The sequence below is a fragment of the Calliphora vicina genome, chromosome 1 (genome assembly GCF_958450345.1).
Source record: "Calliphora vicina chromosome 1, idCalVici1.1, whole genome shotgun sequence".
Taxonomy (NCBI): Eukaryota; Metazoa; Arthropoda; class Insecta; order Diptera; family Calliphoridae; genus Calliphora; species Calliphora vicina.
In genome coordinates, this window is record NC_088780.1 from 23,713,046 (window position 1) to 24,001,403 (window position 288,358).

Here is a 288,358-nt window from a genome sequence, read left to right on the forward strand (position 1 = left end):
GTCATTATGCTTTTCCATACCATTACTGCCACAAATAATAATTGTTTGTTATTACATGATTTTGGTCATTTAAAGAGATTACAAAAAAATATTGTTATTTTTACTTCTGCAGTCATTAATTGTTATAATTTCTTATCTCGTTAATAGACTTCCAATATAGTCTTATATGTTTGATTTTTGGCTAGGCGAAAAAAATTATTATAAAGGAACAAATTTATCATACACTAATATACATACATATCTTCACCTAAGATACAGAACAATATATCATCAAAACAAACTCCAAATTGATTTTATTATTGATTATCAAAAATAACCAAGTTATAACCACAATTTAATCAAGTAGCTTTTGATTTTTCTTTTTTTTATGGACTCCAAAGATTTGGAGTCTCGGTGTCATATCTTGCAAACAGTTCGGAATTTTGATTTACTCTGTAAGGCAAAGTCGTAGCCCTTGTCATAAGAAACAAAAACTGTGAACATATAAAACTTCATCTTTAAGATCAAAATCGCAAAAAAACTTTTTATTTTAGTCTAAAACCCACCTTAAAGAATACAGATCGACTCAGAATCAATTTCTAATAGTAAATGATATCCGTCCTGGATGGCATGTAGCTTTGTGCGCAAAGTACTGTTTGCAATTTTTAACATATTTCTATCAAATTTAGTGCAAACATCCTTTTTCATCCATGGAAAAATTCAGTTGAAAATGGCTGAAATCATTCTATTATTTCACCTAGGCTCCCTACAAATGTCCTCCCGAAATATCACTTCAGCAGCCATAAATGTTTAATTTTTATACATATCTACTCAAATTTCACTTCAAATAACTTATAATATATGGTAATATTGAATATCAACAAATTTTATGATGAGCGGTCCATAATAAGTCATTCTTCTTCTCCATTTCCCTTCTTGGCTTCCACAAAGCATCTTAATCTTATACGATTTTTTGCAGTTGTTTTCTCGTCTTTCCCATGTCAGATTCCACTGCCTTGGAATATCATGCCTCTACATGTACGATGTTGCTATTATATCTAGTCTATTGTTATTTTTACTTGTATGAGTTTCTTGAACGGTTGTTGTTCCAGCTAAGTCGGTGATTGGTCTGATACGTATTTGGATGTAGTGGTGGGGAACCTTGCTTATCATTGATTCAAACCTTTATATCCTAGGTGGTTCTAACTTCTTATCCTCTTTTCCAGGGGGGCGTATATCGGGGGTCTTCTTGGATGGATTGTTTATAGGTGGTTTGAAGCCACTTTATTTTTAAAACTCGAAAACCATGATGAAATTTGTTTTTCTCTGCCAGGGATCGAACCTGTGGTGTAGGAAAGGGATTTTGAGGGATTTTGGTTTCAACAACCCTATTTTTCGACCACTCAATTTCAAAAATCAAATGATGCAGTTTTGTAGAGAAATGTTTAAAGATGAAATTTTCACTTATAGTTTTAAGAAAAATTTAATTTTATTTTTAAACAAAAAAAATTTATTTATATTTTCACAAACTTCAATGGTTTATATATGTATGTATAGTTTTCCTAATAATACCATTTACCTTTAACATATTTGAAAAATATAAAATTTCTTTATGGTGGGGATATCATGAACCGTTAAGAAGATATGCCCAAATCTATAAGCCTCTAAAAATTATTTTATTTTCCATGGAAAAAAAGTAACGTAAACTATTAAAAATTAAATTCCGCATAATTCTAGAAGTTAAGCTAAATCGTGATAATGATTCATTATAAACTTAGTGATGATTTTACCTAACGTTAACTTGAATTTGATGTGCATACCTTCTTTCAATCAATTTGACTTTATTAGTTCGTTTTGTTCTTAAAATTTTATTTTATTAATCATTTCGTTAGGTTAGTGTTCCTTTTCAGAAATAAACGGTCTAAAATCCATGATTTGAAATATTTTTGAAATCTGATAATGGAGTTTTATTAATAACTTGGTATGATTTATAATGACAAATAAGCACAGCTAAGAAGAAGTGCATTTGCTTATTATAGATCCTTTTTTGTAACTTGTAACATTTTCTGTTTCATATCAGAAAAATTAAATTTTAATTAAAAATTAAAAAATTAAAAATTAATTAAAAAGCTGATTTACATTTGAAATTTAATGAATAAACCAATAATTAAAAAATGTATTATTATTGAGTAACATATTTATACTCAATTCCATTAGAGTGAGATAATAATTTTGAAATTTTTACAAAATAAAATGGACTTAGCACTTTTGTATATTCATAGTTAACCATTTCTGATTACAAAAAACTACAAATTTTAAAGCTGTATATTCTTTTTTGGTCATTTTATGTTTTCTACACATATATGACGGTTAACATCGAAAAAACCGGTTTGCTAAAGTAGGCCAATTTTCGGTTAAAAAATCGGTTTTTTATAAACACTATTCTCGAAAGTTTTAATCATTTTCTCCATGAAGGGTATTATATAGTCATGATTGACCGACCATATATCTACAAAATAAAATAAAATTCTTAGTAACCCATTAAGCCGATACTGATATGGTTAAATAGCAAACTAATGTGGATGTCGGATAAACGGCCTAAGACTGATAGATCTTTAAAGCTTTTTATTTGAAACACATTGCCGGATTTATATTGTAATTTACCAAACTTCATTTTAGGGAGGTGGCTGTAGTGGATTTTTATGACAAGTTTGAATATACATAAATATGTATGTATAAATATAGATGTTAGTAAAAAAAGTATTTCTTTAATATAAATACATATTTATATGTAGGACAATATTTAACATAAAAAAATATAAATTTGTATATACAAATATCTATAACTATGTGGCCAACAGTGCGTATGATTTATTTGCATGATTTTAAGACATAATTTTCTTATGATATAATAGTGATTGCGTAAAAGTAATTTTAATAATTTATATGCAATTTAATTAAGAATTATATAATAGTATAGAGCAATAAAATAACATTTATGGACAATAAAAGGTTTATGTGTTACCAGGTCGTAAATTAGGCCAAATTTTATTACAGTGAATACAAAGCAATACACATTGCTATGGTAAATAAATACATTTTCTACAGCCAATTATACAATTTACATATAATCCATTTTAATCCTTTCTTTCATATAATAAAACCTATTACTTAACTAAATTCAAGTTGGCAATTTTAATTTATAATTAAGTTTTCCTCTTAAGCAGCATCATTTTATGACAGCAACTTAATTGCTTATAATTTAATTATAGCCTATAATACCAAAATTCTTGTTAAAATTCATTTACTACATCCCTTATTTTAACGATTTCAATATAAAACTTAAACATTTTCAAGCCAATAATTTTTCAATTGCTCCACCTTAACAAAAACCGTGCAGATAAAATCCTAATTTTCTCCTACCCCATTTCAAAGAATACTTGTTCATTTAACTTTTGCTGTTACTGGAAATTACTTAACATGTCCTTAAAGTTATTGAGGCTTCTGCACCAGCCTCCCAGCACCACGCAGAAATCTCCAATAATCCTTACTATATTTTCACAACAACTTGGCAGTGCAAAGTAGGTTTGTTTCGGCCGCAGTTAAGTTAACTTCGAAGGACTTGTTCGTGTTGGGGTAAAAACATTTTTTTGCTTATGCTCGTATCTCACAAATAAGACAACAACTATAAACTTATGATATTTTTAGCAATAAAACAACAGACACAAGAACGTGACTTTTACTTTTAGTTATAATTAAAATTACAAAGGAGAAGAGGTCATTTAAATACTACACAGCAACAAACTTTTATTTAGCGTTAAAACAAAATGCAAACATCTACTTTAGTAAATCCTTGAGCAGTAACAATTTACCAGAGAACAATTTTATTGTTAAGCATGATGTTGCTATAAAGGTAGATGAGCAAAAGTCATGATTGTTCAGGCATATAGAATTTTTTGTGGTATGTTTGCTTTAATAAATAAAAACTAAATGTGTGTATATCATTGGGAAAATTGTGTTAAATTTTATGAAAATTATAACAACAAATTAAGCAGTTTTTTGTTGTAATTAATTAAGGTGCCTTTTTGAGTAAAGGTTGATCACGTATTTTTGTTTTCAAATGAAAGATATGTAAATATTTTGTTTTTATTCTAAACTGTTTAAATTTGAGAACAAATATCGGATACAGTTATAGTTTCCCAACTCCTTATATATTTTTATTCTTTTATAATTTATAAATTTCTTTTATTAATTGTAGAGTTCCTTAAAATTTTCAGTAACAACCATTGCTTTAAAGTTCATATAGTGAAAATCCAATGTATGTTTACAATTAAATCATACAGTTGAAAATATCAATCCTGCATAACACCATTAAACTTAACTTTACAATTAACATTTTAATAATGTCATAAAAGATATCAATTTAAACCATTTAAAGAGCTACACACATCGCTAATTATTATATGCATTTAAGTTCATAAATGCATACATATATATTTAAATTAATTTATTTTTAATGGTATTTAAATACATACTTTACTTACATACTTTATTACTGACATTATAAATATTTATGAAAAATATTTTTAAGTTCACATAAACACTTACAGCCACTCATACCTAACATACAAATATATGTATTTGCTGGGTAAAATATATTAAAAAGATATTTTTGCTTACACACAAGCTGCACTCACTACTCATCAGTTAGTTATTTATTTTAACCATTAACAAATTAATTGCTCATAAATGTTTGTAGGTATTCATTATTAAATGTAATTTGTATATCGTAACTATTAAATGTTTCATTTCTTTATTTTTATGTTTTTTAATTTTGTTTAATTCTACAACATGTCAAGTGTATCCTTGACATAAATATGAAAGAACATTAAAATATACATATATGTGGTATATGATGTTTTTAAATACACACAGATTTATATACATTTATAGGGTTTCATATGATAAATAAAAATTCTATACAATTTACCGTTGGCATATTAATTATGCACATTTTAATAAACCATGTCAAATTATATTAAATAAATAAATTGCGGAAAAATCATATGGCCAAAGTCATTAAAGTGTTAGCGTAAATAATACATAGCAAATATTTATTAATAAATTGAATCTGAAATGCTTTGCACCAATATATATAATAACCGACACCACCATAGTGGAGAATTCATATCTACCAATTTTATGATGATCGATCCATAAATATTATTATAACTATGATAAGACATTGATTCATGTAAAGTTTGAAGACTTTCACAATTATAGTACTCCAGATATTTGAAAATAACTATTTACGTTGTACGATGGGTGCCACGCCAAACTATATAAAATGATAAGCTATTCGGATAAAGTTTGAATAATCTCGAAAATATAGTTCTCAAGATATTTACAAATTACTATTTACTTTGTATGAGAGGTAACTCACCCCCTATTTCGATCCTTCCCATTTTTTGGTTAAATTTCATGCCGTCATTTGAAATTGTTTCATATAAAGTTTGAACACATTCACAATCCAGATATTCGAAAATAACTATTTACGTTGTTTGATAAGTACCACGACCACTAAACCAATTCCGCCCATTTTCAGCCAAATACTAAATACTTTTACCATTATAGTTCTTTAGGTTTTCTAAATTAACAATTTACATTGTATGGGAGGTGCCACACCCACTAATATAATATCACCCATTTTCAACCGCACTATGTAGAACAATAAGTTCTCCAGATATTCCAGTTATAGTTCTTCATATATTCGAAAATACATATTTACTTTGTATGGGAGGCGCCACAGCCTCTGTTTCGATCCGTCCCATTTTTGTTAGGAATCATAAGATGGACTCATAAGAAATTGGCTCGTATAAAGTTTGAAGGCTGTCACAGTTATAGTTCTGTAAATATTCCAAAATAACTATTTACTTTGTATGGATGGTGTCACGCCCATTTATCCAATCATGCCCATTTTCAGGCAAGCTGCACACAATGGTACCGAAGCAAATTCCTCAAAATTATAGTTCACCAGGTATTCCATAATAACTATATACTTTATATGGGAGGTGTCACGCCCACTTGAAATTAGAAAATAAAAATTAGCCTATTGTTCCAGATGGTACAGTGGTTTAGGCTCCCATTTGTCATTACAATAATTTTTATATATATAGATTAGTTAAAGAACATAAATCTCTTAAAAATGTTGGTAACCACAGAGAATTCAACAGAAATATGTTTCATATAGACATAAATCACGCGACCTAATTTCATGGCGTTCGCTCCATAATTAGTCATAGTCTCATATAGAGCCAACTTCTGAAAATCATTCACGAAAATAAATTATTGAAATAAAAAAAAAAATGTGTTTGCAAAATTTACATAGTGTAGGTTATTAAATAGTCGGGCTTGATCAACCATACTTTTCTACTTAAAAAAAAATTAAAGTACATACTGAAAATCATTATTTATCACAAATTCTCATAAACAATTTTCATTAAATGTCAACTTTAGTAAATTTCACTATGGTTATTATGTCTTCGTAATTAAATACATTTAAAACTCCTGTGAATTTGCAAACATAAATATGAATATTGTTATGTATTTAAGTAAGTCTGGAAATTATTAAAATTTAAATGAAACAAAATTCATACAAATGTACATTTACCTTGATTATCTTAATGTCTGTTTATAGTTTTTCATAACGAACTACAATACGCTAAACTAATATTTGTATGAATCTATCAGAATAGCATTACGATAAAAAATAACCAGACTTTATCTAAAAAGGGCTTAATAGATTTTTTAGTTTAATAACACTGTCCAACAGCATTTTTGGCATGCTGTTGTAAGTTAATATCTGGGAGAAATCTTATTGTCAGAGTTATATTGTGGAATTTTATGGGGATCATTTTTGTGGAAGATCTTAACTCCCTATATCATCTCTTTAGGGAGAAGAGAAATTTGAAAAATTTTAAACATTTTTTATACATTCCATGCAACGTAAACGTGTAACTTTTTATAGGTATGAGATAACTGTTATTTTTATTGTTTTCGAAATTTTATAGCAAATATAGATAATATTTAAAAAAAAAATCAAATCTTCGTAGGCCCGCCATATCTAAAAAACCAAAAAAAGATCAAGCAGAATTAAAAAAATAAATAAACCTAAATATCTCTTTAAATTTTCTGCTCATTCGGATCTTACTTGGATTTTTGGAGATATTTTTAAAAAATGTGAGAACCAATATAGCGTGTAATTTTTTTTGTAATAATTAAGCGTAAAGGGCTCTATTTACAACTTTTGTGTCTTAATTAAATTTTACGGCAAACAGTTTCGTAGAATATATTAAGCCTTAAATGTCCTTAAAAGGACTTTTTTCGATTTCCTCGAAAAAGGGGTCAATTTGATCCCCAAAGATAGGAGATAGGGGGTTAAGATCTTTCACAAAAATGATCCCCATAAAATTCCGCAATGTAACTCTGACAATAAGAATTCTCTCAGATATTAACTTACAAAATTCTTTCAGTAAGTATAATGCTACCTTCGATCACAAAATTAAAACTTTGACCCACTGTAAAAAAATTCATACCAGCTGCACTATAAGTTTATTCTACAAATAAGATCTACTCTACAGAATTATAGGGTCGCTGTTCTGTTCCAATCAAAAAGTCTCAATTTGTTGGACAGTGTAATTAAATAAAAAAACGGCAAATAAACAAACATAAAACAAATTGAATTTAAATATTTTTGAAGATCAAATATGTAAGTGTTTTTAGATTTAGTAAGCTTTCTTACAATAAATAGAATTCAATGGTGCGTATACTTAATATTTAATTATACAACATTCTAAGGAATATAGAGGAGACGTATGAGTTATATGTTTTAATATGCTGAATTGAGTAGCTTTTTCTGAAATTTGGACGCCTCAAAAGTGATGGAAAATTTTTTTCCACATGCCAAAAGCTTTGGAAAAATCGATTGCACTATATCAAAAAATGTTGGCATTCGACCCACTTTAATATACGTATACGAAAATTATAAAAATTGAAACAAATTTTTAAATTCTTCAAAATGTTAAATTTATAAAAGAAATAAGAAGAAATACACTTAATTTTTATAATAATTCGGTAGATCGTGAAAGATTTGACATTTCAAATTTGTATTCCTTAAATTTTTTCATCTCATCTTTCACAAATTTTGAACAAATCACTCAAAATTAATTTATTATTCAAATGTGAATAGTACTTGAAAATATCTACTAAATATACGCTTACATGTGTGGGTTATCTCTTTTAGTTCGAGAGATATTTAGGTTAAAAGTTATCTTTTGTAATTTTAGGTTGATTTTTTTGGAAAATAAAACGGTATCTTAAACGTAATTTAAAATTTACAAGTAAGATTGTTATATTCGACTGTGCTGACTTTTTTATACACACCATGAAAATGTAGTTTATGCCTTATATGGGGACTTGAATCAGTTATGGTTCGAACTGTACAGAATTTGATAGAGTGATTAATTTCTTAAAACATTAAATAACTTACATATGTCGAAACTTATGTTGATAAATTTATATATAATTTTTTTATTGAAAATACAATATATTGACCGATCCGAGTTGGTAGAAAGATTTATTAATTTCATCACGATATTAATAATTATAAGACAATTATGAACGTTCAAGTCATTTTCTGAGTGGGACCTTATATGGGTATTAGGGAAAAAGGATGCCCGATTTTCGCAATATTTGATCCCCAATCTTTTTTGATTGTGGATATAAAACGACGGATTTCAATGAATATTAGAGAAAATAATTTTAATAAAAGCTGAGAATCCCAGCATTAGGAAAATATCACGACAAACTTTTATAAAATATAAATTGTATAATAAAATAAATACATAATTTGATTTCATTTAAAAATTATTTTCTTCTTTTTAAAGCATTCAACTAAAAGCTTATTTTAAAATATTTTTTTTATTCTAAATTTATTTAATCAGAAACTTTGTTTATAGATGACACATTTATAGCAATTTAGAAATTTATTATTAGTAATTTCTCGTTCTTATCAAAGATGTAAAAATATTTAAAAAAAGTTAACTCCATTTTTTAAAAAATTTAAGGATTTTTTATACTCATTTTAAATTTTAGATTTTAATCATTTTCACGATTGAGAAATTAAGGTATTAAAAAATAATTGTTACGTATTAGTTTGGAGCTTAAAAGAAATTAAATAATAATTTTATAAACATTTTGAACAATAATTACACTATGCACGAAATTGACACTTTTTTTCTGTCAAGAGGGGCACCCAGCGGCTTAAACTAATTCAGGTACGCTGAATTCTGTGGTGGCTAACTGTTTTTTTTAGGTTAGCTCGTATTTTCGAGATATACCGTTATTTCGAAAATGGAGGAGGTTGCACAACGTATATTCGCGTAACTCAAAAACGGTTTAGTTTATTGAATAAACTGAAAAAAATTCCCCAACGAAATTACCTTCAAGCTAACTTTAACGTTTTAGAAATATAATTTTAGAAGTTTTTGGTTTTTAAAACGGCATTAATTGAAAAATACATATACGCTCTTAATTTTTTTTTACACATTTAGAAAACGAAGTTCCAAATAAAACAGGCTCTAAATAAATAAAATCTGTCCACAACTTTTCATTTTATTCACAAAAAATTATACAAATATCCATTAATATTTTATCAAAATACATAACTCGTAGTAAGTAGCTACATCGAGCAGTGCACAGTGGTAGAGAAAAAAAGAGGAAATAAATCTAAACCCTTAGTCCGATTTGAAAGAAATTTGACACGCGCAAAGACGAAGTGTTGTCGAGTTTAAGGTTTAAATTTAGACCACAGGAGTCCATCAGAGGTGCGGCCAAGGGTCCCCAAAGTAGGACTCGGGTATGATCAATTTTTAAAACGATCCTATTTCTTCGTTTGTGTTCCGATTTCAAAAAGCTTACACATATAGTATCTCCTCATCGAGCACTACAAAAAACATCGTCGTGGATATCAACTATCTCTTACAGCTTAGGATATTCGCATTTGAAAATTAAATTATCAAAATTTGTACCCACCGTACTCCAGTTTTTTGATAACAGCGGGTCCAAATATTTCCGGCCAATACTTCGAATAAATTAATATTGTACAAATGTTTTAAAATCAATGCTAAAAATTTTAAAAAAGCCTATATTTTTAAGTCATACAAAAAATTACTGTGACCATAACATTGTTAAAAAACTTGTATTTTTTATTTGATACTAAACAAACGAAATAATTTAAAACAATAAAACAGAACAAAAAGAATTGAAATCAAAATAACAAATTATTTCTCTATAGCAAAGACCATAGAGAATAGACATAGAGCGGAAACTCTCCTGTCAAAGACCTAACTCGGTTGTCAGAAACCTAAGTGGTGAGAATGTATTAGTAGAAAAAACTATGTAAAAACAAAAACAACACTCGCGTATGTGATTATTTTGAGTAATTTTTTTGTTTGAGTTTTTTTCTAGTTTCCGCTCTATGTTTCTCTATGGCAACGACTATATGAAATGCTCAAAAAGTTTCAAAATTTTATGCAAATTACATAACAAACAAATTGTTTTTCATTTGTAGTTTAAAATAAAGCAAAAAACATTTGTTTGTCTCAACAAAAAAAAGCAAAACATTTTTTACATGTATTCTTTTTTTGTATATAGTTTGTTTATTTTATGTTCGTATTATTATTTTTTTTTTTTGTTATTAAACTTTCTTAACAAATTTATTTTTATATTTTTGTTTTTCTTTAAAATGTTGGTCAATGTGTTTTTTGTATTTATTTATTTTTTTTTGGTTTTCTTTCTTTTCGCATTTTGTCTTAATCTTAAGACACAAATCTTAATAGACTACTGACAGAACGATGACGCCACTTACAAAACATTGAGGATGTATGAAAATAAATTACAAATAAATTAGACATAAAATAAGAAAGTCAAGGAAAGGCAAAAGAAAAACATATTTTATAAGAAAATAATTGTCGAATAAGAAGACAAAAAGATAAATAAAAATAAGACAAGTAAAACTAAGTAAATTATTGCTGCTACCAGAATTTTGGGCATGAAATATTATTACAAAACAACAATAAACTGAACAGTTTTTTGTTTCTGTTTAATACTAAAGTGAAATACTTAAATGTTTCCTGTTGTTGAGATATTGTGTTTTATTTGCTCAACCAAAACAAAAAAAAGAGCTGGATGCTGTTTATTATGGCTTAAAGTTTAGGAAATAAAAATTAAGTAACCAATAAAATAGTTAACCAAAATTTACTGTGCAAATAAGTTATAAAAAATTTAATTACAAAATTATAATTAACACTGAAGCAAAAGTTCAAATAAAAAATTTATTTTACTTGTAATATAAATTTTTTTTTATATAAATTTGATATTAAAACAAATTACTTTCCTATCTTTTATTTATAGATATTTTAAACAAACTTTATGGATAATTTGCTGATTTCTTTAGAATTTTGTAAGTATAAATATTAAATTATATTCTTAAAAATCTCACATACTAATTAAATAAAACAAAATCAATTTATTTTGTACAAAAATTCTCCATTAATACAATTTCCTTGAAAGAAGTTTAGTTTTTCAACAAACTTGCACAAATTCTACACTTGTTTTTTACAATTAAAAGTTTAAAAATTAAACGAAAAATCTTCAGAAAATAAATTTTAATTTGTTTATTTAACAACATTTTTGAGCACAAGTAAACTGTTACTTGTAATTTTAATTTTTTCTCTACTTTTATACTAAAAAAAAAAAAAATCACAAAAAAAGTCTCAATGTTTATTTACAAAGTTATTTAAACAACACTAACACAAATAAAACAATTTCTCTATATACCTATTATATAAAATACATTAGGTAGTGCATACTTTTAGGCTTGAGAAAAAAACAAACAGAAAATTCTTGCAAAATATATGTATATGACTATAAACAAATTTAATTTTTATAATAGCTACACCCTAATGTTGAAATCCACATGTGTTGCAATTTACATATACATCTTTGTATTAAATATTTCGTTTATAAAAAGAAAAACTTTTACAAAAAATAAGTTTTTATATACAATTTCAAATGCAAGGTATGAGTATAGAAAAAACTCTATGTGTTTGTGTAAAAAATTTCACAGGTAATCAGAGAAAAAGTTTTTCTTTTGTTTTAGTTTTCTTTCTTTTTTCTACGAATACTTGAAAAGTTTTTTTTCTTTACGGCAACTTATGTGGGCACTTCATGTGGGTTTTTGGTATTGGTGAATAGTGATAATATTTGTAACATATTCAAAGATATGTTAATGATAATTTTCGTTAAAAAACAACAACGCAGAGTTCTATCTACATTCATAACACCATATATGCTTATCAATAGTAAGACTTCAGAGAGAGTCATTGCCCGATGCAGTAGGTAGGCCTCGATTTAGTTTATTTTATTTATTTCCATTACCGAATGAAGTTGAAAAAACCTGGAAAGTGATATATATTTTGTGGTATTTGTTGTCGAGTATAACAAGAGTCAGTTTTTTGGAATTTTCCAAACACCTCCAAAATCTTGAGTTGCGGGTACAAAACGGTTTCTCGTACCCTTACGTACTTATCAACCAGTAACTTAGTTGAATATAAATTGATTTTAAGTTTATGACGGGATTTAGAAAGAAAAGACCTTTGAAATTTTTAAATTTTTCAAATTTGGTGATGTTTCTACACACCATTTTATAAAAATCTACTGATTTATTGAACTTTTTATTAAAATAAGCTTGTCAAATTTCAAAAATATGATTCTTGTTATACTCGACAACACATACCAGAAAAATAGTATTACTTTCCAAATACATTTATTTCGTACAGTTTTAGTCACGTATTCAGACTCTTTTGATGATAAGTTAAACAAAGCCCCCGTACTTAAGACCAACGAGCGTTTAAGTTGAAGCAACTGAGAAATTCTGTAGGACTGATTCAAATATAAATCCTTGACAATCATGTAGAAACTTTTACATTGATATATTAAACCCTTTATATACAAGTCGACCACATGATATTTATTTACAACTTTGATATCTTTTCTCATCCCCACTGAAATTTTCCGGCAAACATTTTCGTAGAATATTTTAATCCTTAAACATCTAAAGTGTGGATCTTCCACAGAAATTATCCCCATAAAATTCCACAATATAACTCTGACTATAAGAATTCTCTCAGACATTAATTTACAAAATTTTTTTCATTTAGTATAACACTGTGAGTAATTTTTTGAGTCATGGAAATATAAACATATACGGACACGACTACGAGATAAAAGACCAAAAAATAAAGACCCATGTCTCCCAGTTTTTCCCAAATTCATGATATTTTTTATGGGTCCCCAAAGATTTGGGGCCCCGTTGTCATTTTTGCAAAAAAGTTATAATTTTTTCCGGCTCATATCTTGCAAACAATTCGCAATTTCGATTTACTCTCTCAGGAAAAGGTGTAGCCCTTGTCACAGAGAACTAAAATTGTGAAGATATAAAATCAAAAAACTTTATCTTCGAGATCAAAATCGCAAAAAAAAAATAAAAAAAATCGATTTTTTCCCCTGTCCAGATCGAATTTTTTTAATATTTTTTTTGCTATTTTGATCGTGAAGGTGAAGTTTTTATGATTTTTTATGTTTACAATTTTTGTTCTTTAAAACAAGAGCTACAAATTTGCCTCACAGAGTAAATCGAAATTGCGAACTGATTGCAAGATATGAGCCTGAGAAAATTATCACTTTTTTGCTAGACTTTGGGCAAAACTGGGAGACAATGATCTTTATATTTTGGTCTTTTGTCACGTAGTGATGTCCGTATATGGTTATTTTTTTCGTGTTGCACTGTGTAATGCTCCATTCGATCACAAAATTAAAATATTGACGCACTGTAAAAAAAACTCAGACTAGCTGGACTATAAGTTTATTCTACAAAAATTATCTACTCAACATGCCCTTTCAGAATTATAGGGTCGTTATTCTGTTCCAATCAAAAGTCTGTATTTTGAAGTCTCTCAGCGAGAGCTAGGTTTTGATTTTAGACCCATACATTCTTTTGGTAATTTTCTTAGAATTTTGTGTAGATTCCAATTTTGTTATATAACTGTCGCGTTTTTTCACGCCCGAACAAATTGACCCAACCTAATATATATGATTGCTACAATCATGTGAATCGTAAATTAACCATATTATGGTTACCACAATCATATAAATAGTTAATATGACTATAATATTGTTAAAAAAAAATTGTAAAAATGTTGAAATGGTTACAGTAACCATGCACAGCTATATTTTTTCTCTGCTTGTAGTCTTATTCTGAATGAAAAATGGTTGGGAAAATAGCTAATGTTCAATATTTATTAAAAAATTAATTTCAATTATGAATTTCTTTTTCTGTGATGGTCAGGTGCTATAAACTATATACTACAATTAGGTAATTATTTATTACATATTTTATATTCCATAAGCATTTTGTTATATCTAAACAAAATTTTTTATTTCAAAAGTAAATCTGTCTGAAAAAGTTTTTATAACCATATTTTTTTTTTTGCTTATTTCAACTTCACTTAGTTGTTGAAACTTTTTTGCTAAAACTTTAAGTATATAACTTCGTTTTAGTTCCTCCTCTTGATAGTTTTTCCCTTTTTTGTTTTGTGCTCTTAATTAATTGTACTTTTGCATATAATGAAGAAGCTTTTTTATTACCTTTATATATGAAACAAAAGAAACATAAAAGTCTGGTATCTTAAACCTCTTGGCTCTGTGAGACTTGGTTGGTGCCTTTTTAATTTACGTTTATTTTAATGACCACAATCTCTGTTTCTTGTGTGGCTGGCTGGTTTATGGCTGGTAGAAATGCACAGCAATTAATTAGCCTTAAATATATGCAACTTAATACATACGTACTGCAAACTTTATTGCAAAAAAGAAAAGTTTTTTTTAAAAAGTTTTGTTTTCTGCTTAAAAAAATATAATTTGTATATGGCTTAAAGTCATATTAAGATATATGTTTGTATGTAAAGATAACAGTTGAATATTTTCCAACAAACCAAATTTCTTATATTTATAACAATAAAATAACAAACGAAAAATACCCCTAAGCCATGAAAGATTCTTTAATTTTTATTTTGGTTTTTTCTTTATAAAAAAAAGAAAGAAAAAAACATTGATTTGTTTGTCTTTAGCTTGGAACCATATTTTAACTTTATGGTTTCTTTTACGTCGTTTTTTTTGTTTTCCATTTAGTACTATTTTTGCAAAATTATTGGCAATTTTTCAAAACTCTTTGTTACGTTTAAGTACGTGTGTTTGTTTGACTTCTAAAAAGCAAAAAAAAAGTAAAAGAAAGAAGGGAAAAAATTGCAGTAACATTAAATTAAGAAACTACAAGTATGATGTTGTCCTATTGCGGAAGTTTTCATTATTATTTCTTTTTGCATTGAAAAAGGCTTTTAAGGAAAACATGTTTCATTTTTGCTGTTATAGAGTTTTTTTATATTTCGTTCTAAAAAATCTTCATTTTGTTGCTTTTATAGCAATTTCTTTGTATGTTTGAGAAAGGCTATGTATATGCATGTGGCATGCTTGTGAGATCATAGTGTTTTTGTGGCCCAATTACGCATCAAACCAAGAAATGCTTTTCATTTCCTTGAAAACTTAACAAACCTACACCATATGGCATGTTCTACATTTCGTGGAATCAATGATGTTTTCTTTTTTTTGAAATAAATTATATCTAAAGTTGGCAAAAACTATAGTGCAGCAGAAGTTGCAATTGAAAAGTGAATTTTTAGTTAAATAGTTTTTCCCTATGAAACTCCCCCTATAAACTCATCGATGCAAGTCTTGGTTATGTCGACACATTGGGTTTATGTCTCTTTGTTTGTGTTTGCCTAGTTATGAGTTATGAAATCTTCAGCAGACACTATCATAAATGCAGATTTTAATATTCAGTTCAAAAACTTTGTAAAGTTTCATTTCTTTGTGTGAGCTTAGAAGAGGTGAAATGCTAGAGTATCTCAAATTTGTTTGCAATTTCAAACTGTAAAAATTTAAAGTAACCAAATTAAGATTTAAAGTTTTGTATTTACATTTGAACTGTGCAAAAATGTATCTGTGTTATTCAGGTATTGGTTGCTAAGTTTGAAAACTGAAGGAAAAATATCTGGTTTAAACTTAAAGAGGAAATATTAAATATTTTCACAAGTTTTAGAAGATGTTTGCTTTTAGGTTTGTTAAAGGTTTAATATATTTAAATTATATACAAACAAAATAAAATAAAAAGACGAGTTTGCAATTCATGTAGCTCGCATGGTAACCATTCCGTTCTCTTGGAAATAAAATGCTTGCAGTGAGTCTAGATCGAAATCTAAAAGCATGAATAAAATAAAACTGCACAGCTTAAAATTGATAGCTGTAATTCATGTGGCTCTTGTTAGAACCTGATCTTGAAACTGAGAAACCTCATATCAATGGTCAGCGAAGCTACATTAAATTTCTCTTTAACTTTAATCACCATTTTCCTAGAGGACCGTTTATGTCTTTGACTTGTCAGTGTGTACTTAAATCTCAAAACACCGAGAATATACATATTCTCAAGATTGTATTGAGAAGCTTATAGCACCAGTCATCGCAAGCCAGTCTTGGCCTAAAATTTTGGATTACAAATTCATAATTTAGCAACCCAAGGCAGTAATCTGAATTTAAATGTTAGAAAATAGACTAAGGCCGGGTAACTTATCAAAGTTTTAAACATAGTTAAGGGCTTAATCAATGTTTAAATATATTTTTTTCATACAAATTCAAAAATTTTATCTTTGATTTAACTATGTTTAAAATTTAATAATTTATTCAGCCTAAGAAATGTTTTATAATAATTTAAGCAAATTTCTGACAAAAAACTAAATTTTCTCGAATTCGTCAAATTCAAATCGGTGTAAACGCTAGCCCATAAGAGGTAAAACATTAAAATTCTGCATTTTTAATCTCCATTTAACTTACCTTCTATTAGACCCGAGATAAATTTTTGGAAATTTCGGGAAAATTTTATGATTTTTTTGTTTTGATATCAAGTCAAAATGGATTATCGATGTTAGAAAATGTTTATATTTAAAGATCTACTTATAGACGAAATATCTATTTTTAATGGAATTGTTTTTTGGTTTCTTTCGGAAATTCCATAGTAACGATATTCAATGGCGGAGGCCAGAAAGCTGAAATTTTTAATTTTCTGGTTAAAAGTTCATCGTAGTGACTAGTGGTAAAATATAGGCAGAATGTATTATAAATCAAAGTATAGGAATGTGTATTATATTTTGAAAAAGTTATAAAATTTTTAAAATTCATGAAAGGCTTTTCGCAAAAAGATCGCAAAAACTTTTCAGTTGACTTTTTGTGCAATGATAACGGAGTAATTGTGACCTCAACTTGACGACATAGATCTGGACGACATGTGATTTCAGCAAGACAACGATTTCCAGAATAAATTATCTCATGAAATACTGATGTCAACTAGCCACAAATATCATGCGATTTAACGCCGTTCTAATTTTTTCTTAGGGGGGCCACCCACTTGCCCCATTCTACATCGAAAATACCTTAATTCAAACCTTGTGATATTTCGTTACGTTTCTAAATCGCTGCACAGTGGATAATATAAGGTGTATGCATCTCATAATTTATTTTTGCAAATGTTTGAAATTAACCATAAAACAAGTTCTATCCTAAAGCTAAGATGTTAGTCAATAATTATTTGCAGAAATTAAAATTATTATGTCAACAGAAGTATTATATAGATATGTATTATACAGAAGTATTTATATAGATACGCCCCTGAATACTAAATTTAGGGGCGTACATATATAAATAAAAATCAAATATCGTTCGTTGGTAAATGCATCAGTAGAGAACGGCCGGACCGATTTAGACAATTTTTTTTTAAAATGTTAGCCATAGCCAAACTTAGGTTTTTAGGGAATAAAAAATTGACCTCGCCCACTTTTATCTAAAATCGGAAAACGGCTACATCGATTTGTCAAATTTTTTGTTTAAATGATCATAGTAAATCAATTTAAGTTTTTACTGAAAGAAAAATCTACAACGTCAATTTTTTTTTCGATATATCTGAAATCGAGGACGCCTGGACCGATTTAACAAACTTTTTTATAATGTTCGCAATACATAGTCCGCAAAAGTTTTTACATAAATAAATATTGTCCACGTCCACTAATACGCCACTTATTAAATACATTTGCAAAATACATTGGTCTGTGATCAATCATATTTCAGACCAAAATTCGATTACTTATATAAAAACTCACAATAGCCTAAATCGATAATAACTTGACCAATAAGCGTTTAATCAAGAAAAAGAGCTCGATCTGTGATCACTCAATTTCTGACCAAAAATCGATTTTTTATATAAAAACTCAAAATATCTAAATTCGCTAATAACTTGGTTAACAAGCGTTGAATCAAGAAAAGTAGCTCGATCTGTGATCACTAATATTTCTTACCAAAAATCGATTTTTTATATAAAAACTCAAAATATCTATATTCGTTAATAACTTGGCCAATAAGCGCTTAATCAAGAAAAGCAGCTCGATCTGTAATCACTCATATTTCTGACTAAAATTCGATTTTTTATATAAAAACTCAAAATATCTAAATTCGCTAATAACTTGGCCAATAGGCTTTTAACCAAGAAAAAGAGTTCGATCTGTGATCACTCAAATTTCTGACAAAAAAACGATTTTTCATATAAAAACTCACAATATCTAAAATCACTAATAACTTGGCCAATAAGCGTTTAATTAAGAAAAGGAGCTCGATCTGTGATCACTAATTTTTCAGACCAAAATTCGATTACATATATAAAAACTCAAAATATGTACATTGATTTACATGTATTCTGTTGTTGCAAGACTTTTTGACAACAAACTTAGATTCTTTGTCTCTCATTAGCGCTTCTATATATGTTTTATTCTATGTCCTATATGAATACAAATTATCATTCAATAATACGTTTTTTTTTTTAACTATTTTTACCCTTTTAAACCGCTTCTCACAAATTCACATATCGAATACAAGCTTTTTTTTTGAACTTGGACAGAACAACGTCTGTCGGGTCAGATAGTTTAAAATATATGTTTTTTGGCTTATCTACGCAACTTTGTCTAGGATTTTAATAGTTGGCGCCGTTTGCAGACTCCCTAGTTTTAACATAGAATTAAAGCTTAACTTATTATTTAAAATGTCAATCAAAACTTGCTGCCTTTATATATATAAAGGAAATTTTCAAATTGGATGTAAATTATAATATTGTATTTTCTCCACCCAGCGCATATGAATTAAAAAACAAGTAAGAGAGCTACATATATTCGGCAGTACCGAATTAAAAATATTTTTATTTAAACAAAATTTTTTTTTTTAATTTTTTTTTAAATTTTTTTTTTTAATTTTTAAAATTTTTTTTATTTATGACACCTTTTATTGTATTGTCTAGTAAGAGAGCTAATTTGGCTGTGCCGAATCTTATCTTCACCAAATTATACTTAAAAATAATTTTTTTTAGATATTTTTATTTAAACAAAATTAATTTTTTTTTCAAAATTGTTTTTTAATTTTTTTTTAAAAAAGTTTCTTTTTATAACATAAATAACAAGTAATATCTCGTTTTTGTCTTTAAAATACTGAAACAAAAATTAAAATAACTATTGTTGAATTTGAAAAATTGCGAAAAAAAATTCGAGGTACTAAACTATTACGATCTACCCTAAACCAGTTTTTTCAAAATAACTAAACATTTTGAGTGTGTTTCAAAAACTTTGAAATCGGTTTAAACTTTAAACTTCGAAAGCATTTTTTTAAGTATCTTACATTGAAATTTTATTTTAATTCTACTGCCGCTGACCATGTTTTTAAAAAAATGCAACCTTTGACATTTGTAAATATTGGAGCTTAAAATTCTACTGGCCGAAGGTTGTAATTTTCTAAAAAAAAAAAATTAGCTAAAAAGCTCTTAACAAATGTCAGTTGTTAATTCTATTAAAAATAATGAAAAAATACATAAAAACACCTCTTTTACTTGTCTTATCTATCATATCACATTTATACAAAAACTCAAAAAAAAAAATCTAAAATTTATTTTTAATCGTTCATTACTTTTTGTATTATGATTAGATTTTTATGATTAAAAATAAAAATTAAAGCTTAAAGTCCCACCTATTCAACAAAAAACAATCTTAAACAAATCCTGATCCATTCAAAATTCACAGATTTTTGATCATAAAATGAACAAAATATTCCACTGTGTGCTGTGAGAAATTCTGATCGGTTAAGTTAAGTTTGCATTTTTTTATATTTTGTATATACCAGATATTGTTAACTTTGGGGTATTGTGACGCCGCCCTAAAAATCTAAACCCTGTTATGACTCTTCTATATCCATGGACAGTTGTACTAAAATCGGCCTATCCGTTTAGAAATTACAGATTTATTTACGCTTTTTTCGAAGTTCTGCCACTGTGCAACGTAAACTGTTGAAGGCACCTCCATCAAGGCGTATGTTTAATATTTATTAAAGAACATAAAGTATACTCACCAAAATGTTCACACACGAATTTTTAAAAATTTCTCACAAACTTATTTTCCCCTTAATGCCAATAATAGTATATAATATTAAAAGTAACAAATATATTAAACTTTTCTCTCTACTTGACACACTTAACCCATTGTCATAACAAAAAATTTACCAACAATTGCATTTTCTGAAAACCTACTCCTCCCCTTCACATTCACATCCTTTAAAACTTTAATTTTAATACAAAATAAACAACATCAAAAACACAACACACATCTCAATTGAAAACTTATTGTTATAGTTTTATTTTTATTTGCATGTAATATTATTCGTGTATGTATTTGTGTAACTTGCAACAACCAAATGTATATGAAAACCCGAAAAAATAAAAACGAAAATTGTATTAAAAGTCATTGCACTTACCCTAAAAGGCAAACAGGAAAAAAATACCAGACTACATAACTTTCACATTTTGTATGTATTTGGAGTGGAATAATAAGAATAGTAAAAAAAAATATTACCAACTCCCATTATGGACGGGCGAACAACATAAACTTTATGTTTTTAAGGCAAAAGTACAATTCGGTTGACACAACTTCACTGAAGTATTCGTTTGATATGGTTAAACAGCCGAATAAAAATTAAGTGGAGACCAGGAAGGGACTTGTTGCCATGTTAAAATGTCAAATTTCTTAATCTCCCGCGATGGAAGGCATGATCAAAATGGGCATAGTATTCATGGACGTTAGTAAGTGCTGGTTCACACACGTCAAGTTTACTTGCGCAATTCTTGAGATTGTAGATGAGAGAGGGGATTGTAAAGATTTTCTTATTTTTCTTCCTCTCTCTCTTCTATAAACTCAAGACTTGCTCAAGTAAACTTGACGTGTGTTAACCAACACTTACAATTCATATATCAAAACTGAAAGACCTATAATTTTCCAAGTTAAGCATTTCTGTAAAAATTAAAGCCTTCAAATTTTGTTGTCCATCAACTTCTTATCCTACTGATATTTTGATAAATTCAAAACAGTTATTAATCTGAAATTCTTATTAATAATTTTACAAACCCAACCCAACATATAAATACCTGTCATCCAAAATAATTCGGTTGTCTATCCTTCACGTACATTTATTTACAATCAAAAAGTTCTACGACTACACACAAAAACCTACATCCTTTCCATGCTTTTAAAATACAAGCAACATATGTTGAACACAACACATTTCTACAAAATTTTTACCCCAAAATTTGTACATTAAAAAAAACTGAAAATTTTGTTAAAAGTTTGTTGCCAGTACAACAATAATGATGATGTTGATGGTGATGAGGTTGTTGATGGAAAAAAGGTAACAAATTTTACAATATTTTTAGAGCCATATAACAAACCAATAACAGCAGCAGCAACGTCTAGCACAAAAAAAAACTAACACCAACTACTGTACTCCTATAGGTACATATATACAACAAATCTGAAGTAAATATTTGTTGTAAGTACATATTTTGTGTTTTTTTTTTTTGTATAATTTGATAATTGCTATAAAATAAGAAAAACCAAAAAATAAAATAGATGAAATAATAAAGTTTTTTGTTAGTTTATAGAATTTGCAGAGTACGTTAGGTATGCTAGAATTTTTTGTTTTACGAAGCAACAATATAGAACATGCCAAAATAATAAATTCTGTTTTTACTTTAGGGTATTTATTTTTTGTTGGAAATAACTTTGTTTAAATGAGATAGTATTTAAATATGTCAGAAAGAAAAATAATAGTTTTGGAAACAATATATACATCAGAGTCCAAATATTTAATGTCAAAAAAGTTGAATATTATGAAAGTTTACAAAGGTATTTCAGCATATTCAAGCACCGGGTAAATATGTTTCAACAATTAGGGTTTAAAAACAGTTACAAAGCTGCTTTAAAGTAACTAAGTATATTTCGATGAAATATAAGTGCATAAATTGGAAGTTATGCATATACCAAAAGACCAAGTACAATACTCAAATTACAATCAGTAAAATTGACTGATTACAACAAAATTATATACAAATTACAGGGACGTAAATAACTGTTATCCAGAAAATTTTAAATCAAAACATATATTGTTATATACCAATAGATTCATATTGACGTGCTCTTTCAGAATCTATTTCAACTCCACAGTTAACATTTATTTTTCAACTTAAAAATAAAAGGTCGTATGAAAGTCTTAAAAAAGAGTTTTAAATAGCCTTCATAAAAAAACTCATTTAGGAGTTTAATTTTTCTCGTCAGTAAATAAGACCCTTTTCTTTTATTTTCTACTTTTTTCAGTATTTTTCTTATTGAGTCTGTCTGATATAATGTTTGAAGTAATTTATTTGTTTAAAAAAAAACAACAATTTGATAATGCATTGCAAATGATCTGACCAGCACACAGTGGTTAATTTGACCTAGTTTTTAGGCCATAATTAATTTCAGGCAAAGTTTTGCACCGATATGGCTGAAATTTAAAATTTAAGAGTTTTGCATAAGCACGCAAAGCTGGGTTTATTGATTTTTGAATTGAGCTGAGGCTGTCTGAAAGAAAATGATATAAATGAAAAACCGAAAAAAACCGAAACGATAAATTACTAAAAATTAATTCAGAATTCTTTTATTAACACTTTTTATCAATGAAAAACACGGCCAACATTACCACAAGCTTATGCAAAGTTTATATTAACGAAAAAGTCATTAATTTGAGGTTAAGTTAGAATTACAAATTTTGTTAACAAAAGTAATAACGTCCACCAAAATGTTTTGTTTTTTTAATTACTTACTAACCCCTCTATTTACCGTATTATGCACAATTTCCTTCTATTTGTTTAATAACTAATAAAAAACGTTTTAATTCATATCAAAATTACACTTTTTGTGTTGCACTGGCTTGGTTTTTTACAAAAACCAAATATGCAGTTATTTGCTTTGATTTATTCCTAATCAGACGTCATTAACAAAAACATTATAATTGTCACTGCAAAAAATTGTTTTTGGCCAAGATATTGGGTTAAATTATCTATTGTGCAGCGGCATGCTTTAGGTGTCAATTTACAAAAAAAAAATATATATATTTTCTGAAGGGAAAAATAAAACTCCTCAAGTGACTTTTATTTTGTGACGGGAAAAATAAAACTCCCCAAATGAGTTTTTTTTCTGACGGGTAAAATAAAACTCCTCAAATGATTTTTTTTACGGCTATGTATACATTTTTTTTAAGAGTTTCATGCGAACTTTTATTTTTACGTTGAAAAATAGCTCTTTTAGATCGATTTTTATTTTTAATGTCACAAAATAACTGTTATAAAATAACTTTTTTGATATCACTTATAACAGCTAAGGTCCCTGACAAATTATAATTTAATATATAATTAATATATCTCAGCAAAAGTTTTTTAAATTTTAATAATGACAACTAGATACTACATACCTTTTTGTAATTAGTGGTCGTTACCCAGCACATTATTTTATTTATTGGATGTGTGATTTAAAAATTCAAATTTTTAGGTTTTATTTTGAAAGATTTGTACAATATAAATTTATTCAAAGTATTGGCCATTGTTAGTTATGACCCTTTCCCAACATATAGATTCCGAGGCAAAATAACTGCTCATATTTTGAGGCCAAGACTGAATCATGCGAATATCGTTTCGCACAGAGAACGTTCTGCATCGTTCGAAACAAATAGTAGTCGAACGGGGCACGATCTCGATAATGAAGTGGGTGAGGCAAAACTTTCCAATCACTTCATTCTAAAAACTTTTTACAGGTATTGAAACATATGGCCAAGCGCTGTCATTATGTGATATTACGGTTTCATATCTGGCTGTATATTCTGGACGTTTCTCAGCCAATGTTCGCTTCAACTGAAACAGTTGCATTTGGTACAAGTTCCCTGGGATGGTCTGGTAAAATGTCAGCAGCTCCTACCAAATACAGAACATTACCTTAGTGCCATGGATATTTGGCTTGCATAATGGATTCATTTCTATCATTTAAGTAATGATATGGTGCAGAACCTATTTTCTTTTATAGCGTTCAAATTAATTTCGGACATGAAGAATCGTCTTTTAAGGTCTCTCGATTTCAATCATGTGGTACCCAATTTCCAAGCTTTTGGTTGAATCCTGCTGCTTGAATAGCTCCCAATATTTTTGCAAGCTCTTATTGAGTTTTACAATAATTTTCATGGAATAATGCCCCCAATTCTTGGTTATTGTAAGTCACGCATTTTTAAGTCAGACACCCAATAAATAAACACAATTATTTTTTCTTCAAACTTTTTATCAAACTTTTGTACCACATGTTCTAAAATCCCAAAGCAGGGATCAGTAAACGGAAAGTAGATTTGGAAACCTTGATGTGCTTTCTATTTATTCCTAAAGTATTATCTTTGAATAGAAGGAAATTTCAAGGAAAAAAGAAGGACCCTATGGGCAAAATTGTAACAAATAACATTGGCTCCAATTTTTAGGAATTGCGGGATTCTCATTGAGTTTTGCCGCTTTTTGATACATCCGAAAGAAGAAAACCTTTGATGGAGAATAAGCCCCCAACAAAACTATCATTGGGAATGTCCCACTTAACATTGTAAATTGTTTTCTGATTAATTTAATTTCTTTCTATAGAATTTTGATCGCTCGAAATGCTGCTGGTTAAAGTATTCCCCGGAATGTAAAAAAATTAATTTTCTGCACTAAGCCCACGTATATTTCATTTATTTCGTACAATTTTCATAAATTAAATTATGTGCATTTTTATAAGGTTTATAAGAAAAACATTTATCTTAGCCGAATTCAATGGGAAATAGGTAATGTGGAATTTTTTCCATTTAAAGCGCCAACTGAATCACTTAATTTCCACGAAAAGCCAACTTTTACATCATCATATATGTACATAATTATGTTGTGTATACCCTACATTTTCTAAATGTGATTTCAGTATTAAGAGCGGCTTAATACACCAACTAAACGCAGATACTAAGGGTGCGTCTTTTAAAAAGTCGGCCTAATTACTCAATATATAAATATTTTTATATATTTTATATTTTATACTATTTACTATAAGTGCTGTGTATTTGTTTGAATTGCAAAAGCAACGAGGAAATTAGCAATTTAATGTACGTGAGCTAATTTAAGTGCAGATGTAATAGTTTGAAGTTGTGAGTTTACAAATTTGCTTCAGCAGACTCCAAACTGGAAAAAATAACTCGAAATTGGGGATTCTTCTATCGGCTAGTGAAGGCTATAAAACATTCCGCACTGATGATTTTGTGTCGCCAGTAGTGCTCCTAGAATTCTCCTTTAACCAAATATATCGTTTTTCCATATATTTTCCTTATATGTTTTCCGATATATTGTATTTTCTATACACATATCCTTTTCATATACATTTCCGTTTCCTTAGTTATATACTTTCTTGTCGAAAGTTTGTTTTCATTTTCATATTATTTATGTTTGTTGCGGTATTTTATTTTGCGCTCTTTCCTCCATCATATACATATCTATGTATATATGATTATTTTATGCCTCCAGTTATATATTTGTGGTTGTATAAGAAATACAACATAAATGTTTACACACATACAGAAAACAACACTCTTCTAACAGATACCAACCACACTTACTTACATTACAACTCTTAAAGCTTTTACTTTATTCGTTTAAATACGCAGACAAAATAATTTATTTCTTCCGCCATGTTTAAGTTAAGCTGCACAAAAAATTAAAAATGAAGAAAAAACAGGCAAAAAAAAAAACACCAGCAGCTATGTTTAGAGAGAACAAATTCTGTTTCAGGAAATTCAATCTTATGTCTACTTTAATGTCTTTGATATTTAGTTTTGTCATGGTGTAGAGTAAGAATTTTCTTTCTATGTGCAAGTTTAATTTGCAAGTGTATCTGTCTGTCTGTCTGCCAGCCAAGCCAGCCTTCCTGACTGGTAAGCCTGTTAACTCGAGCAAAAGTAATTTATTTTCATTATATTTTAAAATGAAATTTACTTGTAAAACGAGATATTAAAACACGATTTAAAACACTTGAGCCCTAAAATGTTGTTATTTAGTTGAATGTAGAAAATAAGATAAAACTACAAGCTAAATAAGTTATAGTATAACATTTATATACACATTCGCATACTCGTTAAATAACTAAAATGAGAATTGTATTAAAATTAATGCAATCAAATTGAAAAGTGCTTAATAATTGTAAGAGTAAATTGCATGTATTTGTCTAAAGAAATTTTTAAATGTAATTAATCATGCGATGTGGTGGTGGCAAGGTGTTATTTTGTTTTAAAATAAGAGTAGAGATTTGTTGAAAATAGCAAATCTAAATACTTGATTTATTTCGTTTTTGTCATACCAGCTTAACCCATTAATGATGGATTGGTAGAAAAATATCTAAAAATAAGAATTGTCTTAGAAAAGTTCTAGCTGAGGTCATTGAAGATGTATTACAAATTTGCTTTTAATTATAGAGAAAGAATATGACTACTTAAAAATATTGGGATTCTAAAGGGTCATTATATTTATATGTTTGTGGCAACCATTTTTATAATTAATCATTATTTCATAATATGCTGTTCTCAGATTATGATATCCATGCCAAGAGCAACATAATATGGCATGTATTTCATCATAAAAATTGTTGTCACAAAAATATACTTCACTGCAACCATATATATGATTGATACAATCATGTGAATCATAAATTAACCATATTATGGTTACCACAATCATATAAATAATAACTTTGATTATAATATTGTCAAAAAAACTTTTAAAAATTTTGAAATGGACAGTAAACATTCACAACTATATTTTTCTCTGCGTATAGAAACAACTCTAGAGAGTTTGATATGTAGGGATTAAGGATTGTTGTTGATGTCTTCCATTTTAAAAATTTTGAATGGAAGGTCTAGACTAAACATTAGGCCTTCTTCTCTACAGCTTTTCCAAGTAGTAGAGGAAGAATCTGCCAGATATACTCTCCCTCCTATTGGCCAAAGATAGACATTGACAGAATGAATTATACACTGTCTCTTCCTCATTACTATAGCCTCTAAAGTTGTCACTGTATCGTAGAAATAGTAGATACAGAAAGTGTCCTCCAATAGGGACTTCTGAACTTTGACAGTTGACAGCGGCCATACTCTGGAATTGGCTGTCAATAACACTTGCAAAATAAATGGACACTGGAGCTGTTGGAAACTGACCCTACTTTTCATCAACTAATCATCTTCAGTGAAACAAAATTGTCGATGCACATGGTATCCAAGAGTGTCCAATGCATCTCAAAAATGTCACTGTTTTGATGATAAACAACTTCTTTTGGATCATAAGGTTTCAACAGGACGGCGCTACGTGCCACACAGCTCATGCTACACTGGTATTTCTGCAGGAGCGTTTTGAGAGCGTAGTCATCGCATTTGGGGGTGATGCGAACTGGCCACCGAGACCAATTTGACCCCGTTAGACTCTTTCTTGTGGAATTTTCTTATGTTGGAAGTCTATGCTAATAACTCACAAACTACAGCGGTCCTGAAAGCCAACATAACCAACCAATCTGAAATTCTGTGACATCTTCAAACTATTAGTTTGAATAAACGAATAAATTTTTGTTTAATTTAAGAAAAATATCTTGATGTCTAACCAGTTTGAAAAGTCCTAGTTGTCGTGATAAAATGTTATTATTACAACCAAGTAAAGACATCCTTTAACTAATTTAAATCATTAACCACAAAACGTCTAATTTATAAAGATAATTTACAAGTTTACATTTCTGTCTTTAAATGTTTTTTTTTTTTGTATAACCAACACTCAGGGGATACCCCTATATATGCAGTGCATTGTGTTGATGTTAGGAAATAAAGTTGTGAGAAGGAGGAAAGAGGGGGTAGTGTTTGTTGACGTTTGACTTGAATTGATAAATATTAAATTCATCCGTTCGACTAGGGTTAAAGTAGGAAGCGCTTAAAAAAAACCTTATTACTGCCTGCCAATATGTTTTTAAATAGAAGAAGGGCTACAATGCCAAATTTCTGAATTTTGTTAAAAAATTCTAAAATGATGTCTGCAGCCGAAAATCCGCATTTATTTTGCGATAGTTACGTATGGGTTCTCTCTGAACCTCGAATTCGACAATTTAGACGATTAACAAAACCATCAAGGTGAAAATAAGCTTTATTACTTAGGAAGAATTTTGTCGAATTGTGAACGCCAAACTTTCCATAGTTTCGAATTATTGTTCGGCAATGAAGTATCAGCTGTCAAATTTATTTTTGTTAAAAATCGTTTTTTATGGAAACTTATTATTGTTGGTGCAAAATACATATTTCTTTGAGCAAATTCGATTTTCAGAGAAATGGACAGACATAATATCTAAAATCATTAGGCCTAATAAACATTAAACATTTTACATTTATACTGGAAATAGCTACAACCTATAATGTCTAATATAGAATTACACAATTAACTTAAAAATGTTTTAAAATTAGTTTTAATTAGATGCTAAATTCATTGTCAATTTCTGACATTAAATAAAACCTATTAATCTTTTAACTTTAAATTTTCTACCAACTTTAAGAAATTGCTTGTCAGCTAAGTTTCCATAAAGTTGTATACACATAATCCTATCTTTAACTTCATCACAGCCTACATTTTGTTTCTCTACATTTGCCAAATAAATAAAGACATACAGTTTCCTAAACGAACAATCTACATACTTATGTATATGCTAAGTACTTAAGGTAAATTATTTCCAGCTATTAATGTAATTTACTTTTTTCTGTCTTTTTTACTTTCATCTTATGCTCAAACAACTTTAAGACATCATTATTATATTTAGACTCGAACAAATATAAATAAACAACGATATAAAAAGTAGTAAAACCTTTAGCATATTTTTGCAAATAAACCAGTTGTGAGTAGGACAGAAGAAAATATGTGGCAGACACTCAAACATAAAACTAAAATAAATGAGGCTTAAATACACTAACTAATATTATATTAGTATTTGTTTTAGTTAAATGTTAGAGTGAGTATTTAGTGTGATTGTAGTTGTTTAGTTATTTACTAAACGGGAAAACATGCTAGGTCTTCACTTTGTAGGCCTTATAAAAGACCTTTTTACACATTATATACGCAGAGAAAACAGATTTGTATGATTCGGTTGCACACATAGAATAATTCGGTTCTATCAACTGAAAGTCAGTTGATAAAAAAGAATTTCAGTTGAAGCAACCAACGTTTCTTAACATTTCAAAATTTTCATAGCCACAACCATAAAATTCGATCACTAAGACCGAATCATTCGATTGGCGACAAATTTGGTTACTTCTACGAATATATTTCCTCTGTGTAATATTCGATACTTAGTATACTCTGTCTTCTTGCAGAAGATTTTCTAAAAGGACTTTGCTTTTACTTCTAAACAATCTCATACATACAAAACTGATTTCCATTATAAGGTCTAACAAACTTTTATTTGAAATTCTTACATGTTGTCTATCTATAATAAAATTTATTTTGCTCCTTTTCAAAACTGCTCTAAAAAATGGAGTCTTTTTTTTCACAACATTTCACAACATAAAATTTAATTTTATGTTGTGAAATTCGCGTAAAGTAGTTCTCAATAAAGTAATTTCTATATAAAACTGCACACGTTGCTCTTTAAAGTCCATTCTTTATGTTTTATTCTAAATTCATTAAGAAACTTTCCTTAACAGCCCTCTCTAAAGTCTTTCATTTGCAGGTCTTTGAATATAAGTTCCCACGTAGACATTCTATCAAGAATTAAATGGCAGGTGTCCCTTCAGGCCATCAACAGAAAACCTTCTAATATGCCTGTTAAAGTGGGCCTTCTATGAACAGAAACCATTATGGAAGGCCTACAAATTCAGGCTTACAATCCATGTGAAACGATTTTCCATTCGGCTTGATGCTCTTGTGTCTGAAAAATAAGGCCCTTTGGAAGGCCCCTCTACAGCATCTTCTACCCGCTCTTTATGTATGATAATGTGTTTTTGCAAAAGTATTATGCAGAACATTAAGTTGGCAATTAGTTGCTAATTTCTCTCATTGTGACTATATCGGGTGAAGTCACCTGTACCTATAAATGACATCATTAAGAGTAACCTTCAAAATATGTAAAACTATTAAGTTGCAAAAAAGAATAACAATATTGACGAGATATACACAGAAAAAAGTATTTCTCAAAAATGTTCAATTAATCGATTTTTAAGTAAATACAATTTTATTTAAACTTTATAACACTGCGTTTTTGGAACTGAATAGCAAGCTTATAATTCTGAAAAGGTATAACGTTTTGTAGAATAAAGTTATAGTCCAGCTTGTCTGAGATTTTTTTACAGTCGGTCAAAGATTTAATTTTTTGATCGAAAAGGAGCATTTTAATAAATGAACAAAATGTTGTTAATGTCTGAGAGAATTCTTGTTTTCCGAGATATATTGTAGAATTTAATGTTGATAAGTTATGTTGAAGATCTTAATCCTCTGACCCTTTTTTCGAGTCCTTTCAAAAATTTCAGACACACATTTTTTCATTTAGTATAATTCTCCCTTCGATCAAAAAATTAAAATTTTGACACTCTTTAAAAAAGACATGCCTACATTACTTTAAATCTTAATTGTTTTTAGAACAACTAAATGCAGCATTCAGTTGTATGATTCCTTATTTTATATAGATATCTTTCTACAAGCAATTTTGCTACAAGTTAGCTTTTCTTTTTTTATATATATTTATACAAATGCTATTAGCTATTCGCTTTTTGCACCTGTATACATATCTCTGTCATTAGCTAATAAAGACTTTTAAATATTTTCCTCTTTCGAATATTTCACTCTGAAATTGTTCCTGTTGTTCATGATGTTCTTGTTCCATAAAGGTGTTCATAATGATGATGAAATTATAATGAGTGTAGGGAAAAGTAAGGTGTAATAAAGTTTTGTTAACTTGTTTAGATTTGCGTTCGGTTTTTTGCCACTGTTTGTTGTTTTGCCTGAAAAATATTTGAAATACTCAAGAAGTCGACTTAATTTATATTCATTAAAAAGTTAACGCCATATTTTTACGCTTATTTCTGTTAAATGAAATTGTTTTTGAAATGCAACCTAAAAATATTTAATTAGCTGTGGATTTTAGGTAGCACGGACTTAAACAAAGCAAAGGCATTTAATGTGGATGTAAGTTTTTAAATAAATGATTTTAATTTGAGCATAAAAAACAGATGTAATGAATTTGAAGATTATATGTATAAGAATAGGAAAGTAATTGCATATAGTAATTTTCGTTTTATTGAAATCAATTTTGTGTTTAAATATTAAACAAGAAAATGGACACTACATCACATTTTAAGTATTTCAATAATGAAATATTTTACGATGCAGTAAAAAAAGCAGAACTACACCATTTCCAATTGTATTTCAGAAGTTTCTTATTGTATTTCAGAAATTTACAATTGAATTTCAGAAATTTCTAATTATATTTCAGAAAATTCCAATTCAATTTCAGAAATTTCCATTTATATTTCAGAAATTTCCAATTATATTTCAGAAATTTCTAATTATATTTCAGAATTTTCTAATTATATTTCAGAATATTGCAATTATATTTCAGAACTTTCTAATTGTATTTCAGAATTTTCTAATAGTATTTCAGAATTTTCCAATTGTATTTCAGAAATTTCCATTTGTATTTGAGAATTTTTAATTTATATTTAAAATGTTTCTACACCATTTCCAATTGTATTTCAGAAGTTTCTAATTGTATTTCAGAAATTTCCAATTGAATTTCAGAAATTTCTAATTATATTTCAGAAAATTCCAATTCAATTTCAGAAATTTCCATTTATTTTTCAGAAATTTCCATTTATATTTCAGAAATTTCCAATTATATTTCAGAAATTTCTAATTATATTTCAGAATTTTCTAATTATATTTCAGAATTTTCCATTTATATTTCAGAAATTTCTAATTGTATTTCAGAAATTTCCAATTGTATTTCAGAATTTTCCAATTGTATTTCAGAAATTTCCATTTGTATTTCAGAATTTTTATTTTATACTTAAAAAGTTTCCAATTGTATTTCAGAATTTTCCAATTGTATTTCAGAAATATCCATTTGTATTTCAGAAAATTCTAATAGCAATACCAATGGATATTTCTGAAATACAAATAGAAAATTATGAAATACAATTGGAAAATTCTGAAATACAATTGGAAACATTTTAAATATAAATTAAAAATTCTGAAATACAAATGGAAATTTCTGAAATACAATTGGAAAATTCTGAAATACAATTAGAAAATTCTGAAATACAATTAGAAAGTTCTGAAATATAATTGGAATATTCTGAAATATAATTAGAAAATTCTGAAATATAATTAGAAATTTCTGAAATATAATTGGAAATTTCTGAAATATAAATGGAAATTTCTGAAATATAAATGGAAATTTCTGAAATTGAATTGGAATTTTCTGAAATACAATTAGAAACTTCTGAAATACAATTGGAAATGGTGTAATTGTATTTCAGAATTTTCCAATTGTATTTCAGAATTTTCTATTTGTATTCCAGAAATATCCATTGGTATTGCTATTAGAATTTTCTGAAATACAAATGGATATTTCTGAAATACAATTGGAAAATTCAGAAATACAATCGGAAACTTTTTAAGTATAAAATAAAAATTCTGAAATACAAATGGAAATTTCTGAAATACAATTGGAAAATTCTGAAATACAATTGGAAATTTCTGAAATACAATTAGAAATTTCTGAAATATAAATGGAAAATTCTGAAATATAATTAGAAAATTCTGAAATATAATTAGAAATTTCTGAAATATAATTGGAAATTTCTGAAATATAAATGGAAATTTCTGAAATATAAATGGAAATTTCTGAAATTGAATTGGAATTTTCTGAAATATAATTACAAATTTCCGAAATTCAATTGGAAATTTCTGAAATACAATTAGAAACTTCTGAAATACAATTTTAAATGGTGTAGAACTGAACTAGAACTGAACTTGAACTGAACTAGAACTGAACTAGAACTGAACTAGAACTGAACTAGAACTGAACTAGAACTGAACTAGAACTGAACTAGAACTGAACTAGAACTGAACTAGAACTGAACTAGAACTGAACTAGAACTGAACTAGAACTGAACTAGAACTGAACTAGAACTGAACTAGAACTGAACTAGAACTGAACTAGAACTGAACTAGAACTGAACTAGAACTGAACTAGAACTGAACTAGAACTGAACTAGAACTGAACTAGAACTGAACTAGAACTGAACTAGAACTGAACTAGAACTGAACTAGAACTGAACTAGAACTGAACTAGAACTGAACTGAACTAGAACTGAACTACACCATTTCCAATTGTATTTCAGAAGTTTCTAATTGTATTTCAGAAATTTCCAATTGAATTTCAGAAATTTCTAATTATATTTCAGAAAATTCCAATATAATTTCAGAAATTTCCATTTATATTTCAGAAATTTCCAATTATATTTCAGAAATTTCTAATTATATTTCAGAATTTTCTAATTATATTTCAGAATTTTCCATTTATATTTCAGAAATTTCTAATTGTATTTCAGAAATTTCCAATTGTATTTCAGAATTTTCCATTTGTATTTCAGAATTTTTATTTTATACTTAAAAAGTTTCCAATTGTATTTCAGAATTTTCCAATTGTATTTCAGAAATATCCATTTGTATTTCAGAAAATTCTAATAGCAATACCAATGGTTATTTCTGAAATACAAATAGAAAATTCTGAAATACAATTGGAAAATTCTGAAATACAATTAGAAACATTTTAAATATAAATTAAAAATTCTGAAAAACAAATGGAAATTTCTGAAATACAATTGGAAAATTCTGAAATACAATTAGAAAGTTCTGAAATATAATTGGAATATTCTGAAATATAATTAGAAAATTCTGAAATATAATTAGAAATTTCTGAAATATAATTGGAAATTTCTGAAATATAAATGGAAATTTCTGAAATTGAATTGGAATTTTCTGAAATATAATTAGAAATTTCTGAAATTCAATTGGAAATTTCTGAAATACAATTAGAAACTTCTGAAATACAATTGGAAATGGTGTAGAACTGAACTAGAACTGAACTAGAACTGAACTAGAACTGAACTAGAACTGAACTAGAACTGAACTAGAACTGAACTAGAACTGAACTAGAACTGAACTAGAACTGAACTAGAACTGAACTAGAACTGAACTAGAACTGAACTAGAACTGAACTAGAACTGAACTAGAACTGAACTAGAACTGAACTAGAACTGAACTAGAACTGAACTAGAACTGAACTAGAACTGAACTAGAACTGAACTAGAACTGAACTAGAACTGAACTAGAACTGAACTAGAACTGAACTAGAACTGAACTAGAACTGAACTAGAACTGAACTAGAACTGAACTACAACTAACCTTGTTCTATTTTTAATATTTTTTATTTGGTTTTTATGAAGGAAATTTGTAATATATTCAAATTGAAGATGTATTAAAATTTACTAAGCTTTTCTTATTGTATTTAAATACAGAAAAAACTTACGAATGATAGGTTAATGGACCATTTGGTCCATATAAACTGCTAATGTAAAAAACAAGTGTAGGATTCCACTTTTTTATTTTTTTTTTTTAATCAACATAGATTAAATATGTAATAGATAATTGCGGGATTCGGATTTTGATTTATTGTTGTAAAGAAGCACACATATTTACAAATGCTTGGTACACTTTGTGTGCAGGATTTTTAATAAAACAGACGTGTTTTACTTACGACATGGCAAACTTGAATAAAGATGAAGTACAAGAATCGCTCAATGCAAAAAGTGACTCCGATATTTCAGATTCGGAAGTTGACTATATTTCAGAAAACGTATGAAACAAACTAATAAATACCACCTGGGCTAAAAAACTAAGTTAGTAGATATATATCACCGTTCAAAAATTACAAAGGAAACAATTAAAAAATTGCACCAAATGGGCTTAACCTAACAGCAGGGTTAAGGTTTTGGTGAGTTTTCTCTGAAATATTCAGTCAAGACTGATAGAGGTATTAAATTTAAGTATACTTTATTTATATAGAGATTTCGCAATATCGAGGTTTATTCACTTTTATTTGTTAATTTCTACCCAAATTAATTAATTCTTTATTCTTTTAATGCCTTAAATTATATATTTAAGATTATTTTCATCCACCTACTTAAGGCTCTTTAATCAATCAAATTATTTTAGCCTACATAATATATAGCTTATTAAACATTTTAACACATCTTAATAAAAAAAATTTCACTTTTCTATTCTTTCTTCCTGACAGGTGTTTTAATTTAACGTTTTCATACGCCTACATAGACTCATATACAATTTTTGTTGTTTTTATGCTTTTATTATAAATATGTGAGTGGGGGAGTGTATAAAGCCTACCAGCATTGTTAAAAAAACAACAAAAAATAAATAAAAACAATTACAACAAAAAAAGGAACGTTAACAACAAAATTATTAAGTTGCTCATAAAATGCCACATTGCTTTTAGGCCTGCAGTAGATAACAACAATAATGTTAGCAACAGAAGAAGAACTTATATAGAGTGTAGATGAGAACAATTTAACACCTACAAAAACACAACTGCTCTAACAGCAACTATAAAACGAAGTGGAAAGGACAATAGTAAACTAGAGTGCTAACTGCCTTACTGTTGAAAAAAATTCAATGAGAAAAAATTTTTAATTTTCTATTTAGAAAACTCACCTACAACTCTAGCAGAACATGTCAACACAAAACAGCAACAGCAGGTGCATACAAATGTAGGCAATATTCTCTAGTAAATGCAGTAAGATAAAAAAAAAACAAAAAAATTGTTTTACATAAAACTTAGTTTTTTTACAACTGCCACTTTAATTCTTTTTGCCATTTTTTTTGCTCTTGTTTTTGAACCAAAAAACTGACAATGTGTAAAAATGAAGACTGTAGTAGTTGTTGTCTTTAAATAAAACAAAAAAAAAATCAACAGCAACAACAACATAAAAAATCCACTACCGTTACTTTTAGCCAAACGAAATGAAAGTGAGGCTTATGGTTGCTAACAGGAAACTAGAGACACACATAAATGCCAACATCCACACACACACTAATGCACAAACATAAAAGCTTGTATATGTTTATGTATTGAAGCACCCTTCTCTTTACAGCCCCAGCTATAGTGTGTGTCTGTTGATATGTACACATGTGAGAGCATAGAGAAAGAGTCACAGAGAGTATGTACAAATATGGAAGCATGTGTTTGTCGTATAATGGAAGATGAAAATTACATATACATATGTATATATGAGAACATTATTTGAAGAGATGTATGAGTGTTCTTATGCAAACAAATGCTAAAAGACAACAAAAATCTCTAAAAAAAAAAAAAATATAGAGAACAAAAAATTATCACACTGTTACAAACTGGTACAGTGTAAAAGAATAGAGTAGAGAAATAACAAAAAACAACAACAACAACTGCAACTATAACTACAACTACAATAAGACGAAAAAAACCTTGTTAAGTGGCACTTGTACGAATAACATTTTTAAGTGCTTAACAAGCTGCCAGCTAGAAAAAAAACCAACATACCAACACTATGCTGCAAACAACTATTGGCAACATCATAGTTTACTGGCAAAAACTATAAATGAAATTGAAAAATATTTTAGCCCAGCACAAAACTAACAAGTAAGAGAGTTATATTCGGCTGTACCGAATCATATATACCCACCACTAATCAAAAATGGGAACCGATTATAGTGAGTTTTCTATAAAAATATCTTTTTTATCCGATTAGGTTAGTATTATATTTTCTATATGTAGAAAATTTTACATTGCTAGATGATAATGTATTTTCCGGATGTGGGCCTTATATGGAAGCAATGTACAATCGATAGTAGTAGATCAATACATGCACAAAAACATTCTTCTTTAAAAATCTATGAACCCGACCTTAAAAACAAGAGGGCATGTTGAGTAGATCATCAAATCAAAAGAACTTCATCTTCAATATCAAAATCGCAAAAAACTTAAAAAAATTGGATTTTTTTACCTTTTCTACCCTGTTCAGACCCATAGCAAACCGTTCGAAATTCAAGGAAACAATCAACTACAAAAATGTACCTAAGATCTCAATAAATAACTTTCTAGAACATATGAACTTCCTAGGATTGATTCTTAACACCGTTAGGTAGGTTAGTAAGAACAAACTAAAGGAATTAAGTGTTTTGGGCCATAAACTATTAAATTATTATAAACTAGAGCATACTATTAGGCAGCTTTAAAAAAAAATATTTCTGAATTTATTTCGAATTTTTTAAAGTTTTTTGCGATTTTGATCTTGAAGATGAAGTTTTTTTGATTTTATATGTTCACAATTTTTGTTCTTTATGACAAGGTATACAACTTTGCCTCAGAGAGTAAATCAAAAATCAGAACTCTTTGCAAGATATGAGCCTGAGAAATTGATCACTTTTTTGCAAAAATGAAACCGAGGGCCCAAATTTTTGGGGCCCATAGAAAAAGTGCATGACTTTTGGGCAAAACTGGGAGACAAGGGTCTTTATTTTGTGGTCTTTTATCTCGTGACTCCCATGACTCAAAAATAACACACACTGTTATACTAAATGAACAAAATATTTTACATTAATGTCTGAGAGAATTCTCAATGTCGGAATTATACTGTGGAATGCAATGGTCATCATTTTTGTGGAAGACTTTAACCCTCTAGCTCCTCTCTTTAGGGGACAATTCGACCGTTTTTCGAGAAAATCAAAAAATAAGTCTTTTCAAAAAGAATGATGCACAGTGGTATGAGAATAAAAAAAGAGGGAAATAAATCTGTAACTTCTAAACCCTTACGCCGATTTAAATGAAATTTGACTATCGAGCACTACATAAAACCTCATCGTAGCTATCAATTATCTCTTATAGCTTAGCAGATATTTGCATTTGAAAATTTAATTTTCAACATTTTTACCCACCCTACTCCAGTTTTTTGGTGACCGCGGTTCCAAATATTCCCGGATTTTATCCATTTTTCTTTTATAGGATTAACAATAGATGTATATATCAAGAAGTGTTTAAAAATCATGGCTGAGTCCAAAGTTACATGCATTTGAATTTAAAAAAAATAAAAAGGCGATTTTTCGCAATTTTTTTGGGAAAAAAGTACTTTTATTCTTTTTAAGTTATCTAAAAAATTTTTAAGAGGATATATAATGAATTTGTACTTTTTGAAAAGCTAACTTTACGCCAAAGGGTTAAAATATTTATCTTTATTATCCCCATAAAATTCCACAATATAACTCTGACAATAAGAATTCTCTCAGACATTAATTTAAATTTTTTTTTTATTTTGTATAATACCCCCATGGATCAAAAAATTAAAATTTTAACCCACTGTAAAAAACAACTCCGACCAGCTGGACTATAAGTTTATTCCACAAAAATGATCTACTCAATATGCACTTTCAGAATTACAGCGTCGCTACTCTGTTCCAAGCAAAAAGTCTCAATTTGTTGGACAGTGTCATTATAGTTTCCTAAATTTGAAAAATATAAAAATTTTGTTTTGTTATTCCTTTTTTGCAGATTATTTTTTTATGGATACTGATTTGATATAGGCATTTATTAAATATAGCTTGTCCTTTTATAAAGAGAACAACTTGTGCAGAATATCTGCTACATTTTTGAAAAATATAATCTTTTTGGAGGGGGGTCTCATATTTTTGTCCATCAACGGAGAATATTTGGGGAAAACTTCATACCCCTACAACAGCCACACAGACGGACATAGCTAGATCGCCTTAGAATTTTTTTTTGTTTCTACAATCAAAATTTCGATATGTTAAAAACGGATAGAAAAACTCAATATACCCACTTTTTTTTGGTGGTGGGTATAAAAACAAATACAACGTAAATTGTTAAGCTGTGAAAAAAAATCTTAATTAGAGCACAGACATAATGGCATCTTAATATAATCTCTTATTTTTATACTTAGATCTTTTCCCATAACAAAATAAATCATATTTAAAATGACAACAAGATCATAAAGAAAATATATTCCTTTAAAAAAAATCATAAACCCTTAAAAAGACACATAAACCTAAAAAAATATTGAAATAGAAAGTATCTACAGCAGCGCAACCTGAAAAACGTAACAAAATACTAAAAATAAAGTTGCCTTTCTTTGACAACAAACGGTTGCTTAAGCAACCGTTAACATAATGATAATGTTGCATTGTTTTATGCAACACATAGCTGTAACACTAAAGCAAACACAAACACCTACAGCAACAGCAGCAGCGGCTGGCAAATTAATAAAGTCCCAATGTTTGGTGTCAAAACGTAGCAGAAGAAAATTATCTACTAACTGTTGCATAACAACAAGAACAAAAAGAATCACATTAACATCCTGCTGCAATTTTATATTACTAACAATAGTACTGCTACAACAATGTATAGAAAACGGTAGCATGGTCTCTGCCAGCTCATTAAATGGCTTGAGTAGCAACAACAACAACAACAACAACAATAATAACAATATAAATAATAATAAAAATAAAGGTTCTCTAAATAGTAATAATAATAATTTAAATAATAATTTAAATTTAAGAACAACAGCTTTATTAGCAGCAGCTACAACATCAACGTCTTCATCATCATCCTCCTTAACACAATCATCCAATACAGTGCCCTCAATGTCCTTGACGGCCATAAGTGGAACAGGTTCGGGAGGAGTTAGTAGTAGTAGTAGCAGCAGCAGTAGTAGTAGTTCTAGTTCCTCTTCTTCTCTACTAACATCATCAATTTCGTCCTCCTCTTCATCGTCCTCAAACTCTCGCAGTAGTCGACAAAATAGTAACAATAGCAACAACCACAACAACAACAACAATCAAAATGACCAATTACCCTCACAACTTTCATCACGTATTATCCATACACGCAATGGCGCTTTATCGGGTGTAATTGTACAATTAGATGGACGCCATTTAGATCCGGTTGAAGCGTATCGTGGCATACCATATGCATCACCACCTGTCGGCAATTTAAGATTTATGCCTCCTGTTTCGGCAGCCATGTGGTCAGGCGTCAAAAAGGCAGACAGGTAAGTAGCTAAATTATATACTTTTTTTTCTTTTTTTTTTGGTTTTGTTTTGGTTGTTCTCTCTTTTGTTCTTTGTTATAATATACTGCTACTACAAAGTTTTTATTTGTATAGGTAGTAAATAAGTATAGACATTTTATACATCAACAGGGTGTTTTGTAGAGGATGTGTTAATCAGAAATTTTAAAAAAGCCGTAGCCCTTAATTTTCGTCGACTTGATCTCATACCGACAAAAATATGTAACACAGATTAAGAATTTATTTGTTCAACCATAATAAGTTTAAATATAAATATTACCACACATTTATTGCGAACAAAATCTGAGCTTGGAGATCATTCTATATCCGGCGTCTTATGCCAGAATTTACTTTTAAATCGAGATGTTAAAAAAAACAATTATTCCATCCTGATGAGTCCGTAAAATAGGATTTTGTTCTGAAACTGAATATATTCTTGACCAGCCATAGAGTTTTTACTCAGCGAGCCATTTCTTGTCCTCACATGGATATATCTCATGTGAATGGCACTTTTCAATTTTCTTTTCTTTTTCAGACAACGTAGTCAGAATATTTGTTCTCACACAGAAAAACATAAACAAATTTGTATTCGAAATTCTGTAGACATTCTGCTGAAATGATAGCTCAGTGAAATTTCCAGTATATCCTTATCTCACCCTCAATAAAACTTGCATTTTTTATCCTCAGGTGTTGTTTTCCACACATACGGTAAGACTATGAATTTTTTACAAGCAACATAATTATTTCGCTATGGGAAGGATATGGCTAGCTCTAAAGTGTGTTTTTTTAAGCCCGATAGAACTTGGAATTCTAAAAAATACCACAAAAACTAAATTTTAATCAAACAATTTTTTTATTCACGAATCACACGAACAAGGCGTTCATTTTTGCTGGTTTATCAGCATATATCAGTGACTTCAAGTGGCCCCACAGGTAATAATCGTCAAATCGAATGACATTGGAAGCCAATTGACAGGCCCATTTCTTGAAATCAAGTTATCGAAATGTTTTGATTTCAATAATTCGATGGTTGCGGTCGTCGCACAGTGGCGCCCGTAAAACAAGTGAAGTTGCAAAAATCAAAAAATTCATGTGCCCCTAAAAAATATTCAATAAACCTATTTCACAGTAAATTGTCCAACGATTTCAAAATGCTACTCTTATAACAATCAGATTTTTGGTTCAAAAGATATAACGTATGCGGAATGAAATTGCAACACAAATTTGACACTGGCCAAGAGAAAAGGTTGAATTACGTTATGTTTTCCCTTAACACTTTAAAACCCCATTTGAAAATCTGACTTTTAGTTATCTCAAAATGTTAACAAAAAAAGAATTACCTTGAAAAAACATTTGTAATTTTTTCCATATTTTATCAATTATCATCGGGAAAAATTTGTTATATTTTACATCAAGTGGCAGTGAAAGGCAGAGAAGTGGACTTTTTTGGAAGTAAATAAACCTATTATTGATCAGATGTGCAAAGTACAATATAATCCTTTTTCTAAAATAATATATATGTATCTCAGTCAATCAGATGTAAATTAGAAGTTTTGAATTTTTTGGAATGTGATTTGACCATCACTTCTAATTAATATATTATGAAATGTGTAGACAAAATTAATCATTTGATAAAAAGAAACATCAGGGATTATTTGTTTAAAAAGAAAATCCTTCTTAGCTGTTCCATCATCATGATTATGGTGTTTCCAACACCCTTGAAATTCCGGACTTTCTAAAGGGAAAAAATTTCCATATGTTTTTAAATTAAAAATAATTTGAGAGTTTTAGGACCTTTTTAAATAGAAGAGTTTTTGTAGATTATTTAAAATAAAAATCGAGAAAAATAAGACCATGAAACTCAAATAAGAGCTCAGAGAATTGCAAACATTGGTATTTTCAACACCTGTATATAAATTTCTTCATAACTAACACAAAAGTACATAATAAATTTTTTGCTTACATTAAATCAATACAATGGGCTATTTTATAAAGGCTTTATAAACTATTTGTTTGGACATTGGAAACAAATATCGTGTTTTCTGTTTTGTTGCAATTTCATTCCGCTTACGTTAGACCTTCAAAGACTGATTTTCAGTTTTCATAAAACAGACTATTTTTAGGTAATTTGGACCGCTTTCAGATGCAATATATCAAAAACTATGTAATGGATCGTCGTTATTTTTGATTCTGTTGATATACATATTTATTAAGAAAGGAATAAAAAAATTGTGTACTGTCTGCTTTGTATTTGTCCAGGTAAATCGATATTTACCAACAATCCATTTTTTTCAATATTTCTCAACTTTGATGGAAAATAAAAAGAAAACTATCAATTTCTATATCTGCCATATTTACAAAATATGTTCTTTGATTATGCCTTTACCTAATGCCAAAATTTTCAGCTGCCCGTCCTTGCCACATTTTTAGCTAGAGGTAAAATTTTGAAAAAAGTCATGGTTCCTAAAATGACATATAACCGCGAAAAACCAACTAAATTTTTTTTTTCAAAAAATTTTTATTTTTAATTTTTCTGGAATATTTTTAAATCATTAAAGCCTTTAAAAAGAAACATAAAATATCAAAAATTGTAAAAAATATTTTATTTTACATCCCATAAAATTTATTTTTCCACAAATTTCAACTTTGCTAACCCATAAGTAGACACCTGAAAGGCGTAGAACTCTTTTCAAATACTCATATCATAGGCTAATCAACTATCTATCATACGATTTTTAAATTTTTTTTATTATCTCATTTGGTTTAAAAGTTATGATTTTTGCAACGAAAAACCTAAAATGGCGCCACTGTGCGTCGTAGCCCCATCCTGTTGAAACCACTTCTCGCCAGCTTTATGTCATCCATATTTTCAAACAAAACATCATTGATCATAGTTACCGCACCATATCCATTCACCATGACGCGAGCTCCGAATTTAGTTTTGAAGAAATGAGGTCAGATTATGTAACCACACCAAAAGGTGCGTTTTCTGGATGTAATGGAGTCTGCAGTGCTTGTTGTGGATTAGTCTCTCTCCATATGCGAATTTTGTTTATTTACAAGCCTGTTAAGCCAAAAATGATCTTCACCGATATCTGATTTTCAAAGTGCATTTGTATAATTTCGTAGTGTTGTTCAAGTTTCAATCTATTTATTAGGGTATTCGAATTATTCGATTTTTATCTTGGTCGAATAAAACGAATAATTCGAATAAGAGATTTTAACTTGTTCGAATAATTCGATCACACTTTTAAAATTAATCGAATTATTCGAATAATTTAATTTTTTTTTAAATAGTAAAGAATGAAGTGTTGATATCGGTTTTTTAAAAAAAATTACGTTAATGTTAACAATTCAAGTACTGATAATGTTAAAAAACATTCGAAAACAAAGTCCATCATTAAACTTTCAACAGAAATATTCTTATCAGATTAATTCCCGAACAATCTACAAAACAATTGACTAGTTAGCAAACCCTTTAGTTTTTGGAGATATGCTTTAAAAAATTTGAGCTAGTTGGACATGATCCTGAATTCAAATACAATGTAAACGTATTAAAAACTTTTTTATGTCGTTCATTAATTCGGGTTTTAAATTGAGTAACTAATTCTTTAGAAAATTAATTATTCACTATTTCTAAATTATTTTTGCTCTATCGACATTGCCGAATCTTTGCTTAAGACCACTTTCTTGGGAAATTACACAATAAAGGGAATCTGTCCAAAGTTTGATATCATTGTCAGTGAATGTGGCTAATTTGAAGCATTATTGACGCATTTACAAATACGCAAAAAGTGTATTACCATGTTAGACAAAGATGTTCAACGATGTTCAAAATCATGTATAAGACGAACTCAATGCTTTTCTTAGAACAAAACGTTAGTTGCAATATTTGTGTTTATCATTCGATTTATTAACTACTAGCTTGACCCGGTGCGCTTCGCTACCCCTGTCGTAGTAAAATAAAAAAAATATATAGCCTATTGACGCTTCCCAGTAAGGATCTATCTACGTTCCAATAAAATAGGTTCAGCCGTTTAGGAGTGATGCTCAAACAAATAAACAAACCAACAAACAAACTTACAAAGACATTTATATATTTATATAGATTTTGTAATACGTACACGGTTAATAACATCACTTGTATACATATATTTTAAGATCAATGCCATCGTCTATTTCAATGTAATCATTATAAATGTCATCCTCAATATCACTTTCGACGACCGTTTCAAAATCACATTCTCCATCACATCCAACTCCACTTTAATCTAAGTTAAAATTTTGATTATTAATTTCGCTTCTTATAATATTTCTCCAGTTAAAAAACAAATATTTTATTCCGTACCTTTTATTTTCATTGGTTCAAGTCTCAAGTTAAAAATTTTGAAAGATTTGTTTTTAGAATTGTAACTTCTTGCAGTAATATTTATATATTTATAGAAGGAGCTATCGGAACACTCATCTACAGTGATCGAAAGTCCCTTTGTCTTTAGTTATTTGTCGAATTTCAGAAACAATAAAATTTTTGAGAGTCATTATTACTTATTTAAATTTGGAATTACGAAAAATTTTAAGCAATTTAATAAATTTAAATATATATGAACATTTATTCGTTTTATTCGATTATTCTACATAAAATTGTTCGAATTATTCGTTATTCGAAAATGGCCATTTTTAAATTGTTCGAATAATTATTCGTAAGAAATTATTCGATTAATCGAACGATCATTAGTCGAATGAATACCCTACTATTTATGTTGATCATATACTGATCGAATACTGATCATAAATATATTTCAATATTTTATAATATTGAGCATATAATTTTTTGGGGCGACTCCTGTGTGTCGTCCGTTTTCCTTGACATTTTGTATAAAAGTAGTAACTTGAAAACAATTGTTCAAAAATGTTCAGAGCCGGGACATTCCCATATTCAAGAGACTTACACTGCACATAGTGCAATGGAAAGATTCCTAAAATTAAAAGAAGTCCATAACCTTTTAGATTCGATAACAAAATCAATCCAAAATTGTCACTTTAAAAATTACTAAATGGCAAAATTCAAAGTTTATTCGTTACTAGCAAGCCAATATAATTTTCGAGAAGTTCCGTTTACCAAAATTAAAGTAATAAAATATAATAAATTCAATTTATTCTCTCTACTTCTTTTCTGATCTATTAATGTAAATTTTGTAATATTCAACGAAATTTTAAATAGAGTGATATATTTTGTATTATTATGTTCTTGTTTGTATTTCTTAGTTTCTTACAATAATAAGAAAAAACAAATCTAACAAACAAAATTTGTTTATAATAGCTCCATCATATCTCAGAAATCATAAGGGATAGTGATCTGAGGATCGAACAGATCGATAGATCTGAGAACTTTACCCCAGAAAATGTCTTTTTTTTTTTATTTTGTGATATACGTGAGGATGGCTTAGGTAGAGTAGAAAATAGATAAATATTTGCATTATCTATTTGTCATTAGATTCATGATTCGCATAGGGGCCAAATAAGGTTTTGTTTACTTAAATAGTGAAGTGTATACAATTGTTCATACTTTGTAATGTAAATAATATGATTTTAATATACTGTCGATTTAATGACGATGTTGAAATGTGCAAAATTTAAAAAAAATAAAAAATTTTGTTTAAGTAAATGAAGGACTGCCATTTTCGAACAGATTAGAATTTTCAATAGCTATACAAAATGATTTGTGGTACTTGAAAATAAGTGATTTTCACTCAAAAAGAGAGTTTGGAAAAAAATATGACACGTGTCCTTTTCGAAATGATCGGTTGAATTAGAAGAATGGATCCATGATATCAAACTTACACTCTATTGACTTAAAGTCTGATGAGCTCAAATTTGCAAATCGTTTATATTAATATAAATATTAATATATTTAAATTTTATATATCTAATACAAATGTTTATAAATTTTAAAAGAGCTACATATAATAATTTAACTTGTTATTTTAAATCTCTTCTACATAAAATTCCTTAGAAAACTTTCTACCAGAAGATGTATTTTATTTTCCATAAAATTTTAAATACAGTGCACTCGCGATAATATGAACACCTCAAAATATTGTTACGAAATTGTACCTGAATTCAAATATAACGATTTTAACGGCTGATTTAAAAGTAGCCTAATGCTTTCAAATAACAGTGCTGTAATGGCAAACTGTAACATATCTGTAGGTATTATTAACATTGAATAAAAGCTTTCAGTTGACCATTGATCGTAAGTTGGCAACGCTGTTTGTTGCGACCGTATATTCGAATTCGAATATTCAGTTAAAGAACATTATAGAAAGTACATTACAGATGGCGTATGTATTAGAAACCTCTAGACAGTTAAAGAGAAATCTAGAGTGCAGATGGCAGTGTTATAAATAGTGGCAGAGGTTGCAGTCGTGAGTGAGTTTATCAGAGACGCTTTTCGAACAAACATCAACTGAGTGCTGTGTTTTTCAAGTGAATTCGTGTACCTTATAAAGTGTACCTGTATTTCTGCGAATTTATAAACGTGTATAAAAAAATATTGAGTGACTATTTAATTCTGTTTTTGTACATTTTAAATAAATAAAGAGTTGTTACAATTTTCAAACTACTAAACGGCTTTTATTTGTAATCAAAAGTATCCGGTTTATTTAAAGGAAATAAGCCAACGTTTTGAAAAGGTTAAAACGTAACAATATGAACACTTTTTGCTTCCATAGGTTACTCTAAAATATGAACTTAGTGAACTAAGTTGTTCATATTTTAAAGCTTTTTAAAATATGAACAGCTTATTTTTGTTTTTTTTTTTAACGTATTTTATCTATCTACACAGAGTTGAAATCTTAATCAACAAGGTAGTGGCTAAATTCTAATTCAACTGCTTAATAAGTTTTGGACTTCCCTAGCTGTAGATGGGAATTAGATGCCATTCGCAAATATGAATAATCTTGCAAAAGTGAACTGGCCTGGTTTTAATTAGTTCATATTATTGCGAGTGCACTGTACTCTCATATCAGACATGAGTTTTTCCTAAACTACAGCAAATGTAAAAATACAGAATTCCTAGTAATATTTAATACTACAATTTTACTTCATTTAATTTATATAATTTCTAAACCTTATTTAATGTTCTTATTACTTTTAAAATGTAATATTTAAATAAAAGTAATAATTTTATTTCATTTAATTAACATTTATTATTGCAAAACCCTTAACAATACTACAATTCTAGTAAGTTTTATGGCCCAAAGTTATGCTACAAAAGGATGTGTAATGATTTATTGTATTAGTTAGCCAAAGTTTATGTTAAATTATTTGTAGCATACTTATAATTATATAAGAGCAGCATAGAAATTGGCTTAAAATATATGAGAATAATAATTTAATAATGGTTTGTTTGCATGAAACTATAGGATTTTATTAAGGTTTGTAAAAGCTAAAGAAATATTGAGTAGAGATTGCAATCTTATTATGAAAAGATTTGCATATAACAAATAATAGTAATTTCCTTGCCATATTTTGTGAATACAAATAAGGGTAGGGTAATTAAAATTTTGTTTAGGTTTGTAAGAAAATTATGTGAAAATTTACTAAAGAAGTAACAAGTAATAAAGTATGGTGGGCCACGGTCTACCATTTAATACCCTACACTGAGTCAATGATCAAAATAATTTTTCTTTTAAATATTCAATTATTTAATTTCGTGAATTATTTTTTTTTGTCAATTTTTTTTTAACCTAACCTAGTTGTTGACATTTGAAATTAAATAAAATTCATAAAATATCAAAAATATAAACAACTCACTTTTAGAATAAATTCAATTTTAAATTCAAAATGGGTCAAATTTGACCCAAAGACCCTATGAAGGTTAAATCGACTTATGACGGTGTAGTTTATAAATATCAGATTATTAAAGTTTTTAGTGTTACTGCTAATAGAAAAAGGGAAACCATATATCCCTTTTCAACCACTCTACCCATTACTTACAACATAATTTTAAATATTATTTTTTTTGATTTTGCTAACAACTGTCACAAGTGTAAGGGAATAATATTAAATATAGAAAAACATTTCATATATTTTAATATACAATTAAGATATCTAACAATTTTATGCCAGCACTCATATTAAAATCCACAAACCATTAACAACTTATAACTCATTAACGCTTCTTTTAATGTATTTTTTCCTTTTTTTTAAAAAAAAAAGAATATTAATTTCAAGAGATTCTAAACAACTTACAAAAATTTTTAATGACAAGAAATAAAAAGTGATTAAAATATAGGGCAAGTGGCATAAAAAGAGTAGGAAAAACATTAAAATAAAATACATTTAATTTTAAATGGAAATAATAAAAAACAGAGAGAGTTCTTTAAAATAATAACACCCATTTATATATTAGGGTGGTTTTTATTTTGAACATTTTGGATTTTTAATGCTCCCTGGGTCTAAGATTATTCTACGTTATATGAAAATCAAATGGTGATAACGTTTAGAGTTTGTACATGCTCACCTCACATCGTGGTGATGTGAACTGACCACCAAGATTGTGTGATTTGACCCCATTGGACATTTTCTTGTGGGGTTTTCTTAAGTCGGAGGGATATGCAAAGAAGATAGAAACCACAAAGGACCTCTAAGTCAACATAACCCATGAAATCTATAAAATTCAGACTGATTAATGTGACAGGAAAATTGGAAATTTCGAATCCATTACAAATTTGAATAATGAAAGTAGTAGTAATGATTTTATGAAACTACATAGAGGGTTAAAATACCAGCAAATTGGTACTACATTACTCTTGTGTGGGAAACCACACAAAATTCAACTCTTTTGTACATTTTTTTAAAAAAACTGTACATTTAGCATAGAAAACACAATATTTCATTAAAAAACTATTTATTGATAACAAAATATTTAGAAAGTGACGTGTGTGGTTTTCCACACATATATTATTTCTTTATATTTTGTACTCCAAACAACATATTTGTTGTAGACCAAACAAAAATGTAGAGATATCTGAAAATAGGCTTTACCCTAATATACAGATACAAATAAACTGACAGCAAGGGCAAAAAGGAATTGCAGGAAGTTGTGCAAAAAGTATTAAAGGAAGCAAAAGTACACAGCAGCAGTAAACGACTACTTAGATTTTCATTTTCATTGTAACCTCCTACCCCAAGAACAAGTGTGTTAAAGTTGCTGCTAAAATAGCCTTAACATTTTTATTATTAATAAAATTTATACTTTTAGAATACTTTTTTATAGTATTTCTCTCTTCTGCCAAAAATAACATTGTTAGAGCTGAGTTGAAGGAGAAGTGATGTGACGTACAGGGAAAAAACACAACATGAAATCCAAAAAAAGCAATCATAAACGAAGTGTAAAATTTTTCCTATAAACTCAGGTTATATTTATAAATTTATACGAGTAAGCTTGTATGTAGCCATGTACTTTCCCTTACCAAAATTTTCTATATAAAATGCTCATTTTGTTAAGTCTTTAATGGCCAGCTTGTAAATGCGTTTAATGATGGTTTTCATTTTTGTTTGCTAAGGATGATGGTCTCATACTGGCATTGTATGGAGAGCACAATAATCATAACCAAACCAGAGTCGATGGTTTAGTCATAAAAGGAAAAAAAATCGTATACATACATATCTATACACAAAAACCCACATAGAATTAACGACTGCTCTAATAAAATCTTAATGAATGCGTACATTACAAAATACAACAATGAAAGTGGTAGTACTGATTTTATGAAACTACACAGAGGGAGAAAATATTAGCAAAATGATGCTGCATAATTTAACCTTCATCTCAAAGTTGTGTGGAAAACCACACAAAATTCATGATTGAAATTTTTGTACCTTTAGCATAGAAAACACAATTTTTCATTAAAAACTATTTATTGATAACGAGATATTTAGAAAGTGACGTGTGTGGTTTTCCACACATATAATATTTATACGTATTTTGCACTAGGAACAGAGTTTTTGATAAATGTAATGATTCTGGCAAAAAGTCTATGCCTCATAACCGAAATGTTTGTGTAAAATGTGCTAAAGGTAACTAAACTAATTTAATGCTCAAATAAGAAAATATAATTTTGTTTTTATGTTTTTGATGGTAAATCATGATTTTTAATATAAAAAATTATGTTGCTAGTGCAAAATATTTAGATATACGGTATGTGTGGAAAACAACACATAAGGGAAAATAACATAAAGGCTAGTTTATTTGAAAAATACATGATAGTTGATCGAATGCAATATGTTATGCAGAGTTTGGGTCTTATTCCATAATAATTTACATACAATTTTATAATAATAAAAATTCTTAGCATACATATAACAAATCAAAGCTTTCACTATGTTTTTGATATTGCAAAAAGTTCTTTATTTTTCCAACCACAACACATCACTATAAATCTTTTAAATTAGATTTAAACCAAGTTTTCATTTCAAATCATCCAAATTGTCTCTAAAGTTGTAACAGTATTGCTATTTCCTTAACCTCACCTTTATATTCCTTTCTCGAACTACCATTTAATACCTCAATCTCAAATGTAATAACAAAAATTCAGCTCTAACAAACTAAAAGCAGCATAAAACTACTTTACAAAAAATTATATTATTTCTAATGAGAAATGAAAATTTTAGTGTAAGCCCGTAAAAATGATTTGAAAAAAAAAACTACGTACTCGTAAACACACTTTCCTACCAAAATTAGATACTCCCACAATTGCTGGCTCCTTCGAACGAGATTAAAGCCAAAGGCTACAAAAACATGTTTAAATACTAATAATAAAGCACGAGTGCTAACTTGCAAGTGGATCTAGAGGAATGTTTGAAATTGAAAAAAAAAATTAAAAAAATGTGTGCAATGTATATAAACGCAGAAATTTCTACAAAAACAACAAAAAAAAAAAGTAAAAATAAACCGAATGAGTGAAATGAAAATGTAGGAAAATAAATATGAGAAAACTGAAATGATTTTTAAATTGAATATTATTGCATTAAGCTGCTTACCAGTAGAGAAAATGGAGGAAAAAAATTATTTTTAAATCAAGATAAAATATATAGAAGCTAGACAATTTCACTCATACCATAAACTAATTTTGCATTTTTCCAAGGCGAACAGTTCTATGTCCTTAAAAAAGGAAATTTATAAATAAAGAACAACAAAATGCAGTTACAGTGGGGCAAAATAATTATACATGGAATTGGAAACAAGAATATTCAGTTCTGTCACACAAATTTTACGAAAGTGAAAATAATTTTGGTTTTTCTTTTTCAGCACAAAGCTTATTAACTCTTTCCGGTTTTGGTGATCACTTTTCTAACCACCTAAATTCTTTAAACAATATTCAGTGACATCTATTGACATTTTGCCAAATATTTTTAAGTCATCGTTTATGTTTTTGCTCTGGTTGATCTGGTTAGATTAATATTTTAAAAAATATTGTAAATCGCAGTTTTTCTAAGAGGGTTTCCCGCATTCAATAAAAAAAGGTCAGTATGTTTATTGTTTATCAAATTCAGGATTTCTTTGTTATTTAGTAGGTTATTCAATTAATCGGGTTTCAGATTTAATCGGTTAATCGATCAAATAATTAATAATTAAAAACATGTGAGTTTTTATAGGATTTTAGGGAGGTCTTCTGAAACAATATAAAAAAAGAATATAATTTAAATGATTTCGTTTCAAACGATTTTTTTTAAGTTTTAATAAAACTTGAATTGAAAAAAATTTCTCACTGATTGTAGATGTTAGAGAAATCGATAGTATAGCATGATAAAGCATATCCAATTTCTCAGTTCTTTTTTTAGTTTTTTCTAAGGAGCATAAGCATTCTCTATTATACCATGGGAATCCTTTTTGGATTTTTTTAGATTTTGAATACTTTAATAGTTTCTTTAAGCTGTGATAAACGACTAGTTTCAGTAATGTCTTCAGTTTCGTCTATTACCATATCGTCGTCCGACTCATTAGGACCAAGTTCATCATAGAACATTCTAGAAAAAAGGCTCATTTGCAAATTCCTTAGTGTCAGTTTTCGTACTGTACTTCAAAAAACTATTGCTAGAAGGGAATGTTTATAAGTTGAGAAATAAATTTTGTGTGTTTAAAACTATATTTCTATATAAAGTACAAAAAAAAACAAATTTCGGTTAATCGATGCAAATTAATCGGTTTAATTGTTATTTGAAAATCGTCAATTTTGAATTATTCGAACAGTTAACTGACCAGAATTAACCGGTTAACCGATTAACGGTTAATCAATTGAATAGCCTATTTTTTAGTGTAATATTGTATACTATACTCTTTGATAAATAACGTAAGTAAAGAATGGTTAGATTTATAACCACTGTGACTGAAATAGGTTTTATATAATTGGTCAATTCACAAGGTCTCTTATCAGTCATATTGTCATAATGTCCTAATATATCACAACTCGGCAGCTCGGCTTAACCAACTCTTACGCGTTCGGCGCTGGTTAGTTACGATAACACAATAAACATAGCATACAGAGTAGTATTATTTTAGAACATTTTTTGCTTGAAAAACAATAAAAACCATTGTGAAATATTATGACATTATGACATGATAAGAGACCTTGTGAATTGACCAAATGTATTTATATACACAATATTATGTTATTTTAAAATAATGCCGCATGTAATCAATGAACATTAAATTGAAGATATTTTGTTCGAAGGTATGCTAAAGTGTATGCAGTCTTGAACCCGACGAAGTGCAGAATTATTAGGAGCATGTCGATCTGATGATGGTGGTCGGTGACATACATACCTTCTGGGCTCCAGTCAAATATGATGAAGATTTTGATTCGGATGATGACATACGTATATAATACTTCTGTTAGTGACTTAAATACGAAAGCTGCTGTGGTGGAACCAAAATGGTTAACAAAATTTTCGAATGGAAAATCCGGTTGAGTACACAGGAGGTTGGGGTATACTAAGAATTGGAGCATGTCTCACCTACACAACTATTTCTTTATTTTTTTTTGTTCAGAAAATTTAGTCAACTAATACGTTTTCAATAAAATTTATACGAAAATTGTTATCAAAATTTTTTTTAATGCCTGCCGCCATGCTGGTTAATAAACTAACCTTTAGCTGTATTTTTATTTTTTATAATATATGAACCCTAATTAACCCATTATCGCCGAATGGGTAGAAAAATACCCAAAAAATAGAGCAATTTTAGAAAAATTCTAGGAGAGCGACATCAAAAATATTTTTTTTGAATAGATAAGTAAAAACCGAGCTACTTAAAATAATTGTTTCTGTAATATTAGGTTATTCCTTGGTGGGGAACCAGTGGGCCAAATTTAAGCAATTTTACAAAATCACAAACTTCGAAAATAAACGGTTCTAAAAAACGGGGGTAGTGGAAGTTCCCCATACCCTCCATGTGTCTAGTAGTCTTAGATGTCCTCTATCAGTAAACAAAATAACCAAGTGATTAGACGCACTTTCCTAAGCTACAAGTACAAGAAATATGAATTTAATTTTTTCAAGTAAAAATTTAGTTTTTTCTTTAGAAAATCATAATAAAAACATTTAAAATAAAAATGTAATTGTTTTGATTATAAACATATCACATAAAACTGTGGCGGAAAGAGTTAAATAAGTATTTATTTGTCACTCCTGAAAGTATACATCAAATATTTAAATTTATTTTATTTACATATTTTAACCCTTTAATGTATATTGTTGCCAATTGTCTACATTCCAGTTCCACTTAATTTTAGACGATTATAAGCTTGGTACTAATTCAGGTTTTAATTCAGAAAAATCAAATGGAGTACGAAAGGTTTCAGCTAAAGAAATTATAAATCAAACTAAAGCTAAAGAAAATATAATAAATAAAAATCAACTAAATATTTGATACTTTATAGAAAAATAAAAGTAAAAATCATGCATTTAAGGGTTAAAGTTTTTACTTCCACTTTTTCATTTGAAAGTGGAATTTATCAATCTTCAATTTTGTATATTACGATTTTAATGATGTTTCTACTGTCGGAAATTATTCTCCGTCATCTAGAAACCGAATAGTGGAAATTTAAACAAAATCGGTTTACATTTTTATTTTAATTTTCAAGTTTCGGGTCAAAGAATTTAATGCTTAAGAAAAATTCCAATTAACAATAGTTTTTGATTTTCAATTATGAAATATCAACATTCTCTAATATCCTTAAAGTAAAATAAATTGATACTGAATTGAATCATAAAATTTCATCCAAAATTTTACATATTCAAAACATTTATAACGAAATTTTCAAAAATTACTAAGATTGTTTTCGATTGTAATAAATGCTAAATGGGGATACAAATTCATATTTTGAAAGTTGGACATATTTTGTATTCGATTTGAAAATGACGGATTTCAAAGAAATTTAGTTTTTGGTCATACATTTCTTAAAATTATTCATAGAAAATTCATCACATCTAGAAATTTCAATCTATCCATTGAAAATTAAATATTTGATAAATTTTCTTTGGAAAATAAACACCGGCTTCGCCCAGTAGCTATTTACTAATGTTAGTTCTTCAAGTTTCTCTAAAAATGTTTCTTATTAAGAAAAGTGAGAAGTGAAAAGAGGGCATTATATTAAAAATTAAAAAGAAGAAAAAAAATTTTTTTCTTCTTTTTCCATCTTCTGAAAATTTCGAATCGAATAAAAAAATCTGTCAAATCGCTCTCACGTGATGCCATTATATACATGGACCATTTAGTTTTTTGTTAATATCTTACTCCATTTCGTTTCACTGTGCAACATTTCAAATATCATCAAGGTGTGTGTTTGTCTGTTGTGTTCGTTTTTCTTATAATGCAATATAAGTTTTATATAGATTTTTATCATATTTTATTTTCATTTCTTTACCTTCAACTCACTCCGACAGTTCTCCTCCCATAAAACTATGTATATGGACAAATATTATTACAGGCTTTTGCCATCTACAAATCTACAATAAATATTGTAGTTGGTTTCCAAGAATACAATTTTTGGTAAAATTGTTGTGTTGTAAAGAATTAAAGAGGTGCTGTCGCAGTTGTTATTCATTTCAGTCATAAATTTCTGTATTGTTTATATTTTAATACCCTACACCACGTGCAAAAATATTGTCATAAAAAGCACAAGCTTTTTTTTGTTATTCCAAGGACGAAGCCTATTGAATTAGGATAGAATTGGTTCATTAGTTCTCCTAGCCCCCATAAAATAGCCCTATCTGAGAATTAATATCTTAATTGTAGAGATACACAAACAACATACAGCACAAATAAGTTTTATTGAAATCTAACCCAGACTACTGTGTAATGTCATAATCCGGTCATTAAAATCGGTACAAATAAATTTGATTTTAAAAGGGTATCATATAGTCGGACTTGACCGACTATACTTTCTTTATGGTTTTACTCTACTTTAAATAATCATTGTGTTGAACCATTCCAGTTGTATTTAATTCCAAGAAACAAAATATAAATAGTATTTTATTTATTTAAGTTTTCAATTTTGCTCAGGCAAATAAGATTATTTTCTTTCTCTTTGCTTTCTGTATAAACCTCAAAAAAGTATGCAATTATATTTATTTTAATAAAAAAATAAAATTGTTTAAATTGGGTACCGACAAAACAAAAAATTCCTAAAAGCAATTCTTTGATGATTGTGCAATTTTAAAGATTGAAGATTTTTTTATTAAATGGGAATTTTAGATATGAAAAATTATTTTCGATAAATAGTGTTGTTATTTAAGATAGATTTATTGATTGTACTTTTCAGTTACAGTAATTAAGAGAAAGTTAAGAGAGCTTATTTAATCAAGTTAATTTTTTAAACTTCTAGTGTAAGAAAAACTGAACTTTGAATTATACAGAAAGACTTGTTGCTGCCTTAGAACACATTTTCTTTTACAACTTTGATTTCTTAATAATTAGCAGGTCATAAATTCTTACTACAAACACATATCTTTTCAATCCTCAGCGAATTTACATAATTTAATTACAATTTATAGCGTAAAATCTTTTGGCTGTTTTAATTTGAAAGCTTTTGTACAAATCACAATTAGGAGAATGTCATAGCATTCAAAGTCAAAACTCAGGGGGAATATATCAATCACTTTCACGTTTTGGCGAATTTGTTTATTGTATTGACTTTTAATCTCATTATCCCTTACCCCAGCGAAATTATTTCCTTTTACACTGATTATACCTTTAGAAACCTTTTTTATTATTTTGCTCTGTTTTGTATTTCCATGAGTCTGGCAAATGCTTGTTGTCTGCTATCAAAGTCTTAATTAAATTTATGTAAATGTCAACTAAAACACAATTATACAAACAATATTCTGTTCATATTATTTCGTTTCTATTTTTTTGTTGTGTGTTATTCCCGTAGATGATTTAAAATGCAAAAAAAGCCTTCTTAAGTCATCAAAAAGTGAAATTAAAAACTAAAAAGGAAACCTTTAACAAATGAATGAATTCACTGTTAAATAAACTTGACAGAAAATGTGAAAGAAAAAATGGAAAGAAAGGAAACATTAAAAAAAAACTCCAAAAGTATTTAAATCTATTTTTTGAAAGGTTAATTTTCTAATATTTTGAAAGACAAAAAACAGAAAATGACAGCACTAAGGTGGAACTCTCTTAAGGAGAAACAAATACTTTTATCAAAAGAGGGAAATAAAGCAAAAAAGGATAGAAATTGTTTTACACAAATAAAATCTTGAGAAAAGTACAACACTGACACGAAAAAGTTTCATACAAAAATAAAAGGAAAATTTCAAAGTTTAATGCAAAAGTTTATTTTTGAACTGTTAAAACCCCAAAAACACAACTAGACAGTAAGACAAACCCACTCTGCCGCACACAGGTTGTTAGTGAGTTGCAAAAAGGGTAGCAATAAATTTGTTTAGTAACATAAATTTTTGACAAATGTTTGTTTAAACAGAGAAATAAACATTTTATTTTTTTTTACAACATCACACCTGTGTCAAAATACGCAAAATTTCATTTGTCTAAATTTTTGTTACTTTTTATTGTGTCTTATTTTTTTGTTATTTTTGTTATATTCTAAAAAAAATTATTCATAAGTTAATTAGCTTATGAATATTTTTTGTTAGTAAATGAGGTAAATTTATATACAAATGGAAATTTTAATAAGTTTTATGCAAAAATTTCTTTAGGCTTATTAAATATTTCTTTTTTTTTGCGTTTTTAGTTAGCAAAAGTTTAAAAAATATTTGTTTTTTTTTTGTAAGCTGAACTTAACCTTTATGAAAGTCATTTGTTTTGTAATTTTTCTGAAAAATGTGAGTAAATAAGGTAAAGGACTACAAACATTTGGTGTGTATATAGAAACGGATGGCGGCATTTCTTTTACACCTACAAGTTTACAAAGGAAATTTTACTGAGAAAACGCATGCATCCATAAATTTTCTATAAAAAACTCAGCAATCGAGAAGTTTTCTACAGAAAAATAATTTAATCCAGAAGTTTTTTATAGAGAACTCATTCAAAGAAGACATTATCCTTTAAAAACTCATACAATCGAGAACTTTTCTCTTTACTATCCATTTCACCGAGAAGCTTTCTATTTCTATTAAAAATATATTCACTAAAGAAGCCGCTTTTTTATAAAAAATTCATTCAATCGAAAATGTTTCTATAAAATGATATAAGTTTTCTATTTCTATGCAAAACTTATAAAGTTTTTCATTAAAAATTTATTCAATCAAGAAATTGTTTTCTAAAGTAAATTTTAGTTATCGCAAAATATTCTGTAGAATATTCAAATATAGAACATGTATGTTATGGATATAAAGAGAGAGACAAAAAAACGTTTACTTGTTAAATAAAATAAAACTTAAAAATTTCAATATAAAAATTCTTAAAAATACGTAAATTTCTTCAAATATTGTACAAATTTAATAAACATTAATATATTGGCATTTTAATCGGTTTTTATAAATTTATCCATTTTTTTCGGATATCCTCAAATTAAAGATTTTATAGTTGCTCTGCGCACAAAAGTCTCAGAGCATTAACTTTATGAGCTGCTTTTTTGATAGAAGTGTTCTGTGCTCGAAAGAATTGTTCGACCTTTTGCCTTACCAATATCTGTTAGAACTTTTTTTCTTTCTGATCCAGGTTTTCTTTAAATATTCAAGTATTTCTAACATTGTTTGAAAATAGTGTGACAATGAACCTTTTTCATCAAGATATCAAATGATCTGAATGAAAACAAGTTATTTTCTCGCTAATTTTCTAACCAAAAATGTGGATAGGTTTTTTTTAGTTTTTTCTTATATTTTCGGCAATAATGAGAAAGTTACACTCCATAATTTATTCATGGTTAAAAGTTTGTACGAAAAATGTATGTTTTCATAAACAGTATGTATCGGTTTTTTCAAGATTTCCTAGATATTTAGATCTTATTCAATGCGTGTTTTTGGTAATAAAATTTTAAACAGGAACACGAAATACTTCACTCAGGGAAATCTAAATTCATATATAACTAACAAAAAATGAGCTTTAGATACCTCGGTGATGTTTCATTAATACAAGTGGAAAAATCATTGAATTTTGTTGATCTTACTCCATTGTTACTGGCTGTATGATTTAAAAATCCGGGCTTTTTAAAAATGTTTGCTTTTATTTTGAAAAATTTGTAGAATATAAATTTATTCAAAGAATACAAAGTATTGACATTTGTTAGCTATGACCTTTTCCCATCTTTTTGGAAATATATAGATTCCAAGCCAATAGATCTGCTAACATTTTGCAAGAGGGCAAGAACGAATACACTCTTCTGAAGTGTATCCCAGTGAGAGCGTTCTGCATCGATCGAATCAAATAGTAGTCAGGCGGTCTGGACTATAAGGCGGGTGAGGCAAAACTTTCCAAATGCTTTTTAAACGGTATTGCAAACTTTGGCCGAGCATTTTCATGATGTAATATTGGCAGATTCTTGCTTCAATAAATTTAGATATCTAAAAAAAAATAAATCAGCCAATTTTTTTATTACCTTCTAAACGAACATTAAAAATAAAAGTTTTTGGAAATTTCGAAAATGAATTTTTTGATATGTCGTAGTGAAAATTTATTTTTTCCTCATGCCAAAAGCTACCGAAAAACCGATGGAACAATATCAAAAACGTTTGGGAATAAAGTCATGTTCGATTAATAATATTTATTTAAAAATGCATTCCAATTGTGAATTTATTTTTTTTGTGTATCTGGCGTATATTGATTTCTGATTTTCCTCAAATTGTCTTCATATTATATATATTATAGCCTAAAACTGATTATTATCTTCAATAGCACAAAATACTTGTACATGTCAGCCTAACCACAAAAGCCTTAAAGTCGATTTTAAACCCCTTAAATCGACTATTATTTTACATTTCGTACCATAAAACAAAAACCAAACAGAATTAATAATGGGTCATAATTTTATAATAATATTTCTGTTTTGAAATTTTCTGTTTATTATTATCAATATTCATATATTCAGTTATTAAAATTATATGTTGAAAAAAGTTTCTTTAAAATATTTCTTACGGTACGCAAAAAACAAATGTTCTATTTTAAAATAAAGTGGACTTTAACAAAAATTAATTTTAAAATTAATTTTGTGGTTAGCTGAATGTTTATAGCTACACTTCGGGAAACTACCATATTCAAAGGAAATATTTTTCAACCTAAATATCTCTTAACCTTCATATGGTCTTCAAATCAGTTGTATTCAGTACAGGTTCCCCTTGTTACGATCTGGCCACATTTCAGCAGCTCATAAAAGATAGAACCCTTTTGGACCCACTAAATAGATAGTATTACTTTATTTGGCTTTGGTGTCGATTGGGCTGGTTGGGTGGTCTTCACGTATGATCTGTAACGCTTCGGGTTATCAAAATAGATAAATTTTTCATCGCAAGTAATAATTTGGTGAACAATTGATTTTTTCTTACAGCTTTCAAGCTGCATTTCAGATATGCTAAATCGTCTTTAAAGGTCTGACTGCTTCAATTCGTATGTTACTCAATTTTCCTGCTTTTTGAATTGCTGCTTGAGTAGATCCAAAATATCTTGAAGGCTTTTGTTGAGTTTCATAACAATCTTTAATTCTTGTTTTCAAACTTGTTTGTCTTTCGTATCAAAATCGCGAGTTTTGAACCTCTCAAACCATTTCTCACACATTGAAACCGATGAAACGAAAAAAAAGTGCCGCTTAAGAAAACCAATTGCTTACCAATACTTATGGTAAGCAATTGGTTTTCATAAGCGGCACTTTTTTTCAAAATAAAAAAGTAAAGCAAACCCTATCACATATGACAATTCGCTGGCATTTTCGAAGCAAGAAACAAATTTGTTGTTTCGTATAAGAAGATTCGCCATCTATTGTAAATCCCTTTCAATGTTTTCTTTGAAATTTTAAAAATATTTCAGTTTGATTTTAATTTTAAAAAATTTTGTAGATTACGTTTGAAACACCATTATCTTTACAATTGCTAATCATTAATTTTTGTAGCCTATATTATGTGTTTTAAACTTATCTCATATATTTAAACATTTATTAATACATTTTCTAAAATAAAACCCTCTACAATATTGCATAAATGCTTCCATTAAAATTTTGTATCAAAAACACCTTAAATTTAATGACCAAAACAATTTGGATTGTAAAAATTATACATTAAATATACCCACTCTCGTAAAGTTAATGTCAATTTTTAGTACTTTAAAGTTGATCATAACAATTAAATATATTTTGTTTGCTTCTAGTAAAATTTCACAAAAGAGCAGTTATATTTAATAGCCAAACAATTAGACAAAAAGCCATAAACAAACATGAAAACTTCTTAAAAACAATAGAAAATGTATGTGAACGTGGTCAATGAAATTTACAATGAGCTAAAGTTTGCGCAGAATAAGGAAATGCAGTAATTTTTCTTTTGTTTAACCAACATTTGAGGATACCTCTATATATGAAGAGCACTGTGTTAATGATAGGAAATAAAGTTATAAGATAAAGGAAAGAGGGAGAAGTGTCTGTTGACGTTTGACTTGAATTTATAAATAAAGTCATGCACAATTTTTATGGGTCCGGTGACATTTTTGCAAAAAAGTGATCATTTTCTCAGACTCATATCTTGCATACAGTTGCGAATTATGATTTACTCTCTGAGGCAAAGTTATAGCCCTTGTCATAGAGAACAAAAATTGTGAACATATAAAATCAAAAAAACTTCATCTTCAAGATCAAAATCTCAAAAAAAACTTTAAAAAATTCGAAATAAATTTTTGTAAAGCTGCCTAAAAGTATGCTTTAGTTTATAATAATTTAAAAGTTTATGGCCCAAATCACTTAATTCTGGGTCTTCTTTTTGGTATTTTATCACGTAGTGGGGTCCGTATGTGAATATATTTCCATGATTAAAAAAATTGTCGTGTTGCACTGTGTTATCCATACGAAGACATGATTATGGGGAAGTCTCGAGTCGCTTGTCAATAGCCAACACTGAGTTTTGAGTGCTTTGAAATTAACTCGGTTCAATTCAGCCCATCTGGAGATAGTTGCAAGGTCACGATTTATCGAGTCATCCATATTCATACTTGGTCGGTGGTCATTATAAAATATTTCAAAACTTACAGCTTTGTTTAAACTTTATTATTAAATTTTTAAATTAATTTCCATGTACATAGATATAATATGAATTTCTGTAGAAAATTTACCAGATTTTTACTTCATTATAAATTCTATCCTTAATTTATGTATAAATATGTATTTAACTATCATTTTCATAACTTTTCGTTTCTGTACAAAATTTAAATTAAGAAATTTAATATTCATGAGAAATAAAATTTTAAAATTAAAACAAAAATTACTTAGTTTTCTATTAAATACATTTTAGACCCTTATAATCTTTAGAGAATGTATGTGTGCTTATAAATGTGGGTGTTATGTATAATAAATTTTGATATTTGCTTTATCCTGTTTGTTTTAAACAGCTCTTAATACATTTTGGTTTTTCACTTTTAAATTGTCAAAGGATTAATGTATGTATGTTCATATTTTTCATGCTCTAAAATTTCATATGTCTTCCACATACATTTACATCTGCATACACATGCCTTCGACTGACATGTTTAGTTTTCCAATGATAAAAGCTTAATTTCCCACAAATCCTTTATAATTTCACATAAACTTATGCTTTGTGGAACTCTAAGTGGGTATTTGTAAGTAGAAGAGGTGAGAATTAGTTATTTGTGGAAACCAAAAAGGATATTAAATAATAGTTGATGCCTTTAAGGTTTAGTTGTGTGAGCGGTTTGTTTGTACTACTGAGTTGATTGCATATAAATCTCAGTTTTCCAAACGGTTTGTGTGCAAAATAATTTTATCATAAATTTCTGTGAAAAATGTTTAAAGTTAGTTTAATTTAATTCCTATCTAATTATATTTAACCCTAGTTATTGGATATTTGTGCATTTGGCAGATGAATGTACATAAATCCACATATTACATTTAGAGAGCACAAATTTATTGGGGTTTTAAATAAGGGAAATTAAATTATTATTTATAATAGTTTGGTTAAAGTACTTTCGTATTACAATTTGATGATATTTGAATTGTGGTGATTTTATAAAATCATTATAATTGTATGGGCATGATATGAATACAAAATGTATTTGGTGTCTAATATATATAAGCCTAGTTATAATAATCAATATAACTTTATTTTGAAATTTGAAAACAATTTAATTAGTTTATTTGTACATGACAAATTTTAGTTTGAAAATGCATTACAAAATTGTTATGCTCTAATTCATGGTACTAATACGCTGTGTAGAACAATATAAAATGGCACACAAAAGTATGCAATAGTTTTAGTTGTATACTTAATAAATACATCAATCATACGCACTGTCTAAATAGGGGTACACAGTGTGGCAGAATCAAAATTTTTTGGAAATATATCTGGCATTTCTAAACGGATAGTCCGATCGGAATAAAATTTGACTTGGGCATAGCCAAGGAGCATTCGAGTTTTATTTATTAAAATGTACCCTACAAATACTCCAGAGGCGGTGCTTTGGGAGCTCAAAGTAGGGTACCTTCGATATGTAAAACTTTTAAACACGGAAAATTTTTTGTTTCCCATCCGATTTTAAAGACTTTTATTTTTTGGAAAGTCGATCTATCCAATCTTGAAAAAACAAGCATAATTGTGCTATTTATCTCTCATAGTTTCCGAGTTATAGGCATTTCAAAATTAAAATGTTAAAATTTAGCCAAATATTTGTCCGCTTTTTTAAACATAAAGGGCCCAATGGACTCAAATTTCTGTTGTTAATTAGACAACTGAATTTCCAATATTATACAATAGATTTCAGAGCAATAGCAATTATGTATCCAAAAATGAACGTTTTTCAATTTAAAAATACATTAAATTGTAGATTTTTTTCTTTTTTTTTTATTAAAAAAAAAAATTTTTTAAACCTTTGACGACAAGTGGGACTCATATGTCCTATTTGCTTTTTTCCCGGGGGGACTGAAAATATGATTGGACATATGTGTCCCATTCGTCGTCAAAGGTAAAAATAAGGGAGATTTTTCTTTAAAATTTTTTTATTTTATTTAATGTTTTATAATTGAAAAACAATGAAAACACAAACAATTCATTAAAAAACATTAAAAAAACGCAAAATATTCATTTAAAATTATGAGATCCTGTAAATGGTTCATAAAATCTAAATCAAAATCGAACTTAGTTGTGATAAAATTCAAAACCATTTCTGTTCCAGTAAAGCACTTTGATTTTTTCACATGTAAAACAAATTATGTTTGTTCGACTATCAATTCAGTTTCTGGTCATGACTCCTCCATTCTATCTTGTTTGAAAATGTACAGCTACATCCATAAAAAGATCAGACGAACATAAAATCTGATCTTCGATTGATCATAAGTATTGGATTATTGGAAATGTTATCCAAATATAACATTTTCTAGCACTGCTGTCATATCCTGAACCACGGATTCGCCATTCGTCAACCTCTTTCTGTGCCTTTTTGCCTATGTATATATCAGTTGTATATAAATAATCAATTTAAACTCCTAACGACTCCCAGCTTATGTGTTTGTCATTCATATACTGCGGCCCTTAAATTTTACCATACTCTATTACCCTATTAGTGTGTCGAACTCTCAAACTGTATTAAACACTTCTAAAATACATTTGGGTATAAAACTTGCCCGTATATACAATCAGGGTCGGTAAAAGCTTTCGAAACATAATTTTGTTTGGCTTTTTTCATCTGAAGTTTAACTAAAAATTCTTTGGCTGCTTTAGGTTTGGGAACACCTTTTGTCATATTCAATTTTATTTGTTTTGCAGTGTAAATAAAGCAGTACTCTACTTTTTGAAATGACAAAAAGCTTTTAATTGTTCAGTGCATTTGTTCCAAAATTTTTACCTTTGACGAATGGCACACATACATGATGCCATGATTTTTCTCGTAGATGGAATAAAATTTTTTAAATTTTGACAACACTTTAGTCACGTAATGTCGCCTTTCCGAGTAAGAATCCGCAATAAAATTTTAAAAATTTCCAGCGGAAAATTCTTCGTCGTCAAAGGGTTAAGAATATATAACAATTTTATTTATTTCTGTGAGGTATCTTTATGGAGAATATTTTGGTTTAAGAAACATGTAATATTTTTCAAATATGTCGCCCATGACCTTCGGGATTTGACCTATTTTTATCAAAATTTAAATTTTAGGCCACATGTTCTAAAATCCCCAAGCTGGCATCAGAAAACGGAGAGCAGCCTTAGAAACATTGATCTGTTTCCTAGTCGACCACAAAGTATATTTCCAGCCCCAAAGGAAATGTTGACCCTGGGGCAAAATTGTAGAAAATACCATTTTTGGGATTTTCGCCACAACTTTTAGGAATCGCGGGATTCCCTTTGACGTTTTGACATGTGTTCTTACACTTTGTTATTTAGAATTACAAATTTAAAAAACTTTCAAAATTTCATTGAGTTTTGTTAATAAATAAAGATTTTATTACATATTTATTGAGTTTCTAAAACTAAAATTTTAATAGGATTGCAAATATTAGGAACAATTTCATGCACATTTAATAAAACTATTTTTTTGGTTTAGATAATTTAATTTTTGGTCTGACAAAAAAAAATTCAATTAGATTAAAAAAATATTTCATTTTGAAACTTCGTCCTTTAAAAATATTGCACTTTTTCATAATAAAAATTTTGTACATATAAATTTTTCTTAATATTTTAGTCATCAACAAATCAATGGTTCTAACATTTCATACTGCCATATGAAAAAGTACAATATTTTTGAAGGACGGAGTTTTAAAGAGAGAATGTCTGTCCACTATAAGGAGTTTTCACTGTATTCATATATCTGTTTTAAATAGAATTTATATCAATCATACGCCTACTACAACAAAAAAAATAATATAAATTTTGACAGTACGAAACAAAAAATTACAAAAACATTATTTTTGTACAACCTACTTATATTTAACCCAGTTTTCTTGTAGTCTTTATCATCTATTAACAAATTATGAAAGAATATTTTTTGAAAAGAATAAAAGTTTGTGCAGCTAAAATCAACATACACACTTTGTCCTTTTATAAACCAACAAAATTTATCTCTAAGTTAACACAATTTCAAAAAATTTGAATATCTCCTAGAAACTATCGGAGAAAAACAAAGAATAGCCAGTGAATTCATACATATTTTTACAGGAAATTTGTAAAGAAAAACTTACGATAAAAAGAATTTGGATAGTTTTTGTTAGAGTTAGGCAAACAAAAATTAATAAATATTTACACATCAATAACTCTTACTTTATATAAAGTTTTTTTCTTTTCTTTTTCTTTTCCATTTTGTATTGCCATGACATAACAGATAAAAACTAAAACAATTTTAATCTTTTTATATACAATTTTTCTTCTTTTTCTTTTCTTTTTTTTTCCATGGCAAATTTACTTTCATCAATATTTATATGAATAAATAAACAACAATAACAACCAAACTGTATAGATTTAGTCCTGTTTGCCCACAACGTTTGCCCGATATAGCCAATCAGACAGCTGCCTTGGAACGTATGCCAAAGGGACGTTTGGAGTATTTAAAACGTTTACTGCCATATTTACAAAATCAATCAGAGGATTGTTTATATTTAAATATTTATGTGCCCATACAAGGTAAGTGTCTTATTTTGTCTTTCAATCGTTATGCTTGTTTTTTCTTGTTTGCTTGTTTAAGAAAATCCCTACTAAAACTGGAATTCTTAAGCTTAAAATCAAAATACGTTAAAGCAAAAAATAAAATGGAACGTAAACGTAACTGGAGTTTAAACAGAAAATACTTAAGTGACAAACCATTAAGAATTTAAATAATTTCTTTTAATACTTAAAATACAAAAAGATTTTCGTTTTTCTTATTTAAACAAATAAAAAGTTTTCTTTTAGTTTGTTAGACTACAATCTTTTTGCTTAAGATTTAACACTCTTGTAAACCTTTTTTTTAAATTTTTTGTTGTTGCCAACGTCCTTTAAAAGATTTAGATTTGTTTAATACTTTGTTATTTTAGGGAAATATGCATGACAGATACATACACACCAAACTGTCAAAAAGATAAATGTTTTGACAGTCATTTTTTTTATAGCCACATACCGAATTATGCAAATTGTGTGCCGCACCTTTTTGAAAAGCAGCTACAAAAGAGAAGAGAGAAAAATAAAATACACAAATAAATAAGCAAATATATGCACATACATACATATATACAGTTTTACCTAAAAACCTAGAACAACATATGTTTGCCTACCTTAGTTCTTAGGCAAATGATTAATGGCCTGTTTCATATGGGTATAAAGTAATTTCTGTTTTGAATTACTTTTCTTTGCCAAAATGTTGTAAGGAGTTAGGTGACGATAAAGGGTATAAAGATGTATCTAAGTAATATAAACTCTTTAGAACATCATCATTAGATTTGCAAAACAATTTAAGAAAATTATGTCAATTTAGTATGTGCTATAAGGAAAATTGTTTTAAGTGTATTTAATTTATTGCAATTTCGTTGGGTTGTAGGTTTTTCTAATATATAAGTGTTAAAAGTGATTATTTAAAAACAGCATAGGTATATATCCGTTTCCAATAACTCTTGTTAGAAGCTAAGTAAATCGTTACCTTAATATAGAAAGGTCCTAACTCATGTTTAGTTTGATAATTGGTGCGGTCATATATCATATTTAGCCAAAAAATTTCGACTTAAAAAATACATGAAAAAAAAATATATTAATGCATTGCTACGACTCTTTACACAGAGAAATCAGATTTGTGATAGCAACCGAATTTGTTGCCAAGAGAATGATTCTACCTTAGTGGCCGAATTTTACAATTGTGACTACAAAATGTTGGAAAGGGTAACAAAATTTTGGTTGTTTCAACTGAAGTTCTTCTTTATCAACTGACTTTCTGTTAATAGAACAGAAAAATTCTGTGTGTGCTACCGAATCGTTTGATTGGCAACAAATTATGTTGCTAATAAGAATCTGTTATTTCTGTGTATGGCTTCCATTATTAGTTTTTGTTGTTTCAAAAATCCTTTCTCTAAATCGTTAATCTTCCTAGAAACTGAATTTTTTGTAAATAAATATGTCATTTCTAACTGGACGATTCAATTAACAAGAAATATCATACAGGCATAGCAGATAAGGTAACCTCAGACATTCACCATTTTTAAATGCCTGCTAATTTGTTTGTGGTTCTTCAAAAAAGTATATTTTTATTGCCCTTGATTTGGCTTATAGCAAACATGCATTCTTGTGCTACTTATACTCTTATAGTTGCTTGGCCCGATTTTTTCATAATATCGGACTCAACTTATAATTTTACTTTACTTTTTTTTTCATAGTTTTTCATAGTTTTTTTTAAAGATATAACAACAGGAATAACTTTGAAATAAAAAAGCCTTAAAATATACTACAGGTTTCCCCATAGTGTATGCAACACATTTTTAGAATAACATTTAGTAACATAAAAATATGAAACTTCATGATTTAGAACTTTTTCGTTTGAAATTTGAATAAGTGTAAAATTCGAACTGATTGAGATATCTTAATATCCCTGTAGTCAGCCTGGAACCATATGTCTTTATGTCAACACTCTTCCTTTATCAACAATTGCACTAGTTAAAATGTCGGCAACATTCCTTTAAACTTCAGTAGAGATACGTTAGAGACAACAATTCTGGTGTATTTCTAGTGACATTGTCAATGAAAGCGTCTATAGTTTGGTTTTTTTTATTAATCTGTGAGTCAATAGGTATAGAAAATAATTACCTCGATAGTAGAGCTACAGTCTACTTGTAGATCTACAATGACAAGCCAATCTAAAATGTCAATAGAAGATTACATTGGATGGGGTATATCTGGTCAGTAGTACTGCTGACAAAGTCAGTATTAAGTCACTAGAAGTTCAGTATTGGCATTCCATGCAGGGATACTTTAGAGCTTATATATATCGAAAGGTATTCTCATAAAATGCAGACATGTGACATTGTCTGCACTTAAATACCGAAATTCATAAAAAAACTTATTAAAAACAAGTAAGAGAGCTATATTCGGCTGTGCAGAATCTTATATACCCTTCAACAAATTATACTTCAAAATACGAATTTTAAATATATTTGGGTAAACAAAATTTTTTTTTCCAAAGTTGTTTTTTAAATTTTTGGGAAAATTTTTTTTTTTCGAATTGTTATTTTAAATTTTTTTTTTAAATTTAAAAAAAAATTAGTTTTGTAAATTTTTTTTTGGTGGAAAAAAAACTCGGGTTTAAAAATATATTTTCCGATTTTGACCCATTGTAGGTCCAACTTACTTTGGTCTTATATACATCGTTGCAAAGGCCTTTGAAATATATATCATTAGATATATATTAATATAGACAATATGCTATATTAATGACTTAGTAATCCAGATATATGTAGGTCAAAAATCGAGGTGGTCCTGGTTATTTCCTCATATTTCAGCAATTTGTGGACCGATTTAGCTGATTTTAAATAGGAAACTTCTCGAAAGCATGTCTGACAGAATTATTGGAGATTTGAATCCCGAAGATATCAGGGTCTTCAGAAAATTGATTTCAACAGACAGACAGACGGACATGGCTTAATCAACTCTGCTATCTATAAGGATTTAGAATATATGTATATTAGGGTGGCCCTTAATAAACGAAAGTTGGATTTTGGCCATTCTCACCGTCCAGTTTGGTGAACATTAGTAAAAAAATCATCCTGAAAAATTTTTAGGTAAATCGGTTGGGGTTAAGACGTGCCGCAAGCCCTCTGAAGTTTTGAGATGCATTTACAAGGGGAAAAAATGCATTTTTTTAAGTTTTTGTAAAAATTTTGCCATTAAAAAATTACTTTTGTAATTTAATTTAAAAGAATCGAAATGTGTACGTAATTGTCGTTCTAATGAGATATAAAAAACAGAAATCGGTCGATAAATGTTAAAGTTATTAAAAATTCGCCAGGCCTTTAACGTGTCTCAGGCCACTAGAACAAGAAATGTAGGAACAAAATTAACATATTTTGATAAATATTAAAATAAAAGCTAATTTTTACTTAAAATATGTCCATATATACTTGTATATGAGTTTTTGTCTTCGTAGGATACCGTTAACCTATTCTTAGGTTTGATCAAAAAAATAAAAATTTTTTAACGGCAGTTTCAAAACTCCATTTTCAAATTTTTAAAAATTTTGTTAAACAAATTTCAGAATTTTTTGATCATCTCATTGGGATTTATTAAGAGTATAATAGGGAAAAAAATGTGAAAAAATTATGAAAATATCTCTTATAGTTTTTCCGTACCTGCGATTTAAATTTTGAAATTTTCGAGAAAAACCAATTATTTGGCAATTTTTAGGTCAATGAGCTCTATTTCCTTACTCTTATGAATTTTAAGCAAAACTTATACAGAATATTATAGTCGATATAATTTTAAATATACTCTGAAACTTTTACTAAAATCGGAAAACGTTAACCCTTAAATCGTGAAGGTCAAAAGTAAAATTTTTCAATATTTGGAATTTTTCATAGAGAGATAGCGAAATGTTCGAAATTTTGTATATTTTTGGCCCGATTTTGATGAAATTTAACAAAACTATAACATAAACTCTGGGGTTTATAGTAACAGCACAAGAATGGAAATTAACGCTTAATGGCACTTGGGGTTAAAATGACACCAAACTTTTAAAATCATAATTTTTTATGGTTTTAGAAGTTTGGGGTCATTTTAACACCAAGAGCTATATAGGGTTAATTTTAATTTTTCTGCTGTTTTTGTAAATACTAGGCTTTGTGTTATATTTTTGTTAAATTTCATCAAAATCGGCCCAAAAATATAAAAAATTTCGAACATTTCGCTATCTCTCTATGAAAAATTCCAAATATTGAAAAATTTTACCTTTGACCTTCACGATTTAAGGGTTAACGTTTTCCGATTTTAGTAAAAGTTTCAGAGTATATTTAAAATTATCTGGACTATAATATTCTGTATAAATTTTGCTTAAAATTCATAAGAGTAAGGAAATAGAGCTCATTGGCCTAAAAATTGCCAAATCATTGGTTTTTCTCGAAAATTTCAAAATTTAAATCGCAGGTACGGAAAAACAATAAGAGATATTTTCATAATTTTTTCACATTTTTATTCCCTATTATACTCTTAATAAATCCCAATGAGATGATCAAAAAATTCTGAAATTTGTTTAACAAAATTTTTAAAAATTTGAAAATGGAGTTTTGAAACTGCCGTTAAAAAAATTTAATTTTTTTGATCATACCTAAGAATAGGTTAACGGTATCCTACGAAGACAAAAACTCATACACAAGTATATATGAACATATTTTAAGTAAAAATGAGCTTTTATTTTAATATTTATCAAAATATGTTAATTTTGTTCCTACATATCTTGTTCTAGTGGCCTGAGATACGTTAATGGCCTGGCGAATTTTTAATAACTTTAAAATTTTTTGACCGATTTCTGGTTTTTATGTCTCATTAGAACGACAATTACGTACACATTTCGATTCTTTTAAATTAAATTACAAAAGTAATTTGTTAATGGCAAAATTTTTGCAAAAACTGAAAAAAATGCATTTTTTCCCCTTGTAAATGCATCTCAAAACTTCAGAGGGCTTGCGGCACGTCTTAACCCCAACCGATTTACCTAAAATTTTTTCAGGATGATTTTTTTACTAATGTTCACCAAACTGAGGGGTGAGAATGGCCAAAATCCAACTTTCGTTTATTAAGGGCCACCCTAATGTATATACTTCATAGGGTCGGATAATTATATTGTGGAAACATATTGTGGTATAAACATATTAAGGTTCCTCATGTAAATGCTTAAATGTGTCGCAAACTGTGCAATCTATGCAAATGAATTGTAAATTATTGTATGGAAATTAATTTGCACAACTCTGATAAGTTTTCGCGACAATTTAGACTCGCAAACTTAACCCAGCTATGCCGACTGTACTATATGTAGTACATGTAGTTATTGTTTACAGGATACGTCACGTTTATCAAAATATCATTTTTTTTTTGTTCACATACTTAGTACTCACCAATACCTCATGGGAGATTGTGTGATCGCATTAATTTTTGCTAATATTTTTGAGTTATTGAATTTTTAATTTGTGATATTTTCATAATACCCATATTCAGTCATTATGAACATATCTCATTTGTACGGAAAGTAAAATTTTGTACATTTCCAAGTAATAAATACTATATTTTTTTTGAATTTATATTTATGATGAGTTGCTTGATTGTTATATGCATGAATGTTTCATTATTGCGCTTTAGTTTTGTTCTTGTGACCCCAATGTCCTCTATATTGGACGACTTAAAAAACCACTTTTTTCAATACATTTTTAAAAAACTCTAATTGCAATGTTTTTTATTTCTCATTTGCTTCCAAAATAATATAAAAGTAATTTTAAAATGATCAAGCTCAAGCAATCGGCATATCTGGGTTTAATGTATTGTGTAACTTTGGAACAGAATGATTGGATTGAATTGCATTGCATTGTGTATGGAAATATTAAACAACAGCAAGAACACAAGCAAAATTTTCCAAACTACTTATGTTCACAAACGATGGAATTCATAGATTTAACATTCATTCACAATTTGAAAAATATTTTTTTAAAGGTTTTGTTGAATTTATGTATTTTTCTTTGACATTTTTATCAAATTGAAATTTCTGCTTAAAGTTGCTCAAATTTTAATAGGTGGGTTCATGAAAGACGTCGCTCAAATTTGCACAAATGGGAAATTTAATCGTATAAATGAGTACCCTTATTATTTTTATAATATGTGGTTTGTGTTTTTAATTGAATATGACTGAGATGGATAATTTGGCCGTAAATGAGCTAGTTTTTATTTTACATGAATTTGCGTTAAATTTTCTTTTAGAAACATATTCATATTTTCTTTTAGAAATATATACGAACCCGAATATATTTTTTCTATTGGATATATGACTATACTAACATATACTAAGTTACTACTATCATATATATGACTTCTACAATCATGTAAATGGTAACTTACAATGACCATAATATGGCCAAAAAAAAGCTTATACAAATTTTGAAATGGTTATTTTAAACCTATACAACTATATTTTGTCTCTGCGTGCGAAGCCCGTACATGATTGATACATCAATATCCAACTTAGACTGCAATCGCGACTACCACCGAATATATCACTCCTACTAAAGCAATTCCTATTGAAAGTCTTAACCCTTTGACGACGAATGGGACACATATGTCCCATTTGCTTTTTTCGTCATTACAGCCACAATTTTCATTGGATTTTGATCGGTGTTGTTCGATAAAAAACAAATGTGTTCTTCGGTGTTAATGTTAACACTAAGGTTATATTGTTTAAGTTTTTCTTAAGGGATTCTCAAAGTCAGAAATTCATATATTTTTTTGGACAATTTTATTTTTCTTATATCTCGAGTTCTATTTGATACTGTTGGATAAAATTTTAGTATTAGATGTACCAATGCCTTAAGTAAATTTATTGACCAACGCATTTTGAATCGGTTCTATACTTTTCCTGGGGGGACTGAAAATATGATGGGACATATGTGTCCATTCGTCGTTAATGGTAAAAATAAAGGAGCTTTTTCTTTAACATTTTTTTATTTTATTTAATATTTTATAAATGATAAACAATGAAATAACAAACAATTCAGTAAAAAACATTAAAAAAACACTAAATATTAATTTAAAATTATGAGATCCTGTATATGGTTCATAAAATCTAAATCAAAATCGAACTTAGTTGTGATAAAATTCAAAATAATTTCTGTTCCAGTAAAGCACTTTTGTTTTTAACATGCGAAACAAATTATGTTTGTTCGACTATCAATTCAGTTTTTTGTCCTGACTCCTCCATTTTATCTTGTTTGATAATGTCCAGCTACAGCCATATAAAAACAGACGATCATAAAATCTGATCTTCAATTGATCATAAGTTTATATAATAATATTGGATTATTGGAAATGTTATCGAAATATAACATTTTCCAAGTCTTCTGTCATATCATGTCAACCTCTCTCTGCGTTTTTGCCTGCGTATATATATTAGTTTTATATAAATAACCAATTTAAACTCGTAACTACACCCAAGCTTATGGGTTTGTCTTTCATATACTGCGGCCCTTAAATTTTACCATATGCTCGTATAAAGACTGATAAGTATTTGCCTTGGGTCAAAGTTTTTCCAAATGCTGAGTTGAAATGATTTATTACTGGTCGTATTTTTAAGGCTCAATGGTATAATTGGTCGACGGCTTAGCTGTTCAGCATTGATAGCAAAATGTATGCTTGAAAGAATACTTTCAAAACTAAATCGAAAAATAATCTTGGACATAAACGGTACTGAATATATTCCATCGTAGACGAGTACAATCTTATTTCTGCAAATTTATGGATACTCGTTGCTTTCAATCTACTTCACTTATGGAAAATATTATACCTTTCTGCAGGGTATAAAACCCAAAAATTTCGAAACGTAATTTTGATTGTCTTTTTTGCCCTAGAGTTTAACTAAAAATTCTTTGGCCGCTTTAGGTTTGGGAACACCTTATGCCATTGTTCAATTTTATTGGTTTTGTAATATAAATAAAGCAATACTCTACTTTTTGAAACTAAAAAAAGCTTTTAATTGTTCAATGCATTTGTTCCCAATTTTTTACCTTTGATGACGAATGGGATACATATGTCCCATGATTTTTCTCGTAGAAGGAGTAAAAATTTGTAAATTTTGACAACACTTTAGTCTCGTAATGTTGCCTTTCCGAGTAAGAATCCGAAAAATTTATAGAGGAAATTTCTTTGTCGTCAAAGGCTTAAATAATTAACTTTTTTAATTTGCCATTAATATCAAACTCGTATAGTTTACCTCATGATTATGCGTATTCTTAATATTGAATTATTTATTAATCATTCGCCTACATAACCAATAAATACTTACACTGTATTTCTAGCCAACCAAAAAAGTATGCTACAGTTTTTTTCTCTTGCAATTACTCAATATTATATACGATATCAATCATAAATAAGCCTAACGATACATTTAATTGCATTTAATTAAGCTGAAATTAATTTAGATTAATTAATATGTGATATGTGGTATGTTTATGTGAGGTACATACAAAAAACCAGGAATTTTTATTAAGCAAAATATGCGATTGTTTTGCAAATATGTAATATGAAATTAATAAACAACATTTTTGATTAATTATTTTTAAGCAAATAGAAATTCTTGTGTCAATTATGTATAAGAAATCTGAATATAATTAAGTTTGTTGCATTGGCTTTAAAGCTCAACAATTTATGGTTTGTTGCCATAGAACTTTTTACACAATTTATTAGATTTGTATTTTATATTTCTTTTAATTTGTTTTAGTTTGTTAGCATTTTATTTTGTAGTATTTTAATAAATTATAAATCATGCTTGTAAAAAAATATGTTTATTGGCCAAGCCCATAAGCAAAAATATTTATTTATTTATATTTTTAGTTTGGTGATTTATTGATATATTTATACTATATACTGCAAAAGAGTAGAAAATTTGACCATTATAAACAAAAATCTATATACATATATTATTTTTAATGTTGGGTTTCTATACTTTAAATCAGTCATGCCCAAGCCCTATACTCTTGGTACTCTTTTGTTTTTGTAATTGCTCTTAGCTATAGGCTGTGTGTTTTGTATACTCACTAGAGCACTCAGCACTAGCAATACAAAATACACAAACAACTTTGTCTTATTATTTTTTTTTGTCGTTCTTCACTGAATACACGCATGTTGAAAGCAACAACAATTTCGTATGCTTTGATGGTAAACATTGACGACTGCGATCATCCATGTAGATTTTGTTTTTGTTTATCGTATGATATTTTAAAAATGTGTGTGTTGAAAGTGAGTTTTTTTTTCTTTTTTCTTTGTATGAATTGGTTTTAGCAACAACAAATATTGAATAAAAAGTAGCTTTTCTTTAAATGTATTGGTGTTTACTCTTCCATAAGGAACTTGTGGGCACCTCTGCTTTAAATTATGCAATATAAAACAAAAAATTAGATTTATTTGTTTTTAAAGACCTCTGAGCAAAAAGGCGTAGTTAGAAAGGAAATTTTAAAATAAAAGAAAACAAAAATTACAATAAAAATGCCATCCTTTATCAGCAGTTAATGTACCTTATAGCAAAGTTGGCAAAGTTTTGTGAAGAAAATAAGCAGCCAGCAAACTTTTGACCAGTGTTTTTAAAATGTCTTTATTTTTAAGCTAATTAGGGGTATAGTGTTTTAAATATTAATAATACTTGATATATTATTAAAATGTTTTTAAGCAAAAGGTTACAAATTTTTAACAAGCGATTAACTCAACTTTTATAACAAATTCAAAGCTTATTGCAGACAATTTCAAAGTATTTGTTAGTCTTAAATTTTGTTAAGAACAAAATCGGTTTATTTTTATTCTAACTACTTTTAAGCAAGTAAATCTACTTTTCAGAGACTGTAAACTGATCTACTTGCAAAACGCTTTCTTTATTTTGTGCTATTTTTAGCAGCACATGTAAAAATAAAAGCATATCATAAGTGTAACCAAAAAAATTATGCAAATAATTTCCATTTTATGTATGCGCCATAATGTATGCCATACTTTTTTTAGTTTTTCCTTGCTTTTTCCATATTTTAAACGTATGAGTGTATATCACAATAAGTGTTTGCATACATGAACTTTTTCTTTAGTTTTTATTGTTGTTGTTGCCAGTTACATTCGTTTTGTTTGTTGCTGCTGCTGCCGTTTAAAGAAAAAGTTTAGTGGCGCATATTAATATTTGCTGTATATGCTAAAACAAACTCTCAAACAGAAAAGCATTAAAAAAAATTGCTTTCCAAAATAACAATCTTTAGTAGACAAAGTTTATGTTTTACGGTTTAGACTCTCTCTTTTTTTTGGATGCTTTTTTTTTTGTTGCCATATAAAATATGCTTAAGTTTTAAAGTAAACACATAAACTTTTTAGAGTAGTCGAATTTTTTTGATGCTCTTGTTTTTCGTTAATGATAGTGTAACAGTTCAATATATTTTGTTTTTGGAAAATTATACGAACATTTAGTGTATAAAAGCATACCTAGGCAAACCCTTAATGGTTATTTCTCTTTATGCTGCATAGTTCTTTATGCACATATTTATATATTTATTTTTTGATTTTACTTAAGAGCAAAAGCTGTTTGAGAGAAAAACACCAAAAGTTACTTTGAACTTTTTTTTTTTTTTCAACGTCTTGAAACACCAAAGTTATTTTAAAAAGTGGTGCTGGAAAAAACTTACTAAGAAATTATGTTGTTTGGGGGACATGGCATTAAGAAATTTATACTTTTTCGAGCATTCTTGTGCAACATTCAAGTTTGAACTTGCTTATTTGGCATTATTTCTATTTTGTTAAAATGTTTAGAGTATAGTGAGTGCAGTGCAGGAGGGAGTAGAAAGTTTAATTTTATTTTATTACCAAAAAGTAAAACCATATAAATAAGGTCCAATAGCGTTAAGCATTTGACAGCAGAACATATATTGTCATGTCATAGAAGTCTTATTAAGCTAAACTCATGCAATGGAGGTCAAGGTTGTTCAAATTGATTGTTTAATTAAGTTAAATTGATTATTGTATATTCACTTAAATGATTTATTGAGTGAGTGATTAAAAATTACAGATTTCATTTATAAAATTACAAGAAATCTTTTTAAATATTAAAATAAATATTCAGAAACTTCTAACATTAATATATTTTAACATCTTATCTCAATCTTGTGTGCGTAACTGCACAAAATAAATATTTTTTATACATTTAAAAAAATATCTCACCGAGAAAACTGATTCGTGATAGCAACCGAATTTGGTGCCAATCGAATGATTCGGTTGCACACATAGAATTTTTTTGTTCTATCAACAGAAAGTCAGTTGCCAAAGAAGAATTTCGGTTAAAGCAACCAAACTTTTGTTACCCATTTTAATATTTTGAACTGTAAAATTCGGTCACTAAGGTAGAACTATTCGATTGGCAACAAATTCGGTTGCTATTACGAATCTGTTTTCTCTGTGTAAGTGATTCAACAATATTTGTTTATAAAGAAATATATAAAAATTGTATTTTATGCCCTAGTGTGTGGTTTTCCACACATATGTAATTTCAATGCTAAGATTTAACATGCACATATTTCAGACACATTTGACCGAAATGGAGATTTTTTTATCGATCTGGTAGGCAACAGAGGTTTTGATACAGAAAATATTTTTATTCAGCCCTATTCGGGAAACGGGTTTAATATGCATGATAACCTAACAATAAACAATGGTCCTGAAATGATTTTATAAATAATGGAAACTAACTTAGATATATTTTATTAAAATTTTGAAGCTAAATGCAGAATATCTGCAAAAAAAAATGTCATTACCAAGTAATGTGTCAAATTTTGGTACACAATAGTATTTTAGCTCATTATGTTAAAACGGCGATGTCACTGGAGCTAAAATTGGAATTATCACAACCGCATCACAAGATAAATTAGTTTTCATTTTAGTTATAAGATTAAAATACTTATTGTTAGGCCTAATGATATAAGGCGGATTCAATAAATATATATAAAGTTAAAAAAAGTATGACTAAAACCAGTTATAAGTAATGTCTTTAAGAACTCAAGGCTCGCAAGAACTTACATAAGACGTTATGAGCAAAAATAGAATGTGCTCGTGCAAGGTGCTAGTAAGTGACTACTTAAAATTGATGCTGATTAGGCTGTTTCAATTTTCCAAAGATGTGATTTTCATATGACTTTGCTTACGCCCCGAGTCTGTGTGATGTAAAAGATAAACATACCAAATTTCAAGAAGATTGGGTTATATTTAGGGGTTGCACAGATTTAACACTTTTATCTGAAAACGCCAGCATACTTAAAGTGTGTTTAGAACAGTTTTTAACATTATAATCATATATACGGAAAGAAGTCTTATATATGGCACTGGTGAGCAGATGGCCGAAGTAATTATTCGTGAAGTGGACCGATTTGAGCTACGTGACAAAATCATTGGTATATCTTTTGATACTACAGCATCTAATACAGGACTGATCCAATGAGCTTGTACCAGAATTGAAAGGGAATTCGGACGAAAATTGTATATATATGAAGCGTGTTATAGCATACCATCAAGTCTTCCTTACATCCAGATTTTTCGTAAATTCCAAAGTCTGTGGGCTTCACTTGATAAGAAATCATATACGACAATGCTAGATGAAGAAAGTCCCATTCAAGGCTTTCTCGAAGAACAATGAGTGAAAATGGTTACCTACATTCAAAATGTCTTAAAAAATGGGAAGAGAAGACTATAAAGAGTTATTACAACTCTCACTCCTGTACCTAGGAGGGTGGTCTGAAAATGACTTCAGTTTCAAGATCTCAGGGGCTCTACATCAGGCAAGGTGGATGGCAAAAGCAATATATGCACTTAAAATTGCCCTCTTCACAAAACAATTAAATTTTTCTCAACGAGAGATAAAAGGAATGAAACGGGTAGCACATTTTGTCTGCCTCATATATGTTCGAATTTGGCACGAGGCAATTGTAAGTCGATGGGCTCCAAAGAACGATTTGGATATGCTACAGCTTCTGAGCACTTATGAAGGCACTTACCCAGAAGAAAGTGCTCTCACAGTTGCTAAGAGACACCTTTGGTATCTGTCAGAAATAAACGTTGGATTGGCTTTTTTAGACGAACGGCTGATAAGGAAAATATTACCCTATTTAAATTGCATTACCAAATTTTTGCTGGGTATTTAGCGATTACACATCCTAAAAGCTTTGTATATGACTTGGTAATTCTTGGAATTTTGTATAAAATCTGTGTATAGGAAAACTTTCTACATCGATTTAATATGAAAGTTTGCCACGAACAGGTCGTCCTTTAAAATTGTATGAAATATTGAGGCGTAAAATTGTAAGAGAAGTCCAAGAAACTCCAAATAAGATATCATATACAATTAACTGTTGCGTTAAAAAAATCTGGACTTCACTCCCGCATGGCCACAAAAAACCGTTCATTAGTTGCACCAATAAAAATAAACGTTTTGATTATGCTGTTCACTACAAAGACATCCATTTAAAATATGCTATGTTTTGGTAAAGTACTATTTTTACAAACAAATGATACATGCAGAGAAAAAATATAGTTAAGCATGTTTACTGTAAACATTTCAATATTTTTACAAGTTTTTTAATAATACTATAGTTACAGTAACTATTTATATGATTTTGGTAACCATAATATGGTTAATTTATGATTCTCATGATTGTATCAATCACATATATTGTTACAGTAAACAAGTGTATGTTTGTGACAACCATTTTTATGATGAAAGAATTTTTTTGTCTTCTTGGACCAGCACTCAGGGGTTGCAAAGGATTGTGTTGGAACTAGGAAAATAGGTTATTGCAGGGAGGGAAAAGGTAGGAGTGTTTATGGATATTCGATTTGAACTTTTCTACATTGAAAATGACAGGAAACACTTCAGCGGGAAGTTTGTTCCATATACATACGTGCAGTACGGCTAAAGAACAAATTTTTCCTGTAGTGTGTTGTGCGGTCCGTTGGCCAATCGACCACAAAGGGATGTGTTATTGATGAAAAATTTGCAGTTATCATGAATAAGTTCCCTAATTTCATTAGAACACATTCCATTGTAATATCGATGGAGCAGTGAAACCCAGAACACATTGCGACGGTGCTTCAGCGAATATTACAACGTTGAAAGCGACCCTATTCGCAAGACCCCATGCTGAGATTCTTAGGAGGTCCCGATTAAGGGAAGCATTTTGCATCACTGCAGCAATTTACGACAGGTTTGGTCTGTAACTGAATGAATATGAATGGCAAATGTTGCTGTCATCTGCAAAAGAATGGAATTTTGATGTAGGAGGTCAGTTAGAAAAATAAGAAATAGAACGGAGCCTTGCTGTACCCCTTAATTTATCTTGAACTCGTTTGCTGAAATCCTATATATAACAACTTGTATAGAGTGATCTCTGAGAAAGCTCTATATAAATCGAAAGAAATTAATACCGTCATCAAAAGCAATAAGTTTTGCTAAAAGCGCACCATGACATACTCTATGAAACGCCTGAGAAATATCTAGAGCATTGGTAGGCAAAAAGAGGCATTTAATTTGTGTGCTCTTTTGGGTAAAAAATATAATATCCACAACAACATCAAGAAACTGAATGAATTGTGTGTATTTTTACGCTCTATTACGCTCTTTTGTTCACATTCGGGTTGTTTGACGAAAATCATCGTAACCTGAACAATATGAATGCCATGGATCTAGAGCCACCGCGTGTCATATACACACAACCTCATAAGTTAGTAAACACGGTGGCATGTCACAGTGTCCATTGACATAATGTCCATGGACATTAGAAGTTAAATTAAAACATAAATACTTAAATTATTTTTTAAATATCATGGACATTATGTCACTCCAAAAGTGTCATTATGTCCATGGACTTTACACATGGACATTATGACACTACCAAAATGACATAATGTTCATGGACATAATGTCATCTTTTGGAGTGACATAATGTCCATGGACATTATGTCAATGGACACTGTGACATGCCACCAGTAAACACCAGTGAATTTTTTGATTTTTTTAAGATCACGAAAATCATTATAGTCCGACTTAATTTTTTTTTCACATCCGAATCTATTATTCAACGCATTCTCCAACAAACCGAAACTTTTTAATTTTAATCGATAGATAAATTTTAGGATTTTCATTATCTTAAAAAAAATCAAATAATTTTTGGTGTATACTCACTTTTGAGGCTCACTGTATATATTGATACAATCATGTGAATCATAAATTAACTATATTATGGTTACCACAATCATATAGATAGTTACTGTGAATATAATATTGTTAAAATAAACTTGTAAGCATGTTGAAATGGTTACAGTAGACATGTACAACCATATTTTTTCTCTGAGTGTAGTTGTAGCATTTCGCAATTTGAAAATCGTTTAGAAAAGTAATATTGTATATTTCATTTTAGACTCTAAATCAAAGTTTTTGAAAATAATAAATATTTGAAATACTGAGAATACACCTTGCTTGTTGTGAAACATAAGTATAATCTTCATATTTCACACAAAAAAACATTATATTCAAGTACTTATGTATATGAACGATATGATTTTTTACTTTTGTGTATCCTAGACAGTTTGTTTTTTTCTGAGAAATGTTACAAAAAATACTTAATTCATTTTTTTGTTTTATAAATAAAAACATTATTAAGTGCCATAAATTTTGACTCAGCCACATAAAAGACTTCTGCTTAATCTAATTAATACGGTTTTAATCTTTAAGCTCAGAAAACTCAAAGAATTCTCAGTTAATTAAAATACTAATGAAACTTCAACACAGCCACTAAACTCAAAATAAAATGGAAAAGACACATACTAAAATACTACAAACAAAAAAAAAACGAAGAAGCCAAGGAAATATTATTAAAAAATTATGAATTTATTTTTACTTTATTCCACAAATAAGGGTGCTGCAATCACACTCGCTTGCAAACACTTGGTCTGGGGCAGGGAAATATTACATGAGACTTTATGTAAATGATAAACGAAATAGAAGGAAAAATTAAGACACAGCATGTTAGAAAAACACACATACACTTGAGTAAAATAGTAGAAAAAAAATACGGCTTATAAACATGAAATAGAATTCTTGAAAAATAAGAAGACACCACACAAGCAGAGCGTATATAATTTTTGTAATAAACGTTCTAATTTCATTTTGCTTTCTAGGTTTTTTAGCTGTTTAGCTTTTTTTCATTAATTCTTTCTGCCATTAGAAAAGAAACCTTATACACAAATATTTTTTTCTTTTTTGATAATAATATCATAATGAAAAGAAGCTGAAGATGTGTAAGAACCTGGGATTTAATTATGAAGTATATGTAATTACATTTGTGTTTTCTTTGAGCTTTTTCTTGTTGGCTTTTTTTCGTTGTAATATTATACTTTTTTTAAACTGCCTTAAAATTAAACATGTTATTAAGATGAGATATGAATGAGAAAAAAAATACGTCGGTTATTTTTTCTGCGTTTTATGAGATGACAGAAAAACACAAGTTTGTTTTTTGTCGTTCACTTCAACCTTTTATTCATTAAAAACCACAAAATGTCATTAAAGGAGATTCAAATTCTTCGACGTCTATGAAATTTGTCATTTACATACAGACAGTAAACACAGCATGAAGTTATATTATTGAGTAAGGGAAAGCATTATTTTCCTTGATTTAGAAATTAAAGCAGGGATAAAGAAGACAAATTTATGATATTTGTGAGGAGCTTTTAAGCTTACGAAGCAAGTTTAAAGATACTTGGGATAAAGATATTGGAAAAGTCGGTTTTTTAAGAAAACTTGTTTCTATTTTGACATTGAGAAATCGTTTTATTATAAACTTTAAATAATTTTTTTTTAAGAATAATTAGAAAAACTATACATACTCTTAATCAAATTATACTTAAAAATATTTTTTTTTAAATATTTTTATTTAAACTAAATTAATTTTTTTTTTAAATTGTTTTTTAATTTTATTTTTCCAAATTGTTTTATAATTTTTTTAAAAAATTTTTTTTCCAATTTTTTTTTTAATTTTTTTAATGTAAAAAAAAAAAATTTAAAAAAGAATTTAATACAACAAAAAAATTTTTAATGAAAAATAATTCGGCTGTGCCGAATCTTATATACTCTTAATCAAATTATACTTAAAATTTTTTTTTAACATTTTTATTTAAACTAAATTAATTTTTATTTTTAAATTATTTTTTAATTTTTTTTTTCCAAATTGTTTTATAATTTTTTTAAAAAAAGTTTTTTCCAATTTTTTTTTTGAATTTTTTTAATGTAAAAAAAAAAAAAAATTTCAAAAAAGAATTTATTACAACAAAGAAATTTTTAATGAAATAAAATTCGGGTTAAAAAATATTTTTCCCGATTTGACCCATTGTAGGTCCAATTTACTATAGCCTTATATACATCTAGAGATGCTAATCGGGACTGATTTTTGAAAATCCCGGGGATCGGGATTTAGTAAAGAATACCGAAATCCCGACCCGGGGTTTCGGGATTTTCGGGAAATCTAAAATCCCGAAAATTATAAGAAAGAAACGTAAATAATTATGTCTTTACAATGGAAAGTAAATTTTTTATTTAGCAATTAATTTTTATTAGACACTACCATGCACACTATTGCATCTATGGTTTCGTCTGCCTTTCTGGAACGAATTTTGTTTCCGCCATATGCTGCTGCCGAAAAACATCTTTCATATTGCCAAAACCGTTTGCAAATACTTATAACAAATCTGCAAGTATTTTCCTCTTGTTCCTTCAGAAATAAAGTGATCTATTTCTTTTGCAAGTTGCAAATCTACATTATAACTTGGTTTCGTTATTGTTATTTGGGTTTTTTACATTTATTAATAATATCTTTTAGACTTTGAGCAATCGAAATATTTTCATTTTGTTCGAGCCCTCATCTGAGATAAAATCAATTTCGTTTGAAGAGGATTTAAATTGAGTTTTGTTAGATAACTTACAAAAAAATGTGAAGAATTGATTTTCCAGAGCCCAACTCTAAGAAAACCAAAAATAACGCTTTCCTTTATTAACTATGTTGTAGCAGGAGTTGAGCTTAACAACTTTGCGATATTCGGGCATGTAGAATGTCAAAATGAATAAAAAGGGAACACAAAAATGACAATTTCCCCTATTTATTTATGAAAAACGGGATTTGGAAAATCCCGGGATTTAAAATTAAAAAATCCCGGTCTTCGGGGTTTAAGAAATCCCGAAAACCCCGGGATTTTCGGGAACGGTATTCCCCGTTTGGCATCTCTATATACATCGTTGCAATGGACTTTGAAATATCTAACATTAGATATCCATATTGTCTATATTAAAACTAACTAAGTTAGTTTTTATTGTGAAGAAACTGAACATTTTTTCGTGGAAAATTGAAAAACATGTTTTTTGTAACAAAACTGAAGAAATTTTTTCTAAATAGAAAATTTAAAAAGGCTCTTTTATTGAATAAAAATATAAATAAAATAAAATCAAGTTTTATATGTAAAAAAAATTAAAAAAAACTCACATCTTTTAATCAAAAAACTGAAAAAAGTACCTCAATTTGAAAATAATTTTTTTTTATTTTAAGAATAAAACAAGTAAGAAAGTATGGTCGGTCAAGCACGACCATATAATACCCTACACTAAGTAAAAGAGCAAAAACATTTTTCTTTTAAAATTTCAATAATTTATATTTTTGAGTGATTTTCGGATGTGGGCCTTATATGGGGGCTATGACCAATTTTGGACCGATCACCATGAAATTAGGTCGTGTGATTTATATCTATATGAAAGTTTTTTTTTGTGAGTATACCAACATTTTTAAGCGATTTATGCACGTTAAAGTGATTTTCGGAAGCGGGTCTATATGGGATCTATGAGTAATTATAGACCGATCGTAACAAAATTTGGTGACATGAATTTTGTATATATAAAACTTATTTGGAGCGCAATTTGTGGAGATACATTTATAAATTAAACATTTACGACCGATAATGTCCAATTTCGGAATTACATTTGTATGGCGGCTAGGTGAAATAATGCACCGATTTCAGCCATTTTCAACAGGCTTTGTCCTTGGGCCGAAAAAATAATATGTACCAAATTTGATCTCTTCAAAATTGCGACCTGTACTCTGCGCACAAGGTTTACATGGACAGCCAGCCAGCCAACCAGATGGGCGGACGGACGGACATCGTTTAATCGACTGAGAAAGTGATTCTATGGTGGGTGTTAGACTAATATTTTTAAGCGTTACAAACATCTGCACAAACGCATAATACCATCCCCACTATGGTGGTGAAAAATTAAAAAAGGCTTTTTAATGAAAAAAGAATTTTAATGATAAAATAAAAAAAAAATCTTTTTAGTGAACAAATTAAAAAAAGTTTTTATATTGAAAATTTCAAAAAAGCGTTTAGACGAAAATTTAATTAATTTTAGTTGAAAAATAATAGAATGGTTTTTGAAGATAAAAATTAGTTTTTTCTGCAAAAGCTGTTTTAAGCGAATTTTTTTTTTTTTTTGATGAAATAATTTTTTTTAATAATAAGCTGAAAAAAGCTTTTTATTAAAAAAGAAATAAAATAAAAAAGCTTTTTTGGTGAAAAATTAATAAAGCTTTTTTCTAAAAAAAAAATAAAAAAAGAGCTTTAAGACGAAAATGTAAAATTCATTTTAGTCGAAAAATTATTCAAAGGTTTTTGAAGTTAAAAAAATCTGTTTTTTGCAAAAGCTTTTTTAGCGAATTTTTATTTTTCAAATTTTAATTTTTTTTTTTTTTTTTGGATATTGTATTGAAAAAGTTTTTTTATTACAAAATAAATTAAAAAGTTTTGTTTTTTGTAACAAAAGTATTTTTTTTTAAATATTCACTTCATTTGTTTCTAAACCAAAAAAATTAAAAATTTCTTCTCAACATAAAAAGCTCTTATTATTATACCCGTTTCATTTGTCCCTTAAAGAGTTGCACTGACTAATTTAGTGTTCTTAAAGAAGGTCAATATCAAACCGGCCTTTGACCTCCGCCCATTTTGTTTATGACAATTAAATATTTAGCCATAATTTCGGTAAAGAAGTCTACTCAAGTCAATCTAACGCAGCAGGGAAACAAATTGTATTTAAGAAACCCGAAATTTTTCAATAAACCCTAAACTAAGTTCGTATATACTTATACTTAGAAAAAAATACACAAACTAACCCCAAAGACCTTTTTTCCCCCTAACCAATAAATACAATTTATACTACAACAACAAACTAATTTCACAGGGCTTGAAGTTTAAATAACGTATAAATTACAACACAAACTAAGCAATGTATATTTTTTTCTCAAACAGAATTGCTATTGAAAGTTTAATTTGAGACACCGCATAGCACACAGCCAAAAGCCAAATAAAAAGTAGAGTATGAAAAAAAGGGAGACAGAGAAAAACGATTTTCCATTTTTTTTGTTTGGTCAATTTTAATTAATTCCTAAAGTTATTTGAATTTCAAATTCTTGCGAATGGCATTGATTTCAAATACAACATTTTCTATATCATTCTTAAGTTTGTGAACAAAAAGAAAACTCCTGAGTGAATGTTATAGCAAGAAAAAAAAAACACCAGCAAATAAACTGTATACTGCAAAATGCTGATAGCGAGTGATTATATTTAACAAAATAAAATGATGAAGAATGCAAAATAGATTCGCAAGTAAATGTTAGAAAGTTAATTGACATTTGAATTAAATTTTAAAGTGTAAAGAGATTTTTTTGGTGGACTGCGAAAAACTTTATGAACATTTAAGTGGCGGAATTTTATACAAGATTTCTGGTAGAATATGTTAACATTGAACATAATCAATATTTAAAGGTATATGAAGTAATATTAGAAGTGAGGCAGATTAGTAATTTTGTTTGAATGTTCACAAAAAAAAACCCACAAACATTATTTGATTGCTACACATATTTTCTCCTAGACTTTAATTGTAGTAAATTCGAATTTAATATTTCCATGTCAACAACCTTTTTAATTTTTATTCATCTAACATATGGAAATAAGAAACTTGCAATAATATAGACATCGCTGCAAACAATATTCTAATTTAGGTCTAAATCAAATGAGATCAAATGAGAGTTTAAAAACTTTATTTATTTTAAAACCGAATATAAAGTCAAAAAAATAATTTTAATGCTGCATCAAATCTTAAATATTCATCATTCGTCTCATCATTCACCGTTTATAAATTCGTCATTCTAGCAGACCCATTACAAACAAAATTTCTTAATTTAAAACAAAAAAAAAAAATTAAAAAAAATATAAAAATATAAAAATAAAAAAATTTTGAAAAACTTGGACATTTTTTCACTAAAAACTTAAAAATTGTTTTTTTTTTAAATTTTGTAAAAATGTTTAAAATTTTTATTTTAAAGTGTTATTTGGTAAAGGCTATATAAGATTGTATATTTTAGAAAAAACTGGTTTCATTTATTTTTATACCCTACACCACCATAGTGGGGAGGGTATGCGTTTGTGCAGATGTTTGTAACGACCAAAAAATTTGTCTAACACCCACCGATCGACTTAGAATCACTTTCTGAGTCGATTAAACGATGTCCGTCCGTCCGTCTGGTCGGCTGGCTGGCTGTCGCAATTTTGAAGATATTTCGATCAAATTTGGTACATATTATTTTTTTGGCTCAAGGACCAAGTCTATTGAAACTGGCTGAAATCGATCCATTATTTCACCTAGCTCCCATACAAATGTCCTCCCGAAATTGGACTTTATCGGTCATAAATGTTTAATTTATATATGTATCTCCACAAGTTCCGCTCCAAATATGTTTTATATACACAAAATTCATGTCACCAAATTTTGTTACGATCGGTCCATAATTAGTCATAGCTCCCATATAGACCCGCTTCCGAAAATCACTTTAACATGCATAAATCGCTTAAAAATTTTGGTATACACACAAAATTCAACATAGTAAACTTTCATATAGACATAAATCACACGACCTAATTTCATGGTGATCAGTCTATAATTGGTCATAGCCCCCATATAAGGCCCACTTCCGAAAATAACTCAAAAATATAAATTATTGAAATTTTAAAAGAAAAATGTTTTGCTCTTTTACTTAGTGTAGGGTATTATATGGTCAGGCTTGACCGACCACACTTTCTTACTTGTTACTTTTTACATATGTATTATAAATCAAGTAGAAAAATAATTCATTCTTCTTCAAGAGCATCTAATAGACTCACTGTCATATGGTTTAACAAGACATACTCAATTTAATTACTAAGAACGAAAAAATCTTAACATTCCCCGGGAGTTTTCTCCCATTGAATTTGAATGGGAAAAATGAGAAAAGGGAAAAAACTCCAGGGGAATTTTTATTCATAATTGGGCTGATTAAGAAGTATTTGTAAACATTTCTTGTTTTAAATTTCGGTATTTATAGAGCCCTTTGTAACAAATGTTTGGCTTCTTTTGCGGCAACAGCATATTGCTTGTCATACCATGAACTTTTTGGAAAAATTTTCTGCTTTTGGGTCCTAAACTTTCCTACAACATTCCTTTGAGCATCAGCAACATACAAATATTGTACCGGAAGCTGCGAACAATTTTCCATACGTACGTTTTTTTATTCATTATGCAGCAGTTATATTTTTTGTATAAAATTTGACTTCAATTTCCGTGCTCTGTCTTTGGCCTATATATGTTAAGTAGAGTTCCTGTCAGGAACTTTTTGAGCTTTGTATGTTTTTTCACCTGACTTTAACTTTTCGTACCAAATAGTCCGAGTACTGAGCTAACAGCACTGCTTTCCTGAAGGACTTGTTGCGAGCTCTTTTGAAAATGCTTTCTAATTATTGGCTTTAGAAAAATCATGTGGACCATTCCCTCTACCTGAACTAGGGTTGCTATCAACAGACCAGTTCTCCCGATACTGTTTAACAACATTGGAATCAGTTTGACGGTAGACCTTTGATTGTTTGCCCAACTTTTTGCAGGACAAAGTTGGGTTTTGTTGAAAATATTTAAAAATTTTAGTATGCACTTCTTTCTCGTCACTCATTTTAATAAGATGAACAACAAATGAACATAATTCACATTAAACATATAAACTACGACTTATTTTTGATTATTGAAAAATTTGTTAAAATTGTATAAAATTATATACACATAATTGCCTATAACTTTGAAACTACTCAAAGACCATCATAATTTTTGACTCCATTTTAAAGCCTAAGATATTGTCTAAAATGGTGTGAATAAAATTGATTACTTCCAAAAGGCTAAAGATCGTGGTGTTAACCTTTAAATTATGACGTGAAATTTTTTAACGTATTTAAAGATGTGGTGTAAATTATACACCAGATTTATTTTATATATAATTTTAAATGGGTATGTATTATAATAATTTTATTCTTATATTATTTAAGTTTGATTGCTTCTAAAATAATTACTAACAAAAACGCGGAAATAATTTCAAATTTATTAAAAAAAAAATTACTTTATTTCTCAAGCCTCTTTCACACATACAAAAAAAAAAAGGTATATCATTTATTTGTTCACTAAAAAAGTTAAAAACTTTTCTGAAACTCAAAAACAAAAAAAATTACTAAAATACGTACGCTTACGTAGACGTGTAGTATTTTTTTTATATGGGTTTCTAACGCTAACTTAGACGTGTAGTGTAATATTTGCTATAAGAAAATCACATAAAACAACAACGTGGTAGTAAAATATTATATGTTAAAAACTTCCACATACGACGACGTGTAGTAAATTTAACACCTCCATATATAAATCTCAGCGTTACTGTAAGATTCTATAAACAAAACGATTCTGTCAATAAAAGCTTGGTATAATATGAGGGTACTGGCAATATCAACTTAAGAGAATGAAACAAGGAAAAATAAATAATAGAGTGTAAAATTTACTACCACATCAAAAGTTAAACGTTAAAAAATAATAAAGAACGCGGTATGAGGACACCTAAACTCTCTAGTCTCTACTATATTCGTGCAAAAAAATTTCGATGGAGACTCGATTAGTTCAGGAGTCATAAAGAAAAACCTTATTAAAAGTACGTTTTTTCATATAACTTCATATACAAATTTAAGGTAAATTTATATGGTAAAACACAGGTGCAGATGTCTAATCCGAAAATAGCAGTTTTCTGTCCGTTATTGTGAAAAAATGTTGAACATTTTTGAAATGGTTATGGTAAACATGAACATCTTAATTTTTTCTCTGCGTGTAGTAAATCGTGTGAGTTCCTTATCGAAATGCAATGTACAACGACAGCACATACAAACAAAAAAATGTAAAACTAATTAAGTGTAAAACTTAAAGATTAGAAATTAAGACTTCCTTTATTTTTTGCTTTTTTATTATTTGCTTTTTCGAACAACCATAGCCACCCCCGAAATGCCAGTAAGGATATGCTCTCTTAACAAGCAACCACACAACACTTTGTAAAAACCAAAATAGTGCCAACTCATTATCTTAAGAAACATAACAAGTTGTAAGTAACATAGATATAAAATGAATTCTAAGCAATTGTAAGTGAATAATGTAGCATGATAGCATGAGTGTGTCCTGCTATTATGCTGGCTTAAGGACAATGAGAGATACTATAATAATAAAAAGAAAATACCAAATCATTTTTAAGGGTCTTTATAGAAAATAAATAAGAGAAGTATGTTCCTTAACAGAAAATAAGAAACCAGAAAACATATACCAACAACAGCAGCAACATCAGGAACAATAACAAATGTAGATAACAAAAACTGATAACAACAAACACATAAGTCTTTCTTAACATTATGACGTATTTTTTTATATTTATTTATTGTATATTTTGTTATTGTTGGTGCTGTTGTTGGTTTTGGTTTATTAAAATGGTCATAAATTTTATTGTCAGTGTTCAAGTGGATTAGAAATGCAGCATTCTCTTACTTACTTTCTTTTGGTTATTTTTTTTCTCATATTTTTCTTAAGAAAGTGAACAAATAGTCATGGTATGAAGATATTTATTCAGAGCAAAATGTAAAGCAATACGTTTGCAACAGTCTTAAATCAATTTATAAGGGACAAGTGATGGTGTTAATTTCAGCTTAACAGCTGTTGTTTATTTCATCATGAAATTTATGGTGTGCCAATTTGAAGCAGAATGTTGTGCATTTTAATTCGTAAGGGCATAACAATAATTTGCTGTGTGGTAATCGATGGTAAAACAAATAATAAAACATAGACATATTTATTAATAGCTGATAGTTTGGGAACTAAAAGTTACACAGATTAACAGAATGTAAACATGACTCTACAGAGACAATTTAATAAAATTCATAAATATTAATTTTCTATTACACTTCCAAAACACAATTCTGGTAAAAAGCGGCCATATTTTTCAACAACTTTCGAGAAACTTCTATACAAAAGAGCACAATTAAATAAAAATATGATGAATGAACAATACTGAGATGACATGTTGAGCATATTTTTTATACCATAGTCCATTTCTATATTGTGGACGGATTTATTTTTGTAGACTTATAAAATAAATTTTGATTTAATCGGTCCATATTAAGTACTAATAAATCTCATATAAATATCGGTATCAGACTATAGTATATACAGAATGTGCCATACTAAATTGTACGAAGATCGGTCTTAGCTGACATAAGTAGTGAGGTATTATTTGTTTTTTGATCAAGTTACATTTGAAAATTATGTCAGTTATTATGTTTAATGTCAATTATGTACATTTGTTGATAAGCTGATTAAAATGAGTTACCAGAAAAAAGTGCGTACTAAAATTATTAAATATTTTCAACAAAACCTAACTTGGTCCAACAAAAAGTTGGCCAAACAATCAAAGGTCTACCGTCAAACTGATTCCAATGTCCGACAGTATCGGGAGAACTTGTCCGTTGTTAGAAAAGGTGGTTCAGGCAGAATAAATAGAATGCATTTTCAATAGAGCTCCCAACTCATCCGGTAGGAAAGCTGTCTGGTAAGTTCTGTACTCTGCCTATTTGGTACGAAAAGTTAAAAGTTTAAAAACATACAAGGCACAAAAAGTTCTGCTAAAAATTTAGAGGCCAAAGAGAGAGCATTGAAATTGAAGTCAAATTTTATAGAAAAATATACTTGCAGCATAATTGAGGACGAAAGGTATGTTCTGGAAAATTTTTCGTATCTTCCGGGTCAATATTTTTATGTTGCTGATGTTCAAGTGAATGTTGTAGAAAAGTTTGGAATACAAAAGCAGAGAATTTTCCCTAAAAGTTCTTGCTATGGCAAGCAATATAAAGTTGCTTCAAAAGAAGCCTAAAATGTGTAACAAACTGCTTTATAAATACCGAAATTCTCATCAAGGAATGTTTACAAAAAAGGATGATTTCATTCATAAGACTTCTTAATATGTCCACTTATTTTTGGTCTAATTTGGCATCTTGTCAATATGGTAAGCATGGTCTTAAGTGGTACAAGAACAATAATGTGGTATTTGTATCAAAAGAAGCAAATCCTCCCGACTGCATGGAGCTAAATCCAGTGGAGAGATATTGGGCTCTTGTTAAAAGAGAATTAAAGATCACAAAAAGGTTCCCAAAAGAGTGGTAGATTTTAAACGGAGATGGACTACCCGTTCAAACAAAGTCACAGAAATCTTAATAATGAAAACAATAATGATCTTCAAGTTAATGAAATCTTTGTACGAATTGAACCAAAGTCTATAATTTTGAAATAAAAATATCAGTACGGTTCTGGGAGATCTTGGTCACGAGGTCACAACACGATTACTGTTGTTGCGGTCGATATAATAGATGAACCAAATTCTGAAGCTATAACGAATCCAGAAACTGAACTTGAACCAGAACCAAGAAGTACAAGATAAATAAAAAGTAGATTTACTAAATTATACGAATCCATATTTGAAACCGTTTGTAATGATAATGTTGCAACCTCATTTTTTAGAATTGAAAATTCAATAAATCGATATCAGTGGCTGAAAGCTGTTAAAAGCTTTGGAGTTTTTAATGTTGTCGAAAAACCAGACAATACTGAAGAAGGTTTTCAGTATCCGAATTTGAAATAAGCGTGTTAGGTATTGATATAATTTGGCACTTATAACATTCCAGAATCAAAACTATCAAGGACGTGAAGTCTTTAATATATTCATCTAAAATTTCCTAACATTGTAATTAATTCTCAATTTGTCATAAGGTACAAAAGGTTAGTTGAAAATGTTGATATGTTAGATCTACAGCTATAAGTAGATACGATTTATTTCAGTGGATATTAAATTTCGATAAGTATATTAGATTAGACGAAAAGTTAAATGTACAGAGGATACGAAATCTAAGCAATTTTTGCGATCAAGTAGAGCTTTTTACTGTTGTCTATTTCCAAGATTCATTAATCCTTTGAGAATACATATAGGACGTTATTTCCCAATCTGCTTCTACTATTAACCATCATAGAATCTTCAAATTTACTGATGCACAGTGGTATGAAAAAAAAAGAGGGAAATAAATCCGTAACTTCTAAACCCTTAGTCCGATTTAAATGAAATTCCACATGTGCAGAGAGGAAGTATACTTGAGTTTAAGTTTTGAATATGGACATCATGAGTCCACCAGGAGCGGGACCAGAGGCCCCCAACGTAGGACACCTCGGGTATGGTCAATTTTAAAAATGATTATTTTTTTTCGTTTGTGTTCTGATTTCCAAAAAATTACACATATAGAATATCCTCGTCAAGCAATACATAAAACCTTGTCGTAGCTGTCAATTATCTCTTAAAGCTTAGGAGATATTCGCATTTGAAAATTAAATTTTCAACATTTTTACCCACCCTACTCCAGTTTTTTGATGACCCTGGTTCTAAATATTTTCTGAATTTCTCCATTTTACTTTTATAGGATTAACAACAGGTACATATATCAAATAAAGAAAGAATTGTTTAAAAAGCATGACTAAGTCCAATGTTACATGCATTTGAATTGAAAAAAATTAAAAAAAGGGATTTTTCGATATTTTTTTGGGAAAAAAGTAATTTTATTCTTTTTAAGTTATCTAAAAAAATTCTAAAAGTATGTATAATGAATTTGTACATTTTGAAAAGATAACATTACATCAAATATTTGAAATTAAAAAAAAAATTATAATTTTTGATACCAGGTTAATTCAAAAAACTCCTATTTTTTATGTAATATTCAAATTTAGGACAAAAATTTTCAAATCGCATAGTCGATATCAAAATATAGTAACTTATTTTAGATGGCCCGATATGTGTTTAATTATTTTGTGAAGGGTTCCGATAACCCCGCCCCTGGTATGGATATTATAGCCAAAAAACAAAAAAAATCCCATTTTTGGGATTTTTCATGACTTTTGTGGGAATTTTAAATAGAAAAGTCTACATAACTGTGAAATTTCGTTAAAAAATATTCATACATAAAAATTTAATTTCAATTTGAAAAATTTTGTATTTATGCAAAAATTCAAAAAAGCATTTTTGCCATATTTTTCAAAAAAGTATTCCATGAATTTTTTAATTGTCAAAAGTTTTATACATTTTTGAAAAGTAGACAAAATCCTCTATCCATTGATATATAACATGTCTACCTTATGTTTCTTACGCGGCAAATTAATTAGGGAAAACTTAACAAATTATCTGCGAGTTGTTAAGTTTTCCCTAATTAATTTGCATAAATATGACCCCAAGATCTTAGCAATAAAATTTGTAGATATTTTTGGAGGCCAATTTTATTTTCTAAAAACTTAATATAGTTGCTGATATTAGAAATTAAATAAAATTCATAAAATATCAACCACTCACTTTTAATTTCAAAATTGGTCAAATTTGACCCAAAGACGCTATGAAGGTTAACACCTGTGTCACCATGTGAATAAAACTGTTTCCACTTTTATGAGACATTCTTCTTTTAGATTTCTTTCTTCATGATTTTTTTTATTGCTCCTTAAGTTGCTCTTTTTTTGTTTAACAAATTTAAAACATTTCAGAAAGCATTTTAAATAATCGGGATCATAATAAGTTAAAAAATTCTACCACTCCCTAACATTGCTCGGGCAACCCAATTGATTTAGGCACAAAAATCCTGCCTTAACTTAAGCTATTAAAATTTTAATCGCCTTTTTATCTGCTTTCAATTTGCCTTAATAACATAATATAATTTATTGCCCAAGCTTTGTCAAGAAGGGAAACTTAAGTAGCCCACCTACCTAATGAGGTATATTGCTCCCCAGAAGCTTAGGAAACAATAGAGAAAACGACCTTTTTTAAAATTTTTAAAATCATAAATAAATATTTTTGTTTATTTTTTCTTTTTTATACATTGAAATGCTTATGCCTCTTTTTTTGCTTAAACAATTCTAGAATTTTTACATTTAATGATTTATGTCTGTTAGTCTGAAAAGGAAAACAAAACAAAATACAATAAAAGAAAAGAAAAACTTGCGATTTTTTTATTGAACAATAAAAACAGTTACATTTGTTTTTCCCTCCTTTAGCCTTGTTTTCTGCTGGCACTATTATGTGTTTATTTCTGTTATTGCTGTTTTTTTTGTTATTTTCTTTATTATTTTTTATGCCAATTATATTCTAATACGTCTATGATTTACTGGCAATTTTTACCCTACAACAATATTTTAAAATACTTGCATCATGGAATATTTTGTCACTTAATATTTGGAAATCAGGGGGCTGCTAAAATTTAATACTTTTTATTAAAACATCCTTTCTCTACAAACAGAATGCTGGTTTGTTGGTAAACATTTTTCGTTTGTAGAATCTGGCGAGATTTAAAATATAAAACCGAAACTTTTTTCAAAATTTATTTCAGATTCATTATCAACGAAATTAGGAATTACTTATGTAAAGCCTGCATTCTAATTATGTCCAAAATGAATAAACCAGGGTATGCTGTAGGTTACACAAAATTCAGCGCTACTAAATTTATTTTACTTTATTTTTGTTTGTATATTGTTTTGTTATTTTTATGTTTTTTTTTTTTATTTATTATTTTTTTATTCTTCTCGACTACTTTTCATTAATACTGACATTAAGTGCTCATCTTTTATAAAACTTTTTTTTCCTTAACTTGTTATAAATATCTAGATACAACATCTTTTTCTTTTCACTGTTTATGCTATGCTATGTTTTGTTTTTAGTTTTTTTTTTGTTGTTGTTTCTGCTATTGTTTGTTGTTCTTCCTAGTTTAAGCGGAAATTTAGTTTGACATTGAAGACGCATAAATAATGATTTATGGATAAAAATTAAAGAAATCATTTTCATTTCTTTTTAAACCCAGCACAGGAATTGTTCGCTTCCAAGTAAATGTAGAACAAAAAATCAAGGAAATCTTATCGAAATGTTTTGTTTCTAAGGAAAGTAAAAAACATAAAAAGGTTAACAGTGCACAGTGGTTCCGCCCATAGGCCAAAAATAAATAAAACGGTCACAAAATATTTAGACAAAATCCAAAAAAAGTGTCTGTTAAATATCCAATCTTTTTAATGGCAAACCGGTTTTTACTGTAAATCTAACGGGACTTTTTAAAAATAAAATTGAAAGCATGAGCAAATATTCATTTGCAAAGCGCAGCTGAACGCTGGAAGAATAATTCAAAGCAAAAGTGCACTTCAAAACGGTCTTGCAATTGCTGTAGTCTACAAAATTAAATTATTTTCAAAGGATTTTGAAGCTAAAGGTATTTATTTTATCTTTAGAAAATAATAAAAACTAACTTGTGTTGCAATTCTTGTGAAATAAATGTTTTAGTTAACCTATATGTTTGTTACTTTTTTGTAAAACTTCATGATGTTTACTTAAAGTTTTAGTTGTGTTCCCCCAAGATTCCCCCATAGGTTTGTTTTTCATTGTATTAATCTGATTCTTAAGATAATAAAATTGCTGAAGTTAGTTGCGGAAATTTGCGGATGGGCGTGTAATCTGTAATATACTAACCCGCCACACAGAGGGATGGCTTCATACATTTTTTTGCAAAAATTATAAGGAGTGGTTGTAGAGCGCTGAAATTTGGCACAGATAATTATATGGACCAAACTAAGAAACAAATAAAATTTTATCAAAATCGACCACGCCCAACGCCCACTGCCCATACAATCCAAATAGATTTGTTCGCATAAAATTTTTCCTATTCAAGTAAAAGTCTAGAAATTTGGTACATATATTTTCTGAAACAAAAGATGAACGTATGCTAAGTTTTATTAAAATCGGCCATGCCCACCGCATACCGCCCATGCAATCCAAGCAAAAATTATAAGGGGTGGTCTAGAGCATTGAAATTTGGCACCGAGAATTATATGGACTAAATTAAAAAAAAATTAAATTTTATCAAAAAAGTCCACTCCCACTACCCATATAATCCAAATTGATTTTTTCGCATAAAATTGTTTATATCCAAGCAAAAGTCTAGAAATTTGGTACATAAGAATTTTTTGGACATTTCGTTTATTATTCGACAAAAAATGTTAAGTTTTCATCCTGTTCCGAAAACTATTCTTTTTTTTAATCGAAACAAGACACTCACATCTTTCATTTTATTAAAAAAAAGAGCTTGGGGAAAGTGGGGCTACATTTTTTTTTCTCCATAGAAAATCAAAAATACAATAATAATTAGAGTCTTATAGATTTGGGCATATCTTCTTAACGGTTTATGGTTTCCCCATAATTTTTTTTTTATTGATGTTGAAATGTTATATTTTTCAAATATGTTAAAGGTAAATGGTATTATTAGGAAAATTATACCACTGAATTGCGTGAAAATTTAAGTAAATTTTAGCTTAACACCCTTGCATGAACTTTAGTTCAATTTTCTAAAAATAAAATAAATTTTTTCTTAAAACTATAAGTGTACATTTCATCTATAAACATTTCTCTACATAATTGAATCATTTGATTGTTGAAATTAAGGTTTGAAAATTGACTTTTTGACACCAAAATCCCTCTGTGCACCGTCTTATTTTTGCATCGGTACATAAAAATCTGATCCATGGAGCTGAGGTAAGCAAGCATGTAGTAGTGTGAATTATCGGAGGAAGCAGCTGAAGCGAAAAATAAGCATATAAAACAGTTTAGATTGAAACATACCCTAAAAATTTCGTGCAATGCTATAAATGCAGAACTTTTAAATAGCCTGTTTTAAGTTCAGATCCATTTATTTCTGGAGGACAAACTTACCAACAAAGAAAACAAGTAGTTTAAGTCAAGGAGTTTTAAATTTGATTAATATTTGATATATGTATATTAATGTCTTATTTTACCTTACTACCTTATATTACTTAGTAATACCTCATATTGCATTATATAACTTTGTATAACTTTTTAATTTAGTTTTTTTTTTTCAGTGTATAATTCAAATGAATTAAAATGGAATAAAAATTTACTTAAATTGTTTAAAACAAACGAATTTTCATACTGAAATATTTTATTTCAAAAATTCATAAAACAAATCTAAAAGCCAATTAACCCTTGAAAGATCAAAGGGCTACTGTGGTTACAGTTGTTAATATTTTTTCTTAAAAATTTGCAAACTTTAAGTTCTTCGAGCATGCTATGAGGTGACAAATTTTGAAGACCCTAACTTTTTTAGTTTTGGAGATATTGATTATTGACCGCTTGTTCATATAAGGGAAACCACTGTGCAGTGGTAGTAAATATCTGTTTAAGTGATGGTTTCAATTTTGTTTTTTTTTTTTGTTAACAACAAATCATTAAAGCAATGATACATGTTTTGTTATTCCGGATACCAAGTGTCAATTTATTAGCATTACTGAGGTCTTATATGTATCTTCTTTCATTACACTCTTAGAATTAATGATTTTACTTTTTGGTTTCATATTGGGAAATGACATTCATATATTCAGTTTTTGCAATTGGTTGTAAAAAAAACAAAAATATGGTTAGAGGTAAACAGGAAATGAAAAACATTTATTTTCGTTTAAGAATGTAAGACAATCATTTCAAAATAAATAGCCCACATCAGAGGTGTTTAATGAATGTCTTATCTTGCGTGTATTCAAATTAGAAATTTCATTTTAATTGAAGGTTTTGTACTAATTTAAGCTTCAATAAAAATTGTATTTTCAGGCTTTTAGTGTTCTCTCCTTAGTTTTAATTTAATGTCTTTCAGTATTCTAACTTAAGTTGTAATCGTAGTTATTTTAGTATTTCAAAATTTGTTGAAATCATTTAGCTTCAATCGCATGTCTTTATTATTTTACTTTTTAGAGCTTCTATGTTCATCTTCAATCAAAGGTCTATTAATATTCCAAAACTATACTGCATTTACACCAACGGTTTATCTTAAATTTTTGCTTTGATAGTAGGCATTTTAGTATTCCCACTTTTGCTCCAATCAAGATGTTGTTGTATTCAAATTTTAACCACAAAAATGAGTCTTTTAGTATTCAGATTCAACAGTAGATTTTTTAGTGCTCCATCTTCAGCTTCTATCATAGATTATATGATATTCTAACTTCAGCTTAAATCATAATTTCATACTGTAACTTTGTTCTTAGTAGTTGGTAAACCTTTCAGCATTCCAAATATATCTGCAAATCATAGGTCTTTCAGATTACAATGATCAGATTCAATTGTTATATAGTATTCTGCGTCTTCTAATATTCCAAATACAGCTGTAATCGTGGGTCTTTTAGTGCTCCAACTTCAGCTTTGATATTAGTTCTTTTAATTTACCAACATTTGCCACAATAGCAGTTCTTTTACTGTTCCAAATTTTGCATTGATATTGTTTTTTAGCGTTTCAACTTTAGTCTGATATCACACTGTGGAACATAATCTAAGTGAAATTTTATTGAAGGACGAAGTTTTAAAGTGGCATACTTTTGAATCTAAATGAGATATTGACTTAAAATTTCTTTTGTAAGACAAAAAATTATTTTATCTAAACAAAAAAATTAGTTCGAAATAAACGTGGATAAAATTGTTCTTAATATTTGCAATCCTATTAGAATTTTGATACAAATTTTTGTTTTTGAAACTCAATAAATAGGTATTAGGTAATAAAATCGTTATTTATTAACCCATTTTCGGCTGGTGGTCGAATTTTCGACCAGCAACTTTGTAAGTGAATATCTAAGAAGCTGACCATATTTTTTTAAATATGTTTTAACAGAAATTAAGTTTTATATTTTTTTAACATCTTTGATATATTTATTTTCTGTCTTTAAGTAAAACCAGAATTTTTTCTTGATGGAGCAAAAAATGCAATTTTTAGTCACTTTTCTAAAATGTTAAAAAAATTAAAAAATAAAAAAGTAATTAATTTTTATTACTTTTCCGTGAAGACAAAATACCAAATTATAAGAAAAAAAAAGAAATCAAATTCAAAATGATAAAACTCTTATTTTTGAGAGGCCGTAATTTTTAGTGGTCGAAAATTCGACCAATGGCCGAAACCCATCATATAGCGTCATGCATATTAATTTAATTATTTTCTTTTCTTATTATATTAAATTGCTTTAAAATCATAACATATGTTTTATTTTTACCCTTGGGTAATTTTTGTGTGATAAATACATATCATTTTGTTTTGTGAGACCTAAATCTCCTTTTGATATTTATGCACTATATTTGGATAATTCCATTATTGCGGAAATGGTTGCTTTTACAAATGTCTATGCGCGTGAAAATAATGCTACTGCCAACCTTTACCAATAGAATTGCGTCGGTTCATTAGAATTTTATATTTGTCTGGTTATCATACTTTACCACATATCGATCATTATTGGTCTTCTCCGACATGGCATTATCAATGTTGAAACAGGTATTTGCATCTTGCCGATAATACTAATTTGGATATATCAGCACTGCGATTCACTAACTTTTATAACGATAATCGTATGGTTAAAATAAATATAACGAACATTTATCGAATTTGCTATTCAGTAACATTTTTAACGACATTCGCTGTCGGTTGAAGTCAGCTGTTACTTTATGCAGTTTTTCTTTCGTTATGTTCGCGACAATAATTTAAGTTGTGTTTATTTAATCGATAAAGTGTATTTGCAATTTTTTCTTCGTCATCTTCATCTTTTGTAGCTGGAACTATCGTAAAAATAATGGAAACACATTTTTGTTTACTTAACTTATTAATATTTACAATAAAATATAAAAAATATGGGAATTTGACGATTATAGTACTACTAATTATTCAAGTACTTATTTTTGTTCGCGATGTCCCAAAAGTAATCCTTTATATTTTGGTAGGAAATAAGTTGTTTTGTTAGTAGAATTATTTATAAAATTATGTATTTACTAAAAAAAAAAAAATAAAAAAATGCAAGTCACAGCCAAGCGTCGAACCAACAACCTTCCGATTGCTAGTCAACGTTGTACTCACTACACCACTGGTTAATTATTTCATTATGTGTCAAATAATGGTTTTCTACTTTTCGCTTATTTTGATATTTTGTAGACAGAGATGTTATATCTTCAACAATCGTTAAAAATAAATTACTGAATCACACTATCGTTACTGCAAGCGATTATTTATGTCGATAAACATTACGATTGTCGGTTCGTTAAAAGTTAGTGAATCGCACTACAGATCGTTTTGTTGCACTCATGTAAGATGTTTATAAAATAAAAGCCAATTCGATTCGGCTTTAAGTCGTGGTGCTTATGTTCAGAAAAGGGCTATTTATTTTATAGTATTTTATACAGTGGTTCAGCCACATCTTATAGTAAGAGCATATGTCCTGGTGCCCAAAAAGTTTTAAATTTGCTTGCTAACGTACCTGATCCGGAGTTTCATACTGTTTCCTTTGACAATTTTGTGTTCTACTTATCAGCTTATGTGTCTTTTTGAGCCAAAATTGTATGCAATTGGAACTATACGTGAAAACAGAATGGAAAATGTTCCATTGCAAAATCTAAAGAAAGGTTGCGAGGAGAATTTGTTCCTTTAGTTGATAGTCAACAGTAATGTTATAACAATAACTCCACAGTTGAACCACTGGTAAGAGCAAAAAGATATTGTCGCAAGCAGAAGAAAACCATAACAATTCCATAGCCGAAAGTGATAAAAGAATAGAAAAACTTCAAAACAACAAACCATTATCGCAACTTGATTTTCATTCTGAAGTCACAAGTAAACTATTGACATACGAAAAGGATAATGAGTCTGAAAATGAGAACCTTAAATATCCCACGAACAATCCTCGAATCATTGAGAAAGTACACGCCGTATCAAAAAGCGCATATAATAAACATAGTCGGTGTAAGCTATGCAAGAACCACACTTTATTTACATGTAAGAAGTGCAATATTTATCTATACATCAAATGTTTTGATGAATACCATACATTTTTTAAATGTCACGTATTCAGAAATAATATTTATTTTAAATTAAACCGTATTACTTTAATATTTTCCTTCAAACTAAAGATTTTCTTTTATTAATTGCAAATATTTATATTTCTTAAATTATATCGTTTTCGGCCAATGGTCGATTTTTCGACCAAGCCATACTAGGAAAATGGCAACCCTGCACGGTGGTCAATTCCGGCCAAAAATCCATAACTTCTTTATTTCTTCATAAAAATGTTTGAAATTTGTTATTTGTATTAAGAATAACATAACCAACCGATCGATAAATATTTCGATGTTCAAGTACAGGGTTTGGTCAAAAAAGCATGGACGTTCTAAAAGTACCAACAAATTGCATGTAAGCGGCTGATATTTATTCCAAAAATAAAGAATAAAATATGTGATCGAAAAAAAATCGGTAATTCAAATTTCGGATTACATATGGAGGGTTTGTCCAAACAATCATGGACTTTTTAAAAGCATCGAAAAAATTAGGTTATTCATGTAAATGCCTGAAATTTAGTCCAAAAATTAAGAATAACATAAGTGATTGAAATAAATGGTCGTAAAAATTTCGGAATACATATACAGGGTTTGGCCAAACAAACGTGGACGTATTGAAATAATCGAAAAAGTTAGGTTATTCATGTAAAATTTGAAATTTTGTGTACATTTAAGAAAAACAGACTTGATCCATCGCAAAAAATATTATAAATTGCATATAGGAGTTGGCCAAATTAAAATTTACGTTATAAAAGTATCGAAAAAAGTATGTCATTTTTGTAAATGGCTTCAATAAGGTTTTTAATTAAAAATAACATAAATGATCGATTGAAAAAATTTCGACATACAAATACATGGTTTGGCCAATTCAGCATAGACGTAAATAACTCTCAAACTTACATAATTTTTGAAATTGACCAAAAAAATACAAAAAAAATGTGTAAAATATGTAGGCACTAAAATCGTTCTGGTTATGAGAATGGCAGATAATTGCAGCTGAAATTTATAGTACTTACTCTTGATACCTTACAGTATTAGATGTAATTTACGCTTAAGCTCTAATAGCCCCATTTAATTTGTTTTGGCCTTTCAAACTTTTTTTTTTAATTTAGTTTCTATAGATTTTAAACTAGTTCCAAATCATTTCACTTGTATATAAAAATAACACGCAAAAACTCCTTAATAACTACGTAGAATGGTTAACTGCTAACTGTTTTATAAAAGCATGTGCTAATTTGCAAAAAAAAACTTTAAAGAAAAAAGCTCAGGCTACTTCAATTCAAAAGTAAAAAAATCACATTTTTCTAATATTAAAATGACAAGAAAAAATCTTTGACTTTACAGCTCTATAAATAACCATATAGTTACTTTATAGCCAAAATAATTATGATACTGTATATTCTGAAGTGTTAAGAAAAATTTACCATCAAAATTTTATAAAAATTAAAAAAACAAAAAAAAACATTTTTGGCCGGAATTTACCACCGTGCCCTGGGACAAAAAATTTTATTTTTTTTTTCTTAATTGGAGCTTTTAAACCATGCCTTTAAAAGGAATTTAATAAGCTCCGTCGGATTCTGGTAGTGGCCGATAATGGGTTAACAGAACTCAAGGAAATTTTCAAAGTTTATTAAATTTGTCATTCTAACTAACAAAGTGTAAAAAACCTTATCAAAATGTCAAAGGGATTCACGCAATTCCTAAGAATCCAAAAAATGGTATTTTTTTGAATTTTGCTCATAGGGTCCACATTTCCTACGGGGCTGGGAGAATACTTTGCGGATTAATAGGTAACACATCATGATCTCCAAAGCTTTATTAATTTATTAACAGAACTCAGTGAAATTTCCCACGTTTTCTAAATTTGTCATTCTAAATAACAAAGTGTAAAAAACCTTATCAAACTGTCAAAGGGATTCACGCAATTCCTAAAAATCCCAAAAATGGTATTTTTAGAATTTTGCTCATAGGGTCCACATTTCCTACGGGGCTGGGAGAATACTTTGGGGATTAATAGGTAACATTGCAACGAAAGCTGTCTTTCGTTTTCTTATCCCAGCTTTGGGATTTTAGAACATGTGCCCCAAATTTGAAATTTTGTTCGAAATTAGGTCATGTTTTTTATACCAAATATACTCCGTAAAGATACCTTATAAAAATACATAAAATTGTTATATGTTCTTAAAGAAAGTTTTGTTTTTAATAAAAAAGGAGTTAAGTCATCTTTTCGCCCAAAAAAACAGCTAAAATCTTATTTGTTTTTAAATTGAAAATCGTTTATTTTTGGATCCATAATTGATAATGCTCTGAAATATTTTATGTATTATCGGTAAATTAGTTGTCTAACCAACAAATAAACTCCATTGGGTCCAAAAATGCGACCTATATTTTTAAAAAATAGGACCAAGGTATGGAAAAATTTTAAATTTTCAATTTTGAAAATCCTATAACTCGAAAATTATAAGAGATAAATATCACACACAAGCATTTTTTTGAAGACCTAGCTTTCAAAAAATATATATCTTTGAAATCGGATGAGAAACAAAAAAATGGCACGTGTTTAGACATTTTACATGTCGAAGGTATCCTGGAGCATTTGTAGGGTCCATTTTAATAATATAAACTCGACTACTCCTTGTCTACTCCCAAGTCAAATTTTATCCCGATCGCAGCAGCCGTTTAGAAATGACAGATTTAGTTCCAAAAAATTTTGATTCTGTGCCAATGTATACTCGTATTCCTGTTCCGTACTGTCTCCGTACGTTTTAAACCCAACCCATACATAACTATTTTCTCTGTCATGTCAACAGGACCATCGACTCTCCCTTTCGCCTCTCAAACACTGCATTCTGTTCCATTCCTACATATATGACTGATACAATCATGTGAACAGTAACTTTACCATACTATGGTAATCGCAATCATATAAATAATTATAGTGACCATAATATTATTCCAAAACTTGTAAAAATATTGAAATGGTTACAGTAAATATGTACAACTATATTTTTTCTATGCGTGTACGATTGAAATAAATATCGGACTAAAATTAGAACTAAGATTTAAATTTTACTAAAAGAAGGAAGATAAAATTAGACTCAAAGAATAACTTTGGCTAAATTCCAAGCTTCTGGGAAACCAAAAAAATTGCACGTGTTTAAAAATTTTACATTTCGAAGGTACCCTAACTTGAGCTCCCATAGCGGCGCCAATGGAGCATTTGTAAGGTCCATTTTAATAACTTAAACTCGAATACTCCTTGTCTACGCCCACGTCAAATTTTATCCTGATTGTAGCAGCCCTTTAGAAATGCCAGATTTATTTCCACTCTGCCCCACTGTGCAATGGGGATGCAAATTTGACTTTGATCAATGGTGACGCCAGTCTAACGCACTAACAGTTCACTTTTCTTTTAAGTTTATGCTCATTGACAATGAAACAAAGATATTTAATCAATTTAAGCTCTTTTACTTCAATTTTAAAATTCACAAAATTTTTTAAAAATAATAACGAAGAATAAATTTATTCGATTTGTTTAACACTCCCGGTATCACAGTGATATAGGTCACCATTGGCGGGTTAATCGACAATTATTGGTTGAATAATTTTTCAATCGAAATGTTATCCATTCGAATAAAATGTTGAGATAACAGTTTTTACCACTAACATTTTAATATTGACAGCAATTTGTGAATATTTAATAAAATCTGCTCCCCTATTTCTAATACTTATTCATAATAAGTGTGCATGTTCGTTTAAGTGCATCTAGTAGTTTCCTGCTGCAATTTCCTTCCTCTTATTACTACTAATACACATTTGTGTGTGTGTATGTGCAAAAATAAAAAATCCTTTCTACAAATACAACTTAAACATATAAAAAATATGTTCACCTTGTCTTGTTTACTTGCATGTGCATGTATATTTTTATAGATTTCTATTTTATACGACTAGTTTGTATCTATGAACATCCTTTTATTTTTTTTTCAATATAAATTTGTAATGCATTTTGTATGTTTCATATTTTTTCCTGTTGTCTTTTGTCTTTCTATTTTCTTGTTTTTCTAGCATTCTATTGCAATTGTTGTTGCACATGTTTATATTTACATTTATGCACAAGTATTTGTCTAATGTTTTTCATTTGAATGCACAATCGATGACATAAAATATGTCAATAAAACAAGAGATTATTTAACTTTCCGACAGATGGTTTAATGTTGTTCATAAAGATTTTTATGGGTGCTATTGTGCATACATATATGCTAAATGTATATACATATGTGCATCTTTTTATTTACGTATTAATATGCAAATGTATTCGATACAAAAACTATAACAAAATTGACATATTCTAATATGATTTGCATTCGAATGACAAAGATATTGGTTTTATTAAAAGTACATTTGTTAGGATTTTAAGTTCTATTTTTTGCTATTTAGTGAATTTTCTTGTTAGAACAAAAGAAATTGAGGACAGTGATTTAAAGATGATTTAGCAAGAATGTGGAATAATGAAAATATGGTTAGCAAATGGAATTGTAATAAGCAAACTAAATCTAACTAATTATTTATCTATTTTGTGAAATTGCAGAATTTAAAAGTGAAATTTTCAAAAGCATAAGAAGGTCACAGTGAGGAGGTAGAAAATTGTAATTAAGGATACTGAAATAAATATTGGATTTAATAATAAAAAACTGTACGAAGTCCTTATATTGTAGTTATATTTGACTATGTATACTAGGTTTCATTTAAAAACTTTATGACTTTTTAGAAGGTTTTTGCAATAGGGATCACAATGTTGTAATTTTGTTCAAAAATTATAACTCCTTCTGGTGCATATCTGCAGCCTATATTGATAGACAGTACAGAGTATAATCCGAATATATTTCAAAACTGACTTTACTATACGATTCTATACGAAAATGTTGCGAAAAATGCTTTATTTGCCATTACTAGAAGTTAGTTAAACGAATTAATTTGTTGGTTAATATATACCAAATAAACAAAATTTATATAAATTTCTGAGAATTTATCAATAACTGAGAATTCAGCACATGAAAACTAAAGCTTGTGCCACTTTTTCCATTAGATATCATGTTTTTATAGAGTATGGAAATAGCAACTTTGTTTGAAGTTTTAAAAAATTGATTTTTTGAGCTCCCTTCTGGTCTATATTCAGCTGTTTTTGCTGTGAAAAAAAGGTTGCAGCAAATGGTTTTAGCAGCAAATAACCAAAACTTTAACAAAATAATTACAAAATTGTGATCATGGAGCCATAATCTTATATAAACCCACATTTACTGCGAGTACTCGTGAGACCCTTTTCAAAAAGTTTTTATTGCTTGAGATAGAAAAACATAGAATTTTGCTCAAACTGCTTATAATTTAAATAGAGTAGTTTAACCTTCATCGCACTCTTGTGTGGGAAAACACACAAAATTTATATTTTTTCTACTATAATCGGTAAATTATAGTCTAGTATAATCGGTAAATACCAACCAACCAACCAAAATACCAATGGACGGCAACTGAGTAAATGAGCAAAAACCTATTTCTTTTAAAATTTCAATATTATATTTCGTTATTTATATATTATTTATATCGTCGTAGGATTAGGTTACAAGCAGGGATTTTATCCCGGGAATTCCCGGTACAAATTTCCTGGGAATTTTGCCAATTTTTCACTACCCGATTCCCGGGATTTTTAGTCGGGAATCCCGGGAATTAAAAATTGACGAAAATATATAGAAAACAAGTGAGAACTCTATTTTTTCACCAAAAAATGGTGAAAAGTTTTTTACAGTTTTTTGCTTATCTCGGCAATAATAGACCGCTTATTATTATTATTATTTATTTGGGGTTTTTCGTATGAAAATTCAAAAAGTGAATTCATTCTTTATAGAATTTATTTCTTATTGAATCATTCTAATTTCTTTAAATTTCTTTTTCAAATCCATAACAAAATATCTTCAAAAATTTATTAAATGATTAAATTTTTCTTCAATTCAAATCTAGTACAAAAAGGCTTAAGACAATTTTTTCAATTAATTTTGTAAATGATTTGATTTAACAAAAATTTCATCATTCAAAGTTTGAAAAAATTCTGTTATTAACTAACTTTAAAATTAATTAAATTAAATATTAGGAATGGATTTATGGAACGAAAGGCCGACATTCTTTAATTATGGATTAAAATTTTAATTAAGCCTAATTTTATTAATTAATTCGAAGCTTTGATATTTAATAATTATAATACTAAGTTTTTATATGAAATTTGGCTATAGTATTCCTAATTTACAGTATCATTATATATTTCGGGAATATCCGGGTACCCGGGAATGTAGAAAACAATTTCCCGAATCCCGGGAATCAAAAAAGGTCGGGAAATTAAAAACCCTAGTTACAAGTCTTCAGTATGTATACAAATTATTTGGAGCGAATTTTGTGTAGATACCTACAAAGATTAAAAATGTATGACTGATAAAGCTCTATTTCGCTCCAGGAAATTTGTATATCGCTAGTTTCAATACGCTCGGTCTTGAGCAAAAGAAAATTTACCAAATTTCATTGAAATATCTTGAAATTAGCAACCTGTACTTTGCGCACAAGGTTTAAATGGACAGTCAGCCAGACGGATGGCTGTCATTTAATCGACCCAGAAAATTTTGCTGAGTCAATCGGTATACTTAAAGGTGGTGTTAGATTTTGGCCGTTACAAACATCAGCACAAACGCTTAGTATCCTCCCCGCTATGGTGGTGTAGGGTATAAACTTTATAAGTTTTGTTCTTGAAATTTCTTGAAGAGGAATATCCGCATCAATTTAGCACAGAAAACGAATTAGTTTATTCAAGAATATTTTTTGATGTTGAAATATTTAAAAAGTGATATTGCTTACCCCCTGGTGTGGTTTTAAACACATATTTATTTTTTTATTTTGCAATAGGAAAAATTTAAATTAAGGTCTTTATTTATATCTTCCCGATTGTTGCTTTAGATGTCAAATAATTATAGATAAAGATTTTGTTGACTTTCCTGATCAAATTAAACTATATACATACCAGTCATATTGAGTAAAAACCAGTAAATTCTGAGCCACTTTCAATGCCTTGGAATAAATGGAAAAATTTGCATGTTTTAAAGGGGTAAATTTGTTCTATGATAATTTAAACCAGACGAAATCCATAAAAGCTTAATTAAATACAAAATCATTATTTTACTATGATTATTTTTTAATATTAATTGTTTAAAATTTATATTACATTTCTACAATTTAAAATGTAGCATCCATTAAAAAACAAGTAAGTAAGTATGATCGGTCAAGCCCGACTATATAATACCCTACACCAAGTAAATGAGTAAAAAATGTTTCTTTTAAAAAATCAATAATTTATATTCGTGAGTGATTTTCGGAAGCGGGCCTATATGGAAGCTATGGTGACATGAATTTTATGTATATAAAACTTATTTGGAGGGGAATTTGTGGAGATACATATATAAATTAAACATTTATGACCGATAAAGTCCAATTTCGCGAGGACATTTGTATGGGGCTAGGTGAAATAATGGACCGATTTTAGCCAGTTTCAATAGGCTTGGTCCTTGAGCCGAAAAAATGACATGTACCAAATTTCATCGAAATATCTTCAAAAATGCGACCTGTACTCTGCGCTCAAAGTGTACATGGACAGCCAGCCAGCCAGCCGACCAGACGGACGGACGGACATCGTTTAATCGACTCAGAAAGTCTAAGTCGATCGGTATACTTTAAGGAGGGTGTTACACTAATATTTTTGGGCGTTACAAACATCTGCACAAACGCATTATTCCCTCCCCACTATGGTGGTGTAGGGTATAAATATGAATAAAACATGCTAAAATTGACCGATGTCATAAATTAAATTCTCATCTGTTCGTTTTATTAATACAGAATTAATATTATTTTTATACCCTTCACCATTAGTCATTCCATTTGTAATTTCTACATTTTTTATTTGCGACTCCAAAATGTATATAGGGCATTTCATGTCAAGTGAACCAACTTTTGAAATCGATCGGAATGAAATTTGCACTAATGTTGGATCTATTGGATAGTAACTCAGACACAATTTTTCAACAAGATCGGTCGAGAACTCTCTGAGTTAGAGGTGGTCAAAATTTGACATTTTAGCCAAGCAGGTGTTTTTTCTTATCCATGTAACCTATTACCTATTGTTCTTAGTAAAATATGTCCCAAATAGATAGCTCTTTCTTTAATATTTCGAAAAAAATATTTAAAAAAAAAATTAAATATTTTTAATTAAATTTCATCCCGGAAGACATCGATTTCAAAATTTGGTTTCGACAAAATCGGCCCACAAATGGCTGAGATATAAGGAAAAAAAAACGGTATAACCTCGATTTTTCGCCTATATTTGATCTATATCTGGATTACTAAATCATTAATATAGACAATATGGATACCCAATAATAGATATGTCAATGTCCATTGCAACGATTTATATAAGGCTATAATAAGTTGGACCTACAATGGGTCAAAATCGGAAAAAAAATATCTTTTAACCCGAATTTTTTTTTCACCAAAAAAAGAATTTTGGCATAAATTTTTTTTTCAATAAATTTGAAAAAATAATTAATTAAAAACAACATTTTAAAAAAAAAAATTGGAAAAAACTGTTTTAAAATTTTTGAAAAATATTTTAAATTTTGTTTACCTAAAAATATTTAAATATTTTATTTTAAAGTATAATTTGGTGAAGGATATATAAGATTCGGCACGGCGGAATAATTTCTTTTTCTTGTTAGAGTTAATGTTACAAATATTGCAAAATTTTTGACTATAGTGTAAAGTAACATGTATGTGGAAAAAAAAGAGGTTAAAAACGTATGTTTTTTGAGGATCAGATGGGACAAAAATTTAAATTAAAATTTCTTATATAAAATTTAACCTAAATGTACTATTTTGTACATGTTTTTATATTTATTAAAAATAGCAAACATTAAAAATTAAAAACATTTTTCCCAAATACAACTATATACACATTTATATATGTATGTATGTTATACAAAAGGTTAAGACACTTTAGAAAATAACAACATGCTTTTTACAAATCTTAAACATTTATATACTTATTAGAAAAATACAAACAATTTCTGTCTCTTCATTTAAGTTTACTTAATGCGCATTACAAATTCTTAAACATAAATTGGCATATTTATGTAAAACAATTTGATTTTCAAAATAAAATTGACCCTATTTATTTTGAAATTGTTAAAATGTTACCAGTATTCATTCGTTTTTCAGCTCCTTGTCTACAAAACATATTAAATTGAAAGACTTGTAAGTTAGTAGCAATTTATATTCAATAGTTTGTTTTCATTTTATGTGTTTTTTGTTTTAATTTTTCATTTTCCTTTTTGTCAGTCTGTCTTGTTAAACTTGACTCATTCAAACATATAAATTGAAGATGATGGCACAGTAGCAAGTAACTTTCTCGAAATTACGAGTACTTGCGTAGAGGCACGCTATGAACCTAAATTTTAAAATTAATATTTCAAAAACAGAAATGTGTTGTTGTATTTATAATACTCATACTTTATTGTGTATAATGAATGAAAGTCTATGGACATTTAAAGGGTCTTTCCTTAAGCGCTTTCTATATTTAAATTGAAATAAAACAAAGTGGGTGTGAGATATTGTAGAAATTTTGTATTCGTTTGAAATACCTATCGTGCAAATGTCCGTTGAATGCTTTTGCCTCTCATAAATGGTTGTTATCGCTGAAGATGGGCGAAGCGTGCTGTAGGTTTCTCGAACAGAACATTCATTTTAATAAAAAAATTTTTTCAGTTGTACGTATTGCTGAACACTGTATCCATCCATGGTGATTTTGCAAAACGAAATGAATAAATTACAGCCGATTCAACTGTCAAACCTCGGAAGCCCCTATTAGAACACCCTTTATAAGAATATTATGGAGTGTTGTTTTAAATGTTTCTAAGAATATGGAATTTAATGTTTGTTAATTTTATGGAAGTATTGAAATGATATTTGTTATATTTTTAATATACAAATATTTTGTCCAAGAATACAACATTTCAAAGTTGTTCATCGATAAATGAGCACATTGATTTTGTCAGTTCTAACGAAAGTCATGCAAGACCAAGTAAAAGTTTTAATGATAATAAACTTTAAATAATGTGAAAGTATCATTGCTGAAAATATTACTAGTTAAAACTTATTTTGTTTCACACAAAACCTTTTACAATTTCTAAATTAATTACCTTCATTAAACTCTTTGTATTAAAAATATTCATTGAAATTCAAATAAAAACCAAAGCAAGCTAAATAAAGAAAACTAATGACTGATATCTATTTACGAAAAAAAAGAAAACAAAAAACTTTTGTAATTTATTTTCAATCATTCTCTAAGGAAGCACATTTTCCACAGAAATGTTAAAAAAAAAAAATTAACAAATTATAAAAGTTTCTTTTTCTTATTCTTTACTTTTTAATACTTAAAGCATTTTTCTTATTAAAACTTGCTATTAAGTCAAATAGCACAAATGAAATGTATGAAAAAAAATTAAAATAAGTACTGGGCCATAAAAGTACAATATTGAAAAAGGAATATTGAGAAAGAAATAAGAAACTGATTACAGGTCAATTTGCCAATGAGTTAATTAAGAGGCTTTAATAAACTTAATATATTCAAGGAAATTGTAATGTGATGAACAAAAGAATTGTTTCCAATTAATAATTGCATTTTTATTTTGTGAAAAAAATTTAATTTCATTGGTAATTACATGCTTACATAATACGAATTTTGGCAAGGAAAGGAGGAACATTTTTAAGTAATTATTTCTGAGATATTAAAAGTATAAGATGTAAAAAGCATGGAAAAAAGCTTTTAATGAAAATAATTTGCAAGTGCAAAAAATACCAGTGGTCGGCAACAAATATTATTACACCCAGAGAAAAAATTTTGTTGTGCAAGTTTTTTTTAACAATATTATGATCACTGTAGTTATGATTCACATGATTGCAGCAATCATATATATGATTGTGGTAAATAAACATATCGCACTCGTTCAACAATACTGTATTAACTCAAAATTTAAAAATTTTCAGTAGAGGGCAAAAACTGTTTGTGATTACATTTCAAGAGAATTTGAAAATCCGAATACATCATAGTAAGCAAATTCCATTTGAAAATATATTTACATTGTTTTTCTTTAAAATTTTTGCAACTATTGCAAAATAAATCTATTTTTTGAGTTATTACCATTTTTCTGGAACTTCTCGATATTTTTTGTCGTATTATTTTATCAACAAAACGGTATCAAATCAAAATACAACCAAATTTAAATAAAACAATTTGATTATTTTTAACTTGAATAAAGGCTCAATTCAAAATAATAAATGTTTGTATTAACTAAAAATAATACCTTTTTGTTGATACAAGGTAGTCACTAATTATCACGAAAATGGTCTCAAATGTGGTTTTCGAGATGAAAGAGTAATCGGAATACGATGAAATTTTTACAGTAGATAGATAGATGTTGTTAGTTGATTTCTAGCAAAAAGTGAATTTTTAAAAATTTTGAGTTAATACAGTATTGTTGAATGAATGCGATATGTTTATGATAACTATAATCTGAGAACAATTCAATAAGGTATAACACTTCATCATACATCACACTTGAAAAAACCATGACTGAAAAAACAAAAACAACCCTTGAAACTTTTTTTCAAGGTGAAAACACTAAAATGTTAATATGTGAAAGTGTTTATTACATTTTAAGGGCAAAACCATAGTGGGGAGGGTATTATGCGTTTGTGCAGATGTTTGTAACGGCCAAAAATATTAATCTATTAAACGATGTCCGTCCGTCTGGTTGGCTGGCTGGCTGTCCATGTAAACCTTTTGCGCAAATTACAGGTCGCAATTTTGAAGATATTTCGACAAAATATTAGTCTATTAAACGATGTCCGTCCGTCTGGTTGGCTGGCTGTCCATGTAAACCTATTGCGCAAAGTACAGGTCGCAAGTTTGAAGATATTTCGAAAAAATTTGGTACATATAGTTTCTTCAGCCCAAGGACGGAGCCTATTGAAAGTGGCCGAAATCGGTTTATTATTTCACCTAGGCCCCATACAAATGTCCTTTTGAAATTGGACTTTATGGGTCATAAATGTTTAATTTATATATGTATCTCCACAAATTCCGCTCTTAATAAGTTTTATATACACAAAATTCATGTCACTAAATTTTGTTACGATCGGTCCATAATTAGTCATAGCTCCCATATATACCCATTTCCGAAAATAACTTTAACGTGCATAAATCTCTTAAAAATGATGGTATACACACAAAATTCAACATAAATAACTTTCATATAGACATAAATCACACGTCCGAATTTTATGGTGATCGGTCCATAATTGGTCATGGCTCCCATATAAGGCCCACTTCTGAAAATCACTCACGAATATAAATTATTGATATTTTAAAAGAAAAATAATTTTGCACATTTACTTAGTGTAGGGTATTATATGGTCAGGCTTGACCGACCGTACTTTCTTACTTGTTTAAATTTTTTTTTGGTATAAAGGAAGGTCAAATGTCAAATAAATGTTTTGTAACTCAAGACATACAATTTTTGTTAAAACATTTATTTTGATAGATATCCACTTCGCATCCCACCATGCCACCAAGTACGTCTTAAAGGAAAAGACCTAAGCTTTCTTTTGAGAATTTTTTTTTTTTTTTAAAAAATCGAAAAAAATTTCGATTTTGCAAAAAAAATTCAAAAATTGTATTTCTTGAGTTACAAAATATTTATTTAGATAGATATCCCACTCGCATCCCACTAATGGACTAAAAATATCTTAACGGAATGGACCTGAGCTTTTTTTTTGAATGGACCTAAGCTTTATTTTAAGGATAAAAGTCAAAAAATTTTTGATTTCGGAAAAAAAATATTAATTTTTTTTTAATATTTTTTTTTTAAATATTGAATACATGCCATCTAATTTGATGGCGATTGGTCCATAATTAGATTGGTGTAGGATATCATTCCTACGAGAGGAAACGAACAAGCAAAACACTTCGCAGTTTGTGTTTGTTTTAAAAAAAAATGTATAGCTTTACTATGTTAAAATCTTAGATGTCTTAAGTGCAGTATTTTAACACCCCACAGCTCTACTCCTGAGTAATCAATATAATTCATCCACAAATCATAAATTCAAATGCCTTCGATGCTACGCCTATGTGAAATTTCATACGAATCAAATAAGCCAGTTAGAAATGCCAAATTTATTTCCAAAATATTTCGATTCTTCTCATTGTGCACTCCTAACTTTTACCCACTTTAATTATTCGGAATCAGATTTTAAATTGTCATTAAATTATGCATGAAAATACGAGAAACAATTGTGGTTCACTTTAAAAAGAAATTCTCATATATCACGTGCACTTAAGTCCTCTTTGTTAAGTTGCCTGGCAATGTGACACTTAAAGGCCACACACAAAGTTGGCACAAAATAATAAATAATTGACAATACAAACGCAATTTTAAGGGCACACGCACCAGAAAATATTGTGGTATTTATATTTATGCACATCTCTTAAAAAGAGATTAGAGTACGAAAACGAATAAAAGAGAGGGAAAGAGACTCGAAAAAAATGACCTTTGATTTTATATTGTTGTTGGCTGTTAAGAAACATGCGAATTTTATGTAAATCTTGGGCTAAGATATTATTCAAGAATCTAAAGATTTGAAATTTTTGGATTTCATATTTATGTGTTTTCTTATTTTCTGTTTTGCGGGTATGGGTAATAAAAAAACACTTAAAATCTCTATGGACTATAAACATTTTTGTTTAAAATATTTATCACTCATACGTTTATGGTATGTTGCTTTTTAGACGTGAGGAAGTAAAGTTCAAAAATATACAATACAATACGTATATTTTAGCTGCTTGCTAGAAAATTTATGGTTGTCTTCTGTTTATTTGAAGTTCATGTGAAGAAAATTGTGTCAGAGCTGAAAACATATGCGTTTAGCTCTATATGTATCGCTCTTTTGCGAGCGTAATAAACCCATAAATTTATGTCGCTATGACAAAACAAGCCAAAAGTGCTTTATACAGCTGAGCGGTTTCTTAAATTTTCCTTGTTATGACAGTGGCTTAAATGCTGGAGTACGGTAGGGATTTTTTCCAAAAAGATTTGTTTTAAGTGCAAGAGAAGATGTTGAAACCCTTGTGTAATATTTAGAAATTTTGTTAAGCATAAAACTTTAAATAGTCTTTGTACTTAGCATTAGAATGTGTTGTTAAAAAAAAAGCTGGCGTTTTATGCAAATGACATAGAATTTAAAATTGATATAGGAATTTCTATTTAATTTTCTTATTAGCTTCCCTCTTTTGTGGATAATGATATAAACTAAAAATGAATTATGTGGTGAGAAAATGTATATGATAGGGAACACGTTTACTGATTCTTTTGTTGTGTCATTCAGTATTTTCCAGTGTGGTTGTAGGATAATTTATTAATTTTTTAAGAAATTTCTCTCGAATAGGGTTTATTTTTTGGGGGGTTTAGAATTGTTTTAATTACCATACAACTGTTCATATTTATATAAATTCAATCTAATTTTGTGGTTGTTTCAACAAAATGCTAAATCTGGTCCTTTTAATAAGTTTTCTTCTAATTACGCTCAAAAGTTATAAAAAATTGATAATAAATCTAAATCTTCTTAAAAACTGGTCTGATTAAAAATGTTGTACCAACGAATCCTACAGAACATAAGCTCCCGAAAATGAAATCTGTGATCACACTGTAAGAGTGAGGTATCACCTCTGATTAGCAATAATTATTTGGCTCATAACTTGTATTAATATAGATAAATTCTAATAGAGATTTGTTATAAAGAAAATAGATAATCATGGTTACTTCTCTCTTATAAATGTAAAGAAAATGTGAAACAAGCTTTTTCCAGTATGATCCATAATGTTCTGAGGAATTATGAATTGTATTATAAGCTATATTTTTTCTGAAGCCTATTTCACTGAATTTCCCATAGTTTGGAAGCTATGGGTCAAAAAGTTATACAAAATTAAAATTTTTCGACATTTTAGAAATTTAGAGGCAATAGTGCCGAAGACAGGAAAACAAAATTCGAATTGTTTTCCGAGATATAGCTCTGAGAAAAATCACCTATTCTTTGAAAAAAAAACTAGTTTTAGACAAAACATACATGGGGCCATAAAATCCGAATAGCTGCTAGCAAAACCCAACTGAGAAACTACGAGAAGTAGTTTGCATTTTATTTGCGCAACTTTTAGATGACTGTTTTATACCAAAATTGTGTTCAGAAATGAGGCTCTTTCGTGACTTAACTAGTTTGTTAATAAACAAAATTGCAGCACATGGAATGATACCAATCCAAAACAGACCCTACAGACTGCATTATATCCAGAAAAATGCACAATTTGGTGGGGTTTACATTCTGATGGCATCATCGAACCTTATTTCTTAAAAAATGAATCCACGTTATGGTCAATGGAGATCGTTACCGCACCACAATCAATGATATTTTGTTTGAAAATATGGATGACATTGATTCGGGTAGTTTCAACAGGATTGCTCAACGAGCCATAGATTTATTAAAAGCAAACTTTGGTGATAATATGATTTTGAGAATAGATCGTGTGATTTGACACCTCTCGATTAGTTCCTGTTGGGCCACATGAAGTCTCTGGTTTATGCTGTTAACCAGTAACAATTAGCTTCTTGGAGGCCAACAGTGTTCGTGTTGTGCGTGACATACCGCCTGAAATGCTCGAAAAAGTGGCCCATAATTGGAGGTCCAGAATGCGCTTCGTAAAAAACTGTCCCACCGCGACTCAAATTCATTTTAATTTTTTTTTAAAGCTCTATTGATTTATTGAATCTGTCTATTATCTACCTTACAATAAGAATTTAAATCTTATAACTAAAATTAAAACTATTTGTCCTTCAACAAGAGATCCTTCATGGTTAACTGGCACTCATCTTAGCGGGGTGATATGTCTGCTCTACGGAGCCTGGATCGGCTTTGGATCTGCACAATTTGTCTTGCAAGCGTATGGTTTCAGAGCTTTACAATATATTTCTCACGGACTTTCTTGAACTCTTCCTTTACCAATGTCACTTCTAAGTCTCTGTGGATGTTTTCATTTCTTATGTACCATGGTGCTCCCGTCATGGTCCTAAGAATTTTAGATTGGGCCCTCTGTATAAATACTGGTGTTGCTAGCCATTCCCCATAATTGAATTCCATATGTCCAAATTGGTTTAAAAACGGCCTTATACAGGATGACTTATACTCAAGGCTTAATTTTGATTGGTCACTGATTAACCAATGAAAGCTACAGGCTTTTAACTTAATGTGAAGTCTCTTGGTTTCTATGTGTCGGCGCCAAGTAAGCCGTCTATCTAGATCAGAGAAGCCCATTTCATAGCACAATTGTGCAAGCTAACCACACACTTATTCTAATTCTCTTTGATTTAGTAGTCACTGAGACAGCGAAGAATGAACAGCTAAGGGGATGTATTACTATTTTTTATTTAATTTTAAATTTTTGTTCATGATCACTGAAAGAAATATTTGGATTTTTTTAATATATTTCGAACTTTAAAACATCATTGAAGTTTTGTCTATTTTTTCACCTCAATTTACTTCTGTGAAAAATTTTTTTCAGGTTTGAAATGATTTTAATCAAAACAATTTAATAAAACAAGCAAAAAAATATTTTTCATATTTTAAATATTTACAAATTTGTCGAAAATGATTAATATCGAACTCTCCATTAAAGAGCTGTGATAATATGTCGCTGACAACTTGATTAAGATTGCTGACTTGATTATTATTAACAAATAAATCCTTAAAAATATTGGCATCTTCTATTTAGTTCACTAAACTTTTCTTTCAGTGGATCTCTCTTTTGCTCACCAATACAACTACAGTTTTAGCTTTGGACATCTCTGATCTAGATGAATACCAAGGTAGGTGACATAGTCAGACTGCGGTATATTAACGTTGTTGAGTGTGACTGGTGATCAATTTCCTCTCCTTAGAGCGAAGTTTTTCAACCATGACTCCACACGTACGAGATAATTTTGTAGCTGACTAGATGCCATGAGTGGGTTATCGTGTGAGCTAATAATGGCGGTATAATGTTGAAATTATTAGTTTATCGCACGTAGTGAGGTCGGAGGTGTAAATCAAATATAGCGTAGATCCTAGTACACTTCCCTGTGGAACGCCAGCTCTGGTCTTGTATTCTCTCGTCACATAATCATTGTACTTAAATCTGAAAAGTCTATTCGAGAAATAAGACTCCAGCAATTTTGTGATTGAGAAATCATTTTCAAATAAAAAATAGTTTTGATTAAAATTTACTTTGTTTTATTTTACAATTTAAAGTTCTATCCGCACACAGAGAACAAATATAGATTTACATGTCTGCCATAAACATTTCAAAATGTTTAAAAGTTTTTTACCAATATTATCATTGTAATTATTTATATGATTGCGGCAACCATTATGTTAACATTTACATGGTTGTAGGAATCATATATGGATATTTGGCACATACTATATATTACGCTTCGGATTATCGTAATGGATCCAGTTTTCATCGTAATTAATGATTCGGAGCAAAAATGATTTTATTTTTATCGTTCTAGTATCATTTCAGACATACAAAGTCGTCTTTCAAGGTCTCTCGGCTTCAATTCGTACGATGCCGAATTTGCATGTTTTTGGATGAATCCTACTTCTCGCAAATATTTTTCAATTCTGCTTGTGTAGTTCCCAATGATTTTGCAAACTTGGAAAAATAATTTATGACAAAAAATTTTTTTTATTAAAAAAAATAAAATTCGGGTTAAAAAATGTTTTTCCCGATTTTGAGCCATTGTAGGTCAAACTTACAATAGCCTTTTATACATAGCTGCAATGAACTTTGAAATATCTATCATTAGATATCCATATTGTTTATATTAATCAAGATATTGATAAAAAAATATGGCAAAAATCGAGGTTGTAGCGGTTTTTTCCTTATATCTCAGCCATCTGTGGGCCGAATTTGTCGATTTTAACCCTCCGTTACAGACAACATTTTTTTTATTGTAAATTTTTTTAAACAAGTTTTAAGCTATTTTTTTATAAAAATATATTTTTACTGCAATTTGATTTTTGTTATTCTTTTCAAGGTATTTGAATTTAATATTGTTTTTATGTTCGAAATAAAAAGTGAAGAGATTATTTTCAAACGCGTCTTTCTTTTATTAATATCAATTTGATACATTGCGACTAGTCTCTCTTGAAAATGATTGCGACTAACGGAGGGTTAAATAGCAACCTTACCGGAAGAATTCCCGATATATTGGTGTATGAATCATGTATGTGAGTTATTTGTGGGAAGTTGATTTCAACATACAGATGGATATGACTATATCGACCTCGCTATAACGATCCAGAATATATATGCTTTGTGGGGTGCAAATGAAAAATGTAGAAATTACAAATGGAATGCCAAACTTCCACTCATGGTGAGGGGTATAAAAATACGCAATTTATTGTAAATACAAATCCAATATAATGTTGGTTCTACGAATTCCAATTGCAACAAATTTCTACGATTTTACTCTAGAAACTTTTATTTTATTTGAAATATTGCTCAACAATGAAAACGCAGTTTTCTGTCAATTATCACTAACCCTTTAGATACTGTTATCTCTTACTGTCCTTTACTTTTAAAAAACACACTTTTTTTATCATTTAGATATATAATTATTTCAAGTAAAGAGTTGACAGTAAAATGTAAATAACTGACAATGCATGTAAAAAATAAAAGCCACCCTTGTAATGTCAAATAGTGAATAAATTATTAACTCACAACAATATTTTGCAAAAAAAAATTTAATAAAAAACGCATCACAAATATTAATATCTAAACGTCCATCATGACATATTTTTACCTACTGATTGTCAGTAAAATATTGCTCTAATGTTAAGTCTGTTGTCAAAACACCCATGAATTTGTATTCAATCAGTTGTCATGTACATGTGTTGTTTTTCAATTTATCAAATTTTTTTCAACATATTAAATAAAATAAAAAATATGTATATACTAGATATTAAAGGTAACTTATGTTGCCTTAGCTGAAATATTATTATTTCCTTTCCTTGAATTTCCTCTAAAGCAAAAAAAAAACTTAAAGAAAATATTAAAAGTAATTTGTTTTTTATTTCAAAATAATATGCCCTAAACGTCTTATAAGACTTCCGTTAAGTTTTTTTTTTTTGTTCTCTTCAAAATTTTCCCTTAAAGTGATTTACTTCCACTAAATTTGTTGCATTAATATGTTCCGGTAAGACAGTTACTTTTTAACAACTTTAGCTTCTACTATAGTAGTTTTTGTACTTTTATGTCTACTTATCCTTTTTTTCTTTTTTACTTGTTCATAGTTTTTAAATTTTAACTATGTATGTATATTATGAAAAAAATAAGAATATGTAGGGTTGAAAACTTATACTTATGCACACAGGCAAGATTCATAGATAAATTGTATACACTTAAATGTACTTTAGATATATATGGTACCCACATAAATGTATGCTGTACACTAACCTATTATTGAGGTACTTTTAACTAAATATTTTCTACATCATAGATACATCTTGTTCTTAGTTTCTTTATAAGTTTTCAAGAACTATAATACTTTACATGATACACATGTGTGTATCTAGATTTAATAAATGTAGGTGTATATATTTTTCTATGTACACTTGTAGGCAAAAGTTGTCCTTAAAAATAATATGATATTTATTTAGTTGCTCAAGTTTAAACTTGTGCTTAATGGTTTTTTTCTGAGGCAATATTATAAACCAAAGCATTTTACAACATGGGCTCCGATGTTTTTGTTGCTTGAAATCAATATTAACCTTCATCTCAGTTATTCAGGAACCGTCATTGTGCGTCAATATTTTAAAGAATGACCAGAAGCTCTTACTATATCGATGAGAACTTTAGCTCGCATGCTCTGCCTCAGCACTTTGGCACACGGATTTTGGTAAAATATTTCGTTTAAACCTCATCCCTCCCCCACAAAATAGCGTTGCTACCCTAGTGTGTTGTATGTCACACATATGAAGAGTCCACGTATATATCAAAATCTTTTAATGCCAGCTATTGAACAGCGTTCCGATCTTTTAAAGGCACTTGGCTCTGCCAAAGCTCGATTGGCTATAGAAATCATAACTGTAAATGAAAGACTTAAATCATTTATGCAATGCATTCATTTTCTTCAGAATGCCTTAATTTTATATACAATGAATTGAATTCAAATATGGAATATTTGATTATTATTTGTTTATAATAGAACTATAAGAGATCAATATGATTTTTTGATATACATACCCCCAATTTTCCAGATTTTTTGAATTTGTAAAATTGTCTACTTTTTACTCCCTGATTCCACATCAAATTCAGGACCGTATATGACAAGCAATTTTGTCTATTCCTCCTCTATATAGACATGAACGCGGCTTGGCGATAACTCTTTAGCTAAACTTTTTCTATAAAGCTTTATTTTTGGATGGGTTAAACATGACTTAAAAATTAGGGATTTTTTAAAATTTTTAGCTTTTGTTTTGAAACATTTGTACTGTGTATATAAATTCAAAGTATTGGCCATTATTAGCCATGACATTTTCCCATTATTCTGGCACCATATGGATTCTGAGTCAAAACAACTGTTCATATTTTCAGGCCAAGAACAAATTAATCCAATATCGGATACTCTGTTTATAAGAGAGGAGTATCCCAGAGAGAGCGATATCCATCTATCAACACAAATAGTAGACGGACGGGGTACAGTCTGGACTATAAACTTCAAAGCTTCCCAACCACTTTATTCTAAATACTTTTTAACAGGTATAGCAACATGTTGCCGAACGCTGTCATGATGGAATATTACGGTTTCATATCTGGCCTCATATTCGGAACATTTTTCGGCCAATGCTCGCTTTATCAAATCAGTACGCTTTCCCTAGGATGCTCTATTCAAATTTGAGCAGCTCATAATATATAGGACACGTTTTCTCCCACCAAATACATATAATTACCTTAGCGCCATGCATATTCATATTCATGCATTGGATGCTTCATGTACGATCTCTTACGCTTCGGATTATTGCAATGACTCAACTTTCCATCGCAAGTAATGATTTGGTGCAAAAATTATGTTCTTTTTTTAGTGTTCACACATCATTTCGGACATCCAAAATAGTGTTTCAAGGTCGCTCGGCTTCAATTCGATTGATACACAATTTTCTGATTTTGTATGAATCCTGCTGCTCGAAAACATTTTGAAATTGCTGCCTGAGTAGCTCCCAATCATTTTGCAATCTAATGCTGAGTTTGACAACAATCAGCATGGAGCAATGCCCCCAATTCTTGGTATTTATCTCTGTCTTCCGTGTCAAAATCATCAGTTCTGAGCCGTACAAAACATTTCTCTCACATTAAAATCGATGAAACACAATCATAGTAAGCTACGGCGAGCAATTGGTATGTTTTAGCGGCACTTTTTCTTCAAATTAAAGAAGTAAAGCAAAACTTCCAGCATGTGACGTTTTGTTGACACAAAATTCGACATTTTCGAAGAAAAAGCTACTTGTTTATTTACACTGAAATAAACAATAATGTTCAATAACTAGATGAGAATGTTTTGAAATTGCTACTTGAGTAGCTTCCAATAATTTTGCAAGCTCTTGTTGGTTGTTTGACAACAATCTGCATGGAGTGATGTCTCCAATTCTTGGTCTTCAAACTATTTTTTCTGGCCTGGCGATATTTGTCTTCCGTGCCAAAATCACCACTGAATCGCACAAACCATCTCTCGCACGTTGAAACAGGTAGAGCATATTCATCATAAGCTTCGATGAGTAATCAATGTACTTTAGCGGCACTTTTTCAAAGCAAAAAAAAAAAATTGTGTTTACACTATTATGACCAGTGTTGCCAGTTTAGCCTTTTTGAGGCTAAATTTTGCCTTTTTATTTACTCTTTAGCCTCGAAATTTTGGTTTTAGCTTCGTGGCTTTTTTCTAGCCTTTTCTTAATTTCAAAATAGCCTTTTTTGAAATTAAAAAAGGCTAAAAATTTCGAGACTAAAGAGTAAATAAAAAGGCTAAATTTATATTTGTGAACCATTTTCATTTTAATTCATTACTGATTTTCATTTAGCTTTTCAACATACTCAAGAATTGTGCAGTATTAAAAGAACAAATAACAATTGCCAATATCAAGTGGTTCAAAATGAAATAGAGTATTTTATATCTGAAAGCTTAAATGTCTAGCAAATTCTCTTTCAAGACAAAATTGTTATTACACATTATATTCATCATTATATAATGGACAAGAGCCCCCCAAACTCTTGAAGGCTTGTGATACTCGATGGCGATCAATAGCCGTTAAACGTCTTGTGGATCTATGCTTCGAGTTAAAACCCATTTTGTTTTAATTTCTTCAAACCAGCAATTCTAAAAAGCCAAACTTTTAAGTAATTAATACACTGATTATAATTTGGCGTACCATCTTTTTTTAAAACCAGTATTGCACAAAGTACAAAAAGTAAATAAATCATTTGCTGTTTTCTGATTTAAAATTCAAGGAATTTGATCCATTATCGTCGCCAATTGAAAATTGTTTAATGTTTTTGACACATTTTTCATACTAGTTTGATGAATGAGAGATAAAATAAAGAACGTTTTAATTAGTGAAGATTATGACAAAAATAATACGACAAATTAAACTAATTGAGCAATTGCGACAAAGATTACCATATGAAAACTCTACGCAAAATCAATTTTTTTCCCGTTGATAATAAAGTAGTAAAACCAAAAAAAATATATTATGTCATATTGATAGTGAAAAATTAAAGTGCTAATAAAATTACGAAGCTTAAGGCTCAGGGGCAGAATATATTAAACTACAAATGGACAAATATAGAACCAACAATGTCCATTTTCTGACATGGTTAATCTAGTATTTAACTTTTTAGAACTTCCTTTAAGTAAAGCAGATGAATTTTATGAACATATTTTCTAATTTTTTATTTAAAAATAAATATGAACCAAAATTCTTAATTTATAATATTTTAGCTTTTTTTGGCTTTTTTCTAAAGCGGTTTAGCTTTTTCTGGCCTTTTTTTGAAGCCAATATAGCTTCTTTTTTCGCCAGCTCCTGGCAACACTGATTATGACATTAAATTTCTCATTCTTATCATGTTTTTGAAAAGGTTTAAAAACATGATTAAATTTAAATAAAATACAAAAATTAAGGGCATGAATCTCGAGTTATCCTACTTCAAAGAATTACAATAACTGTCCTCTTTCTGACAAAAACATATTTATATGCCTCATATTTAAGGAAATTCGTTGAGAAATTTAAGATTCCTTTAATGGGAATTCCTCATCCTTGAGATCGATTTTCTATGCTTTATCCTCTTTTGAAGATTAACGTTTTTTAAGAAAAATACTTTAAAATCTTCGGTTCATTGGCTTTAATATGACATGAAAAATTATTAAATTATTATCAGTTTTACTTTAGGTTTTTTGAATACATCTGTTAGAAATATCATTTCTTTATATCCAGGACCTATATTCAAAACAACCCTGTATCTTAAAAAACACAACTTTTCAGGAGAACCAAAAAACTATTTTATTCGCGTATTACTAGAGTTATTAAAATTCGGTATTCTACAATATTTTTTTAAAGCAACTACTGAATCTCACATATAATTGGTTTTTAAAATTTTGCATTATTGGGGACTTTATGATAGATAGAGGGTTTTTCTTTTCAAATTATTCAAAATGTATGAAAACAAATAATTAATTGTATAAGATAGAGAAATAACAAAAATGCAAATAAAACAGCAAAAAAAAATAATTTGTTATAAAATTCGCACCATAGGGCTGTTTTACTGAACATTTTATCATCAAAAAGTAATTTTCGTGAAAATTACAGATAAAGGCTTTTGAATATAGGGCCTCGATATGTATTATGGCCATAGAAAATATTATACTCTGCCGACTCAAATAAAAAAGTGATTTTGTTACTCCCCCTACTGTATTAAGATGTCTCCCAAAATATGTTGGGTCTAGTGATAACAATTCGTCAGCTGGACCATTTTCAAAAACAGTATTTTTTTATAGAAATTTTTCGTTTTGTCTTGGGTAAAAAAAAAGTTTATAGGAGAGTCAATCCACTTTGAAATGAGTTGAGTTGTAAAAATTAATTTTACAAAGCATTATTTTAAATTTATTCAATGATTTTTTTACATATTCCATATAAAATTCACTATATATTCCTATAATGAGTGCATATGTAAAAATTAGCTCCATAAAACGTTCATATAGAAAGCCACTCTAAATTATTTATTTCGTAACTTATCTTTACCACTGTACACCTATGTATTTACCTATATCTCTAAACTTCTACCAACTTAAGCATTTGAACTTTTTCATCATCTTCCGCTACGACTTTTGTCTCCACTCCATACTCCACTTTCACGTAATACATACGAGTAAAAAACATAAAAGGTTATTTCTACTTTAACAATTTTTCGCTTATTTTCTCATCTTAAAATTGAATACGTTTAGAGGTTTTTTTTTCTGTACCAGCTTTATTTCTTCATATCAGCCACAAAAAAATAAAACCAAAAAAGAAAACAAAGACATAAGAAAAGTTTAAAGTCTTTAGGTCTTCTTTCACTTGTCATGTATCTTTATGTGTAATATAACATACATTAAGTAGAAAATAAGGTGATATACAGGTTTCTTATTTCGTACTTTGTTAAATATTTCTTACTCAGTCAGCTTCTTTAACCATTTTATACAACTTCTTTATCGTTTCTTTTGCTTTCTTGTACATATTACCCAGTGTTCTTTTTTAATAGAAAATTTTTCAATTTACTTAAGCAGTTTTACGCTTGAACGCCATATTATATTGTTAAATGTTAATATGAGCAACATGTAGCAACAAATACTCAATTCAGCCGCACATGTTACATACGATTTTGTGCTGTACACCCACTCACTGGTAAAGGTATATTGTAATTTTGTGGCATCGTATGTCTGAATGTATGTTGCTGGTATAAGAAAGAGGCAAGGAACCACAAAATCCTTACGACAAATTGCATAAATTTCAGCAGTAATGTTATTCTATGGTATCCCATTAAAACTTGAGTCTCACGTTGTTTTTTTTTAACTGAAAATGAGTAGAGAAAAAATTGTAAATTAAACAAAATTGATTGTTAATGATGAGAGTAACAGGAAATCGGGTTAAAATATAAAATTTGTTTTTTTCTGTAAATAATTAAATAGTTAATATGATAGTAGGTATAGATTACCTTTTTTTTAATTTTAAAACTAGAATTATGTTTATTAATTTTGACTAACGAAATTTAATATAAAATTTGATATGACAATCTAGAGCGTATGATTAATATAAATAAGAATTTAATAATAATAGCATTAAAATGTGTGGCATATTTTTAGGTGTCATTAAATTTACTTAGTTGTCATATAAAGAAGTATGAATGTATTTTATTTTGGCAATTATATTTCTTGGCATCACAACTTTGCTGTTATTGTCTTTTTTTTGCAAGAAAAGCAGGTGTTGAAATATAGTGCCCAATTTAGAGAAAATAAAAATGATATAATAACAATATTTTAATATATTCTTTATTGCTTGGCCTTATATTTTATACATTTGTTAGGTACAATCAGCAAAAAGGAAATTGTTTTTTCGTTGTTTCTTACAATTTTAATGGTGGCGAAAATGACAGCAACGTGCTGTCAAGCAAATAAAGTTAGTTGATATTAAAGATTTCTTATAATAAACATCGAAATGATTGCATATTGAAATAAATTGTGAGTTATTTTATTTCATTTACTATTGTTTCATATTTTATACCACCTTTAAGTAAATAAACTTCAAACAAACTTCACATAAGTGAAATTTTTGAAATGTATACATAAGTGTGCATATTTGAAACTTTTAAGAAGCTTTGACACAAAACACACAGTGATATAAGAAATACAAAAACCAAATACTAGCTTTGTATTTCGGTGAAAAAGTAGCATCAAAATAAAAACTTTTAAACTATTAACAAGTTTTATATTGTTGCTTGTTGACACCATTTCAACATATATAACAAAACCCGAACACAAGTACGTATCATAATCATATTAAATAAAATATGATTACGTTAGTTTCACTCATTCTGTTGAGTTTTATTGTAAATATAAAATAAATGATTTTTATTAAGTTTTTCTCAGAAAAACTAATAACAGCAGTTAAAACAAAAGAGATGAAAAGAAAAGCAATAGGGAAAAACTTTAAAACTTTTGTTTATTTTTGGGGATAAGTGTTTTCTGACACAGTAAGTAATAGGGTAGTTAATGTTTAAAATATTTTCGAATTAAAGATACATACACAAGATCATTAAAAGGTGCTTAACATTAAAAGTTGCCCTATATTTTCAAATACAGCAAAATTTTTTTGTGTTCAAATCAAATGGTATCATCATATCCCTTTAATTTTATTTTGCTGCAGTAAAAATTTAATAAAATTTAATTATTGGACTCAGCCATTTCTTCGTTACTCATACATATGATATTAATAAGACATAGATAGAAATACAGATATCTCTTTGATTGTTTTCGACTCGTTTATTTGTAACTTATGACTTGATAAGGACGAACTGACTATGAACTGACTGTGACTATGTACAAGTGTGATAGGATAGTATTAACCTTTAACCAGACACTGCAATGTCTTAAATTCTACAGTGCACAGGATACTTACTTGCTGAAGGAAAAGTTGCAGGACCTCATCAAAATCCTACTGAAAATATGCACCCTAATTCCTTCGTTCTTTATAAGATGTAATCGGATCCATCAATTTCCTAGATCTGCAGCTTTTGTTAGTTTTTAACTTTATGATAAAGGGAAGTGTAAAAAAATATTAATGAATTTCGTACATAATCTTAAAATTTCTGGAAGCTATAAATACTGAACAGAAAAACATTACCTCCAGCAGAGTACAATAAAATCACTAGAGACAATCAACCATATTAGAATATCATCATAAAGTTATTGAAACAGTTCGTGACTATCCAAATTTAACATTAATTGGGACTCTATAATCCAAAATTAACCTTAATTATGGCTCAATTTGTAGGTCGAAATTCACCTTAATCGTGATTCTACTTAGAATTCACATTTAGGCTTATTAAGGGCTTTATTTGTAAACCATTTTTGCCCTTAGTCGTGGATCTATTTCTTCTTAAAATTTCACCTTAATCATGGCTCTAATTGAACTCCACAAGCAAGGCTCTATTTCTACTTCAAAATTTCAAAATTTGGCATCAATTTTGGAATTATTTATACTACATGTTTATCCTAAATTGTGGTTTTATTTATAGTCCATATTTAGCCTTAATAGTGATTGCAAATTGTGGCTCTATTCTAGTATTTAAAAAAGGCTTTAATATTGGCTCAATTTATAGCCCATATTTGGTCTTAGTCGTTGCTCTATTTATAGTAAAAATTTGGCCTTAATTATCGTTATATATATTCCGAATTTCGCCTTAATTTTACCTATGTTTATAGTTGAGATTCAGTCTAAATCGTGGCCCTGTTTAAAGTCCAAGTTGTGGCTCTATTTGATTTAAAAATTTAGCCTTACTTGCGGCTCGATTTGTTAGCATGGATTTCTTTGTAACCAAAACTTAACTTTAAACGTTGTCCTATTTATAGTGCAAATTAAGCTTATGAGCTAGTTGTTGCTCTAGCTCAAATTATGAGCTAGTTTTTGCTCTATTTGTAGTCTACGTTTATACTTAGCAGTCGTTCAATTTGTAGTCCCAAGTAAGTCTTAATAGCAGCTCTGTTTGTATTCCAAATTTACCATTAATCATGTCTAGCTGGCTTTTATATTGGGTATATGACTAAAAACTGCGGGATTTGCAATAGATTGCGTAACTTTTGAAAGCGGTTTTTCATAAATAATATGTCTTTTTGAAGGGCAAATTCTCATAAAAAAATAGCTTTTGCTTCGAAAATGTCGAATTTTGTGCCAACAAAGCGTCATATGCGGGAAGCTTTGGTTTACTTCTTTAATTTGAAAAAAATACACCAGTTGCTCACCGAAGTTTATGATGATTGTGTTTCATCGGTTTCAACGTGCGGCTCAGAAATGGTAATTTTGACACGAAAGACAAAGGATACGCAGATCAGCCAAAAAAGTTTGAAGACCAAGGATTGGAGGCATTACTCCATGGAGATTGTTGTAAAAATAAACAAGAGCTTGTAATATGATTGGGTCTTACTCAGTAGCAATTTCAAACGCTTTCAAGCAGCAGGATTCATCCAAAAGCAGGGAAATTAGGTACAATAATAATTGAAGGCGAGAGACCTTGAAAGGCGATTTAGTATGTTTGAAATACTGCTTGAACGCTATAAAAGAAAATCATTTTTGCACCAAATCATTACCAGCTATGAAAAATTGATCCTTTAAGATAACGCGGAATGTAAGAGATCGTGTGTGAAGCCCGGCCAAATAGCCATATGGACACCAAAGCCAAATATCCATGGCGCTAAGGCAATGCTCTATAATTGGTGGGAGCCAAAGGGTCCTATCTATTACGAGCTGCTGAAATCTGGCCTAACCATCACAGGCAACATGTACCGAAAGCAACTGATTAATTGGAAGCGAGCATTGGCGGAAAATACCCAGAATATTCTGGCAGACATGAAACAATACCTGTTAAAAACTATTTAGATAGAAGTGGTTGGTAAATTTTACCTCATCAGCCTTTTAGTCCATATCTTTCCAAGTCCTATTGCCATTTGTTTCGATTGATGCAGAACGATCTCTGTCGGATACGATTGAATTCACAACAGAGTATGGGCTCAAAAGATGAGCAGTTATTCTAGATCGGAATGCATATTTCTTTCTTTTTTAAAATTTTGTATAATATATTATAATTATTAAGATACGAGTTATATTGCAAGTGTTCACCCTAATGAATACGAATGTATTTAATGAAATGTATGGTAGTATTAATTGAAAAACAGTATTATGTATACTAGAGTGTCCCTTAGAATTACATTTTTTGAAATATTGAAACGGTACCCGCTGAAAAGTTTCGTAATGACCTAAAATACCCCGAAAGTCGGCAACCCGTGCCGACTTTCGATTTATTTTTAAGGTTTACAAGGGAAAAAATGCATTTTTTTCAGTTTTTTTAAATGTTTGCCATTAAATAATTACTTTTGCAATTTAATTTAGAAGAATGGAAATATGTACGTAATTGTCGTTCCAATAAGATATAAAAGACAAAAATTGGTTAAAAAATGTTAAAGTTATTAAAAAATTGCCAGGCCATTAACGTGTCTCAGGCCACTATAACAAGAAATGTAGGAACAAAATTAACATCTTTTGAGAAATATTAAAACAAAAGTTTATTCTTACTTAAAATATATCCATATTTACTTGTATATGAGTTTTTATCTTCATAGGATACAATTAACATATTCGCAGGTATAATCAAAACTCAGTTTCAGTTTCAAAATTCCAATTTAAAATTTTTAATAATTTTGTTAAACAAATTTCAGAATTTTTTGATCATCACATGGGGATTTATTTACAACATAATTGGACATGAAAATGTGAAAAAAAGTATGTCAATACCTTTAATAGTTTTTCCGTACCTGCGATATAAATTTTGCGATTTTCGAGAAAAACTAAATTTTTTACCATATTTTGGCGAATGAGCCCAAATGTTATTCATTTTAAATAAAATCTGTCCAGAATAATATAGTCCAGGTAATTTTAAATACAGTTTGAAAGTTTTCCTAAAATCTGAAAATGCTAACCCTTAAATCGTGAAGGTCAAAGGTCAAATTTTTCAATATTTGGAATTTCTAATGGAAAGATAGCGAAATATTATATATTTTTGGGCCGATTTTGATGAAACTTAAGAAAAAATATAAAATGAAGTCTAGTATTTACTATAACAGCACAAAAATGGAAATCAACATTTCCAAAAAATTAATTCTAAGGGACTCTGTAATGTGTACCATTGCATGTTATTAAATTTCAAGAATTATGTGCAAATGTTGAGGTTTATTTTAGCTTTAATCATCTGTGACATATACATCGAAATCTCGTTGAACTGCTGATAACAACAGACTTCTCTTAAACTATGATATTTTTGTACTTTTCAATACCTCCTGATTTTGACCCATTGACATTTTCACATATGTTATGCCAACAGTAACAGTGTGTTATAACTAACAAAATGTTTCTCGAAAGTACCCAAAATAAGTGACAACTTCATGGAATAACAAATGATTCAAGACGGCAAGATTTGTTCATTTCATACTTATGACATTATTTGTATTTCTACTGTAGATAGTGCAGATGAAGTTCTTAAAAACCCCAATACAATACATCTAAGAATATAATATTTACCAGCAAACAAGTATGAGTGGCAAGTAGCAGCAAATGCTGTAACATGCAAAAGATGACAAAAGTTGAAACTTTTTTTTAAATGGTGTTTACATGCTACATTCTCTGTGGCAAATTTCTTGATGTTTTAGTTTCACAGCCATTGCTGCTGTTTCTGTTTTTGTTGTTGCAAAGAAAAAAATATTCCATTTATTTTATGTTCTTTACTTGTTTCTCAAGAATGTATACCATCTTCCCGCCGCCCCATATTTATGAAATTGCTTTATTTTTGTTGTTGGTAAAAGGATTTCATTCTATTTTTTTTTTTGGTATTTTATTTTGTTTTTTTTTTTGGAAAAAAAGGGGTAAAAGGCACAGATTTCTAAAGATTTGTTAAAACAATTTTTGAGGTTTAATAATGTTACAAGAGAATAAAATTTTTCGAAAAGTTTCTTTTTACCCTGAATTTTTGTGGTTTTTTTTATTTAAGAAAATTACAATATTATAATAAAACCCCTTAAGTGTATTGAAAAATAAAATAAGGATTTTTTTTCATTCATTGTGTCTTGATATTTAGATACATGCATGTCATTTTCATGGCTTATTAAATTTTAGATACACTCGGAGACACACACAACTATTTGAAATGTATTGGCTGTAGTTGAAGGTTGATTTTGAGCACACAAAAAAAAATAAATAGATGAATATTAAAAAGATTGGTTTTTTTCAATAAAGTTTTTTTATTTGATTAAAACATTGTAATCTTGTCTTGATAGATTTATCAAAAAAAAAAAAAAATTTAACAGATATTACAATTTTGTGTAGTTTTCAGAAGACCTATAAAAAAAAGTTATTAATTTTACATGTGGTGCATGCATACAAAAAAATATTTATAAAATTATCACAGCCATTTTTAAATGTGATAAGAAGTTATTTAACAATACATAGCTATATTATGACACATTTTACATTGACTTGAAACCACTAAACCTACAGTTTAGTGTTTTTTTATTTGATTGAAATTATTATTACAACTTACAAAAAATATTACTTTTATAGTTCTAATCAATAGTGATGAATTTATGAAACTTTTCTGGAAACCATTTCATTAAGGTTTTTATAAAGCTTTCTTTCACTTTGTTCGAAATGATAGTCCATCGCCTTTTAAAATCAACTATACTTTTGGACACCTTTTTTGTGCTCTTCAGTTCTCTTTTAACAGGAGCCCAATATATATCCACAGGTCTTAGCTCCAGGCAGTTTGTAGGATTTGTCTCTCTTGTTACAAATACCTCATTATTGTTCTTGTACCTTGCTTACCATATTGACAGGATGCCAATCAGGCCAAAAATAAGTGGACACATTAAAATGTAAACATTATTTGATGTAAATTTTGGTATTTATAGAGCCCTTTGTAACAAATGTTTGGCTTCTGTCAAGAATGAATATGGACGACTCGATAAATCGTGACCTTACAACAATCTCCAGATGGGGTGAATTGAACCGAGTTAATTTCAACACACTCAAAACCCAGTGCTGCCTATTGACACATAAACGTCTTGAGATTTCATCAGAATCAATTCTTCGTATGGGTAACACAACTGTCGGTGTTTCAGATAACCTTTTGATTCTAGGTACGAGAATACAGTGTGACGTTCGTTGGAATCGTCATATATTCGATGTTGTGAAGGAAACATTTAGGTGCTTGGGTTTCTTGAGACGGTGTCGGACATATTTCTTCCCTTCCGACCTTCTTCGTATATACACAAGCTTCATTCGTCCAAAAATGGAATATAATTCCCACATATGGGCCGGAACTGCACGGTCAAGTCTAGAGCTGCTGGACCGGGTTCAAAAAGGGCGGTTGATCTTATAGGTGATGAATATGTTACCCGGTTTATCGATACTTTAGAACATCGTCGGAATGTGGGCAGCTTATCCTTATTTTACAGATATTATCACGTGTGTTGTTCAGTGACATAAGTAATCTTATACATAATACGCGCACTTTCATTCGGAACACACGACTATCACACCGATCCCACCCATTTGCTATGAATTTGAGTACCGACCGCACGACACATTATAGGGAAAACTCTTTTTTTGGTCAAACCATACGTATGTGTATTTCCGGCGGAATAAAATATTTATCAATTCAAGTCAAACGTCAACAAACACTACCCCCTCTTTCCTCCTCTCACAACTTTATTTCCTAATATCAACACAATGCACTGCATATATAGGGGTATCCCCTGAGTGTTGGTTATATAAAAAAACTGCATATTGCTTGCCATGCCAAGAAATTTTGAGAAAATTTTCTGCTTTTCGGTCTCAAACTTTTCTACAGCTGCTGTGAAACATTTTCCAGAACATACGTTTCGTCAGCCTTTGCAGCAGGTATACTTTTTAAATAAAATTTGAATTCTTAGCAGAGTTCCTGTAAGGAAATTTTTGAACGAACCAAATAGTCCGAGTACTGAGCTAACCGGGCTGCTCTCCTACCGGATGTGTTGGGGACTCTTTTGAAAATGATTTCTATTTATTGGCTTTAGAAACATTATATGGACCATTCCTTCTACCTGAACAATGTTTTCTATCAATGGACAAGTTCTCCCGACACTGGAATCAGTTTGACGGCAGACTTTTGATTGTTTGTCCAACTTTTTGTAGGACCAAGTTGGGTTTTGATGAAAATATTTAATAATTTTAATACGCACATAATTAACATTAAACTGACATACTTTTTAAAGGTAACTGATAAAAAAATCAAATAATACTTGGGTTAAAAGTTTTAATGAAAAACGTGTGATAAGGTTTTTTCTATCTCACTCCTTATTACACTGTGTGTAATTTTTTGAGTCATGGAAATATAACCATATACGGACACTACTACGTAATAAAAGACTATTTTGATTTACTCTCTGTGGCAGAGTTGTAGCCCTTGTCATAAAGAACAAAAATTGTGAACATATAAAATCAAAAAACTTCATCTTCAAAATCGAAATCGCAAAAAACTTAAAAAAAATCGATTTGTTTTACTTTTTTCCCCTGTTCAGGTCCATAGGTAACAAACCGTTGTTTATGACAAGTGCTACAACTTTTCTTCAAAGAGTAAATCAAAATTCCGAACTGTTTGCAAGATATGAGCCAGAGAAAATGATCACTCAAAGCTTGGGAGGCCCATAAAAAAAAGAGTCCGTATGTGGTTATTTTTGTTCATGTTGCACTGTGTTATCTTTCAAATCTCTTTGGTTGGTTAACTTGTAATTTCTTTTTACATACGTGTTTTTGAGATTGAAATTAAATTTGAAATTCTGAATTTTTTTTTAAATTCAAAGCGAATTTCTCAATTTAATTTGAAATTTTCTCAATTTGAATTTGAAATTCTCAAAAATTCCATGGATGAATATAGCAATTATCAATTTTAATTTCCCTAATATGTCAAGCAATAGAAAATAAAAAACGTCAAATGTAATGTCTAAGAAAAAATAAACTAAATTCATGTTTTCTTGAAAAAATCAATTTTGAAAGCTATGTACACAGAAAAAAACTATATTTCAATTCAAGCATTTATCACATATTGAACTGGTTTCAATTATTTTATAATTGAATCAAGTATTCATGTGCAATTATTTCATAATTGAATCAAGTATTCATGTGCTCAAAAACAAAATTTTCTGATATTTTCTTTTGAATTTTGAGTTTTGAATTTGATAATTTTGATAATTGAATATACAATTTTCGTTATTGGTTGAACTTTAAATACAAAAATGATAGAGTAGATAATTTTCGTAATTGAAAAAACAATAAATAACAAAAATGTGTTTTCAATTACGAAAATTATCTATTCAGAAATTTTTGTATTTAAAGTTCAATCAATAACGAAAATTGTATATTCAATTATCAAAATTATCAAATTCAAAACTCAAAATTCCATCGAAAATATCAGAAAATTTTATTTTTGAGCACATGAATAATTGATTCAATTATGAAATATGTGACAAATATTTAAATTGAAATAGTTTTTTCTGTGTATGTGTGGAAAAATAATAAGAAAATTATATTTTACTAGTTGATCGCCCGGTAGCATTTACTAATGTTAGTTCTTCAAGTTTCTGTTCTTATTTATTTGCAAATAAAATATCTAAATTTGTACTGCATACTTTCGGGAGCTTTTTTATTACAGTTGACTGGACTCACAAAAAAAAAAGAATTTCCGAGTTTTACACGGAATTGTTTAAATTTTAAAAATTTTTTTTTTTTTAAATTTTAAAAAATTTTTTTTTGTTTTTTAAATTTTTTTTTAAAAAAAAAAAAATTCGGGTTCAAAATTTTTTTCCCGATTTTGACCCATTGTAGGTCCAACTTACTATGGTCTTATATACGTCGTTGCAAATGTCTTTGAAATATCTATCGTTAGATATCCATATTGTCTATATTAATGTCTTAGTAATCCAGATATAGGTAAAAAAATAGGTCAAAAATCGAGGTTGTCTTGGTTTTTTCCTCATATCTCAGCCATTTGTGGACCGATTTTGCTGATTTTAAATAGCAAAATTCTCGAAAGCATGTCTGACAGAATTATTGAAGATTTGGATCCCGAAGATATCTGGGGTCTTCAGAAAACTGATTTCAACAGACAGACAGACAGACAGACAGACAGACAGACGGACAGACAGACAGACAGACAGACAGACAGACAGACAGACAGACAGACGGACATGGCTTAATCGACTCCGCTATCTATAAGGATCCAGAATATATATACTTTATAGGGTCGGAAATGAAAAATGTAGAAATTACAAACGGAATGACAAACTTATATATACCCTTCTCACGAAGGTGAAGGGTATAATAAATCAGCCAAATCGCTCCAGCCGTTCTCACGTGATGATATTACATACTTGGACCATATCATTTTTATATATATAGATGAAATAAAAATGTGAAGAATTAAAGTTTGACGCTAAAAATGTATAAAAACGCGCACAAATCAAATTTAAAGTGATAAAATTCATAGTATGACGTTATAAGGGTAAATATTGGCAACTCTCCCTAATAATTGTACCTGGTTGATTCTGCCATGGAAATTTTAAATTCTCAATTTTATTTGGAATTCTCTCAATTTATATTTGAAATTCTCAATTTAAATCGGAATTTTTTCAATTTCAAAATGATATTCTCAATATAATTTGGAATTTTCGCAATTTAAAATTAAAATTTCCATTTTTATTTGTATTTTTCTAAATTAAAAATTTAAAATCTCAATTTCATTTAGAATTGTATCAATTTCAATTTGAAATTGTAATATTAATTGGAAAATTTTCTCTATTTCACATGGAATTTTCTCAATTCATTGGTGTAGATCCAAATATTGTTATATATTGAATAACAATATCCTACTTAAGTAAAAATGTATTAGAAAATATGTTATGTAGTTTACAAAACTAACCTCTATTTTGTGAAATGCTTTGAATCCTGTTTTACATTTTTTACCAACACTATAAACTAATTTTTATGAAAAGGAATTACAAAAATTAAGAACATGTATTTTTAAATTTCTGAATTACAAATGGGAATTTCTCGAATATAATTTGAATATTCTGAAATATTGTTCTCAAAATTATGTATTAAAAGAAACTCCTCCCCGTACCCAATATTCCTCAAAAAAAAAAAAACGAAATTCAAATATGTTTATAAATGGCTCTGGCTTTTCATAAAATCCTCTAAACATTTAACTCTCTTATTTATTTATTTCTTATATGACATCCTCTACTTTTTATTTTATTTATTTTCGTTTTTTTTTCGCATTGTTAGCATCATTTAAAATCAGTGAAGCTTAAATACAGAGTGAAAATAATATATAACAAAAAAATATATATTTACGTATACAAAATAGCATTGTATAGATTATTCTCCCGCTAAGCCTGACATATTCATATTGATTCAATAAATTAGCGCTAGGTGTGAATAACACGAATAAATTCCCAATGTAGTCCCATTAGTCAGTGAGAAATGGCAGAATGCTTGGTTGCCTTCTAAGGATAGTAAAAAAAATACAAGGGATATATACATAACATATATAGCAAGGAGTTGAAATGATACGCTGTTATAGTGTCACCACATTAGACTGACAGTGATATATACTTAGTTGTACTCTTTGTGTGTCTCAAATCTAGGGATCTTATAAAATAAAATGGTTTTTAAAATTAAAAAAAAAATTTAAGTACACCATTTCCAATTGTATTTCAGCAGTTTCTAATTGTATTTCATAAATTTCTAATTATATTTTAGAAAATTCTAATTGAATTTTAAAATATTCCAATTGTATTTCAGAACATTCTAATAGCATAATTAAATACAATTAGAAAATTTTGAGGTATAAATTAAAAAGGTGAAACCCAGAGAGTATAATGATAACCTTCAGATCGTTGCTAAATCAACAAAATCTAAAATAAATTTTTTAAATTTAGTTTATTGTTTATGTTTTAAATTGTTTGAGATTTTTTATTAACAACTTTTAAAAATAGTAGTCCTTCCACAGTGTTATATTCATATGTGGCGGATCTTGTAAACCCACTCAATTATGAACTGATCCTCACAAAAAATGGTAGAAAGTTTTAGGATCATAAAAAACTTGTTTATGTTCAATTTCATCACGATATTATTATAAGACAATTATGAATATTCAAGTAATTATCTGAGGCGTGCCTTGTATGAGGACTAGTGACAAATGTTGTCATTCGCCTTACTTTAAAGTATAAATTCGGAGTACGCAGAACTAATCTATTCAAAATTTTATCACGATTGCGCACAGTGGAGGAACTAAAGGAAGTGGAAATAAATCTGTAACTTCTAAACGAATAGCCCGATTTTAATAAAATTTTCCATGTCTATAGAGGACTTGATAATTTTAAGTTCTGAATTTGGGCTTAAAACAACAAGGGACGGATATATCAAAAACTAAAAATCTATTATATTTTACGAGTTATTCACATTTGAAAATTAAAATTTTTTGCTGATAACGGATCCAAATCCTTCCCGGTTTTGAAATATCTCTTTTGAATTAGCAACAAATTTATTAATAATCATATGAAAGAATTGCATTAAAATTTTTAAAAATAAAAATGTAATTTTTTCCCAATTTTCTGAAGACGACATTTCGGAAAATATTATATTAAAATATTTAGACTGTTTTGTATGTCCCAATATGTTCTTCATGATTGTAATATTGTACGAACATGGACTTTCAATTGCTCCAAAAATCTAAAAAATCATAATTTTGTGATTTTTGAAAAGTTTTTTGGGAGTTATGGGATTTATATTTACAATTCACAAATATTTCATTAAAAACTATTCAAAAAGAATTCAATTTAAAAGTTGAAATTTTCCAATAAAATCATCTACCATTTTTATACCCTACACCACGATAGTGGGGAGGGTATATAGACATAAATTACACGACCTTATTTCATGGTGATCGGTCCATAATTGGTCATAGCTCCCATATAAAGCCCACTTCCGAAAATCACTCAAAAATATAAATTATTGAAATTTTAAAAGAAAAATGTTTTTGCTCTTTTACTTAGTGTAGGGTATTATATGGTCGGGCTTGACCGACCAAACTTTCTTACTTGTTTATTCCCTTATTTTTTAAAAAAAAAACTCTTCTATAATTTTTTGAATTCTTAAAAATTTTGTAAATTTTTTACGAGAGGACATAATTTCCTTCACGACATAATTTCCTATTGTGTGTCTCATAATCAAGATTTGTATGGGGTGATATAATGGGCTGATATCGCCCATTTTCAATACCAAACAAACCTTATAAGCAGAGAGTATTTGTGAAATATTTCAGCCGGCTAACTCCTTTCGTTTGGACCCTAGCGTTACAGACAGACAGACGGATAGGCATAGTTAGATCATCTTAGAATTTCATAAGGACCGTGAATGTATATACTTTTGTGGGTCTGCTATTAATATTTGTTTTGTGATGGTGGGTATGAAAATAGTAAAAATTTGACACATTTTTACCAATAATATGATCTAAATTTTATTAAGGACATTTCGAGATATCTATCTTCAAAGGCACCTAATCATAATAATTGAACTATTTCTAAAAAAAATTGATTTCTAGAAAAAACTTTAAAATCTACTATTCATCAGCTTTAATATCAGATCAAAATCAATAAGATATACCCAACAGTTTTTAAATTATTTACAGTTTTTCTTTTGCACGAACTTTAAATTTTTTATATAGACATGGAATGCATATTTTTTTTTTTAAATATTTAATTTTTTTATAGATATTTTATTATTATTATGTGATTTTATTATATTCTTAACTTCAAAAAGCTAGAAAAGTTGTCGAATAATTTTTTTAGGGTAACTATGACCCAATAAACTCAGAACAGCCATTAGAAATTAATTTGCAAATTAAGTTTAGGAACCAGGTGCTAAAAGGTGAAGAGTGCCTCAGGGCACTGTTGCCAGTTTAGGTGTAAAAAACAATAAGATTTAAACTTTAATTATTATTTTTTTTTTTAAAGAGAAGTAACACTCAGGCAATTAATATGCCTACATATAATTGTGTTACTTTCTTTGGAAAGGGGATAGAGTGTAGATGAAAAGGTTTTGAAAGGAGGAGAAAAGTTTTTTAATAGACAACTCTGCAATTGCGCGTTATATTTGTTATTAGTGCAGGTTGCAGCACCTCTGGTGGTGAGATGGCGCATTCACTTTAATTATGATACGATTGTATTGGAAAACTAATGAAAAATATACAAAAAGTAAGAAAATATGTTTTACTTTCTACGATGATACTCATAAATACCATTTTTGGCATTTGAGCAGCATAAATGAAGATCGAATTTTGAGCAAACACACTGTATTTGCGAATTTTTGCATAGATTGCACTATATTTTTTGCCTAAAGTGGTCGATAAGGGATGTCACTAGCTGGATGTTTTGCTCTTTGGCCAACGTTTGAACTTCCTGGCTGTGGATCTTCTTGTAGAGTACCAACTGATCGTGAGTCAAGGAGGATAATTTAATCCGTCTGCGGTCTCTATCTCCCATTCCTATAATTTTTTTATACAACAAAAAAGTAAAAAAATAACAATAAATTTAGCCGCAACCTGTAACAGTGCCCTGAGGCACATTTTATTTTCTGCATTCTCAACACACTTTTTGTTAATTGTTTAACATTTTCAAATGCAAAAACAGAAAAAAAGACATCTTAGCTTTTAAAAAAACGTTTTTTCGAATAGATCGGGCGACTAAAAATTAGTAAAACTTTGATTTAAAATAAAAAAGTGCACAGAAAATTTCACGTGCTAAAATTATGACATCAATCACAAAACAGCAGACAGATCTAAAACTAAATCAGAATAAATTTCGACCTTTTAGAGAAATGTTAAGAAATCTATAACTAAAATCACCGATAAATTAAAAAAAATAAAAATTTTTGAGATAATTGGTATTTTGTAATGCACTCTTGCGGATTAGAGGGTTAAACACTTCCTATTCCTTATTCTACCTAAAACAGGAAATATAATCATTAAAGTTATTCCGTTATTTGGTTGCCCACTGTTAGTTGGCTTACGAGTTGTTAAAAGGCATTACATATGTATGTGTATTAAAAATAAACACTGGCGCACACCATTTTACACCCAAACAAATACTAACAATGAACGTGTTTTCCTATACATACATATATAAATACGTATACACAGCCAGCTATTTATAGAAAGTTAGTGAGTGACTTCTACACAATACAAACATTTTAACGCTTTGATAAACGATTTCAATATTCTCCGTATTTCTTTTTTTTATTTTTCTCAATTTCTTTCTTTCCTTTTGAGTTTTATACAGGGTTTTTGCGTTTATTTCAAGGGATTTTTTTTGTGTATGTGTGTGCGTTGTGAAGTTGAAGTTTCGGTGTATGTGTGTGCATTGATGCATGTGTTTGTGTGTTTATTTGCCAGAGTGTGATGTAGTGGAAACAAACAATACGTTTAAGTAAAAAACATGTTTTTTCTTGCAGCTCTTGTTTTTTAAAACATTCTTAGCTTCAGTTTAAGTTAAAATCAAACATTCGTTTTTAGTTTTTTTTTCGAAGAGAGAGATTTTCATTCTTTTTGTGGCCTTTATTTTCAGTTTTAATATGTTTAACTATATTTGACTGCAAGTGTACGATACGTTTGTGCTGGGATTTGTAACATATTGTTGCCAAGGCCTGCAGTTGAGGTTTCGAATTCAAGAACAAGATAAGAAATTAATTAAATATAAAAATGTGATCGCAAACAAGATCTTTAATTTATGTATGAAAGTGATAATGAAAAAGAACACCAAAATATATGAAATATATATGACGATTTTTTCCCTACTACTCGTTAATGCTCAATACTTTTCAAGTATTATTTCAAGACTACGCAATACATTGAAGTATAAATAATTCTAACATTATTTATATGAAACAATAAAATTCTCCATATGGACAATTCCATGTCATCGTATGCGACATTCTAGAGTGGAATAGATTTTGCAAAAATAAGAGTATCAGAAAAACAAGTAAGAGAGCTATATTCGGCTGTGACGAATCTTATATACCATTCACCAAATTATACTTCAAAATACAAATTTTAAATATTTTTAGGTAAACAAAATTTATTTTTTTTAAAAAGTTATTTTTTTAATTTTTTGGAAATTTTTTTTTTACGTAATGTTATTTTAAAATTAAGAAATTTTTTTAAATTTAAATTTTAAAATTTTTTTTTTTGGGTGAAAAAAAAATCGGGTTAAAAAATATTTTTTCCGATTTTGATCCATTGTAGGTCCAACTTACTATGGTTTTATATACGCCGTTGCAAAGGTCTTTGAAATATCTATCAGTAGATATCCACATTGACTATTTTAATGACTTAGTAATCCAGATATAGATAAAAAATTGGCGAAAAATCGAGTTTATATCGGTTTTTTTCCTTATATCTCAGACATTTATGGGCCGATTTTGTCGATTTTAAATAGCAACCGAGCCGGAAGAATTCCCGATATATTGATATATGAGTCATGTACATAAGTTATTTGGGGCTGCGGAAAGTTGATTTAAACATACAGAAGGATAGACGGACACAGAATATATATGGGGCATTTCATGCAGTGATGCCAAGTGTAGGGAATTTTCCCTTTTTGTAGGGATTTTTTCCCAAAATTTCACTTGTAGGGAAATTTTTTTGCTTTTGTCGAATTTTAGGGATTTTTTGCAATAGCAATTTAAAACAACATATTATGTATTTTCCAAATATAAAATTAAAAAAACATAAAATTTGTTTAAGCATATCATTAGAACTTCGTAAATCTGGTATAATATGAAGTAAGTAATAATGTGGCATCTTTAATATCATCACCGCTTTCAAACTACATACATATATAGTGATTATTTCAAGGCGTATTAACTCACTCACGCACTCACCTTGTTAATACGCCTTGGATTCTCCTTTTTACGGTATTTGACATTTCCTTAAAGAACTAGCTACAAGAGAAGATTCTACAATAAATTTTCTTTTGAAGTAAACACATGTTTGCTTTTGTGCCTTTTTTTACATGCATACGTACTCCATCTTCGCAGGTCTCATCGATTTTAATAAGTAAGTTTTTAAGAAATAAATGTCAATATAAATTAAAACAACAAATTTTAGAAAAAATTTCCGATTCGTCTTCTGATAATGATGGAAACAAAGTAAAGCAATACTGCTCAAGTTGGTTTAGAAACGAGAAGCTAATGGGATGGCTGGAGCCGGTCAAAGATGACGACTTTAAATGCAGATACAAAGCTTGTGTGCTAATACCCAAATGCACCAAAAAATCTTTCAAAAATAAAAACCGGAACAACGAATTCTTTTTTTGGCAAGCAAGTCCTGGAAAAACCAATGATGTGGCCAATTTCAAAATCCGATTAAGCCTTTTTTTTATTGAACACAACTTAGCTGTTCAAAATAGAAAAAAGTAGTGTAGGGAAAAATGTAGGGAAAATCAAAAGTGAGTGTAGGGAAAAAAGTGATTTTTTTTTCATAAGCGTAGGGATTTCTGAAAAAATCTCCTGGCATCACTGATTTCATGTCACTTTTGAAATCGATGTCTTCCGATCGGGATGAAATTCGCGCTAAGTTTAGTTCTAATGAATAGTAACTCAGGCGCAATTTTTCAACAACATCGGTCGAGAACTCTCTGAGTTAGAGGGGGTCAACATTTTACATTTTGGCCAAGCAGGCGCTTTTTATACCCTACACCACCATAGTGGGGAGGGTATTATGCGTTTGTGCACATGTTTGTAACGCCCAAAAATATTAGTCTAACACCCACCTTAAAGTATACTTACTTAGAATCACTTTCTGAGTCGATTAAGCGATGTCCGTCCGTCCGTCCGTCCGTCTGGTCGGCTGGCTGGCTGGCTGTCCATGTAAACCTTGTGCGCAGAGTACAGGTCGCAATTTTGAAGATATTTCGATCAAATTTGGCCCATGGACCAAGCCTATTGAAACTGGCTGAAATTGGTCCATTATTTCTCCTAGCCCCCATAAAAATGTCCTCCCGAAATTAGACTTTATCGGTCATAAATGTTTAATTTATATATGTATCTCCATAAATTCCGCTCCAAATAAGTTTTATATACACAAAATTCATGTCATTAAATTTTGTTACGATCGGTCCATAATTAGTCATAGCTCCCATATAGACCCGCTTCCGAAAATCACTTTAACGTGCATAAATCGCTTAAAAATGTTTGTAAACACACAAAATTCAACATAGTTAACTTTAATATAGACATAAATAACACGACCTAATATCATGGTGATCGGTCTATAATTGGTCATAGCCCCCATATAAGGCCCACTTCCAAAAATCACTCAAAAATATAAATTATTGAAATTTTAAAAGACAAATTTTTTTTGCTCATTTACTTATTGTAGGGTATGTGGTTGGGCTTGACCGACCATACTTTCTTACTTGTTTATCCATGTAAATTATTTCCTATTGTTCTTAGCAAAATGTGTCCCAATTAGATAGATCTTTATTCAATATTTCAAAAACAAAATATTAAAAAAAAAAATAAAAAATTTTTAATCGAGGTTGTCCTGGTTTTTTTCCTTATATCTCAGCCATTTGTGAACCGATTTTGCTGATTTTAAAAAACAAACTTGTCGAAAGCATGTCTGACAGATTTGGATCCCGAAAATATCTGGAGTCTTCAGAAAATTAATTTCAATAGACAGATGGACAGACAGACGGACATGGCTTAATTGACTCATTTATCTATAAGGATCCAGAATATATATACTTTATAGGGTCGGAAAATTATATTGCGGAAATTACAAACGAAATAAGGGTATATCGCACGGGACATAAAATGGAAGTTAATGCTAGAATATGCAAAAATTTTCAAATCGTAAGAGGCGTTATTTTTTCATTTAATTTCTTACACTAAACCACACATTTTTCCTCTATAATCAAACCACACATTTTTCCTCTATAATCCAATCATACGTGATATACCGTACGCGACAGATTTTTTTCTTACAAAAGTAATTATATATGTATCTATTAAAAAACTAAAAAATTAATAACAAAATATATCGCACAGCCAAATTTTTTGCCAAATATAGGTTTTTCGTTTACTTTTTTTGAAAAAAAATTATAGGATTAGCAAAGTTGATCGAAATATTTGCAAAACTGCGACCTTTAATTTTGAGCACAAGGTTAACATAAAGGTTTACAGGAAGTTATTCAGAGTCGATCGGTATACAATAGACTAATATTTATGGGTATTGCAAATATCAGCACAAACGTATAATAACTTTCCCACTATGGTGGTGAAGGGTATAATGAAACAGTTTTTACAGCATTTGTTTATTGATGCTTTAATTTCGTAAACATTTCGTAGATTTTAACTGCTTGATGTAGCATACTTTGATTGTAGATGTTTTTGTACCATCATTATTTTTTATATATACTTTTTTTAATTCAGTTTTTTATTTTTCCTTTACTTACCATTTTTGTTTTTAGTTGAAAATCAATAATTTCCATTTGTTATTAGCTTTTCGAAAATAGGGAAAAAAAAGCTAAAATTTACCCTTTTTTGGCAAAAAAAAAACATCATATTCTTTTTAAAATCGTTGAATACAAGAACCAAATAAAAACTACAAAAACACTGAGTCACACACACACTACAAAATACGAAAAAACTAAAATTTCCTTAAAATTCACTAGAAAATGAAAAAATTCTTTTGAGCACAATTTCACTTAATGTGGAAGTACAGATACAAATACACATGAAGATGAACAACGATTGCATTGTCAATAAAACACACACACATACTAACACACAATCACTTACACTAATGCCCTGTCTCTAACTTACTTGGAAAAAAAATTTTATAAAAAACTAAAAATACTTTTAGTAAACGAATAGTTCAATTCGATTTTCATCTATAAAAGAATTTTTTTTTTTTGTGGAAAAAAACTTGAAAAATGTTCTCAAAGCAAAGTAAAATGTAAAAAAAAACGTTTCTATTTTTAAGAAAAGGATAAGCAGAAAATATTTGTTCTTAAGCAATAGGAAAATTGGTCACGAAGAAAACTTTTTCCGTTTTCTTTTTATGTTTAGTTTTATTTTTTTCTATGAAATTTCTTAAAAAGTAAATTTGACAATGGCAAAAATAACATATTTTGAAACAAGCATAGATATTTTGTTGTTTAAAATTGTATTTTATGTAAATGCATTTGATAAAAATACAGAAAAAAAGGCAAATAAGACTGAATTAAGGAATGTGATGAACTATAAGAAATGATGATAAGCAAAGTTTAGTTGATGCATGAAAATTTCCTGTCAGTTGATTGAAAACATACTTGCATGCAGAGAAAAAATATATATTTTCCATAACAATTTCCACGTTATTAATATTATGGTCACTGTAATTTTGTATATGTTATAATATAACCGTAATATATTCACATGATTGTAGCAAACATAAACTATGTGATTGTAGTAATAAAGTATATGTTTGTGACAACCATTTATATGATGTAATACTTCACCATATTGGTTATCATACTCTGGGAACAACATACTATGACACATATATTTATTTTCTACAACCATAGGAATGTTAACTTAAAAATATTATGGTTAAAGCAATAATATTGTTAAAAAAAAAACTTGTATATATGGTGCAATTCTTATTGTAAACATGTACAACTATATTTTTTCTGAGTGTACTAATATTATAATACAATTGTAAATAACTTCCTGACATAATTTATAGAGTATAATAATGCATACCATGATCACGTTTTAATGGAGCAGGTCAGAGTTGAAACCGCAAACCCATCCTACTAAAATAGCTCACCACAAACTAATTTACAAAGGTTTAAATAATTGTAACCAAATGCAAAGCAGATTTTAGGAAACTAAAAATTTCTATAGAAAAAATTAGTTTTTGAAACTTTACTCTTCTGTATTGAAAAATATTTTGTAAATGGAAGTCCAATATTTAATGATCTCCAAAATTTTGAAATTAATGCATGCATAAACGAAAATTGTTAAAAGCTTTAGAACTGTTTGACTCATTTTTATCATTATTGGCCTCATATTAAAGCCAGTAAGTCGTCGATGTTCAGGTTTTTCATAGAAAAGATCAAAATATTTGTCGTAGACCCTCATTCGCATAATTTTTTGGGTCCCCATAAGACAGATATTGCTAAATCGTCTTAGCAATATCTGTTCTTCCGCCTCTTGAAAATGCGCTAGGGCCCAAATTAAAAAAACTACAAATATTCATTGTTGATAAGGCTTATTTGGTATTGAAAATGGGCTATATCGGTTCATCATTTCACCTAGTCCGCATACAACTGTCCCCCAAACAGAAATCCTGATAAAATTTCGCACAAATTAGTTCTAAGTACTCTCAAATTTTACAAAATTACTTGAACCTTCACAATTGTCTTATAATAAATATCCTGATGAAATTGAACATAAAAAATTTAATATGAACCTAAATCAATCTACCTACTTGACACCCGTATAATTCTGTCAATTTCGCACGTAATCATAAAAATGTTCCAGTAAAATTTCAAACATTTTCGATCAACATATTGGGATTTACAATATCTTTTGAACCCGGTTTTTGTTTTTAATAACTTATGTCATTTTGAAAGCTATGGAACAACCAAGTTTTTTTTTGCTTCGAAAGTTTTGAATTTTGTACCAAGGATTTGTTAAATGCTGGAAGTTTTGCTTTATTTCTTTAATTGAAAAAAAAATGTCTTCTATCAGTTTCAATGTGAGGGAGATGGTTTGCGCGGTTCTGAAGTGATGAATTTGACACGGAAGATAAAGATCGCCCAGGCGAGTCAAAAAAGTTAGAAGACCAAGAATTGAAGGCATTAGTCCATGAAGATTGTTGTCAAACTGAAAAGGAGCTTGTAAAAACATCTTCAACCAGCAATTTAAAAACATTTGGAAACAGCAGGATTCATCCATAAGCAGAGAAATTGAGAACAATAAGAATTGAAGCAGAGAGACCTTAAAGTGCAGTTTTATATGTCTGCAATGCTGCTCTAACGTTATAAAAGAAAATCATTTTAGCAGTGAATCATTACTTGTGATGCAAAAGGGATCCATTACGATAACCCGGAGCGTAACCAGCGTAATAACCAAAGCCAAATATCCATGGCGCCAAGGCAATGCTCTGTATTTGGTGGGACCAAAAGTTGCACGGATCCTGTACCTAATGCAACTGATTCATTTGAATTGAGCTTTGGCTAAACATCGCCCTGAATATGCTGCCAGACACCCGCTTTATAGACCAGACCTGGTCCCCTCCGACTTCTATTTGTTTCGATAGATGCAGAGCGCTCTCTATAGGATACGCTTCACTTTGGAACAGAGTATCCGATATTGGCTTAATTCATTATTTTGGCTAGGAATCCAGAAACCCTTCCATTTCGTTTTTTTTGTAGTGCTTTCTTTCCCTTTGATCGAACAGATAGTCCATCTCCGTTTAAAATCTACCAAACTTTAGGACACCTTTTATGTGCTCTTCAATTCTCTTTTAGCAAGAGTCCAATATCTCTTCACTGGCCTTAGCGCCAGGCAGTTAGGAGGATTTGACTCTCTTGGTACAAATACCACATTATTATTCTTCTCAACTTAGGCCAAAAATTAGTGGACACATTAAGAAGTCTTATTAATGAAAGCACCCACTTTTGTAGACATTCCTTGATGTAACCTTTGGTATTTATAGAGCCGTTTGTAACAAATGCTTGGCTTCTTTTGCTTCATATTGCTTGCTATACCAAGAAGTTTTTGGGAATATTTTCTGCTTTTTTAAAAGCTTTAAGTACCAAATAGTCCGAGTACCGTCTGTATTGGGAGCTCTTTCGAAAATGCTTTCTATTTGGCTTTAGAAACATAATGTGGACCATTCCTTCTACATGAACCGGGTTTTCTATCAACGGCAAATTTCTCCCGATACTGTTTAATAAGTTTGGAATCAGTCTGACGGCAGACCTTTGATTGTTTGGCCATATTATTGTAGGAGCAAGTTGGATTTTGTTGAAAATATTTAATAATTTTAGTACGCACTTTTTCCTCGTCAATCATTTTAATCAGACTAACAACAAACGAACATAACTGACTTGGGTTAAAGGTTTTAAGGAAAAAGGTGTGTTAAGGTTTTTTCGTTCTCACTCCTTATACAGCAATTTGCCAACCTTAAACTCGCTACAAACGTATACTAAAACAAAGAAAAGCCACCATAAAATTTATTTCATAATTAAGTTTAACAATTTGCAAATTTAAGTGCCATTAATACAGAATATTCGTATAAAAAAAAGCTGTACTCAAATATTTCGTGCTAAAATTAATTTCATTTACAATACAACTTTAGCAATTCACATTCCATACCATCGTTTTGTTTTATGTCTATAACCTTCATTTTGATTCGTTTTTATTTTCAAAAAATTACGATAAATAATAAACATTTTTATTACCTTTATAAATATTACGGTTATATAAATCACAAACGTATAAATTCGCGTTAAAAAGGAAAATAAACTCGTAACACTAACACAGAAAATCAAAATTAAAGAACACACACACTCACTCACTCATTCATTCATTCATTCATTGACTCACACATACTCACTCATTTAAATGTACATTCACATAAAAGAAATTAAAGCAATCAAATTCTACACATTTAGATTGCAGAAATACACGCAAAAGTAATAAACATAAATTTACACCTTCTTACAAATCTTTTATTTTTATTTTTTTAATACAGAATATTTTGCATTCTTTAGAAAATCATTATAATGATGAAAGGAATATGCATATTTTATGCAGACATAAAAACTGTACAAATAAAAGCAGACGTTTTCAGTTGTTTGTAGATAGAATAAGTAATAAAATTAAAACATTTGAAGTGTGTATTTTATTTCGCTGAAACGAATATTAGATGCCTTTTGCAATTGAGTTGAGTTTTCTTTTAATTTAAATTTCGAGGTTACACGAAAAGACGATATCTTAATTTGCTTAGGTACGCATAATATGTATATCTACAACTATTTGAATAACAGATATTAACCAGTAAACAGCTAGAACTAAATGTAAATTACATTTTAAATTATAAAGAGCTTTTCATCGAACTCAGTGGAGGGCAGATTTGATTAATGTGGCACTTCATACAAACTTCAACTTGAAAATCTGAACCTATTTTAAAGATATTTAAAATATGTACATTGAAACGGGCATGGGGTATGCAGAGGCGTATGCTTCTTATTATTGACAAATATTAATCATACGCATATTTCATACTATTTCGATTTTCGATACTTCCAAGATCTAAAATCGTCTCCATCACACAGTGGTGCAGAATCAAAATTTTTTGGAAATAAATCTGGCATTTCTGAACGGCTCATTCGATTTGGATAAAATTTGAAGCGGCTATAGCCAAGGAGAATTCGAGTTTATTTTATAAAAACTTACAATAAATAAAACATGAAAGATTTCAGAGCAATATCAATTACGGATCCAAAAATAAACGATTTTCAATTTTAAAATTAAAAAAAAATTAAATTTTTGCTGTTTTTTGTATTTTTTTTATAAAAAAACTTTCTTTAACAACATATAACAATTTTATGTTTTTCTGAAAATTTAAGTATAAAAAACATTTCCTATTTTTCGAATACGTCGCCCCTACGCCTTTCGGAATTTGACCTATTTCTTTATCAATATTTCCAACTTTGGGCCACATGTTCTGTTCCCTATTTATCCCCAAAGTATTTTCCCAGCTCCGAGGGAAATGTGGACCCTATTAGTAACATTTTCAAAAATACCAGTTTTGGAATTTTCGCTCCAATTTTTAGGAATTGCGAGATTCCCTTTGACTTTTTGACAAGTTTTTTCACACTTTTAAAATGACAAATTTAAAAGACTTCGAAAATTTTATTGAGTTTTGTTAATAAACAAAGATTTTATTAGATATTTATTGAGTTTCTAAAACTAAAATTTTTATCAAAATTTTAATAGGATTGCATTAGGAACAATTTGATCCACATTTATTCCGAACTAATTTTTATAAGACAAGATAATTTTTGGTCTTACAAAAAAAATTCAAAGTTTCAAAAATATGCCAAATATGAGTTTTACTTCGTCCTTCAAAAATATTCCACTTTTTCATATTTTAATTTGACTAAGTCAGAATCATTGACTTTTTGTTGAATTAAATATTGAGAAAATTTATAAAAAAAAATGTTAGTATGAAAAAGTGGCATATTTCTGAATCTGTGAAATATAAAACTGACATCCATAACCAATTATGACTTTATACCCAATAAAGTCATCAAATTTTGTGCCTATATCTCAAATCACAATCTTTACATTTAGAAAATTTCTTTAATGTAATTTAAAAAAAATCGACGCCAATTTAGTATTTAAATGAGGATTAAAATTAAATATTTTAATGGTTGACCCTATTAAGAGTTAGTTATGTGGAGGATTTTGGCCACAAGTTTTTTTAAATTTCCAATATTTTTTTAGAATTATATTTTGGGTCACTTATTTATGATTTTTATATCCACCATCAAAAGACATGAGGGTTATATAGATTTTATCATTCCGTTTGTAACACATGAAAATATTTGTCACAGATCCACATTAATATATATATTTTGGCTCCTCATAAGATTCTAAGAGGATCTATATCCGTCCATCTTTCCGTCTTCACATAGGGCCCAATAGGGCCACGATAGATTTTAGCATTGGGAAAAAAAATTACACTATGACATATCAAAAAATTATTTACTAGGCGCCCAAATTTCAGAAAAGTTTTATTGAAATCAGTCCAAAAATATATAACATTTCGCTATCTTTCCATTAAATATTCCAAATATTGAAAAATTTGAACTTTGATCTTCATGATTTAAAGGTTAACGTTTTCAAAGTATATTTAAAATTATCTGTACTATAATATTATGAATAGGTTTTACTTAAAATTCATAGCAGTAAGGAAATTGGGCTCATTCGCCAAAATATGGCCAACAAATTAGTTTTTCTCGAAAATCGATTAATTTAAATCACAGCTCGGTGGTCAATTCCGGCCAGAAATCCATAACTTCTTTATTTCTTCATAAAAATGTTTGAATGTTTTGAAAAATTAAGAATAGCATAAGTGATTGAAAAAAATGGTCGTACAAATTTAGGAATACATATACAGGGTTTGGCCAAACAAACGTGGACGCTTTGAAATTATCGAAAAAGTTAGGTGATTCATGTAAAATTTGAAATTTGGTGTACATTTAAGAAAAACACACTTGATCCATCGCAAAAAATATTATAAATTGCATATAGGAGTTGGCCAAATAAACATTGACGTTATAAATCTATCGAAAAAAGTATGTAATTTTTGTAAATGGCTTCAATTAGGTTTATAATTAAAAATAACATAAATGATCCATTGAACAAATTTCGACATACAAATACATGGTTTGGCCAATTGAGCATAGACGTAAGTAACTCTCAAACTTACATAATTTTTGAAATTGACCAAAAAAAATACAAAAAAATGTGTAAAATATGTAGGCACTGAAATCTTTCCGGTTATTAGAATGGTAGATAATTGCAGCTGAAATTTATAGTACTTACTCTTACTTTACAGTATTAGCTGTAATTTACACTTAACCTCTAATAGCCCCTTCTAATTTGTTCTGGCCTTTCAACAATTTTTTTAATTTAGTTTCTATAGATTTTAAACTAGTTCCAAATTATTTCACTTTTATATAAAAATAACACGCAAAAACTTAATAACTACGTAGAATGGTTGACTGCTAACTGTTTTATAAAAGCATGACCTAATTTGGAAAAAAAAAACTTAAAAAAAGCACAGGCTACTTCAATACAAAAGTAAAAAAATCACATTTTTCTAATATTAAAATGACAAGAAAAAACCTTTGACTTTATAGCTCTATAAATAATCATATAGTTACTTTATAGCCAAAATAATTATGATGAAATTTGAATTTTTTCCGGATTTTTTGCGAGATTACAGTTTTACTGCAACTTGCATTAATATAAATAAATCGACATATTTCTGTAAAATAATACAGAATGTTAAGGAGTTTCACAAATACAGTGGTGGCCAGGAATTTAAGACAAAAATTGTTTGCTAAATTCCACGTGATTGTCAATTATTTTTTCAAATATTTCCACAAATATGTATGCATGAGGACTGTTTTAACACACAAGTGTGTTTTATTCGACTGTGTCAATTCATACATATTCACCACGAACACGAACACATTTCTACAACTTGACCAAAAAAATTTTTTTTTAAATAAACATATTTTCTCACATTTATATATTTATATTTTTATTGTTATAAAACATTCGGACCAAATTTCATATTTTTAGTTCCATAGTTCCATTGTCTTAAATTGGTGGCCACCACTGTATATTTCATATAAATAGTAAAATTTTGCAGAAATCGTTGGCCGATTTGGCTCAAATTTTTAACACATAACTCTTAACCTAGTTACACAATATTCCACCCGGTACACTTTGAAATCTAAAAAAAATCGGCTAATACTAGAGTATTCAATCGATTAACCGTTAATCGGTTAACCGATTAATTTTGGACGGTTAACTGTTCGAATAATTCGAAATTGCCGATTTTCAAATATCAAATAAACCGATTAATTGGTGTCGATTAACCGATTAACCGAAATTCCATTTTTTTTGGACTTTAAAAAATTTTTTTTATTTATTTTTCCGTTTCAATTCTAATACAAATTTCAAATTAAAATTAGATATTTTTGAACATCCAATAAACATGATTAGTGAGTATGTATAACAACTGACATATTTAATTTACATGCATTTGAAACTTTGTATTTACATGTATAGACGAAACTTTTTTTTGAAATGAGTCCTTTATCATAACTAAACGAAACTATTAAATTAATCAAAATCTAAAACAATCCAGAAAGGAATATTCTTTATCATGCTTTTGATTTCTCCAACATACAATCAGCAAGAGAGTTTTTTTCCAAGAAAAGTTTTATTAAATCTAAAGAAAAAATCGCTTAAATTATATTCTTTTTATAAACGATTATTTCAGAAGATCTCACTAAAACCTTAAAAAACTCACATATCGCTCATTTGCTGCAACAGCGTCATAATTCAAAAAAGTCGTTTCGAGAAAAACGTCTTTGAATATTTTATGACATTTTACTATTTCTTAAATAAATTTTCAACAAATCATGGGATTTCAGAAATATAAATAGTAGATGTTAATATCTTTCTAATCAAAAATGATCTCAAATACCTTATTTGCTGTTTCTTATGTTTTTGTACACAAAATTCGTTGTTGTATTTTCAGCTTAAAATGAAAATAGAAATTATTCGGTTAATCGAATAATTTTAAATTAACCGATTATTAACCGAATAAATCTAAACCTCGATTAATTATTTGCTCGATTAACCGATTAAACCAGAAACCCGATTAATTGAATACCCTAGCTAATACCCTAATACACATATTTACAGAATATATATTGTTTTACTATAAGAAAAAAATCTGTCGCGTACGGTATGTCACGTACGATATTTTAATCTATTTATTATAAAATCATCCCAAGATTATTTTTATTTAAATATAATAGATTGTAAAGGAAAAATATCTCTCACGATTACTATTACTTATTACTTCCATTTTATGTCACGTACGATATACCCTTATTTTGTTCGATATTTTGGACAACAGTGTTTCGAATCAACTTATTATTTTATTTTAAATACATTACCCTCTGAATGGAACATAAAGACCAAATTATTTTTCAGATTCTCTTATTTTTGCAAAATCTGTTCCACTTTATAGACTTAAAATGTCACGTACGATGACGATGTAATTGCCCATATTGATCGTGGGAATGCAAGATTTGGCACAGCCGAATATATTTATTTTAATATTCCATATTTAAGTGATTAAGTATAAAGTATTAAAATTTATAATAATGAGTGGATGCTTTACTTTGTGTGTTATGCAAATAGTATGCAATAGTAAAATTCAAATAAAAATTTGGAAAAAACAAACAATGATTGCTTTCAATACATATTTCATAAGACAGATAAAGTGTATTTAAATGTTTTTCGTACATAAATAAAAGCAAAATTAATGAGTGGTTTAATGGATCTCCCACCTCAATACCCACACAAATAAGTCACGTTGACCCTTAGTTAATACATTAATCAAATATTCTAAATAAAGCCGCAATCAAAGGTATTCCCATTCTAAAACAAGTTGATATATTTAAAAAGATAAAACAACATTCATTAAAAGTACTTTTTTGAATTTCACAAAAATATATATTAAATTCGTTTCACTTGTCCGACTTTTTTGTGTGTACTCTCTATTCACATTAAAAACAAATTTTTTTGTTTGCTTGCTTACTCTGTATTAAACATATGCCAATTTTGTGAAGCTTTTTTTTAAATAAATATAAATGTAGATGTACATTGACAAATGGATTTACATTTTGTATGGATGAAAAAAATAAAATAAAGGCAACAACAGCAAACAACATTAAAGTATAACAAAACAGAACTGCCACTTTGACAGATGAAATAATACAAAACATATATTTATACAAACAAACGAACAACAAAAACTTACACACTCTCGTAAAAAAAAAAGAATGTAAGACTTCTGACATATAAATGCTGTTGATAATTGACAGCTGGCAATTTTTAATCAAACACAAATGAAATGAAAAGGGAGCTGGAAAAAAACTATACACAAATACACAATGTTTGCAAAATGAAAAAAAAAAACGTTAAAAGTGGCAAAAAGGAAAAAATCTACATTAATTAATGCTCTTAAACTGTCTTAGATACTTTTTGTTTGGTGTATGTGATGGGCTAAACAAATTAAAAGTGAAACAAAAACTGAAAGATATTTAATGGTTATTTTATGCTAACATCATTTTGATTTCTTTCTCATGCTTAATTTTTTTTTTCTTCTTATTTCTTTGTAGTTGCCTCAAGAGATTCTTCATCGAGTAGTAGTGGCAGTTCAAGCTCTTCATCAAGTGGCAGCAGTAGTAGTAGCAGCTCATCCTCCTCATCGTCTGCTCAGGCTAAATTGCCTGTTATGGTTTTTGTTCATGGCGAATCATATGAATGGAATAGTGGCAATCCTTATGATGGTTCGGTATTGGCCAGTTTTGGTCAAATGTTAGTTGTTACCATTAACTATCGTTTGGGTTTATTAGGTAAGTTGTTTTTATTTTTTTTTTAGGTAAATGTTTGAACTAAAAACAAATTCAAATAAGGAATGAGATCGAAAAAATTTTAACAGATTTTAATTATATTAAAAAATTCCGGCTAAAGCCAGTTTTTTAAGTCAAGCCAACGGTAATAAAAAAGCTCCCTAAAGTATGCAGTACAAATTTAGATACTTTATTTGCAAATAAATAACAACAAGCAGATGTATGTGGGTTGGAGAAACTTGAAGAACTAACATTAGTAAATGCTACCGGGCGAAGCCGGGCGGTCAACTAGTTAATAATATTTTTGACAGTCGTCCTTATATAGGAGCAATGGAAAACTGTTGACCGATCGGTGCGAGTTCAGCTTATCAGGCCTGTCACAGAATTCCATTCGGATAGAAAGTGGAATTAATTCCGTAATTTGCTTTTTCACAAAAAGTAAAACAAAAATTTCATTCGGAATGAAACCACTTTAAGTTTGCAAAGTGGAATTGATATTTCTTTGTAATTATTTGTTTTCTCAAATTTTTAATCAGTTTCTGTAGCAAAAACTTCAGATCTACTTTCATATAAAAAACACAGTTCAAATTAAAATTAGAAATACAGAATTATTAAATATTTTTGGAATTAATAGATTACACGGAATCTGAAGAACCTAAAATGAAATCGATCGGAATTGTAACTACGGAATTGAAACCATTCCGAACATAATATGTGACAGGCCTGTATATAAAACAAATTTGTGGTGAATTTTGTTCGGATATGTATATAATTAAGATATTTATAAGAGCTTGACTATTTTCAGATAGGGCAGTTGTATGGGGTCTAGGAGAAATAATGGACAAATTCTTACCAAATTCAATAAGCATTGTCCTCGGGCAATATAAAACTTTTTACCAAATTTTGTTTGATCTGTAGTTTTTTGAAAGGTTTACACGGTCAGAAGGACGGATGGATATCTCTAAATCGACTCAGTAAGCCGAAAGTTGGGACAATATTTTTGCATGTTACAACATCATCACTAATCCAATATACCCTCCCCAAATATGGTGATGAAGGGTATTTCCCTAGCAATTTCAAAGTAATTTAATCGTCATTACTTCCTTCGACAAATAATCATATATTTCTAGTTTGTGACAAATCACTCGTTAGTACTTCAAAAGTTTCTGGATCGATGTTAGATGATGCTTCAAACTGTGAAGATTTGGAAATATTTTTTGTAATAAGAACTTATGAGGAGATATTGTTCAATTCTTTATATACATACATCCCGATATTATGTCAAACCTTGAGTAAATATCTCTAGAACTTGTGAGTTTTTTTTAATATTCAAATCTTGTTTTACAGTGATTTGCTAATTTTACTGGCTATTACCTTGAATTTCTTTTTTTCACCATAATTTTTTACATCACTCTAGTGAACACACAGGCTTGATAGTTTCATATTGAAAGTTTATTTTTAGTACAAACAAATTTTAATTTATCAATAGGAAGTCAGGTGGAAATTCATTGATAAAGAAAAACACAATTTTGTAATAATATTAGTAGTAGATTTTCAATGGCTTTAGATTTTTTTGTTATTTTTAAACAAAATTCAATATTAAATTGAAAAAAAAATCTTTAGAATCTTTTTTGTTTTAAAGTAAATAATTGTTCAATTGAATTACAGAAATTTGTTGATTAAGACAAATTTGCTTGAAAAACAGTGGTAGTTATTTGGAATTTATTGAGTTGTATTTTTATTAAAATACTTGCTTTATAGCGTAAAGGGATTTCTATGAAAAGTTAGAGTAAAAAAGACTTAAATGTAGTTTAACTTTGTGTGGAAAACCACACATTTTCAAACTATTTATTTAGCGATGTTAATGAAATTTCATAACTTTCTCTGCCGCATCAATTAACCAAAGAAAACGCATCAAAATTTAAGTTTCTTATCCTGGTGTGTGGATTTTCACACTTTGTAATTTCTGTATATTTTGCACTAGGAACAACATTTTGTGCGTATATGCTCAAATTGTTTGTGTAAAATGTATTGAAGATAAACTAATTTGGCAGATTACAATATATAAAAAAAAAAAATTATTTATGGTAATTCATGATTTTTACTACAAAAAAAATTATGTTGCTAGTGCAAAATACGTAGTCATACCGTATGTGTGGAAAACAACACAAAATTATCAAAGGTTTATAGCATAAATTTTGAGTGGTATTAAATATTAGTAAAACGTAATTTTAAGAAATAATTTCAACAATTATTTTATACTTATGTTATATAATCGCTGGCTATTTAAAATCGATAAAATCAGGCCACAAATGGCTGAGATATAAGCAACAAATATCTCGATATTGTTACCTATTTTTTCACAAATTATGTTTTTACAAAAAAATATTTAACTTAATTGTTTTCAATATTTATCTTAAATTATACAAGATTCGGCACAGCTTTCTTGTTTGATTAAATATCATTCTCAGCATATTCATGAAATTTCCCATAACAATATTTTGTTTAAACTTCTTTATAAATTGCTCTAATACAAAAAGACTAATACGGAGACCATCTTTTACTACATATTTTTCTTCACACCCAATAAAATGTCCTTAAACGTTTCCATTTTTTTGTTTTATTTAAGGTTTCTTAAATGCCAACACCGATCGTTATTCAAAGCTGCCAGCCAACTATGGTTTGATGGACATTATAGCCGCGTTACATTGGCTAAAAGAAAATATAGCTGCCTTTGGCGGTGACCCGCAAAGTATAACATTAGCTGGCCATGGCACCGGAGCAGCATGTGTTCATTTTCTAATATCATCCATGGCAGTGCCAGAAGGTAAATTGCACAAAATGTAACAACCTCAACCACTAACACCACCGCCAACCAACATTGCCACAAAAACCACAATATAAATAAAATTCTATGCAATACATTTAAATTTTAATTTCTTTTTTCTCTTTCTCTCTCTCTTTTTCATCCTTTTACATTTTATTTGCTACCACAAACGAAAAAAAAAAGGTTTACTATTCAATCGAGCCATATTAATGTCTGGCTCAGGTTTGACACCTTGGTCTTTGGTTAGTAATCCAGCCAAATATGCTGCCATTGTGGCACATCATGTTAACTGTGCACCAGACTTGCCGCATGCACATTTTATGAAGTGTTTAAGAGAAAAACCTTTGGAACAATTGTTGAGTGTGCCCATTAGACAACCAGAGTTTGGTTTTGCCTTTGGCCCCAGCATTGATGGTGTTGTTATAGATGGTGGTGACTATGTGCCACCGCCAGCTGGCTCCCTAAATGCACAGGCTTCAACGCTGGCCGGTGGTTTGGGTGGTGAGGCCGGCAATGCAGCGCATGGTGGCTGGGGCACACCCGGTCAATTGGAAAATATAGGTAAGTAATACATTCTTCAGTTGTTCTATTTAAAAAACATTTTAATTTATTTAAAAACTAATTTAAAATTGTATCTTCTTTCTCCCTAATTATTATGTATATTAATTCAATTATTTATGCCTTGAATTTTATTACTTTAAACATTGCTGCTGCCATATCAACAATCTGCCACTAATTATAACTAATTCAGTATTAATGAGGAAAACTGCAATTAATAAATTATCCAGGTACGTATTTAGTGTGTAAGACATTTATTTTATGCAAGATTATTAAAATCACAAGAAATTTTATTACACATTATGCTAATTTTAATATTGAGTATATCAGAAGGTTAATATTGAATAGAATATTCATTAGTTATTATGAATTTTTAAAGAGGAACATTTTGTTTTAAAATCTCATAAAGTTCGAGTATAACAGCACTAAAATTTAATAAGGTGATATAAATAGCTATAAACCTCGAAATAAGTAAATCAAATTTGAATTGCGTTTGCACTATGCACTGGTACTTCAGAGCTTCTGAAAGACCTAATTCCAATAATATTTCATTAAATGACCTGCAGTTTCCAGAAACTAGCTGATTCTGGATGCTGAAGTTAAATGATGTATGGACTCGCGGAGATTTTGCGTCCTCTGAATATTATAAATCATTCATTTACAAATATTATTTCGGTCAAAATTGTCACCGAAAAAAATTACGTGAAAAAATAATTAAAAGTTTTAAAAAAAATCAAAAAAATTGCACAATATCTGAAGGTTAATCGTTAACTGAAAATTGAAGGAAAACATAGATTAGGAAGAAAAAACGTCTAAGAGATAAGGCAAAAGAAGTCGATCAACAATTTGAAAGAAAACCTAGATCAAGAATAAAAAGAGGTCTATCAGATATTGGTATGGCGAAAGAAGTCGAAGAACAATTTCGAAGAGCACCGAACACTTTTATCAGAAAAGCAGCTCATAAAGTTAAATGATCGGATTCTTTTGTGCGCAAAAGCTAATGCTGGGTGGAAGTCGTATAAAGTTCAGAAAGTTCCAGACCGCAATCCGTTAAAGAACAAGCGAAAAAATAGAGGTCAAATTTTATAAAAAAAAATCATTCGTTTTGTGATGGATGATGAAACTAATGTACTGGTAGACTTTTCAGAACTTCCGGATCAAGATTTGTATGTAGATGTAATGTTCAAGAATAATACAGGACAAAAAACATAAAAAATTTCCTAAGAAATTACTAGTGTGGCAAAATAAGCCAATCATTCGTGACATTAGGCACGATAAGCACAGAGATATATATTAAGGAGTGTATACAAAAACGTTTTTCTTAAAAGCAGCACAGAGTGCCTGTGTTATTCAAACGCAAGTGAATATTCAGAATTTTTTTAATGTATTTGACACAAATTATATCTATCTGTATTGCTTACTATTAATTAGAAAATAATTCTAACTCGATTGAAAATACTTTAATCTTTCTTGGGTCATTGGTTTTAAATATCCCGATATCAACAAATATTTTTGCTTAAATGAATGTGTTTTCTGTTTCAAATTAATGCGACAGGAATGGGTACGTCCTCCAAGTTATTCACCTCGGGTCTCAGTTTTATTTTTAAAAAAAATCGCCAAAAATCCTTTTATGAGCCGAATGAGCTGAAATATAAAAAGCAAATAGTCCTTGATAATGTCTTCAAAATAGGCTCACATGTTTTGGCTATCTCTTTTAGTTAAAGAAATATGTTTTTCTTTAATTTTGCTCCATCTTTTTATACTCTTCACCTTCGTGAGAAGGGTATATATAAGTTTGTCATTCCGTTTGTAATTTTCACAATATAATTTTCCGACCCTATGAAGTATATATATTCTGGAACCTTATAGATAGCGCAGTCGATTAAGCCATGTCCGTCTGTCTGTCTGTTGAAATGAATTTTCTGAAGACCCCGGATATCATCGGGATCCTAATCTTCAATAATTCTGTCAGACATGCTTTCGAGAAGTTTCCTATTTAAAATCGGCAAAATCCGTTCACAAATGGCTGAGGTATGAGCAAAAAACCAGGACAATATCGATTTTTTACCTATTAAGACTATTAAGACATTAATATAGACAATATTGATATCTAATGATAGATATTTCAAAGACATTTGGAATGACGTAAGTTGGACATACAATGGGTCAAAATCGGAAAAAAAATTTTAACGGAAATTTTTTTTCGCCAAAAAAAATTTTTAAAAAATTTACAATTCGAAAAAAATTGTTTCCAAAAAATGGAAAAAAAATGTTTGTTTATCTTAAAATATTTAAAATTTTTATTTTGAATTATAATTTTGGTTAAGGGTATATAAGATTCGTCACAGCCGAATATAGCTCTCTTACTTGTTTTAGTTTTTTTATATATGGCGGGCCTGCGAACTGCATAACAATTTCTTTGGAATATCAGCTTTATTTGCGAAAAAATTCTGAATAAAATAAAATAATACTTACAAAGAGTTATCTCGTTCCTATAAAAAGTTTCACTCATCCAAATTTGTAACATGTAAAATGGGTCATATTTTTAGGTTTTTTTTTCAAAAATTCCCAAAATTTTTTTTTTTTTATAAACAAATTTTCTTCGGGAATAAATATAATTTTTATATGATCTGGAAAGAAAACATAATGCATAAACGTGTAAAATAATATTTGGCTCATTTCAGCCCTATCCAAATTTAGCAAATATTTTCGAAAGCAAATCAGCTCCAACCTTGTAAAATTTGATTACTATATATGCAAAAGTGGCCAAGATACCGAATTATTTCCAAAAAAAAAAAAACAATTTGTTTTTTAATTTATAAAAAATTTTAATTTTGTATAATTTCTTACACAATTGTGGGATGAGGGTAAAACTACGATGCATACAAAAACCTATCCTTATGACATAATTAAAATTTAATATTTTTGTTCAATTCTACTTAAATTGAATTTTAAAGCAACAAATCAATGAAATAATTTAATAAATTTGCTCGAGTGCACGCTTTCATTTCAATATCGATGATAATTAATAAGCTAGCAATTTGTCCCATACATGTTTATTGAATATTTTACATACCAGATTTAAACATACGCCTACATACACATAAACAATTAGATATCAATACATACATACATGCATATATACATAAATACATTAAAATTGTACATTATTTATACGCATCATTTACAATTTTCAGTTTTCAATTTTATTACATTACATTCATTTCGTTTCAATTCAATTTCATCAAATACATTTGAATTCAATTATGTATATGATTCTATATAATTACAAACAAACATACATACATATGTACGCATACATATATACAATAGTATATAAATGTATTTGTATAAGAACATATTTATTTCCATTTAAATGTACAATCTGACATAATTTATGTATAAATTTTCTAATAACCCTGTTGGGAATTCCTTAAAGACATCTTACGTGTCTAATAAATGACAAGTCACAGTCACTGTTGACATTTATGCCTGTTTAGTGAAAAGACATTCCTTATATATAAAGTTGATGAAAGTTAGCTTAAAGAAACCTTAATAAATTAATCACAACTTTTCTTGTAACCTTATAATATGTATCTCAGAAATTATTTCCCATATTATCTTCAGCTGTCAATTTTCTGCCGGGTTGTTTTCAACTTCAACATATAAGTGTATGCCTTTATACACTTTATCATTTTATTGAATTATTTAATACATACAAATGTTTTAAAATTATGTGCGAAAAAAATATATATAAAAAACATTTGCAAATTATTTCCAATCACGTCTTTTGTCGTAAATTATCATAAACAAATATTTTTCTGTTCCGCATTGAAAAACACGCTGAATGTCTGAATGAACTGTTAAACGAATGAATGACTTTTTGTTTGGTTGAATGGAGAGATGGATAAATGTGTGATTTTATATAGGCTTATTATGTTTTAGTTGATTTTAATTTGCTGTCATAATAAATTTATTAAAGATTTTGTTAATTAGCTGTTTGAAACAGATTAACATGACATAATCATATTTAAAAAATTACATTTAGAGTAGTTAATCAAAAACGAAGTTGTTTTTAAATTGAAATTAGCCTTGAAGCATTGAAAAAATATGTCGGAGCCAAAAAAAACTACTCCTGTTGTGCTGCTTATTGGGGAGTGATTTAAGGGAAGGTTTGCCTAATGCTGTCATTAAGATATGTCTGTTAGAAACATGTGGGCTTGTTTCCAAAATATAAAATCGAAATTAAAGAGAGTAGTTTAAAATTTGATCAGTTTGATATTGAAATTAAGAAAAATCGGTTTAAGAAATTATAAAATTTGTTTTTTTGTCCAATCAATATCTTGATATATAGACAAATTTGGTTTAACGTGAGTTAAAATTTGAATTATTCATTAAGGCAACTCATTATAAGTGGTAATCCAGGAAGCAAGGAGATGCAAGTTTGTCTAGCAATCGTAGTATATCGCCACTTTTCGGACAACCATATCCAGTATTGAGTTTTCAAATAAAATTATCGAAGTCAACCCCGCAAGAAAAAGTCTAATGAGGTAAAATCGCACGATATTGGTGGACAGTTCACCTCCACGTGAAATGACCATATCCTCAAATCGCTCAGTGAGGCATGAGCTGTGTGTCACGTAGCGGCGTCCTGTTGAAACCACATGTCGTTGGTGTCCATATCATCCAATTCAGGCTAAACGAAGTTGGTAATCATCGCCCTACAGATCACGCCGTTGACGGTAATGGCCTGGCCAATCTTGTTCTCAAAGGAATATGGAACGAAGAAGCCAACAGTTCAAAATCCACATCAAACAGTGACTTTGTTGAGGTGCATTGGAAGCTCTTGATTCGACAATTTTGTTTGTTGACATACCCATTTATTCAGAAATGAGCTCCATCATTGAGGATGATTTTTTGATGAAAATTATGGTTAGTTTCCAATTAGTGCAGGGCCAATTAATTTTTATCATTTGCACGATATATCAATTCATAGTGATTTGGCAAGACAAACTAAGGAGACTACAGCCTATTTATCAGATGCGGCTTTAACAATATGACCACCATCAAATGTCAAACCTCGGAAGTCCCTATCTCTTCGTTTGGGTTGCGATTTCCAAAAAAATACATATAAAGAATCTCACCATCACCATCTCAGCTATCAATTATCTCTTATAGCTTAGGAGATATTCGCATTCTAAAATTAAATTTTCAACATGTTTACCCAACTTACTCCATTTTTTTGATAATAACAGGTCCAAATAATTCCCGATTTTCTCTATTTATACCCTACACCACCATGGTGGGGAGGGTATTATGTGTTTGTGCAGATGTTTGTAACGCCCAAAAATATTAGTCTAACACCCAGTATACCGATCGACTTAGAATCACTTTCTGAGTCGATTAAACGATGTCCGTCCGTCTGGTTGGGTGGCTGTCCATGTAAACCTTGTGCGCAGAGTACAGGTCGGAATTTTGAAGATATTTCGATCAAATTTGTAACATGTTATTTTTTTGGCCCAAGGACTAAGCCTATTGAAACTGGCTGAAATCGGTCCATTATTTTACCTAGCCCACATACAAATGTCCTTCCGAAATTGGTCATAAATGTTTAATTTATAAATGTATCTCCACATATTGCGCTCCAAATAAGTTTTATATATACAAAATTCATGTCAACAAATTTTGTTACGATCGGTCCATAATTAGTCATAGCTCCCATATAGACCCGCTTCCGAAAATCACTTTAACGTGCATAAATCGCTTAAAAATGTTGGTGTACTCACAAAATTCAATATAGTCAACTTTCATATAAACATGAATCACACGACCTAATTTCATGGTGATCGGTCCATAATTGGTCATAGCCCCCATATAAGGCCCACTTCCGAAAATCACTCAAAAATATAAATTATTGAAATTTTAAAAGAATAATGTTTTTGCTCTTTTACTTAGTGTAGGGTATTATATGGTCGGGTTTGACCGATTATACTTTCTTACTTGTTTTATTTTATTGGACTGACAACAATTGTATATGTTACAACAAACAGAAAAATAACTATTTAAAAATCAAAGATAAATGCATTTTAATTTAAACAATTTTAAAAAAGTCTATTTTTCGCTAGTTGTTAGGAAAAAACTACAGGTAGGCCTCCATTTACGCGATTTGTTGGGCCCAAAAAATAGCGTGTAAATCAAATTCGCGTAAAACGAGGTTCTAATTTAGAACAAAATGTTTTTGTGGGCCAATAATTTTTGATTTCTCGTAAAACAATACATCAGTCATATAACCATAAAGAAATTGAGACCTATAAATCGCGTTAAATAGAAAACACGTATGCACATACACACAGTGGTTTAGAAACTTTTTTTTTTGGAAATAATTCGGTGTCTCGGGAAGTATTGGAGATATTATACGCATTATATGAAAAAATGTACAAATTTGTCAAAGCGGGCAAGGTTTGTGGAACTTCTGAGGAGTAAGTAAAGGCTTTTTATATAAGTATTTGATACTGTTGAAAACATTATGACCTGGGGATTGATATTTTAGTAAAATTAAATAATTTTATAAAATTTTGGGACTTCATTTACCTTAAAAACTAAAAAAACTTTCATATGGTGATTTTCCACGAATAAAAATATAAAATTTGATTTGATGTAAAATTTTAACGGTTAAAGATATCATAACAAAATTGTGAACTAATTTAGACCCAAATGTGCTTAAATTAATGACATTATAATTTTTGACATTTTTTATTTTCAAATACCGAAATTCCTAAAACGGGGAAAATGTGTTCCAAAAACTGAGTTTTTTTAGAAAAGTGCCTACTGTGACGCTATTTACCGTGTGATAGTAAAACAACTTTCTAAGTCTTTAAACAACATATAGGGTTATACAAATACGGAACTTTTTCGAGGATCGGTGCTTTGCCTTTTTAGAATTTTTAACTGAAACCTAAATATTTTTTTTAAAATTGTCCAAGTTTGGATAGGTCTGGGGGATACTGTGTCCGCTTAAGTGAGCCCAATTTTACTTTACATGCTTTTGCATTAAGTTTTCTTTCCGGAGCATATAAAAATTGTATATAGTCCCAAAGAAAATTTGTTTCTACAAAAGAAAAAATATAGGGACTTTTTTAGGAAAAATCGTAAAAAATTAGGCCCATTTTACATGTTCCAACTTTGGATGCGTGTAACGTTTTACACGTTTTACAAGTTTTTTTTATTTTATTTAGAATTTTATTGCCAATATAGCTGATATTTTGAAATAAAAAATTCGACCCTCCGTAGGGCCGCCATATCTAAAAAACAAAAAAAATCGAGCAAAATTAAAAAAAAATAAATAAATAAACCTAAATATCTCTTCAACTGAAGGAGATAACCTACACATGTAAGCGTATTTTTTGTAGATCTTCTCAAGGACTATTTATATTTTAAATTTCAGCTCATTCGGATCATAAATGAATTTTTGGGAATTTTTTTAAAAATTTTGAGACCCGAGGTGACCAACTTTGAGGGGGCACAAACTGGCCCGTATTACCCCTAGGAAGCTGAAAAAATGTAATTTAACTCAAAAACACCTCAGCTCTGACCATGTGAAATTTTGTAATAATATATCCAATAGTTCCCGAGATACCGAATTATTTCGAAAAAAAAAAGTTTCTAAACCACTGTGATACATATCGTCACCTTAAATGAAAGCGGAAATAAGGCGACGATATATACTTTAAGTAAACTTATTTTATTTGTACTTTTAAAAACTTAGTTAAAACAAAAGTAAAGTAAAAAAAACTCAACTAAAAAAATTATTTCTTATTGAAAATTATGAAAAAATGTTAATTAAAAAAACAAAATATTCTAATACATAAAAGAGATCAAAACATAAAAAATTCTTAAAAATTAATGAAGTTTTCAAAAAAGAAATCCGCATTATATAAAAATCGTGTAAAAAAAGTGGCGTATTTGAAAAAAATGGTTGCTAATTTGAGTTCGCGTTATACCGAATTCGCGTAAATAAAGTACCGCGTAAATGGAGGATTACCTGTACTTTTATTCTTTTCTAAGATGATGTATAAAGAATTTATATTCTCTAAAAAGCCAACATTACACAAAATATTTCAAATGAAAAAATTTAACAAATTTCTGATATCGAGGGGACCAGGTTCATCCAAAAAACCCCTATTTTTATGTAAAATTCAAATTTAGGGCAAAAATTCTGAGATATCAAAATATAGTAACACACTTTAGGTGACCAAGTAAGTTCTTAATTATTTTGTAGTGGCTTCTGATAATCCCACCCCTGATATGGATATTATAGCAATTTTTCATTTCTAATGGAAAAGTCTATATAACTGTAAAACTTCATTAAAAAATATTCATAAATAAAAGTTTAATTTCAATTTGAAAAATTTGTGTCTTTGCAAAAACTCAATAAAAAGCATTTTTTATCATATTTTTCAAAAAAAGTAGTCCATGAATTTTTTTGACTGTAAAAAATTATATACATGTATTTTTGAAAAATAGACAAAATTCACTGTCCATTGATATATAACATGTCTACCTTATGTTTTTTACTTGGCAAATTAATTATTGAAAACTTAACAACTCGCAGAGAATTTACCTAGCACTTCTTCTTTTCTAGACTCCTTCAACTAAACGATCTAGTTTACTTCTCCCTAGCATATGGTGGAATATAATTTGTTCTTATATTATTCAATTTTCTCAGAAAACCTTCCAAATTTTATAAGTATTTACAGCAACTTATCTAAGCTCATAAATAAACATACACGATTACTTTGGTAAGCACCATTCATATCCATACATATTTCATTTACATATAAAATCCTAATGTTAAATTAAACGCTAACTCTTAGTTAATTTAGATTTATGTTTAGAGAAGAAATTGTATTTGCGTTTTTCGCACAAAAGGCAAAGAACATCCTTTTAATATCCACCTTAATTTAGAAAGGTGGGAGTTACATTCTAGGCGTTTATAATAATCTTTTACTTATTAATGTGATAAAATGGAAACTTAAATACAATTAGAGGTAACTTAAGTAATGAGACTAACAGCGGTAGTTAAGGCAACGAGTTTGAGGCAAATACATGGCGAATATATTATAGCATGTTGTGATAACAACATATTTAGAATAATTAATGTTAATTGTGTTTTAATTTTTAAGCTAATCACTGTGTGATATTCTTAAATAACCTTATACATATGCAAATATATAGAGTTTTTCGAGGTATGATATTTGTTCATGGGAAACTTAATTACAGTGAATTTTATGTCGATACCAATATCATTTAATTATTTGTGAGCTTCTAAAGAAGATTCCGGAATGTTTTTAAGTATTTTATAAAATTTTAACGAATTTAAATTTATCTACATACCTCCGATATTTGCACATAATGTACAAATTTTCTAATTTACATTTTAACTTATGTGCGTGCCTTTACCATGTTTTTCGATATTTTTTCGATTAAATACTATTTCACTTCCAATGTCGTGATTTGTATTTGAAATCATTGTGCCAGGGAATGTAACTGAAAAATTGTTTATAAAATGCAAAAATTACATAAAACTAATATTTTATTTGGAATAAGTAGTAATCAAAATCCTTAAATCAAGTGTTTATTGCAGAGCATGTAACACAATAGCAAATGTAGTAAATGTATTAGTATTTTAGTTTAAATTTCCAGTGGCCACGCAAATTTATTGAATCAATTATAATTGTCGCGCTACAGTTATATTAATTATAGCAGCACTAATTATATACAAGTAGGCAGACATACATACACTCAGTAAAATAAACCGCGACATTCACGTGCCTACAGTTCACCTACATCCTTACGTATGTAATAGGATGGACCTTATTTTGCATTTTTAGAGACCTTGAGATCTTAAAGTGTTCCCCGTTATCTAAACACTAAATACTGAAAAATTTATAAAAATCGGTTTACACATTTTATTTGAAGTTTCGAGTTTTGGATCTTTTGGTTTTTCCAAAAAGTATATGTAAAAAAATCCAATTAAATATACTTAATATATTCAAATTTCCTTTTATCAGTTGATCAAAATCCACTAAATTCGCAAATGAAAAATGTTGAAATTACAAAAGGACTGACAAACTTACACCCTTACCACTCATGGCTGGAGGGTATAAAAATAGATAAAAAAAACGAGGTAGTTGTGGTTTTTAGCTTATATTTCAGCCATTTCTGGGACAATTTTCTCGATTACAAATAGCAACCAAATCGGGTCTATAGCGGATATATTGATGTATGAATTATATATGGGCAATTCCACCAGAATCGCTACCACGACTAAAAACACAAAAACCCTTGAAACTTTTTTTCAAGATAATTTGAATAGAAGAAAATAATAAAAGGTTACTATGTGAAAGTATTTAGATCATATTACAACATTTTCAATTGTAGCTTGTAGTATGAAATGAATTTGACCCTGATTGTTTTTTTGCTTGCCAATCATGGTGAAGGGTGTAACAAGCACAAAATTTATTTTCTTTAAAAATTTCAATAATTTATTTGATATTTTCCGAAGTGGGCCTTATGTGGGAGCTCTGAGATTAGTCCGTGTGATTTTGTTAATTTTGTTAATAATATTAAGATGGTACCCAATTTTCGTGCTTTGAGATGAATCCAGCTGCTTGCAAACGTATTGAAATTGCTGCCTGAGTAGCTCCCAATGATTTTACAAGCTCTTGTTGAGGTTTACGGCAATATTCATGGAGTAATGCTTCCAAAAATTGGTAGTCAAACTTTTTGGGCTGGCCTTGGCGATCTTAAATCTCATAATCGCCACTTCTGAACCTCACAAACCATCTTGCGCACGTTGAAACTGATTGAACACATTCGCCATAAGCTTTGGTGAGCAAGTGGTGTGCTTCAGTGGCACTTTTTTTTCAAAAGTAACTCGACATTTTTGAACCGAAAAGAAACCTAGTTATTCACACTACAGTGGTCAATAACTGATTGAGTATAAATTACATATAAGTTATTAAAAACAAAAATCGCGTTCAAAAGATTTAAAAACTTTTTTTAAGTCACACAATAAATAATTTTTTGGAAAATGTTACCACTTTGACCCAAAACTTCAAATAAAATGTACAACTTCTAAACATTATCTGCTGATGCTAACATATCCTGGAAATAGTTTTCATATGACGAAAACCATTTTAGAGCTTGGGAGAGTCAAAAATCGAAATAGTGCAAAATAGGGTCCATCATAATACATATGTATGTATGTAATTTTTGGTTTATGTGTTAGAGGAAATGCATGTAGACAAATACAATAGCACACATACATTGCAAATATTTACGAGCACAACTACATACTAAATACATGCATACAAACAACAACCAAAAGTTACAAATTCTATTATGTAATATTAGTTAAAGGCATTACTTACTTTGGGGTTACACTGTGAGGAAAATGAATAAGATAAATTTTAAAGTATGTGATTTGAATATATAAAAATTGCGTTTAAGAGTGATATTGCAGCACATTGTGTTTAAAAAAAATCATACATATATTTCAGTTATATTTTTTAACCATATCCATATTCCAATTGCATCACAGTGTCGCTGTACAAGCAGGTATGCATTTTTGCTTACAACAGCCAGGTAAACTCTTTATGCCTACATGCATCGAAGTATTTGGTAATGGGCGTAGTTTATGTTTATATGCATGTTAAACATACATGTTGATTTAGATTAATAATGATAAAACATGTAGCTGAAATATAAGCAATGTACAATTTACTTGACATAATTAAAAACAAGTTACTACAGCACTTTTAGAATTTGACACAAAAAAAATTAAAATACTTATATTATGTTACTTATAAATTTAAATGAAGTGAAAGCTATTCTAATTAGCAACTGTTTATAAACTATATTGAAAAAATGTAAAAAAATATCAAATTTCCAGACTGTGAGTGATTAGAAAGTAAACACAGTCTTTAGTAAATATGCTAAGAACCTGAGCTTAGTTTCTTTAGAAATTTTGCTCAGACTCCGAGCTAAGTTTCTTAAGAAAATTATTCAGGCTCTGAGTTAAGGTTCTTTATAAAATTTACTCAGACTCTGAGCTAAGTCTCTTTAGAAAATTTACTCAGACTCCGAGCAAATTTTCATTAGAAAATTATTTCAGAATCTGAGCAAGTACCTTCAGAAAATTTTCTCAGAATCTGAGCTAATTTGGTATAGGAAATTCTGAGATAAGTTTCTTTAGAAAATTTGCTCAGATTCCGAGCTAAGTTTCTTTAGAAAATTTGCTCTGATTCTGAGAAAATTTTCTCAGATTCTTAGCTAAGAATCTTTAGAAAATTTGCTCAGATAAGTGAGCTAATCTCTTTGGAATAATTGCTCCGATAGTTGAGAATTTTTCACAGAATTTAAGTACTTTTTCACACTTAGTCACAGTTTTTTAATTCAAGAATAAAATAAAGTTATAAAAAGTTATTGTATATGTATTTGTTTAAATATTTTTAACAAATCCTATCAAACTTAATCTAAAGCCTTTTGCAAATTAAGCTACTTTTAATTTCATAAAACTTTAAATGCTTTTTAAAAAACGATTACATATTTAATCAAAGTCTTAGCGAAATAAATAAAGAAAAAGCAAGCACTCAAATCATAATGAAGTTGTGAAAACACTTTTCATCATAATTGGATCCCTAGAGACACTAATGTTTAATATTTCAATAAAATTGCTCAAGCAAATTTTAAAAGGCCATTTCTCTTCTTGAACTCTACATCACTTCCGGTTCGTGTAAAATGAAATGGTATCCACACAAAAGATTTCTATAGATGAAAAAACAGTACAATTGCGTATAAAAAAATATACTGATATAAATAACCAAAAATGATGAGGAAGAAAAAATATCTTTGATTACTTTTATATCATTTATTACTAGAACCTTATTTATGATGTTTACCCCTAAACAACATGTCCCAATTGAAAAAAAAAACTTTTTTTTGGGAAAGTGGGATTGTGTGTAAGAATGGCCAATCCCTTTATAACGGAAGTGTTATTAACAATTGGGTTGTTGGCCTTTTTTGTGAACTCTCTCCTTTTTTCGCTTTGAAAAGAGCTTGTCAACTTGAGTATATTTTGGTTGCCTATTTTTTTTGTATATTGTTGTAGAACTAAGTCATAATTTTACATTTGCTCTTTTTGCTATATATTTATTTAATTTTTCTCTTTTTTTGTTAAAAAAAGTTTTTGTGTGTATGTTTTGTTAACCATAAATGTATGTAGAAGGATTTGTGGCCTGTTATAAATGAAAAAAATTTAGCCAAGTAAATACAAAAAAAAAAAAAAAATCTACAGAATTGTATGCATAGTTAGTTTTCCTTTGTCAAAAATAATAGTTTTTGTAACGGCAATTTATTTTTACTACTCCTATTACAGAATTATTCTTTTCAGTTTTATTGTTCATGGGTCTATTTGTATCTTTATTCATTCATTCAAATCACTCGCTCAACCCCAAATGATAAATTTATCTACTCTTCTTTTGTGCATATTTATATTTCGGATTGTTTTTGAATGTATTAGAAATTCCTTGATTTAAGAATTGATTGTAGGTGAATGGTGAGATGGTAAAGAATTTTGTTGATATAGATTTAAATATAAGATATTAATAGAAATTCCAAACCAACTGTATTTGCATAAACACTAAAAAAAGAACTATAAATATGGACAAATTGAAACTACATTTTCTATAGAAAATTCTATACGAAAATGTGTCGCTTTGTGACGATCTGTGACAACAATTTCTATAGAAAATTGTGTCGCTTTGTGACTACATTTTCTATAGAAAATTTTGTCGCTTTGTGACTACATTTTCTATAGAAAATTTTGTCGCTTTGTGACTACCTATAGAAAATTTTGTCGCTTTGTGACTACATTTTCTATAGAAAATTTTGTCGCTTTGTGACTACATTTTCTATAGAAAATTTTGTCGCTTTGTGACTACATTTTCTATAGAAAATTTTTTCGCTTTGTGACTACATTTTCTATAGAAAATTTTGTCGCTTTGTGACTACATTTTCTATAGAAAATTTTGTCGCTTTGTGACTACATTTTCTATAGAAAATTTTGTCGCTTTGTGACTACATTTTCTATAGAAAATTTTGTCGCTTTGTGACTACATTTTCTATAGAAAATTTTGTCGCTTTGTGACTACATTTTCTATAGAAAATTTTGCCGTTTTGTGACTACATTTTCTATAGAAAATTTTGCCGTTTTGTGACTACATTTTCTATAGAAAATTTTGCCGTTTTGTGACTACATTTTCTATAGAAAATTTTGCCGTTTTGTGACTACATTTTCTATAGAAAATTTTGCCGTTTTGTGACTACATTTTCTATAGAAAATTTTGCCGTTTTGTGACTACATTTTCTATAGAAAATTTTGCCGTTTTGTGACTACATTTACTATAGAAAATTTTGCCGTTTTGTGACTACATTTTCTATAGAAAATTTTGCCGTTTTGTGACTACATTTTCTATAGAAAATTTGTTCGCTTTGTGACTATATTTTCTATAGACATTTTCATGTACAGAGAACTTAGCTAGACTTTGATTAGATTTTATAGAGATGCTTAGTTTCGCTGTAGCTATATCTTTGCAAATATTGTTATTATGGAACTTTATTTTCAATATAATTAAAGCGTTATTTAAATACTTTCAGACCTGTTTACTTTATTAGAGTTCTTTGTTATTGACGTTTTTACTTAATGAATAAATTTATTTTTATATTGTAATACAAACACATGTATTATTCGCTTTTATTTTCAGAAGAAAATAGAAATTTCCATGAAATATTCTTCAACCAATTTTATTGACTTTATCATTAATTTCTTGTAATTTTTCTTATTTTCGACGAAAAAGAAAATAAAATTATCATGTACTTATTTTCTCCTTACCAATTTTCTTTCAATTATCTTTGTTCTGAACGACGAGTTCTGGTGAATTCTTATTAAAGCCTCCTCCTTGCTTCTTAAACTCTCCTTAATTTATCATTATTTACCAATATCATTTCAGTACTTTCATCGTCTTTGTATGATGATTGTGTTTACATATTTTATTACATTTCGTTTTTTCTTTTTGGAAATGACAGAAGAAACTCCATCATTTTCATTTGTTTTTTGCCCCCTGTTTTTAATCGTAAATCTTACCATATAGTAATGTACATATTCGCTTCGATTTTATTTGCAGATATGATTTAATGGCTGGTGTAACACGTGCTGAGGCGTTTTTCTCCTTCAATTCGGGTGATGTTCAATATGGCATTGAAGCTGATAGACGTTCGAAAATCTTAAAGGCCTACGTGCGCAACACATACACGTATCATTTGAATGAAATATTTGCTACGATTGTTAATGAGTATACGGATTGGGAGAGACCAGTACAGCATCCAATTAATATCAGGTAACCGACAAATTATTTTTTAATAATAAAATTCAAGTGGAAAAATAATTATATTTCTTTGGAGTCATATAAAAGACGGGGATGGGTTCGAAAAGTGTTTTTAAAAAAAATATAATAGATTGAAAAATAAAATTTTGTAAAGCTTTTTTCAATACAATCATATATGACTTATACAAGTTAAAATTAAAACAGTCGATTATTTAGTGATTATGCTTTTTTCGTATCTTAAAATATTTATTTTCTACCTCAAAACTTATCTCTGAAACAAAACCTTTGCTCATTAACAAATTCTTTCAGTATTTGAATAAGACAGATTTTGCAGAACCATAGCAATTTATCAATTTAACGAAATACTTTGTGAACTGCTCTCTTCTTTATTTTATTATTATGCGTTATTTTATTACAGCACCCCTATTGGGTATTTATAGGAATTATGAATTCATGTAACAGGTTTATAATTGTTATTTCCAAAAATCTTACAATGGAATTTAATTAAGATTTTTGTGTGCCCACAGGTAGTATGAGTAATATGAAATGGTGCCTCCTCAATAATCATACGCATTGGAGGGTCAAACATTTTCTACTTAGAATTTCATAGTACCAATGGAATTCAAAAAAAAATTTGTCAATGTGACAAGAATTGATTTCAATTTTATTTCGTTTAATTACGTAAAAAAATGGGATATGTAGAATGAGAATATTTTATATATAGTAAACACCATGACTATATTCTTGCCTATATTCATTACTACATAGAATGAGACTAGATTTTCCATAGAAAATTTAATCTGACTGTGACAATACTTAAACTAAAAAATTTTGCCTGAAATGGACAACATTTTTTACAAATAATTCAGACAGATTGGGGCTACATTTTCTATAGAAAAAATCTCTGTGAAAATATTTTCTAATGAATATTTTGACACCATGTGACAACAATTTTTACACAAAAATTTCGTCAGATTATGAGAACATAATTGCCCAATTCACAATTGGTGTCGTAGCGTTGTATCGTTGTATGTCGTAGTTTTTTTTATTAATGTTTTGTTTTTGTTTCGAAAAAATTGTATGAAAAATATTTATGACATACAACACTACGACATCAATTGTGAATTGGGCAATTATATAAAAAATTACCTCAGGCTATGACTACATTTTCTACAGAAAATTCCTATAGAAAATTTGGGAATTTGACAAGAATATCTTAATAAATTTTACTGAGACAGTGAATACAATCACTGTCAATAGAAAATTTTGTCCGACTATGACTATACATTTCAATAAAACTTAGTCAGAATTTGACTATATATTCTATGGAAAACTTGTGTACTAAATTCATTGTAATACGAAACGATTTCCTTTCGTATTGAATTAGGGAGTAACCCCCAGTGTGACAAAAAATTGCTCAGACTGTGACAAAAATTTCATAGAAATTTTGACATTTTCTATAAAAAACTTGGTTGCACTGTGACTACATTTTCTATAGAAAATTTTGTCGCACTGTGACTACATTTTCTAAAAAAAATGTGGTCGCACTATGACTACATTTTCTATAGAAAATTTGCTTGCACTGTGACTACATTTCCTATAGAAAATTTGCTCGCACTGTGACTACATTTTCTATAGGAAATTTGCTCGCACTGTGACTACATTTTCTATAGAAAATTTGCTCGCACTGTGACTACATTTTCTATAGAAAATTTGCTCGCACTGTGACTACATTTTCTATAGAAAATTTGCTCGCACTGTGACTACATTTTCTATAGAAAATTTGCTCGCACTGTGACTACATTTTCTATAGAAAATTTGCTCGCACTGTGACTACATTTTCTATAGAAAATTTGCTCGCACTGTGACTACATTTTCTATAGAAAATTTGCTCGCACTGTGACTACATTTTCTATAGAAAATTTGCTCGCACTGTGACAACATTTTCTATAGAAAATTTGCTCGCACTGTGACAACATTTTCTATAGAAAATTTGCTCGCACTGTGACTACATTTTCTATAGAAAATTTGCTCGCACCGTGACTACATTTTCTATAGAAAATTTGCTCGCACCGTGACTACATTTTCTATAGAAAATTTGCTCGCACTGTGACTACATTTTCTATAGAAAATTTGCTCGCACTGTGAGTACATTTTCTATAGAAAATTTGCTCGCACTGTGAATACATTTTCTATAGAAAATTTGCTTGCACTGTGAATACATTTTCTATAGAAAATTTGCTCGCAATGTGACTACATTTTCTACAGAAAATTTGCTCGCACTGTGACTACATTTTCTACAGAAAATTTGCTCGCACTGTGACTACATTTTCTATAGAAAATTTGCTCGCACTGTGACTACGTTTTTTATAGAAAATTTGCTCGCACTGTGCCTACGTTTTCTATAGAAAATTTGCTCGCACTGTTACTACGTTTTCTATAGAAAATTTTCTCGCACTGTTACTACGTTTTCTATAGAAAATTTGGTCGCACTGTGACTACATTTTCTATAGAAAATTTGCTCGCACTGTAACTACTTTTTCTACAGAAAATATGCTTGCACTGTGACTACATTTTCTATAGAATATTTGCTCGCACTGTGACTACATTTTCTATAGAAAATTTGGCCGCACTGCTCAGAATTTGACTACATTTTCTAAGAAAATTTGATCAGACAGTGACTATATTTCCTATAGAAAATTTTCTTAGATTTTGACAACATTTTCTATAGAAAATTTTCTTAGATTCTGACAACATTTTCTATAGAAAATTTGTTCAGACTGTGACTACATTTTCTACAATAAATCTTAGGCTACTAGTATTTCACTTCAAAAGGTTATAGTGATTTAAAGTTGAAAATTAAAAAAACATACTTTAAAACTTACAGAAGATTTATCAAATTACCTCTAACTTATAGATTAAATCCATTATTATATATTTATACCTATAAACTGAGTTAATTTTTTACTAAACAAAAAATGCGTATATTTTATTTGCAATTAAATATAACGCAATACATTCTACAATTTTTCACATTTTGATTGATTTACAAGTTACTAAATTGTAATAAATTCTTTTAAATAAGTAGGTCGTTTAATACTAAAAATAAAACCGAAAGAAAAATAACGTTCATGTTATTTCCTCTACAAGTACAACCGACAATTTCCAAATAAAATTGATATAATCGTAAAACTGCAAAAAAAATAAAACGAAAAATAAAAAAAGTGTGAAAGCCAAATTTTCTATAAAACCAATCAACTTTATATTTTATACATGCCACATTTACACAAACACATAGACATAGACATTCATACAGCCATAAATATATACTTACAGCAGCAATAACTAACGTAACAGCAGCAGAGTTAAAGGCAGCACAAACAGCAGCCGAAAAAAAAGTTTTAACAATTTCCCACAAATTACAAATTTTACACACACTTTTCAAATGCCGCAACAATATAGTGAACAACAAAAAAAAATGTTTTTTCTTTTGTTGGTTTCACCAATAACCAAAATCAGCATCAGTGCAAAAAAAACGTACAAAGAGTGGCTTTCGACACCTTATAGCAACAAAAATTTGTAGGGTGTTTACCAAATGACACACCTTTAGAAATACAACTTGTTTAAGTATTATTTATATATCTATGTAGTATGTTTAGGATTTTTTGTCGATATTGTTGTTAATATTTTGTCCTTCCTGCTTTCAGCATCTAAGGTCCAACCACCTGCATTTGAACCCTAAATATATTTTTTTATTTCCCTAGCGATTGTTTATTTTTTACCTCCTGTTTTCATTCATATTCAATATATGTCTGATTTATTTATATTTAAACGGAAGTTAGATAAAAAATAAATTTTATATATTGGTATTTTTTTCTTGTTTTTTTTTTCTAACCTTCTAACAGTCTATAACTGATAATTTTTTATGAGGGAGAGTAGTTGCAAACTGAAATAACTACAACGACAGGATGTGACAGAATGTGTAACGAAAACATTTAAAATTTGTACAGAGTGGAAGTTAAATATTGACACAAGCAGATAAATAAAAGTATTTAAATAAGGAAAATACTAAATACTTGGTACTGGTTCTACTGTTTGGAACATTTTGGTGATAAACTTACGTACATATACATATGTTGATTATAAAACAAGCAACAAAATATTCCTAATATGAATTTTCTGCAGCAAATTTGTTTAGAAGTTGGTCGTACTGTGACTGTGACTTTGGTCGAACTGTGACTACACTTTCTATAGAAAATTTTGACATTTTCTATAAAAAACTTGGTTGCACTGTGACTACATTTTCTATAGAAAATTTTGTCGCACTGTGACTACATTTTCTAAAAAAAATGTCGTCGCACTATGACTACATTTTCTATAGAAAATTTGCTCGCACTGTGACTACATTTTCTATAGAAAATTCGGTCGCACTGTGACTACATTTTCTATAGAAAATTCGGTAGCACTGTGACTACATTTCTATAGAAAATTCGGTCGCACTGTGACTACATTTTCTATAGAAAATTCGGTAGCACTGTGACTACATTTTCTATAGAAAATTCGGTCGCACTGTGACTACATTTTCTATAGAAAATTCGGTCGCAATGTGACTACATTTTCTGTAGAAAATTCGGTCGCAATGTGACTACATTTTCTATAGAAAATTCGGTCGCAATGTGATTACATTTTCTATAGAAAATTCGGTCGCAATGTGACTACATTCTCTATAGAAAATTTGTTAGCACAGTGACTACATTTTGTACAGAAAATTTGTTCGCACAGTGACTTTGTATAGAAAATTTTCTCTGGCTGCGACTACATTTTCTATAGAAAAGTTTCTCTGGCTTTTACCACATTTTGTGTAGACATTTTTATCTGGCTGTCACTACATTTTCTATAGATAAATAGCTTATATTATGATAAAATTTTCTATAGAAAATTTCTTCAATTTGTGAACACATTTTCTATAGAAAATTTCTTCAATTTGTGAACACATTTTCTATAGAAAATTTCTTCAATTTGTGAACACATTTTCTATAGAAAATTTCTTCAATTTGTGAACACATTTTCTATAGAAAATTTCTTCAATTTGTGAACACATTTTCTATAGAAAATTTCTTCGATTTGTGAACACATTTTATATAGAAATTTTCTTCAATTTGTGAACACATTTTCTATAGAAAATTTCTTTAATTTGTAAACACATTTTCTATAGAAAATTTCTTCAATTTGTGAACACATTTTCTATAGAAAATTTCTTCAATTTGTGAACACATTTTCTATAGAAAATTTCTTCAATTTGTGAACACATTTTCTATAGAAAATTTCTTCAATTTGTGAACACATTTTCTATAGAAAATTTCTTCAATTTGTGAACACATTTTCTATAGAAAATTTCTTCAATTTGTGAACACATTTTCTATAGAAAATTTCTTCAATTTGTGAACACTTTTTCTATAGAAAATTTCTTCAATTTGTGAACACATTTTCTATAGAAAATTTCTTCAATTTGTGAACACATTTTCTATAGAAAATTTCTTCAATTTGTGAACACATTTTCTATAGAAAATGTGTTCAATTTGTGAACACTTTTTCTATAGAAAATTTCTTCAATTTGTAACACATTTTATATAGAAAATTTCTTCAATTTGTAACACATTTTATATAGAAAATTTCTTCAATTTGTGAACACATTCTCTATAGAAAATTTGTTCAATTTGTGAACACATTTTCTATAGAAAATTTTTTCATTTCTATAGAAAATTTTCTCAGACTGTGACTGTATTTTCTGTGGCAAATTTGCTCAGGCTGTGACAACAATTTCTATAAGAAATTTACTCAGACTGTGACTACATTTTCGTTAGATAATTTACCCAGACTGTGGCTATATTTTCTACAGAAAAAATTTTCTCATTCTATGACTACATTTTGTTGCTCACTTCTATATTAAAAAATATCTTTAATATTGTAGGGTTGTCCTACTTAATTTTATTGTGGCTGTATATAAAATTCACTCTGTTTATTGAAAATTCTTTCAAGCCTGTTGAAAAAAAAAATCATTAAATTTATACAGAATTTTTTCAACCAAACTAAATAACACACAATATTCATATATAAATATATATTTGAGCACATCATTTGGTGGGTGTTTTTTTTTAGGCAGGTTTGTAAAAAGTATAAAAACCACAATTTATTTTAACAATTGATGAGATACAGTGGTAACGTCATTATAATAATGAGGTTTGCATATTAAAATAATGTGGTAGCTAAATTTAGAAATACATTTAAAATTTCGTAAAGGTGAACTAATTTAATTTTTAATAAAAAATTTAAATATTTTTTTCCTGAATTTAAATAACAATAAATATTTTCTGAGAATGGAAAAAATGACTTTTTTATCTTGCTAAGCCTTGAACATACCAGCACTTAGAGGCATTGGTTGGCTATTGGTTTGCTGTAATCTCGTCAAAGTATTTAAATTGTCTAAATGTTTGCCATTAAATCACAGTTTAATATTCGTTATCGTTAGTTTAAATTTCCTCATAGATTTTTTTTTATTTTAAATTTTATTGAAAAAATATTTTTGTGGTATTTTTATTATTATGTCATTTCTGGCCATGCTCTACATTGTTGAATACTTTCCAATTTTTTTTTTTATATTTTTTTTATTTCCACCATTGAAATACATGATGTTTTATATATTTGCGGATATTGAGTGTTTTTGTTGCAGTTTTTAGTGTATGGCGTACAATACTGAAAATTATTGTTTAATTTTTAGAAATAATTCAATATAAATTCAATTTAAATATTGTGTCCTGTATGTGGTAAAAATTAAACTGAAAAAAAATACATAAAATACACAAAAATTAAATTAATTTAAGAACGTGAGTTTCTCTTTAACAATTAATGGGGAAAAACATACATAAATATATGTATGTGTTTAATGTGAAAACAATTTAACGAATAAAATAAAATTTAATTTATTGGGGAAGCGTGCTGGAAGTTTATTTTTATTTAAATTACAAACTGGGTATAGAATTTATTCGAAATGTATCTTTAAAGAGTTTTAAATAGTTTCGTATCACTCTGTAAATATCTTTATTATAATTTTGTATTTTAATGGAATATTCTACATTAATCTCTTATTGCAGAGACGAAACTTTAGAGGCCTTAAGTGACGCTCAAGTGGTTGCACCAGCTGCCCAAACTGTAGATCTACATTCAGCCGATCATCGAAACTCTTATCTATACGTTTTTGACTATCAAACTAGATATGGTGATTATCCTCAGGTAAGTCTCTAAAAAAACAACTTTATTGCTAAAATTAGAAATCATTTTATTATTTCTGCTGCTATGTTGTAAATATATTCTCTTGTAAATATTACTATTTATTTTACTAATATTTATCTATGAAAAACTAATTCAATTTCAACAAAATTTAAAAAATAAATTATTCTATGCAACTCCATTAGACAAATAAATAACATTAAATACATATATGTATGGAGCAACCCCTCCGGCGTATGAGTGATATTAAAATATAATTTACATTAAATATCAATCATACGTCTAGTATGAATATAAAACTAAAACCATGGAAAATATCAATCAATTATTAAGTGGTTTATGTGAAATTGCGAAAAAAATATATATAAAAATAAAGAGCATACAAGCCACCATAACATTATGCATACAGTGTAATACTTAAATGTGCAACAGCGACAATATCAATCATGAAATTTGTCTAAAAATATTTGATTAAAATTAATGTCTGACACACACAATTTTCGGCTTGAAATTTTTATGTAAATTTTTCGTTATTTGTTTTATTTATTTTAGCGGCAAGGTTGTATACATGGTGAGGATTTGCCGTATATATTTGGAGCACCCTTGGTGGGTGGTTTCAATCATTTTACACGTAATTATACAAAAACCGAAATAAGCCTGTCGGAGATAGTGATGCTGTATTGGTCGAATTTTGTGAGAACGGGGTAGGTGTTAAGCGAATATAGTTTTATTTAATTAAAAATAGCAAGAAGTTTTAAAAAACTAACAAAACTGTTTCAATATTATTTATTTTAGCAATCCCAATGAACAAATGGAAAGTGATCATGGTAGCCGTCAAGAGAGAAGTCGCTATAAAATCATCGAATGGACCGCCTATGAAAGTGTTCATAAGAAGTATTTAAATTTTGGTAAGTTTCTATACTTTGTAAGATATACTTTGTATGACTTTCGTGCCAACTTATTGTTAAATAGCTAACCGTTTCTCTATCGCTTTCTATTTTATGTACCTTTTATCTTTTAGACACCAAACCCAAACTGAAAAATCACTATCGAGCACATCGTTTATCCTTTTGGCTAAACTTAATACCAGATCTGCACAAACCAGGTGGAGATAATGTTCCCGCCTCCCATCATCAGCTAACAGATGACGATGAAATGGACAACAATATTGCCGGTGATGCTTCCATTAAACCCCTCAATCCACCCTATTCACCAGGCATAGGCAATGCTGCTTTAGGGAATTTTAGCATCTTTACCAATCAGGTATTCTCCTTGCTGAACCTAAGTTCACCATCGTCTTCGCTGCAGCGTAATGGCACCCGCTATACCGGCAGTAAAATGTATCCTGATGATATGATGGATGGTGATGGTCATGGAGGTTCGCAGGCTTCACAAGATAATGATGGTTTCGCCGCCTATTCTACAGCTTTAAGTGTAACCATTGCCATTGGTTGTAGTTTATTAATATTGAATGTGTTAATATTTGCTGGTGTCTACTATCAACGTGACAAGACTAGACTTAATGAGCCTCGATCACAGACAAAACTGAAAAGACAAGAGAGCGGCCAAATGCCTAATAATATTTGTGGTGATTTGGAGACTTTAACCATACACAGTAAAAGTGATCCTGCCACCATATTATCACATCATCATGCTTTGCAGCATCATCAACTGCCACCGCCAGAATTTGCCGATATACCTCATCGAGCACCGCCACCACCAAAACACATGAAGTCTCTACAAGATCCGGGCGGTGGAGGCGGAGTAGGAGGTAATGGTTCAGCTTCAACAGCCACTATAATGGGTTTAATGCCGCCTCCTCATGCCCTGCAGGTAATGGGCAATCAGTGTGGTACATTGACGAAAAAAAGTTGCATGAAACAATCCTCAATGCAGCAGCAGCAACTTAGCCATCAACAGCAGCAGCAGCAGCAGCAACAACAGCAACAACAACAACAGCAGCAACAGCAAATGATTGTCACACATCAGCATCAAATGCAAAATTCTCATAATCAAACAATGACCACCTCATTGACCGGGGCGGGTCCACCGCCGCCTCCACCCACCGTACAAGTCAGTACAGCTCAATCAATGCAACAGCATCAATTGCAACAGCAGCAACAACAACAACAACAATCCCAACAACATCCACTAATGGACGAATTAAGAGTGTGACATTAATTAACCGTACGTTTTAAATGTGATCTCTAATACAAAACCAAACAAAAACTCAAAACTCAAATCAAATCAAACTTTCCTCTTCCTCAATTTACATACATTTTGTCTTGAGTTAATTTAAAACCTTTTCCTCCCTAGAGATTACATTAGCGTGCGTTTAATTTTCTTTTAGTTTCAAAATTTATGAGTTTTTTTCTAGCTAAAATAGTCAAATCAAATAAATGTTTAACAACAAAAAAAAAGAAAAAAGAAAACATTACAGTACTACTTAAATATACCAAAGAGTAAAAACATCCTTTAAAGAAAAATATTGTTAATGTTAAGTTTCTATCAGCAAGAGAAACAACAAATTTACCACAATATTTTTTTTTCTTGGTGTTACAACAGTTGTTTCTACCCTTTCCCCTATTTAGAAATTCTGGTGTATATAATTAGTATAAATAATTAAATGAACTAAACGTAAGTAAATGTTAGTTAATTAGTTAATAATAATAATAAAAAAAAGTAAAAACAAAGAAATCCTTTTTACCATTAGGACCAAAAAAAAAACAAACGAAAGTATTTCTTTACTTAGTTGAGTATTTTATACAAGTATTTACTTATAAAACTTAATTTTTGTTTAACAAAGTGAACTAATTTTAATTTGAATTACTTATCTAGATATTTTTAAAATTTTAGTTGTTTATTTTAAAATGAATTTCTCTATATTTGATTAATTTTCAACCCAATACCGCAATATCACAATGCCACAGGTTATGAAATATTCCCCATATATTCTCTGTTGATCAGAATTATTTGGTATTAAATTTTTTATTGTCAAATGTGAAACAAAAATTAGGACAAAATAACCATCCATCCGTCGTTTCGAGACCTCGAAATTTGGAGCAAATATTTATTGCTAACAGCAAACATATGTATACAAAATCTGAACCGGTTAAAAGTATATCAAAATATATGAAAATCTTTGTTCGGGCTTACTATTGTATTTATTTTAGGCACGAATATAGTAAGCTGAAAATTACCTCTGATATTTTCTAGTAATTGAAATTATAAAACTGACAAAATCGGATTTATCAGATACATTTTTTTATATACAATGGACATAAGGATATCCGCTGCCCGTAGTAAAATCGATACTTTTAAACCTCTTTTATTCTAAGAAAATCCACCACAGTTTTGGACATCTTTTTTGTGCTCTTCAATACTCTTTTAACAAGAGCCCAATATCTCTCCACTGGCCTTAGCTCCATGTAGTTTAGAGGATTTACCTCTCTGTGTACAAATATCACATTATTGTTCATGTACCACTCAAGACCTTGCTTAACATATTGACAGTATGCAAAATCAGGCCAAAAATAATTGGACACATTAAGAAGTCTGGAAGAATGGAAGTATCCTCTTGTGTAAACATTCTTTGATCTAAATTTCGGTATTTATATCGCACTTTGTAACAAATGTTCGACTTCTTTTGCCGCAACTGCATATTGTTTGCCATACCAAGAACTTTTTGGGAACATTTTCTGCTTTTTGCTTCCGTGGTCTCTAAATTTTTGGCAGAGTTCCTATCAGGAACTTTTGGAGCCTTATATGTTTTAAACCTGCATTGGCTTTTCGTACCAAAAAGTCCGAGTACTGAGCTAATGGGATTGTTTTCATTACTTTGGGAGCTCTTTTGAAAATGCATTCTATTTATTGGCTTTAGAAACATCATGTGGACCATCCCTTCTACCTAAACCATGTTTTCTAACAACGGAAAAGTTCTCGCAATACTGTTTAATAATATTGGAATCAGATTAATGGCAGACCTTTGATTGTTAGGCCAAATTTCATGAACATGAAACAGAGTACCCTTTTCCATTCCTCTTTCCCCTTTCATCAACAAACTCAAATGTTGTGCAGAAAATGTTTCAGAGGGCATATGGATCTGAAGCTTAATCGTCACACTGGTTCAAAAGCCATTAAACAGTATAAGAAAGCAGCGTTGCCATTTTAGAAATTAAGAAAAGCGTCAAGTTATAGTAAAAACGGGTAAAAAGGGTAAAAAAAATTACGAAAAAAAGAGTAAAATGCGCCAAGAGAAAAAAGTAAAAGTTTAACAAAGAAATTTGAAAAATTATTTTTTCTCTTGCAAATAACACATTCAAAATGGGTACCCCCCAATAAGCACAAAGCCCCAAAAATTCAAGCACTTGAATATTTTATTGGAATTTGACTTGAATGCAAATGTAATTATGTTTTAAACTGGAAAAATATTTGAAAATTTAAATATTTTTCAAACAAAAAACATATGGCTTGTATTTATGTTTCCTTTTTACTGGAGAATGCTATTGAAATAAAGTGTAATACAACTGTAATTCAATTGCTTGACTATAATTCAAGGCTTAAAATATACTTGCTTTCAACTTGAATTCCAGTAAAAATGCTTATTGGGATAATATATAAATTTTTAAGGTTTAAATTTTTAATTAAATTATTTATTTTATTATTTACTTAGGAGTAAACAAATCCTTAAAATAAAATAACAATTCAATAAAAAACGAAATAATACATTTCAAATACATCTTTTTAATAATCTTCATCACCACCGGGCCACAAAACGATTTTAGTGAAATACTCAGGGGGCAAAATGTCCCACTCGTAATCGAAATAAATTTCTAACGCAATCATTATAATTTTCTATAAATTGTATTCGATATCAAATAAGAGAATGCCAAAAATTAAAAACCGCATGTTCGAATATGTAGCCGATCGTGTTCGACTGCGGTAATTAGCCCCCTGGTCTTTTATAAGTTTGATTTGTTACAAAATCACATGGTTTTAACAGAAAGCACCAAAAGCGCCACAAAACATGGAAAAAGCGTCAAAAAATACGCTTTTTTAAAAGAGGGTATTTGGAAAAAATAAAAGGGTAACGAGACCAAAAAAGCGTCATAAAATACCCGAAAAGCGTCAAAATGGCAACACTGTAAGAAAGACTTGAGCATTGAAAGAAAACCTGAATCAGGAAGAATAAAAGGTCAAACTGATATTGGTAAGGCAAACGAAGTCGAACAACTCTTTCGAAGAGCACCAAATTCTTCTATCGGAAAAGCAGCTCATAAAGTCATGTGCTCTGATTTTTTTGTACGCAGAGCCAAAGCTAATGCTGGATTGAAGTCGTATAAAGTTCAGAACGTTCCAAAATGGCAATGTGGTAATGAACTGAGAAGCAAATTAACGGACTAAAAAATTGATGTAAAATTTTTTGGACCGAATGGAGTCTACTTTTTTTTAGTTAGACAACTAAATTACCACTAATATACAAACGATTTCAGAGCAATATCAAATATGGATCCAAAAATAAACGATTTTTCAATATTAAAAAAATAGTAGATTTTTTGCTGATTTTTTGTGCGAAAAAGTGACTTAACTCTTTTCTATTAAGAAAATAAGTTCTTTAAAAACATATTAAAATTTTACTTTTATCTGTAGGTTATCTTAATGGAGAAAAACATGTTTTATCTTTCGAATATATCGCCCCTACGCCCTTTAGAATTTAACTTATTTTTTTATCAAAATTTCAACTTTGGGCCACATGTTCTAAAATCCCAAAGCTGGGATCAGAAAACGGAAAGCAGCCTGGGAAACCTTGATGTGTTACCTATTTATCCTCAAAGTATGTGGAAGGAAATGTGGACCTTATGTGCAAAATTATTAAGTATTTCGGATTTTCGCTCCAATTTTTAGGAATTGCGGGATTCCCTTCGACCTTTTGAGAAGTTTTTTACACTTTGTTATTGGGAAAATACTTTGGGGTTAAATAAGGAATACATCAAGCTTTCCGTTTTTTAATCCCAGCTTTGGGATTTTAGAAAAGTTGAAATTTTTATAAAAAATAGATTATATTCTGCAGCATTTTTAGAGCCAATTTTAACTACCTAAACTCCTTTAAATTTATTTCCAAAAAAAAATTGGAAATAAATCTGACTCACAGTGAGGCAGTATTACCAACTTAAAAAAATAAATGAGCAAATTATGTTCTGAACTCCAATTTATTCCCTATACAAATTCTATTGAAAAAGTATTCGTTTTCCATTTTCCCCTTTTTTTGTTTTACCATTTTCCACCTTTTTTACTAATTTCATAATTAGTTTATTTATAGATTATACAAATTGTTTAATTTCATTAAAGATTTATTAAATGTTGTTCTTCCAAAGACTGAATTATTATGTATGTAAATTAAAAATTTAGCTAGTTAATAAGATTAGTAATAAATATATATAAAAAACGACAATTATTTTTAGTTAAATTATTTAAATCCTTTATAAAAACGCACACATACACATGAACTAAACTAAAAAAATGGAAATTGTAAAAATATTAAAAAGAAACACACACAAATGAAATAAACAGAAAATCCAGTGTATTTTTAAAATATGAAAAAATTATGGGAAAAAAAACTACATATAAAATTGTAATTTAAAATAAAAAAAACAAAAACAACTAGCATAAAATGAATCCTTAAAAAATTGTTAATTAAGTTATAAATATTAAAAACAATTTACGAAACGTATAACGTAAAAAAAACATTCAAAAATATTAACAATAAAAACAAAAATCGGTTTATACACTTAGAAAATAGATAAAGTGTGTTGGATAGAAATATAGAAAAAAGAGTTTTAGTTGCAAACACAGAAATTCAGTTGAGGCAACTCTTCTAAGAAATTTGAAGAATTAAAAAGTCTAAAAAGTTGTAAGCACAACAAAACTACATAACTTGATGGACCATAATAATCTGCTATTAAACAATATCAGTTTTCTAAGTGTATAAATGAATATACATAAATTACTTAAGTTATAAATATTTAAATTAAATATACTATAGTACAATATACATATTTAACAAAGTAATAGTAATTATAATATTAAAATAAATGTTTATAAACTAACAACCAAACCAAAACTAAATATAAATAGCTATTAAATAAATTTAAAAGTAAACAATTTGTATAAGTTAATAAAATTAATTAATTTACGAGGAAACAAAAAAAAAACAACTAAATAAAAACCAAAATAAAAAAATTAAATTAATTGAAAACAGCAAACATTAGTGTAAAGTTATTTAGTATGTATTCGTACATTTAACATTTATATAAAATATATATTTAAAATTAGTTTAAATTAAATTTAAAATTTTCATTTAAAATTCTGAGAAATCATTATTATTACAACAGTTACACTAGTCCTTGATATATAAATAAAACATAAAGAAAAAAAACTACACTAGGAAAAAAAACCCAAATGTTACAGTTAAATGTAATTAAAAGATAAATTATTAAATAAAAATTTACAAACTAAGTAAAGTGTTGAAATGAAAAGTTGCAAATAGTAAATGAAACCAAAAATCATATGTAAATTAAATACTACTGACAAAAAAATAAACAAGAAACACTTCAAATATAATATAGAATTAAAACTAAATATTATAAAAGTAATTATAATAAATAATAAATTCAATTGTGGTATACAAAAGAAAAATAACTATAAAAAGAAAACCAAATGGAAAAAAACTATATACGAAAAAATAAAAAAAAAAATATTTAAAAATATATAAAAGTTTAATGATTTTAAAAATATGATAAATGGAAAGGTAAGTTTGACCATACTTATTTAGTCTTTTAAAAAACTTGTAACTAGGGGGCGGATTTTCATGCATTTTTAAATAAAATGATGTGCCTAAGAATATGCTTTGTTGAAAAATAATTATTAAAGCATGAAAATAATCAAACCAATTGATCTATTTTGTTTTTCTTGCTTTTCGTCATAATAATTATTTCAGATAGATCTCTTGCCTATCTTTAGGCGCATAATTTTATTTATAAATGCATGAAAATCCGCCCCCTACTTATACCCAAGTATCATAAGTTTTGAACCAAATGAGGACATTTTATTTAAACTAGGATCGCCTGGTGGTCAAAATTCGACCACTAATAACGAAAATATACAGTTACTTTTGAGTATACACAAAAATATTTTTCACGTTTGTGTACAAACACACGTGTATTTAGATATGTATAAACATGTTGTTTTTGTTTTTCAAGCAAATTTAAAACGCTTTTTACCACTTTTATGAAAAGACTTTTTTTAAAAAAAAATATATTGTGCACATCTAGAGAAAATAACCTCTTAAACCATATACGTTTCATCAATATCGGTGGACAATTACATACTTAAAAGTGTACCACAAAAAACGTGTTTAAGGCATATGATAGATAACAGTAGTTTACAATTCAAACATTTTTGTTTGCTCATGGAATGAAACTTATATTTTTGAGAAGAGCTAGGGATGCTAGTTAATTGACCATTTTTTTGTTTCCCACCTATACGTCAAAATTTTGAGATATATGCGTTTTTATTTGTCACCTGCCCTGAGTAATACTAATGCATACTGTAGTATACCGAATTGTAGTAATTAAGTATTTACATCGTTTTTGGATACTCAACACACTGGCGAAGCCATTAGATACTTTCAGAGTTGTATTCTTTGGACAAATTCCAAAAAAAACAATTAAGAAAGTATGGTCGGTCAAGCCCGACCATATAATACCCTACACCAAGTAAATATATTTTTCTTTTAAAATATCAATAATTTATATTCGTGAGTGATTTTCGGAAGTGGGCCTTATATGGGAGCTATGACCAATTATGGAAAGATCACCATAAAATTAGGTCGTATTATTTATGTCTATATGAAAGTTATTTATGTTGAATTTTGTGTACATACCAACATTTTTAAGTGATTTAAGCAAGTTAAAGTGATTTTCGGAAGCGGGTCTATGTGGGAGCTATATAAAACTTATTTGGAGCGAAATTTGTGTAGATACATATATAAATTAAACATTTATTACCGATAAAGTCCAACTTCGAGAGCACATTTGTATGGGGGCTAGGTGAAATAATGGACCGATTTCAGTCAGTCAAAATTATATGTACCGAATTTTATCGAAATATCTTCAAAAGTGCGACCTGTACTCTGCGCACAAGGTTTACATGGACAGCCAGCCAGACGGACGGACGGACAGACGGACTTCGTTTAATCGACTCAGAAAGTGATTCTAAATCGATCGGTATAGTTTAAGGTGGGTGTTAGACCAATATTTTTGGGCGTTACACACATCTGCACAAACGCATAATACCCTCCCCACTATGGTGGTGTAGGGTGTAATTAACGGGAAAAAAAATACTTTTTAAAAGTATATCTTTCCTGTAGATAAACGTTAATAAATCGCTATTAAATACAAAACTCTAAAGTAAAAACTATTTTAAAATGTCTGTTAGAAAGTGCAAAATAAAACCGGACCATTTTTGTTTTATTTGCGGAAAAATTATTCAGTCAAATCGAGGTTTTCCTATAACACAAACACTGCAAAATGCTTATTTACATTAAAAAATTTCTTAAAAGCTTTAGATAAGACAAAACCAGCATTTCAATATTTATGCAGCGTGTTCCCTAGTCTTTATGATGCTAACCTAAAAGAAGGGATATTTTTGGGTCCTCAAATAAGAAAAATTTTGGGTAATACCAAATTTGAGTGTCTATTAAACGATGTTGGAAATACAGCATGGAATTCTTTTAAACTTGTTGTTCAAGAATTTTTGGGGAATAAGAAAAGTCAAAATTACAGAGATATTGTTGCGAATTTATTAAATAATTTTGAACTGATGGGTGTAAATATATCCCTCAAAATTCACTTTTTACATTCTCATATGGAAAACATCGGATACATGAGTGACGAACTTGGAGAGCGTTTCCATTAAGATTTGTAGTTTTTCGAGAGGAATTATCAAGGTTTTTGGTATCTGAATATGCTAGGAGACTACTGTTGAAGTGTTGTGAGGAAGACAAATGAAAATAATTATCAAAAGAGGACTAAACACTTCACTTTTAATTTGTTTGTCTTAATTTAATGTATATTTTTATATGGATTTTGTTTAATACTTTTTCCGAAGTTAGAAGACCTAAATACATAAATCACCATATGTTTCAATTCATGAGCAAAAACCTTGCAAACTAGTGTCATCGATCAACGTATGAAATTAGTGTTTGAAAAGGGTTAGCAAAGTAGAGATTTGTGGAAAAATCTATTTTATGGGAAGTAAAATATTTTTTTTTTTAAATTTTTGATTTTTTTGTTTCTTTTTATGATTCCAAAAAAGATTTAAATCCTTTTTTAAAAAAAATATATTTTTACATTTTTTGTAAATTATTCCAGGAAATATTTAAAACAAAAAAAAGTTTTTAATCTATTTTTAAATGTTTTGTTAAATATTGCTCACAATCCGTAAAAAAGTTACATCTAATGGGAATAATCAATGAACTTATTTTGAAAATATGGCAAATATAGAAATAGACAGGTTTTGTTATTTTTAATAAAAGTTCAGAAATATTGAAAAACAAGTAAGAAAGTACGGTCGGTCAAGCCCGACCATATAATACCCTACACTAAGTAAAAGAGCAAAATAAATGTTTCTTTTCATTAATTTATATTTTTGAGTGATTTTCGGAAGTGGGCCTTATATGGGGGCTATGACCAATTATGGACCGATCACCATGAAATTAGGTCGTGTGATTTATGTCTATATTAAAGTTAACTATGTTGAATTTTGTGTGTTTACCAAAATTTTTTAGCGATTTATGCACTTTAAACTGATTTTCGGAAGCGGGTCTATATGGGAGCTATGACTAATTATGAACCGATCGTAACAAAATTTGGTGACATGAATTTTATGTATATAAAACTTATTTGGAGCGGAATTTGAGGAGAGACATATATAAATTAAACATTTATGACCGATAAAGTCAAATTTCGGGAGGACATTTGTATGGGGGCTAGGTGAAATAATGGACCGATTTCAGCGAGTTTCAATGGGCTTGGTCCTTGAGCCGAAAAAATAATATGTATCAAATTTCATCGAAATATCTTCAAAATTGCGACCTGTACTCTGCGCACAAGGTTTACATTGACAGCCAGCCAGCCAGCCAGCCGACCAGACGGACGGACGGACATCGCTTAATCGACTCAGCAAGTGATTCTAAGTCGATCGGTATACTTTAAGGTGGGTGTTAGACTAGTATTTTTACCCCACTATGGTGGTGTAGGGTATAAATAGATAGTTGGTAAACATCGATATACATGGTCAAATACAAAGCATACAGTACAAGCTTATTTCATTCTTGTCTTAATAAACATATCTATCAAAAAAATCAAAAATAATGACGATCCGTTGCCTAGCTTTGAGGTATTGGATCTGAAAACGGACCAAATTACCTAAAAAATTGTCTGTTTTTGAAAACTGAAGGGCTTCTGAACCAAAAATCTGATTGTAATAAGAATAGCATATTTGACATCGTTGGACAATTTCCTGTAAAATAGGTATATTCAATATTTTTTAGTGGCACATGAAATATTTGATTTTTGCAACTTCACTTGTTCTACGGGCGCCACTGTGCGTCGTTCTATTCGGGGAAAGTTCCGCGCTCTTCGGCCATTTTACACTCTCCATACTGGTCCTACAGCGAACACTATTCGCTGTATGGTGCATAAATTTGCATAAAGAAATATTAACGTTAAATGTCAAGCTTGCATATCTTAGCAGTAATACGTTGCATAACCCAGGGCGATAACAAAGTATTGAAACTTTACTGAAAATGAATAATTGTATTCTCAGTGTTATTTTCCGTGATTATGAACATATTTTCGACAAAAATTTTTTGTTTCCAATACTATTTCCAAAAAAATATACCGTGCTATTCTGTTAAAGGTTTTTTTTGCTATTCACATAAGAGTTAAGCTGATGATGATGTCAATATTGAAAGATTTTAAAATTTCGCTAATGACTATTTGTTAAAAATTATCCATGGTATTTTATCCCTCGTACTCTACATAAACACTTTATTCACTTGCCAGAAATTACAACGCTTTCGCCAATGCCTATTGGTCAACTAACTGGAGAATATTAGGAAGCTAGAAATAAGGACTTCAAAAGTTATAAGTTATAGTATATAGTAAATGCAGTCAAGAAAATACAATACAAGACTTGTTGAATAGATTTCTTTAAAGTTCTGATCCATTAATTTCAAACCTGAGGAATGCTGGTAAAAAGAAAATGGAGCAGATACCACAGTTTGCATTGGAGTTATTTATAATTCCCCTTAATGAATTTTATAATGCTGACGATGATGATGAACAATATTATAATGCATTTAATGATGATTAAATATTTTTTTTCTGAAATGATTGTTTGTTTTGTGTTTAAGAATATTAATCAATATAAAATAATAATATTTTCTAATGTAAATTTTTTTCAATTTAATTTGTGGAATTATGGAATTTTAATAAAAAATAGGATTTTAATTAAAATTCTTACTAATATAAATACATACTAAAGGCCTTATTCATAAAGAATTTTAAATTTAAACGCTTTCAAATTAAAGTTTTTATGAAAATTTAGCTTTAAACCATTATTTAAATTTACAATTTTTTTATGAATATGGAGATAAATATTTATTCGTTTTTATTTTTTAAATTTATACTAGCATAACCCGGTGCACTTCGCTACCCCTACCCTAGTAAAATTAAAAAAATATGAATGGAAATACGAAAATAACACATACAAAATTTTAAAATCTCGCAATTACAGTTCACTTGATATTCGAAAATAACTAACTAATTTTGTATGGGAGATACCACTCCACTGCTCTGATCCCACCCATTTTTAAACCTTTTATGTAAATATCAAGCTTTACTTTAACTTTCCTTTATAAGGTGTCACTCCTACTAAGCCGATCATGCTAAGCTAAACTTCGAACAGGGAACAGGAATAAATTCGCTTTTAGCTAACCTCCGTAGAATGGTAATAAATTGATTGATACAGAGTTTAAATTATTTTACAACTTGCCTTTAAGTTCGAAATAGTAAAAGCTAACTTTAAGTAATAGAAAATGGTACCCTTAAAGTTAACTTTTACTATTACGAACTTAAAGGCAAGTTGTAATAATGGCCCTTAGAATTATAGTTCTCCAGATATTCAAAATTAATTATTTACTTTGTGCCACAACAACTAATGCAATCCCGACCATTTTCAGCCAATCTGTGTAAAATTGTAAGAGAGCTATGCGGACAAAGTTTGAAGAACCTTGCAATTATTACTTTGTATAGGAGGTGATTCACCTCCTTATCCGACCCCTCCCATTTTGGGTGCTATGCCCTCTAATCTAATTCCGTCTATATTCAGCTAAACTTCGCACAGTAATAAGAAATTAATTTGCTAAAAGTTTAAACACTTTTACAATTATAGTTCTGCAATCCTGAACCATTTCAGTGAAACTATGCAAAATTATAAAAGAGCCATTTAGACTAAGTTTGAAGAATCTTGCAATTATAGTTCACAAAATATTTAGAAATAACTATTTACTTTGTATGGGAGGCGACTCACCATTTTTTCCGGACCGTCTCATTTTTGATTAAACTTCATGCAGTGATAAGTAATTGATTCGTATGTAGTTTGAAAACCGTCACAATTATAGTTCGCACATATTATAAAAGAACTATTTACTTATGTACAATTACATATTTACCCCCATATGCATAAACAGATTTATAAAACAAAATTTCCATTCAAAATTTGTTTTATAATCCTTTGACAAATTTAAAAGTTGTTTGTGCATATGGGAGTTAGAAAATAAAAAAAAACACCTTCAAAATATATTTTTGTGACTTTAAATTACTAAAGTCTTCTTCTTTGTTTTCTATAACAACTCTCACTTAAAACAGAGCGAAATCAATACTGTTTAATTGTTTCTCTTATTTACAACAACAAATGGGCCAAACATGCATTGCTTTGTTTACATTTTAGCTCAATGTTCACATGTACACGTTTTTGCATATGTGTTAGTAACATCTTTAAACGCTTATAACTCCTAAAAAAACTGAACCGATTTCAATAAAATATATATTCTGCACTTCTGTGAATAAATCCCTTTAAAATGGTACATTTCTTCCCCAAATTGAATGTATAATGTGAGCGTAAAAGGGGTCTAAAGAAATCGCCTTGCCTATTAATATTATGATCTCTTTCTTCTAAAAGCACATTATGTATGCTCTAATTTGCAATTTAATTTACTAATTTATAATTTGTAGCGTGTCTGGGCCGATGAATTGTCGAAAATTTTGTTTGCTCACTTAATCGAATTTTTTAATCAAATTTTTGGAATTTTATGTCACAATAGTAAATTCTAAACGAAGATATTTTTTTTTATATTATAGAAGTGCTGTTCTGCCTCACATTCCTGAAAACATAATACATTGTGTAATAGGAAATTCAAAACTATTGTCTATTCTCTTTTTATATCATCACTCATTGACATCGTATAATTGACATATTATTGTTTTAAGATGAGATAATGATGCCACACAACATGAGTATGATAAAAGCATAATTTGGCATCAGCATGTGAACAAAAAGTGACCATCTCCAGATTAAAATTTTTGGGAAATTTTTGCAAATGACTTTAATTTAACCAAATATTTGTTAAAAATTCAACTAAAACTAATGAAATTGCACGAATAATTAGGCCGCGTATGATAAATATTTTAAGTGTAAATAATCTACTGTAATCTGTATTATGAATACCACATTTGATATAAAAAATAAGGAAACAGAAATTTCCTTCTCTTACTTATTTGAAATAAACTAATTGAAAAATGTGTAAACTAAACACACTTTTACTGCCATTAGACCGAAAACTTTTGCTTGCTACAAGGCTTAAGAAGCAACCTACTTATATATGAAAGGTAAGCGTCCTATACTACCACACGCAAATTTATCTGCATACGAGCACTGAAGTGTATTCAATAAAATATAAATAAATCTTAAAATTCAACAAGAATACATAAAACATTGAATCAATTCATGCATATTGTGACATTAATATAATTTAAAATATTCGTACTCTAACTCTCTACTACAGGATACAGTGGAAATTTACAATCAAAGATCTATATATCAATATAATTTGTTAAATACTAACGCCACTCAAACTCTACTCCAACTCTACACTAACTCTACTCTAACTCTCCTCCAACTCTACTCTAACTCTACTCTAACTCTACTCTAACTCTACTCTAACTCTACTCTAACTCTACTCTAACTCTACTCTAACTCTACTCTAACTCTACTCTAACTCTACTCTAACTCTACTCTAACTCTACTCTAACTCTACTCTAACTCTACTCTAACTCTACTCTAACTCTACTCTAACTCTACTCTAACTCTACTCTAACTCTACTCTAACTCTACTCTAACTCTACTCTAACTCTACTCTAACTCTACTCTAACTCTACTCTAACTCTACTCTAACTCTACTCTAACTCTACTCTAACTCTACTCTAACTCTACTCTAACTCTACTCTAACTCTACTCTAACTCTACTCTAACTCTACTCTAACTCTACTCTAACTCTACTCTAACTCTACTCTAACTCTACTCTAACTCTACTCTAACTCTACTCTAACTCTACTCTAACTCTACTCTAACTCTACTCTAACTCTACTCTAACTCTACTCTAACTCTACTCTAACTCTACTCTAACTCTACTCTAACTCTACTCTAACTCTACTCTAACTCTACTCTAACTCTACTCTAACTCTACTCTAACTCTACTCTAACTCTACTCTAACTCTACTCTAACTCTACTCTAACTCTACTCTAACTCTACTCTAACTCTACTCTAACTCTACTCTAACTCTACTCTAACTCTACTCTAACTCTACTCTAACTCTACTCTAACTCTACTCTAACTCTACTCTAACTCTACTCTAACTCTACTCTAACTCTACTCAAACTCTACTCTAACTCTACTCTAACTCTACTCTAACTCTACTCTAACTCTACTCTAACTCTACTCTAACTCTACTCTAACTCTACTCTAACTCTACTCTAACTCTACTCTAACTCTACTCTAACTCTACTCTAACTCTACTCTACTCTAACTCTAACTCTACTCTACTCTAACTCTACTCTACTCTAACTCTACTCTAACTCTACTCTAACTCTACTCTAACTCTACTCTAACTCTACTCTAACTCTACTCTAACTCTACTCTAACTCTACTCTAACTCTAACTCTACTCTAACTCTACTCTAACTCTACTCTAACTCTAACTCTACTCTACTCTAACTCTAACTCTACTCTAACTCTACTCTAACTCTACTCTAACTCTACTCTAACTCTACTCTACTCTAACTCTACTCTAACTCTACTCTAACTCTACTCTAACTCTACTCTAACTCTACTCTAACTCTACTCTAACTCTACTCTAACTCTACTCTAACTCTACTCTAACTCTACTCTAACTCTACTCTAACTCTACTCTAACTCTACTCTAACTCTACTCTAACTCTACTCTAACTCTACTCTAACTCTACTCTAACTCTACTCTAACTCTACTCTAACTCTACTCTAACTCTACTCTAACTCTACTCTAACTCTACTCTAACTCTACTCTAACTCTACTCTAACTCTACTCTAACTCTACTCTAACTCTACTCTAACTCTACTCTAACTCTACTCTAACTCTACTCTAACTCTACTCTAACTCTACTCTAACTCTACTCTACTCTAACTCTACTCTAACTCTACTCTAACTCTACTCTAACTCTACTCTAACTCTACTCTAACTCTACTCTAACTCTACTCTAACTCTACTCTAACTCTACTCTAACTCTACTCTAACTCTACTCTAACTCTACTCTAACTCTACTCTAACTCTACTCTAACTCTACTCTAACTTTTTTTTTTTTTTTTTTTTTTTTTTTTTTAATCTCAATATTTATCTTTATTCAATATTTAATTTTACATTATATCTTAAATCTAAACCCGCGAAACCCTATGGGTTTGTCTGCAGGAAATTATGATAAAAAGTTTTTGAAACTTATTCAATTTTTAATTTAAATGAGAAAGATTTTGAATATTTACAATAATTCATTCATTGTGAACTGACAAAAAAAGTTTTTAAAAGTTTTTTCCTTTTTTGGGCATTTAGTATATTTAAAAGATTTAGTGGCAATTTATTGAAAATGTTTGGCAAAGCTACTTCAAGACAATTTTTTCCATAGTTGTTGAAAAAGCGCTCGACCTTGAAACGTCCTTCTGCTCTACGTCTTGTATTGTATTGGTGATCAATTGGCTTAAGGAACCTCGGGTCGTTATAAAATTCGATTGCTAATGTTATGCGGTATATGTTTTTAACATTTAATACATGTTGGTCCTTAGCAATGTTGTTGGCATTATCGATGATGTTGTTGTTGGTGTTATTATTTGTGTTAAACGTGTTGACGTTGTTGTTGCTGGTGTTGTTGTTGATGTTTGCGTTATGTATGCTGTTGCTGATGTTGTTGATGTTGTTATTGCTGCTGATGTTATTGTTACTGATGTTGTTGTTGCTTCTGGTGTTGTTGTTTATGTTCCTGTTGACGATGTTGTTGTTGATATTAGTATTATGGCTGTTGTTGCTGATGTTGTTTATGTTGTTGTTGCTGATGTTAGTGTTGCTGATGATGTTGTTGCTGATGTTGTTGTTGATACTATTAAAGTTGTTGATGTTTGAGTTGTGATTGTTGTTATTGCTGATGTTGTTTTGATTTTTTTGAGAGAAGCGGTGATTCTTCTTAAGAATTTTTAAAATACGATCCTGGGTACTCTGTAACAGTCTGCAATGTGTTGCACTTCCCCAGGCTGCAATTCCATGCCTTATATATGATTCTACCATTGAAAAATATGCTTGCCTTAGTACGCTATATGTGGCACAGTTGCTTAAATGGTACATCATATACGCTGATTTTCGAAGCTTTTTCTGAAGGTTTTCTACATGAACATTCCATTTGAAATGATTATCAACATATACTCCCAGGTATTTATATGATGTAACCAATTCAATATATGTTGTACAAGTATCATTGTTCTGGTTGTTGGTGTTATGTAAGCATGTTAGTTCGTGGAATTTTAGCTGGATGTTGTGTTGTTCAAAGTGTGTGGGCTTAATATGCATTATTTTAGTTTTTCTTGAGTTTATGTTTAGGCCATTATCATGGCACCATTTTGTGGCTACATTCAATTGATTTTGCATAATCTCAGTGGCGAGGTGAATGTTTTTGTTTGAAACAACTACAGCAGTATCGTCTGCATATGCAAAAGTTGTACTTTGTTGCATAGCATTGAGCATGTCATTTGCGTATAGAATATAAAGTACTGGGCCAAGTTTCGAACCCTGTGGGACACCATAATCAATTGAAACCTCTTCACTTAAAGTGTTATTGATTTTGATGCGATACGATCTGCAATCGAGATAGCTTTTAAACCATTTTAAAATATTACCTCGTATTCCATTTCTTTCTAATATTTGGACAAGTTTGGTGTGAGATAGAGTGTCAAATGCTTTGCTAAAATCAATAAATAATACCAGGCAGTGCATTTGTTTGCTTAAGCATTTATTGATAAAGTTTGCAAAGTTTCCTAAGAGTCCGTTTATATTTTTACCTTTTTGAAATCCAAATTGGTTTTTATTAATTATTTTATACCTTTCTAGGAAATGGTTTAATCTTTTTACTACAATTTCCTCAAGTATTTTTTCTAGAACAGGTAGGATTGAAATAGGTCTGTAATTATTATATTCGGATTTGACTCCACTCTTGTAAATTGGCCTTATAATGGAAGTTTTTAAAGATTTTGGAATAGTCGCATTTTCTAGACTGGAGTTTACAAGCTTTGTGATTATTGGTGTCAAAAAGTAAGCATTGTTTTTTATATCTTTAGGTCTTATTCCGTCAATCCCTGCTCCTTTTTTAACGTTTAGTTTACTTAAGATATTAAAGATTTCCTGTTCATTTGTGTTTTCCATGTATATAGACTTTTGAATTGCTGGTTCAAAATTGTTTATTGTTCGGATATTGCAGCTATGAATTAATTTTTGCACATTGTCCTTAAAATTTATAGCAAAATTGTTTATAATAGTGTTTATATTATCATATTTGTAATTTTTTATTATTGTTTCATCAATATTGTTTTTCTTTTTACCAACTATTTCATTTATAAGTTGCCACGTACCACGCATATTATTTCGATTTTCTATAAATTTGTTTCTGTAGAATTTGTCTTTTTCATATTTTATTTCTTTGTTTAATAAATTTCGATATTTTTTATAGTTATTTTCATAATCCTTATTGTTTCGATTATTTAGCCATTTTTTGTAAAGTTTATCGCGTATATCACATTTTTTAATTAAATTTGAACTTATCCACTCATTTTGTTTTCTATGTTTTTTGGTTTCAACCGTTTTTTTAGATTTTTCATATATTTCGGCGAATTTTTCAGAAATTTTATTGTAAATGTCAGTTGTGTTTGAGTTTTGATCTATTATTTGATTCCAGTTAGTCTCACTTATAAGTTTATTTATTTTAATATTGTTTAAACTGTAACCCTGATAATTGTTAGTTTCCGAACCCTGTATTTTTTCCATTTCTTTATACATACTACAAAAAAGAGAGTAGTGATCTGAAATCGTTGTTGTTATAATTGAAGCCTCTGCATTAGAGCTTGATTGTTGCTTTTTTATAAACATATGGTCAATGCACGTGCTAGTATTTTTGTTTACATCCTCACGTGTACTCTCATTTATCATGCATTGCAGGCCATTCGACATTATCGTGTTGAGATAATTTGTTGTTGTGATATTTACATTATTTATATCTATGTTCATATCTCCCACTACTAGAATATCATTTTTTTTGTATACTGCATTTATTGTTTGGTCAAGCTCTGTTATAAAAGAACGTACATTGAGTGATGGGGGACGGTAAATTGCAAGAAGGGAAAGCATATTGTTGTTTATGTTGACATCTATTTGAAGAGATTCAAATGAGTTGGTTGGTGTACTAATCGGTGTGTAGGTGAGAGATTCTCTAACATACACCGCGATACCTCCACCTCCCTTGTTGTTCCCTTTATCATCTTTTCGGTTTAGAAAAATAGAGTTGTAACCATTAATCCTATACAGGTCGTTCTCATCGTCAGAGATATTTGTTTCTACCAAAACTATTATTTTTATTTCATTTATTATTTGTTGTATAGTTGTTAAAAATACAGAAAAATGCGAGCGTAAAGAGCGAATATTCATATAAATTAATGACAACGGATAACTTAAGAAAGTTTTATTTATTTGATTAAAGTTATTAAGAGTTTGTTTTTGTGTGTTCATAATTTTATTTTTTAAAAAAAAGAAAAGAAATTTGTGTTTTTGTGTAATATATTTATGTTTTTTAATATTTGAAATTAAATTGCTGATGTAATTAGCTCAATGTCGGCAGCGTTGTTGATAATTATGGCAGCGGAACCCTCACTTTTACGGGCAAAAATGTTACCATTTTTGACCCAAACAAATTTCCAATTACAACCTTTTGCTTTCACTTTGGTAAGCCATAGTAATCTGCGGTTAGTAGGGGTTAATTCGTCATTTATGTATATGTAATTTATGTTGTTGGTATTATTGTTGCTGTTGGTATCATCGCTTAGTACATTTGCATCAACTCGATGTGCGCGTATTTTACTCATCAACTCTTTCTTTTTGTTGATAGAAGAGAATTTTACAATTATTTTATTCTCCTTTTTTGGTATACGATAAGCAGTATCAATATCGTTCGGTTCAATACCGACAATGAGAGAGTCAGCTATTTTTTTAACAACATCAGTTGCATTCATCTGTGTATTTTGAACATTGTTTATTTCAATATTTTTACCAATAGCCTCTTGTTCTAGTTTGTTGATGCGTTTGTCCATTTCGTTTATTAGTTTCTTGTTTTCATCGTTTTTATTATGAAGGTCGCTGACCTGTGTGGCTAAATTAGCAAGTGTACTTGTGATAGTTGTTAGTGCGTTTTGTATTTCTTCTTTTATTTGGAAGTGAGAGATATCAATATTTTGTGCCAGTGTTTGCATTGTTGTTTTTATTTCTATTATATCTGTTTGTACAGAGCAAAGATTATTGTTTAGAGCATTGATAGAAAGAGAATCTTTAAATCGTTTTGCATTATCATCGCTTTCCTTTACATCATCGGCATCACGTTGTTGTTTATTATTGGTGGTATCATTAGTTTGCTGAAGGTTGATGTCAACCACGGTGGTAGCGGGGGTTGGTAACTTTATTTTTCGGCAAATATGACACTTCCAGTTGTTTTTTCTATCAGTATGCATACTATCATACGTAGTTTTGCTTACCGACGAACAGGGGGAAAAGTGGTAGTTTGAATTGCAGTTTAAGCACTTGACAAAGTTGCCCGAAGTTGGGAGAGATTTTTTACACTCGTTGCAGAGAGAACTCATTTTTATGTTTATTTTTCGATATTTTATGTGTAACAGAAAAGAAATATTAAGAATATTTTATTTAAGTAAAGTTTCTTTTTATTTTATTAAAAGCAATTAATTTTGTATGAAGTTTTTTGTGTTTTTTTTATACCAATCGATTGGAAATAAAAAGATATATTTTATTGTGTAATTTTTTAAATTAAATTTCACTTTAAACCACTGTAAATTTGATTTTTCTTAGAGCGACACTGTAACACGTCCGTTCACAATGAAAATAGAGTTAACAACTCTACTCTAACTCTACTCTAACTCTACTCTAACTCTACTCTAACTCTACTCTAACTCTACTCTAACTCTACTCTAACTCTACTCTAACTCTACTCTAACTCTACTCTAACTCTACTCTAACTCTACTCTAACTCTACTCTAACTCTACTCTAACTCTACTCTTACTCTACTCCTACTCTACTCTAACTCTAACTCTACTCTAACTCTACTCTAACTCTACTCTAACTCTACTCTAACTCTACTCTAACTCTACTCTAACTCTACTCTAACTCTACTCTAACTCTACTCTAACTCTACTCTAACTCTACTCTAACTCTACTCTAACTCTACTCTAACTCTACTCTAACTCTACTCTAACTCTACTCTAACTCTACTCTAACTCTACTCTAACTCTACTCTAACTCTACTCTAACTCTACTCTAACTCTACTCTAACTCTACTCTAACTCTACTCTAACTCTACTCTAACTCTACTCTAACTCTACTCTAACTCTACTCTAACTCTACTCTAACTCTAACTGCAATCCACCCACTGTAACACATTTAATTTATTGTCATTTCATAGTGATGGTCTGCGTGAATTACTGCATATGATCTGAGAAATTCAAATGAATCCATGATGACAATATTAAGTAATATTTACTCGTACATTTCAATTGTTTGGAATATATAAATTTATGCATACATATCGAGCCCTAACTGCAAAAATATCTTATGTGCATAATAACAAACTCTAAAGTAGAAGGGTTTGCTTTGTGACTGTTTAATTCAATGTAAACATTCGATCGATGTCGAATGTGAAATTGCAACTGTAGTTGGTGCAAAAAGTAAAATCTAATATATTATTGGTTAAGATATTTTTGCGGTTAGTGCTCGATGTATATTTATATTGTAGATTTACATGCACAACCTGTAACTATGTGTGTCATTATTTAAGTACATACATCTATGTAAATTATTGTAATACTTATTAGTGTCTGCTTAAAATATTTTATTGGCTTCACTGTCATTCTCGGCAGAAATTAACAGTTGTCATTACAATGTTCATGTTTTAATCACAACAGTTATTTATATATAAATACATTTATTTAGATTTTGTCCTGCATCATCATCATCACCACTAAGTACAACATCTTCATTATCATTATATTAATTGGAAGCATTTGCTTTATGTAAACTTAGTACGAGTATGTTGTTACATTGAAAATGTATTGTAAATATATATGAATATGAGTTACTTTGTCTTTTGCCTAAATAAACATAACAGAGTAATGTAGGAATTTCCAATGTTTCTGCTAGATTTGCTTAATATATCCTTGACCATTTCAAATATTTACAACTATTTCTACAACTATGAACTAGTTTATATCGAAAGTAACTCTTGAGCAAGTAATCTAATAGGAAGGTAACCTAGTGTGCATTTTAATTGAATTTATGTTAAATAAGTTAAAATATGTAGTTGGTGTATTTCTCAAGGGAAGTTGCATAGTTATTTCAAACATATTTATGAAGTAAAATGGCGACAAATTAGACAAATTTTGAAATAATATTAAAAAATTGTATGCAGACAATAATTTAAAAGTGTATTGGATTTGAGTTTCAAAACAATTATTTTGATATACATCCCACTCAGCGTCAAAAAATTTCTTAAAGGAAAAGCTTTAACTTAACTTTCTTTGAGAAAAAAATTAAAAAAAGTTTTTGATTTTGAAAAAAGTGAAAAATTGTATGTTTTGAGTTACAAAATATTTATTTTGGTCCAACTCACATCCCACTAAGTGACCAAAAAGGTGTTCAAGGTAAAGATCTAAGCTTTCTTTTAAGAAAACAATTAAGAGAGCTATATTCGGCTATGCCGAATCATATATACCCTTCACCAAATTATACTTCAAAATACAAATTTTAAATAGTTTTTGCACAGAAAAAACAAATTCATAATTGGAATGAATTTTGTAATAAATATTATTAATCGAACATGACTTTTTTTCCCAAACTTTTTCATTCAGAATAAGAACATGTTCATAAATATTATAAAATTGTTCATGACGGAAATATTAGCTTAGCTTTAGACTAGACGATAGTGTGCTGGACTATCAATCCAGGGGTTGCGGGTTCGATTCCTGCCAGAGACTCTGGGTGTTTCTGCAGACAAGCAAAACACTTCGCAGGTTGTGTTCGTTTAAAAAAAAGATATAGTTCAAAAATCGAGGTTGTCCTGGTTTTTTCCTTATATCTCATTTTGAAAAAAGTCAAAAATTTTTTTTAATTTTTTAAAAAAGTTATCTAAACTTTTTGTGACACATTTTGCTAAGAACAATAGGTAATAAGTTACATGGATGAGAAAAAAGTAAAACTTTGACCCACTCTAACTCTGAGAGTTAGTTCTACACCGATCTTCATCCCGATCGGAAGACATCGATCTCAAAAGTTTGTTCACTTGACATGAAATTCCGAATATATAAGAATATCACTATTAAATGACTGATTAAAGCACAGCCAAAACGACTTCTTCTCTGCCGAAAAAGAAAATTTTGGAAACTTTTGCCAATATGGAGCATTTTTAAATTTCATGCTTTGGTAATAATCTAACTGATGTTTTTGAAGTTTTTTTCTCAAATGGTACTAATTGGTGTGGGACATAGCAAAAAAGGTCCTGGATTTCAAGCAATCATCTTAACATTGGTGAGCATTTCTGTATTATTCATGTGATGTTATTTGTATTAAAAAGTCCAAGGCTTTTCGTCCACAATGTATAACCATTGCATTTTTCGTATCCAAGGTTTGCTCTTTTTAATGAATATTTGTAGGTGTTTCAAAGAATTGAAATCCTCATTTTGTATTAAGGTCACAATAAATTGTTTACTGTAGTTTTCCTTAGCTTAGCTTCTTCCATTAAAGGGGTACATAAATTTGTTAAAAATTATTATTTATTTCGTAACAAACTTGTAGTCATGTGAGAGCTCTAAACTACTCTGAATTTCACCTGCTCAGTAATTTGTAAAATAAACTTTTACTTGTGTCTGGAGCATAAGGAGTATAAATTCATTTACTCCTTTTGCTCTAAGTGAAATAGGTGTTTTGATTAGAATAAGTAGCTAGATCTCAGCACCTAATGGGAATTTTACTTTGAAATATTGCTCTCAGTCTATATATTTACCCAAATTATGGGCTACAAATTGTACTTTCGGTACTAATCTACATATATCACACATCAATGCTTACGATCTATAAAACAAATTCTATAACATTAGAATTACCTCATAAAATATTTATCGTGCCTGATTCAAGTACGCTAATAAATTTCAATTTCAACGAAATAGTTTTATAAAATTATTCAAATTAAATTAGAATCGTTGTTGCTTCCATAACATAACATGCACTAAACAATTTTCACATTTAAAATAAGTAAAATGATATTAAACAAAATAGTATACATAAGCTGTACATGGAATGGAAATCAATATACTCAAATGGGATAACCTTCTCATTAAGTATTCATTAGTCAACATTGTTAGTTGTTGGTGCTGATGTTGCTGCTGATGTTAGTGATGATGTTAGTTTTTCTGGTGTTTTGTTTGAATCAAAGGTTTAGTCAAGTACTTCACTCACTACCTTTCATAGTGTCCTTAACACAATGTCTATACATAGTGCAGAGAAGTAGTGTTACGACTACCAGTTTTGTTTGTGATGATGAATTTTAATAATTTATCAAATTTTCTGTATTCTGGTGTGTTTGTTTATATTTATATATATATATATTTATGTATAATAGGGTGGCACTTATTACGCACTTTTCTTATTTTCGATGCTCCCAAGGTCTAAAATTGTTATCAGCCATCTAAAAACCAAATACTGAAAAACTGTATTTTCTACTTCTGGTTAACATAAGTAAAAAGGAATTGCATTGTTGCAACAGCCACGGTCCAGAGGAGTACACAAATTTATATAACAACCATATTTCATATATCTTACATTTTTTGGAGTAGAGCTCCAGCTATAGATGAGTTAATAATGTTCTAGAAATTTTAAATTATCAAAAACTCAAAGAAAAAATCTGAAATTAAATATTCAAAAATGAGATGACGTATTATATTTTAAAGAAATCATTTTAAAAAACCTGAGACCAGCAACAAAATTTCATTGAAATTTAAAATTAATACCTTAATTCCTACGAAAATCGATTATAGGTATAACTTTTAAAGTTCGTGTTTTTAATTCACATTTAACGTTTATTGGAATCGAAAAATATTTTTTTAATTTTTATATCCTACATCCTAAATATCCTACATAGCACAGTGGGGCAGAATCAAAATTTTTTGGAAATATATCTGGCATTTCGAAATATATCGGCTGGTCTGATCGGGATAAAATTTACGTGGGCGTATCCGAGGAGTATTCGAGCTTAAGATATTAAAATGGGACATACAAATGAGGCGCTGGAATTCGATTCGATTTATATTTTTGGAAAGCGCTCGGCAAGATCTTAAAAAACATGCTTGCGTGTGCTATTTATCTCTTATAATTTCCAAGTTATAAGCATTTCAAAATTGAAATTTTAAAATTTTGCCATACCTTGGTACGCATTTTTAAAAATTTTCGACCCAATGAACTCAATGAACTTTTTTTTGGTTAGTTAGACAATTAAATTGCAAATATCATACAAAAGATTTCAGAGCAATATCGATTATGCAATAACGATCAGAGCAATAACGATTTTCAATTTAAATATTAAAAAAACAGTGGATTTTTGCTGTTTTTTGGGCTAAAAGGCGACTTAACTCTTTTTTAATTAAAAAAAATCTTTTTTTAAGAACACATAACAATTTTATATTTTTCTGAAAGATATCTTTACGGAAAACATTTTGATATAAATAACATGTCCTATTCTTAGAATATGTTGGCTCTACGCACTTCAGAATTTGACATATTTTTGATCAAAAATTCAAATTTGGGCCACATGTTCTAAAATCCCAAAGCTGGCATCAGAAAACAAAATGCAGGTTTGGAAACCTTGATGTGTTCCCTATTTATTGCCAAAATCTTTTCCCAGCCCCGAAGGAAATGTGGACCCTATAGACAAAATTGTAAAAATACCATTTTTGGTTTTTTCGCTCCAATTTTTAGGAATTGCGGGATTGCCTTTGACCTTTTGACAAATTCTTTACACCTTTTTATTTAGAATGACAAACTTAAAACACAATGAAAATTTCATTGAGTTTCGTTAATAAATAAAGATTTTATTACATATTACATATTTAATGAGTTTCTAAAACTAAAATTTATATCAAAATTTTAATAAGATTGCAAATATTAGGAACAATTTGAACCACATTTATTCCGAGCAGTGTTGCCAGTTTAGCCTTTTTGAGGCTAAATTTAGCCTTTTTATTTACTCTTTAGACTCGAAATTTTGGTTTTAGCTTCGTGGCTTTTTTCTAGCCTTTTCTTAATTTTAAAATAGCATTTTTTGAAATTAAAAAAGGCTAAACATTTCGAGACTAAAGAGTAAATAAAAAGGCTAAATTTATATTTGTGAACCATTTTCATTTTAATTCATTACTGATTTTCATTTAGCTTTTCAACATACTCAAGAATTGTGCAGTATTAAAAGAACAAATAACAATTGCCAATATCAAGTGGTTCAAAATGAAATAGAGTATTTTATATCTGAAAGCTTAAATGTCTAGCAAATTCTCTTTCATGAAAAAATTGTTATTACACATTATATTCATCATTATATAATGGACAAGAGCCCCACAAACTCTTGAAGGCTTGTGATACTCGATGGCGATCATTAGCCATTAAACGTCTTGTGGATCTATGCTTCGAGTTAAAACCCATTTTGTTTTAATTTCGTCAAACCAGCAATTCTAAAAAGCCAAACTTTTAAGTAATTAATACACTGATTATAATTTGGCGTACCATCTTTTTTTAAAACCAGTATTGCACAAAGTACAAAAAGTAAATATATCATTTGCTGTTTTCTGATTTAAAATTCAAGGAATTTGATCCATTATCGTCGCCAACTGAAAATTGTTTAATGTTTTTGACACATTTTTCATACTAGTTTGATGAATGAGAGATAAAATAAAGAACGTTTTAATTAGTGAAGATTATGACAAAAATAATACGACAAATTAAACTAATTGAGCAATTGCTACAAAGATTACCATATGAAAACTCTACGCAAAATCAATTTTTTTCCCGTTGATAATAAAGTAGTAAAACCAAAAAAAATATATTATGTCATATTGATAGTGAAAAATTAAAGTGCTAATAAAATTACGAAGCTTAAGGCTCAGGGGCAGAATATATTAAACTACAAATGGACAAATATAGAACCAACAATGTCCATTTTCTGACATGGTTAATCTAGTATTTAACTTTTTAGTACTTCCTTTAAGTAAAGCAGATGAATTTTATGAACATATTTTCTAATTTTTTATTTAAAAATAAATATAAACCAAAATTCTTAATTTATAATATTTTAGCTTTTTTTTGGCTTTTTTTCTAAAGCGGTTTAGCTTTTTCTGGCCTTTTTTTGAAGCCAATATAGCTTCTTTTTTCGCCAGCTCCTGGCAACGCTGATTCCGAGCTGTATTGTGTTGTTTAGATAAGTTAATTTTTGGTCTTACAAAAAAAATTTCAAGTCAATATCTCAATTAGATTCAAAAATATGCCAAAATATGAAAAATATGAAGACCTAGCCGAGCGCTTTTCAAAAATATTAAAATCTTTGAAATCGGATGGGAAACAAAAAAATGGCACGTGTTTAAATATTTTACATGTCCAAGGTACTCTACTTTGAGGCCCGATATCGACGCCACTAGAGCGTTAAGCTCTTATAAATATCTTAATTATAAACATATTCACACCAAATTTAGCACAAATGAGTTTTATATAAGCTAACTCTCATTAGAACGACAAGTACGTACACATTTCGATTCTTTTAAATTATGTTGCAATATTTTTACAAATACTAAAAAAAATGCATTTTTTCCCCTTGTAAATGCACCTCAAAACTTTGAGCGAGGAGCGGCACGGGATGCAATCATGATAATAAGACAAAATTTCACATTGAAGTATAGTTTTATATATTGAGGATTTCACGTCAAGTGAACCAACTTTAAAAATCGATGTCTTCCGGGATGAAATTTGCACCAAGGTTAGACCTATTGGATAGTAATTCAGACACAATTTTTCAACAAGAGGGGGTCAAAATTTGATATTTTGGCCAAAAGTGTGATTTTTCCCAAATAGTTTAGATAGCTATTTCTCCAATTTGAGGTACATGTAGAAATATCCGAAAATATTCGAATCGTGAGAGGCGTTATGTTTTCTTTTAATTTCTTACACTAACGAAATATTTTTCCTTTACAATCCGTCATATTTAAATAAAAACAATCTTTGGATGATTTTATAATAAATAAAATTTAATTTCGTACGTGACATACCGTACGTAACAGATTTTTCTCTTATAATAAAACAATATACATATATTCTGTAAATATATGTATACAAAAACTAAAAAAATTAATAGAAAATATACATTCGGTTTAGTATTTATAAAAAACCGGCTTTTTAAGAAACCGGTTTGTCGGTTAACCGAAAATAGGCCTTTTTAAAAAAACCGGTTTTTCGGTTAACGGACATCGAAAAAACCGGTTAAACCGGTTAACCGTCATTTATGTGTAGAAAACATAAAATATCCAATAAAGAATATACAGCTCTAAAATTTGTAGTTTTTAATAGTCTGGAATCGTTAATATTAAATAGCTATAAATATACAAAAGTGCTAAGTCCATTTTACATTGTAAAAATTTGATATTTTGAAATTTATTATCACCTCGACTTTCTGATATGAAACAGAAAATGTTACAAGTCCCAAAAAAGGACATATAAGATGCAAACATACTTCTTCTTAGTCGTGATTATTTGTCATTTTAAGTCATATCAAATAATTAATAAAACTCCATTATCAGAATTCATCACTAAGTATTTAATGAGATTTAGCCTAAGCTAAATCCGCATAGAATTATGCATAATTTAATTTAAATTTTTAATAGTTTCATTATGTACAATTTATTCTGAAAAGTTTTTTAAGTAAACTCATCGTCCTCTACTGTTTAGAATCACTATAATTCTTAAAAATATTAATCTGAAGAGGTTTGTATCGTAAATCAGCAGTTTAGGTTTCAAATCAGACCAATAATGTGTATGCAATGAGTATTAAAAATGCACAAAAACATGAGATTTATTAATTTTATTCCCAAATTTGAAAAACCGGTTAACCGAGTGATAAAAACCGGTTAACCGAAAATCAACATTTTAAATTAACCGGTTCGCAAAAAACCGAGATTTCGAAGAAAACCCAGTTTTTGGGTTAACCGGTTAACCAGAGTCAAATTCAATCAGAGTCAAATTCATTTCATACTACAAGCTAATTGGGAGCCTAGTTTTCGCCGGAATTTTAGCCTAAAACATACCTAAAACATTAAAAAATTAAATATAATCAGTACAAACTATTAGTTTTGTCCTTAAAATGTTGTAATATGAACTAAATACTTTCACATTATTTTCTTATATTCAAATCATCTTAAAAAAAGTTTTAGATGACGGCAAACAATATTAGACCTTGAAAAATAAGGGCCACCCTAATATATAATGGTCCTGTGTACAACAAAAAGTGGGGAAATGAAAAGTGCGAGTTTGTTGAATGTATTAATATTTTAGTGCTGGTTGTGAACTCTTACCTCTTGTTAATATTAACTGAGGGTTTATTTTGTGTTTGTGTCCTTAGTATGTTTATTTTGTTTCTATATATTTTGTATGTATGTGTGTGTTTGTTGACCCATATTTCTAGTATTTTGTTGTAACCCGCTCTTCAACAGGACATGTTGTTGAATGAATGGCTTTTGTATTCTTAGGGGGAATGTAGAATTTTTTTGCAACTACTTTTTTTCTTCGTTTTTTGTTTGGGATAACTAAAGGAAACTTGTACTTTGCAACCGGTAGAAGATTTTTTGATTTGTTGATATATTGTGTATATTTTCATTTATATTTTATTTCTCTATTAAAGTTGTTGGTGTTGTTGAGGCATGTCGAGTTGGTGTGAAATCTCAGGTTACTTGTCGTATTCCTTTTTATTGCTTTTAATTAATTTTCTTCCCTTATATCATACTGTTTCTGTTTTTGCTACCGTCGAGACATCGTCAGCTTACTTAGGAATCCTGTGCCACCATACACCGAGAGTGCAGAGTCATCAATGTTAATAATAATTGGTATTTGTACAAGTTTTCTTCTTAGGAAACATAATTTGTGTGAGTGTGTAGGTATTAGTTGTTTTTAACGATACAAACTTTCAATTGAATAAATCGTTTGTCTACACACTTTATGTGTAGAATTTCAGAGGTAACTTGAGTAACATGTTGTCACGTACCAGTCAGATTCAAAGGTCATCAAATACACGTATTCCACTTTACAGAATGTATGGATGTTTGTAGGTAGGAATGTTTATGTATGCTTCATTAATTGTTCCAAGAATTTTTCGGATATTTGAGTGCGAAAAATAAGATACACAAAGAGTGAGAAAATTAAATATGCTCTAATGATTTCTATTAAATTCAAAAGATTTACGTTTACTTTAGATTTGAATTTAAAATGTGGGTTTTTCATTAAAATTAGTTTAAAAAGTAGTTTAAAAATTGTAGCATCTCTTTATTTATTAAAATTTACTTTTATACCCTTCACCTTTGTGAGAAGGGACAAGGGTTTGTCATTCCGTTTGTTATTTCTACATTTTTCATTTCCGACCCTATAAAGTATATATATTCTGGATCCTTATAGATAGCGGAGTCGATTAAGCCATGTACGTCTGTCTGTCTGTTGAAATCAATTTTCTGAAGACCCCAGATATCTTCGGGATCCAAATCTTCAATAATTCTGTCAGCCATGCTTTCGAGAAGTTTTCTATTTAAAATCAGCAAAATCGGTCCATAAATAACGGAGATATGAGCAAATAACCGGGATAACCTAGATTTTTGACCTATTTTTTATCTATATCTGGATTACTAAGTCATTAATATTGTTACGAAATTGTACTTGAATTCAAATATAACGATTTTAAGGGCTGATTTAAAAGTAGCATAATGCTTTCAAATAACAGTGCTGTAATAGCAAACTGTAACTATTCTGTGGGCATTATTAAATAAAAGCTTTCAGTTGATTTGATCGTAAGTTGGCAACGCTGTATTCGAATTCGAATATTCAGTTAAAGAACATTTTGGAAAGTACACCACAGATTGCGTATGTATTAGTAAGATCTAGAATATTCGAATTTTGAACAATATGGAGTGCAGATGTTATAAATATTGGCAGAGGTTGCAGTAGTGAGTGAGTTTATCAGAGACGCTTTTCGAATAAACATCAACTGAGTGCCTTAAAGTGTGTTGTGTTTTTTCAAGCAAATTCGTGTACATCATAAATTGTGTCTGTATTTCTGCGAATTTACAAACGTATAAAAAACATTGAGTGACTATTTAATTCTGTTGTTGTACATTTTAAATAAATAAAGAGTTGTTACAATTTTCAAACTACTAAACGGCTTTTATTTGCAATCAAAAGTATCCGGTTTATTTAAAGGAAATAAACCAGCGTTTTAAAAAATTTAAAACGTAACAATATATTAAAAAAATTATGAGGATATCTTAAACCGTTAAAAAGATATGCCCGAATCTAAAAGCCTCTAAAAATTATTTTATTTTTGATTTTCCATGGAAAAAAAATAATGTAGCCCCACACTCCCACAAGCTGTTGTTTCAATAAAACTAAAGGTCTTGTTTGGACTAAAAAAAAAATTATTCTCGGGAGTTTTAGGAAAATGATGGAAACTTAAAATTTTTTGTCGAATGATAAACGAAATATCCAAAAAATTCTTATCTACATAGGTTTTCTTAAATATTTCTCCAGAATCCGATTAAATCTTTTAACCATACCATACATAATCTTTAAGCATACCCAATTATTCGCAAATACGCTTACAATCGTCTAGCTACCTGGTTAGGTTTGGCATATATCTCTGGCCACTTGCTGAAATAATCCATAACCACTAGAACAATTTCTGAAATCACTGAAAAGAAAAGGAGCAGCGAAATCCATTGTAATCCGATGTCTACTAATGTCACGATATCATGCAGATGGACGGATTTAGAGGACGAAATTGTCAAAAACTTATTCTTTGTTTATAAAAAATATGTGGTGTCCAAAAATTAGTTAAATCACTTAAAAGTAATCAAAATATATGAAAAACTTTATTCTGACAACTTTAACCTATATGAAATTTATCGCTTATTATAGTAACAGAAAATGTTAAACTAACCCAATCGGGAGAAACAAATAAATATTTTTTATATAGAATTCACAAAAATCAATGGCCGTATTATATTTGATGTGGATGTATAAGACTCTGCACAGCCGAATATAACTCTTACTTATTATCAATAATTTTTTCATACAATTGCCTTTCACGTCTTTTCTATTAAAGTTACACATTTAATTTAAATGAACTTGACCTAATGTTATAAATTACAAACTGCGTTTACATTATTCTTTAAAATAGAGTTTTATCTTATTATAAAAGATTTAACTTTGGCGAAAAAATAAAAAATATTTTCACAGTTGTTCAAAAAAAGCAAGGTTACATTCTAAACAGATTGAAATTATATCCACTTTGTTTCTTTATACAGCAATCTAATGCAAAATAACATAGTTTTAACAACCTACTTATTGTATACGTATTACTCAGAACATCAGTTGAATTATAATTTTAGAATATGCAAATAAATAAAATATTTGTTTTGGTTGTTGTTTACAAACATTTCAAGAAAGCCCGAACAAAAATAGTTGAAAATTACAAAAATAAATAAATAAAACAACCACCCACCCACAAACGACACTGAACTGTCAGTTACACAGCAAGTCACAGAATTTGTGCTGATCATAATGATATTTGTTTTTGGTGGGATGATTTGTCCTGGTTATCATTATTGTTGTTGGATGTAGTTTTCTGTTAATTTTCTATTCGTTTCTGCAAACCCCCTTTGACTTGTACCACAGAGTTTTAGTTTGTTTTTCAGTTTTTTTTTTCTCATTTTGCAAAAATTTTGTGTAGTACCAAAATAGAAAATAAATTTAAATAAAAAACACAACAAACTGGGCGTTAGTATGATGGTGTAAATAATAGAAAAGTGTTCAGAAAATAAACAACAACATCATCATCATCATGAACTGCGATAGAGAAGTATAATTTTGTATGTATAGAAAGGGGGCCGCCGGAAGATGTATTATTTAAAGTAAAAATAATTCATTATGATCAGAACCATTTACCGAACTATTTTTGAACAATTGGCTATATGTGGTACACATAAGGGTTGAAATATTTTCATATTACTCGGTATTTATAAACTTATGCACTGTTTTTTGTTTCAAGAGCCCAATACCCTTCCAAAGGCTGAACTTCTGGACGGTTAAGTGGTACAAATTTGACATTATTGTGCCATGATCCCAAAACGGGCCAAAAATCACTCTGTGCTTTTTTAAGAAAGGTAAAATCCGTTTTTGTAGACACTCCGTAATATATATTTCTGTGTTTATCGTGCCTGATGTCACAAATGATTGGCTGATTTTGCTCCAACTGCAAATGGCTTGCCACACTAGAAATATGGGGAATTACATTTGTTTATATACCCTTCACCTTCGTGAAAAGGGTATATATAAGTTTCTGTCCGACATGCTTTCAAGAAGTTTCCCATTTAAAATCAGCAAAATCGGGGCACAAATGGCTGATATATGAGGTAAAAACAAGGACAACATCGTTGTTTGACATATTTTTGACCAATATCTGGATTACTTACTAAGTCATTAATATAGACCATATGGATATCTAATGATAGATATTTCAATACAGAAAATATTGTGTATAACAGTATTTTCTATAGAAAATATTGTGTATAACAGTATTTTCTATAGAAAATATTGTGTATAACAGTATTTTCTATAGAAAATATTGTGTATAACAGTATTTTCTATAGAAAATATTGTGTATAACAGTATTTTCTATAGAAAATATTGTGTATAACAGTATTTTCTATAGAAAATATTGTGTATAACAGTATTTTCTATAGAAAATATTGTGTATAACAGTATTTTCTATAGAAAATATTGTGTATAACAGTATTTTCTATAGAAAATATTGTGTATAACAGTATTTTCTATAGAAAATATTGTGTATAACAGTATTTTCTATAGAAAATATTGTGTATAACAGTATTTTCTATAGAAAATATTGTGTATAACAGTATTTTCTATAGAAAATATTGTGTATAACAGTATTTTCTATAGAAAATATTGTGTATAACAGTATTTTCTATAGAAAATATTGTGTATAACAGTATTTTCTATAGAAAACATTGTGTATAACAGTATTTTCTATAGAAAACATTGTGTATAACAGTATTTTCTATAGAAAACATTGTGTATAACTTAAATATGTTTTCATATACCACAACTTTATTTAAAACCGTGTAGTTATGGTTTGGCATAATAAAACATGTACATTGGTCGTGGTAGCAATGGCCTTTTGTAAGCATCTCTCTTACCATAATATCCGTTTCCGTTAACTTGCTCTGATTGTTTTATATCCTGTCGCGCTGTCACTCTGCTATTAGATGAAAAAAAACACACACACACAAACAAAAACATAATCTAAATCTACAGAAAACAACTATAAACCATACACTCCCAATGAAAGATAGAAACAAAATCTTTTGTTATTTTGTTAAACTAAGTATGCATATATTTTGTTTTTATAGAATAATTTTTTTCTCATTTCTTTTTTCATAATTTAGTTGAGAAAATAAAAAAAGAAGAAGGGGTAATTTAGTTTTGGTTTACTATACTGTTTGAAATAACAACAACACAACTCTTGAATTAAAGTATACAAGAACAAGAACAACTACAACACAACATAGTATATAGTTCATTTAAATGGCCTTGAGATTATAGTTAAAGTTTTTAGCTGCTTTTGATGAGTCTGATTTTATTTTTTATAGTTTAGTCAGCTTCACATTATTATGTGCATTTTTTTATATTTTCTTTTATTTGTTTCATAATGAGATTTTGTTGTTAATATTCTCACAACAACTGCAAATAATTTCATGCCATGGCATTCAAAAATTTTCTATAAACTATTTCTTTTTTTTAATATTTTATACAGAGTCATTTGGCAGCTGGAGAATGTGTGTGTGTGTATGTACTTAGGGATTTTGCTTTAACGTTGTTGATTAAAGCACTTAAAAAAATTCTAAATTTGTTAAAAGCAGCAATTCTATTTAGTTATTGAGAATTAATAGTGTAAAACTAATTCAATTCGTTTTTCGACTGAAAGCAAGTACGCTTAGTTATTAAGTATTGCTAGAAAAGTTTCAAAATTAATTGCAATTGGTTGCTAAAACATAGAAATTTTTTGAATTTAGTGCAAATAAATTTATATTAATTAATTTTTTTTGATTTATACACTCTAATACATTTTCCTCTAAATTTACTCCATTTAGAGTAGGTAACTATTTTTGTACTACAATCAGAGCAATAATATATGTTGTTTGTAAATTCAGATATTCAAACTTAAAAATTTACATTAAATTGGAATATTTTTGATCAGTATCGGCTTAACTCAGGATCTGCAGCACTGAATATGCAAAATTTCATTTGAAAATTTAAACTTGTTCATGTTTTGTAACTCAAGACAATAAATTTGAGTTAAAACATTTATTTCATACATTACATATTTCACTTGCATCTCACTAAGAGACCAAAAAGCTTTTAATGGAATAGACAGACCTAAGCTTTCTTTTGAGCAAAAAAGCTTTCTTTTGAAAAAAAGTCAAAAAAGTTTTTGATTTTGCAAAAAAAATCAAAAATTTTAATATACAACTAATCGACCAAAAAGGTCTTAAAGGAAAAGACATAAGATTTCTTTTGAGCAAAAAAAAAAGTACATTTTAAAAAGAACTTTGAGTTGCAAGACATTTATTTTGGTAGATATCCAACTCGAATCCAACTAAGCGACCAAAAAGCTCGTAAAGAAAAATACCTAAGCTTTCTTTTAAAATAAAAAAGATCCATTATGAAAATAAAGTCAGCAAAGTTTTTGATTTTGCAAAAAAGGTAAAAAAAAATTATGTTTTGAGTTGCAAAATATTTATTTTGATAGATCAAAGATGGAATAATAATTTGGAAATTCTAAGCAAAATTTCCAAATAGATAATAAGTTGCATGGATGTGAAGAAACACCTTTTTGGCCAAAATTTAAAATTTTAACCCCCTCTAACTCAGAGAGATCTGGACAGATCTTGGTGAAAAATTGTTTCTAAATCAATAAGAATATTAAAGGTATTTATAGACGGCAATACTGAGTATTAATATTTGTCAAAAATTCAAGTATCATAATACAATTTCATCGTCTAAACAAAATTTGTATTACATTTTCAAAAAGTACAAATAATTTTTCTGATTTACGGTCGGTATTTAAAATTTGTTTAAAACAATTCAAAAACTTTTTATTTTCATATGTATCGGGTATGTATTTTTAAGTACAAATAAGGCAAACAAAAATGTCAAGAAAATATAAAATAAAAATAACGTTTTCAGAAAAATATAAATCAACAAAGAAATAAAATATTTGTAATACTAACGTGTAAACAATAACTGTTTTTTCGAAACGATTTTTTGAAATACTGAATGATTTCAATAATATTTTGAATTTGAAAAGTGTTAATACTCAGTATTGCCGTCTATAAATACTAGGGTATTCAATTAATCGGGTTTCTGGTTTAATCGGTTAATCGGGCAAATAATTAATCGGGGTTTAGATTTAATCGGTTAATAATCGGTTAATTTTAAATTATTCGATTAACCGAATCCATTATACCATTGGAGTCCTTTTTGGACTTTTTAGATTTTAAATACTTTTAATAATTTCGATAAGTTGTGAAAAAAATCGTTTTAGTAGTGTCTCCAATTTCGTCTATTATTATGTTCTCATCCGACAATTACATGTAAATTAAATATATCAGTTATTATAATACTCACTAAACATACTTCTTGAATGTTCGAAAAAATATGTATTTTTACTTTGACATTTGTATTTGAATTAAAATGGAAAATTAAAAACAAACAAATTATGTTAAAGTGCAAAAAAAAAAAAAATTCGGTTAATCGGTTAACCGACACAAATTAATCGGTTTATTCGTTATTTAAAAATCGGCAATTTTGAATTATTCGAACAGTTAACCGACCAAAATTAATCGGTTAACCGATTAACGGTTAACCGATTGAATACCCTGATAAATACCTTAATATCCACTATGGTATTCGAATTATTCGATTTTTCTCTTGTTCGAATAAAACAAATAATTCGAATAAGAGATTTTAACTTGTTCGAATAATTCGATCACTCGTTTAAAATTAATCGAATTATTCGAATAATTTAAATTTTTTTAAAAAAGTAAAGAATGAAGTTTTGTAAGTTTTTTAATATTTTATTGTTAAAGAAAAACAAAAAATAACGTTAAAGATAACAATTCAAGTATTGATAATGTTAAAAAACATTCGAAAATAAATTCCATCATAAAATTTTCAACAGAAATATTCTGATCAGATTAACTCCCGAACAATCTACAAAGCAATTGTAGATTGTTCGGAAGTAGCAAAGTTTGCAATACTTGTGTATATCATTCGATTTATTAAATATTTTGCAACACTTACGTACGCGGTTTATAACATCACTTATATACATATATTTTAAGATCATGGCATTCATCTATTTCAATGTAATCATTATAAATGTCATCCTCCATAGCATTACTCGATTAATCGAACGATCATTGCTCGCATGAATACCCTAATATCCACCTTTCACGTTACGTATGAGTAATATTTTTTGATACGAATTTTTCTAAATGTAAGTAATTTGTGTGGCCTACTTTTTGGGATAATGACTAGGCTAATGCGCATTTTTCGAATATGGTAATAACGAAATTGGTCTAAGTCAAATAAATCATACAGGAATGTGTTATGTATAGTCGCAATTTAGCCATGCTTTCGGTAAAATTCGGCATGATTTATGCACCAGAGTGATGGAAAATTTACCATCGAAGCCGCGGTGGACATTTGCTCACAGTTATATTCCATACATACTAGCATCGATAGGCCTTTCAAATTAATATAAAATCTCACAAACACTTTATTTTATTTAAATTTAAAATATTAAGCTCATTTCACTTTTTGCTTTACAAAATCATGAGTTCATAAAAAAATACATGTATTTATTACATCATTAAGTAATTCTAAGATTTAATCGTGAACATAATTTTTAATTCGTGTTATGAATTCATAATAGATTACTTACATTCTTCTCCGAAAAAAATAATGGGGCAAATTTATGTGTTTATTTGCATGCACAATCAAGAGTCTATAAAGAATGGTCAATTAAATTTTATTTGAAAATTCGTTATAAATCCACTTTAAGGCAATGAGGAAAAATGGGGATGAAGAAAAAGATAGAAATAACAAGTAAGAGTTTTATATTCGGCAGTGCCGAATCTTGTATACCCACCATCAATATCTGACAATAAAAATAAAATAAATATTTTTCTGATATATGGGTTATATGGGTGTAGGGTCAATTATGGAGCTATCCTCCTAAAAGTTGGTAGAAAGATTAAGGTTAATATACATTTTGTTTATGTATAATTTCATCACGATATTAATTATTGTAAGACACAAATGGTCAGTTCATTTTCTGAGCGGGACCTTGTATGAGGACTAGGGACAATGTTGACAGTATAATTAACTAATAATCAACTAATTTGTGCAAAATTGTATGGGGATTGCCGCAAAAAGAACACATTTTTCACTGCTCCAACAGTATTCCGGGGGGACATTTGTATGGTGAAATCAGGAACCGCTATTCCCTATTTTCAATACCAAACGATCATTATCAACGGAGAATATTTATCAAAAATTTCAGCATGCTAGCTCATTTCGTTTGGGCCCTATTGTGTTATCAACAGACAGAAGGAAAGGGGTACGGAAATAGCTAGATCATTAAATCGTAGGAGAACCCAGAATATACACACTTTTTGGTTCTACGACCAACATTTCGATATGTTACAAACATAATGACAAAACCAATATACCCCTCTTCTTTTACGGATATAAAAATGATATAAAATAAACATTCTTATCAAAGAGCATAAATTGTTATAAGGAATTAAAATAATACTGTTGTTTATATTTAAATATTTCAATTTGTTTATGTATTTGTATTTATGTAAATATTAAAGCTTTTGTATGGATTTTTGTATATTCGCGTACAAAAATACTTACTTAAGATTTTTGATTTAAAATTCTTTCCCATTCCACACTCAAAGGATTAATGACGAATAAAGATGAATGTCGGTTGTTAAAGGAATTAATGTTGACATTGAGCTTTAAATTTGTTGAACTTTTTTTTTCTCGATTTCCTTTTTGTCATTTTCATTTTTATACATTTTACACTCATTGTATTTGTAATGTATTTTTTTTTAATCTGGAGTTTTCTTCATTTTCATTTTCCATTTGGTAAATTTTTTATGCTTTGCTTTGGCTTTGTGAAAATTAATAAGCTCTCTAGAGTTTAGCAGAATAACATCCTTTTTGGAAATGTGTCTTCATATTGTAGTGAAAGTAAATACGAGTTGGTTTTTCTTATCTTATGGTTTTTAGAAGAACCTAACAGGAAAGTGTTGTAGCAACAAAAAAAAAAACGTACAGGGACATGGTGTGAAAGAGAAATTGAAATTATTAGAAAGTAAACGAAAGGAGGCTGGCTTTTGGGCTGTTTGCAGTGAAGAAACATGATTTTTTTTAAATTTGTCACATAAAAGCAGTTTGATGATGAGTTTAAGAAAATTAAAAAAAACCAAGAGTAAAACTAACTGTGATATTGCAAGAAATTGAATACAGAAACCAATTTACTATTCCTATTTGAACTTTTCCATCCATAATTGTTCAACTAAGACTAACTCAATACCATTCTTATCCACAGCCTTGACTTTAACCCAGAAAATCATACCTCTACCATCTTATTTATTAGTGACAAGGACAATTATAAGATTTGGGCCTTCGGGGTACAAACATAAATTCTAAGGGTTAATTATATATATTCAATGTTTAAGTTAAAGCATGAAATACTTGCATTACCGCTCTCAAACATTAATCTAGAGTAAGTTGTATTTTATTTTTTTTTTTATAAAATGTCAAGATCTGGTAAAAATCTTTAGTAATTAAATATTTAAGGCTTCTAAGCCATAAACATATATAAATATTTTACAAGCATAGAAAATTGGCTAATATGTACACTAGGGTGGCACTTATTTTGCTTTAAAATTATTGTTCGTTTTGTGAAAATCATATTCATCAAAATTAGACAACAACCCTGAAAATTATCGCCCAATAACAATTTGCTCTGCAATTTACAAAGTAATGGAGAGTATGGTTAACCAAATATCTAGAGTCGAACAATTTACTTAGCGACCGGCAGTACGACTATCGTAGAGGACGTTCTACGGGGGACTTGTTTGTCTTCCTATCGGAAAAATGGTATCGTTCCATTCACCGTTTTGGAGAAAGTAAAGTTTTGGCTCTAGATATTTCTAAGGCATTCGCTCTTATCGAAACTTATTGCTTTTGGTGTCGGTAACGACTTCTCTCGATTTATATCGAGCTTTCTCAGAGATCGCACTATACGAGTTGATGTAGATGAGATCTCATCCAATGAGTTCAAGATTAATTCAGGGGTACTGCAAGGCTCTGTTCTTTCACCTACTCTATTCCTTATTTTTCTAAATGACCTCCTAAGTCAAACTTCCAACCCTGTCTGTTCTTTTGCAGATGACAGCAACATTTGCCATTCATATTCATTCAACTATAGGCCAAGCCTTTTGGAAATTGGGGCAATGAGGCAAAACATGAATGATACACTTAACCAAGATCTTGTGACAATCTCCGAATGGAGTCATGCGAACAGAGTTGATTTTAATGCACGTAAGACTCAATGTTGTATGTTAACACACAAACGCACGACTGATCATGTTGCTTCATCTGTTTCTATGGGTGGTGTAAATATTAAGGAACCAGAAGCTCTCGATGTTCTAGGCATGAGAATTCAGTGTGATGGTCGCTGGACAAAACATATTTTTCAAGTGTCGAAAGAAGCATTCAAGTGTCTCGGTTTTCTAAGACGGTGTAAGAAATACTTCACTTCATCTGATCTCCTTACTATTTACACCACTTATATCCGACCCAAAACGGAATACAACTCTCCTGTATGGACCGGTGCTTCGAAGTCTATTTTGGAGTTACTCGACCGGGTACAGGAGAGGGCGAAGGTGCTTATCGGCGACAGTAGGGTATCCAGCTCTATTGATTCTTTGGAGCATCGTCGCAATGTGGGTTGTGTTTCACTGTTCTATCCTAGTTCCAACACAATGCATTGCTTGAGTAGGGGTCATCCTCTGAGTGCTGGTCCAAGCAAAAAAAAAAAAGGAAGTCAAGTGTAATTCAAGCCTGGAATCTGCAATTCAATAGTATTCTCTAGTAAAAAGGAAACATAACTTCAAGCCATATGTTTTTTTGTTTGAAAAATATTTAATTATACCCATCAACATCGTGAGATAATTCCGTTTGTAATTTCCACAAGCCTGTCCGTTTGTCTGTTGAAATCAACTTTCCGAAGTCCCCAAATAACTTATATACACGATTCATACATCAATATCTCCGGAATTCTTCCGCCTCGGTTGGTCGAGAAAATCGGTACACAAATGGCTGAGATATAAGGAAAAAACCAGGACAACTTCGATTTTTGACCTATATCTGGATTACTAAGTCATTAATATAGACAGTATGGATATCCAATGATAGTTATTTCAAAGATCTTTGCAACGACGTATATGTGATCATAGTTGGGTCAAAATCGGAAAAAATATATTTTAACCCGAATTTTTTTTTTCACCAAAAGTTATTTTTCCGCTAAATATAAAAAAAAACCAAAAATAATTCGAAAAAAAATTGTTTCCAAAAAAATAAAAAAAAAAATTTGGAAAAAAAATAAATTTTGTTTACATAAAAATATTTACAATTTTTATTTTGAAGTCTAATTTGTTGAAGGGTATATAATATTCGGCACAAGCAATAAACTCTCTGTTTTTTTTAATAATTTTTCAAGTTTAAAATATAGTTATATTTGCATTTAAGTCAAATTGCAACAAAATGTTCAAGTAATTGAATTTTAGGGGCATCAGTACTTATTGGGTTTACTTCGTCTGTGTTCCGATTTCAAAAAATAACCTGCATTGAGTATATAAGGTACATCGAGTACATCTGTCAGTTAACCCCTGTCAAAATTTTAACTAGCTGCGCCATTTAGTTTGTGTTCGACAGCCATTGATCTGCACAGAGGAAATTATATTTCAATTCAAAGATTTATCACATATTGAACTGGTTTCAATTATTTCATAATTAAATCAAGTATTCATTTGCGCGAAAACAAAATTTCTTGATATTTCAAGAAATTTTTTTTTTCTATCAAAATTCAATAGAAAATATCAAGAAATTTTGTTTTCGAGCAAATGAATACTTGATTTAATTATGAAATAATTTAAACCAGTTCAATATGTGACAAATATTTCAAATATTTCTGTGTGGTGACTTGAGTATAAATTGGAAAAAACTGTATTTGTCTGAGCATTATTTTAACTGAAAACGATAATATCTCAAATAATGGCTAAGCTTAATAAATACTATAGGAACTCTGCACCATCAATTTCAATGGCAAGAAAGTGATTAAATGAATTTCGATGTGACCGCTAAAGCACGGAAGATTCCTAACGCTGTGGAAGCCCAGTTGAGGTCATTACAAACGAACAAATTTTAAAAATCGATAATATGTTATGAAATTGATTTTCCAGAAACAATTTTACACTTTTTGCCTCTAAACCTTGGCAGCATCCAAAAAATACAAAATAAATGCCGCACTAATATACACACACACTTGCACTATACAACTAATTTGTTTTTCAGATTCTCGAAACTGTTAAACCGTTTAAAAACAAATTTCCATTTCTTCCTCTGCGCACCATGGCATTCTCAAGTAAATTTAATATTATTCAATTTCATTTGCTATTGTAAGGATATTTTACAAAAAGTTTATTTATTTTCTTAAGTAAGAAAAGAAAACGCTTTAACACACGTGTTAGGACTTATAATTTTGAACATTTATCCTTTAGCTTTGCGTAAATATGAAAAATATATTAAAACAATATTTAATTTGTATTCAAAACTTTAATTACGAGAATTTTTTAAAAAAAAACAAAGTTAATAAATATTAATGCAGCAGTTGGTTGTAATAATATAGTTATCGAATGACACTAGGCAACAGGAATTTTATTATAAGTAATTCAAAAAAATATATATGGATTTGATGAACGACAAGCTACTACGAATGAAGCTGAGCGGAACGTCGAAAATTTGTTACGATAGGATCAATTCTATAGCTCACAGTACGTGGTAGTTATACTAAATATATATTTCCGGTTATCATTCAAGTGTTCCTCATTCATTCTTATTTTTTCAGGTCATGACTTGACTATCAAATTTCCTAAGCCATACACATGTCATAGCATGCTGTAAACCATATGATCGAAAGCAACGGAAAAGTGACCTACAATTCCACAGTCCCATGAAGCCTTGATTGCGTTTGGGTGTGTGTGAGAAGTCTACCAAGCGGATTGTATATATAAATGCGTCTAAGTTACATTGCTTTTGTCAGAAATTTAACAAGAAACCAAAAAAAAAAACTACGAATTCTGAGAGGATTATCGATTACACTCTGCTACAAAATAACACTTTTTGTCAGAACTTCTAAAGTGACCTAATGGAGGTTGTAGGCCTACGTGAGGACATACTAAAACCGTTTTCAAAGATCTTGAAACACCCCCAACATTTTGAGTTATTTTGAAAAAACTGTTTTAGGGTAGGTCGTAGTACTTTAGTACATCTAATTCACACATTTTTGACCGATTTCAAAATTTTAAACAATTATGGATAGGTAAAGAATTAAGCTTTAATGTATGCATAAAATCTATATTCCAAGAAATTATTTAAGTTTTTGTAAATAGTTTCGCTTTCCTTTTTATTTTTTCGTAATTTTTCAAATTCTAGAATAATTATTTTAATTTTTTTCTATGAAACCCTATTTTTTTTGGCACATTGCTTTAAGGACAGTTTTATATAGACAAAAACGAGATATTAGTTGTTAAAGTCGGTTTCTACTTGCCAAAGTTATTAAACTTTTTCGAAAAAAGTTTGACAAAATTTACCTTGTAAATTAAAAATTGTAAAATATTTTTTTTTTCTATAGGTTTTTTTTTTATTCTATGGGCTGGGGGAGAAAATAATATAAAAGGTCTTAATGAAAAGTTGAATAACTTTTACAATTTTGATCCGATTTGAGTAATTATTTGAAAAATTATAAATTAGTATACATTTTTATAATCTTCCATATCAAAATAAGCAATGAAAAGCTATTAAAATCAAAAAAGTTGATAAATTTTGTTTTTATTTTCGACATTCTTAACAAAAACAACCCAGCAGTTTGAAAAGTGCCAATTGGAAACCTTGCACTAGCTATATTACTACTTGTACAACTACTAGTTCGACGTGGCTGCTAAAGTGGTATTTAAATGGTTATCATTTGCACTACATTCCACCAGCATATTCAGTAATAAACAATAGTCAAATATCTGACTATTGTTTATTACTGAATATGCTGGTGGTCTTTAGTTTTTGAAAATAAATTCAAGAAAAATAAAATCTTCTAAAATATACCACTTCGATGGCCATATGTAATGCTGAATGTGGCCGTTTGTGTTTTCATTCTCAGTGATGATGTAGAAAATGCAAAAATAGAGAGTAGACTCACATGTTATTCTTAATAACAATTAGAGAGCAGTACAAATAAGAGCTCTGTGATTTAGTGGTTAGAGCATTTGACTAGAAAACGAGAGGTTATGTGTTCAACCCCGCTCTCAGAAAAATTTATTTTTTCTCTTTTTCTCAAATGCTGGAGTATTTTCACTATTGAATTTAATAGTGAAGTGTTATGCAGAGTGTGCCAATCGGCCACTTGCAATGACATCCCCGTGTTAAATTCACCAGTCAATAACGTTGCGAGTGGGTTGAAAATTCACTAGTAGTAGTTCTTAGTGTCCAACGAAATCGACGTAGCGGAACTAGTGCAATGAACTGCAGGGAATACATACAACTTACAAATGTATAAATAAATCTATAACTTCTAAGCGCTTAGTCTGATTAGACCTCAAAGTACACCAATGTGCTCAGTATCGCTTTCTGAGTCGATTAAGCGATGAGCAGTTATATAAAAAAAGGGGAAATACATCTATAACTTCTAAGCGCTTAGTCTGATTTGATGAGGTCCCCAGGGATCCCCAAAGTAAGACACCTCGTGTATGTTAAATTTTTAAAACGATTCTATTTCTTCGTTTGTGTTTCCTACTTTGGGGACCCCTAGAGGCGCCCCTGGTGTGCCCAAATTGAAAACATAAGCTCGACAACAGTTCCTCTTTGCGAATGAAATTAAATTTTATTCAAATCTGAAGTTACAAATTTATATGCCTCATTTTTTGCTTTTCCCCTGTATTTGGGTACCATTGCGCTGATCTTGGCTGAAAACGGGCAGAATTGAATAAATGGGCGTGGCACAAATAAATAAATAAATATTTTTAAATATCTGCAGAGCTATAATTGTTACAATCTTCAAAATTTAGACAAACCAATTTCGTATCAGTACATTAAGTCTAAACAAAAATGCGACGGATCGGGACTTCAGAAACTATAATTTTGGAAGTCTTCCAATTTTGCCGAATAGTTTGGTTGAAAATGACCGATATTGTTTTATTGGGAGTGGCACCTCCCATACAATATAAATTGTTAATTTCGAATATCTAAAGAACTACACACAGTCTCAAAAGTAAATAAACAGAACCGAATATTTAAATTCACTGGTGTTTATTCACTTTTGAGGCTGTGTGTTTAATCGTAAAAGTATTTAAACTTTGTATAAATGAATTTATTATTATTATTCGGAGTTTGGATGAAAATGGGCGAGATTAGTGATTAGGGGGCGTGGCACCTCCCATACAATATAAATGGTTAATTTCGAATATCTAAAGAACTACACACAAGATCAAGAAAATCATTATAGTCCGACTTAAATCTTTTATTTTCAGAACTGAATATATTATTCAGCCCAATCTCCAACAAACCGATGCTTTAAAATTGTTGTCGAATGGTCGATTTTGGGATTTTCATTATCATACAAAAAGTCAAAAAATTTTATTCACTTTTGAGGCTGTGTGTTTAATCGTAAAAGTATTTAAACTTTGTATGAATGAATTTCTTATCATTATTCGGAGTTTGGTTGAAAATGGGTAAGTGATTAGGGGGCATGGCACGTACCATACAAAGTAAATATTTATTATCGAATGTCTGGATGTACTCGGTGTAGGTCGTGCTTGACCGACTAACATTCTTACTTGTTTATATTAAATGACATCTACAAAAAATGCCGAAATAATAAGGAATTAATGGGAAAACAAATTAAACTTTCAGATCCTACTATACACTATAGGAGACAAGTTTTGATCCATCTGTCAGTATGAACGCTGACATAAAACTACATTTACTTATGTATGTACTTTATTTACTTATGTATGTATGGCCCCCTGCAAACCATGTAATTGATAGGACTGGGTTCATATTTTAAAAAAATAAAAATTTTTTGCTTTTCAAAATAATTTTTAATAATAAAATAAAATTTAAATTACAATATCCTTTGCCCAGAGCTATTTTCAACATATGTGTTTTAAACATACACATTCCATCAAAAAAACGAGTCACAATTCCACAGAAAAAGTCTTATAACTTTAAAGATATTTACTACAGACAAATTATGTTTTTTTTTTTGTGAAAAACATGCCGACAGACTAAACTGAAAAAGACAATTTCTGTGTAATTTTTCTACAACAATTGGACGAGCTGACATGCATGTCATTTAAACATTTCAAAAACTTTCATTGAAAGCCTATTAAAACTTTTACTTACTTATATATTTTTTTTTTTGTTTTGTTGTTCCGTGTAATTAAAAGTTTTTCAGTTGTTTGGTATATTTTTATTCTTGTTTGTTATACATGCACAACATGTTTGGTTGTTGGTCGATTCGTTCGTTTGATCATTTATTTGTTTGGCAAATAGAATTTGTTACAATTTCAATTCTGTTGAAACAAAATGTTTATTTATTTCATAAATATTTTAATATTTGCTTATATTGGCTTTTTATTTGTTTATTTACTGCTTGTTATTTTTTTTATTTTTTTTTCATTATTAATTTATATATCCATAAGCAATTATTACACTGTATTTTTGTCGATTTTTTTTCTCATCTCATTTCAACTCTCGTTTAATAGAATTTCTGTTTGCTTTGCATAAAATTTATCGACGATTTTCATAGTTTATTGAATAATTAACAATAAACAAAAATTTAATATATAAAACAAATTTGCATACGTAATAAGGGACAAAATGAAATTAAATGAAATTGACTCGTAATATAAAATAGCAAGTGCGGTAAAAGCTAAAATAAATGTATGTAATATGTAGAAGAAAATTAAATTAATAATCATAATTTGAATTTTATGAATATTAACAATATTTAATATGTGTAATTAACATTTTAATATAGCGTAGAATAAACACTATGAGCGCACTTGGAAAATGAAGTGTGAAATTGCCACACGAAAATGAATAAATGAATAAAATTGTAAACAAAAAAGAGCATTTATTTGGAGCAAGAAATCTATATATATAAAAATTATTCCTATTTTAAAACAATATTTAAAGGATGTCGCAAAATTTAAGCTTTTTCCATTACATAGTTTTTTCTTTTTTTACTGAATAACAAAGAAGGGCCTGTACGGCTTTGTTCGCTTACACTCAGTCGTAACAATTTTTAGGGGGAAATGTGTGCTCATGTGAGAGCTATGACCAATTATGATGATAACGGTTTCCTTAAAATTATCAATTACGATTTTTGATACTATTAAATTTTTCTGTACAAAATTTAATTATATTCTAAATTAGGAGCTATATTTTACTCAATATTGATTATATAAATTTTGTACCAAGATTTCTGTCGACATCAATAATTGAAAAATAGATATGCATGTTTGATTTTCGGAAGATCGATGGGCCGATGGTCACAAAATTAAGTTAGGATTTGTGTGTATATATAGAATCGGTAAAGTAATTTTCGAAATTGGAGCTTCGACTACATGTGGACTTATCGTCATAAAATTTGTTGGCATAATATATGTATTAGGGTATTCGAAATATTCGATTTTTCTCTTGTTCGAATAAAACGAATAATTCGAATAAGAGATTTTAACTTGTTCGAATAATTCGATCACACGTTTAAAATTAATCGAATTATTCAAACAATTCTATTTTTTTAAAAAAGTAAAGAATGAATATTTTATTGTTAAAGAAAAACAAAAAATAACGTTAAAGCTAACAATTCAAGTATTGATAATGTTAAAAAAACATTCGAAAACAAAGACCATTATTAAATTTTCAACAGAAATGTTCTTATCTGATTAACTCCCGAACAATCTAAAAAACAATTGACTAGCAAACCCTTTAGTTTCCGTTTTAGAGCTATGCTTTAAACAATTTGATCTAGTTGGACATGATCCTGAATTCAAATACAATATAAACGTATTAAGAACTTTTTTATGTCGTTCATTAATTCGGGTTTTAAATGGAGTAACTAATTCTTTAGTAAATTAATTATTCACTATTTCTAAATTATTTATAATAAATTGTACTGTCCAAAGTTTGATATCATTGTCAGTGAACGTGGCTAATTTTAAATCAGGCAGTGCATGATTGAAGCATTTATAAATACGCAAAAAGTTTATTACCATGTTAGACAAAGATGTTCAACAATGTTCAAAATCATGTATAAGACTAACTCCATGCTTTTTTTGCAACAAAACATTAGTTTGCAAGATTTGTGTTTATCATTCGATTTATTAAACATTTTGCAACACTTACGTACGCGGTTAACAACATCACTTATATACATATATTTAAAGATCACAGCCTTCATCTATTTCAATGTAATCATTATAAATGTCATCCTCAATATCACTTTTGATGACCGTTTCTAAATCACATCTTACATCACATTCAACTCCACTTTAATCTAAGTTAATATTTAGATTATTAGTTGCGATTCTTCCAATATTTCGCCAGCTAAATAACAAATATTTTATTCCGTACCTTTTATTTTCATTGGCTCAAGTCCTAAGTTGAAAATTTTGAAAAATTTGTTTTTGGAATTGTAACTTTTTGTAGTAATATTTATTTATTTATAGAAGGAGCAATCGGAACACTCATCTACAGTGATCGAAAGTCCCTTTGTCTTTAGTTATTTGTCGAATTTCAGAAACAATACAATTTGTGTGAGTCGTTATTACTTACTTAAATTTGAAATTATGAAAAATTTTAGGAAATTTAATAAATTTAAATATCTGTATATGAACATTTATTCGTTTTATTCGATTATTCTACATAAAATTGTTCGAATTATTCGTTATTCGAAAATGACCATTTTTAAATTGTTCGAATAATTATTCGTAAGAAATGATTCGATTAATCGAACGATCATTAGTCGAATGAATACCCTAATATGTATACTAGGATTGCATTGAAAACTGGTTTTAATTTTTTGAAAGAAATTATTGGTTAAATTGAAATGTACATAAAAAATATATATATAAATGCATATAATAAGTCCATTTGCATATAACCATTTTTGCAAACATTTATAAATTTGTTTGTTGCTCTATTAATTTAAATTATTAGCAAAAAAAAAAGACCAAAGAAAAATAATACCTCGTAACTGTAAGACTTAATATATAGCAGTTAAACTGAATTTTGTACATCTTTTCTAATGGATAAAATATATGGGGGGATTTCATGTTAAGTGAACCAAACAACATTTGAAATCCAAAATACCCTACACTAAGTAAAAGAGCAAAAACAATTTTTCTTTTAAAATTTCAATAATTTATATTTTTGTGTGATTTTCGGAAGTGGGGTTATATGGGGGCTATGACCAATTATGAACCGATCGTAACAAAATTTGGTGACATGAATTTTGTGTATATAAAACTTATTTGGAGCGGAATTTGTGGAGATACATATATAAATTAAACATTTATGACTGATAAAGTCCAATTTCGGAAGGACATTTGTATGGGGGCTAGGTGAAATAGTGGACCGTTTTCAGCCAGTTTCAATAGGCTTGGTCCTTGAGCCGAAAAATTTATATGTACCAAACTAGATCGAAATATCTTCAAAATTGCGACCTGTACTCTGCGCACAAGATTTACATGGACAGCCAGCCAGCCGACCAGACGGACGGACGGACGGACATCGCTTAATCGACTCAGAAAGTGATTCTAAGTCGATCGGTATACTTTAAGGTGGGTGTTAAAACTTAAGGTTGCTTGAGACAGTTATGGTTGGGCATTAACTACCACTAATGTAAAATTAAACCACTTTTCAGCAAATGTTCAGTATATTAAGATCCATCGAAAATATCATGTTGAATAATATCGAAAATATCACGTTTGTTACAAATTGTAACAATCGTGTAACAAACATTAAAAAACAATCACTTGATGAGAAAGGAAGAAACATAGGAAATGTCACGGTATTTTGAGTTCCAATAATAAATATGCAAAAAAGGTTTTTTTTATTTTTCGCAGTTTTAAAGCAAACAAATCATTTCACTATTGTAAGGCTTTCTGAAAATTCTATTAAAATTTTGGAAGTCAAATTTAGATGTTAATCTTCATATATGATAAATGCTCCAAAATCCACTACAATTTTTTACCAAACATAACTCAAATGATAAAAAAGTAGATTTTAAAGCTTTATGTAGAATAGAAACATTTCGAGAAATTCTTAATATCCTATTTTTATTTACTTCTTATACTATTTTTAATAAAACATTGAAATCAAACAATAACCAACTATTTCTAAGTGCATTTTTTTATATTTTAAGAGCATATTTTTCGTTTTTAAGTGCATATTTTATGCGCATAAAACACTTTTTTTAGAGCATTTTTGGTTGCCCTGCTTATTACCTATTGTTCAAAATGTGTCCCAAATAGTTAGAGAGCTATTACTTTTCTTTTTAAATGGACCCTTTTCTAATTTTTTTTTGCTCAGAACTTTCCTTTCAGAACTTTTTTGTCAAAATGAACGTTTTGTAACTCAAGACATACAATTTTTATTTTTCATTTGCAAAATCTATATTTTTTTCCAAAATTTTAATATTTTTTTGCACAAATGAAAGCTTAGGTCTATTCCTTTAAGAACTTTTTGGTCGTTTTTGAAAAAAAGTCAACAAACTTTTTGATTTTGCAAAAAAATTAAAAAAATATATGTTTTGAGTTACAAAATATTTATTTTGATAAATATCCAACTCATATCACACTAAGCGATCAAAAAGCTCTTCAAGGAAAAGATCTAAGCTTTTGTTTGAGAAACAAAAGTTTTTGATTTTGGAATAAAAAATGTCAGAAATTTTCTTTTATGTCTTGAGTTACAAAACATATAGTTTGATAGATATCCCACTCGCATCCAACTTAGCGACAAAAAATATCTTAAAGGTCTGTTCCTTTTCAAAATTTAAAAATAAAGTCAGAAAAGTTTTTGATTTAAAAAAAAATTTAAAATTTTTCTTTATTTTTAATTTTATTTTTCGAAAGACTAAAGAAATAGCTTGGTGCAAATTGCATCCGCCATATGTATATGAGGGATTTCATGTCCAGTAAACCAACTTTAAATGTCCTATTACAGTAATTCAGACACAATTTTTCAACAAGATCGGTCAAGAAATCGGTCATATACCAAAAAACCCAAATTGTGATTTATATTTTTGTGATAAAAATAAATCACTGAAAATAACAGTTATAAAATGATTTTTATTTAAATGGTTTGGTATGACTTTTATTCGTTTTTGTTGTTTTTTAATGGTTTGGTGTGAGATAAACAATTCATTTGTTCTTGTTCTTAATAACTGTTACTTTCTCTTTTATTTACATACAATAACATATTATTAGTAATTTTTAACAAATTATGGAAATAATATGATAAGTATGAAGTTATGAAGTCTGAGTAACATAAATGAGAATTTTTTTTTAAATTGATATTAATCTTTTGATAGATTTTATATATTTAATCGTTGATTTGCATCAAATGCATTTTTGCGATTTATTTTTCATGTTCGCAAATAAAAGTCTCAAGCTGACCTTTACGAAAAAAATAAATTATAAATCACTCATCCAGATTATTTGTATTTGTTTCTTTTCTGTTTCTCTCAACCCTAAACCTAAAATGTTCTCGAATAAATCACTCTCTCAGTGATATATCACAAAAAATTATTTTTAGAGGGCTGCGAATGTGAATTTACCATTGAAATGAAAGTGAACCTGTTATTTTCGGTCTCTTTAAAAAACTTATAATTTTTAAAAACTAACACCCTAACTATGAAAGAAATTTTAAAGTTAATTTTTCTTAAAGTCGACTTAATTTTTTTTATTACAGCTATACATTCAAATAATTGAAAATATTTTTCAATAAATGTAAATAAAATGAAGAAATTTCAAAAAATTAAAAAAACAAAATGTTCATAAAATTTCAAAACAAAGAGCTTTTTTTAAATAAAAAAAAACACATTTTAAATTGTATTTTAAATTTATTTTATGGTACGAAATTTAAAATAATAGTCAACTTTACGGACTTAAAATCGATTTTAAGGCTTTCGTAGTTAGGCTGTAATATTTTCAAAAAGGTACTTTAGAAAAATATACTTGTTGAGGTTATTTCACTGCAGGCATAATAAAAATTGTTTCGCTAGAAAAAATATTTGTAAAATATCTTGTAAAAGATAAGAAAAACAATTGTTATTTCTGGCTCAAAAAAAAAAAAAAAAAAAAAAACAGCTCACATGTTTTATTAAAATAAACACAAGTTAAATGTCTGACTTCATTATCTGTTTAAAGTTATCCGTATTTATTGTAAATGAAAAGCATATAGTTTAATTCCAAACCTATACATTTTCTTATTAGGTTTTATTTTATTTTAAATAAAACCACTAATTGGCTTCGGTTTTTATTTTGTTTAAATTTTTTATATATTTATGTATGATGCTCTTACCTGACATTCAAACCTCATGATATTTTCTGTTAAAACAAATTAAATCTATGTATTTTTGTATGAATGTTGAAAGTTTTAAATTTCGAAAAATGCTTACAATTATATGTACTTATTAGGGTATTCTTTCGAGTAATTATCGTTCGATTAAACGAATAATTTCTTACGAATAATTATTCGAACTAATTATAAATGGCCATTTTAAAATAACAAATAATTCGAACAATTTTATTTAGAATATTCATAATTCTAAATTTAAAAAAGTAATAATGACCACAAATTCGTATTATTCGTTTTATTCGAACAAGAGAAATATCGAATTATTTGAATACCCTAGTACTTATACATTAAAATGGTTCAATACATTATGGAATAATGCTGATTATTTGATTTATAAATTTTGAAATAATGTGAATTTTTGAATTATCACATTAAATTCTGTTATTAGGTTTAAATCAGAGCACACTTAGAAATATGACTGCGATGAAACAGCTGATTATTTTTTTTATTCAGTTTGAATTATCAATTCACTTGTGGTTGTTGTGGCGAAAAATACAACAATCCCAAAAGCAAAAACAACAACAGGCAAGTTTGACAGTTCACCTACTTTTTAACAAAAACAAAGTACCTGTTGTTTTTGTATTGTTATAGTGATGCAGTCACCTTTCTAAGTGTGCCGTGGTTTAAATTAATGATTTTCTATTGATAGTTCTGCATGGAAAACTAACCTGAACCACCCTATTATGCATTTATACGGTGAGTGCGGTACAGCCAGGTGAAAAAAGTTTGTCCTGTTATTCTAAAATACAAAAAAATGTTACAAAAATACAATTTATTTCAACAATTACAAAGTTGCTGCTTGTTTGTGGTTTCTATTTTTTATAAAGTTAATTTTTTATCTCTAACAATTGTAGTTTTAGGGTGTGCAAAAATGAGATTTAAAGCGACATTTGTGTATGAGCGTTCAAATTCAAAAAACACAACAAGTAAGAAAGTATAGTCGGTCAAGCTCAACCATATGAGTCCTACACTGAGGAAATGCAAAAATCTTTTTCTATTAAAATTTCAATAATTTATTTTCTTGAGTGATTTTTGGAAGTGGCCCTTATGTTTCAAATTACAAAGTTACATGGTGTTAGAAATTAGGTGTTACCCTAATATTTTAGGTCATTACAAACATCAGCATTAATGCATAATGCCCTCCAATCTATGGTTATAATAATGCCCTTACCACAAAATAAAATTCTATATACAAAGTCAACTAAATAGTTGATTTCTGTCTCGTAACAAAAATTAACATTTTCAAAAACTACAATATTGTTTTAAACCCCGCCTGCTAATTTCTTCTTACACACATGCATTACTATGAAGACCCCCACCCATCAACGTATGATTGATATTAATTAATTTGATATGAATATCACTCATACGTAAAACAGCATACGAAAAAACTAATTAAACACTGTGTTGTTTTCCTTTGTCCTTCCTTTTTTTCCGTTGCCATTTTTGGTAAATTCATTAATTTTCTCCACAAACACTGTGCAGCATGTAGTTGTTTTGTTATATTTAATTTCACCACACCCTGCTCTAGCTGAAACTTTGTTTAACACAAACCAAATAAAAAACTCAACAAAAAAGAAAAACAAAAAAAAAAAAACAATTTCTTTACCACTTTATAAAATCATCAAGCATAAACATCTAACAAAATGAATGAACAAAAAATACATTAAAAAGCTGTAGTAACAAAATATTCATAATATGAATAAAGGAAAATTATATAACAGCTAAAAACAACAACAGTGACGATGACAACAACAACAGCACCAGCACCCGACCAGCAACAACTGTAGCAATAAAAACCTACAACAATAACAATATGAACAATCGTCATACTACCAGTTTCTGCTACATCAACACACAGTAGAATAGAGAAACGTACAGAGGATGAGTGAAAGAAAAAGGACTATTTCAACCAGTTAGTTACATTAGCAATATCCCCTGGTTTTTAATTAAATTAAGTACCTGAGTAAAGAAGAAACAAGCGAAAACTGCTACAGTAGCAGCCATACAAAAACACATAACAAACGAAAGACCTAAGCTAACAAAAAATTTACACTAAATATGCCGAGAAGGGTTAAAATTTTTATACTTTATGGAAAACAATGTTGGAAATTATAAAATTTCTTATTGTAAAATTACACATTGACAAAAACTTTTTAATTAACTTGCAAGTACTACGGAAAATAATCTTAGGCATCGGGAGCAAAACATATATGGGATAACCAACAAGTCATGGTATTTACTAGGGTATTCGAATTATTCGATTTTTCTCTTGTTCGAATAAAACGAATAATTCGAATAAGAGATTGTAACTTATTCGAATAATTCGATCACACGTTTAAAATTAATCGAATTATTCGAATAATTTAAAGAAATTAAAGAATGAAGTTTTGATGTCGGTTTTTATACCCTTCACCATGAGTGGCAAGAGTATATATACGTTTGTCATTCCGTTTGTAATTTCCACATTTTTCATTTGCGACCCCATAAAGTATATATATTCTGGATCGTTATAGATAGCGGAATCGATATAGCCATGTCCGTCTGTGTGTTGAAATCAACTTTCCGAAGCCCCCAAATAACTTACATACACGATTCATACGTCAATACCTCCGAAATTATTCCGGCTCGGCCTCTATTTAAAATCGAGAAAATCGGTCCACAAATGGCTGAGATATAAGGAAAAAACTAGGACAACCTCGATTTTTGACCTATTTTTGACCTATATCTGGATTACTAAGTCATTAATATAGACAATATGGATATCTAATGATAGATATTTCAAAGACCTTTGCAACGACGTATATAAGACCATAGTAAGTTGGACATACAATGGGTCAAAATCGAAAAAAAAACATTTTTTGACCCGAATTTTTTTTTTTCATAAAAAAATTTTTTTTGTCATAAATTCTTTTTCCAAAATAATTAATTAAATAAATTTATAAAAAAACTTTTTTTAAAAAAAAATTAAAAAACAATTAGAAAAAAAAATTTTTTTTAAAAATTTTAAAACATTAAAAAAAAATGTTGATTTTGTTTGAATAAAAATATTTAAAAAAAAAATATTCTTAAGTACAATTTGGTGAAGGGTATATAAGATTCGGCACAGCCGAATATAGCTCTCTTACTTGTTTAATATTTTATTGTTAAAGAATAACAAAAAATAACGTTAAAGTTAATAATTTAAGAATTGGCTATATATAATGTTAAAAAACATACGAAAGCAAAATCCAACAATAAATTTTCAATTGAAATATTCTGATCAGATTAACTCCCGAACAATCTACAAAACTCCACTAGCAAACCCTTCAGTATCCGTTTTGGAGCTATGCTTTAAAAAATTTGAGCTAGTTGGACATGATCCTGAATTCAAATACAATAAAAACGTATTAAGAACTTTTTTATGTCGTTCATTAATTCGTGTTTTAAATTGAGTAACTAATTCTTTAGTAAATTAATTATTCACTATTTCTAAATTATTTATAACAAATTGTATTATACATCAAACTCTATCAACGCTGCAGAATCTTTGCTTAATAAAGTGGTCTTGGGGAATTACACAAAGGGAATATGTCCAAAGTTTGATATCATTGTCAGTGAACGTGGCTAATTTGAAGTCAGGCAGTGCATGATTGACGCATTTACAAATACGCAAAAAGTTGATTACCATGTTAGACAATGATGTTCAACAATGTTCAAAATCATGTATAAGACGAACTCCATGCTTTTCTTGTAACAATATTTTTTTGCAATATTTGTGTTCATCATTCGATTAATTAAATATTTTGAAACACTTACGTACGCGGTTAATAACATCACTTATATACATATATGTTAAGATCATGGTCTTCTTGTATTTCAATGTAATCATTATAAATGTTATCCTCAATATCACTTTCGACGACCGTTTCAAAATTACATTCTCCATCTCATACAACTCCACTTTAATCTAAGTTAATATTATGATTATTAATTGCGATTCTTCTAATATTTCGCCAGCTAAATAACAAATATTTTATTCCGTACCTTTTATTTTCATTGGTTCAAGTCCTAAGTTAAAAATTTTTAAAGATATGTTTTTAGAATTGTAACTTCTTGCAGTAATATTTATATATTTATAGAAGGAGCTATCGGAACACTCAACTACAGTGATCGAAAGTCCCTTTGTCTTTAGTTATTTGTCGAATTTCAGAAACAATACAATTTTTGTGAGTCATTATTACTTATTTAAATTTGAAATTATGAACAATTTTAATAAATTTAAATATATGTATATGAACATTTATTCGTTTTATTCGATTATTCTACATAAAATTGTTCGAATTATTCGTTATTCGAAAATGGCCATTTTTAAATTGTTCGAATAATTATTCGTAAGAAATGATTCGATTAATCGAACAATCATTAGTCGAATGAATTAAGTTAAATGCTGCAGATTTTAATTAAAGTATCATTTTTGAGTCAAAGTAGCAAAATTTTAAAAAAATATTTAAAAAAGAATCCCAGAATTTGATAGAGGGAATTTCTTGAGTTTTTAAATCGCTTATGTCAAAATTTATGTTAATATTATTATATTGGAGTATGACTAAAAAATGCGGGACAATTTTCTTCGATCGATGCTGAACTCTCACTTCAGAACAGAGCATCCGAAATTATATTGATTCGTTATTGACCTCAAAATATGAGCAGTTCATTTGGCTCGGAATCCATATGTTGCCAGAAAGATAGGAAAAGATTATAGCTAACAATGGCCAATACTATGAATAAATAAAATGGTAAAAAATATATAAATTATTTATTAACAATCAAAATATTTTTCTGATATAGCACGAAACCATATAGATTTAGATTCATATAAAACATAGCTGTAAATTGTGAATATTTTTATTCAAAATATTTCCAAAAACTTAATTATTTTTGAATTTTAGTTATATTTAAAAAAATAAATTTATATTGAAATCATTCTATATAATTCAAAATAGGATACTAATTAGTATATATCTATTTAGAATATAAAGCCTTAAATATTATTTGATTTCAATAGAATACGATATTAAATAAATTATACTTAAAAGTTTTTAATAAACATTTATAAAATTATACTAATAGTATTTGTATTTTAGTAACAATAAGTTGTATTTTATTTATTATATAATGAATAGATTTTAAAATATTCTAATCAATATGAAAACATGTAATTATTTTCAAATTATATTTTTATAGTAAAAATGAAATATTAATTTAGTTTATTCAACTAGTTATGAATAAAATATTATTTTACTTATTCGAAAATTTGTTGATAGATTTTATTCGAAGCAATTTTCTTTGAATAATTTTATTTCTCCAAAAAAAAGAAAAATATTTAAATATTCAACAAAAAATTTTAGAATACCTTTTTATTCATAGAAATTTTCTTTGAATAATTTTATTTGTGAAAATAAAGTCAAATATTTTAACAACAAATTTTTGAACAATTTTATAAAAAAATATTTTTGTTTGTGAAAATGAGCTCGGACGATAAAGATTTTTCTTCCGAGGATTATGAAAAAGATCCTTCGTTTGCTATAAATAAACAAAAACAATGCTCAAAAATAATTCAACGATATTTTGAACGTCTAATTTCACTTGCAGGGTTATTAAATAGTCCTACGAGGAATGCCATGTAAGACGATCATTTTGAACAACTAGTTACTTTAAAAACAGTTTTTAAAAATAATTCATGAATTTTGTTCTTCACAATTTAAATTAATAATAAACCTCCAATTGAAACCATTAATCTGTGTCCATATTCTAGTGATAATCAATGATTAAGTAGTAGTTTTTAAAAATAAAATATTAGATATCAGGGAACTAGGGTTCCAATTACCCGGAATTTTTCCATTCCTAAACTAAGAAAAAACAAGTTAAATCTAAAAAAAATTTGTAATTCGTTTCGAAAATAACTTTTTCAACTCAGAATGCAATCAGAAGATATTTTACAGCAGTATTATTGTGAAATAAATATATTCTTTAACATTTATTAGAATTATTTCTATTCAGTAATTTTTGGAAAAATAAAATTATTTGTTTCAAATTTGTGAGAAATAAAAATATTTCTAAAGTTTTATTAGAATTATTTCTATTCAATCATTTTTTGTTTGAATAATTTTAGTTTTTTGTGTTTTGTTTGAATAAATATTCCAAAGAAATTAGTTGATTTTATTTGTATCTAAATGAAATAAATTTAAATTTTATTCAACTTTGTTTTATTTGAATATATAAAATTTTACTATTTTCTAAAAAAAATATCAATATAATTTAATTAAACTAATATAAAATGATTTTATTTATAATTTATTTGGTTTTAAAAATATATAAATATGCATAAATTTAACTGTAAATATTATTAATAAATTAGACAAATACTTTATTTAACTAATAAATAATTTGGAAAATAAATATTTATAATTGGAAACAAAAACTAAAATAATATAAAAAATATTTATATTTTGTATTTTATTCACAAGTTACAGCTATGATATAAAACATGTTTATGCCCAAGTTCATCACGATATTAATTACACTGTCCAACAAATTAAGGCTTTTTAATTGGAACAGAACAGCGACCCAATAATTGTGAAAGGTCATGTTGTGTAGATCACTTTTGTAGAATAAACTTATTGTCCAACTGGTCTGAAATTTTTTTACAGTGTGTCAAAGTTTTAATTTTTTGATCGAAGATATCATTATACTAACTGAAAAAAATGTTGTAAGGTAATGTCTGAGAGAATTCTTATTGTCAGAGTTATATTGTGGAAATTTATGGGGAAAATTTTTGTGGAAGATTTTAACCCTCTTTCTCCTCTCTTTAGGGGTCAAGAAAATCAAGTCCTTTCAAAAAGGACATTTAAGGTTTAAAATATTCTACGAAAATTTTTCCCGCAAAAAATTTACAGGGGATCACTAAATATACAAAAGTTGTAAATAAAGCTCTTTACGCTTAATTAGCAAAATTACACGCCACCTCGGATCTAACTTTTTTAAAAAAAATCGACAAAATTCTAAGTAAGGAGATCCACAAAAAATATGATATTTACAAAATATGGCTATTTTTATATGTTCCAATAAGGACTATTTATATTTTAAAGTTCAGCCCATTCGGATCATACTTGGATTCTTGGCGATTTTTTTAAAAAATGTGAAACCAGAGGTGGCGTTTATTTTTGCTAATTAAGCGTAAAGAGCTTTATTTACATTTTTGGTATCTTTGGTGACCACCACAGAAGTTTTCCGGCAAACATTCTCGTTGACTATTTTAATCCTTAAATGTCCTTTCTGAAAGGAATTTTTTTGATTTTCTCAAAAAACGGTCACATTGACCACTAAAGAGAGGAGATAGAGGGTTAAGATCTTCTACAAAAATGAGACCTATAAAATTCCACAATATAACTCTAATAATAAAAATTCTCTCAGATATTAACTTACAACATTTTATTCAGTTATTATAATGCTACCTTCGAAAAACAAATTAGAACTTTGGCACACTGTAAAAAAAATAAGACCAGCTGATTCAAAAATTATCTACCCATGCCCTTTTAGAACCATACGGTCGATATTCAAACTAGAATTATGAAATTAGACACACATGATCCTGAATGAGTTAGAATCCACAAAAGTGGGACTTTAGGTACTTTTTTCGTAACTAAAGCATTTTTCGTATATTTTATAATAATGATCCCAGCAAAACTAAATTAAGCATATATGGTTCTGAGCTAGAATCATTAATTTCATATTATTAACTATTATGTTTCGGTTTGTCTAGACAAAAGAATCCTGATATGTTGGAAATACAGCAGTTAAAAAAAAATTATAAAAATATCCTATACCTCGATTTATACGATAGATGCGTTCCTGAAAAAATCGTGTAAATCGAAATGAAAAATTTGTGTATGAGAAATCATGTAAATCGAAAAAAGACCCAAATACGAATAAATTCAAAATTTTGTTTATAAATTAATTTATTATACCCTACACCACCATAGTGGGGAGGGTGTTATGCATTTGTGCAGATGTTTGTAACGCCCAAAAATATTAGTCTAAAGGTTGGGTCACACATGACAAACATTTGAAATTATTTATTTATTTCAAAAACTTATTTTACTTAGTATGATTCAAAACAAAAAATTTAGTTTTTTTTTATTTGATGCTGTTTGATCTTACAAAACACTTGTAAGAGTAAACACGTCAAACAAATTTGTGCTAAAAAAAGTGATTACGCTTTTTTGAGCAAATATTTGCCATGTGTGACCCTACCTTTAGTGTTGGGTATTATATGGGCTTGACCGACCATACTTTCTTACTTGTTTTTAAGCATTTAATAAAACAAATTAAATGGAACTCATGAAAAACACGTCAGTTCCTTAAAAAAAACAATTAGAAATATATTTCGATTATTTAAAGTATGTATCAATCATAACTTAAAATCAATTCTTTATCACTGTCTTAAACTACTGATCGTATCTTTTGTAGGGCGACATATCACTTTCCTCACCAGATAACATGTGTTTCTGGTTCGATAGTTGATAAATTGGAGATAACATCAGTTCATAGAGACTTGTGTTGATTATTGTTAAAGTCCTTATAAACCTCCTTAAAGTCCCTATAAATAGGAATGCGAGGGCTCTATTAATATTTGGGTAATTTTTAAAAAATGTTTTCCCAATTTTCAGCCTAGTTCATGCCCTTCACTAATATTTTTTGTTGTCAGTGCTACTGATTCCGTAACTTCTTCATCGGAATCATTGTCATTTGTTTAGGTCATCATATTAATTCTTCGATATCACCTGCTCGAAAGTCATCAAAACCTTCTCCTTCCAATGTATGTGCAAACTCAAAGGATTGACAAGATAGTATAAAATTTTCTCCTACATCTGGCCACAAATTTTTCCAACAGCCTATGAGCGTTGATTGCCTGATTGCAGTATAAATCAATGCAACATGCTTTACATAACCTAATATTGTAAATTTTTTGCATCTGTGGCAAATATGTTATATAAATATTTTTGATAATTTGCTGAAAATAATTAATTTTTGCTAAGAATATTAAAAATAAATCATGTAAATTGAGGTAATTTCCACATCCATGCAGTTGGACAGACAGATTATTAAAACAAAATCTTAAATTATTATTTCGCATTATTTCACATAGAATACTTGTGTATACCCAATTCAAAAGCACTTTTTTATATAAAAAATATAACAACCCTAATAAAAAAGGGTTTAGTAAAACAATGGTTTATGTAGTGTTAAAGATAAAACAATAACCAGCTAGCAGATACACGTAAATAAATGAACTTATTTTCTGTTTTGTATTTGAAGGCGTTAGTGAGATAGGTAAGAAAGTGTGTCATTAAAATAGCATAAATTAGCGCAGTTTGATGAAACACGTTTAACCAAAAGAATAACATTTCACAAACGCACTTACCTTCAAACTCAAACTCGTACTTTCAGCAATATACGCCCAAAGATCCACTCATAACAAAAATGTCTTTCTATGGTTTTTTATTATTATATTAGTTTAACAAGTTCATGATGCATATAAACGTGCCTATTCTTTAAATGAAATACAAAATAAAGAGCAGGTATTCTGTAAAACTTTTTATTTCATAAAGTGACATTTTATGAGAAACTCTTTTCAATTAAACCAACAAACAGTAGCGCGAGGGTTGTTAAAATGAAAATAAATAATGAATTAAATTTAGAAAGAAAAAATCGTAATAGATTTAAATATTGTATATTGAAGTAGATGTTATTTTGGAAATGTGTAATTAAAGATAAACTAGATTAAGTAGTTTTAAAAGAAATTATTTTAAATTACGCAGTTGGAAATTTTACCGAATGATACCTATAATTATTTGAGCAATAGCAGGTAACTGTAATAAGATTGTCAATGGATTTTCCTTTACAATTACTTATTACATTTGAATTAATATCCCTACTAGTATAAATGATATTTATCCCTAAATATCTGACTCAGCAAATTTTCCTACAAAGCCAACAAATAATTCTTAACAAACGTGGTAATAACAAATGAGTTTTACTTAATTCACCCTTACAAAACAATATAAATAAGTTACAGCACATTCTACTTGATGAAAAAACTCTGTCATCACTTTCAAAAGCATTTCATCATTTACCATGACCTATTAACTAAAATTGTTTTGTAACATGTTCCTCTCTTCTTTTGAAAGTTTATTAAGTAAATATTTGGCAAAAAGGCTTTCTAACTTAGAACTAAAACAAGACAACCAAATTAAACCAATATCGGTAAACAACACAGGGATAGGTTTCTTTATTATTAAATTTAAGAATAGTAGGAGGGGTAGTAATAAAAAGTTTTTGATAAACACTTACATACATAAGTTTAGTTTAATAAATTTATGCTTTTAAGTTTTCAAATTTAAAGTTTACTACTAGGGGGAGGATTTTCATTTGCCTAAAAATAGGCAAGATATTTGTTAAACGAAACAGTTGCTGCAGACTTGGGCGTTGCCAATTACTTTTCTATTACCAATTACATTACATGCAATTGGTAATTGAAAAACACCAATTATCAATTACTAGCAATTAGTAATTGAAATTTGCCAATTACAAATCCAATTACATTTTGTAATTGGCAACCAACAAATACCAATTACAAGTAATTGGTAATTGGCTTTTACCAATTACCAATTACTGTAATTAGTAATTGGTAAATGGCAATTACCAATTACATATAATTGGTAATTGGTAAAGTAATTGCAAGTAATTGATAAAAAAGTAATTCTAATTACATAAAAGGTAATTACATTTAAATTTTTTTCTAAATTTCTAATCAACAAAAAAAAATTCAAACAAAATAACACTTTTTCTCAGAACTTGAAAATCGGCCTAATGAGGGTTGTAGGCCTAGGTGAGCCTACACCGTTTTAAAAGATTTTGAAACACCCTAAAAATTTTGAGTTATTTGAAAAAAACTGTTAGGTTAGATCCTAGTACTTTAGTACCTAGAGGCAAAGAAAATGTATATTTTTTTTGTAATTTTTCAAATTGTTGCACAGGCAACAATATCGAAAAAATTTTTTTAGACGTTTCTCCACATAATTTATGATAACTCAAAAAGGGTTAGTCCGATATTATTAAAATAAACTTAGAAAAGTTAAAATTTAGATAACCTTAAATCCGTTATTTATTGCGTTTTAATCGGCTCAGTAGTTGAGCCTATTGATTCTGAATAGCTTTTACTCAAAATTCATTACAGTATTGAAATTCTGGTCATTCCCCAAAATATAGCCAAAAAATTAGTTTTTCTCGAAAATCGCAAAATTTATATCGCAGGTACGGAAAAACTATAGGAGGTATTGACATACTTTTTTCACATTTTTATTCCCTATTATGTTGTCAATAAATCCCCATGTGATGATCAAAAAATTCTGAAATTTGTTTAACAACATTTTTAAAAATTTGAAATTGGTGTCTTGAAACTGCCGTTAAAAAAAATTAATTTTTTTGGTCATACCTGCGAATAGGTTAACGGTATCCTACGAGGACAAAAACTCATATACAAGTAAATATGGATATATTTTAAGTAAAAATAAGCTTTTATTTTAATATTTCTCCAAATATGTTAATTTTGTTCATAAATTTCTTGTTCTAGTGGCCTGAGACACGTTAATGGCCTGGCGATTTTTTAATAACTTTAAAATTTTTTTACCAATTTTTGTCTTTTATATCTTATTATAACGACAATTACGTACACATTTCGATTCTTTTAAATTAAATTGTAAAAGTCATTATTTAATGAAAAAATTTTTACAAAAACTGAAAAAATTGCATATTTTCCCCTTGTAAATGCACCTCAAAACTTCAGCGTCGTTGCGCCACCAGTTAACGTTATCCTATCATCCTAATATTTTACACAATGTGTTTCTACAATACATAGAACAATTTTAGAGGGGGGGACGGCCTGTACCTAGAAAGTTTTTTTCGTCCATACAATCTTGGAGCACTCTAATGCACATAGATATACATTTTGAACTTAAATATAACTAAATATTCATTACTAATAAAATATGCACTAACAAATCAATGCCGTTTTACAGCAAAATGTGCGATTCTAATAGATAATTAGTCTACATTTTATTTGGACGTTCGAGAAAAAACATTAATCCGCCCCCTAGTAATAACATATTTGGTTTTTATTATTTTTTTTTTATTTTTTGTATATTGTGTAATGTACGAGTTATTTAATAATTACATTGTTGGTAATAAATACTTTAAAAGTAATCATTACACATTTTGTATCAATTACTTTCTATTTCAATTAATTTTTACCCATTACATGTAATTTGTAATTGACAATAATCAAATACCAATTGCATGTAATTGGTAATTGGCAATAACCAACTACCAATTATATGTAATTGGTAATTGGCATTCACCAACTACAAATTACATTTAATTGGTAATTGGCATTTGCCAATAACTATTTACTTATAATTGGTAATTGGTTATTGTCAATTAACAATTACATGTAATTGGTAATTGGTCCTGTAATTAATTACAAAATGTAATTGGTAGTGCCCAAGTCTGAGTTGCTGCAACGAAATACATCAAAAACACAATAGATCAATACTCGTTCTGTTTGGTGGTTTTCATTCTTTAATAATGTTTTTTTAATAAAGCAATTTTAGGCGTGAAATTTTATTTTTAAATGCATGAAAAATCGCAGCCTATTTATAAGAGTTATGTGTGTATGTATATTTGCTTGTACAACATAAAACCCAATTTTGAAGTAAGATTTTAAAAGTTTCTGTTGATGTGACTGGGTAGTAAAAATTAATATAAATTTGTACCAATAATATTGTTAAAATCGACTGTGCCGAATTATGTGTATCCAATAATAAAGTGACAATAAAATATTTGTCAATTATGGACCGATCCTGATAAAAGTAGTTTGAAAGATTTAGGCTCCTATAAAACTTGTTTATGTCCAATTTCATCATAAGACAAATACGAATGTTCAAGTCATTTTATGAGGGGGACTATGTATGGGGACTACGGACGAATGTTGCCTGATTTTCGCACTACTTTACAGTTTAACAGAGTACTCAGAACTTACTTGTGCAACATTTTACCAGGATTGCCGCATAAAATAGTATTCCGTTGGGAAATTTTTATAGAGGCTGGGAAAAATCAATAAATGACAAACCTTATCAACAGATAGTATTTATGCAACATTTTAGACAGTTAGCTCCTTCCGAGTTTTCAACAGACAGACAGACGGACGGACATACAGAGATCGTTATAGAATTTCATAAGGACCCAGAATATATACATATTTGTCTGCGATGAATATTTCGATGTATTGCAAACATAAATCAATATACCTCACATCTCCTATGATTGGTTGGTATACAAAAAATATACGAAGAACAAAATACTTTAAATTTTGAAACAAATATGTTGGTTATGACAAATAAGTCATAAAATTTTAAAAAATATAGTTTTTAATCACGGCAGAATCAGCCAGGTACAATTATTACGGAGAGTTGTCAATATTTACCCCTATAACGTCAAACTATTGATGCTATCGCTTTATGTTTTCAATTGTTTCAATTGAGAAAATTTTTCCGTTAAACTATAATTTTTCATTTTTTTATTTCGTAAATTTATTTTTCACACATAAACTTTTCAAATTGATTTTTTTCAACAAAACTGGCATTTAATTTATTTTTTTAGAGATTCTATTTTGATATTTTTCATCATAGAATAAACACATAGAACGGAAGGAGAGAGTAATATATATGGAAAAATTACTCTATTTTCACACATACGGGTGATACAATAACAAAATACATGCAATACATTCTCATGAATTAGGTTTTTGACAACAGACTTAGGTTTTTGGCTCTCAGTTACCTATCTAGTTGTTGTCTATGTTTTTCATTTTCTTTTGTTTGACATTTTAGGGAAATTATACATGAGAACATACTTTCCAATAATTGTACCTGGTTGATTCTGCCATGGTTTTTAATAATTTGCTAATAGCTGCTATCAAAATCTTTAATAAAAATCATCAATATCAACTTAAATTGACCTATAACCTTGGAATGGAAAGCAATCCCTTAAACAACTGTTTCGCAAATTCACATTATACAATGTGTGCAATGGACACCCTCTTCTTCGCGTGTTACCTTGGAGTATGCAGTCAATGGCGGTTTTTGATATATCTCCCTGCGCAAAGTATGGCCAATCCATCGCCATTTTCGATCTGTATTGGCATTGAGTTGTTCAGCATAGATTTGCGTTTGATATTGTTGCAGGTCAGAATATCCGAATAATTATTTGAAGCATCGGTTGACAAATATCTGAACAGGAGTATGAATTTGACACAGCTGTTAAACTACTTCATTTTGGTGTTGAAAGAGTTTGTGTTTGATTTCCATATTGGACTTAACATGCCGAATGTTTGATTGGCTTTTGATAATCTGTATGCCACATCATTGCTAGAGCCACCAGTGTTCGTAATTATGCTACTAAGGTAACAGAAATATACTACGTGTCCGCATGATTTTACTCTTGGCGGAGTTTATCTTTAGACCATATATATTCAAGGCATTTTATTCGTTCATTGAGGCCCCATCATGTTTCATTGCTATCTTGAGTTGCATTACGTATGATAACGTCAAGTACAATGCTGAGCAGCAAAGGCGACAAAACGCATCCTTTTCTGACTCCTGTAAATACCTCGAAGCGGTTGCTTACGGTATTGTCATGTACAACTCGGCAACAAAAGTTCATACATCGCGTCGTATATTAAGGTATCGAAAGCTTTTTGGAAATCCATAAAAACCATATTTAATGATGACTGCCACTCGTTGGACTGTTCCGCAATCATCCGCAAAGTATTAATGTGATCAGTGCAAGACTTCTGTGGACGGAAGCCAGCATGCTCATGTCGAAGTTCCGGCAAAATAGCTTGGGATATTCTATTACTTATTATGAGCGCTATGATCGTGTTTACTGCGCTGAGAATAGTTATACCTCTCCAATTTTGATATTCTGTAAGGTCTCCTTTTTTACAAATGTTTACGAATATAACTTCTTTGAGCTGGGATTCCAATTCGTTAGTACACAAAAGGATTTGGATCAGTGTTTGGACAATGATGTTTGGCTGTCCGCTTTGAGCATTTCAGGTGCAATGTTATCTGCTCCAGGGCCTTATTTGCCTTTAATACTGAGACAGAATTTAATATTTCGTTAAATTCTGCAGCCTCAATGGTCCTCCTAATGCTGGAGGAAGATGAAAAATGATCTCATCCTCCTCTTCATCTTGACAACTACTACAGAAACGACTACAGAAGTCGTTAAGGACAGTCCAAGTCTCCGCATGGTTGCCAAATGTGCAGTGGCCGGTTATAACCGTCACTTCATTACTAAATTGTGAACGGTTTAGTCGCGGCCATAAACTTCCGGTTATCATACATGTTATCATATCACATTCCCATCTTGTCTGCGCGAGCTCATAGTAAAGGTTACTAATTTGTCGCTTGTAATTATTTAACCGAATCCCGAAGAGGAAACCTATTTCTCCGTCAGACATCATTGCGCCTTTATATCTCCGTTGCCCGTAATATCTCCGTGTCCGTGAATGAGTACGACTGTTGAATGTCTCTCAATCCTGTTTAAGGATGCCCGGTATTCCTGGACTATGTTTGATGTTGTGTACACATCTCTCAGAGATTTTATTGTGGCCTGACTGTCAGTATATATACGAATATCCTTCCTTGATATCTTATTATAACTGAGCAAGTTAGCCACCATTTTGATGGCCTATATTTCAGCTTGAATAATGCTACATTCATTCGAATTCTAAAAGATAGAATTAGTTCGACTTCCTGAATATCGACACCTACACCAACTCGATCTCCATTCCTAGAGCCGTCCGTATAGACAGAGATACTCGATAGGAAGGGCCTAGAGATGCAATAATCAGTATTATCTGGAAGATTATGTATACTTCCGATTATACTGGCGTGATCATATGGAACATTTTTCTGGCCACTATATCCACAGTAATCCAATTTAATATAGTAAAGAGCGACTTTTCTTGGTTTATACAACTTTTTTGTAAACTTTTCTGAATACGGCCGTTAGTTTAAGTTTTTTTTTTTTGAAAATGTTGTTACTTTGAACCAAAAATCTGATCATGAAATAATGTGTGCATTCTCTAAACATTACGAGATTTGGCTTAAATGTTCAGAAATTGGTTGTTAGATGTTTCAGACTTCGGAAGCACTGAAAATTTAAAGATTCCAAAATATGGACAATCCTAATGTATACTCTTGCATAGTTCTTCGATATATTCTTATATAAGTATTATTACAAGAAACCTTAAAACATGTAATAGCTAAATATTTTTGATTTTTATGGAATTACCAAGAACATCTAATAAGGTTGCTTCTGCTAAATTTTTATGAAATTTAACACTGTTAGTAATTTTTTCCATTTAAACCATTGGGTTATTATTTTATAATGTTTGACATCACCTCGATTTTGTATAAGAAGTAAACTTACACTTAAGTTAAGCAAGTAGGAAATCCTTATCATTAAACAAAACACAACAAAATTAGTGTCTACATTTTCCATTAAAACAAAAAACAATAATTTTTGGAAATTTTACACCTTAACTTAATAAACATTAAATAAATTTTATAAAATCATTCATAAACTAAAACATATCAGAAGGTTACACACATTATAAGAAACATACTTGGGATTAACTAAGAAAACAAAACAGGACATTGCTAAAATTTATAATTTCTACAATATCTAAGTATAAGTATAAAGTTGTGTTGTGTGGATTTTAGTTAGAGTGTAGAACAAGTGCTTTTGTTGGCATTTGAGAAGGACACAATGTTTGCTTTGGTTCCATAATGGAAACGAAAGAAATATAACATTTATTAAAACAGCAGCAGCAGTTACCTTTAACAATTTATTTTATGAGCAAATATAAGATTTCATTTTCTAAAATAAACACCATACAAAATCTCATCTACTATAGTACAACTACAATGACTCTACTTCTACTGCTGCTACTACTATTGCTGACATTAAGGCAGCTAGCTTTTAATACTGCTACAACTTTATCATATTTATGTTGCTTGTACAGGGTACAAATACCATCAACAACAACAACAGCAACAGCTACAGTAGCAGCAACAACAATGCAGCTTGTAGTACATGGAATCTATATTCCTAAGAATCATATATCTCAGGTTTAATAAATTCCCCTAAGGTGTGTGGTGCTACATGTTTGGAAAAATAACCAGAAGGTAAATAGGTTTTTTGCCTAAAACAAATTCTAATTATTATTTACAAGAAAATCCGTTTGAAGACGCACCAATGCACATACACACACACTCTCACCAACATTTACAGCCAGATACAAATTTACGCATACAATTTTACATAGACAACAACAATATATATATACAATGTTGTATGTATATTAGGGTGGCTCTTACATTAGACTTTTAGGATTTTCGAAGATCCCAAATTCGATCATTATTCTCCGTTATCTGAAAACCAAATTATGAAAATTTTAGAAAAATCGACTGACACACTGAGGCACTGTGGATCCAAATCAAAATCTAGATGGACAAAATTATTTGGCGATCTTTTTATATAGAATTGGTATCTCAGATTCCAAAAAAAATCTTTAAAAGATCAATATAAACTTTTTTTCAAGTTACAGTAGGGTCTAGATATACATATAAAAAACATTAATAAAAAATTAAAAAAAATACTTTTTCATGTCTTTCTGAAACTAAATTTTTAAAAAGATCTGTATTTACTATATTTTAAGTTACAGTAGGGTCTAGATATATAAAAATCAATAATAAATAAAGAAATATTTCTAAAAATTCCATTCCGTAAAAATTAAAAAAAAAAGTATTTCGGCGGGCATTCCCCAGAAGTTTCTTTAAATGATGTATTTAGTCATTGGACAGGCTTCGACGGTCTTTTTTTTTGCAAGCTATATAACATTCTTAGAAAAACATAGCAGTATATTTGAGAACCAAGTTTAAAGGACTATAACAGGAAAATGGTGAGGCCCATAAATATAAGATATACATTTAATAAAAACCTATATCAATGTTTAACTATGTTTTGAAGTATGAATTTCTATATGGTAAAACCATTGAGATATATCTAATTTAGTAAAGCAGTAAAATATTAAAAAAAATTAACGAAAATATGATTAAAAATTTGTTGAACTTCTGGCGCTTCTGACGAGAAAACGAAATGTCCAATTGAAAAACCCATTTGTATTAGAGGAGAGCAGATTGTCAGCTTCCGAAAAAAATTAGTATTTCCAAATTCTGAAGATACCGATTTTCATAATTTTGTCCACCTAGATTTTGATTTGGAACCACAGTGTGAGGGGTCGATCGAAAAATTAATTGGTAATAAGTTTACTATCTAGCCTTTAGTTTATCGGACTAATTCGCGCATGTCAAAGAAGTTCCCAAAAATTTTGGAAAAATCCCCAAAATGGTATTTTTTAGTTTTTTGGCTATAATATCCATACCAGGACCGCGGTTATCGAAACCCTCTTCAAAATAATTAAGATCATAATAAGACATCAAAAATGGATTACTATATTTTGTTATGTGATTTGAGAATTTTTGTCCTAAATTTGTATTTTACATAAAAAATATGCTTTTTTTGGATGGACTTGGTCCCCTCCGTATCAACAATTTTAAATTTTTTTTTTATGTGGAATATTTACTGTAAAGTTGGCTTTTCAAAAGGTTTCAATTCTTCCTAGAAATTTTTTAGAGAACTTAAAAAGAAAAAAAAGTATATTTTTCAAAAATTTGCGAAAAATCGTCTTTTTTAAATTTTTAAATTCAAAGGATCTTTAAACAATTCTTTTTTTATTTGACATATACATACTTGACATAAAAAACTGGAGTTTGGTGGAAAAAAATTTTGAAAATTTTATTTTGAAATCCTAAGTTATAAGAGATAACATGTGTAATTTTTTGGAAATTGGAACACAAACGAAGACAGGGGATCGTTTTAAAAATTGAACATACCCGAGGTGTCCTATTTTGGAGACCACTGGCCGCTCCCCTGATGAGCCCAGTCGGTCCTAAACTTAAACTCGACAATACTTCTTCTTTTTGTATGTCAAATTCCATTCAAATCGGACTAAGGTTTTAGAAGTTACAGATTTATTTCCCTCTTTTTTTCTATACCACTGTGCGTATACCACCGTGCGCGCAAACCTTTCGGGGACTACAACTTTGAGGTTGTTAAAGACTTCGTTTATTTAGGTGCCAGTGTTAGAAACAAAAACGAACTCTGCTACAAATCAAGCGAAGTATAACTCTGGCCAATATATGTTACCTTGGGCTTAGTAGGCAACTGAGAACTGTACAAATCATTCATTTTACCCGTGCTGAAACATGGACTATGAAAATATCAGACGAGTCATTATTGGCAGTGTTTGAGATGAAAATACTCCGTAAGATATACGGCCCTCTATTAGAATAAAAAAACTATATGCCAATATAGATGTTCAAGCGCATTAAAGTCCAACGAATGCTTTGGCGTGGACACGATTTGCGAACCAATAATAATGCTCCAGCTTTAAAGGCATATAAGAAAGAACCCACCAATGGGCAACGCAGAAAAGGGCGACCTAATCTCCGCTGGAATGACCTTCAGGCTCAAACCGACACCGGTTTTCATAGACGTATAAAGTATGTAATTCTGAATAAGCAGATCCTTGCATGGGGACTAGCGACAAATGGCGCCGAATTACTCCATACTTTACAGTATAATTAAATAATTAGAGTACTTAGATCTAATTTGTGCAAAATTTCTCCAGGATTGCAGCATTATCAACATATTTATGACTACTCAAACAGTATTCTGGGGGATAGAAGAAATCAAGGACTGATATTGCCCATTTTCGACTTTATCAACAGACAATATTGTGAAAATATTCAGCTAGCTGGCTCTTTTCGTTTGAAACATATCGTGTTTTAACCTGACAGACATAAGTTCTTAGAATCTCTTAAGGATCCAGTGGCTCTGCGATGAATATTTCGATGTGTTGCAAACGGAATGAAAAAATCAATATACCTCCAGCTTTTTTGATGGTGGGAATAAAAATCATAAAATTGCATGCATATTTCAAAACCGAAATTTTATATTTTCTAATTTTTTTTTTAATGAAATTTCAAAATATTTCAGAATTTCGATTCTAACAAATGTTAACTGGGGATTGTAACTATTATGGGTTAGCATGGGCTCCAACCCTAATATACATATTATGTAGGTATATTTTTGAGGCAAGTAAAGAAGGCCTGCTAAAATATTACAAGTATTATGTAGCACACATATACTCTTATAATCTTTTACATTATAATTATTATTATTATTTTCATTTTTTCTTTCTTGCAAATTGTAGAAAATCAAAGCTTGTAAAATTTATTTTGAAATAAAATAAGTGCTAAATACCAGGGGGATTGTCGTGAAATGCTTTTTATAAATTTTCAAATTAATGTTTGGTAAAGAAAAATATAAAAAATAAAAGGAAATCTTAACATGTTTTATTGAACTTATAAAGAAAATGAATATGCAAATCAATTATTTTTTGTAGGGAAGTAAATAATTGGGATATATTAAGGTGTTTGTAATTTAACAAACTGATTGAGTGATAATATAGGTTACAAGTTACAATTTTGTTGGGTTTTATTTAAACATGGAATTTAATTTTTTTTAATTTATTTAAATGGTACCACAAAGTGAGTTCGACAAAATTTCTATTGACTATAAATATCACTACAAATACATGGTGGTGGGGATGTATTTCCTATGTTATTATAACAGAAACACCTGCAATGTAAACATATAATACCTAAACAACAGTCCTGACATAATTCGGAATTGCACTGTAGGGCAGAAACAAAACATTTTAGAAATTCGTCTGGCATTTTATATTAGTTTATCCAATTCCCATGAAATTTCACAAAGCTGAGCTTTTAAAAAATATAGATTTTTTTGTTTTTTGTCAAAGCCCTTGATGAGCTCTATAAAAATATAGTCTCATGTGCTATTTGTCTCATACAGTTATTGAGTTAGACACATTTGGAGAAATTAAAAATTAATTTTGAAAACAACAATATAAATAACAACGTTATTCTAAGGACTGAGATCGAAAAAACCTTAACACACGTTTTCATTAAAACTTTTAACCCAAGTATTATTTTTTTTTTGATCAAGTTACCTTTGTTAATCATGTCAATTATTATTATATTTAATGTCAGTTATGTTAATTTGTTGTTAATCTGATTAAAATGAGTGTCGAGAAAAAAAAAACGTATCTATTTCATGCAGAAGAAATGGCCCACATGATGTTTCTAAAATCAATAAATAGAATTACATTTTCAAAAGAGCTCCCAACACATCCGGTAGGAAAGCAGTCCCGCTATCTCAGTACTCGGACTATTTTGTACAAAAAGTTAAAGCCAATGCAGGCTTAAAAATATACAAGGCTCAAAAAGTTCCTGACAGCAACTCTGCTCAAAATTTATATGCCAAAGACAGATTATGGAAATTGAAGTCAAATTTTATACAAAAAAAAGGACAGAAAACTCAATAAAAACCATAGTGGAAGGGTTTCCGGATAATATTCGTAAATTCATCACTATTGAATTGAACTATACAAATAATATTTTTTGTAAATTGTAATAACGTTTTCAATCAAATAAAAGAAATAAAAAATTTTAATTTATTGGCTTAATTTTTATTAACACATGTATATGTATGCTAAGATTTTTTCGATCTTACTTCTTAATACATTTGCTAAAAAAATATTTCTAAAGCATATGATCGAGAAAAACTAAGTACTTCCAATGTCTTTGTACAATATGCCTATATTCTCACCATATTCAATTATACTGAACATTTCACAATCGGAATCCAAAAAAGATGTTTAACATTTGTATTTATTTTTTAGTAAATTTTAATGAAACTTCAGTTTTAAAATTAACAAGTTCACCAAAGGTAATAAACATTTTTTTTTTTTAAATTGTTTTCAAACATTTTTTTTTTCAAATGGTTTTTTAATTTTTTTAATTAAGTTTAAAATAATTTTTTTCCAATTTTTTTTATATTTTTTTTTTGTAAAAAAAAATTGTGACAAAAACAATTTTTTGATGAAAAAAAAATTAGGGTTAAAAAATATTTTTCCCCATTTTGACCCATTGTAAGTCCAACTTACTTACTTAGTAATCCAGATATAGATAAAAAAATAGGTCAAAAATCGAGGTTGTCCCGGTTTTTTGGGACAACGCACTGTGGGAGAAATCAACAATTTAGTGTCGCAAAATAAAAAAAAAAAAAACTTTCGCATATTTGATTTATTGTTATGTAGTTTCAATCTATAGTTGTTGCTGTACTTAAAAATATTTAATATTTATTAATAACTTCAGTGGTTTGGTATTGGCAACTATTTAAATGTAAAAAAATTTTTAGAAATTTTTTTTATGAAGAATTGTTTTCAAAGTTGTTATTAAGCAGGATAGTACAAGGTTTTCTTTAAGTTGTATTTTAAGTTTTTTTTATGTAGATGGAATATGAGGCTTGGTAAATCAGAAAAATAAAAATATATTTTCCGCTGTTTATGATAACCAATAGCCATATTCTAATAGAAATTTTTTTTTTTACTTTTTGAATTTTCGGAAGTTTGCCAGTTACTAATGCTGTGAGATGCAGTCCTAATTTTTTTACCAATATCAAGGCTATATTATAGACTACATATGGTGAAAAATTCAGCTGCGAAAAAGTGCGAGGTGAATTTATATAATTTTTTTAAGATATTATTATCGTTGGGACGATGTAAAATCTCGTACTAAATTTGTTCCTTATTTTTTAAGATTGTATATAAGAAGTGCTATTGGTAATTACATTATATAAAAATGAAATTTATATAATACTAACTACTTACAAGTTGCTAAAAACAAAAGCCCATATACCAAATTTGACATGAAATGATGAGTCCTTTTAAATATGGTAGTGCTTTATTTAGATTAAAAATATAACATTTGCAAAGCGTTTTATGTCAATATTAATATATTTGTTTAAACGCTGTGTTATATCTGTGAGATGCAGTCCTAATTTTTTTATCAATATCAAGGCTATATTATAGACTACATATGGTGAAAAATTCAGCTGCGAAAAAGTGCGAGGTGAATTTATATAATTTTTTTAAGATATTATTATCGTTGGGACGATGTAAAATCTCGTACTAAATTTGTTCCTTATTTTTTAAGATTGTATATAAGAAGTGCTATTGGTAATTACATTATATAAAAATGAAATTTATATAATACTAACTACTTACAAGTTGCTAAAAACAAAAGCCCATATACCAAATTTGACATGAAATGATGAGTCCTTTTAAATATGGTAGTGCTTTATTTAGATTAAAAATATAACATTTGCAAAGAGTTTTATGTCAATATTAATATATTTGTTTTAATGCTGTGTTATATCCACATTGTCCAGAACTTCATCTGTAAGCTATAAAAAAGTGGAACCGTTATCGAAAGATGTTAGGCAACTTTTGTTGGATCCTTTACTTCCTAGTGATTCATCAGACTCCAGTTTTTTGATGACAGTGGGTCCAAATATTTCCCGATTTTCTCCATTCCGATTTTGGTTGTTGCACAGTGTAATTGTTATTCGTTTTTAAAAATAAACTTATTAATAAAACTAAAAAAGTTTAATATTATATGAATATTTCGACCTATGCCGGCAATAGGGTAAATGTCCAAAATCTATAGATTTAAATAGTTACTTGCTATAAATAAAATTACTTATAAAATTTATATTTTTTGAAAGATATATTAAAATAATTTCTTAGAATTGAAAATAGTATAGAATTTCTTCCGAAGTAGTGTAGTTTAGCAGCCTCTCCCGCTCATTCTACTGAAGTAGCAGTACCCATTTTGCATTACCTTATTAGCTTACCCCCTTGCCTGCAATATTTCCATATAAATGAAATTAATTTGGACAAGCGTTTAGAAGATACGAATTTAATTCCACTAAATTAGGGTTTTCTCCCACTGTGCAACGGACGGATTTTGCTGATTTTAAAAAGGAAACTTCTCGAAAGTATGTCTGACAGAATTATTGATCTGGATTGCGAAGATATCTGGGCTCTTCAGAAAATTGATTTCAACAGACAGACAGACGGTCATGGCTTAATTGACTCCGCTATCTATAAGGATCCAGAATATATATACTTTATAGGGTCGGAAAATTATATTGTGGAAATTACAAACGGAATGACAAACTTATATATACCCTTCTGACTAAGGTGAAGGGTATAAAAATGTAGCTATCTATAATGTGAGATATAAATTGGTTATTTAATTATAATACAATCATAATTTAAATTAATTAAAACATTAAGCAGAAACACTTACATTCTATGCACTTACAAATTATGAAGTTAACACAACGTATCGTATGAGTTATGAACTCATATTAAATAGCGTTCATACGCTTTGTTAAACTAAAAAAAAACCAATACATAATGTTTTTTGTTACTAAAAACCACTAACAAATTCCCATAAACAATTTTAACTTTCTATTTACTTACTAAGAAGTGTAGTTACGCTTTACAAAGATGTGATTTAGAAAATACATAGAATGTGTCAAACTTTAATAAATCTACCATACAAAAACAGAGCCAAAGTGGAAAAATACAGCAAAACAAAAATGGCGAAGTAAAAATAACAACCATAAAATGTCAAACATTTTCTAAACCAACATACGAAACATTTCTCATATCAAGCGGGGACATATTCTAACACAGCTACACTAGTGCAACGTGCATGCATAAATAAGTAAATATATGATAATGCTCCTAGACATGTTTGTGTTAACGAGGATTGTGAGCAAAATTTATATTTTTTTTTTTGTAATCTAAATATACAATATTTGCTAATTTTTAATGCATTTCTTTAAATTGCAGATATTTGAAATGAAGCTTTAAAAATTGGAGAATTTTTCAAAGAAAACATATGACCCTCCAGTAACTAAAACATTCAGTATCAGTATCGTGAGTTCCACAAAACATCACAAACGCATTCACCTAGGGGGTTCTGATATTGAACATATGTGGTAACCACAGACTCTTTAGATCCATCAGGATATTCTCATTTTATTTTATTTATTTTCGAAAAACTTTTTAAATTTTTGGAAAAATTTCAAAATTTAGATATTCGTATTTTATGAAGCTGTTGTCTGATTTTATTTAACCTTCAAATTTACTGACGTTAACAATCTTCTAGCCAAATATGACCCAAATAGAAAATATGTATTTTTTTGAAAATTTTTTTTATAAAAAACCTAAGGTAATTGTTGACTTTTGAAATTAAATAAAAATCGATATACATAACTGTAATTGCATCAACTGAGAATGGCCGGACCGATTCAGACAATTTGTTTTTTTAAACTGTTGGTCATAGTCTAACTTAGGTTATTACGGAATGAAAAATTGACACCCACCGACTTTTTACGATTACCCAAAATTGGAAAACGGCTACCTCGATTTGGCTAATTTTTTTTAATGTTCGCAATAGTCCGAAAAAGTTTTTACAGATACAAAAATTGTCCACTTATTAAATACATTTGCAAAATACATCAATCTATGATCACTCATATTTCAGACCAAAATTCGATTACGTATGTAAAAACTCAAAATATCTAAATTCACTAATAATTGGCCAATAAACGTTTAATCAAGAAAATGAGGTCGATCTGTGATCACTCACCTTTCTGAACAAAAATCGATTTTTAATATAAAAACTCACAAAAAATAAATTCGCTAATAACTTGGCCAATAAGCGTTTAATCAAGAAAAGGAGCTCAATCTATGATCACTCATATTGCTCAACAACAATCCATTTTTTATATAAAAACTCAAAGTATCTAAATTTGCAAATAACTTGGCCAATAAGCGTTTAATCAAGAAAAAGAGCTCGATCTGTGATCACTCATATTTCTGACAAAAAATCAATTTTTTTATATACAAACTCAAAATATCTAAATTCGCTAATAACTTGGCTAATAAGCGTTTAATCAAGAAAAAGAGCTCGATCTGTGATCACTCACATTTCTGACAAATAATCGATTTTTTATGCAAAAACTCGAAATATCTAAATTCGCTAATAACTTGGCCAATAAGCGTTTAATCAAGAAAAGAAGGTCGGTCTGTGATAATTTCTGACAAAAAATCGATTTTTTATGTAAAAACTCAAAATATCTAAATTCGCTAATAACTTGGCCAATAAGCGTTTAATCAAGAAAAAGAGCTCGATATGTGATCACTCATATTCTGAAAAAATCGATTTTTATATATAAAAACACAAAATATCTAAATTCGCTAATAACTTGGCCAATAAGCATTTAATCAAGAAAAGGAGCTCAATCTATGATCACTCATATTGCTCAACAAAAAACCATTGTTTATATAAAAACTCAAAGTATCTAAATTTGCTAATAACTTGGCCAATAATCGTTTAATCAAGAAAAAGAGCTCGATCTGTGATCACTCACATTTCTGACAAATAATCGATTTTTTATGCAAAAACTGAAATATCTAAATTCGCTAATAACTTGGCCAATAAGCGTTTAATCAAGAAAAAAAGGTCGGTCTGTGATCATTTCTGACAAAAAATCGATTTTTTATGTAAAAACTCAAAATATCTAAATTCGCTAATAACTTGGCCAATAAGCGTTTAATCAAAAAAAGGAGCTCGATCTGTGATCACTCACATTTCTGCTCGATATGTGATCACTCTTATTTTTGACAAAAAATCAATTTTTATATAAAAACTCAAAATATCTAAATTCGCTAATAACTTGGCCAATAAGCGTTTAATCAAGAAAACGAGCTCGATCTGTGATCACTCATATTTTTGACAAAAAATCAATTTTTATATAAAAACTCAAAATATCAAAATTCGCTAATAACTTGGCCAATAAGCGTTTAATCAAAAAAAAGGAGCTCGATCTGTGATCACTCATATTTCTGACAAAAAATCGATTTTTTTATATACGAGTAAAAACTCAAAATATCTAAATTCGTTAATAACTTGGCCAATAAGCGTTTAATAAAAAAAAACTCGATCTGTGATCACTCATATTTCTGACAAAAAATCGATTTTTTATGTAAAAACTCAAAATATATAATTTAGCTAATAACTTGGCCAATACGCGTTTAATCAGGAAAAAGAGCTCGATCTGTGATCACTCATATTTCTGACCAAAAATCGTTATTTAATATAAAAACTCAAAATATCTAAATTGGCCAATAAGCGTTTAATCAAGAAAAGGAGCTCGATCTGTGATCACTCACATTTCTGACAAAAAATCTATTTTTTATTAAAAACTCAAAATATCTAAATTTGCTAATAACTTGGCCAATAAGCGTTTAATCAAGAAAAAGAGCTCGATCTGTAATCACTCATATTTTTTACAAAAAATCGATTTTTTATATGAAAACTCAAAATATCTAAATTCGCTAATAACTTGGCCAATAAGCGTTTAATCAAGAAAAGAAAGTCGATCTGTGATCACTCATATTTCTGACAAAAATTCGTTTTTTTATATAAAAACTCAAAATATCTAAATTCGCTAATAACTTGGCCAATAAGCGTTTAATCAAGAAAAAGAGCTCGATCTGTAATCACTCATATGTTTTACAAAAAATCGATTTTTATATAAAAACTCAAAATATCTAAATTGGCTAATAACTTAGCCAATAAGCGTTTAATCAAGAAAAGGAGGTCTATCTATGATCACTGACATTTCTGACAAAAAATAGATTTATTATATAAAAACTCAAAATATCTAAACTGGCTAATAACTTGGCCAATAAGCGTTTAATCAAGAAATGGACCTCGATCTGTGATCACTCATATTTCTGACAAATAATCGATTTTTTGTATAAAAACTCAAAATATCTAAATTGGTTAATAACTTGGCCAATACGCGTTTAATCAAGAAAAAGAGCTCGATCTGTGATCACTCATATTTCTGACAAAAAACTGATTTTTTATGCAAAAACTCAAAATATCTAAATTCGCTAATAACTTGGCCAATAAGCGTTTAATCAAAAAAAGGAGCTCGATCTGTGATCACTCATATTTCTGACCAAAAATCGTTTTTTAATATAAAAACTCAAAATATCTAAATTGGTTAATAACTTGGCCAATAATCGTTTAATCAAGAAAAGAAGGTCGATCTGTGATCACTCACATTTCTGACATAAAATCGATTTTTTATGTAAAAACTCAAAATATCTAAATTCGCTAGAAACTTGGCCAATAAGCGTTTAATCAAGAAAAAGTGCTCAACAAAAATCATTTTTTTATATAAAAACTCAAAATATCTAAATTCGCTAAAAACTTTGCCAACAAGAGTTTAATCAGGAAAAGAAGGTCGATCTGTGATCGCTCACATTTCTGACAAAAAATCAATTTTTTATATAAAAACCCAAAATATCTAAATTCGCTAATAACTTGGCCAATAAGCGTTTAATCAAAAAAAGGAGCTCGATCTGTGATCACTCATATTTCTGACCAAAAATCGTTTTTTAATATAAAAACTCAAAATATCTAAATTGGCTAATAACTTGGCCAATAAGCGTTTAATCAAGAAGTGGAGAGAGAGTGTGCATCAGAGTGTGCAGGAGAAGCCGAGGCATCGCTCACAAAAAATCGGCCTTTTTCCAACCATAACTTTATGAATTTTGCATCGTAACATGGCAAAGCACCGGTACAAAATTCATCTGACCCAGGACCTGCAGATAAACTACCATAGACAAGGCTAAAAATATTTTTTTTTAATTATGCAGTCTAAAGTGAACATGATTATCTTTGAAATTAATCTTAAATCAATTAAAGCCTATCTCATAAAATACGAGTTTTTAAAACTACAGCCCATGTACATTTTAAATCGTGAATAGAATCGTGAATTTTTAGAAATCAACAAAAATAAAAATTGACATGTCTAAAGGATTCCTAAGGGTATGTGTTCATTGAATATGGTAATAATCGGAAAAACCAAGTTCAAAAACTTATGTTTTTTCTCAGTTTGTTGGTGGAATATACTATACACAGTATTTGCAGCAGCAGTTGCACGATTAGTATGTGTTTATGCATTGCACAGATTCAATGTTGTTAGTCATTTCTTGTTATAAAAGTGCATATATGCATACATGAATGTTACTACTTTAGACGTACATACATATATTCGTATGTCGTATCATTTTATGGCAAATGCAAAAACTACGTCATACACACATGATGTAGCAGAAAAATAACTAAACTTTGCCCCATCACCGCTTATCCTAACCACCCTACACAAATAAGAAATATCTGATCAAATGTTTACCAATGCTAAGAGCACAAAGCATAAATGCAACTTTTGTTGTTGCAAACAAAATACTACAATAACAACAAAAAACAAATAAAATAGATGAAAATACGTAATAGAAACAAGAGATGAAAATTGCAAAAGTTGCACATTTTCCAGCTCTATTTTATGTTGCTATTGACTCTAGTTCCCTTTACTTCCACACTGCACTGAGCTCAAATTGTACACTGTACTGAACTGAACACAACAGCATCACGTAATTTTCGCGCATTTTCAATGCAACATACGAGTTTTATAACATAAACAAAAAACTAAGTAGAATAATCTTCAAACTCATGCAAAAGATTAATTAGTTGTTGTAGATGCCAGAGAATATACGAACAAAGTAGAGATACGAGTACGAAGAACTTGGATAGAGAGCAAAATAAATGAAACAAGTAGAAAAAAAAACAACGAGCGAAAAAAAAAACTTGATTTAAAACTACAAGGTTACAAGAATTTAGAGGAAATCAAATCAATGCACACATTATAAGTATGAGATTATGGCATTCAATAGTACAAAACGAAAGTATTCAAACAGCTGGAAATATAACACTCAAACTACTGAAGCAAGAAATGAATACATGAAGAAAAATTATATTTTTCTGTGATCACTTTTTATGAAACCTTAAATAAACTGTTGTTCCTTAAGAACTGGTTTAAACTGTAAATAGACGTTAATCTGTGATCAATTTGATTTACTACTTACGTAGATGACATTACAACGTATTATTTCTAGTTTTCAGCGTTTTCTTCTTGTGAACGCTGCACTTATTCTAACAAAGTATTCCAACCAGCACAATCGTTGGTATATTTACTTCCATCCATCGTCATGCTATATATACTATGGCATAGATCTATTTCGCAGTTCATTCATCGCTTATATTTTCCGTCAATGCATATGCGTCTATATATAGGATCATTCATTAAGCTCTTCCTATCTTTAAATTTAAATAAAAAAAACTGTCACTAAAAACCTACAAGAAAAAGCCTAACGGGGTTAATTCGCATGATATCGGTGACCAGTTTACTTCACCTACATATGAGATGACCATGCTCTCACATCGCTCGTGCAGAATGTCCAATGTGACATGAGCTGTGTGTCACGAAACGCTGTCCTGTTCAATCCACATGTGGATGATGTCCACATCATACAATTCAGACTAAAAGAATTTGGTAATCATAGACCTATAGCGCTCGTCGTGGAAGGTGATGGTCAAAGTCGTTCTCAAATAAATATGGATCGATGACGCCACCAGCACAAAATCCCCACCAAATACTCTTGGATTTCCTGTTAATTGGTATCGTCCCAAATTAATCAACAATTCTCTTTGTTGACGCACCCATTAATTCAGAAGTGGGTCTCACCCTAAAATGGACGAAGCGCGCGGAAATTGCATGAATAAAACTGTCATTTTGACACACATATTGTATAGAAGCAATGGCCGCAATGTCCACTTTTTAGTGTTGGTAATGGTGAATGTGTGCCATCGGTTTGAACGTGCGAGAGTTGATTTGTGCAGTGCAGATGTGGTAATTTTAAACGGATGACAAAGATCGCCCAATCCATTGCTGCCTGAGTTCGGAGCTACTCAGGCAGCAATTTCAAACATTTGCGGGCAGCATGATTCATCCGAAAATGGTCCTTTAAACCTATTACAGAAAATTATTTTTGCACCAAGTTATTACTTGCCATGAAAAGTGGATCTATAATGATAACCCGAAGCATAAGCATATCGTATATGAAGCCTGGACGAATGGATATTAAAGCCAAATATCCATGACGCTAAGGTAATGCTCTATAGTAAATGGCAGCAAAGGGGTTTTATCTATTATGAGCTGCTGAAATCTGAATAGGCAATTACAGGGAATCTGTACCGTTCTTTTGGTTCGGAATCCATATGATCTAACGATCTGTTCTGACAATGGAAAATTGTTAGGAAAAGGTAAATTGTCAGTTCAGACTATTGTAAGAAAGTCTTACAATTTCATTGCCAGACAATAAATTTATCTGCCAACAAAAATTGTCAGTTCACACTTTTTTCAGATTGTTTTACTGCCAGATCCGTTGTTAGACATTTGGTCGATTCACAAGGTATCCTATTATGTTAGGATACCTTGAGGACGAAAAATTTTCATCAAGGTTTAAATTAAAAATTAACCCACCTCTAAACAATCCATCCAATGCATCCATTGTATCCTTGGACCCGCTACAGCAGACCAATCATCTACTAAGCAGGGACAACAACCGTTTAACGAAACTGATACAAAATAACAATAAACGGGTTCTAATGGAAACATCGTACATGGAGACGCACGATACTCTAATAACTAGGACATGGAGAATACGCGAAAAATAAATTCACACTAATCGTATAAGTTGGAGATGCTTTGTGGAAGCCAAATGCTCCCAAGAGGGGTAATCGACAAAAAATCTGACAATGGCAGGCAAAACAATATTATTGTTTTACAATGTACTGACAATGCATTTTCTGACAACGTTGCAAGATAAAAATTCTAAGTCCACACCGTTGTTAGACATTTACTGAAAATTTGTCTGACAATATTATAAGATCTGACAACCATCTATACATAGCCTTGGTCATATAATTTTTTAACAAATAGTTAAAAATATTTCACTTTGGCTCAATTCAGCATTTTTGAAATTGAAAGAAAAACCATTTTCGAAACAAAAAAAAAAGCTGCCAAAAATTTCGAATTAGTATGAGATTTTTGGAAAATATGAAACAGCTGACCATTTCAAGAAAAAATATTGTATAGTAAGTCTCCAGCCAAAACCGCAAAAAAACAGTGACACATTGTGAATGCATTTGTGTTCCGTTACTCACAAGTTGGGCTCTGAGATCAAAATATATCAATTTTGATGATTAACAAAGTCATCAAGGTGAAGATGTCAAACTTTTTTAAAAAATTTTTAAATTTTTTTTTTTTAAAAACAAACACAAACTGCGAAGCGGTGCACAGTGGCTCAATATCGTTTTTCATCGGCCAAAAATTTTAATGTTTGTATAGCATCTAGTATGAAAATGAAAATGCAAATTTTTTGTTTTTTGAATCAGCTATACTTATTAAAAATGTAATCAGCAGATAAAAACCAGTAAGGAAGTATGTTCGGCCAAGCTCGACCATTAATACCCTACACTATAATTTATTTTCATGAATGAATTTCGGAAGAGGGCATTATATGGGAGCTATGACTAATTATTGACGTATCGCCATGAAATTAGGTCGTGTGATTTATGTCTATGTGAAAGTTACTTTTGTTGAATTTTGTGTTTATACCAACATTTTTAAGAGATTTATGCTCGTTAAAGTGATTTTCAGGAGCGGGTCTTATATCGAAGCTATGACTAATTATGGACTGATCATCATAAAATTGGGTGACATTAATTCAGTTTATATAAAACTTATTTGGAGCAAAATTTGTGTAGATACGTATATAAATTAACCATTTACGACCGATAAAGTATAATTTCGGGAGAACATTTGTATGGGTGCTAGGTAAAATAATGGACCGATTTCAGTCATTTTCAATAGGATTCGTCCTCGGGCCGAATTTTATCGCAATATCATCAAAATTGCTTGTACTTTGCGCCAATCATATGAACAGGTAAAATAAAAATAAAAAAAATGTAGGTGTAATTTCATTCAAATGAAAAAAGTGTTTAACAGGTCAGAACTGGTCAACAAGTTTACATGGGCTTAAAGAGGACACTTTGGCCTTTCTCCCGGTGACAAAATTAGTTTAACCCCTTTTGACCCTAAGCACTTTTATTCCAGTGAAATTCAAATTTGACTAAAATATAGTACCTGAGAAAAAAATGAATAACACATTAGGTATAAACGGTACGATGACAAATCATACCAGTTCTTAAAGACTATTATCCTACCAGAAATGGCCAATCTGGTGGCGCTTTAATTATATCTTTATAATTACTGATTATGGAATATTTTTTAAATAATAAGATCCTACTTTATATTTGCTCATGTTCTAGAAGAAACTATTTGGAAAATTATTCTGAGTCAGAGCTTTCCGAAATGTTGGTGTCTGATAACTCATACTCATTTAAAAGAAGTTGCTTGACCTCATCATATATTTCAATATGTTTTTTTGAGTAACTTGAGGTCCTTTTAGACTTAGATTTAATGCATGGAGTGTTGATAATCTATACTCGTACAAATGTTCTTGTGGTTGTCTCAACTGAATCATATTCAGATTGTTAAACAATTTTGGAGTAGCTCCACAAATTCCGCAAGTCTGTGATGATGACTCCGCTATGGCGTTGAAAACTTTTCCGTCAATCATTGTAAAATGGAATTCATGTTGTATTTTCAAATGATTTAATGTTGTAGGTAAAATTTGAGCAATTTGCCTCTTAACATTTCCAACCTCATCCCGAACTAAGTCTGCTGACTCTTTTTCAAAAATTAGTTTAATAGGTCTGCAGAACCTATTTGAAGAAGGTCGATTATTTTCCCATAGTATTGACGATCCATTTTTTATTAGCAAAGATACAATACATACAGCAAATAAATGCTGATCAAGTAGAGTGACCAGTGCTTCCATCACAACCCCATTTATAAATGGCTTTTATGCAATCGTTGTTATTGCATTCAACTACGAGGTCCTCAAATGCTGCTGGAAAACCCTGTAATATACATCCAACAGTATGGTTAACAAGAGACTGTAAATTTATTTCTGCTGAACGTTCAGTCATTGGGGTAACACTCCTTTTTAGTTTTAGCTAAAACATCGTAGCTTGGATAAATGTTACAATTTCGCTCTTTGGCACCATATTGCATTAATTTATATGTAGTTTTTGAGTAGTCTCCATCTATATATAGGGCCAAAACTTCCTCAGGTGTATATGGAATAGGTGCTTTTGGCTCAGCATTTACAGTTTTAATAATTTTTGAAGCTATTGTAGGTTCTGAGCTCAATTTCGAAACAACTTGTGAAGCATTCCTTTTTCCAGATTTTAAAAGACTAATGCGTTGCTAACATTAACTCACTCTTTTGTTGGCGTCTTATCAACAATAAAAGAAACCTCTTTTATTTGAGTTTTAGTTGAGCACTCTGAAAAATTTGTATATTTACGACGATCAATGGCTGGTTCTGGAAAAATAAGATCTCCTTCTAACCGTTCTTTATTTTGAACTGCGAATTTTGTCATCATTCTGTGACTAGTTGTCCACTTGTACCGCAGTTTATTAACAAAATTTCTTAATTGTTGACGAATTTGTTGACATTGCTCTTCGTTATATTTTGATGGATCAATAACAAACTTTTTTGCTAGTACTGGTTCAGAGTGCCAAATTAAAAAAAGGGTGCGTTTAGACTCTGACATTGCATCTAAAAAACGTAAAAAATCATAAAGTTGCAAAAAGTTGCAGCTAATTTTTCACATGGACATAGAAAACAGAACATAGAAACAAATAAATCAAACATTGGAGCGGAGAATCTAATTTTTTATAAAATGGCGTAAAATATTTGACTTTAACAGCATGCCACGCACACAATTTTATATAATTTTTTGGCTGCCTTAGTTTCAATGCGTTTACTATTGAATGGCGTTAAAATTTTTGAAATCGGAGTTAACAAAAAGTTAGACTTTTGGTCGATGAAATTGGGATATGAGCGGTGGTCTACAGATACATTAGAGTCTGTAGTGGGAATTGAACCCGAAAACCTCAGATTGATAGTTCAGCGCACTATCGTCTAGTCTATAAGAGAACCTTATGACACAATTTACACAATTTCAAAGCATGTGTCTATTTTGGGGCACCTGTTATTTACTGCCATGAGTATTGCTTATTTTTAAGCTAAACTTTTGTTTATCACTGTACTGTATAGTGTATAGATGATGATGGTATATATATGGTGAAATAGTAAATCATTAACATTTAAAGTGTACTTTATATATACAAAATTTTTTCCCTCATTTTTCCTTATATGTATTCTTTAACATAATTTCCAAACAATTAAATCTCAGCACATATTATTGGCATATCTCCAGTATTTTCGTTTTCGGTTTTTTGTTCTTCATCTTCGTACTGCTAACACAGAGATTTACAAATCGCTACAAAGCACAAGATGAAAGTTAGTTATCTAAAAACTATATTTATACAGAAAACTGTATACTTAAATATACTAAAAAATGTATGAATATATATGTATATGTCTTATATAAGTATAGTATACATACTTTAAGTTTAATATGGTATAAATGGCCAGCTAGTTTTTCTGTGTTTATAAATGTACATGGTACTGTTAAGGACTAAGACTAAACAAGTGCAAGCTTTTTGATTTTGAAAACATTAATTTGGTTTATCTAAAATGTAAGATGGATTATTTTCTAACTGCTAGCAGTCCTTATATTCATAAGTATATATGTTAAGCAAAATATGTTGGCATATGAGCTGTTTTGTAATTCAAACATATATTTCGTTGGTTCATTTCTTTCGTTTTGTTTTTCCATTTTTTTTTTGGGTTTTTTTTCAGCATGACTTTTGGGAGTTTTTAACAATGTCATTGCAGTTAGTTGCCATAAATTTGTTTGACTAACACACAGTGCACAACAGCGCATCAGTGGCAGTAGAGCCAGAGCAGCCAGCAGAAAAAACTAGAAATACACATAAAAAGAAAAGGAATTGTATCAGCCCCCTTACAGTTGGATGTTGTATAATAAAACCAACAAAAACTGTCTACATACATACGAAATAAAAAAAAGAGTATGTAGTACAAATACGAATAACTAGTAAAAATATTAGTAGCAGTGTTAGTTGCAACAGCAATGCTTAGCTGCTGCTAATGCTGCTGCACAAGAAATGTGTAGCAGACGATGACATAGTTCGTAAAGTATGTTGCATCAATAAATTTAAATTAGCAGTAGCATGTTTTTTCGTTGCTTCTGCAACAGACACTGTGTTTTCTTTTTTTTATTTTCGTTTTTGGGTTAAAAAAAATTAAGAAAGAATATGTGACAAAAAACAAAACTATAGAAAACACCAACGAAATGTTGCGATATGAAATTGTAAATGTAAAATCGGGTCATGTTTTGCAATCATAAGCATACATACATATTTGTGGACTATTGCTTTACGGGTTGGGGAAGGAACATGTTGGTCTTTGATTAAATGCAAATAGGCTTAAATATGTCTATTTTTGTGAGAGGTTTTTTTAGTAAACTTGCTTGATTTTTGGAATTCAAATTTAAAAATTAAAGTTTAACGAAAATTGATTTTTATTAAGGTGCTATATTATTTGCACTTTTTGGATTTTCAATGCTACCAAGGCCATTTAAAAACTAACTACTGAAAATTCTAACAAAATCGAATAAAGTTTAGAGGTCGCACATTCCATTTGAAGTTTCAAGTTTTTGATCAATACACTGTGGTTCCAATCCCAAATCAAGCTGAACAAAATTATAAGAATTTATGTCTTCAAAATAAATCGAAATATATTTTTCATAACAGCTACAAACATGCTCTTATTTGTGCTCAGAACTGTTTTGGACCTTCAATGTTTGTTGTCAAAGAAAAATAATTTGAATCTTATATTGCTTGTCAAAAAGAGGCAACTTTTAGGGAAGACGTCTCTAAAAATATTTGTTCAAATTTTCAACTCAGATGAATTTTTCTGAAGATAACAACATTTTATAAACAATGTTTTAATATACTTTTAATTTTAATCCTATGTAGTATTTCAAATTTTTGTAGTAAAATAATAATTTTTTAGTTCATAAGTTTTTTTTATATAGACCCTGATGTAACTCGAAAGCTACATAATATGGAGACTTTTAAAAACAATTTTTAGATTCATAGACTCCATATCCATATAAAAACGTCACCACCTAGATTTCAGGTTGAAATCACAGCGTAATGTTGCAATATTTTCAAAATAAATTACTATTACTACTAAATTAAATTTTTGCGGATACTAAATCATTCAGGGTCATGTGTGCCTAATTTTATGATTATAAAATATTAAAAAAGTACCAAATAAACGAAAAAGTCCCTTTATTGTAGACTCCAAGTCAGTCAGGAGCATGTGTATTTAATTCTCATTATTTTATAATAGAAATTTCAAAAAGTAACATTTGAAGGACAAGAAAGTACTACTAGTTCTCCCTTTTTGGTACCATAATACCATTAAGTCCCTTATCTTTGATTCCGCCTTTACTCAGAAGCATACAAACAAATTATTATCCACTAATAAAATAATTCAATATAATTGAAAAGTGCAATTAAAATACCAATTTTCTTTTTACCCTTTTGAACACCCGTCAAGTTTAAAATTTCAAAGTAATTCCCCGATTCTATGTTCAATATTATAGAAGATTCTCCAATTACCATTTGAAAAACGAAGAGCTACGACTAGTTCTCCTTTTATTGTAGCATAATACCATTAAGCTCCTATTAATCATTCTTTATTTACATTTAAATAATTTAATATATTTAAAAAGTACCATTGGAAGAAAAATATAAAATTTCAGAAAACTTAATTTTTGCAAAAATTCGAGATATTATTACGAAATTTCACATGGTGAACTGATGTATTTTTGAGTTGGTTTAAAATTGTTCAGCTTCCTAGGGGAATAGGGACCAGTGCATGGCACCTCAATATTGGTCACCTTGGGTCTCACATTTTATAAAAATATCGCTTAAAAATGAGCTGAAATTTAAAATATGAATAATCCTTGGGAATATCTTAGTTTTGCTCGATCTTTTTTTGGTTTTTTTAGATACGGGTCTACGGAAAATCGATTTTTTTTAAAAAAAATTTCATCTACACTGGCGATAAAATTAGAAAAAAAAATAAAAAAAAAATGTTAATAGTTATGTCGTCCCTAAAAAAGTCTACATGCATCCAAAATTGGAACATGTATTTTTTTTTTTTTTTTTAGAAAAAAATTTTCTTCGGGGCCCTATCCAAGCATAGCCAATTTTGAAAACAAATTTTAAATTTGTGTAAAAAATTATAAAAACGCTAAAAAATCTTTATATTTGTTAGTCAATCACACGTCACAGTAGGCACTTTGGAACACATTGTCTTGCAAATGCATTATTATTGGTTAAAATTGGCAGATTTTGAGAACATTTTGTTTTGAATAAAATTTTTTTCAAATTATTTCTTAAAAAAATAATATTTAATTTCAGGCCGTTTCTTCGGATTGCTTATTTACGAATTTATAATTTTAAATCTCTAGAACATTATTAGCCTTTTCATATTTGGGGTGAAATTTATCTTGCATAGAAAAGTTAGAACTCTACACCAAAAATTATTAAAAATATAATATAGATGAAATTTATTTGCTAATATTGAAGCCATATCAATACGCAGTCAAAAATATAAATTGGACAATAATTGGACAAATAAGAAAAAAGTAATTGGTAAATAACTTGGAAATCTACTTCAAGCTACAATTATATTATTTTTGAAAGTACTATTTCTACACTAAATAGAAGATTTATAGGAGTATCTTGAGTAATAATAATTAAAAAAATTTCAATATATTCGTCTATTCTCGCTAAACAAGTAATTCTCCCAAATTTAAATTCTTTTAAATATTGCAACAGGTGTAAAATATCGTTAAAGTAGCAGTATATTTTCCATGTATTTCTGCACCCCTACCCATCAAAATTATATAAATTCCGGAATTCCTTAAATATCCGATATAATAAGTAAAACTTACCCTTTTAGCAATACCTATGAAAAAATACATTTCTCTTAATAAATGTAAAAAGAATTTCTTACTACTGAAATATACGAATAATTGAACACATCTTCCATATATGTATGTGAGTAATAAATTGTCAGAATTGCTGGCACAACTTCAAAACTGACATGTTGTCAGTCGTTTAAGAAATATCTGAGTAATGAGTTACAACCGAACTCCTGTGACTCCAGAGAATGCATACAATTTTATTTAAATTTTAACATACCCAGAGTCATACGTCAGGATTTAAATTAAAATTAAAATAAATATTATCATTCCACCCCTGTTTTGAGTTCAGTTGCTTGTTTGGGTGTGTGTTTCCCAAAAAAAAAAACAAAAACCTTAAAACATTAAATCACAAGATACTTTGCACAATTGAGACTTTCACATCATGACAGCTGTCATCATTGTTGTCACTACTGTAACCCAAAATACATACATACGTACAGCAACAATAAGAAATATAATAAACGGAAAGAAGTAACAAATGAAATTGTACTTACCATACAACAGCAACAACAACATCAAGAACAACAACTCCAGCATTCATGAATAACGAGTATTTTTACTCTTAAGTATAGAAAAAGAGTAATATGTGAATACTTGCAAAAAGACGAGCAAAAAAAAAATCGTAAAATATGGCAACAAACAAAAACATTAAATGAACACATAAATTAAATGAAGAGCTAAGAATGGCAGCAATAACAACAACATCATCATCATACCAAGAAAATTCTAGTAGACTAATGCAGAAAAATTATAAAAAATTGTATTTCTTGAATTTCCGGCAAAAAAAATTAAATAATCAAGAGAAGGGAAGTATTATTTGGCTGGTTATAATGATCGATTTTTTATATAACAAGTAAGAAAGTATGGTCGGTCAAGCCCGACCATATAATACCCTACACTAAGTAAAAGAGCAAAAAAAAATTTTCTTTTAAAATTTTAATAATTTATATTTTTGAGTGATTTTCGGAAGTGGGCCTTATATGGGGGCTATGACCAATTATGGACTGATCACCATGAAATTAGGTCGTGTGATTTATGTGTATATTAAAGTTAACTATGTTGAATTTTGTGTGTTTAAGAACATTTTTAAGCGATTTATGCACGTTAAAGTGTTTTTCGGAAGCGGGTCTATATGGGAGCTATGACTAATTATGAACCGATCGTAACAAAATTTGGTGACATAAATTTTGTGTATATAAAACTTATTTGGAGCGGAATTTGTGGAGATACATATATAAATTAAACATTTATGACCGATAAAGTCCAATTTCGGGAGGACATTTGTATGGGGGCTAGGTGAAATAATTTGCCGATTTCAGCCACTTTCAATAGGCTTGGTCCTTGAGCCGAAAAAATAATATGTACCAAATTTCATCGAAATATCTTCAAAATTGCGACCTGTACTCTGCGCACAAAATTTACATGGACAGCCAGCCAACCAGACGGACGGACGGACGGACATCGCTTAATCGACTCAGAAAGTGATTCTAAGTCGATCGGTATACTTTAAGGTGGGTGCTAGACAAATATTTTTCGGCGTTACAAACATCTGCACAAACGCATAATACCCTCCCCACTATGGTGGTGTAGGGTATAAAAACTCAAAATATCTAAATTCGCTAATAACTTAGCCAATAAGCGTTTAATCAAGAATAGGAGCTGGATCTGTGATCACTAAAATCGATCTGACCAAAAATCGTTTTTTTGTATAAAAACTCAAAATATCTAAATTCGCAAATAACTTGGCCAATAAGCGTTTAATCAAGAAAAAGACCTGTGATCACTCATATTTCTGACCAAAAATCGAAATTTTATATAAAAACTCAAAATATCTAAATTCGCAAATAACTTGGCAAATAAGCGTTGAATCTAGAAAAGCAGCTCGATCTGTGATCACTCATATTTCTTAACAAAAATCTATTTTTTTATATAAAAACTCAAAATATCTAAATTCGCTAATAACTTGTTCAATAAGCGATTAATTAAGAAAAGGACCTAGATCTGTGATATTTCTGACCAAAAATCGATTTTTTGTATTAAAACTCAAAATGTCTAAATTCGCAAATAACTTGGTCAATATGAGTTGAATCATGAAAATGAGCTCGATCTGTGATCACTCATATTTCTGACCAAAAATCGAAATTTTATATAAAAACTCAAAATATCTAAATTCGCTAATAACTTGGCCAATAAGCGATTAATCAAGAAAAGGAGATCGATATGTGATCACTTATATTTCTGACAAAAAAAAAAACGATTTTTATATAAAAACTCACAACATCTAAAATCGCTAATAACTTGGCCAATAAGAGTTTAATCAAGAAAATTAGCTGGATCTGTGATCACTCATATTTCAGACCAAAATTGCTTATATAAAAACTCAAAATATGTACGTTTATTTACATGTATTCTGTTGTTGCAAGACTTAGGTTTTTGACAACAAACTTAGGTTCTTTGTCTCTCAGTAGCGATTGAATACCCTTAGTTAGTGAAGCTCGTTTTTGCTTGATCTGTGTCATGCAAGCTCTTGAAGAGTTTGACAATAATCTTGATGGAGTAATGCTTTCAATTTTTGGTCTTCAAACTTTTTTGTCTAGCCTGGGCGATCTTTGTCTTACGTTTTAATAGCACCACTTCTGAACAGAACAGGCCATCTCTCGCACGTTTGAACCGATGAAATATATTCCCTATATGGGCAATTCCACGAAAAAGACAACAACGACTGATAAAACAAAAACCCGTGAAACTTTTTTCAAGATGATTTCAATAGGAGAAAACACAAAAATATTACAATGTGAAGGTATTTAGAGCTTATTACAGCATTTTAAGGGCAAAAATAATAGTTTAAACTGACTTTATTCAATTTTAAATTTAATTGGTATGCTTTGGGCTAAGATTGCGACGAAAACTTGGTGCAGAATCATTTCTAAGTAAGTTTAACACCCACCTTAAAGTATGCCGATCGACTTAGAATCACTTCCTGAGTCGATTAAACTTTGTGCGCATTTCGAAGATATGTGAAGATATTTCGATAAAATTTGGTTCATATAATTTGTCCGATCCAAGTACCAAGCCTATTAAAACTGGCTGAAATCGGTCCATTATTTCACCTAGCCCCTATACAAATGTTCTTCCGAAATTGGACTTTATCGGTCATAAATGTTTAATTTATATAGGTATCTACACAGGTTTTGCTCCATATAAGTTTTATATATGCGAAATTCATGTCAGAAAATTTTGATATGATCGGTCCATAACAATATGCAACAAATGGAGACTTTTGGAAAAACACAAGATCATGACAGTATAGGTTCGACTATACTACCAAAGGGTAGTAAAACCCTATACTCAGTTTGTCCATTCGGTTTGCATTGATATGTTCTCAAGAGTTGTTTAGCTTTACCGTAGCTACAACTTTGCTGAATATTGTTAGTGAAAAATTAGGAGACCCTGGAAGTTATTCTAAAAAAAGTAAAAAAAAAAATGTTCTTCCTATATTTTTTCAACAAACGTGCACGAATAAGCTATTTTTTGGAAAAAAAATTTTAACGTAATTTATTTAGCGGACTCTTAGCTATATTATTGCCATATAAAGTTAAGCCGTATCACAAAGTCTGAATTAGCTGTTAACCAAAAACTGATGACACCATTTTTAGAGGCCCCACTGATTTTCAGAAATTTTGGGGGCCCATAAAAAAAAATCGGTCACCAAAATGGACAAACTGAGTATAGGGTTTTACTACCCTTTGATATTAGAGTCGAATCTAGTCATGATCTTGAGTTTTTTTCACTGTTGCACTGTGTAATTAGTCATAGCTCCCATATAAGACCCTCTTACGAAAATCATATAAATCTTCTAAAAATGTTGGTATACACAACATAAATAACTTTCATATATACATAAAACACACGACCTAATTTCATGGTGATTGGTCCATAATTAGTCATAGCTCCCGTATAAGGCCCACTTGAAATTTTAAAAGAAAAACGTTTTTGCTTATTTACTTAGTATAGGGTATTATATGGCGGTTTTGACCAAGTATAGTTTCTTACTTGTTATTTTATACACTCAATATTTCGAGTAAACTAACAATTTTCGATACAAATGCTTTTCCCCGAAATCAGCTGAATCTGAATTTATTTCACAAATTAACTTTTTTTGTTAGTTTAGTTAGACAGTTTGGTAGCAGTCTAATGTACTAAATAGTGGCATTTGTAAGAAAGTACTGAATAAATGCATAAGGAACTATGTAGTGGCAAATATGAAAAAGTACAACTAATAAATATGTTTAAATAACAATTATTTTTGTTTTAGTATGACTATATTTTTTGCTGTACAGCATTCATATTTTTGTACTTCTTATTTGGCTCTTATTTTACTTATTTTTGTAAAAATAAAAGTACTACAACATAATTATCATTTTAAAATTAAAAGATTTAGTTTAGTTGCAAATACCTTTTATATTGCAGCTGCAGCACATTGGTTGAAGTTCAGAGAATGAGCGGCTAAAAATAGATGAAGTTGTCGGACGACAATGAAATTTGGCATATAGGCATTTTTTCTTTGAGTCAAGAAAAAATGGAAAAATCAAAATGATCCGCCCACTTTTACGCCCACCTCCCATACAAAGTGAAAATTAAATTTTGACGTACGGCATTGTTTTTTGGCACATAGCATTTCTAAGCACTCAGAATCATTTGTGTGAAATTCGAAAAATATCCGAACACTTTTACGCCTACTTCCCATACAACTTGTATTGAAAAAGTGGCATAACTCCCTTGGTTTTTAATGCATCAACTCAATTTTCCGCCCACTTTTCTGCCCATCTCCCACAGAAAAAAAAACAAATAGAAAAACCATGAATAAATAATTTAAGCATAGTAGTTTAATAATTTTTTTAACATCCTTATCGTACTCCAATTTTTTTATTTGCAGCTTTGAGCGAAATCTATTTATAAATGGGTGTGCAGACAATAAAAGATTATGCATTATGTCTTCATTAGTGGCTATACGTCCAATTCTTCGCGAATGATGTAATATATGCTCTATAGTCTTTATTCCTCGCTTCCTGAGCTTCCTCGGACAGCATACCTTACAAATAATCAATTAATATGAAAAAAATAAAATAAAAATGAAATCATGGAATAAGAGAATTAAGATAGAGACACACCTATTGGCAGAATAGCTTCTGCTATAATTCTGCAACCATGCACCAGAATCTTATGCACAGTTACAGGTATTTAGTACCAGCCTGAATGAAAATTCACGTTTTTTTACGTTATCACTTTATAATTTTTACTGTTGTTTTGGAAAGGAGCAGCTGAATTTTTTTTTAACTTTTAGTTGAGACTTCAAGCTTTAATTTTGAATCTTTCGTTAAACAGCACTCCACAGCGCTAAAAAGATGCAGTCCACTGAAGTTGATGAACATTAAAATTTTGATGTTGTTTATATTTTGTTCTACGAAGTTTTTTATATGGCACTTTTTCCAACTTTTTTTAAGGCAAATCTCTTCTATGATAATTGTCATTTACGAAAATATACAACAAAGTCAAATGATGAGTTTACTGTGATTGTACCAAAAGATTGAATATACAGTAAATTTGCATACCATTTTAAACAAGCTAACATATATGAAATTCTAGCGTGTCTGTCCAAACAAATAATAAATAAATCAGCCTAATATTACGGAATCATAATATTCAGGTATCTGACAACAAAATACCAAAGAATTATCCAAATCGCAAACATGAAAAAAATTTATTTCGGCCACTCTACAACCAATGTGCGTCGTGGCTTGAGGAGGATTTGGAAAAAAGTGAATTTCGTCTACTCATCAAGCATTATTTTTTGCTGAAAAAACCATCACTCAAGTAAAGGCTAAGCTTGATAAATACTACTTGAACTCTGCACCATCAATTTCAGTGGTAAAAAGGCGGTTTACTAAACTTTGATGTGGCTCTCTACACACTAAGCAATTGAAAAAATTCACGATATGTTGTTTTCCGATCGGATATTGGTATTGCGAGAGATTGTGTAAGCCAATAGGAATGCCTCAGTTGTTTCAATTTTAAATAATCACTTGGGTATGAGAAAGTTTTCCTCAAGATGAGAGCAAACACAAAAGTGTACAAACACAAGTGTGCAGTTCCCATGGCAAAAATCCATGAATTACGCTACGAAATGCTCCCCATTCCGTTCTATTCACCGTATTTTGCTTTGAGTGAATATTTCTTGTTTCCAACGATGAAATTATCTCAAAAAAATAACTATTTTCACGACCTAGACTAATCTTATTTTTTGGAAAATTAAAAAACTTCCACTGAAACTTCCATTAGTTTCAGTCAGATTTTTTTATATTTTTCAAATTTAGGAAGTATGGAACTTGGATTCTAAAATTTTGAAATTTCGTAGCTAGAAGAACGGTAGTTGATACAAAATTATTGACCTTTTTCAAAATCATAAACACTTAAGAAATAATGAACAGTAAAGTTAATTTTCATAGATTTGTTTGCCCATATACAGAGCAAATACCCCAATATATTAAAGCCTCAATTTTATTACATAAACATACAGCCATTTAAACATTTGTTGGATAAATATAAAAATAAAGTCATTTATTTTTATGATTTTACTACCTCATATTCCTTAACGGTATTTCTACACAATTAGTTATTGAAATCGTTAAACAAAAAAAAAAAGACAAAAAATAAAAACACAATGACAACGGCACCAATAGCACCAACAATAAGCAAACAATGAAAATCGACAAAATTCATAATGCTGTAAGCCTATTAATAGATGGTCATTTAATGTTTATATCGATGAATTGGGAAAAAAGAAAACAATTTAATATATAAAATGTTGGTGACGAACGAATTGTTTTTAGCCAGTATAATAACTGGCGGATGTGACAGTTAAAGTAGCTGCAGGCTTCACATAGTGGTACTGGCGACAATGTGTGAAGAGAATGAGTGAGGTAACCATTTGAATAAAATATTAAATATGGCTTTTATCAGTGGTGAGAGCATACAAGTTTAGATATTTTAAAACTTCAGTTCATATAGTTGAACTAAAATATTTTTAGTACAGCCTATGTGATCAGAAATTTTAATTTTGATAAAGAAATGTTTTCAGGAAATTTTAATTTTGATAAAGAAATGTTTTCAGGAAATTAAAAATATTAAAAAAAAAATTTACCCTAACCTCCCAAAATGTATACATTAACACTTATATTTTGCCATACCAACCATATTCGTTATGCTTAATTATGCGCAACAAATATTATGATTATTATTATTCAATAGCCATAAAAAGGTCCTTAATATGTTGATGTTAACTTTTTCATTTTATTTTAAAAACAATATTAAAATTTGCAACAGCTGCATATATTTATTGATTTCATGGAAAATAAAACAATAATTGCGAGCCAAATTAAATTCTAGCAAAATAACTGAAAGTTATATTTCAATTGAACCTATAAAACAATTAGTGCAATGCATAAAATTGACTAATTCAACAGTAATAAAGATTAAATAGTTGATGAATTTGAGCTTACTAATAATATCATAACTTACTGTGTTTCATTTGTAATTTTTTCTACATGCGTATGATTAATATTTATCTGATAATTATATCAAGTATACTACTCTCGTAAAATCGAATCATATTTGGGTAAAATCGAACATGTTGGAGAATCGTTGAAACTTAATTCAGATGGATTGAATTTCTTTTCGGTTTTAAAGAGAAAAAAATCAGTGACACAAATCGGTAGACCATAGAAAAAACCTTTGAATTCGAAATGTTAGCTTACTGATCTTCCAGCTCTTAACATTATGATCAATTAAACGTTGAAAATTTAAATATAAACTTTGAAAGTTACAACACGTTTTTCATCAATTTATATCTGTACTCACATTTTCTAACTTACAGATTAAGACCAACATAAATTAGAGTCACTAGCCTATGAATAACACTATGCAACACCAAAAATATTCAGGGGTTCTCATATAGCAATTCTGTTGTATTGAAGCTAGAGTTCGGAAATATTAATGGTTTTTCACGATCAATTCACGATCACATCTCTTTTTATATAACATAGCCGACAGTATTTAGCTTTAATTGGGCATCATCCTAAACTAAAACTTCAAATCCAACTCAGCCATTTTCCAACCGAATTTACAATTTTTTTTTCGTGTAAAATATGCCTCGTGCAAATGAATTCTTTGCCCTTTATTCCAAGTGAGAGATCACCAGTTGTTCAATAAGGAAGACACGTCTTCCATCGTTTCGCTTGGCATGGCTACAACTTGTTATAAATGACAAATGTAGCCAATCCCGCAATGTCCAACATATTGAAAAACAAGGCTAACTGCCATCGGTTTGCGGATCGTTTGGATCACCAACCACCTGATCCATGGTGTCCACTCCGGATTTATATTTATTGTAATCCAATATTTTAAATGTCTTCTGCGCTAGTTTTGGTAAGTCTACGGCTATTTGTTTTTTTTTTTTGGAACGTTAGAGCTTAGTGCTACATTATTGTTGTGGTAACCGAATAAAGTGCTCAATAACTCTCTTGTAGGATTCAACATTTCCTTCGGTATGCAGGCTTTGTTTCTTCGCATAATGCCTACATAACCCAACCATTTTTTCATCAAAATTGTGGCCAAATCTTATGACGAAAAAAAGTTATCGGCATATATTGTTCGTCCAGGACCACAATATTTTTCCACAAATTTCCAGAACAACTTTCTCGCCTAGATTTGCCGAATGTGCTTCGTTTGCTTGTTTTGCAATTTATTCCATTCAGTGGGTAATTGGAGTTGGAGTCGCATACGCACAAGATTTACATGCCATATGTGGATGGTTTTGATGGTATATATTGGGTGCGGTCTGGATATGGAAATAGTTGCTCATAAACTGTTATCTGTTCATGAGCATGTTCCAAACGTCGCCGATGGCGGTCGATTTGCATTCTACTAGTCGATCGGATCTTGTACTTCTATTATTAAATCAAAGGTAATTGAGAATCAGTTCATAACGGATAGCCGACATCGTCACCTGGTAGACAGTGTTTCCATTATTACCCTACAACTCAGGAGCTGGCTGATTGTTTGATAGAAATATGTCGGTAAATAATAGCATATATTTCGTTCTCCGTCACAGCTTTAACATACAAATTATTCAGAGGTCTGCAAAGACCTGGTTATGACGTTTGAACCAAAATATTTGAAAATCTGGAACAAAAATCGTTTTGATTTTTTGCTCATTAGGTCCGGCGAATATTGCTCCAGAAAGTCATGAAAGGATTTGTCTCAAACACGAAAAACACTAAAATTTTACACACTTTTATATGCAAAAGGTCTGAACAGACCTGGTTATAACTCCGAGGGTTAAGAAAATCATTCACTAAAACGAAGTGATCGAAAACAAGTAAGAGTGTTATATTCAGCTGTACCTAATCTTATTTACGGTAAAATATGTGACAATAAAATATTTTTATGATTTAAATCCAAGAACGAATCAAGCCAATTTTGAATACTTTTATGTAAAGTAAAGAATA

At 29.2% G+C, this 288,358-nt stretch overlaps 1 protein-coding gene across 1 annotated transcript; it reads left to right on the forward strand.

Moving 5' to 3' along the window:
* Window positions 1-39,897: 39,897 nt before the first annotated feature.
* On the forward strand, window positions 39,898-187,309 carry Nlg3 (Neuroligin 3). The gene is made up of 11 exons (XM_065498289.1): window positions 39,898-40,836; window positions 66,980-67,143; window positions 158,783-159,019; window positions 161,646-161,843; window positions 162,027-162,404; window positions 162,595-162,631; window positions 177,647-177,859; window positions 184,999-185,137; window positions 185,687-185,838; window positions 185,930-186,042; window positions 186,156-187,309. The coding sequence occupies exons 1-11, from the start codon at window positions 39,956-39,958 to the stop codon at window positions 187,307-187,309; spliced, it is 3,666 nt and encodes a 1,221-aa protein (XP_065354361.1). The 5' UTR covers window positions 39,898-39,955.
* Window positions 187,310-288,358: the final 101,049 nt, after the last annotated feature.

Coding starts and splice junctions, on each gene's coding strand:
- Nlg3 (XM_065498289.1), top strand. CDS start 39,956: ATGATAATGTTGCATTGTTTTATGCAACACATAGCTGTAACACTAAAG. Junction 159,020..161,645: donor CTATCGTTTGGGTTTATTAG/GTAAGTTGTTTT, acceptor GTTTTATTTAAG/GTTTCTTAAATGCCAACACC. Junction 162,405..162,594: donor CGGTCAATTGGAAAATATAG/GTAAGTAATACA, acceptor TAACTAATTCAG/TATTAATGAGGAAAACTGCA.